Genomic DNA, 257,779 nt, shown 5'->3' with positions numbered 1-257,779 from the left:
AATTATGACAGACCAGCATCTACTGTCTCTATTATATTATGACAGACCAGCTAGATCTACTGTCTCTATTATTTATGACAGACCAGCTAGATCTACTGTCTCTATTATATTATGACAGACCAGCTAGATCTACTGTCTCTATTATATTATGACAGACCAGCTAGATCTACTGTCTCTATTATATTATGACAGACCAGCTAGATCTACTGTCTCTATTTATTATGACAGACCAGCTAGATCTACTGTCTCTATTATATTATGACAGACCAGCTAGATCTACTGTCTCTATTATATTATGACAGACCAGCTAGATCTACTGTCTCTATTATATTATGACAGACCAGCTAGATCTACTGTCTCTATTATATTATGACAGACCAGCTAGATCTACTGTCTCTATTATATTATGACAGACCAGCTAGATCTACTGTCTCTCTATATATTATGACAGACCAGCTAGATCTACTGTCTCTATTATATTATGACAGACCAGCTAGATCTACTGTCTCTATTTATTATGACAGACCAGCTAGATCTACTGTCTCTATTATATTATGACAGACCAGCTAGATCTACTGTCTCTATTATATTATGACAGACCAGCTAGATCTACTGTCTCTATTATATTATGACAGACCAGCTAGATCTACTGTCTCTATTATATTATGACAGACCAGCTAGATCTACTGTCTCTATTATATTATGACAGACCAGCTAGATCTACTGTCTCTATTATATTATGACAGACCAGCTAGATCTACTGTCTCTATTATATTATGACAGACCAGCTAGATCTACTGTCTCTATTATATTATGACAGACCAGCTATCTACTGTCTCTATTATATATGACAGACCAGCTAGATCTACTGTCTCTATTATATTATGACAGACCAGCTAGATCTACTGTCTCTATTATATTATGACAGACCAGCTAGATCTACTGTCTCTATTATATTATGACAGACCAGCTAGATCTACTGTCTCTATTAATTATGACAGACCAGCTAGATCTACTGTCTCTATTATATTAACAGACCAGCTAGATCTACTGTCTCTATTATATTATGACAGACCAGCTAGATCTACTGTCTCTATTATATTATGACAGACCAGCTAGATCTACTGTCTCTATTATATTATGACAGACCAGCTAGATCTACTGTCTCTATTATATTATGACAGACCAGCTAGATCTACTGTCTCTATTATATTATGAGACCAGCTAGATCTACTGTCTCTATTATATTATGACAGACCAGCTAGATCTACTGTCTCTATTAATTATGACAGACCAGCTAGATCTACTGTCTCTATTATATTATGACAGACCAGCTAGATCTACTGTCTCTATTATATTATGACAGACCAGCTAGATCTACTGTCTCTATATATTATGACAGACCAGCTAGATCTACTGTCTCTATTATATTATGACAGACCAGCTAGATCTACTGTCTCTATTATATTATGACAGACCAGCTAGATCTACTGTCTCTATTATATTATGACAGACCAGCTAGATCTACTGTCTCTATTATATATGACAGACCAGCTAGATCTACTGTCTCTATTATATTATGACAGACCAGCTAGATCTACTGTCTCTATTATATTATGACAGACCAGCTAGATCTACTGTCTCTATTATTATGACAGACCAGCTAGATCTACTGTCTCTATTATATTATGACAGACCAGCTAGATCTACTGTCTCTATTATATTATGACAGACCAGCTAGATCTACTGTCTCTATTATATATGACAGACCAGCTAGATCTACTGTCTCTATTATATTATGACAGACCAGCTAGATCTACTGTCTCTATTATATTATGACAGACCAGCTAGATCTACTGTCTCTATTATATTATGACAGACCAGCTAGATCTACTGTCTCTATTTATTATGACAGACCAGCTAGATCTACTGTCTCTATTATTATGACAGACCAGCTAGATCTACTGTCTCTATTATATTATGACAGACCAGCTAGATCTACTGTCTCTATTATATTATGACAGACCAGCTAGATCTACTGTCTCTATTATATTATGACAGACCAGCTAGATCTACTGTCTCTATTATATTATGACAGACCAGCTAGATCTACTGTCTCTATTAATTATGACAGACCAGCTAGATCTACTGTCTCTATTATATTATGACAGACCAGCTAGATCTACTGTCTCTATTATATTATGACAGACCAGCTAGATCTACTGTCTCTATTATATTATGACAGACCAGCTAGATCTACTGTCTCTATTATATTATGACAGACCAGCTAGATCTACTGTCTCTATTATATTATGACAGACCAGCTAGATCTACTGTCTCTATTATATTATGACAGACCAGCTAGATCTACTGTCTCTATTATATTATGACAGACCAGCTATCTACTGTCTCTATTATATTATGACAGACCAGCTAGATCTACTGTCTCTATTATATTATGACAGACCAGCTAGATCTACTGTCTCTATTATTATGACAGACCAGCTAGATCTACTGTCTCTATTATATTATGACAGACCAGCTAGATCTACTGTCTCTATTATATTATGACAGACCAGCTAGATCTACTGTCTCTATTATATTATGACAGACCAGCTAGATCTACTGTCTCTATTATATTATGACAGACCAGCTAGATCTACTGTCTCTATTATATTATGACAGACCAGCTAGATCTACTGTCTCTATTATATTATGACAGACCAGCTAGATCTACTGTCTCTATTATATTATGACAGACCAGCTAGATCTACTGTCTCTATTATATTATGACAGACCAGCTAGATCTACTGTCTCTATTATATTATGACAGACCAGCTAGATCTACTGTCTCTATTATATTATGACAGACCAGCTAGATCTACTGTCTCTATTATATTATGACAGACCAGCTAGATCTACTGTCTCTATTATATTATGACAGACCAGCTAGATCTACTGTCTCTATTATATTATGACAGACCAGCTAGATCTACTGTCTCTATTATATTATGACAGACCAGCTAGATCTACTGTCTCTATTATATTATGACAGACCAGCTAGATCTACTGTCTCTATTATATTATGACAGACCAGCTAGATCTACTGTCTCTATTATATTATGACAGACCAGCTAGATCTACTGTCTCTATTATATTATGACAGACCAGCTAGATCTACTGTCTCTATTATATTATGACAGACCAGCTAGATCTACTGTCTCTATTATATTATGACAGACCAGCTAGATCTACTGTCTCTATTATATTATGACAGACCAGCTAGATCTACTGTCTCTATTATATTATGACAGACCAGCTAGATCTACTGTCTCTATTATATTATGACAGACCAGCTAGATCTACTGTCTCTATTATATTATGACAGACCAGCTAGATCTACTGTCTCTATTATATTATGACAGACCAGCTAGATCTACTGTCTCTATTATATTATGACAGACCAGCTAGATCTACTGTCTCTATTATATTATGACAGACCAGCTAGATCTACTGTCTCTATTATATTATGACAGACCAGCTAGATCTACTGTCTATTATATTATGACAGACCAGCTAGATCTACTGTCTCTATTATATTATGACAGACCAGCTAGATCTACTGTCTCTATTATATTATGACAGACCAGCTAGATCTACTGTCTCTATTATATTATGACAGACCAGCTAGATCTACTGTCTCTATTATATTATGACAGACCAGCTAGATCTACTGTCTCTATTATATTATGACAGACCAGCTAGATCTACTGTCTCTATTATATATGACAGACCAGCTAGATCTACTGTCTCTATTATATTATGACAGACCAGCTAGATCTACTGTCTCTATTAATTATGACAGACCAGCTAGATCTACTGTCTCTATTATATTATGACAGACCAGCTAGATCTACTGTCTCTATTATATTATGACAGACCAGCTAGATCTACTGTCTCTATTATATTATGACAGACCAGCTAGATCTACTGTCTCTATTATATTATGACAGACCAGCTAGATCTACTGTCTCTATTATATTATGACAGACCAGCTAGATCTACTGTCTCTATTATATTATGACAGACCAGCTAGATCTACTGTCTCTATTATATATGACAGACCAGCTAGATCTACTGTCTCTATTATATTATGACAGACCAGCTAGATCTACTGTCTCTATTATATTATGACAGACCAGCTAGATCTACTGTCTCTATTATATTATGACAGACCAGCTAGATCTACTGTCTCTATTATATTATGACAGACCAGCTAGATCTACTGTCTCTATTATATTATGACAGACCAGCTAGATCTACTGTCTCTATATTATGACAGACCAGCTAGATCTACTGTCTCTATTATATTATGACAGACCAGCTAGATCTACTGTCTCTATTATATTATGACAGACCAGCTAGATCTACTGTCTCTATTATATTATGACAGACCAGCTAGATCTACTGTCTCTATTATATTATGACAGACCAGCTAGATCTACTGTCTCTATTATATTATGACAGACCAGCTAGATCTACTGTCTCTATTATATTATGACAGACCAGCTAGATCTACTGTCTCTATTATATTATGACAGACCAGCTAGATCTACTGTCTCTATTATATTATGACAGACCAGCTAGATCTACTGTCTCTATTATATTATGACAGACCAGCTAGATCTACTGTCTCTATTATATTATGACAGACCAGCTAGATCTACTGTCTCTATTATATTATGACAGACCAGCTAGATCTACTGTCTCTATTATATTATGACAGACCAGCTAGATCTACTGTGTCTATTATATTATGACAGACCAGCTAGATCTACTGTCTTATATTATGACAGACCAGCTAGATCTACTGTCTCTATTATATTATGACAGACCAGCTAGATCTACTGTCTCTATTATATTATGACAGACCAGCTAGATCTACTGTCTCTATTATATTATGACAGACCAGCTAGATCTACTGTCTCTATTATATATTGACAGACCAGCTAGATCTACTGTCTCTATTATATTATGACAGACCAGCTAGATCTACTGTCTCTATTATATTATGACAGACCAGCTAGATCTACTGTCTCTATTATATTATGACAGACCAGCTAGATCTACTGTCTCTATTATATTATGACAGACCAGCTAGATCTACTGTCTCTATTATTTATGACAGACCAGCTAGATCTACTGTCTCTATTATATTATGACAGACCAGCTAGATCTACTGTCTCTATTATATTATGACAGACCAGCTAGATCTACTGTCTCTATTATATTATGACAGACCAGCTAGATCTACTGTCTCTATTATATTATGACAGACCAGCTAGATCTACTGTCTCTATTATATTATGACAGACCAGCTAGATCTACTGTCTCTATTATATTATGACAGACCAGCTAGATCTACTGTCTCTATTATATTATGACAGACCAGCTAGATCTACTGTCTCTATTATATTATGACAGACCAGCTAGATCTACTGTCTCTATTATATTATGACAGACCAGCTAGATCTACTGTCTCTATTATATTATGACAGACCAGCTAGATCTACTGTCTCTATTATATTATGACAGACCAGCTAGATCTACTGTCTCTATTATATTATGACAGACCAGCTAGATCTACTGTCTCTATATATTATGACAGACCAGCTAGATCTACTGTCTCTATTATATTATGACAGACCAGCTAGATCTACTGTCTCTATTATATTATGACAGACCAGCTAGATCTACTGTCTCTATTATATTATGACAGACCAGCTAGATCTACTGTCTATTATATTATGACAGACCAGCTAGATCTACTGTCTCTATTATATTATGACAGACCAGCTAGATCTACTGTCTCTATTATATTATGACAGACCAGCTAGATCTACTGTCTCTATTATATTATGACAGACCAGCTAGATCTACTGTCTCTATTATATTATGACAGACCAGCTAGATCTACTGTCTCTATTATATTATGACAGACCAGCTAGATCTACTGTCTCTATTATATTATGACAGACCAGCTAGATCTACTGTCTCTATTATATTATGACAGACCAGCTAGATCTACTGTCTCTATTATATTATGACAGACCAGCTAGATCTACTGTCTCTATTATATTATGACAGACCAGCTAGATCTACTGTCTCTATTATATTATGACAGACCAGCTAGATCTACTGTCTCTATTATATTATGACAGACCAGCTAGATCTACTGTCTCTATATATTATGACAGACCAGCTAGATCTACTGTCTCTATTATATATATGACAGACCAGCTAGATCTACTGTCTCTATTATTATGACAGACCAGCTAGATCTACTGTCTCTATTATATTATGACAGACCAGCTAGATCTACTGTCTCTATTATATTATGACAGACCAGCTAGATCTACTGTCTCTATTATATTATGACAGACCAGCTAGATCTACTGTCTCTATTATATTATGACAGACCAGCTAGATCTACTGTCTCTATTATATTATGACAGACCAGCTAGATCTACTGTCTCTATTATTATGACAGACCAGCTAGATCTACTGTCTCTATTATATTATGACAGACCAGCTAGATCTACTGTCTCTATTATATTATGACAGACCAGCTAGATCTACTGTCTCTATTATATTATGACAGACCAGCTAGATCTACTGTCTCTATTATATTATGACAGACCAGCTAGATCTACTGTCTCTATTATTATGACAGACCAGCTAGATCTACTGTCTCTATTATATTATGACAGACCAGCTAGATCTACTGTCTCTATTATATTATGACAGACCAGCTAGATCTACTGTCTCTATTATATTATGACAGACCAGCTAGATCTACTGTCTCTATTATATTATGACAGACCAGCTAGATCTACTGTCTCTATTATATTATGACAGACCAGCTAGATCTACTGTCTCTATTATATTATGACAGACCAGCTAGATCTACTGTCTCTATTATATTATGACAGACCAGCTAGATCTACTGTCTCTATTATATTATGACAGACCAGCTAGATCTACTGTCTCTATTATATTATGACAGACCAGCTAGATCTACTGTCTCTATTATATTATGACAGACCAGCTAGATCTACTGTCTCTATTATATTATGACAGACCAGCTAGATCTACTGTCTCTATTATATTATGACAGACCAGCTAGATCTACTGTCTCTATTATATTATGACAGACCAGCTAGATCTACTGTCTCTATTATATTATGACAGACCAGCTAGATCTACTGTCTCTATTATATTATGACAGACCAGCTAGATCTACTGTCTCTATTATATTATGACAGACCAGCTAGATCTACTGTCTCTATTATATTATGACAGACCAGCTAGATCTACTGTCTCTATTATATTATGACAGACCAGCTAGATCTACTGTCTCTATTATATTATGACAGACCAGCTAGATCTACTGTCTCTATTATATTATGACAGACCAGCTAGATCTACTGTCTCTATTATATTATGACAGACCAGCTAGATCTACTGTCTCTATTATATTATGACAGACCAGCTAGATCTACTGTCTCTATTATATTATGACAGACCAGCTAGATCTACTGTCTCTATTATATTATGACAGACCAGCTAGATCTACTGTCTCTATTATATTATGACAGACCAGCTAGATCTACTGTCTCTATTATATTATGACAGACCAGCTAGATCTACTGTCTCTATTATATTATGACAGACCAGCTAGATCTACTGTCTCTATTATATTATGACAGACCAGCTAGATCTACTGTCTCTATTATATTATGACAGACCAGCTAGATCTACTGTCTCTATTATATTATGACAGACCAGCTAGATCTACTGTCTCTATTATATTATGACAGACCAGCTAGATCTACTGTCTCTATTATATTATGACAGACCAGCTAGATCTACTGTCTCTTTATTATGACAGACCAGCTAGATCTACTGTCTCTATTATATTATGACAGACCAGCTAGATCTACTGTCTCTATTATATTATGACAGACCAGCTAGATCTACTGTCTCTATTATATTATGACAGACCAGCTAGATCTACTGTCTCTATTATATTATGACAGACCAGCTAGATCTACTGTCTCTATTATATTATGACAGACCAGCTAGATCTACTGTCTCTATTATATTATGACAGACCAGCTAGATCTACTGTCTCTATTATATTATGACAGACCAGCTAGATCTACTGTCTCTATTATATTATGACAGACCAGCTAGATCTACTGTCTCTATTATATTATGACAGACCAGCTAGATCTACTGTCTCTATTATATTATGACAGACCAGCTAGATCTACTGTCTCTATTATATTATGACAGACCAGCTAGATCTACTGTCTCTATTATATTATGACAGACCAGCTAGATCTACTGTCTCTATTATATTATGACAGACCAGCTAGATCTACTGTCTCTATTATATTATGACAGACCAGCTAGATCTACTGTCTCTATTATATTATGACAGACCAGCTAGATCTACTGTCTCTATTATATTATGACAGACCAGCTAGATCTACTGTCTCTATTATATTATGACAGACCAGCTAGATCTACTGTCTCTATTATATTATGACAGACCAGCTAGATCTACTGTCTCTATTATATTATGACAGACCAGCTAGATCTACTGTCTCTATTATATTATGACAGACCAGCTAGATCTACTGTCTCTATTATATTATGACAGACCAGCTAGATCTACTGTCTCTATTATATTATGACAGACCAGCTAGATCTACTGTCTCTATTATATTATGACAGACCAGCTAGATCTACTGTCTCTATTATATTATGACAGACCAGCTAGATCTACTGTCTCTATTATATTATGACAGACCAGCTAGATCTACTGTCTCTATTATATTATGACAGACCAGCTAGATCTACTGTCTCTATTATATTATGACAGACCAGCTAGATCTACTGTCTCTATTATATTATGACAGACCAGCTAGATCTACTGTCATCTATTGTATTTAATGACAGACCAGCTAGATCTACTGTCTCTATTATATTAATGACAGACCAGCTAGATCTACTGTCTCTATTGTATTTTATGACTAGACCAGCTAATCTACGGTCTCTATTATATATTTTACTGACCAGCTAATCTTACTGTATCTATTATATTATGACAGGACCAGCTAGGATCCTACTGTCTCTATTGATATTATGCCAGACCAGCTAGATCCACGGTACTCTATGTATATAATGACGACAAGCTAGATCTACTGTCTCTATTGCTAATTATGAACAGGACCAGCTAGATCTACTGTCTTCTTATGGTATTAGACAGACCAGCTAGATCTACTGTCTCTAATTATATAATGGCCACGACCCCAGCTAGATCTACTGTCTCTATTATTTATTTTACGACCAGCTAAGAATCTACTGTCTCTATATATTATGCCAGACCAGCTTAGAGCTTACTGTCTCTATTGTATTATGACAGACCAGCTAGATCCCTACTGTCTCTATTATATTAATTTACAGACCAGCTAGATCTTACTGTCTCTATTATTTTATTAGACAGACCAGCTTAATCTACTGTCTCTATTATATTATGACATGACCAGCAGACATCTACTGTCTCTATTATATTATGACAGACCAGCTAGATCTACTGTCTCTATTATATTATGACAGACCAGCTAGATCTACTGTCTCTATTATATTATGACAGACCAGCTAGATCTACTGTCTCTATTATATTATGACAGACCAGCTAGATCTACTGTCTCTATTATATTATGACACCAGCTAGATCTACTGTCTCTATTATATTATGACAGACCAGCTAGATCTACTGTCTCTATTATATTATGACAGACCAGCTAGATCTACTGTCTCTATTATATTATGACAGACCAGCTAGATCTACTGTCTCTATTATATTATGACAGACCAGCTAGATCTACTGTCTCTATTATATTATGACAGACCAGCTAGATCTACTGTCTCTATATATTATGACAGACCAGCTAGATCTACTGTCTCTATTATATTATGACAGACCAGCTAGATCTACTGTCTCTATTATATTATGACAGACCAGCTAGATCTACTGTCTCTATTATATTATGACAGACCAGCTAGATCTACTGTCTCTATTATATTATGACAGACCAGCTAGATCTACTGTCTCTATTATATTATGACAGACCAGCTAGATCTACTGTCTCTATTATATTATGACAGACCAGCTAGATCTACTGTCTCTATTATATTATGACAGACCAGCTAGATCTACTGTCTCTATTATATTATGACAGACCAGCTAGATCTACTGTCTCTATTATATTATGACAGACCAGCTAGATCTACTGTCTCTATTATATTATGACAGACCAGCTAGATCTACTGTCTCTATTATATTATGACAGACCAGCTAGATCTACTGTCTCATTATATTATGACAGACCAGCTAGATCTACTGTCTCTATTATATAATGACAGACCAGCTAGATCTACTGTCTCTATTATATTATGACAGACCAGCTAGATCTACTGTCTCTATTATATTATGACAGACCAGCTAGATCTACTGTCTCTATTATATTATGACAGACCAGCTAGATCTACTGTCTCTATTATATTATGACAGACCAGCTAGATCTACTGTCTCTATTATATTATGACAGACCAGCTAGATCTACTGTCTCTATTATATTATGACAGACCAGCTAGATCTACTGTCTCTATTATATTATGACAGACCAGCTAGATCTACTGTCTCTATTATATTATGACAGACCAGCTAGATCTACTGTCTCTATTATATTATGACACCAGCTAGATCTACTGTCTCTATTATATTATGACAGACCAGCTAGATCTACTGTCTCTATTATATTATGACAGACCAGCTAGATCTACTGTCTCTATTATATTATGACAGACCAGCTAGATCTACTGTCTATATTATATTATGACAGACCAGCTAGATCTACTGTCTCTATTATATTATGACAGACCAGCTAGATCTACTGTCTCTATTATATAATGACAGACCAGCTAGATCTACTGTCTCTATTATTTATGACAGACCAGCTAGATCTACTGTCTCTATTATATTATGACAGACCAGCTAGATCTACTGTCTCTATTATATTATGACAGACCAGCTAGATCTACTGTCTCTATTATATTATGACTGACCAGCAACATCTACTGTCTCTATTATATTATGACAGACCAGCTAGATCTACTGTCTCTATTATATTACGACAGAGCAGATAGTTCTACTGTCTCTACTATATTATGACAGACCAGCTAAATCTACTGTCTCTATTATATTATGACTGACCAGCTAAATCTACTGTCTCTATTATATTATGACTGACCACCTAAATCTACTGTCTTTATTGTATTATGACAGACCAGCTAGATCTACTGTCTCTACTATATTATGACAGACCAGATATTTCTACTGTCTCTATTATATTATGACAGACCAGCTAGATCTACTGTCTATATTATATTATGACAGACCAGCTCAATCTTCTGTGTCAATTAAATTATGACAGACTAGCTAGATCTACTGTCTCTATTATGTTATGACAGACCAGCTAGATCTACTGTCTCTATTATATTGTGACTGACCACCTAAATCTACTGTCTTTATTGTATTATGACAGACCAGCTAGATCTACTGTCTCTACTATATTATGACAGACCAGATATTTCTACGGTCTCTATTATATTATGACAGACCAGCTAGATCTACTGTCTCTATTGTATTATGACAGACCAGCTAGATCTACTGTCTCTATTATATTATGACAGACCAGATAGATCTACTGTCTCTATTATATTATGACAGACCAGCTAGATCTACTGTCTCTACTATATTATGACAGACCAGCTAGATCTACTGTCTCTATTGTATTATGACAGACCAGATATAGCTACTGTCTCTATTATATTATGACAGACCAGCTAGATCTACTGTCTATATTATATTATGACAGACCAGCTCAATCTTCTTTGTCAATTAAATTATGACAGACTAGCTAAATCTACTGTCTCTATTATATAATGACAGACCAGCTAGATCTACTGTCTCTATTAAATTATGACAGACTAGCTAGATCTACTGTCTCTATTATGTTATGACAGACCAGATATATCTACTGTCTCTATTATATTATGACATACCAGCTTGATCTACTGTCTCTATTATATTATGACAGACCAGATATATCCACTGTCTCTATTAAATTATGACAGACCAGCTAGATCTACTGTCTCTATTGTATTATGACAGACCAGCTAGATCTACTGTCTCTATTATATTATGACAGAACAGATATATCTACTGTCTCTATTATATTATGACAGACCAGCTAGATCTACTTTCGATATTATATTATGACAGAGTAGCTAGATCTACTGTCTCTATTATGTTATGACAGACCAGCTAGATCTACTGTCTCTATTGTATTATGACAGACCAGCTAGATCTACTGTCTCTATTGTAATATGACACACCAGCTAGATCTGCTGTCTCTGTGTCTCTTATATTATGACAGACCAGCTAGATCTACTGTCCCTATTATATTATGACAGACCAGCTAGATCTACTGTCTCTATTGTATTATCTGTTGTGTTTTCGGAAATGTGCAATCTCTCTCTACCTCAGGCCATTCATTCCATCTGCTTCATGATGTCCACTATCATCCCTGTGCCCAAGAAGGGAAAGTAACTGAGCTGAATGACTACTGACCCTTAGCACTCATCATAAAGTGCTTCAAGAGGCTAGTCAAAGATCGATAACATCCCCTCCTCGGGACACTCAACCCTCTCCATTTCGCCTACCCCTCGACAGATCCAGACGACGCAATTGCACTGCACATTCCCCTTACCAACCTGGACAAAAAGGATGCATATGTGAGGATACTGTTAATTGACTACAGCTTAGCCTTTGATACCATAGTGCCCTCTAAGCTCACAGCCCTGGAACTGAACTCCTCCATATGCAACTGGGTCCTGGACTTCCTGTCGGGCCATCCCCAGTTGGTGAAAGTTGTTAACATTACCACCCCAACACTGATTCTCAACACGGGGCCCCACAAGGATACGTCTTCAATCCATTCAATTAAATTAGTTTAACCATAGAAATTTGTCTTGTCCCTGAAGGGTCCTCACTGCTCCCTCAATGGACATTTACCCTGCACTCACCCTCCAATGGACATTTATAATTGTTACAGTTGTAAATATGTATATATTATTATTATTTGTATTATTGTTTCATTCACTTCCCTTTTTGACACTGTACCGTTCAACTACATCTGTGTCCCTGTTCATGTGACTAAAACTCATCAAATCATAGGAATGAATGTTATTCTACAGTATTTCACAAAGTATTCACAAAGTATTTCACAAAAAAAAGGACAAAATTATATGTATTTAAGTATTTGTTGTTGTTGTAGTGGGGACAGTAACATTAGCAATCTCAAAATTATACTTGAAGGAAATATGCTTTATATTTTTTTGGTGTGTATTTGTATGTTTATCTCGAATAATTTAAACGTATGCATTAAGATGTCTAATCGAATAAATGTGGCAAAGACGAATGTAGACATTAATACAAAATATTTTTTACAACGGTGGGGGACTGCCAAGATGAAGTGGCTTCAGCACAGCGCCCCCTATCAGTTTTCTATATAAATCTTTGCATACCACCAGGTGTAAAGGTGTGCCATAACGTCGGCAAAGACAAGTTTTCTCGCGAGACTTTCTGTCTTCCTGGACCAAATAGCATCTGATAGTACCGCGAAGAGGGCCAAACTTAGCCGCTACCCCCACTCTTATCCTGGGACGTTGTGTGCAGTCTGTGGTTCACATCTCAGGACACGAATAACTTGTTGGCCCCAACGGTCCGCTCCTTTTGAAGTTTCTGCCAGGCCTAGACGGGCGAAGACGATAGTGGAGCAACAAGCAAGGACAGTGGGATTGTTAGCTTGAATGGCTAGCACGGATACCTAGCTAAAGCATTAACGTCATTATTGGTATGGAATGTGGTGATGGCTGTGGTCCAACCTTTGCTTGTGTAACTAGCTATCTACAGTTAGCTGTGTTGATTCATTCTTTACCCCAACTTGAAGGTAAAGTGATTAATTTAACATACGTGTCTTACTAGCTAACTAATTATTTGTTTCCATAATGTTAGCTTGCTAGTCAGTTTATTGCTAACGTTAGCTATTGCCTCCTGTGACTGACTATAGCTAACTAGTCATAGCTAACATATCCAGCCATCTACCGTTAGTAAGCTAGTCTGGTCTAAAATACCTAGTTGTCACCCCTGTTGATTCGATAGACACACAGACTAGTTTGAGAGCTAATTGGCTAGGCAGGCCTGGGACATTTTGGATCTGCCAACAACATTCAGTCACTCTTCTGGCGACACAGCAAGTTGAGGTCAAGAGACTCAACGCTGGTATCTAGCAAGTTATTCTCTAAAACGAAACATGGCCCCCAAAAAAAGACCAGTGCGCCTTAACATCACTCCCACTGCTGGTGAGGGAGGATTGTCCACCTCCACAACCATCGCAGCTGCCTCTGAGTAAGTGTAACTCCTTAGCCAGCTGGCTACTGTTAAACTCAAATTCAAGTCAACCTCTACTTTCATAGGAGAATTCACCTCCAATTCTCCCTACTCCTTCGCTCTCAGTGCTAACTTGGAAGCCCTACAGAAGAAGTTGGAGGAGTTGGATCTGGACGAGCAGCAGAAGAAGCGCCTGGAGAATTTCCTTACCCAGAAGGCCAAGGTGGGCGAACTGAAAGACGATGACTTCCACCGCATTTGTGAGTTGGGTGTCGGCAACGGAGGCGTGGTCAACAAGGTGTGCCACAAACCCTCAGGCCTCGTCATGGCCAGAAAGGTAAGTGCCGTGAATGCTGTTGCCAGTCTGAAAGCAACCCCCAGACCCTTTTCTTAGATCAGGAAGGATTGGGTGGGTGTGAGCCGATTGATGGGATATTTGCCTGAGGGCACTTTCTAACGGTTTATATGTCACCATATTGTTCAGACTTGTCTGATCATTTCAGGTGGGAAGCAGTTAGGGGTTGATATCAGACTAGGCACAAACTAGGTAAAAACAAATCGGTTTATGTGCCTTTTGAGCAAGGCTTTTAACCCTAATTTGCTCCATGGGGGGTAAAAAGGATCAATTGTACATTTAAAAAATATATATTTTATTGCCTATGATGTGATCCAGTAATAACAATTGTTCACGAGAAAAGACTAGGCACATATTACTGTAATGGTAGTAAAACAATTAAGGTGGCCATTTTGAACCAGCAAAACCAGCGTACTTATGGCCATTAGTGATGAGACAAAGACATATTGATTTTTGGTGTGTATGTATTGCATTCATCCTCCCTCAGCTGATCCATCTGGAGATCAAGCCAGCCATCAGGAACCAGATCATCAGAGAGCTACAGGTGCTACTTTTGTTATTTAATTTAGCATTATCAATATCATGTTTAAACCAAATAAATTCTTAAACGAGTATTCCTTATGTGTTTAAACCCACCTCTCTCGGTCTCCCTCAGTTGCTACATGAGTGTAATTCTCCCTACATTGTTAGTTTCTACGGGTCCTTCTACAGCGATGGAGAGATCAGCATCTGCATGGAACACATGGTAAAGGGTGGGGGTGAGAGAGGGTGTCTTTCAAGAGCATGTTCAATAATTTTGGGGAGTAGGGTTGAGATGGTAAAGTTGTAATGCAGGTAGACTCAGACCTTGTCATACTGTGAAGTGTTTATGTCAGGTGGTTGTGACTGAGTGGCTCTCCTCTCTTCCTGCAGGATGGGGGCTCTCTGGACCAGGTGCTGAAAGAGGCCAGGAGGATCCCTGAGGAGATCCTGGGGAAAGTCAGCATCGCTGTGAGTATCATCAAACTAGGGGTGTTTTATTATTTTTATTGAACCTTTATTTAACTAGGTGTGTGCCTAGTAGTTGGACAAAACGAGTATCGTAACGGATATGGGCAATATTTTTGATGCCATTATGATCAGAGTATTTTTTTTTGTAATTATCCGTGGTTATTTTCAGGTGACTGCATCTTTCTCATGTCATTCAGTTGTGCAAGGTTCTACATGGTCCAAGTAATTCAACTGGCTAGTTTGCATTTATGTAAAGAGAAGGGCGGGCTTTACGTTGAACTTGCTGCTCTGATTGGATAGTGTATTTATCCATCCACTCGCTTCATAATTTCACCCGATCAGGTATTTTGCCAACATCTATTTGGGCAAATTAAAACACTTTTCGATCATGAGTATCATCTGCTACAACTGGCAACTACGAATACGAGAATGGCCATGTCGGCACACCCCTACAACAAACCATAGCTAGCTACATATGAATGCATGTCTATTGTTTCCCAAAGGATAGATGTAGTGTTTGACAATTCCAAGTGTCCTCTTGAAACTGGACAAAAACTGCAACATTTTCACATCATCTTCACAGGTTCTAAGAGGGTTAGCGTATCTACGAGAGAAACACCAGATCATGCACAGAGGTACACATTGATGCTATGCATTTGATTTTACGTACAGTGTATAGGTAGATATATTTTTCACTGCGTTTCTTCTGTGCCTGTGTGTTTTTAGCAATATGCCTGCCGAGTCTAATGTACCCTCCTGTCCCCCAGACGTAAAGCCCTCTAATATCCTGGTCAACTCTCGTGGGGAGATCAAGCTCTGTGACTTCGGGGTGAGCGGCCAGCTGATAGACTCCATGGCCAACTCCTTCGTGGGAACACGTTCCTACATGTCGGTGAGTACCCCTGATTCTGTTTGCTTGTGTGTTTGTGTGAGAGAGTACGTGCGTGTGTAAGCCATCTATCTCTGTCTCTAACCAACAGCCGGAGAGATTGCAGGGCACCCACTACTCTGTCCAGTCTGATGTGTGGAGCATGGGGCTGTCTCTGGTGGAGCTGTCTATCGGCCGGTATCCCATCCCCCCGCCTGACGCTAAGGAGCTGGAGGCCATCTTTGGCCGACCCATCATGGATGGGACCGAGGGAGAAATGCACAGCAGCACCTCTCCCCGACCCAGACCCCCCGGGGGCAGACCTGCCAGCGGTCAGAACACACACACACCCACAGCCTCTTTCGCAGATAGCGATCATTTACATATTTGTACTGATCTCAATAATGTTTTACTGTTAATCAGGCCACGGTCCTGCAATGGCCATCTTTGAGCTGCTGGACTACATCGTCAACGAGGTGAACACTGCTGAGGATTACCCCCCCCCCCCCCCCCCCCCCCCATGGCCATAGATAGATAGATAGAAGAATGCAAATGATTGTCATGGAATGGAAGCTAGAATAGAACATGACCAAACTACTGTTATAGCCATGGCATGGTGTATAGATGGGCTCGTTATTGATCATGATTTTTGTTACAGCCTCCCCCCAAGCTGCCTCATGGAGTATTCACATCTGATTTCCAGGACTTTGTGACCAGATGGTGAGTTCCCTTCAGTATGAATGATTTATGAATACAATGCCTTGGTTTAATAATTAGATCAAATCCAACTTTATTTGCCACATGCGCTGAATACAACAAGTGTAGACTTTACTGTGAAATGCTCACTAACAAGCCCTTAACCAACCTTGCAGTTCAAGAAGATCTCACTATCTCAGATAAAAAATTAAAAAATGAAATTACTGGGACTTTCTTGTGCTTCCTCAGTCTCATCAAGAACCCAGCAGACCGGGCGGACCTGAAGATGCTGATGGTGAGTGTTAGCCTTTGGACTGAAGAGAGAAAGGCTAGCCCTTTGACAGAAAAGCGAGCCATATTGGATTCCAGGCCCTTGCTGTTGGCTGCTTAGCTAATGGTTATAATAACTAAAGAGATAGACATGATCGATATGTCACAGTACATGATTAGCTGAATCACAGATGTATCTTTGTACTGAGCCATGTGTCTCTTGTGTTTGTTTCAGAACCACACTTTTATCAAGCGCTCGGAGGTAGAGGAGATGGACTTCGCTGGCTGGCTCTGTAAAACCATGGGGCTGAACCAACCCAGCACTCCCACACGCACTGCAGACTAAGCACACACTCAAACAGACATGCAGCGGCCTGAACACATACAGACTAACGGGCACACATAGACATGCAGCACATATATATATCTCACACACACACACACACTTTTTTGTCAGCCACCTCTCCTCCTTCAGGTGATCCAAGTATGAACTGGCCCTAAAGCCTCCATTCAGTCACTCTTCTCTAACCATTAGTGCTGAGCGATTAACAAACATTTAGTAAAAAAATGTTTTTGTTATTAAACAACTAATTGACGCTCTTTTTTTTTTGTGAGCTCAAATCACTGTTTCTCACGAGAAATCAAGTCAAGAACTACAGTATGTGGGATGCTGGGCTGAAGGGAGTTGTAGTTTTCATTAAGAAAATATTAAACCTAGTTCAACGCAGAAACGTGGTAATTAACTACAATGACCTTAATCCGTTGCGTCTGTTTTTTCCGTCTCGGACAGAGACGTATCAGGGAGGAAGTGGCGAAGCGAGAGGCGTCACTCGCCAAAATATGTCCAAAATAAGCCCAATGTGTTTCTTTGGGCTTGTTTTGGACCTAAGCTTGTCACCTGCCTTCACGCCTTTGGGATGATTCCTGTTATTCGGACGGTGACATGAGCATCTCAACATTAAATACAGATCTCTGTACAGATCCACTTTCACGCCTGCTACGTTATGTACACACTGGCTGCATCATGAGAGAGGAATGTACACAACGCAATGACGAGAGGGACAGACGCTGTTAGTTATCTACTTTGAAGAACTAGTCAAATGTTTTCAGCAGAAAGCTCTCCAGTATAGGCAACATAGGCAGGCTAGCTAAATCGGATGACTAAAACCAGTATAGGGAGCACATAGATAACATTAGATGACCTGGCGGACTGCTACTGCTAGAGCAGAGATGATTACTATTATTTTTCATTCCTTAAAGTCAAGTAATCAGATAAAAACTAAAATGTTTTATTTTATTGGAATTGACCCTTTCTATTGATGTCTACCCAATGTGGACCTGACAGACAATGGAATATTTTCAAGGTTTTGGCAATTGAATGTTCACTATTTTAGACTTTGGAATTTCTATTAAAAAACCCTCTAAAATCATTGTGAATCCTTATTTCAGCGTGCATTCAATTTTTTCAAACATCAAAATGAATAACTGAACCGACCTCGGCACTAATCGCTCAGCACTACTAACCATGTCAGAAACAAACCCTCAGTTACAACTGTAATCAGGATTGCTTCACTGGTTGGGTTGGGCCAACCCCTCATTGTCAGATTCAGCTATCATACTGTAACATAAGCCTGCATCGCCATCCCCTTGTTGTCTGACTGTTGTAATCCACAGTATCAACGGGATGTCATCGAGGAGCTTCATTCTCCAGGAAGAGCAGACATAATTTATAAAGTGAAAGATTGCTCTGGTCAGAAGCTTAATGTACACATGCTTCCTAGCCGAGCTCTGTGTGAGTTAACAGTCTTCACAGGTCACCATGTTGGCACCAAATGTTTGGGTTTTGACATGTCTATCTACCTGCTGCAACTTCCCCTAAATGCCTTTTCTTGTTTTGGGTTGCTTTAACATTGGAATCCTTTTGAGCAGAGAGGTTATGCAGAAATATGCCCCCCCCCCCAAGTCAGGAAATCCGGAAAGTTGAGCAAGACCTATTTCAGTTTCCTGAGTATGATCAACATCTACATTTCATCTGTTTCAAGAAGATATTCTTTTGTGTTTCTTATTTAGCTTTTCAATTACGATTCACTCGGTGGGAACAGTAACCTCAATGTCAATAACTGCAGGAACAGTAACCTCAACATCATTGCCCACAGCTACAGTGTGACATTGGTCTTTATGCCAGGCAATTGGTATTATAACAACCATGATTAGGAGTTGATGTACATCACAGGAGGTAGGTGGTAATGGCTGGAGTGGAATAGTATTAAACACATGGATTCCACATTTACTCTGTTCCAGCCCTTATGAGCCGTCCTCTCCTTTACAGTCTCCACTGATGTAGATGTATATATCTTTACATATGAGTATGTCTACACATGTCTTGGTGTATGTGGATTCAGATATGTAAAGCATAATATACAGTACCAGTTGAAATGTTGGACACATCTAGTCATTCATAAAATAACACAATATGGAATCATGTAATGAAAAAAGTGTTAAACAAATCAAAATATATTTGAGATTCTTCAAAGTAGCCACCCTTTGCCTTGACTGCTTTGCACGCTCTTGGCATTCTCTCAACCAGCTTCGGGAGGAATGCTTTTCCAACAGTCTTGAAGGAGTTCCCACATATGCTGAGCACTTATTGCCTGCATTTCCTTCACTCTGCGGTCCAACTCATCCCAAACCATCTCAATTGGTTTGTGGTCGGATGATTGTGGAGGCCAGGTCATCTGATGCAGCACTCCATCACTCTCCTTGGTTAAATAGCCCTTACACAGCCTGGATGTGCGTTGGGTCATTGTCCTCTTGAAAACAAATTATAGTTCCACTAAGCACAAACCAGATGGAATGGAGAATCGCTGCAGAATGCTGAGGTAGCCATGCTGTGTGCCTTGAATTCTAAATAAATCACAGTGTCACCAGCAAAGCACCATCACACCTCCCTGCTTCACGTTGGGAACTAGACATGCAGAGATCATCCTTTCACCTACTCTGCGTCTCACAAAGACATGTCAGTCGGAACCAGAAATCTCTAATTTTGACTCATCAGACCAAAGGACAGATTTCCACCGGACTAATGTCCATTGTTTGTGTTTCTTGGCCCAAGCAAGTCTCTTCTTATTGGTGTCATTTAGCAGTGGTTTCTTTGCAGCAATTTTACCATGAAGGCCTGATTCACGCAGTCTCCTCTGAATGGTTGAATTTGAGATGTCTGTTACTTGAAGTCTGTGAAACATTTATTTGGGCTGCAATCTGAGGCAGGTAACAAATGAACTTATCCTCTGCAGCAGAGGTTACTCTGGGTCGTCCTTTCCTGTGGCGGTCCTCATGAGAGCCAGTTTCATTGTAGTGCTTGATGGTTTTTGCATCTGAACTTGAAGAAACTTTCAAAGTTCTTAATGTTCTGGATTGACTGACCTTCATATCTTAAAGTAATAATAGACTGTTGTTTATCTTTGCTTATTTCAGTTGTTCTTGCCCTAATATGGACTTGGCCCTATTTGGTAAAATACCATCTTCTGTATACCACACCTACCTTGTCACACCACAACTGATTGGCTCAAATGCATTAAGAAGGAAAGAAATTCAACAAAGTAACTTAACAAGGCACACCTGTTAGTTGAAATGCTTTCTGGTGACGACCTCATGAAGCTGGTTGAGAGACTGCCAAGAGTGTGCAATGCTGTCATCGAGGCAAAGGGTGGTTACTTTGAAGGATCTCAAATATAAAATACATTTTGATTTGTTTACCACTTTTATGGTTACTACATGATTCCATATATGTTATTTCATAGTTTTAGAAAATAGTAAAAATACAAAAAAAAAATTGAATAAGTAGGTGTCCAAACTTTTGGTACTATATATATATATATATACAGTGGGGCAAAAAAGCATTTAGTCAGCCACCAATTGTACAAGTTCTCCAACTTGTACAACCAGTAATTTTCATCATAGGTACACTTCAACTATGACAGACTTGCTGGTATTTTGGCCCATTCCTCCATGCAGATCTCCTCTAGAGCAGTGATGCAGTGTGTGAAAACCTTGTGAAGACTTACAGAAAACGTTTGACCTCTGTCGTTGCCAAGAAAGGGTATATAACAAAGTATTGAGACAAACTTTTGTTATTGACCAAATACTTATTTTCCACCATAATTTGCAAATACATTCATTAAAAATCCTACAATTTCTGGATTTTTTTCTCTCATTTTGTCTGTCTAGGTTGAAGTGTACCTATGATGAAAATTACAGGCCTCTCTCATCTTTTTAAGTGGGAGAACTTGCACAATTGGTGGCTGACTAAATACTTTTTTGCCCCACTGTATATACATACACACACACATACAGCAGTGCATAAGTGCATAAGTGCATTTCTGTATCCTGGGGGAGTTAAGGGCCTTTCGCTGCTTTCTTTGGTTAATTTTGTGTATTTATTCTAAATAACGTTTAAAAACTAGGAATGGTTTGTCCCACGGCAAAACTGTCTAAGCTTTGTCTTTGTAAGTCATAATTGTTAATAAATGGTATGTGTTGTCACAACGGAACACGGGACTTATTGTGCTCTTCTGGAAGCATTACACTCATGCCACCACTAGGGGGCAGTATATAAATTCATAGGCATCGTCAGAGGCGCTTAGGGTAGAATTACCCCTCAGGCACAGATATAGGACCAGTTTCCCAAGAGGGGAAAACTGCAAATCTGACCTTAGATTAGTGTCTAAAACAGGGGTGTCAAACATACAGCCCGTGGGTGGTTTGAATAAAAAATATATACATATTTATACTTTGAGGGGGCATTAACTCATACCTTAAAATCACTAAAACCACATTGAAACTGTAGAAATGCGTATGAGCCTACATATATACAGTTCCTTGACTGTCCAGCTCACTAATAATCACAGAATTGAAAGCTAAACAGTCAAGGAGTATAGAAAATTCCAAAAATGATGGATAGATTATTATCTTTTGTTCATTTTGACGGTGAGGAAATATAACATTTCAGTGTGGACCTCCTGGACCTTGTTGAAGACCGAATGTGGCCCCCAGTGCAAAATTTGTTTGACACCTCTGGTCTAGGAACAACTTCATCATATTTCCTCAAAGGCCACTTTAGTAGAGTCATGAGAAGCAAAGGCATGTCAGGTTCAACAAATTCCCCACAGCCTACCTTAGCTATGTGCTGCGTTAATAATATTCTGGTTGTGTGTGTGCGCGTGTTTGCATTCTCGCACTTGTGCATGTGTCAGTGGAAGCTGCTGGGAGGAGCTATAGGAGGACGGGCTCATTGTAATGGTTGAAATGGAGCAGAATCATACATGTGGTTTCCATATGTTTGATGTGTTTGATACTGTTCCATTTATTCCATTCCAGCCATTACAATGAGCCCGTCCTCCTATAGCTCCTCCCACCAGCCTCAACCGGTGTGTGTGTGTGTGTGTGTGTGTGTGTGCGTGCGTGCGTGCGTGCGTGCGTGCGTGCGTGTGTTGGGGTTGTAGGAGATAAGTCTAAAGCTTCGAGAGCTCAGATTGTAGCAGTGTGTGTGTGCAAGTTTTTGTATATGTCTTTGTGTGTGTATGCACGTTTGGGTGTGGTGGGGGGCAGGTCTAGAACTTGGAGAGGTGGGGGGCTGTGAGGGAGATTTGGGGGGGGGCTCTAAGACACTGCGGCAGTAAAACAGCAAAGTCTGCAGTGATTAATATGCAAATATGCAAATGAGAGGGTAATTAAGATCCTGCATTCGTCAGTGGCTCTTTGATTGCTAATGAATTCCAATCTGCAAGAAAGGGGGAGGGGGAGATGAGAAAAAGACAAGTAAAAAAGAGAGAAAAGAGAGATGGAGAAGAGTAGAGAGAGGTATAATTGCACCTCTATTCACGTTCCGTGTAAACCGGAAAGGGTAATGGGGGTCCATCATGAATGAGTGAATGAATGCTTAGATGGATGAATGAAAAGTAGATTAATGCTTTGATTTATTGTCATGACAGAATGTCTCTGTCAGAGAGGGATGGGTGTGGTTGTTGTTTAACAGTGACTAACGCACATCATCACCAAACACACAGCGTGGCGCTAGCCATGCTCGCCACGGGGAGCAAGAGAGATGCATGCTGGTTAACGGTGATGCTTTTGACCCCCGTTGAGATAGAGAGGGAGAGAAAAAGAGAACGTGAGGTACCCTAGGCAGGGGGGTTTGCAGTGGCAGCATATGTGTCGTGGAGCACGAAGGATGTTATTTTGATATTTTTGGCAAGCAGTAACTTCACACATGGGCAGACACACTGCTGTTATTGTTGTTTCCGTGCTCCCTTGACACACCTAATTCTCTCTCCCTCCCTGCCCATCGCTCACACAATGTACTGTATCACTCTCTCCTTACTTATCCTTCACCCCCCCACCCATCTCTCTTTCTATCTCTGTTGTTCTCTTGGATCTTATGGTAACAACGCCTCTTTACAAAACTCATAATAGAGGTCATTGTGTTGCTTTAAAATTAAATTGCCCTTATGCACTGATCTAAGCTTTGTTTTTTGGTTTGTTTTTCATAATCACTGATTCTAGCAGTGATTATGACGGGCTGGTCCTAGATTTGCACTACTGGGAGTATTTTGTGTTTTGTTACAGGAAACAGGAAACCATAGTCACGTTTCAGGAAGCCCCAGGTTGTGCACACTGTACCTGATGCGTGGGTGGCTGCACCGGGGCCTACCACGGAGAGAAGAGAGTTGTGAGTGGAGAGCGAGGGAGCCCAGTGAAAGCGTAGGTGGAGAAGAGGGTGCTTTAGGGTTAGGAAGACGGGGTTCCACGCTCAAAATAGCTTTTCGTACCTTTGCGTAGGCCTATAGGTAAACCATACCACAGTACAATGTTGCTGCAGTGCAAATATTGCTCTACTTATATAAAAACAATCTTTCAAGCTTTTACAGAAGAAGTGGTAAGACCTTCCCACAGTCTAGTAAATCTGGGACATGGTAACCTTTTGTCATTAACTGCTCATAGCTGTATGGGGAGGCAAGTATATCTGAAAATGTATAACAGCGATAACATCAACTTAGAATCAGCATAACAATACAGATCATTACAACTTCCGCACAGTAGTCAGGACATAAGGGGGGGAAAGAGCAGGTCTGTATACATCAATGATGTCGCTCTTGCTGCTGGTGATTCTCTGATCCACCTCTACGCAGACGACACCATTCTGTATACTTCTGGCCCTTCTTTGGACACTGTGTTAATTCTCCAGATGAGCTTCAATGCCATAGAAATCTCCTTCCGTGGCCTCCAACTGCTCTTAAATGCAAGTAAAACTAAATGCATGCTCTTCAACCGATCCCTGCCCGCACCTGCTCGTCCGTCCAGCATCACTACTCTGGACGGTTCTGACTTAGGAAATGTGGACAACTACAAATACCTATGTGTCTGGTTAGACTGTAAACTCTCCCTCCAGATTCACATTAAGCATCTCCAATCCAAAATTAAATCTAGAATTGGCTTCCTATTTTGGCAAAAAAGCATCCTTCTCTCATGCTGCCAAACACACCCTCGTAAAACTGACTATCCTACCGATCCATTCGACTTCGGTGATGTCATGTATAAAATAGCCTCCAACACTCTACTCAACAAATTGGATGCAGTCCATCACAGTGCCATCCGTTTTGTCACCAAAGCCCCATATACTACCCACCACTTCGACCTGTACGCTCTCGTTGGCTGGCCCTCGCTTCATACTCGTCGCCAAATCCACTGGCTCCAGGTCATCTTCAAGTCTTTGCTAGGTAAAGCCCTGCCTTATCTCAGCTCACTGGTCACCATAGCAGCACCCACCCGTAGCACGTGCTCCAGCAGGTATATTTCACTAGTCACCCCCAAAGCCAATTCCTCCTTTGGCCGCCTTTCCTTCCAGTTCTCTACTGCCAATGACTGGAACGAATTGCATAAATACTGAAGCTGGAGACTCATATCTCCCTCACTAACTTTAAACACCAGCTGTCAGAGCAGCTCACAGATCACTGCACCTGTACATAGCCCATCCATAAATAGCCCATCCAACTACCTCATCCCCATACTGTATTTATTTTGCTCCTTTGCACCTCAGTATCTCTACTTGCACATTCATCTTCTGCACATCTATCACTCCAGTGTTTAATTGCTATATTGTAATTACTTTGCCACTATGACCTATTTATTGCCTTACCTGCCTTATCTTACCTCATTTGCACACACTGTAGACTTTTTCTACTGTATTATTGACTGTATGTTTGTTTACATACAACCACTCTGTGTTGTTGTATGTGTCGAACTGCTTTGCTTTGTCTTGGCCAGGTCGCAGTTGTAAATGAGAACTTGTTCTCAACTAGCCTACCTGGTTAAATAAAGGGGAAAATAAATAAAAGGAAACGAGGTGAACATCTCATTGTGGGTCTGTGAAGCCACACGTGTGGTGGGCTCTGGGATCTCGTGAAGCCTGGATCAGATGTACAGTACCAGTTAAACGTTTGGACACACCTACTCATTTCTACATTGTAAAATAATAGTGAAGACATCAAAACTATGAAATAACACATATGGCATCATGTAGTAACCCAAAAAAGTGTTAAACAAGTCAACCGCTGTGTCTTTGTGCGACGGAGTAGGTGAACGGAGGATATCTTTATGTGTGTGGTACCCACCATGAAGCATGGAGGAAGAGGTGTGATGGTGTGAGGATGTTTTACTGGTGACACTGTCAGTGATTTATTTAGAATTCAAGGACTACTTAACCATCATGGCTACCACAACATTCTGCAGCAATACACCATCCCATCTGGTTTGCGCTTAGTGGAACTATCATTTATTTTTTAACAGGACAATGACCCAAAACACAACTCCAGGTTGTATACTTTGACGAATCTAAAATATATTTTGATGTTTAACACTTTTTTATTTCTACATGATTCCATATGTGTTATTTCATAGTTTTGATGTGTTCACTATTATTCTACAATGTCGAAAATAGTAAAATAAAGAAAAACCCTTGAATGAGTAGGTGTGTCCAAACCTCTGAGTGGTACTGCAGTTCAACTCAATACCTTTTTTAAAATATATATTATCTTGAAACACACATACACACTATATGAGCCGCAGACACATGCTGTGTTTGTTTGTTTTACCACCAAAAGACTCATTTCACGAGGACCAGGTGCCGAGTCCTGAGTCTGTATCACATGTCATTGCCTCTACAAACCAAAGGGAAAAACCAGGCTCTCTCGTTCTCCTTTTTTAACACACACACTATACTATACACACTTCATGTCGGACCCAGCTGTTAGTTAGGCTACTTAGTGCCCGACCCCACCTCAACTGATGAAGCTTTGGTTCATTCAGGCAATTAATTATGGACTACTTCCCGCTGTGGAGGGTACACTACAATCATCCAAACTTCTAACTCCTTTGACTACTGATGGACACAAATAATAATGACAGGGGTCTTGGGCTTAAGCCAACGGCCAACACCATTAGTGGGTTTATCATCGTGGGCTTATAGTGACTTAAGTCTCAATGATACAAATGGGGTCAGAATATAGCCTTTGAAAAAGGTTGTGATGACACACTTCAAAGAACAAATATTAAAATGTAAATATTGTCAGTCACAAAAGTTTCATCCTCATCCCAAATAGAGGATGATAGCCCAGAATATTCTATATTAATGAATAACTCATCACAGTAATAGAACTGTTAAACACCTTTCCCTGTGATATGAACTCCTTGGCACATAAAAAAATAGTCAATTTAAGTGGTCTCCCCTTTTTCTCCCTCTCTGTTGCTCGCTCGCTCTCTACCTCCCTCCCTCCCTCCCTCCTGTTCTTTATAACACATGGTATACAGTATGTTGCTGGCCATATAGTTTCCCTACCCCCCACGCTATACAGTCTTACTGTGGTCCCTGGTCTTGTCCACTAATTCTTCACCTCTCAGAGTCTACTAAGTCATAAGCTAGGGCTACTTGGCATGGTTAGTCCTCTCTCTGTGTGTCAGGTCAAGATTTGGTTGCAGAAAGGAAAAATACTGTGTTCTTTTCTCTGCTGATGCATAAGACTCCTGAGCTCACAAGCTGTTTCCACAAAGGATCGATGTAAAAGCCAAATGCTGCTGCAGTCTATACTTTTAAAACCTTCAACCACACTTTCACGCCACCGAGGTGGAGCCATTTCTCGAACGCTGTTTTCTGTGACACGCACACACACACACACACACACACACACACACGCTCTCTCTCTCTCACACACACACACACACACACACACACACACATAATTTTGTGCAAAAGAAAATAAGAATACTGGTAGGCTAGATTAAGATTGTTAATTCAATGTTTACAATCTGTATCCATGTAATCTTATATCATAGATGTTATGTCCCTACCTCCACAATAATATTTCACTAAAGGATAGGATAGGTTTGTACATCAAATTAGGCCTATAATAGATTAAATTAATTAGGAGACTACTAATCTGAACACCAACATTACCTAAGGTTTATGTTTTTTTTTTTTTACAGAATTATTCGACTGAATTGTATAAGCCCCGTGGAAAAATATATATGTGTTGCTTGTTGTTGTACCTAATATGAGGATGTATATTTTGCAATAGTTTTCAAGTTGAATAATAGACTTCATCAATAACTGCATCATCCATTTATGCACCGTTGTTGCTGTTAAAAACATTAATCAAACGCTGTCTTTGGCAGATACTTGATGGGGTAACATTGGAGGCAGGCCCACCGAATACTGTCGATATATATTTGGACCTTCTTGCTGTCAATCAGATTGTTGTGGCATACCATTGGTTGTGCGTCTGCGGTAGCCTATTATCATTCCATCTCGCACGGTTTCTGGTCTGTCACTCTTCAGTTTTCCGAGGTCTCCTTCCGCAAATCAACGTAGTTCTCATGGCTTGCGATAAAAAAAATCTGGCATTTTAATGCATCGACAATTACACTGATGATGTACTATATTTGAGTTGATCTCCATATAAAATTGTTACAGGATTGTTATCAAAAATGTGTGTCTGGTTGTAGGGCGTTTGAAATAGGACACCGCTGGTCTTTTAACGTTCTCGTACGCCGCGGAGGGATACTCTTTTGGAACCGACAATGTGGAGGCTGTTAAAATGTCTACTCGGAAGATGAAATGGTTACAATTGTAGCAACTAAAATAATCGCATGATATATCACAAGAGTTATGAATCTATTTGCAAACATTGTTTCATTTTCGTGACGTGGACTGTATAACGAACCAAGGGTTTGGTAGAACACACGATATCGTCGTTCGGTCTTCGTCTACAGTCCGGAGTACGGAGAGGGAATCTATCCCCAACTTTATGTTTTTCTCTCTACTCCAGGCGTTTATTTTTTCCCGTTGGATGCCACATAATTGAATAGAGGTTACTGAAAGGTAAATATACCTCATCACACGCCGTACATTTGTGAGTTATATTACGGTTTTGCAGGGGCATTGAGCAACTTTAGCAAATCATTTTGAGTTGTGTGAGTAGCACGGGCGGAGAAAGCGGGGTCTTGAGTTTTGTCCGGCCTGGGCAACGGGAGCGAGCGTGCAGCAGTTAGGCAGTACTTGCAGCCTTGTGGGAAAATACTTCTTTGTTCACTTTGCGCAACATTGTAAAGTTTAAAAGTAACCTAACATGCCCGTTCGAACGGCAAAATTCTCGCAGTGATACTATTGCATTGTCTGTATTAATATTTTATTGAATAACGAGCCACATTTTTTTTTCGAAGGTTCAAAACTTTTGTTAAATATTTAGAGAAACTTCGTGGTGCAGAGGAAAGTTGCGCCCAGAAATGCACGCTTGTCTCAAATGTATGGGTCAAATAGGTTGTTTGGTGTTGTACGTCTTATGTGTATTATGAAGTAAATGTTCAAATTTCTCTCAATTCCTAATATGTGCTCAATATTTTCCACTGTTTATTTCACATTTGGCAGGAAATTCCCCCCCCCCCCACGCTGAACCCCTTGAACATAAAAAAAAAAGAAGACATATGTGAAAATATTTTACGCACGGTTCTGAAATTCTTCGATTTTTCATCATAGGTCTGTTGAATTTGATACCCAAAGAGAGCGACGTTTACTCCTTTGTTCTAGCCTTCATCACAAACTTTGCCAGCGCCTGACTCTTTGTTTTAAGTGTATTCGAAGCTACTTAACAACCGGTTTCTCACCCATCTAAAAAGCACGAATTTGACGAAATAGTCTGTGTTGACATAACGCGTTCGTTGTTATGGTAAAACCTGCACTCTGGGGATTCCGTCACAATCCGCAGAAAACTATTTACATTCTCCGAAGTCGAGGGCCAGAAGATTTGGGAATGGGACATCCAGAGAAATGTCAGGCAACTGTTAATTCTGTTGCAACTTGACTTTCTGAACCCATCAACGAGATCATAATACATTCATCTTCAATAGAAATTCATGCTTCAGTGTGCTCCATATACTATAGTCATGTCCCTTAAAAACATAATGATTGTTATTCTAAGGGACAGATCGACATTTTACTGGAGGGGAAGGGCTGGTCCAGCTCAAGGTGTCATAATTTTTTGTTGTTGTTGCCCCTCCCAATGTCAAAAATATTTTCACATTGCTGTCCCTTTTGTACAGTGAATTTGACCCCCCCCCCCCCCCCCCCCCCCCCAAATAAGCATTAACTCAAAATAATGTTTACAACCAAAATGTACAATTACTAGTAAACCTGTGTTTATAAACGTGGATATCGACTTTGCCACTTTTGTGGCGCAGTCGCTACCACACAGGGCTACGGGCCAGAAGGTTGGGGGTTCACAGGCGGGCTCACTCTCTCTGCCTGTTTCATTAAACTACGATCAGAGCAGGCTGTAGAAAATGATCAGCTATGAAGATTTCAGAATATGTTGATGTAATATTTCTAATTATGTTTTCCACCAACAGGTTTCTGTGCCAATGCACCACACAACCAATAAACAAAGCATACAGACATCGGGCGCTTCAACATTATGGTTTGGTTTTTCAACATCCCAGTAAATAGATTGTCATTCTCGACAAACAGAAAATACATCCATCCTTGTAGGCTTACTCAGTATAGAAGTCTTGGCTTGACAAGTTCTGAATGTCATTAAACATGTTGGAGTTTTGTAACCAATATCTCTTTCTATTCATCAATTGGCCACTGCACAGTTTGGATTGATTTCAAAGATTTTTTTCAAGTGACCGGGATTGCACAATAAGTCAGACTTATTTTAATTGTGGTCCCAATATTTTTTTTTTTACATGAATACAATTACAGAGATGAATAAAACATTATGCTCAACCTCCAGATGAGTATGAGGGGGGAGTTGAAGTACAATTCCTACAAGCTTGTTTGTCTGGTAGCTTATTGTTTAGATGCTTGCGGCTGCTGGTGAACCATGATGTGCAGCATAATCAAAGTGACACTGGACTAGTGCACTAGCTAGGTTTCCATCCAATTGGCGACAGGTTCTTCATAAAAACAATGTGCTGTTATAGGAAATTTGGCACCGGACGGCAAGACGGGGAATATTTTAATTTACTGGACATTTGAAAAATGTACCAGACATCCATATGCTTTCAGTTCTGACCTGGCACAGCCAGCGCCATCAATAAACAAGGGATATTGGCCAAATGAGCCACATTAATGTGTCCTTAACAGCCTATAACACATTTCCAAAAACACTATTACTTGTATTTCAATGTGTATCATTTGATTTATAGCCTACTTTCCTAAAACAATTATTGTCCACTTCACCTTTCGGCTGCAGAGATTTGAGTAGTAAATGTATCAGGGCATTGCATGCGTGGGCTTAGGTGTCCGCTGTATTATATGAGCTGGAGAGTGAATGTAAACCAGGGAAAAAATGCACTGCCCTCCCCTATTTTGGACCACCCCCCCCCCCCCCCCACCCCCACCCACTACATTTTGATCTGTCCCTAGAAGGGTACTTATACCCTATTTGTGATAACATTGCCAACAGTTAAACATTTTATAAGGAGCCCAAACTGAGTTTTGTATGTGGCCCCTCATGTTCTTTGCACCTCACTGTGTGTTGGCCCTTGGCCATGAGTTGCTGCCTGCCTGAGGGAAGGCACACATTGGTCACTCATTCTTGCTCTTGATATGTCTGAAATCTATCAATCCATTCACACACAACCAGAACCCAGTGCTTGTCAACGCCTGAGCTGTTCATAACTTCGATGATGGTGTAGGTTGATTATGGAACACAGATTTGGTAGCCTAAACCTTAAGTTACTACAGGGTGAATCCTCAACAAACCAGGACAAAAGCAGAGCAGTGGCCATTAGGACTCTAATAGTAATAAATATGATACTTCTAACATTTAACTAAATGGGGACAGTAGGTTTTTAAAAATGAAATAAAAAACAGTTGGCCGCATCCTGATGTCCACTACAGAGGACATATATTAACACGCTCTTATTTAATATAAAAATATTACACTGCTCTGAAAACTCAACAAACGGTTCCTGAGATATTTACTTATGAGAAACCATTTCAATATCAAACTCACAAAAAATATAATTACACAATTGTGCACATTTACATCAAATGTGCCAATTGTGATGGTAGCCATTTTGAAGAACCATATTATTTGTTTTATCAGGGTGACACCCCAACACGTTATATTGTAGTCCTCTGTAGCTCAGTTGATAGAGCATGACGTTTGTAACATCAGGATAGTGGGTTCGATCCCTGGGACTACCCATAGGCTAAATAAAAATTCATGCATGACTAAGTCACTTTGGATAAAAGTCACTGCTAAATGGTGTTTATTATTATATTAAAAGCTCAATGTCATCTCAAAGGTACAGCAGAACCTAACGCAGCGGCATGTATGGCCTTAGAGTTACGGACCAAAAACACATGTCCCATAAGAGATGACAAAAATGAATGGCAGGGTCTCAGAAGGTTGTTACATTTGGACCTTTCCCAGGTCTCTAAGACTCCATAATGGTTCCTCTATAAGTGCTACAAGGCACAAGTTAGTGTCGTATGAAGCTTTGCTACACTTGCTCTGAAATATGAGTTGTATATTGATTTCAATAATTTTCTTACATTCATTTATGAATATGGACAAATATGCATATAGAAAAACATAGTTGCTTTATTTGGTATATTTTCCTAATATATTGTTGAACATAATATACTCTACAGGCATATCAAAGTTCCAGAGTGAGGTCTCTGCCAGTTTTCAAGTAACTGCCCATTTTATACAGAGAAATTGGCATAGTAGGCAATGTAACCAATCACAGCCCTCCTTTTACCTGCATCATTGCACATTCTGCAAATCACCAGCAGAGGGCAACCATTTTGAATCCATTTTCACATTCACCCTGTTGGTAATGCTTACAAACTGGATCATAATGCTAAAAGTAGCAGAGATCCCACTCTGGGACTTTGATATTCCCATCAAGTATATTATGTAACATTTGCCAAATCAAAAATAGTGTTTTCAATATTCATGTTTATTTTTCAATATTCTGAAAATTGTTATTTTAAATCAAAATACAACTCATATTACAGAGCAAGCGGTCAAGCTTCATATGACACTGTTTGCTTTGTAGAACTTGCAGATAAAGGAGGTAAGGCCAAGATGTCATGGACATGCCAACTGATTATGTATTTCTCAATTGTTCTATTAGATACATGTCAGATGTCAATCTTTGGATTAATTGTTGTATAGATCCCCCAAATCATAGTTTTTGATCTCTATATTGATGTCTTGTCACATTTACCCTGGAAACTCTGTCTGAAGTTTATGAGAAGGCACTTCAGACCTATGTTGTGTTCATCAGGTACAAACAGGAAAAGGTTGTGAAACAGAAAATAACTAGGTTTGTTTTTTCCCCTAAGTATCTGGGGTTACTGGTGTGGCATTTCATACCAAATGTAATAGCCTTTGATGCTGTGGCTTGTTGGTGAGAAATTATCTTCCAACTGGTTAGTTTCTGAGGTTGCCAAGGCAGCCAGCAGGCAGGACAAAGTCAACTATTGGCCTTGTAGTGTAATCAGAAGTTGTACTCCACTTAGTGTGTCTGATGTGGGCTAGGACAGGGAAAAACTCAGATTTTAATGTAACACTAGATTTGGATTAAGGCTCTCAACCTGTATTGCCCAATGATTGAAGCAGTGCTGTAGAAGCTCATCTCAGAGTGTAAGTTTGTCCGTTTCTGTACCTCAAAAGGAATTCCTGTTTTATAGATTGAGCTATGTAGCACAAATCTGCAGGCCACAATCTTAAATGAATGGGAAATATTTACAGCGTCTAATTCAATAACGGGAGGATAACCCTGGTAGCAGTGAAATAATTAGCAGGCTAGATAACCAAGTGGGACAACCACATAGCTATCTTAACCTTAGTGCATTCATCTTAGGTTAACCTAACTGTTAGTTGCTTTGGATAGGGGCGTCTGCTTTATGACTAAAATGTAAATGCTATATTTGTGCCATGTTATCTACTTCGAGACCATTGAATGATGTGTGTGTCATCACGATGACTCAATGCTGATGATATTTACATCATGATGTAATGAGTTACTCTGCTCTATGCATTTAATGTGGCCGACTGGGTTTCAAACAGACCAGATACACCTTCGCGTAAAGACCGTTTTAGCCCACTGGGCTAAAGCCTATTTATGGGAGCACCTTGTTTGCTCAGGGAGAACTTGAGTCTTCAGTTCTCAGAGAAGGTCTCTTATCACAACACCTCCTACATGCTCTCCCAAATGTGAAGTGATGTTCTGCCAAGGGACATTGTAATGTGGTGTATCCATTTCAAATAGAGGTCTAACCAACCACACAGTAAAACAAGTGGTTGCAATCAAGTTAATTGTTTGTAAAGAGGAATATTGATGTCGGTATAGGCAATCTTTTGGGGGTGGATTTGAATCATGAAGCAGAAAATGTACCCTTTACACAGGAATCAATCGAGTAGGATTTGACTTCACACTTTTGTCACACTGAGATTCTTGTCTTCTGTCCATTTCAACTATTTGTACCTTAATCCAGACTTGACAAAATGACAGTCCTCTCCCCTCTCCCTAGTCAGTTGCTGAGACTGTGAGGGACTAAGGAACAGCAGCAGAGAATGGCTACAGTGGGGACAGACAAGGAGCTCAGCGACCTGCTGGATTTCAGCGCGGTAAGAGATCTTGGCTGTCAACAGCCCTACATTATCTTTGAATATCTTAGACCATAATGCTAGAATCTTTGTTCAGAACACTTCAAGAAAGTAATAGGTTGTTTGTAGTCAAATATACGTCATCTCTTATGAAGGGATGAGCAGCAATAACTGAATTGCTGCAACCTATGCTTTTTATTGTATCAACAAGACAGTGTTTCTCTACACACATCAAGATAGACATGACGAAGATCCGTTTGAATCTTGTTACTATAAAGAAACGAAAGTTGTGGAACACGAGTGCATGGGCTTTGTTGTATTATTTGCGATAATGGGTTGGTACATAAGTGGAAGAATAGCATGGTATCAATCAGTCTGTGTTGTCATTGGGCAGTTGTTGTGAGTCACTCGCATCAATGAGTCAGCCCAAGCTTGGCATGTTTAGATTGCTTCCCACAGTTGACAGCTGCTGGAGTCTGTTGTAACTGAGAATGACTAAATCCTTCTATCGGATAGGTTAAATTGGCACCTAGCACCAAACAATGTAACATCAGAGGTGTAGTATAAGTTATTATATCTGGGTGGTTAGAGCCCTGAATGCTGATTGGCTGAAAGCCATGGTATATCAGACCGCATACCACAGGTATGACAAAACATGTATTTTTACAGCTCTATTTACGTTGGTAACCAGTTTATAATATCAATAAGGCACCTTGTGGGTTTGTCATATATGGCCAATATACCACGGCTAAGACACTCCATGTTGCGTTGTGCATAAGAACAGGCCTTAGCCATGGTGTATTGGCCATATACCACACCCCCTTGTGCCATATTGGTTAAATGTACTTTGTCTATTAATTAAGTAAGCAGCTTGGGTTCCTGTAGTCTATGAAGGTGACTACTAATGATGAAGTGTTTAGCCACAGGGTAGACATTTCCAAAAGCATATATACCAAAAGGAGACTTCTGCTATTTTAAAAATATTTTTTAAGACTTCGGTGCAGTTTTTTTTTCTGGTTGAATGTTTTTGACCCCGTGTCTCTGGTTGAATGTTTTTGACCCCGTGTCTCTGGTTGAATGTTTTTGACCCCGTGTCTCTGGTTGAATGTTTTTGACCCCGTGTCTCTGGTTGAATGTTTTTGACCCCGTGTCTCTGGTTGAATGTTTTTGACCCACTGTCTCTGGTTGAATGTTTTTGACCCACTGTCTCTGGTTGAATGTTTTTGACCCACTGTCTCTGGTTGAATGTTTTTGACCCACTGTCTCTGGTTGAATGTTTTTGACCCACTGTCTCTGGTTGAATGTTTTTGACCCACTGTCTCTGGTTGAATGTTTTTGACCCACTGTCTCTGGTTGAATGTTTTTGACCCACTGTCTCTGGTTGAATGTTTTTGACCCCGTGTCTCTGGTTGAATGTTTTTGACCCCGTGTCTCTGGTTGAATGTTTTTGACCCCGTGTCTCTGGTTGAATGTTTTTGACCCACTGTCTCTGGTTGAATGTTTTTGACCCACTGTCTCTGGTTGAATGTTTTTGACCCACTGTCTCTGGTTGAATGTTTTTGACCCACTGTCTCTGGTTGAATGTTTTTGACCCACTGTCTCTGGTTTTATGTTTTTGACCCACTGTCTCTGGTTGAATGTTTTTGTCTCTGGTTGAATGTTTGAATGTTTTTGACCCTGTGTCTGTCTACGTTTCAGATGTTTGCACCTCCGGTGTTGAATGGGAAGAACAGGCCCACCACTCTAGCCAGCAGCCAGTTCGGAGGCACTGGTAAGACTAGCCCTTTGGTTTTAATACAAAAATAAAGTCAATATGCACAGACGGTTCTGCGGCTCCCATTTTAAATGGTCCCAGTAACGGGATGGGTGCATCAACAAGTTATTGTGCTTCTTCTTGAGCCACTCCTTTGTTGCCTTGGCCGTGTGTTTTGGGTCATTGTCATGCTGGAATACCCATCCACAACCCATTTTTAAAAAACAAAGCCGAGGGATGGTACAAACATTTAATCATTTCAGTCAAAATGGTCTTCAGGTGACATCGGTGATCGTACAACAGCATTGTTCTTCATATGTAACCAATATGATCAAAATTGGTCAACGTCTACCTTTCCTCTACTTATCCCTGGGGCGGCAGGGTAGCCTAATGGTTAGAGCGTTGGACTAGTAACCGGAAGTTCAAACCCCCGAGCACACAAGGTACAAATCTGTCATTCTGCCCCTGAACAGGCAGTTAACCCACTGTTCCTAGGCCATCATTGAAATTAAGAATTTGTTCTTAACTGACTTGCCTAGTTAAATAAAGGTAAAATAAAAAAAATAATCTAATTCATTCATTTTTTAAACTGGTACTGGGCTACCTTCAGGTGAGGCGTGTGGGCGTTCTATAGCAGAACAACCAACATGTTTGTGAGAGACTCACCTTTCCATAGAGGGGTCATAATAGTTTGTTCGCCAAACCGTTCAGACAGCAGATCGGCGGTACCGACTCGGGAGAGGTCACATGATGCTTGTGGGGGTCGCAGAGCAAAACAACCAACATGTACAATGCCTTCAGAATGTATTCACACCCCTTGGCTTTTTTCTAATTTGTTGTTACGAGGTGGGAGATCGATTGAATTGTCTTTGTTCTTTTTTGTGTGTCAATGATCTACACAATACACTGTCAAAGTAGAAGAAAAATTCCAACATTTGTAAAAATGTATGAAAATAAAACGTATCTTGATTATTCAACCTACTGAGACATGTTAGAATCACCTTTTTCAGAGTCTTTCTGGGTAAATCTCTAAGAGCTTTGCACACCTGGATTGCACAATATTCTTTGAAAAATTCTTCAAGCTCTGTCAAGTTGGTTGATCATTGCTAGACAGTAGCCTGAGCGATTGACCTATATTTAGTTGTATTATTTTGGTTATTGAAATGCACTACTCGACTGAGGGACATTACATGTCTGTGTGGGGTACAGAGGGGTATGGGGGTAGTCATTCAAGTCATGTTAAACACCATTGTACACAGTGAGTCCATGCAGTTAATTTGACTTGTTAAGCAAATGTTCACTCCTGAATTTATTTAGGCTTGCCATAACAAAGGGCTTGAATAGTTTTTGATTCAGGACTTCATGTTTACACTTTTTATGAATATTTTTTAAATTCACTTTGACACTATGGTCTATAATGTGTAGATCGGTGACACAGTCTCCATTTAATAAATGTTCAGGCTGTCATAAAATAAAATGTGAACACTTTCAGTAGGTGCTGTTCACGAGAGTCTCACCAATCCATAAAGGGCTCGTAATAGTTTGAAGGCCAAACCGTTCCACGCTACAGACGTTTTTGTGAGAAGACTATTTCCGTGATGTCTCGTGGTCTGACAAACACCGCTGTAGCTCCTCCACCTTTCACCAAAGATGCGGAAGGCCGACAGCGGTGGATTTGGTGGATTGAGACTTAGCCCATGTCTGCATGTCTATCTTAAACGGACATTTTTTTATGGGGATTTTAATTATGCTAATTTGACTTCTGTGGGGCTGCGGAAATTGATTTGAGGGTTATTAAAGGAACAGCATGACAGTGATAGGCTATTACAGGCCCAACTACACTTTCTCTTATTCCTTCCTAGAACCCTCTCACTGTCCCACCTCTGACCCCTCCATCCCCCCTACTGCCCTCGTGGGGAGTGCTGTCTGGAGTCAAATCCCAGTAGCTGTATCAATACTCCAAATATGCTAAAATGGCATGCTGTCCTTCATTACCAGTGAGGGTTCAAAGGATTGGATAGTATTCCACCATATTGCTTCCACCTGTCTCGTCCTGCTAGATCATTGATCATAAAGGAAAGTTAATGAGGGAAAGAAGCTAGTTAAAACAGACTGAACCAGCCCCCCCCTTCCCCCTCCAGGTGTCCCCCCCTCCCTCACCTTCTCAGCTGCTGCCTCTCCATCATGCTCTACTGAGGGTGTAAAGACCGGCGGGGTGATGGGAATGACCCTATTCACCCCCCCACCTCTCAACCGGTGGAAGAGAAACTATTTCTGTTTCTTTGCTCCTCCTCACCTCCAATCAACCACCATCCCTCGATAGGCCCCATCTCCTCTTGTTGACAACCATCCAAAGATCAGCACAAGAACCATGCTCCACATCCAACTACTGTCCTCTCTCGGTCTCAAACCACCTTCCTTCAACCCTCTTTCCCCAATCACTTGCCCTCATCCTCTCTCCTCCACCACCTTCATTCACCCTCCTCGAACCTCTGAACCGTTGCTGTAGGTCCTTTCAGCTCCTAACTGAAAAGAAACAGGATATTGAAGTAGCAGAAATAAGATGAAAAGGACGGGCAGGGTTGAGGCCAGGGACCCAAACTACAGCTTGAGTGCCACTTAGATCTTATTTTGTAGCAACAAAAGGTGCACGTTTACAAAAGGTCCTTACTGTTCTCAATCCAACGGCTGCTCCTGGCATTGTTTTGCAGCCCTCAGCCCAGGTCTCCACAATGCTCATTAGAGGCCCAGACAAAGGGCCTTGGCTGCTGAGAGAGAACTGGATAGGCAGGCAACATATGTGGCCCAGTGTATGATTTCACCCAGGAACCCCCCAGCCCCTTCACCCCACCCATATTTTCACAATGAGAATGATGAGGCTTTCTGAGGGAAGGTTCTGGATCTCTCTGCCATACCTTCTCCTTGGTACCATTAGTTAGTATCTTCTCTGCATTGCCTTTTTATATAGATTTTGATTTAGATGAGCTGTTTTTCTCTGGTGTTCGGGCTCATCCCTGTCGGGTGTAAAATGGCTGTTTTTCTCTGGTGTTCGGGCTCATCCCTGTCGGGTGTAAAATGGCTGTTTTTCTCTGGTGCTCGGGCTCATCCCTGTCGGGTGTAAAATGGCTGTTTTTCTCTGGTGTTCGGGCTCATCCCTGTCGGGTGTAAAATGGCTGTTTTTCTCTGGTGTTCGGGCTCATCCCTGTCGGGTGTAAAATGGCTGTTTTTCTCTGGTGTTCGGGCTCATCCCTGTCGGGTGTAAAATGGCTGTTTTTCTCTGGTGCTCGGGCTCATCCCTGTCGGGTGTAAAATGGCTGTTTTTCTCTGGTGCTCGGGCTCATCCCTGTCGGGTGTAAAATGGCTGTTTTTCTCTGGTGCTCGGGCTCATCCCTGTCGGGTGTAAAATGGCTGTTTTTCTCTGGTGCTCGGGCTCATCCCTGTCGGGTGTAAAATGGCTGTTTTTCTCTGGTGCTCGGGCTCATCCCTGTCGGGTGTAAAATGGCTGTTTTTCTCTGGTGCTCGGGCTCATCCCTGTCGGGTGTAAAATGGCTGTTTTTCTCTGGTGCTCGGGCTCATCCCTGTCGGGTGTAAAATGGCTGTTTTTCTCTGGTGCTCGGGCTCATCCCTGTCGGGTGTAAAATGGCTGTTTTTCTCTGGTGCTCGGGCTCATCCCTGTCGGGTGTAAAATGGCTGTTTTTCTCTGGTGCTCGGGCTCATCCCTGTCGGGTGTAAAATGGCTGTTTTTCTCTGGTGCTCGGGCTCATCCCTGTCGGGTGTAAAATGGCTGTTTTTCTCTGGTGCTCGGGCTCATCCCTGTCGGGTGTAAAATGGCTGTTTTTCTCTGGTGCTCGGGCTCGTCCCTGTCGGGTGTAAAATGGCTGTTTTTCTCTGGTGTTCGGGCTCATCCCTGTCGGGTGTAAAATGGCTGTTTTTCTCTGGTGCTCGGGCTCATCCCTGTCGGGTGTAAAATGGCTGTTTTTCTCTGGTGCTCGGGCTCATCCCTGTCGGGTGTAAAATGGCTGTTTTTCTCTGGTGCTCGGGCTCATCCCTGTCGGGTGTAAAATGGCTGCCATGTATTGTCAAGGACTCATGGATTAGGATGAATTTACCCTGGCCCTGGATACTGGGCTAAGGTCTTTTTTGGGGGAGGGGTAAACTGATCATTGATCTGTGTCAAGGACAGACTTCTACCCATAGGAACTGTCATGCATCCCTGGTTCTCTCTGACATTAGGTGGGTATGTGCGATTCCCTTGAGGTGCCACCTAACTTCCAACCAAGTTTCATTTACTGGCAACCAGAAACTGAGAATCTGAACTGGTATTTTTAAACCCTGGCTTTGGCTAAATGCAGAAGAGCAGAGTGTGTTTTGCATGAACTTTTTGTTCTTTAGGAAGTTTCCTTCATGTGAATGGAAATGGAATTGGTCATTTAGTAACTCGATCAGATTTGCATACGAATTGGATTCCTTGTGTGGTCTAGAGGCATACTATGTCTGACTGCTCAAACCACAGAGCTTTAAACGTAACATACATTGTCCAGAATATAGAGGCTTTCCAGTTGCGTTGAGCCTGCTACTAAGGTCAGCATTTTCTGAAGGATTTAGCCTAATGCTTGTAGCTTCTAACTTCAATCATTTCAAAAATATCTTCAATATTAAAGTAGCATGCCTAATCATGTTGAAGTTTAATGTCAAATTGGTGTTTTAATAATGTCCTCTCGGCATCTTAACACCGGCTCGTATGAATCATTTGAGACGCATCACACACCATACTGTTGCATTTCCATTCTAGACATTCCTTAAATCACAATCGCGCTCCTTAATACTTATTAGTCATTTTGCCTTGTCTGGGTGACTCACATTTCTGTCATACAGAAGAAAGAAGAAAGTGTAGACAGACAGTACACCTCTAAGTGTGTACATGTGTCTGCATGTTCCCTGTGTTTTAGTCCTGTAGCCTCAGAGCCAGTGACTCAGACTGACTGCTCCGTTTCCACTATCTCTTCCTGTGTTAATTATAGACCAGCCTCAGTCTCTTAAAGGGGTGGTGAGGCCCGGGTTTAAAGGGAAGGCTCGCTATAGTGAACGTGTCTGTCCTGACTCAACCCTCTCGCTCTCTGAGACATTCACTGACGTACGCACGCACGCACACAAGTTTCCCTGCCCGGCAAACCCCATAAAAGTGGTTAAGGTGTAAAGTCCTTGCCTCACGTATGTTAGGGTTGTTCTAGTCAGCAATGGCTCTGCAACATAGTAGAGAAACCACTGTCAACATTATTGGTTAATTTGTCATACTTTGAGTCCATAAAATGTGGAGTTCAATATGGGGTCCTTTCTTCTAACAATTTCTATGGATGTGTGAAACCAGGGATTTGTGGACAGGAGCTCTGTTGTTTTCTCTGTTGTAGTAGTGTCTTATATCAGGCTGTCATGGCAACGACTTGTAGGAGGCAGCCATTTGAAGTTTGAGCAATACAGAGGAGTCTACTTAGATGAGCATGTCACTTATTCTCTCCTTCATCTACTAATCAGCAGCTCTGTTAATTAGAAGGAAAATGTGGAATAAAAAAATGTGAATTTGTAATGAATATGCATGAAAGCTATTTTGATGTTTTACTTCAGTTTCTCACTTGCGCTCTCCCTCTCAATGTGAGCCATTTGTGTGGTGTGAAACAGTCTTCATATTTGTATCTCCCTGGTTAAAATGAACTTTCCCTCCATACCTTTTTTTAATACAGTTCAAATCCCTGGACAACCATAAAAATACCTTGCAATACGAGTCGTGATGCTACTTACAACTTAACCCAGAAGGTCTAGGAGAGCACTTCCTTCACTGCATTCCAAACCCCCTCTCCATTCCCTCCTTACTTCCAGTTCTCCCTTCCCTCCCCAGGAGAATCCGTGAATAGCCCGGGGCCAGGGGTTCTAGGTACCTGCAGAGCTCTCCTTTATCCCCATGGTGTCAGTTCAGATCTGGATCTCCCCTCCTTTGCCCTTGTCAGTCTTCCTAAAGAGCAGTAAGGGATACCCACCGTGTTCATTTCCTACCCCAGCGGCTATGCTAAGTCTTCCACATTCTTCAGATGACTCCATTTTAGGCGCCCATTCATACTGTTGACTTGAGGGGAATGTGGATTGTGTGGCTTGTGAAGATGGCATCTGAGGTCCGGCCTGGTTTAGCAGGAGGAGGAGACCACACCAAGACGTCCTCATAATGTTTGTCTTGGCAGCCCTCGACAGGGTTATGGAGATGGTTACCCTCAAGTTTAACGCATCTTGTGGATATCTAGACTGTGGTCTGTACAAGTAGTCAGAAGGTGATTTTTAGGCTAGCTGTTTAGCACATGCCAAAAGGTACAAATGCTAAGCTGTGACAAAGTAAAAAAAAATAAAAAATCTATATATTTATTATTAGATTACATTTAAATGTGGGTGAATAACAAACATTTGGAACACCTTCATAATATTGAGTTGCACCCCCTCCCCCTTTGCCCCCAGAACAGCCTCAATTCGTCCTTGATACACACAGGAAACTGTTGAGCGTGAAACCCAGCAGCGTTGCTGTTCTTGACACATCTATGTGCCTGGCACCTACCACCATACCCTGTTCAAGGACACTTAATTATTTTGTCTTGCACATTCCACCTCTGAATGGCACACACACAATCCATGTCTCAATTGTCTCGAAGCCTAAAAATCCTTTAACCTGTTTTCTCCCCTTCATCTACACTGATTGAAGTGGATTTAATAAGTGACATCAATAAGGGATCATAGATTTGACTTGGATTCACCTGGGCAGTCTAACATGGAAAGAACCAGTGTTAATGTTTTTTTACACTCAGTGATGGGGGGGTGGATTGATAGTTGCATATCGGGATATTATATTTGATTGTATTTCTAGTTGGCTGTACCTGCTGTACTTGCACCAAAACTTCAGTGTGTGTCCTTCATAGCTTGTTGTTCATCTTTTATAAATAGGGAGCCAATATGTTTTCAGCACTTATTTCCATGACTGATCAAAACTGTTTTTCTCGTGGCTCTCTAATCCCTGTGCAGCAGGCATGTGGTGAGAAATATGTTTGGAACATCAAATTTCAAATATCACATTATTGAATCACACTACATATAGAATCGTGAGAATCCTAATATGACTAGGACTCCTTGCTGTCCCCAGTCTACCTGGCCATGCTGCTGCTCCAGTTTCAACTTCCACCTGACTGTGCTGCTGCTCTAGTTTCAACTGTTCTGCCTTATTATTATTCGACCATGCTGGTCATTTATGAACATTGAACATCTTGACCATGTTCTGTTATAATCTCCACCCGGCACAGCCAGAAGAGGACTGGCCACCCCACATAGCCTGGTTCCTCTCTAGGTTTCTTCCTAGGTATTGGCCTTTCTAGGGAGTTTTTCCTAGCCACCGTGCTTCTCCACCTGCATTGCTTGCTGTTTGGGGTTTTAGGCTGGGTTTCTGTACAGCACTTTGAGATATCAGCTGATGTACGAAGGGCTATATAAATAAATTTGATTTGAAATAAATTTGATTAATACATATCGTATCGGCACCTGCGTTTGGTGATATCGTGAGGTCCCTGGTGAACTATCCCTTCAGTTGGCACCTTTGCGATCTCCCTGGGAAATGACAAGGAGAAACACTTGTCATTTTCAGCAGAGGAAGGGACTGGTCCTTGTGTGCTGTTTTATGTCTCTGCTGTGTACATTTCCTCACTACTGATTGACATGGAGAGTGACATCACGTTGAGGCAACAAGCCCCTCGTCTCCTCCATCTGCCATTCCGCTGGCATCTCTCCTATAGATCAGTTGTCACGGTGATGTAGCAGCTCACTCCACTCTGGACCATCATTCTCCTCGATGGCTGATCGTCGTCTTCCTACCCGCTCGCCTCCGCCTCTCTGTTTTTTTAATTAGACAACAAAACAAAAAAATATGAATATTCATAGAGCAGCGCCTCATTAATATGCACTATTATGCAGATCAGCCCACAATTAAGCCACAGTTTCCCCCCAGAGATGCTGGGTAGTGGTAAGAGAGGAGGATGGAGGGAGAGAATTGCTGCTTCACCAATTTTTAAAACACACTTCCTACTTTCCCCTTTTTTCAATGCTAATCATTTGACCAGGGACAACATGGCTACATGACTTGTGTCCCTTCTGTTAATGTGTAGCCCTTAGTCTGTTGTCATGCAAAGAGGGTGTAAGGGGATGGGGATATTAACTGCTACTGCGTTGCTGTGGAAAAATGTAAAGGAGTGAAGTGGGAGAATGACAAATGTTGAGGATGATTGTAGGAGCCTCATGCTTGGTGTTAATTATTCAAACTTCCTACAGCTCTTAGCCCCACTAACATGCTGACCACACTGCTCCTGTCACAAAATAAATGTACACACAAACTCTGCAAAAAAAAATGTGCTGTTTTTATTTTCAACTGCGTTTTATTTTCAGCAACTTAACATGTGTAAATATTTGTATGAACATAACATTCAACAACTGAGACATGAACTGAACAAGTGCCACAGACATGTGACTAACAGAAATCGAATAATGTATCCTTGACCAAAGGGGGGGTCAAAATCAAAAGTAAGTCAGTATCTGGTGTGGCCACCAGCTGCATTAAGTACTGCAGTACATCTCCTCATGGACTGCACCAGATTTGCCAGTTCTTGCTGTGAGATGTTTCCCCACTCTTCCACCAAGGCACCTGCAAGTTCCCGGACATTTCTGGGGGGGAATGGCCCTACCCCTCACCCGCCGATCCAACAGGTCCCAGACGTGCTCAATAGGATTGAGATCCGGGCTCTTCACTGGCCATGGCAGAACACTGACATACCGGTCTTGCAGGAAATCACGCACAGAACGAGCAGTATGGCTGGTGGCATTGTCATGTTGGAGGGTCATGTCAGGATGAGCCTGCAGGAAGGGTACCACATGAGGGAGGAGGATGTCTTCCCTGTAACGCACAGCGTTGAGATTGCCTGCGATGACAACAAGCTCAGTCCGATGACGCTGTGACACACCGCACCAGACCACCTTCAAATCGATCCCGCTCCAGAGTACAGGCCTCCGTGTAACACCCATTCCTTCGACGATAAATGCGAATCTGACCATCACTCCTGGTGAGACAAAACCGCAACTCGTCAGTGAAGAGCACTTTTTGCCCATAGGTGACGTTGTTGCTGGTGATGTTTGGTGAGGACCTGCCTTTACAACAGGCCTCATCTTCACACTGATGAGCAGGGAACCTGGGCATCTTCCTTTTGGTGTCTTTCAGAGTCAGTAGAAAGGCCTCTTTTTAGTGTACTAAGTTTTCATAACTGTGACCTTTAATTGCACAGGTGCATGTTCATTAATTGTTTATGGTTCATTGAATAAGCATGGAAAACGGTGTTTAAACCCTTTACCATGAAGATCTGTGAAGTTATTTGGATTTTTACAAATCATCTTTGAAAGACAGTTAACGTGTTTTTCAAGCATTGCACCCACACTGCTCACATGTGTCTGCATAGTCAGGCACTAAAATAGAACTTGGTTCTATTTGTGACGCTTGACGCGCTGCAAGTCCTGTCTTTCCCATCTCCTCATTGGTTTTTAGGAGCGTATACTGATGTGGGTGATTGAAAGATGAACTGAGGTCCATAGTCCAGTTGGTAGTGGTAATGCACCTTAAATTAAAGTTGGTTGCCAACCTCCATATAAAGTCTAAAGAAGAAGCCTGAAGGAGGAGCGATTACTAAAACAAACTCTGCTTACCCTTTTGTCGGTGTAGAGGACCTTGTGCATTTGTAAATTAACAACCCAATGTTTTTTCCCAGGACAAATTAGCTAGCAACAGCAAGCTAGCTAGCTAAATTGCCATAAATGTTGCCATATTTATTTATTTTTTTATTATATTTTTTTACCTGTCCCCAAATTAATATAGTTGGTTCAGAGTTCATTTGTGGTATTTCAACCTGAGTCCTGATCGTGTCTGGTGAACCCGCGGCAGCATGTTAGTGGCAGAGTGGACACTGGGAGCTGAAGTAGCAGTGCTCAACCAAAGGTTATTTGGAGCACTCCCAGGCAGTTCGGAAGCAGGCGACCCTCCAGCATCTATCTTCTAGGTACTAGTGTGGCTCTGAAAAGATTGGATAGGTATTGAGGTTATGGTAATGCTCCACCTTGATTGGTTGGGTGGAATTTTTGGCATATTCTGCACACATTTCCAACCCACTCAAACCTATCAATACTCGGGTGGGGGGGGACTAGGGGTAATTTAGATTGAGTTGCTCCTTTTCTCCCTCCTTTTCCAGTCCAACACCTCTCAGGTCTAACCCTGTGTTCCATGGTCTGTGTTCTAGGTATGGATGAGCGAAGCGGTTCTACCCCCTGGGCATCTGGAGAACAGAACAGCCCTTCCTTCAACCAGGGACGGGTAAGGGAACACTGCACACTACACTTTTGTGTGTGTATATAGTGTATGTGGACACCCCTTCAAATTAGTGGATTCGGCTAGTTCAGCCACACCCATTGCTGACGGGTGTATAAAATCGAGCACACCTCCATGCAATCTCCATAGACAACCATTGACAGTAGGATGGCCTTACTGATGAGCTCATGACTTTCAACGTGGCACCGTCATAGGATGCCAGCTTTCCAAGAAGTCGGTTCATCAAATTTCTGCCCTGCTCGAGTTGTCCTGGTCAACTGTAATTGCTGTTATTGTGAAGTGAAAACATCTAGGAGCAACAATGGCTCAGCTGCGAAGTGGTAGGCCACACAAGCTCCCAGAACGGGACCACCGAGTGGTGAAGCACGTTGCAACACTCACTACCGAGTTCCAAACTGCCTCTGGAAGCAACGTCAGCACATTAACTGTTCGTCGGGAGCTTCATGAAGTGGGTTTCCATGGCTGAGCAGCCACACACAAGCCTAAGATCACCATGTGCAATGCCAAGCAGTGAAAACGTGTTCTCTGGAGTGATGAATCACACTTCACCATCTGGCAGTCTGACGGACAAATCTAAGTTTGGCGGATGCCAGGAGAACGCTACCTGCCCCAATGCATAGTGCCAACTGTAAAGTTTGGTGGAGGAGGAATAATGGTCTGGGGCTGTTTTTCATGGTTTGGACTAGGCCCCTTAGTTCCAGGGAATTGAAATCTTAACGCTACAGCATACCATGATATTCTAGACGATTCTGTAATTCCACTTTGTGGCGACAGTTTGGGGCATTCCCTTTCCTGTTTCAGCATGACATTGTCCCCATGCACAAAGCGAGGTCTATACAAAAATGTTTTGTCGATCTGTGTGGAAGAACTTAACTGGACTGCACAGAGCCCTGACCTCAACCCCATCGAACACCTTTGGGATAATTGGAACACCAACTTCTAGCCAGGCCTAAATGCCCAACTTTACTAATGTTCTTGTGGCTGAATGGAAGCAAGTCATGCAATGTTCCAACATCTAGTTAATAGCCTTCGTAGAAGAGTGGAGGCTTCTATAGCCGTAAAGGAGAGACCAACTCAATGTTAATGTCCATGATTTTGGAATGAGCTGTACGACAAGCAGGTGTCCACATACCTTTGGTCATGTAGTGTATCAACATGTTCTTACACTGTGGATATTACTAATCCATATCCCTGATATCGTCCACCGGGGATATTACTCATCCGTATCCTTGATATCGTCCACCGGGGGATATTACTCATCCATATGACTAGTCTTATCTGGACGTAACAGTTTGGTCCAAAGAGCTCACAGGCACTGTGCGTTTTGCTTGTAGATGGTCATGTTGAATCTGTTTTAAGACACAGCATTTGATTTAAATTCTTCATCTCTCTTTTGTCTTTCTCTTCTTCCCTCCAGGGTTATGGTGAAGGAACTCATTACAATGAGCACGAATGCCTGGCTTCCACCCCTATGTTTGGCTCAGGAATTGTGGGTAAGGAGATCTGAATATATTTCCTCCATCCTGGCCTATGTTTTAGATCTTGTATCTGGAACAGGTTCTCTCCCTGGCCTTCCATTTAATTTAGCTCAGCTGATTGGACGTCCCCATCATGACAAAGGGTGGGGGGGGGTTAGGAGCACAAACAAACCTCTCCCAAGGGATTAGTGTGGCCTATAGCATGTTTGTGTGTCTCTCAGCTGAGCTGTCAGGAGAGCAGAGATGGGGGTTAGGCTTTAATTACCCTCGGACCCTCTATAACGAGCCAAGTTGTTTTGCTCCTGTCTAAAGTCATAAATACAACCCTTCATATAGAGCACCTCACACGGCGGGCGGGTGGCAGATAAGGGGCGCCCAACTGGAGAAGGGTGAACAGGTCAGATTGGTTGTTAATGTGCTGGAGATGAGTGAAACGGCCTTTAAAGGTTTTTACCATGTCCTGCCCTGATTGTCCCTCTATCTGTTTTTACAGGCAAAGCTGAGCGAGGACCTTACTCTTCTTTTGGAGCACAGGTAAAATCAGTCACTTATTTTCCAACTTGTTTTTTCCCCTCTTGTGACTAGCTCTCCCATCTGTAGCTGTGGTCTCTTCCGCTGAGTCATTTTTATTGTGAATCTGCTCCCCTAGTGTTTCGTCCTCTCTCCTGCTCTTTTCGTCCCCTCGTCCTGCTCCCCTCGTCCTTCTCGTCCCCTCGCCCTGCTCCCCTCGTCCTTCTCATCCTCTCTTCTGCTCCCCTCGTCCTTCTCGTCCCCTCGTCCTTCTCGTCCTTCTCATCCTCTCTCCTGCTCCCCTCGTCCTTCTCGTCCCCTCGCCCTGCTCCCCTCGTCCTTCTCATCCTCTCTTCTGCTCCCCTCGTCCTTCTCGTCCCCTCGTCCTGCTCCCCTCGTCCTTCTCATCCTCTCTCCTGCTCCCCTCGTCCTTCTCGTCCCCTCGCCCTGCTCCCCTCGTCCTGCTCCCCTCGTCCTGCTCCCCTCATCCTTCTTGTCCTTCTCGTCCCCTCTCTAAACATTACTGTCTCTAGCAGTATGTGTGTGACTGACCTGGTCTTCTCTCCTCCCGTGTAGCCTGGCTTTATGCCCAGTGAGATGCCCATGCCCAGTCCTGATGCCCTGTCCCCCTCGGGTCTGAAGTCAGGCTCCCAGTTCTACCCCTCCCAGTTCAATCCTCGCAGGAGATCCACCCAGGAGAGCATGGGTAAGGACAGAAACCGCAGAATATTATCCCATAGAATTCAAGGAAGATGGAGCACACATTCCAATGTAGAACCGACATTCCAATGTAAAGCAGTGTTCCATGGTGTTTCCTTCTGGTCATATTGGAGGGTCTTTTTTAAATTAGCTTCCAGTTCTATTTCTGCTGCTAATGCTTACTGCAGTTGAATTACATGAAACAATTCATAGTGTCACCTAATTGGCAGGTCCCTTGTAAAATCACATGGAATTCACGACCATATCCACTCCATTAATACTATTACTATGTGAAGGAGCTCTTTATTCTGGTGTATTTGTAGGACTGTGATTACTCTCACTTCTCCTACTGATGTTTAAAATAACAACCAGAGAAATCTCACTTCTGCTAAACCAGCCAGGGGTTCAATGGGAGGAGCGGGGGGGTGACACCATTGCATAAACACACTGGTTGCATAAGATAAGATTCTGTTTGATTAAGGCATTTATAAGGGCTCATAAAGACATATTCCTACCAGCACAGAGCTTACCTAATGGACAGCATGAATGAACCCATTCACAGCATGAATGAACCCATTCATCGATATGCCTGAACTGTTAACACTGCATTCATAACTCTGTTGTTTCATCTATGTACTCACTGTGTGTGTCTCCTCAGATGGCCAGCCAAAAAAGATCAGGAAAGTTCCCCCTGGCCTGCCCTCTTCAGTAAGTACTGCCCCCCTCCCACCATTACCTCCTAGTACCAGACTGCCACACCTTAGTCTGCCTATTGTCCCTGAAGAACACAAACCTGTTTCAGACCTTTTGCCCCTTCCAACCCAAAATGAGCCCACCTACGCAAGAAACCGTGTCACCCAACCATATTCAAACCTTTCCCCACTCACTCTCAGGAATGCTCCCTCATCTAAAACATTCACCCAACCCACTCCCTTACACACACATGTTCTGCATCCCCCATGCCTAAACTGCCTCCCAGCCCTCATTGTCAGTGTGTGTAATGTGGACGCACACCAATCCCCAGACTATAACCCCGGATTTTAGAACGGCAGCCAAACTGGCAGAGAGAGAGGGGGCCTCCAGCCCCACAGCTGTGTGCTTTTGCATTGCCAACGAGGTGAAAAAATAAACTGAGCCCCACTCATTCACCCATTCATTTATTTAGACTTCTGTATTTATAGTGGGTTTTATTTGTAGGCCATTTATTTTATAGATGTGCATGCATTCCTTCCAGCCCAGCATTCTCACCCGTCCATTGCTTAAGGTAAAGAATGAGGCTTGATGACTTCACTAAACCTCCTCTATACAGTGTCGACTGTTCACCTTCCATCTTTTTCCTTCTCTCCCCTCCCTCTTTTTCTCTCCATCTCCCTCTTGTGAGTTCTACTTGCTCCAACCCTCCTTTCTGTTTCTCTCTCACCCTCCCCCGCTCTCTTTTTCTCTCCATCTCCCTCTTGTGAGTTCTACTTGCTCCAACCCTCCTTTCTGTTTCTCTCTCACCCTCCCCCGCTCTCTTTTCCTCCATCTCACTCTTTTTCTCCCTCCCCCATCCCTCTATCCCAGCTGCCTGTAGAGTTGGCTGCAGTCCAGGAATGGGCAGATGGCACAGTAATTAGGAGTGCATCTCTCCATTCCCTCTCCCCCTCTTCCTCTCTTCCTCTCACCCTCTATTCCTCTCTTCCTCTCTCTGTTTAATCAAATTAGAGAAACAACTTCACTGTGTAGGAACTGAGTTGTCTGGCCCATAGGTTTATTATCTCATGCATGCCAGAATTGGGCTGATTCTGTGGCATCTGCTAGTTCACAACCTCAGGACCTTCACCTCTTTAGTGACATGCCAGAGACAACTATCAATTCTGTGTGATGCTCTGTAAGCCTGAGAGAAGACTGGATCATGTGTGTTAACCAGAACACACACTAGCACAGACACACACTAGCACAGACACACCGTATACATCTCAGACCTAGCCGTAAGACCCTGAGATCACAGAGAAGAAACGTTGGGTTTATGGCTCCTTCTGAGCCAGTAAAGAATGAATTTGTTGTCTTGGTAACATAACATAAGGAGTTCAGATATTGTTCTTGGTTAATGGCAGCCTCCCTGTCATTGGTTCAAGGCAGTTTACTGAACCTACATCCAGCAGATTGTACAGGAGCACACAGAGTTTTCTTGTACTTTGTGTAGGCTAGTTCATGTGACCAAAAGGATACTTTACTATAACTGTGTGTGTGGAATTATTGTCTGTTTTAAAATCTGTTTGTTGTCTTAGTAACAGAACATCCCCTAAGAAAACCTTCCATACTGCTTAGTTCAATAGTAAAGACAACGCCCCAGTGTCCTCAAATGCCATAGAGGCTGTTGATTTTGAATTAAGCAGTAAAAATAGTGTACAAATGTACTCCTCAATTGACATACCAACCATTTGAGCAGTGTTCAGTGTGTGTGGGTGGGTGGCCTAATCAAGACAGGATACAAGGTTTTGACCACACACAGTCTACTATTTCAGATCACTTGGGAATCATTAGAAAATACCATGTTACAGACCCCAGCCAACCAAGCCATAGACACCAACAGGCTCCTGAAAAGCTTCTATCCCCAAGCCATAAGACTGCTAAATAGCTAACAAAATGGCTACACAGACTATCTGAGTTGACCCTTGTATTTTTGCACTTTCTATGCTCACTCACAGGACTCTACACACTCAAGCACACTGGCACTCCAACACACTCGCACACACACTTACTTAATTTGCTCACACACATTTATACTGACTTATTTATATATATATATATATATATATATAATCATCATATACGCTGCTGCTACTCTGTTTATCATATATCCTGATGCCTAGTCACCTTACCCCTATACATATCTACCTCCATCACTCCAGTATCCCTGTCTCCTTACCCCTATACATATCTGCCTCCATCACTCCAGTATCCCTGTCTCCTTACCCCTATACATATCTGCCTCCATCACTCCAGTATCCCTGTCTCCTTACCCCTATACATATATACCTCCATCACTCCAGTATCCCTGTCACCTTACCCCTATACATATCTGCCTCCATCACTCCAGTATCCCTGTCTCCTTACCCCTATACATATCTGCCTCCATCACTCCAGTATCCCTGTCTCCTTACCCCTATACATATCTACCTCCATCACTCCAGTATCCCTGTCTCCTTACCCCTATACATATATACCTCCATCACTCCAGTATCCCTGTCACCTTACCCCTATACATATCTACCTCCATCACTCCAGTATCCCTGTCACCTTACCCCTATACATATCTACCTCCATCACTCCAGTATCCCTGTCTCCTTACCCCTATACATATCTACCTCCATCACTCCAGTATCCCTGCACATTGTATATATGATATTGAAACTGACCCTGTATATGAATTACTTCTCGTGTTCTTGTTTTTTTTGTTGCTTGTTTGTTCTACCTCATGTTGTTTTAGTACTACATTGATATGATTATTATATTGTTGGGTTTAGAACCTGTAAGGAAGGCATTTCACTGTACTTGTGCCTGTGAGATTAACTTAACTTTTTTTTTTACTGTGTCCGTTTTTCCCCCATCTCCCTACTGTGTGTGTTCTGTAGGTGTATGCGTCAGCCTCGGGAGAGGACTATAACCGAGACGTTGCAGGGTATCCTGCCTCCAAGCCTGGGAACGTGGGCTACCCCGGCTCCTTCTATATGCAAGGTTAGTGTAGTGTATACCAGATCATGTCTGGGGGCCTAAACTACACAATATACTTAGCACTATGGGTTTACCCACTTTATTACCTCGGCAACATGGAGAAAGTTGTCTGAAATGCCATTTTGGGTGAGGTGATTTATTGAAATGTATTTTAGCTGACCAATGATGTCATATACACTCAGTGGACAGTTTATTATGTACACTCATCTAGAACCAGGTCAGACTCTCCTTTGCATACAGAACAGCCTGAATTCTACGGGGAATGGAAACGTTGATCAATTGGTATCAAGGGACCTAACGTGTGCCAGGAAAACATTCCCAACACCATTACACCACCAGCCTGTACCGTTGACACCAGGCAGGATGAGGCCATGGACTCATACTGCTTACGCCTAATCCTGACTGCCTAACTCAATAGGAACCAGGGTTCGTCGGACCAGGCAACATTTTTCCTTTCCTCAATTGTCCAGTGTTGATCGCTTTCCCACTGGAGACAATTCTTGTTGTAGTTAGCTGATGGGAGTGTTCCTGAGATACTGGAACCAGCGGGCCTGGCACAGACAATTATTTTCTTTTATTGTAAGAATTGTTGTTTTTACCCCTTTTTCTCCCCAATTTTGTGATATTCAATTGTTAGTTAGTCTTGTCCTCTGAAACACGACCCTGCCAAGCCGCACTACTTCTTGACACACTGCCTGCTTAACCCGGAAGCCAGCCGCACTAATGTGTCGGAGGAAACACCGTACACCTGGCGACCGTGTCAGCGTGCATTGCGCCCGACCCACCACAGGAGTCGCTAGATTGCGATGGGACAAGGACATCCCAGCCGGGCAAACCTGTCGATTTTGCGTCGCCTCATGGGTCCCCTGGTCACGAACAACTGCGACAGTGCCCGGGATCAAACCCGGATCTGTAGTGACACCTCAAGCACTGCAATGCCTTAGACCGTTATGCCTGTTTAGCCCCTGTTTAGCCCATTCTAGTGTTTAATCAAACAGTAACTGAATGCCTCTGCCGTGTGCCTGCTTTATATAGCAATCCACGGTCACCTGAGTCGATGTCTGTAGGAGCAATCCATTTTTGTGAACAGGCTGGTGTACCTAATAAACTGGCCACAATGTATGTGCCCCATTACTGCCTGTATTGTCTCATCCTCCCTGTTGAATCACCTTATGGCAGTGTGCTAGTGAGTCATCTGTCTGTACAGTAAGATGGAATCATCAGGTGAATGTGACCCCTTGTCTTATTTTTGGTGGCTCTTTCTATCCCCCCCCCCCCTCTCACCACCACTCCCCTCCACACAAACACCCCTCTATAACCCCCCCCAACATCTCCTCTCACCACTCCCTTTACACACAAACACCCCTCCTCCTGGTTCCCCCCCTGACAGAAGGTCTGCACCCCTCCCCTGACCCGTGGAGTTCTGCCGGGCCGATGGGGCAGCCGGGCTACTCTGCTGTGCTGGGTAACTCCCCTCACCTGGGCCAGCCCGCCCCCTTCACGGCCATCAACCCGCAAGACAGACTGGTGCGACTACTAACACACACTAGCTGGTTCTCTATATAGTAGTATAGAATACATTACCATTTCTCTCTCACTCATCGCCCAGAGAATGACTTTGAGCCTGTTTTTGTGCAGAAGCGCCAGCCGTTGCCACTTTCGCCCCAGAACTACCCCCTGCACGGCAGCGAGGTGAACGGGAGCTTTCACCCTGGGTCCGCTGGCTACGGAGTCCCCAACCACACACCCCCCATCAATGGAACAGACAGCATCATGGGTACGACTGTCTACCACTGACACTCTGTAGACTGTCTGTTTTTATCTGCCTGTCTCTGTTTTTCTCTCACTTTTTGGCTCTTCCTTTGTTTCTTCCTTTACCTCCATCTTTTCTCTAAATTGTAAAAATGTCAGTTCTAATTGTTTACCATCTACCCGGTTGTTCCCAGCCAACCGGGGAACAGCTCCACCTAGCTCAGGAGATGAGATCGGCAAAGCCCTGGCATCAGTGAGTAGAGTGGCACAGACCACATCAAGCATAGTCTTCAGTGATTATGCAAAGTTGATTTATCTACCAAGACTAAGATAAAACCCAATCTGCAAATAATAGAGAAGGCAGAGTTTCTGTTCTACTGTTTTCTGTATCACAGATATGACTATTGAATGACTGTTTCATTGTTTTTTTTATGTGTAGATTTATCCTTCGGACCACAACAGCAACACCTTCCCTTCATCTCCATCTACTCCAGTGGGCTCTCCCCAGGCCATAGCAGGTGACTGGGCAGGGAAAATACACCTGTACCTAGCTTTCCCCAGGCCATAGCAGGTGACTGGGCAGGGAAAATACACCTGTACATAGCTTTCCCCAGGCCATGGCAGGTGACTGGTCAGGGAAAATACACCTGTACCTAGCTTTCCCCAGGCCATGGCAGGTGACTGGGCAGGGAAAATACACCTGTACCTAGCTTTCCCCAGGCCATGGCAGGTGACTGGGCAGGGAAAATACACCTGTAACTAGCCCTTCCCCAGGACATGGCAGGGAGAGTACACCTGTAGCTTGCAGGATCACAATTGGGTTAACCCTTAGTGAAACCTAGCAAGGCATTTCCTATATGGTGGGTTGGAGCCTACTGCTGATTCCTAGCTAGTTTTTATTCGGTTGTGACTGAACACTGGGCTAAGGTGATATTTAAGAGATTTAAGTGTTTGGGTAGGTGTAAGAGAAAAAATGTCAGTGTACTGACCTAGCGGATCCCACCTGTTTTAGTCCTTAGGGGGCCATATCCTGTGGTGTAAGGTTACAGCCACATGGAAAATGACAAAAAAATAGCTTTTTTCTCACAGGCAGATGAAGTGCAAATGTCACTGTTGGTCCAATGTGGAATCGAGCGACCAGATTTAGGTTCTTCTTTGACACCAGTGCTTTGAGTGTGGTGTCTGAAATCGCCAACCATAAAACCTCTAATGAAATTTGACATAATTAGATTACATCTTGTCTAGAGTTACTAGATAACAAGTTATGGTTGACTGCTTTTCAACCGAATGGTCTTTTGCCTGGTAGATGGACAGCCCCACTCTTGCGGTTTGTGCCAACTATTTTCAAAGACAAAGTTTTTGTCCAGATGCTTAATGTCTCTCTGTCTCTGTAGGTTCTGCCTCTCAGTGGTCCCGGGGCTCGGGACAGGCCACACCCTCTCCAAACTTTGAGGGAGGACTGCAGGCCCTGGTGAGTTACATGTCATGTCCTACTCCTGGACGTGTGTAGTCACATATCTTAAAAGATCACGAATAACACCTTGGTCTGAAGCAAGCTGGATGAGTTGAAGTTGATGAATAAACAGCGTTTGTTATACTTACCCCGGTATACTTACCTTCTGTTCTACAGCAAAACAAAATGGAGGACCGTCTGGAGGAGGCAATACACGTTCTGCAGCGCCACGCCGGGGGACAGGGGGGCCCAGGGGGGCTGACTGACATGCACAGCCTCCTCAGCGCTGGGATAGGAGGTCTTGCCCAGGCCTTCAACAACGCTGGCCTGGGACTGGCCAACAGACTGCCCAACCTTGTAAGAACCGGAGGGATGAATAGATCTATAGTGGGCATATCTAGCCATATGGAAGGTTTAGGATTCTGTCTATTTATTGTCATGCTGTTCTATATAGCTTCATGTAAATAGTCATGTGACAGCTATGTTATGAAGAGACTGTAAGACTGTAACTATCGAATCCCATGTTTCTCCTTTGCTCTGTAGATGGCCAACCACCATGAGGACTCTGCTGGTCCGCCCTCTAGTGGTCCTGGTCTGCATGGTCACCATGGCCCTCCCTCAGCCCAGCCTGGCAGCCAGCCTGAGGGCTTCACCAGTTAGTTCCTCCTTGTCACTCTTTATTTTCCTCTCTCTTGCCATTCAGGAAAGGAAAGGAGACAAAATGATTGACTCTCCCTCTTTCTCAAAATATCTACTGTGCTTGGCATTGACTTATCCCCCCCCCATTTTCCCTCAGGCCTTTCTCGCTCCACACACTCGTCCAGTGGCGCCGACATCAAAAGGGAGGACAAGGAGGATGACGAGAACTCCTCCGTGGCTGACAAGTCAGAGGACGAGAAGAAAGACTCGAAGGCTCGCACCCGAACAAGGTGACTACGCCCTCTGTCTGTAGCAATGACACATTAATATGACTGAAATCAGTCAGTCACTCTCTTGAGATGCAAGTATAGGACTTCTATGTTCAGGCAAGTCGTCGTCATCGTCAATGCATGATTTACCTGGAAGTTTACATTAAGAGCTCGGTTAAGTTAGGATTCAGATGTTTTCTGGCAGGTATTACCGTGTCAATTGTCTGATCAGTTGGCACATTGATCAAATTAAGTCATTTCGACACTATACTGCATTCCAGTCTCTTTTTAGTGTTGTTTGTGCAGTGCTATTTACAAAGTAAAGAAAACTCCTGTCAAAACCTAAGCACTAGGTGATTGTTGTGGTATCGGAAGTGGGACATTTTGATCTGTTTAACCATCTTGTTAGCTTAGGCTAGCGAATGTGGCTCAATGATTTGTCGTAGGGACTGTGCTGCTGTTATTATAAAGGGGGTAAACTCTCACTGAACGTTTTCAGGATTTATTATTATTTCAGGATCATTTTCAAGACATCTGTTGAAAATGATTATGTCCATTCAGGGAGTGCAGGTTTACCCTCTCTATTTCAACCTAACACAGCCCCAGCACTCAAAAAGAGGTGATTCTCCCTAGCACTGTTATCATGTGTGCCCTCGTGTCTACCATTGTTTTCAGAGAGACGTTCTCCTTCCAGACCTTCTCTTCCTCCCTATCAGACACGGGAGCAGAGTAAGTCTGTATCCAGTCATGTGCGCCTCACCTCAGGGGGTGTGTCCAGAAATATAGACACCAAATAACATTTTTTTGAGAATAATTCTAAACTGACATCTATTTATTTATACCTGGTCGGCAGAATTTCAGCATAAATGATTTACTCAGGCATAGCAAACGCTTTTCTCGCTCCTTGAGCCGTGCAGTTGTTGGTGCCTTGAGTGAAGGTTTGTATCATCTTGCAATTATAACACATTCTTATAACACACAAGCTCTGAAAGGGATACCCCAGGTTTAGTAACTGATGGCGTAATATATTATGAATTTGAATTGTCAATTTGATGACTTGAACTGAGATGAAATTAGATTTGATAATTTCACAGCTATTGCAGCACAGAACCTGGCTTTTACCCTAACATTTTCAACATTGATAAAGAAAACATGTTTGTATGTTGTATATGAGTTTGCAGAAGTATGTTAGAGGATTATATAAAGTCCTGTTTTCTTGCTTAAAGAATGAAGAGCTTATTCTTTGTCATAATGGTCCAGAAGCTGTAGTACAGCACTCACAGAATGAAAGCATTTAATCATTCTCTAGCAAGTGATTAGAACAGAACGTAATAGTCTTGTCCACTTTAGTAAATATGTCTTCTATCCCTTCCAACCAAACCTCCCCCTTGGCCTACATTGACTCTTCATCAGTCACGATGATGAGGACGAGGATGACGAGGATCTGCCGCCGGAGTTGAAGAAAGAGCGGGAGAAAGAGCGGCGGGTGGCAAATAATGCCCGTGAGCGTCTGCGCGTGCGGGACATCAACGAAGCCTTTAAGGAGCTGGGGCGCATGTGTCAGCTACACCTGACTAATGAGAAACCCCAGACCAAACTGCTCATTCTGCACCAGGCCGTTAATGTTATACTCAACCTGGAGCAGCAAGTCCGAGGTCAGTGTGCTGTCACTGGAGTCCAGTTTTAGACGGGACAAAGAACCAGGGTAGGGCCGCGTCCCAATTCTCTGATGCCTTCTAGTATCCTTCAGGGTAAAGGCCCTGGGATGTCTCCATACTCTTGAGTGGTTTGCTTTACTTATCTCTTTTCCTTCTTTGATGTGAAGTCATTGGAAAGGTGTCAGGCTCCTGTGTTTTTAGATCATTGCAGATAGAGAGCAGACTAGGCGATGAGGCCACTTTCAAGTATTAAAACTAGTTTCCAACCATCTAGTTTGTTATGATCGGAGAAAATGGGACGAGGAAAGGAAGCTATTTAGACTGTTTGGGATGTGGCCCCTTCTCCGTTCCTTTGAGGCTTTGCTGCTGTGTGCACATATACAACCTACCACTGGATTCATGTCTGGTTTGGTGTCGTATGTGTTGCCTGATCTAAACAGCATGAGTCGGTCTGTCTGGGCTGCTTCATGTGACTGCCTCCCCCTCCACTATATTAGGGGTCGTTCCACCAATTCGGTGCCCTTTGAGAAGTGTAAGAAAAACTTTTGGAATTCTCATAATTTTGACATTCTGTCATAAAGGGCACATGTTCAACAAAATAACATGTTTTCCATCTCAAGAGGTACAAAGAGAAATATATACTACATAATTACTAGCCGAAGTAACCAGGTGGACAAATTCTTGTTAAATCAGCCATAAATCCCCTTGTGATGGTGGGAAGCTTGTGTGCAACAGGGAGAGGCATTTGAATGCAAGCTTCACAAAGTTGAATTGTTAAAACATTTCTATGTGTAACAGGGTTGAAGTGTTAAACTTGACCCTCTCAGTTTTCCACCACAAAACACCAGCAAATGGACGAAAAGAGTAGAATCAGCTCTCCTACTTTTACACTATCGTTTGACTAGTAGATTATTTTGGAAAAAATATTGGAGGAATAGTTTCACCATATTAAAACGAGAGTTCAAGTCGCGTAACAGGGTTGACCTTAAAATGAGGGACAGACTTAAATGAATCACTAATTGTATGAAATAATTCATCTTCAGAAATGACTTTGTCAAAGTAACAAAAAGGCTAGCACTTCACAATGATGGTGAGAACTTGGAGAAATGTTGCTTAAGAGGGTTAAAATCTTCCTAGAAGTCAGAGGCTGCACGGAGAAACATGTCAAAATGCTGAATTTTGCACTTTAGCAAGTCTATTCATATAAAACAAATCTGAATTCTCCATGTGGTCTATATTAAAGGGCACTTCATTTCAATTAATAGGCTTTTAAAATTCTATATTTGTGCACAATTTCTACTTAAAATATCAAAGGGATGCGAAGGGCACTCATTTGGTGGAACGACCCATTAATATTATATTTCTGATTTCCCTTATACGCTTCTATTGCTGTCTCCCATCACTTTGCTTCTTATGAGGCCTTAGCAACACGGTTTAACAACCCATTATCTTTCTGTTAGCTTTTTAGACTGTTACAATTATTTCAGGCCCCGATAATGACTTCTAAATTAATTTGATCAGCTTTGTGTAATGGCCCAAAGTGAAGTGCAAAGATTTTTTTTGTCAGAGAGGATTCCCACATTTTCAACATTTAAAAAAATAATAAACTCTGACCTCGGACTTGCTGCTCCAGGTTGAGTATAATGTTAACGGCCTGGTGCAACGTGTCACCATTCCCAAGTTACAGCATTGATCCCCCTGTATTCTGCCTGCTGATTGGCTATACTGATGCAGATACCGGTTGTGATTGGATGAGAGGGGCTCACTGTTCTGCTCCTATCCCATTCCTCAATGTATTAACTCACTTCACTTTCGTATTACAGTGTCTCTGTGTTGCATGCCCTTATTTGTCAAATGTTAACATTTTTAATTTACTGATTTCATTGAATTCCTCTTCATACCCATCTCCATCTCTCTTTCTGTCATTTCCTTTTGCAGATGGCAGCAGTGATTTCAGCTTCCACTCATTCAGATAATACATCTCTGACCGCTGATGTATTTAACATGAGGCACCAGCATCTAGCTCTCTCTCTGTTTCTCTCTCTGTGTTCCTGTTTCCCATTCTCTAGACCTGGTAGAGGGTGTGTTCCTGTTTCCCATTCTCTAGACCTGGTAGAGGGTGTGTTCCTGTTTCCCATTCTCTAGACCTGGTAGAGGGTGTGTTCCTGTTTCCCATTCTCTAGACCTGGTAGAGGGTGTGTTCCTGTTTCCCATTCTCTAGACCTGGTAGAGGGTGTGTTGCTGTCTTTCCTCCTCTCCCTCTCTTTCTTGGTCTTTCCGCTTCACTGACAGCCCCCAAAAGCCTCATATTATCACCTGTGAATACACTCCTGGGTCCTGATCAGCAGGAGATGTAGACTGTTGGTCTGGGTTCTGTCAGATTCCGTTTGGAACATTTGGTATGATGGTTGTCAACCCGTAACTCAACATTTTAAAAACTCAATTAGACAAAATAACCTTAAGTTGCTGTTTAGCCAATTGAATGTCTCCCAAGAAGTGATGGAAAAACTTGCTTTGGGTATAATAATAAAAAAAAATATTCCCAGTTGCAAATATCATTTGTGAGGTCTTAAAAGATGTGTTCATGGACAATAGCAGTAACAGTAGTGCTCTTGTCTAAGGATTCCGCCGTGTAAAAACAAAAGGATTCTGTTACCGCGTCCTTCGCAGTCCATCCATCCGCTCTCTCTCTCGCTCTTCTGCTCCACCGCACCACTCTCCACCGGGATCCTCCTCCTCCTCGTCCCTGGAACACATTCTGTCCATCTGGACAACCACCACTTCCTGCTGCTGGCCTACTGCCCAAATATGGCACTTATTGAATGGTGTCACAGTCAGGCAGTCTGATCAAGGATGTGAATAGAGTAATGTGCAGGGAATGCTGTAGGGAAGTGCTGGTCTAGGATCAGGTCTAACTATGCCAGACAAAAGATGTGAACTGGCCCTGGAACAGCAATTGGCTATCCACATAAACTATCCGTAAAAACTGTCAGCATTTAGGGGTAACTTAAATCCGTAGGGGCAACTTGGTGGGTAAAAGCAGCAGGTGTTGGGGTGTACCATAATGCCCCCTCCCTCCTCAGCAGCAGCTGCAGCGTGGCCTCGCCCAGCGACGACAACCTGACGGCAGAGGAGAAGGAGAAGCGTGAGCGGGAGCGCCGCTCGGCCAACAACGTCCGGGAGAGGGTGCGCGTGCGCGACATTAACGAGGCGTTCAGGGAGCTGGGCCGGATGGTGCAGGTGCACCTGCGCGGCGACAAGGCCCAGACCAAACTCATCATCCTGCAGCAGGCCTCGCAGGTCATTATGGGCCTGGAGAAGCAGGTCCGAGGTAGGCCTCCTTTTAGGAAATTATCCAGTACCCTCCACCCAGCCAACTATCACTCAACTAGCATGGCATTGAAAGGGTTCATATTGGACCTTGAGATCTGAGGTAGGCCCCCTTTTAGGAATAGATCCAGTACCACCCAGCCATCTAGCTCTTAATACTGGGCCTGGAGAAGCAGGTCTGAGGTAGGCTTCCCTTTAGGAAATTATCCAGTACCACCCCCACCCAGCCAACTAGCTCTTAATACTGGGCCTGGAGAAACAGGTCTGAGGTAGGCTTCCCTTTAGGAAATGATCCAGTACCACCCAGCCAACTAGCTCTTAATACTGGGCCTGGAGAAGCAGGTCTGAGGTAGGCTTCCCTTTAGGAAATGATCCAGTACCACCCCCACCCAGCCAACTAGCTCTTAATACTGGGCCTGGAGAAACAGGTCTGAGGTAGGCTTCCCTTTAGGAAATGATCCAGTACCACCCAGCCAACTAGCTCTTAATACTGGGCCTGGAGAAACAGGTCTGAGGTAGGCTTCCCTTTAGGAAATGATCCAGTACCCCCCAGCCAACTAGCTCTTAATACTGGGCCTGGAGAAACAGGTCTGAGGTATGGCTTCCCTTTAGGAAATGATCCATTACCACCCCCACCCAGCCAACTAGCTCTTAATACTGGGCCTGGAGAAACAGGTCTGAGGTAGGATTCCCTTTAGGAAATGATCCAGTACCACCCAGCCAACTAGCTCTTAATACTGGGCCTGGAGAAACAGGTCTGAGGTATGGCTTCCCTGTAGCTCAAAGGATTCCTTACCAAACCCAACCCGAAAAGAGATGGGGAAGAGGAGGGGCTTCACCTCTGCCAAACACTTAGTGACCTCACTGCTGCCGTCTGGCCGTTCCTCTGTTCTGTCCAGCTGTCTCCTCTTTGTTTGGTCTTTTGTTCTCCATGATTTTCCAATTGATATATTTTTCTATTTTGTTTCATATCTAGAATATTGCGGCATTTACACCTTAATCATACCTTCCGTGCCTGTCGCATCTCCCTGTCTTTTTGTTTTTAACATCTCTCGTTCGTAGATAAGCCTAACCTCCCAAGCCCTTCTCGGTTTACTAGAATCTGTGAAACCTGATGTTAAAGCCCCTTGCGTCCATCTTTGACTATTGTCTTGTGCTCACCATCAGTTTACCTGAACCTATAGATCCACTTCTCCCCTGTGATTCCGTGTCTCCTCTTCCTAAAGAGCGTAACCTGAACCCCAAGGCAGCGTGTCTGAAGCGGAGGGAGGAAGAGAAGGTTTCGGGGGTGGACCCCCAGATGCAGATGGGAGGGGGGCACCCCGGGTTAGGCGGCGATGGACACAACTCTGTGAACCATATGTAACACCCAGGTAAGCTGTCATACTGTAACTATCAATACCCTATGTATTGTTGTGGCATGCGTGAGCATAACATTTATTTTTCTGGATCAAAAGGGGGGATAGGTGGTGGGTGTGGCAGGGGACATGGAAATAAGCATGGTCAGCCCGTCTGAATTTGACATTTTTAGAGGCCACACCTCTAAACATATTGGTGGTGTAAAGACATTTGAATTCTAAGCCTATTTCCTTCAAGTTATGCCATAGCTAATGCTGTGTTCTTTTGCTCAAACATAATAACAAAATCATTACTACTAAATTCATTGTTTGGGGGAATTTAATTCTCCTGACTGTCTAGCTTTTATTTTGGTGATTTAGTTCTCAAAGATTATTATAAAAACAATATATAAAGCTATTGTCTACGCTATCTTTACAAGTGTACACTGAAAGTTCTTTTCCATCCCAAGAATGTATTTTAATATGCATTAAAAAATGTTACATTGTTTTGGACTTCAGTGGATTTCAATGGCAGAAAGACGTGTAATATAACGATCCTTGTTTGTCTTCCAGCTCCTGTTGATTGTACAGCTCTTAGAAGACGTGGCCTTATTGTCTTATTATGCATCTCAGTGGGCGTCAATCCACAAAGGTGCGCTCTCGATATAGCACATATAGTGGAGAAGCGCATACACACACACACACACACAACTGACAAAGCCAGTGGCCACATTCCTGACCATGAACACCCCTATACACCAGAGTTTTGAAGAATATTTACAGTAAACACACCCTGATCTCCAAGGAGAGACTGGGCCACAGAAAGAGGAAATTTAAACGCAATGATTTTCTGCCTAATGGTCATGTTTTTGTAAGACATTTTGAGAAGTTGCTTTACATGTTGGGAGCAAAATTTGTTTGGATCAAATAGTATTTTTGGATCAATTGCTCATGTGAGCAACAGGATTTTGTGTCCTTTGGGTAGTCATCTGCCATTCCCACCTGAAAAGGTCATAGTTTCATTACAAGCAAAGGTGACACCAGAATCTAACCTGTGAGTAACTATGTGCCTGATATACATGCATAACGCCAAGGCTTGGGAGAGTTAGAATCGTCGTCATCCCCACCATTTTTTTTCTCAAAAGGCTGAAACACAGTACAGTTTGAGGTATCCAGCCACCCCACCAGAATGTAAAAGACTGGACAGTCATAGTGATGAAGGGACACTTATTCAATCGTCAGGCAGAGTGCTGTTATATAGCACAATGATTTTAAAAAGTTTCTGCCCTCGTAAGGGCTGACACAGGCCTGTCTGAAGGATTTGTATGGTGGGTATTTATTTGATCCAGGAATCCTACAAGCCTTCCATTTTTGTCCTCTTCATCTGTTGCTACTGCCATGGGTGGAGTGGAAGCACTCCCAGTGAAGATGTCCCCACCCACCAACATGTACAGAGACCCAGGACAGGTCATGACTCGCTACTAGCTGAGAACCACTTCCTGTTCACCTACTTTTCAACAGGATCACACTGTCATCTCAAGACTTCCTCACTCAGACTTGGGGAGATTGGACTGAAACATGCAGGAAGTGTGTGTGTTCTCTAAACCAGAGCAAGCCTCTCCCCCTCCACTGCCACTCCCTTACCCCTCCTGTTCTGTGTCCATTTCAGCCAGGCCATGTGGATGCATGGTCAGTACCCTCTGCCCCAAACTGAGTCAACCACCTGCCTTCATTTCTTTCTCTTCATGTTTGTGGAGCAAGTGTCATCAGTTGGCAAGGCAAACCTACATGGCCAGGTCATGTGTACTTAAAGATTTTATGTACGACATAGGGAAATGTCTGTTTTTTTAAGTAGACTACAGTTATTTCGACGAGTATGGAAGGAATAATGGTTGTACTTCAAGAGGGTTGATTTTTGTAGCGTTGGTCCTGAAATATCATAGCGATCTTCCCTTGAATGCGTTCAACTGCCATCTATGGACAACATTTTTTGTTCCTTAAAATTACAGGAAGCATTGGGCGTTTTGAACAATTTATAAAGTCTGTAAGGATCCTCCTTTTTGTAGAAGTGATGTTATTTTTATTTTTTACTTTGTAATATAGCTGTATGAGTTTTCTTTTGGATTGCATTTATTTTTGTTTACCTTGTTTAAATGTAAGAACTCATTTTAGATGCCAGGAACAAACTATCTCTTTTTCCATCCCAAACGTAGTAATCTCTTTTTTTATGATGACAAAAGCAAGAAGTGCCAGTTGCTAAGGGGTGAAAGTAGTAAACGCCAACACTCCTAATATGGCTAGAACATCCACCAACTATTTTGGAAGTACAGGTCATTTGGAGATGGTCTGTATAAATCATTTAAACCAGTTACTATTTCACACTTACTATCAAAGGATATGTCAAAGTATTGGCAAGCTTTGTCACTCAAACATTTAAGTGCAAACTCTGATATTGTTGAAAAAGGAACAACGTGTTACGTTTTTCATACCAGTTTCATTTTATGGCAATCCTTTTCAGCTTGCTAGGTTTTGGACTTTGGTATCATTCTTAGTAGTTACTCACCAGGCCTGAAAATGTCACTGTTGAAACTTCACTGTGATTGTCACTGCATGCGTGGCTTTCCAAGAGAACCTTTTACAGATATAGACGATTGACATGGGAGGGAAGTGTTTCAGTACATATATAAAGTAATGTTTTTGACCCTTTTCCTCTGTTTCTCAGTGATGGGCATCCCTGAACTGAGTCCACTTTGATTTCCTGAGCCCTATTACCAGTTTCTAGAATTGAATGGAAATGAGTGTTCCCAGACCTGTTATCTTCCGTATAAAACATTTATGATTTAGACAACACTCAGAGTACCATATCCATCCTTAATTGTTGTTTTCTTCAACATTCTCAACTTTGTTTTCTATTAACTAGGGCAGAGACATTTTTGTTTTGATATGAAAAATGTGAAATTGACATGTTCAGTATGTACCTATACAAGACCTGGCCCGTTGATGTTATAGAGATCAACTAAACAGTATTTTTCCCTGCAGAGTGATACTGAATTGCAACAGTATTTTTCTCAGTTTGGCCTGTTTGTCTTTCATAATAACCATGCTCCAGATGACAACCCTAAGCTGCCATTGGTTCTTCTGTCTCACAGAAGACACATTGTTTTGGGATTATTATTTTTAATGATCTGAAAAACTGAACATTGCTGATGTTATTTGTGTTCATTTTTGTTAATGTTGAACTGCAAATGTTGAGTACAGTATCCTTAACTTCCCTTGTCAAAACGCACAACTAGTATTTTGCCAGCGGTCTCATGGTCTGCCAATCTCTGCCCCCTTCAACAGACGGTCACACTGCTACAAAACCAACTGTCGCTCTTACATTGGGGACAGAATCCATTTGTCCTCAAAGTGCCTCCAGTTTCCTATTTTTATTTATATATATATATATATATATATATAAATATATATATATATATAAAGTAGATATTGAGAACTGTCATGTATATAACAGTAATGTAGCAATAAATGTGCCATTTTTAACAGAAATATACCTTTTTTTCAATGTCTGTCTTTTTGAGCTTGTATACCTAAATGAGAAACAAAAACATTGTAATAAAGGGTTGAAAACATGATAAGATTCTTGGCTCATTTTGTGTGTATTGAAACAATAGTCCATGTACAGTTGTGGCCAAAAGTTATGAGAATGACACATTAATTTTCACGAAGTTTGCTGCTTCAGTGTCTTTAGATATTTTTGTCAGATGTAACCAGGGAATACTGAAGTATAATTACAAGCATTTCATAGGTGTCAAAGGCTTTTATTGACAATTACATGAAGTCGATGCAAAGAGTCAATATTTGCAGTGTTGACCCTTCTTTTTCAAGACCTCTGCAATCTGCCCTGGCATGCTGTCAATTAACTTATGGGCCACATCCTGACTGATGGCAGCCCATTCTTGCATAATCAATGCTTGGAGGTTGTCTGAGTTTTGGGGTTTTTGTGTGTCCACCCGCCTCTTGAGGATTGACCACAAGTTCTCAATGGGATTAAGGTCTGGGAATTTTCCTGGTCATGGACCCAAATAATCTATGTTTTGTTCCCCGAGCCACTTAGTTATCACTGTTGCCTTATGGCAAGGTGCTCCATCATACTGGAAAAGGCATTGTTCATCACCAAACTGTTCCTGGATGGTTGGGAGAAGTTGCTCTAGGAGGATGTGTTGGTACCATTCTTTTATTCATGGCTGTGTTCTAAGGCAAAATTGTGAGTGAGCCCACTCCCTTGGCTGAGAAGCAACCCCACACATGAATGGTCTCGGGATGCTTTTCTGTTGACACAGGACTGATGGTAGCGCTCACCTAGTCTTCTCCGGACAAGCTTTTTTCCGGATGCCCAAACAATCGGAAAGGGGATTCATCAGAGAAAATGACTTTACCCCAGTTCTCAGTAGTCCAATCCCTGTACCTTTTGTAGAATATCAGTCTGTCCCTGATGTTTTTCCTGGAGAGAAGTGGCTTCTTTCCTGCCCTTCTTGACACCAGGCCATCCTCAAAGTCTTTACCTCACTGTGCATGCAGCGGCACTCACACCTGCCTGCTGCCATTCCTGAGCAAGCTCTGTACTGGTGGTGCCCTGATTCCGCAGCTGAATCAACTTTAGGAGACGGTCCTGGAGCTTGCTGGACTTTCTTGGGCTCCCTGAAGCGTTCACAACAATTGAACCGCTCTTCTTGAAGTTCTTGATGATCCGATAAATGGTTGATTTAGGTGCAATCTTACTAGCACCAATATCCTTGCCTGTGAAGCCCTTTTTGTGCAAAGCAATGATGACGGCACGTGTTTCCTTGCAGGTAACCATGGTTGGCAGAGGAAGAACAATGATTCCAAGCACCACCCTCCTTCTGAAGCTTCCAGTTTGTTATTCAAACTCGATCAGCATGACAGTGATCTCCAGCCTTATCCTTGTCAACACTCACACCTGTGTTAATGAGTGAATCACTGACATGATGTCAGCTGGTCCTTTTGTGGCAGGGCTGATATGCAGTGGAAATGTTTTGGGGGGATTCAGTTCATTTGCATGGCAAAGAGGGACTTTGCAATTAATCTGATCACTCTTCATAACATTCTAGAGTATATGCCATAACTGAGGCAGCAGACTTTGAAAATTAATATTTGTGTCATTCTCAACTTTTGGCCATGACTGTACAGTGCATTCAAAGTATTAATACCCCTTATTCCACATTTTGTCGTTTTACAACCTGAATGAAATGTATTTGAAAAAAATGATCTGCATGTACAGTGTGATTCCACACATTTCCCCCCTGATGTGCATGCTCATTCACTCCATGCATTTGGAAGGATTAGGCTAATGAAGGAAAAATAGTGGGATCTTTCCCTGGCCGAGAACGTGCATCTGCATCAATGCAACGGCCTGGGGTGTATTCATTACGGAAACCATGTACCGTTTAAGAACCAAACTTAGCAAAACGAGTTTCTATTGGTCAAATTCAGTTTTTTGTTTGCTTCCATTTTAAACGTTTTGCAACAATCTGCGGAATGAATACACCTGTTCTATTTTAATCCTCAACTCGCCTAGTATTAGGGATCTCATCTGGCATTGTTTTAAGGATTATTTATATGGATATAAGCACTCCATTGCAGTCTAAAGATGGATATGAAAGAAGGCTACTGGAGTTGTTTATTCAATTTCCATCAACTATAACTATGCTGAAGCTATATTATTGAGACTCCAAAGAGAATGAAATACTTGACTAATCCTAGATTTGAATTTATTTCCAGTCCACAGATTTCGGTGTGGTGATACTGATGGTTTGTCCGCATTGGGATTTAGTTTAAGTAGCAGGTAATGAGAATTATCGTGGCAGGTTAGGGGAACTGCTTTTGCAGGTTAGGAGACAGGTTAACTAAATTCGTTTATTTTGCTAAATTTCTTCAGCTGTAAATTTATCCCCGACGCAACTGCTAGATGGCGCTGTAGTAGCCACAATGGTAAAAACTAACATCAGTATCTTTTTTATTTGTATTATTAACAACAAATCAATACAGAAAGTACATGAGGGAACACAAGTATATATAGATTATATACAATGGACAATCGAGCCAGGGGGTACAATATCACATTACAATTACACAAGGACCTTAAGGGTCATACATACACTTAATTCTAACAGCTTTTTTGTTAGAGTATTTAATTGTCTTAATATACAGTTCACTTTCTTTTTTAGGGTAAGAATGTGTTTTTAGTTTGTAAATGTACATTTGTGTATATGAAATTTGGCCAAAGGAATAATGAAATTAATTACATAATGTTTCAGCTTATTTCTATCGTATGTAAAGATTCCAAGCAGTACATCTCTCCGAAATAGTGTAAAATCTTCATAAATGTGTTCAATTATAAGTCTACTAATGTCTTGCCACAGTTTTCTTACATGAATACAATGCAAAAAAAGATGCAACACTGTTTCTGGGTGGTCATTACAAAAGAAGCAATTTGAGTTGTTTTCCTTAAACTTCTTCATATAGTGGTTGGCAGGATAATATTTATGAATAATTTTAAAGGAAACTTCCTTCATTTTGCTAACAAGTAGGTACGTGTGTGGCAACATCCAAACTTTTTTTCCAACAGATATCATTAAGTCCATTCCAACAAGATTTGTTGGAACAGTATAACTTAAACCGTCCCCTCGCCCATACCTGTGCTCGAACCAGGGACCCTCTGCACACATCAACAACAGTCACCCACTAAGCATCGTTACCCATCGCTCCACAAAAAACGCGGCCCTTGCAGAGCAAGAGAAACCACTACTTGAAGGTCTCAGAGCAAGTGACGTCACCGATTGAAACGCTATTTAGCGCGAACCACCGCTAACTAGCTTGCCGTTTCACATCCGTTACAAAGGCATGACATACAACATCCTGCTGAAACAAGGTTAGTATCGCTCTGTTGAAGAATGGACCAAAAGAGGAACAAATCTTTCCTACTGATGAGTCAACAGGGTCAATGGAAGGTAGGCTCTGAGGGTCAGGTCTTGACACGTTCCTGAATAACAGAGCAACACCTGAGGGAATGGCATCTAAAACAATTGCAAAATCTTTAGGTGTTACAGGGAACTTGTAAAGGGATAAGAATTCCTTATAACTGAGTAAAAGACCCCACTGCATTTACCAGTTGGCTCACCAATAGGATATTATTTCGGAACCAATATTCTGAAAACAAAAGTATTTTTATACAATATATCCCGATTATTCCATATATAATATCTGTGTGGAGAAAAATTGTGTTTATAAATTAAGAACCATGACAAGAAAACCTGCCGATGAAAAGCAGAAAGTTTCACTGGAAATTTGTCAATATTATAATTTCAAAACAACATGAAGTTAATAAGGCCACCAAAAGTAGAGAAGACATTAAAAATACAATTCCAGGTGGAAGTGGGTCTTAGGAATTGTTTTATCCAATTGATCTTAAAAGTATTATTTAAAGTAGTAAAGTCCAGAAAATAAAGTCAATTTCAACAGTTTTCCTAATGTAACGGATACGGTTTCTCCACAGAAAGTTGAAAAGCATCTGGTCTATCTCCTTTTTTATTTTACTGTCACGATATAAAGATAGAGCGCCATGTTAATCTAGAGATACCTTCAGCCTTGGTTATTAGGACTCTTCCTTTTAAAGATAAGTCCCTCTGTAGCCATTGATTTAGATTCTTCTGGGGTTTTTTAATAAGAGGGTTCAAATTTAGTAAGCCTCTAGACTTCTGATCCTTAGTAATGGTTATGCCTAAATATGTAAGTTCTTCTTTTACTGGAATACCATAATATGAAGGTGTCACACAATCTTTGACAGCTATGAGTTCACATTTATTAATGTTAAGATATAGACCAGACGCTTTGGGAAAGGATTGTATCACATTGATCGATATGGGAATTTGGTTAGCGTCTTTCAGAAAAAGTGTAGTATCATCAGCCAGCTGGCTTATAATAATTTCTTTACCAGCTGTTATTTAAATAATTTGCATTAATAAAAACAGGTATGGAGAGATAGGACAACCTTGCCTAATCCCTCTCTTTTAACTCAAATCTAGGTGAGGTGCCATATTTCAATTTTATAGAGCTGTTACCATTTGCATAGAGAGTCTTAATAGCCTTACAGAAAAAATCCCCAAAGCCAAGTCTCTCAAGGGAGTGGAAGAGAAACTGATGCTCTACTGTGTCAAATGCTTTATAAAAATCTAAAAGTAATATGAAGCTATCCTCGGTTATTAGGTCTGAGTAGTCAAGTATGTCTAATACTAGTCTGACATTGTTAGAAATATGTCTGTTCCTCATGAAGCCATCAATGATTGCATCCATTTTTGCATCCATTTTTTGCAAGTAGTAAGATATTAATCTTATAGCCATTATTAAGAAGACAAATTGGACGCCAGTTATCGATGAGCAGCACTTCTTTTTTAGGCTTAGGTATCAGTGTTATTAACCCCTGACTCATTGTAGGAGGGGGAACAATGTTTTTAATACTCTCTAAAAAGACTTCAAATAGGAAGGGAGCTACTTGTTAAGAAAATAATTTGTAAAATTCTGATGTAATTCCATCAGCACCTGGTGATTTGTTGTTCTTTAGATGTTTGATAGACTCTATAATCTCTTCAACTTTGATGGGTTGGGTATACAGTAACTAAGATACTGTTTTAAAGGGCATGCAGGTCTGCTCTGACTTTACACGGTTATTGTTCTATTTAGTTATTAATACTTATTTCCAAAAAAAGGTCTTATATGTCAAACATTTTTTATTCAATTTTTTTAATGATCAGTTTTCGTATGTACTTAAAATAGTAGGTACCCTTTTATTTAAATTATTATTTTGTATTTTATTGCTCAGAATAGTTCCTGATTACAGTAAATAGGGTTTTTAGTCTCTCTTACTACAAGAACCCTTGGTTTGGTCTTGAACATAATTTTCAGTTGAGTTGAATTTCAAAGCCGGATAACGTCTAGCTCAAAGGTTATGGAATAAGCTATTTTCACTTTAAATTGACTTAAATGGTGCAGATCTCGGTTCCTTATCGTTTACGTTCACTGCTCCTACGTCTTTGACTCATCCTACTACAGTTTATACTTTTATATAATCTTTGTTGTTTTGTCTTTTGTCTATAGTTTCTCTTAATCCTAGGGGGTTACAAATCAATGTGAAGCAGCTGGCTAAACAATTTCGAACAGATTTTGCAAGAGTCTCACTCAATTTCGGCTGATGCCAACTTCTGGAGGTCACAGTGGGGCAACGATATTTGGCTCTCCCATGGATCTGAACACTCCGCTTGTGTCACTAAAATGAAAAATACCTTTGGTGGTAATATTCTACACTCAGAATGTGACCCCTTTATTTGTCTTGATCTGTTACAATGACATTACAATCATTACTGTAAACTTTCACAGGTACTACACCAAACATTTTTACTTAGTTTTTATTTTACCTTTATTTAGTCAGTTAAGAACAAATTCTTATTTTCAATGACGGCCTAGGAACAGTGGGTTAACTGCCTGTTCAGGGGCAGAACGACAGATTTGTACTTTGTCAGCTCAGAGGTTTGAACTTGCAACCTTCCGGTCACTAGTCCAACGCTCTAACCACTAGGCTACCCTGCCGCCACATGAGAATGATCAGTTAGAATGACATTACACTCATTACTGTAAACTTCTACGGGTACAACACCAAACATGAGAATGATGAGTTGCTTGAATCTATAGAGAAACATATACTTCATTGGTTATCTAAATTTTCCAATTCGTTATTATTGATAGGAGGGGACTTTAACATTACTATAGATAATTCAACTGATAGATGGCCCCAAGGTAGGCCAACCAATCAGAATTTGGGTTTAATACTTATGGAAAGGTTTGATCTTACTGACAGATCGTTCACTTGGAGTGACAAAACAGGTTCCAGACAATCCAGAATAGATTTTTGGATGATATCCAAATTATATCCATATTTGTACTACTCCCCTCACAGACCATAGGGCCATTTACATTGATATCAAAATATTTACCCCTGATACTAACCTTGGTAGAGCATCCTACTGGAAGCTAAATAGCACATTATTAAATAATGATATAGTTCAATTTGAGGTTAAAGATCTGCTCTCACACTTTTGGGAAAGGGCTTGTGAAGAAATATCTCATTGCAAGAACTGGGAGCTCTTTAAATTTGAGGTGTCCAAATACCTTAGAAAATATGGTAGTAATCTTGCTAAGACCAGAAGAGCTGAGGAGGAAAAGGTGATCATTAAGATAACTTCCCTTTCTCAGAGGTCCCCAGCCGGCCTCTCGGGGGAGGAGAAGATGGAACTAATTGAGTTACAAAATAAACTGGATAATATATATATATATATATATATATATATATATATATATATATATATAAAAAGCAGAAGGAGCCTTTATTAGATCTCGGGAAAAAATGGATTGAGGAGGGAGAACAGAATTCATCCTATTTCTTTAGATGAGAAATTTCACTCTAAAAATAACAAGTAAGTAAAACATTGATGGTGTTATTACAGATGACCAACAATTAATCGCTAAATACTGTAGCAATTTTTACAGAAAATTGTATAGCTCTACGTACTGTCAGGAATCCACATAGTAAGTGAACATGGTAAGATAACATATAATGTTCACTCTATCAGTGATATAGAATCTAAACAGTGTGACGGCCAAACATCAGTATCTTTAAAAAATATATTTTTTTTTTCATTTTTTATTAATAACACATCAATACATAAAGCACATTTATTTTATTTTATTTTACCTTTATTTAACCAGGTAGGCAAGTTGAGAACAAGTTCTCATTTACAATTGCGACCTGGCCAAGATAAACCAAAGCAGTTCGACAGATACAACGACACAGAGTTACACATGGAGTAAAACAAACATATGGTCAATAATACAGTATAAACAAGTCTATATACAATGTGAGCAAATGAGGTGAGAAGGGAGGTAAAGGCAAAAAAGGCCATGGTGGCAAAGTAAATACAATATAACAAGTAAAACACTGGAATGGTAGTTTTGCAATGGAAGAATGTGCAAAGTAGAAATAAAAATAATGGGGTGCAAAGGAGCAAAATAAATAAATTAATTAAATACAGTTGGGAAAGAGGTAGTTGTTTGGGCTAAATTATAGGTGGGCTATGTACAGGTGCAGTAATCTGTGAGCTGCTCTGACAGTTGGTGCTTAAAGCTAGTGAAGGAGATAAGTGTTTCCAGTTTCAGAGATTTGTGTAGTTCGTTCCAGTCATTGGCAGCAGAGAACTGGAAGGAGAGGCTGCCAAAGAAAGAATTGGTTTTGGGGGTGACTAGAGAGATATACCTGCTGGAGCGTGTGCTACAGGTGGGAGATGCTATGGTGACCAGCGAGCTGGGATAAGGGGGGACTTTACCTAGCAGGGTCTTGTAGATGACATGGAGCCAGTGGGTTTGGCGACGAGTATGAAGCGAGGGCCAGCCAACGAGAGCGTACAGGTCGCAATGGTGGGTAGTATATGGGGCTTTGGTGACAAAACGGATTGCACTGTGATAGACTGCATCCAATTTGTTGAGTAGGGTATTGGAGGCTATTTTGTAAATGACATCGCCAAAGTCGAGGATTGGTAGGATGGTCAGTTTTACAAGGGTGTGTTTGGCAGCATGAGTGAAGGATGCTTTGTTGCGAAATAGGAAGCCAATTCTAGATTTAATTTTGGATTGGAGTTGTATGGCATTGAAGCTTGCCTGGAGGGTTGTTAACACAGTGTCCACATGAGGGAACACAAGCATACATAGATTACAAACAATAGACAATCGAGATAGGGGGTACAATATCACATTACAATTACACAAGGACCTTAAGGGACATGCATATACTTACAATTCTAACAGCTTTTTTGTTAGTAGAGCATTTAACCATCAGTATCATAACGCCGGAATAAACGGAAGTGGCGTAGGATCCTTTTTCGAATGGGCATGCGCTCTGAGTTTTCCCAGGTCTTTCCCCTTGGTGGTTAGCAACAACATCCAGCTCCAACATGCTTGGTAAATTGATCGGTCAGAAATACTTTTCCATCGCGAGAACATGGTAAGATAATGTCGTATGTTTACTGACATCTTGCTATTGATATTTGATCAAATACATTTCCAATGCAATGTCTTATTCTGACTTGCCCTTGTCTGTTTTACCCTTAGCTAGCTGAGGTCATGTCCGGAAACGTTAGCTAGCTAGCATACTGGCTACTGCGTGCCTTGCTTGGTAGCAAAGCTAGTTAATAACGGCAGCATTGACCCGTAGAAGGTTGCCAATGCCGTGAACCAGAAACACCGACCCGACTTTGATCAATTGGAGAACTAGTTAGCTAAGTAACGTTACCTAATTCTGAAACTAGCGCTAGGGGGCGGCAGGTAGCCGTCAGTATGCGCGTCGGGACAGTAACCGCAATCCGACGTTCTGCCCTGAGCAAGGCAAGTTCTGTTTCCCCGGCGACGATGACGTCAATTAAGATAGCCTACGCACCTATTTGATTCACAGGGGTTGTGTTAAATGCATAGAGTTGTGCAACTTACTATGTATCCCCTAGCTCGATTGTAAATTACCTATTCAATTTTACTCCCAACGCAGGGTTCCAACGTTGGCGGTGTGGGGTTCAGTTGGAGGGGTGGCATTGGTACACTTCACTGACTGGCGCTTGATCTTGGATTATGTACCGTACGTCAGCGGCAAATTCAAGAACGATGACTAGAGGCTTTTCTGTGGCTGAAGGTGAGTAAATGTGCACATAGCATCACAGTAAGGGTATGCTCTCTACAAAAGAGGTCTGCTTGACTTTTTTTTTAGGGGTGGACTGGTCCATTTTTAGCCCAGTGGGTCTAGCTGACTTGATTTTTTGGGGCAAAAATATAATTATCTGGCTAATAATGGGGGCCTCAAGGGGGGAAAAATAGTCCAGTGTGAGGTCTCGAAGGAATGCGAGGGCTGATTTCTGGTCCCAGTCCACCCCTGCCTGTTTTTACAGGGTGTCTCTGCGACAGATTGTCATACCTAGCTAGAATAGTTCCGACCAGTAGGTCACAGTCAGTATATCTCCCTATAGGTCGGAATGCTTGGCTGCCTGCGCGGGATAGGGTGGGTATAATTTTTTGAACGTTCCAACAGGAATCTGTTCCAAATACTTCGTAAATAACAAGGCTGCCAACAAATGACGCATACAAAGTTGTATAGCGGCAGAATAAGATACTGGGTAGGGTGTGGGCTATTTCTTTCACTCACCATGTTTATTCCAAAAAATGTCTGCCCTCACTCTGGTAGCATATGGACAAGCATTAAGAATAAGCTATGTGGTGAGTAGATGCCTATTCGACAGGAAATTAGCTAGGTGAATTGATCATGAAACATTTTATGCATTTGTTGGCAACCTTGTACTTTACGAAGTTTTTGGAACGTTCCACAAATCATACCCACCCTGCGGGATATGGCTTGAAAATGAACCTCAATTTAGGGATGGAAGATGTCGCTGTACTCCTAATTATCCCTACTGACAAATAGAGAATATTTGAAGTATTGCTAGTTTTTAAACAGCCTTTTTGTCCTCATGCTAGGTAGCAGAAGCCACAGCAGCCATTTTGGAATCGCTCGTAGATCTTTACTTTGAACACCAAAGGACAGTCAGCCAACCAGGCTCCTTTGTTGTCCTTAGCAACATTTTACGTGCCATTCCCAAACCCAAAATATAAGCTTGTTTTACTCCAATGTTTGTAAACAATATATAGCCTCAACATGGGTAGAACTATAATTTTTATATCATTGGATTGTCAAGCCTTGCATTTATAACTCCATAAATTTGAGTGGTTACATTTCTACAGCCCCATCCATTCAGCTTTTTACTGAAACGCGCCAGGAGTACGCTTTGTTGTTGAGTGGATTCGATTAATGCCCCGGGTGAACCGGGTTAGCGTTGATTGCATTGGTTTTGGGACCGGGCTGCCTCCCATGTGTGAGCCAGGTGCCCTGCTTTGCCTGACGGCGAAGTCATCTCAAAGCAAACGTGTCGTAGGTTAAACATGTGGAGTAATGAGTAGGATTCTGTTGTTTCACATGCAAAAGTGATTGATTTTGATAAGGCTTTATCTGCCTTCCCAATGAATACTAGTTTGAAATTTAGTTGAAATAGTTTATCTATTTTATGGAAAAGTGATGTTTTCCTTGATGACAACATGACTGTTTGATTTGAGAAGGGCACCCCTCTCTCTTTTTTTTGTCCCATTCACGTCACAGGCCATAGCCCAGGGATCTAAATCAAACTCCCTTATTGTTTCAACTGCTTATTAGCCCAATATTGGACTAAATGAGCCTGAAGTTATTCCTTAGTCCAAGGACCTTACATGTTCTGTTTAAAGGGATAATTGGCTTGAAGCCAAAACAGACAAATACTCCATCTAAATGTGAATTGAATCTCTTGCGTTACGGTTCAAGAAACATAAAACCCTCCATCTCACATCAAAATATCAAATGCTAAATACACACTTACTCTTCTAACCGGTTTTAAAACAGTTGCAGCTGACAGTATTTTTTCCCAGTGACAACACATTTGTTGTGTTTACACACTGGTGTTTGGCGACGCAGATGGCTAATTAGCATCTTTTTTTTTCTTAAACTAGTGTTGTAACATGGAAATATGGCCATGTGGGAACCCTAAAGGTGTGTATCAATTTGTATTGAATGTTATGATTTTTATGATAAGGTCCTTATGATTCCAAAACCGTACCGCAAATGATGCGTGTTAATGTTCAGACCGAGCATCGCGGCTCTTAACAAAACTCCCCCCTACAGACGACATCTTCGTCCAATGACTCTTATGTGTGATGTATTGGAACTGAGCCATGGTCAAGGGCTAATTGCTGCTTTAGGCCCTGGCTGTTGTCTTCAATCACAACATTGCTGGCAGTGGTGTTATTGAAGCCAACTAGGGGTTTGCACATGAGCCAGCTTCTTGAGAGAAGGACAATAGTGTCGTCTCCCTATAGGATGATAACTCTCCCTTGCCCTTTGGATTTAAATGTTGAATTTTCATCTCAGATCCTCCATGTCGGGTTGATTTGGAAAGTCCTTTAAAGTATTAAGTGGAGACTGTGACATCCACCCAATCTTTTTGCCTGTAGGTCAATCTGTGCTGTCAGAAACAGGCCGAGAGCGATGGAGAGAGTGTGAACAGACCATCAGGCACCATGACTCAACTCCACCCCAGGACAAAGAGAAGAGGAACACTGTGCTTTCACCTTTTTCAATCATTTTAAATGGACTTTTCATCCTGATTTTGAAGTAACAGTGTTGTGCATTTAGTCTTTTTTGGTAATTGCTCAGCCAATGGAATGATATGGAGGAAATAGAAATGCATGTATTGAGACTAACATAATGTTTATTCCCTTTTTGTTTGATTGAATTCTGTTGTCATTTTAAAGCTTAGAGTGAAATTCTACTTTTCAGGGTCAGTTAACTTAATTGTTTCGCACTGGTTTTAACGTTGTTTGATTTTCCAGAGCGAGGGCTATGAACCTAAAATCATACAGTCTCTGTTTTTCCCTTTGCTCTTGGTTCACTGTATCAACCATTATCGTTTCAGTGTAGCCTGGCTACTACTGGTAGTCTGTTTCTGCTTCTAAACTGTTGGCATGACAACCATGTAGTTTGGTTCAATGCACAACCTTTTTGGTACTCTGCTTGTTTTCTTGGACCTCCTTTGTCCAACTTTTTAATGATCATGATTGTTTTAATCAAATTAAGTGTACAAAATTGTGTCTGGTGTTTTTCCCTAGCCATTTGAAATCTATCCACAATCTTGTGATGATAATGGGGGAAAACATAATAAAACGAGTAATGTAACCTTTGTTTTCTGGAAAACGTTCATGTTTTTGTAAATCTAGTTTGGTCTGATTTCTTTAGTGTGAGAAATCTAAAGAATTATGTATAAACACACAGCTAAACAAAGGTAGATTACAACATTTAAAAAAAACTCAACTGATCACAAGACTTCATTAAATCTCGTCGACTGAACTGCAGTTGGAACTAGTGGATTAATTGCTGTCCACAGTAAGTGGTGTAGCTTGGCGGAGTAACTTTACGAGTATCTAAACACCATAGGCAAAGATTATGGATATACTGACATGATGCATGTCTCTGCCCTAACAATGGGAGTCGTCCACATACAGTGCCTTGCGAAAGTATTCGGCCCCCTTGAACTTTGCGACCTTTTGCCACATTTCAGGCTTCAAACATAAAGATATAAAACTGTATTTTTTTGGTGAAGAATCAACAACAAGTGGGACACAATCATGAAGTGGAACGACATTTGTTGGATATTTCAAACTTTTTTAACAAATCAAAAACAGAAAAATTGGGCGTGCAAAATTATTCTGTTAATACTTTGTAGCGCCACCTTTTGCTGCGATTACAGCTGTAAGTCGCTTGGGGTATGTCTATCAGTTTTGCACATCGAGAGACTGACATTTTTTCCCATTCCTCCTTGCAAAACAGCTCGAGCTCAGTGAGGTTGGATGGAGAGCATTTGTGAACAGCAGTTTTCAGTTCTTTCCACAGATTCTCGATTGGATTCAGGTCTGGACTTTGACTTGGCCATTCTAACACCTGGATATGTTTCTTTTTGAACCATTCCATTGTAGATTTTGCTTTATGTTTTGAATCATTGTCTTGTTGGAAGACAAATCTCTGTCCCAGTCTCAGGTCTTTTGCAGACTCCATCAGGTTTTCTTCCAGAATGGTCCTGTATTTGGCTCCATCCATCTTCCCATCAATTTTAACCATCTTCGCTGTCCCTGCTGAAGAAAAGCAGGCCCAAACCATGATGCTGCCACCACCATGTTTGACAGTGGGGATGGTGTGTTCAGGGTTGATGAGCTGTGTTGCTTTTACGCCAAACATAACGTTTTGCATTGTTGCCAAGAAGTTCAATTTTGGTTTCATCTGACCAGAGCACCTTCTTCCACATGTTTGGTGTGTCTCCCAGGTGGCTTGTGGCAAACTTTAAACGACACTTTTTATGGATATCTTTAAGAAATGGCTTTCTTCTTGCCACTCTTCCATAAAGGCCAGATTTGTGCAATATATGACTGATTGTTGTCCTATGGACAGAGTCTCCCACCTCAGCTGTAGATCTCTGCAGTTTATCCAGAGTGATCATGGGCCTCTTGGCTGCATCTCTGATCAGTCTTCTCCTTGTATGAGCTGAAAGTTTAGAGGGACGGCCAGGTCTTGGTAGATTTGCAGTGGTCTGATACTCCTTCCATTTCAATATTATCGCTTGCACAGTGCTCCTTGGGATGTTTAAAGCTTGGGAAATCGTTCTGTATCCAAATCCGGCTTTAAACTTCTTCACAACAGTATCTCGGACCTGCCTGGTGTGTTCCTTGTTCTTCATGATGCTCTCTGCGCTTTTAACGGACCTCTGAGACTATCACAGTGCAGGTGCATTTATACGGAGACTTGATTACACACAGGTGGATTGTATTTATCATCATTAGTCATTTAGGTCAACATTGGATCATTCAGAGATCCTCACTGAACTTCTGGAGAGAGTTTGCTGCACTGAAAGTAAAGGGGCTGAATAATTTTGCGCGCCCAATTTTTCAGTTTTTGATTTGTTAAAAAAGTTTGAAATATCCAATAAATGTCGTTCCACTTCATGACTGTGTCCCACTTGTTGTTGATTCTTCACAAAAAAATACAGTTTTATATCTTTGTTTGAAGCCTGAAATGTGGCAAAAGGTCGCAAAGTTCAAGGGGGCCAAATACTTTCGCAAGGCACTGTAGCTGCATGGAGGGCGGTCTAGCTCCCGCCTGTGCTTCTTTTGGATTGGTGGATACATCTCATTATTGTATTCCTTTTGAATATTTGGGGGTGGTTGACTTGACCCACCTGTATTCAATGGAGAGAGAGATGCTGTGCTACTAGCCTCATGCCAATGGTGTTAAGTACTTCAGTATAAATACTTCAAAGTGCTAATTAAGTAGCTTGTGGTATCTGTACTTAACTATTTATATTTTTGATAACTTTTATTTCACTACATCCCTGAAGGAAAATAATGTACTTTTTAATTGACCCCCTTTTCTCCCCAATTTCATGGTTTCCAATTGGTAGTTAGTCTGGTCTCATTGCTGCAACTCCCATACGGACTCGGGAGAGGCAAAGGTCGAGATCTGTGCGTCCTCCGAAACACAACCCAACCAAGCCACACTGCTTCTTGACACAATGGGGTGGGGTTCAGACCCAGGGCCTCGAGCTTAATGATGAGCTTGGAGGGTACTGTGGTGTTGAATGCTGAGCTACAGTCAATAAACAGCATTCTTACATACCTTAAGGGAAGATTTCGGCAGGTGCCGTATGGTTAGTGAGAAAGTCCATATTGGAAATGTACGGTCCCTTACTAGACGTCCGAAATCGTTTGTAAAATTCGCGGACGGCGTCGGGCCGAGCGGCAGGGCCGGACCTACCGGGAAGTCATCAAATGAACTTTGTCGGACATTCGGTTTCCGTTTTACAAAAATAATAAGATTTTGGTCATTTTGCCGCTGTCCCGGAAATTCCCACAAAAGGGCATAAGCAATCATATTGCTATTGGACAAAACATCACGATTCACGACGGGGCCTTATCTCGAAAACTGAAAATATTTCGAAGCCGAAACTCGGTGAGCGTAGGTTTGGCATAACGGGCAGTTGGCCCCGAACAAGATGGCGTCTAGGCCTCAACGGTTTTTGAGTTATGGCCATTTATCTGGGATTAAAGGTCCAAAATGAAAATAGAGAAATTATTTTTCCACTTCACGTCAAAGTCAAGGAGCCTCCGGTGTCAATAAAAAAAAAAACAGCCATTTATCTATCGTCATTTAAGAGAAATCGTACAACGACAGATTGGTGATGTTCACGGATAGGTTTTTTTTTTTTCAATGGTTACAGATCCAGTTGCAGGGTGTTCTTACGAATCTTTTTAAAGTGTGCTGCGGAGCTCTGCGAGATTTCTGTGATTTTCTATGATTTTCTGAAATAACACACACTCACTAAACCCTCCGTAAATAACTCAGTTCTTAAGGAAAATACTTAAAACTCAGGATTATGTAAAGGCATACCTCAATCAGGATATGAGTTTATTTATAGCTTCCTGTGCCAACCGGAAGTGCCTTAAATGGTGTCACAGTGGCAGTTTCCAAGGGTTAAAAAGGTCAGATCTTTTCAAAACTTCATATGTGTGATTAGGCAACCCCCATAAACTGTAAGCCAGTCATTTCTCCCAACAGATGTCAAAGAAAAGCTCTCTCTCACACACACACACACAGAAACACACACACACAGCAAGGATGGAGTGACAAAGTGCGGTGCTTAAAGACACACAAAGCCTACAATGGCATTTCCATATTCTCTAGGCCGTGCCTAGTTCAACAAGATGCCCCACTTGACCGTAGCTCGCTCGGTCTAAGCACAGCGACCATTAGAAAAGTAGGCCCAAAATGAAGGCTGGCCCTCAATGTCATTTGCTTTTGGGTGACAGTGAGAGAACCGTTAAGGTGAGAAGCACAATTCAACCTCAGGAACGTACCTGAGGTCCTCCCGATCCGTGCAAGCCTAACGTTGACCGTGTGGCATTAACAATAGTTAAAAGAAGGTGTTTACTTCAAAGAGTTTGCATTGACTTCTCTCCCCATAGGAATACATTGCCTGCACCCCTAAATTCAACCTGAAGCCTATGTGGGTTATGAATGCCTTATGAACCTGTCTTCTATGACAGTCCATCAGACCACTATGAGGTCTACCTGTGCAATTTCTAAGCTTCCTGAAGCAAACGGAAGTGGTTAAATTAACCCAAAAGGTGTTTTGATGTACATAACCTTCAAAAGGTGAAAATGACTACATTCAACCCTGTGTAGATCGTAGATCAGTCAATTCTTAACTTAAAGACTTAAAACTCAGGATTCTGTAAGTTTCTATGTCAATCAACACATGTGTTTACTTATAGCTTCCTGTGCCAACCGGAAGTGCCTTTAATTGGGTCACACTGTCTGTTTTGAAGGGTTAGAAAAGTCACATCTCTCCAAAACTTCATATGTGTGACTAGGTAACCCTCCTAAACTGTAAATCAGTCATTTCTCCCAGCAGATGTCAAAGAAAAGCTCTCACATACACACACAGCAAGGATGGAGTGATAAAGTGCGGTGCTCAAAGACACAGAGAGCATGCAATGGCATAAACATAATCTCTAGGCCGTGCCGAGTTCAACGAGATATCCCGCTTGACCGTAGCTCGCTCGGTCTAAGCGCAGCGACCATTAGAAAAGTAGGCCCAAAATGAAGCATGCCCCACAACGTCATTTGTTTTTGGGTGACAGTGAGAGAACCGTTAGGGTGAGAAGCACAATTCAACCTCAGGTACGTTCCTAAGGTCCTCCCGATCCGTGCAAGCCTAACGTTGACCGTGTGGCATTAACCCTTAATAGTTAAAAGAAGGTGTTTACTTCAAAGAGTTTGCATTGACTTCTCTCCCCATAGGAATACATTGCCTGCACCCCTAAATTCAACCTGAAGCCTATGTTGGTTATGAATGTCGTATGAACCTGTCTTCGATGACAGTCCATCAGGCCACTACGAGGTCTACCTGTGTTGATTCTAAGCTTCCTGGACCAACCGGAAGTGGTTAAAATCACCCTAAAAGTGTTTATCCATACCCTGCCTGCAGTTTGATAGACATAGTGCATTCAAACCTGTGTAAATCAGTCAGTTCTTAACATAAGGACTTAAAACTCAGGATTCTGTAAAAGCATACCCCAATGAGGATATGTGTTGATTTATAGCTTCCTGTGCCAACCGGAAGTGCCATAATTGGTGTATCTTGGGCTGTTTCGAGGGGTTAAAAAAGTCAGATCTTTCCAAAACTTCATATATGTGATTAGGCAACCCCCATGAACTGTAAATCAGTCATTTCTCCCATAAAATTTCAAAGGAAAAATAAATCACACTAAAACACAACTTGGATGGAGGGACGTATTGGGGTGCGTAGAGACAGACAGTGACTGCAATAGTTAGCTTTGTTCGAGCTAAAAAAGAACCGTCAGACATAGAGTTCCGAAACTTTAGAATCCTGTTCTAGACCTCCGGTCGATAGTGCGTGGTGAGTTAGGTGGCTCTAGAAGGTTCTCGGACCGAGAAACAGCCTCGTACATTTGCAATGATTTCAATTCATTTTGACCATTACAAAAATGACGACATTTAGAAAAGTCTCAGAAACGCAAGACTAGGTGCATTGCGACCGTCTCGTTCCATAGAGACGGACCCCAACGTTTCTGTCCGATAGCTCATTCAAGGACCCCGTAGCAAGTCATGGAAAAAAGTGGATTTTCAGCACCAATTAGGGTTTTGCTCGGACACCAAATGACCGACCGAGCCGAAACTTGGGATTCGGGGTCGCCTCAGCTAGGCCTACACATAACATAAGAAATGGACCTGCAGCTAGAACGTAACTACGTGTTTTATGTTTTTTTTTATGGTTTGAACCGAAGGCGTTGTGAATTTTGGGCCAGCTCTGAAGTATGTGATAGTTGGCTACTAAACGAGTTGGAAAAAGTGAGTTTGGTGTCAGTTTGTATCAGTTTGGTGTCAGAATGATATCTAATTGACTGACGGACGGTGACTTGCTGGTGACTCTTGTCCATTTGCAATATGTTTAAACAGTGAGGTACCATCACCAAAGTGACATTCTGAAATCAACCCTAACGAGCGACTGAGATTAACCAGAATCACTGCCCAGCCATCCCGGTCAATTTCACATTCCTGCAGGATTGCCCGTACACTTGCAATATGATTCAACAGTGAAAAAACATCACAAAATGGACATGATGAAGTCAACACAATGAGCGATGGAAAGGAGCAACTATCACTGCCAGGCCATCCCGAGTTCATCTGGCCAGTCAATTTTGCATTTCTGCAGGATTTTTGAGCATGTTAAATTTCTTATGGTATTTGGCCCCAAAAAAAGTTACTTTTGACTTCCTATGAAATCATATTGCAAATGGACAAATCATATTCCTTATGCACAAGTTTTAAAAAAATTATTATAATACAATTTTACAAATGTATATTCATATAGTTCTTACACATGATGAATTGACATAAAATCGAAACAATTTCGAAAAACGGTCCAGAAAGCACTTTTTTACGAGGGTGATAAGTTTTTAAAAAAAGTTCACATTTTCGACTTTTGACTTCCTATGAAATCATATTGCAAATGGACAAAACATATTTCTTATGCGCATGTAAAAAAGAAAAAAAGAAAGCAGAAAGCACTTTTTTAAGGGGTGATAATTCTTGACCAAAAAATCTTCTTTTCAAAATTTTGCTTTTGGATGTTGACTTGAGGTCCATTTCCAATATGAAAAGCCACGGTGGAGCGCACTCGCCCCCTGTTGGATTTTTGAAGTGTTACAACTGGCAATAGCCATATGACATTTGCCATCAACTTTGCATGAATAAACGCCGAATTGGGTGGTATTGACCAATGTGTATATGCTTTGTCCGATGCCAATGATTTGCCATTCATTTTTGTCCATTTCAGGGGGGACTTCCCTTACATAGGTATTCCTCTTTTCCAGATGGGATAGGGCAGTAAGCAAATTGAAGTGGGTCTAGTGTGGCAGGTAAGGTAGAGGGGATATGTTCCTTGACTAGTTCCCCTTGCTCTGCTTTTGTGGAGCGATGGGTAACGATGCTTCGTGGGTTACTGTTGTTGATGTGTGCAGAGGGTCCCTGGTTCGCGCCCGGGTATGGGTGAGGGGACGGTCTAAAGTTACTGTTACATTGATGCTGTTGACCCGGATCACTGGTTGTTGCGGAAAAAGAGGAAGGTCAAAAGGGGGGTGAGTGTAACGGATGTGAACTAGTTAGCGGTGGTGCGCGCTAAATAGCGTTTCAATCGGTGACTTCACTTGCTCTGAGACCTTGAAGTAGTGGTTCCCCTTGCTCTGCAAGGGCTGTGGCTTTTGTGGAGCGATGGGTAATGATGCTTCATGGGTGACTGTTGTTGATGTGTGCAGAGGGTCCCTGGTTCGCGCCCAGGTATGGGCGAGGTGACGGTCTAAAGTTATACTGTTACACTAGTCGTTAAGTTACCTTTGCCTTCATGGGTACAGGAACCATGGTGGCCATCTTGAAGCATGTGGGGACAGCAGACTGGGATAGGGAGCGATTGAATATGCTCTAAACACCTGCCAGCTGGTCTGCGCATGCTCTGAGGGCGTGGCTAGGGATACCGTGTGGGCCGGCAGCCTTGCTAGGGTTAACACGTTTAAATGTTTTACTCACTTCGGCCACGGAGAAGGAGAGCCCACAGTTGTTGGTAGCGGGCCGCGTCGGTGGCACTGCATATGGCTATGCATATTCATGACATGAGGCAGTAGTGAAAGTGTAAGAAGAATGTGTTTAGCCCGTCCTGAAGCAAGACTTCGGTATCGGAACACGCGGCTGGTTTTCCTTTTGTAGTCTGTGATTGTCTGTAGTCCCTGCCTATACGTCTCGTGTCTGTGCCATTGAATTGCGACTCCACTATCTCTATACTGCCGTTTGTTTGATGTCTTGCGGAGTGAATAACTAACACTGTTTATATTCTGCCATATTACCAGTCGCTTTGCCATGGTTAAATTGCGGTGTTTCGCGCGAATGCTGCCATCTAATTCACACATATATCAAGACAACAACTCTGGTCATCCCTAGTGCCTCTGAACTGGTGGACTCACTAAACACATGCTTTGTTTGTAAATTATGTCTGAGTGTATGACACTTGGGTAATTTTTTTTCACTACTGCCTCATGCCATGAATATGCATAGCCATCTCGAGACAACTCCGATAGAAAGTGTTTTTTTCTCAAAGTTCTCCGGATGTCACGTGTCCTACTTATATCAGTACACTCGTAACAACTTAAGCATTACGACACTTGTATTCGATAAAACCTCACGTAACAAATAAGCCATTATTTTCTGTTGACCAAATTCGACACTTATTGACCTCCATACAAAAACGTATTGCTTAGTGTGCGAAACAACGAAAATACACCACCTGCTGGATGAAGGCAGATTTTAAACCGAGTTGAGCCTCTCTTCCTCTCTGCCATAGGCTAGCTAGAAAGCGGGTAGGACGAGAAGGGTGTAATTGCAGACCGCAATTCTGGGCGTTTTCTTGTATGGGCGTTTCTTGATATCAAGTTATACCCATTGATGCTCACGGAGAAAGAGGACAGATGAGTGAGTCTGTGACAGTAGGAGTGAAGTTTTTGGAAAAAGTGGACCCTTCGCTTTTGGCTGATCATTTGTGGTTTCAGGGTGGGTGAAAACGGAGTTGGTTGCTGTGGAATTGGTGAGGGTAACCAGAAGTGGTCATGTGATAGTTGTTTGTTTCTGTTTGATGGAGAAGGCGCTCCGCGTTTTAAACTAATGGGGGCAAGGATTGTGAATTGTTTTGCTCTCACGAAAAGGGCGCAATTGAAAGTGTGATTAATCGGGTAGCAGTAAAAGTTGACCAACTGAAGGGGAATATTTTTAGCATTTATAGCAATGGTTATCAACTGTACTGCAGGGATGGAACGTAAATCGCAGAAAATAGGGGTTGTGGTGGCAGCTGCAGAGTGTTATTTGGGTGTGTGAGATTTGACATCAGAAGAGTTACAGGGTGTGTTAAGTGGTGGTGTCCCATCCTTTCAGGTTGTTGGCCTGAGGTACGACTAAATAGATTTAAATAGTGGAGTATGGTGGTGTTTTTGTAGTGTAGTGTTAGAAGGTAGGGTATTCATAAGGGAGTTATACTCCAGTCTAATAGGTGGTGGTAATGCAACATTTATTGCATGCCAACCGCAGTTAAACCTAATCGAAGAAGTATAATTGACGATCACCATTGGGCGGTGGCTGTTTCTTGAACTTGACAAAGAAAGCTGCGGGCTGGATTTAGACAATGTCGGTAAGTTCTTCCACATAGCAACCTCTACTATTATATCTTTGTTACTTCTCAACGTGTTCAATTAGACTGTTTACCTATCCAGTTATGTATTGTAAGGCGACATGATCGGATAGCTACAAGACACAAGCTTTGAAGCTAGCATAACAGAAGCCACGAGGCTATAGTAGTTGCTTGCCACCTCCAGTCAGTCGGCTGATGTATGCTAGAACTTTTAAACAGGTTTCAACTGTAGCTAATTGGATGTTGTACGCTTATCAGCGTGTTATGCCGACTTTTTTGTATTCGCTACAAGTACAATTTATGGAATATTTAAGGCATTCGTTGTATACATAATTCTGACAGTGATTTGATATATAGTATAGTGATCCTGTTTACATACCTCACTCAGCAGCATGTTATTTTACAGTGAAGTCGGCACAGATCCTGAAGCTGCAACTTTTGTGTTAAGAAATAGTCTGCAGACTATCCAACTATTGTTGACTCATTTACAGAGTCACAATAAAACAGTGGCGAAGTATGTGATCACTTTATATAATATGATGATGTGTAGCTGTTACTGTGTTTATTTAAAGGGCCAAACTGTAAAAGTATTGTATGTATACATTGATTCCTAAAGCTGCAATCAGCAGCAGAAGCAATAACAAAACGAGCTCCCCGCCCCTGTTTAGGTAAAAAGCCGGGGGCTGGAGAAATATACCCACTCTCAAAATCAGACAGCTATGGAAGCCAAATCTGACCATCCATGATATCAACTTTATATCGTTTTAACCACAGTGATTGTTTGCATGTACTTTGTTTGCAAACATTGGAGTAAAACAAGCTTCTATTTTGTGTTCTAATTCGGAAGGACAGTTGAACTAAGCTCATGAGTCATAAGGTACATTCTTCAAGACTCAATAGGTACATATCATTAAGTTAAATGGATGTATCAACTGCTAATTGCCCCTATGAAGAATGTATCTTAGAAATGCTTCATTAGCTTGTCGACTGGCTTACCCCCCATCAGGACCCCACCTATAGGGCGGGGGTGTACTTTATTCTTTGTAAACAAACACTGTATAGCCTCATAACATGGTATCACATCACGCTTCTAGTATCACACCAGTCTCTTCCATGACAGTGATGAATAGCTTCTAGTATCACACCAGTCTCTTCCATGACAGAGTGATGAATAGCTTCCAGTATCACACCAGTCTCTTCCCTGATAGAGTGATGATCAGCTTCTAGTATCACACCAGTCTCTTCCCTGATAGAGTGATGATCAGCTTCTAGTATCACACCAGTCTCTTCCATGACGGGGAGGCTATGTGACCAGCGTAGACGTACTCTATGGAAGAGACTCCAGTACAGAGCTTCAACTGTTCCCTGTTTAATCACTCCTGGTGTGCTGCAGGGCCAGAGAGCATAGATGTAGGAAGATGCTGAGAAACTGCTGCTCCAGTAGAAATCCCTGATCCGGCGATTCAGCAGTGATATAGCAGTGTTGGCTGTCTTGATGAGTCTCTTGGTTTGGAAACCTCTCTGACAGGGTCCTATTGTCATGGATCTGGAGACCTAACATTACCATGGACAGAGCATGAGCGACCCCAAGGGTCAGGTGAGAGGTGTTCTCTGACCCTGTGACCATCACCTGATTCCCGGTCCCTCTCCACCCCCCCCCCCCCCCCCCCTCTCCCTCACTTCTCTCACTCTCCTCCCTTACTCTGTTCTGTTTTAGCCTTACCCAGCTCCTTGTTGCCACTCTCCCTCACTCCCTGTTTTAGCCTGTCTAGACACTCCTCAGTGCAGTGTTGGTTTAGGATGCATCTCAATACTCCAGCACTGCTTCCTTTCCAGGTCTCTCTCTCTCTCTTTTTTTAAAAATATTTTTTTAAATATATATATTGATCAGGGGCTAGAGCTGAACCCTGCAAATCAGGTTTAACACCTCTTCCTGTGTGTGATGTAACATCCTGTAGCTATTGTACCTGTGAGGAGATCCAGGAAGTGTGCTGTATGAGTGACCCCATCACTATGCTGAAAGAATGCATGCTGTCCAACATGGCTTCTGTGGAGGAGATCAAGGTACACACACAGGTGGCCCAAGTACTTTCCTTCCTCCCTCCTTACAGGAGATAGATGAAGAGATCAGGAAGGTGATCAAGGGTGTGGCCCAGTTTGAGCCATTGGGTGAGCTCTGCAACCACATCTTCGCCAAACGAGATGCCCATGGAGGTTCACAGGACCACCCATGGGTCAAACTAAAAACTATCAGCTCAACACACACGCACCCCTGGACTATCAGCTACACATACCCTCTGTTCCTGTGTGACACCAACCCTTGGGTGAAAGTCTACTCCTTTTCTCATTAGTTCTCTAAACACACAATAGGAGATTGTCACCCTGTAAATCAGTTTGTAGCAGCATTCCAAACCAGTTCATTACCTCTGACCCTGTGATGTCACTGGTATTTATTCACAATACAGCGAATAATGTTGTTTTATGTCAGTTGGTATGTTTTCTCCTCATACGGAGGGATCTGTCTCTGAATGGGAGGTGAGTTGCATTGGGCAGACTTTTGTTCCAGTCCAGCACTTACGCACCTGATTTAACAAATCAACCTCTCATCAAGACCTTTGGGCGTCAGGTGGCCTAGGCCAGTAACCGAAAGGTTGCTAGATCGAATCCCCTACAGTAGCACTCGTTACACTTGGACTAGACAAACTTAAGAGACACCAGGCTGCAAGTCATAACGTCGTCATAAGAAAAGGGAACGACAATAGTCTCTTCCTCTCCTTCTCTTCTACTCTGACTCCCTCCCTCTTTCCGCGAAGAGAGGATACTGTGTAAGGGGGGCAGGGCTACCGACGTTAAGGCTAATCTGAAGTCCACAGACCCACTCCAAAAGGCTTTCGGAGCCATCATCGACTCAGTGGGTTTTGTCCAACATGTCTCTGGACCAACTCACTGTCACAGTCATACGCTGGACCTAGTTTTGTCCCATGGAATAAATGTTGTGGATCTTAATGTTTTTCCTCATAATCCTGGACTATCGGACCACCATTTTATTACGTTTGCAATTGCAACAAATAATCTGCTCAGACCCCAACCAAGGAACATCAAAAGTCGTGCTATAAATTCACAGACTACACAAAGATTCCTTGATGTCCTTCCAGATTCCCTCTGTCTACCCAAGGACGCCAGAGGACAAAAATCAGTTAACCACCTAACTGAGGAACTCAATTTAACCTTGCGCAATACCCTAGATGCAGTTGCACCCCTAAAAACTAAAAACATTTCTCATAAGAAACTAGCTCCCTGGTACACAGAAAATACCCGAGCTCTGAAGCAAGCTTCCAGAAAATTGGAACGGAAATGGCGCCACACCAAACTGGAAGTCTTCCGACTAGCTTGGAAAGACAGTACCGTGCAGTACCGAAGAGCCCTTACTGCTGCTCGATCATCCTATTTTTTGAACTTAATTGAGGAAAATAAGAACAATCTGAAATTCCTTTTTGATACTGTCGCAAAGCTAACTAAAAAGCAGCATTCCCCAAGAGAGGATGACTTTCACTTTAGCAGTGATAAATTCATGAACTTCTTTGAGGAAAAGATTATGATTATTAGAAAGCAAATTACGGACTCCTCTTTAAATCTGCGTATTCCTTCAAAGCTCAGTTGTCCTGAGTCTGCACAACTCTCCTAGGACCTAGGATCAAGAGAGACGCTCAAGTGTTTTAGTAATATATCTCTTGACACAATGATGAAAATAATCTTGGCCTCTAAACCTTCAAGCTGCATACTGGACCCTATTCCAACTAAACTACTGAAAGAGCTGCTTCCTGTGCTTGGCCCTCCTATGTTGAACATAATAAACGGCTCTCTATCCACCGGATGTGTACCAAACTCACTAAAAGTGGCAGTAATAAAGCATCTCTTGAAAAAGCCAAACCTTGATCCAGAAAATGTAAAAAACTATCGGCCTATATCGAATCTTCCATTCCTCTCAAAAATGTTAGAAAAGGCTGTGGCGCAGCAACTTACTGCCTTCCTGAAGACAAACAATGTATATGAAATGCTTCAGTCTGGTTTTAGACCCCATCATAGCACTGAGACGGCACTTGTGAAGGTGGTAAATTACATTTTAATGGCATCGGACCGAGGCTCTGCATCTGTCCTCGTGCTCCTAGACCTTAGTGCTGCTTTTGATACCATCGATCACCACATTCTTTTGGAGAGATTGGAAACCCAAATTGGTCTACAAGGACAAGTTCTGGCCTGGTTTAGATCTTATCTGTCGGAAAGATATCAGTTTGTCTCTGTGAATGGTTTGTCTTCTGACAAATCAACTGTAAATTTCGGTGTTCCTCAAGGTTCCGTTTTAGGACCACTATTGTTTCCACTATATATTTTACCTCTTGGGGATGTTATTCGAAAACATAATGTTAACTTTCACTGCTATGCGGATGACACACAGCTTTACATTTCAATGAAACATGGTGAAGCCCCTAAATTGCCCTCGCTAGAAGCATGTGTTTCAGACATAAAGAAGTGGATGGCTGCAAACTTTCTACTTTTAAACTCGGACAAAACAGAGATGCTTGTTCTTCCTGTCAAAGCAAGGGCTGATTTCAAGGTTTTACTGCTAACCTACAAAGCATTACATGGGCTTGCTCCTACCTATCTCTCTGATTTGGTCCTGCCGTACATACCTACACGTACGCTACGGTCACAAGACGCAGGCCTCCTAATTGTCCCTAGAATTTCTAAGCAAACAGCTGGAGGCAGGGCTTTCTCCTATAGAGCTCCATTTTTATGGAACGGTCTGCCTACCCATGTCAGAGACGCAAACTCGGTCTCAACCTTTCAGTCTTTACTGAAGACTCATCTCTTCAGTGGGTCATATGATTGAGTGTAGTCTGGCCCAGGAGTGGGAAGGTGAACGGAAAGGCTCTGAAGCAACGAACCGCCCTTGCTGTCTCTGCCTGGCCGGTTCCCCTCTTTCTACTGGGATTCTCTGCCTCTAACCCTATTACAGGGGCTGAGTCACTGGCTTACTGGGTCTCCCTCATGCCGTCCCTGGAAGGGGTGCGTCACCTGAGTGGGTTGATTCACTGATGTGGTCATCCTTTCTGGGTTGGCGCCCCCCCTTGGGTTGTGCCGTGGCGGAGATCTTTGTGGGCTATACTCGGCCCTGTCTCAGGATGGTAAGTTGGTGGTTGAAGATATCCCTCTAGTGGTGTGGGTGCTGTGCTTTGGCAAAGTGGGTGGGGTTATATCCTTCCTGTTTGGCCCTGTCCGGGGGTGTCCTCGGGTGGGTCCACAGTGTCTCCTGACCCCTCCTGTCTCAGCCTCCAGTATTTATGTGTCGGGGGCTGGGGTCAGTTTGTTATATCTGGAGTACTTCTCCTGTCCTATTCGGTGTCCTGTGTGAATCTAAGTGTGCGTTCTCTAATTCTCTCCTTCTCTCTTTCTTTCTCTCTCTCGGAGGACCTGAGCCCTAGGACCATGCCCCAGGATTACCTGAGATAACTCCTTCCGTACTTTCCTTCCTCCCTCCTTACAGGAGATAGATGAAGAGATCAGGAAGGTGATCAAGGGTGTGGCCCAGTTTGAGCCATTGGGTGAGCTCTGCAACCACATCTTCGCCAAACGAGATGCCCATGGAGGTTCACAGGACCACCCATGGGTCAAACTAAAAACTATCAGCTCAACACACACGCACCCCTGGACTATCAGCTACACATACCCTCTGTTCCTGTGTGACACCAACCCTTGGGTGAAAGTCTACTCCTTTTCTCATTAGTTCTCTAAACACACAATAGGAGATTGTCACCCTGTAAATCAGTTTGTAGCAGCATTCCAAACCAGTTCATTACCTCTGACCCTGTGATGTCACTGGTATTTATTCACAATACAGCGAATAATGTTGTTTTATGTCAGTTGGTATGTTTTCTCCTCATACGGAGGGATCTGTCTCTGAATGGGAGGTGAGTTGCATTGGGCAGACTTTTGTTCCAGTCCAGCACTTACGCACCTGATTTAACAAATCAACCTCTCATCAAGACCTTTGGGCGTCAGGTGGCCTAGGCCAGTAACCGAAAGGTTGCTAGATCGAATCCCCTACAGTAGCACTCGTTACACTTGGACTAGACAAACTTAAGAGACACCAGGCTGCAAGTCATAACGTCGTCATAAGAAAAGGGAACGACAATAGTCTCTTCCTCTCCTTCTCTTCTACTCTGACTCCCTCCCTCTTTCCGCGAAGAGAGGATACTGTGTAAGGGGGGCAGGGCTACCGACGTTAAGGCTAATCTGAAGTCCACAGACCCACTCCAAAAGGCTTTCGGAGCCATCATCGACTCAGTGGGTTTTGTCCAACATGTCTCTGGACCAACTCACTGTCACAGTCATACGCTGGACCTAGTTTTGTCCCATGGAATAAATGTTGTGGATCTTAATGTTTTTCCTCATAATCCTGGACTATCGGACCACCATTTTATTACGTTTGCAATTGCAACAAATAATCTGCTCAGACCCCAACCAAGGAACATCAAAAGTCGTGCTATAAATTCACAGACTACACAAAGATTCCTTGATGTCCTTCCAGATTCCCTCTGTCTACCCAAGGACGCCAGAGGACAAAAATCAGTTAACCACCTAACTGAGGAACTCAATTTAACCTTGCGCAATACCCTAGATGCAGTTGCACCCCTAAAAACTAAAAACATTTCTCATAAGAAACTAGCTCCCTGGTACACAGAAAATACCCGAGCTCTGAAGCAAGCTTCCAGAAAATTGGAACGGAAATGGCGCCACACCAAACTGGAAGTCTTCCGACTAGCTTGGAAAGACAGTACCGTGCAGTACCGAAGAGCCCTTACTGCTCGATCAGTATTTATGTGTCGGGGGCTGGGGTCAGTTTGTTATATCTGGAGTACTTCTCCTGTCCTATTCGGTGTCCTGTGTGAATCTAAGTGTGCGTTCTCTAATTCTCTCCTTCTCTCTTTCTTTCTCTCTCTCGGAGGACCTGAGCCCTAGGACCATGCCCCAGGATTACCTGAGATTGCTGTCCCCAGTCCACCTGGCCGTGCTGCTGCTCCAGTTTAAACTGTTCTGCCTTCTTATTATTCGAACATGCTGGTCATTTATGAACATTTGAACATCTTGGCCATGTTCTGTTATAATCTCCACCCGGCACAGCCAGAAGAAGACTGGCCACCCCACATATGCTCTCTCTAATTCTCTCTTTTTTTCTCTCTCTCGGAGGACCTGAGCCCTAGGACCATGCCCCAGGACTACCTGACATGATGACTCTTTGCTGTCCCCAGTCCATCTGACCGTGCTGCTGCTCCAGTTTCAACTGTTCTGCCTTATTATTATACGACCATGCTGGTCATTTATGAACATTTGAACATCTTGGCCATGTTCTGTTATAATCTCCACCCGGCACAGCCAGAAGAGGACTGGCCACCCCACATAGCCTGGTTCCTCTCTATGTTTTTTCCTAGGTTTTGGCCTTTCTAGGGAGTTTTTCCTAGCCACCGTGCTTCTACACCTGCATTGCTTGCTGTTTGGGGTTTTAGGCTGGGTTTCTGTACAGCACTTTGAGATATCAGCTGATGTACGAAGGGCTAAATAAATAAATTTGATTTGATACTGATCCAAGTACTATGAAACTGAAGTGTCTGTCAACTAAAAGACCGAGATTATAATACAGTTTGATGTGATTGGACTGAAGCAATATATTTGGCTGAGACTTCAAATAACATGTATTATTATTGAATTTGTTAGCTTCTGATGACACTGGAGAAGTCTGCATGAGAGATAATAATGTTCCATGCCAGGTAGGTGAGTGCGTTTTCCTGCGTCACCTTGAATCTCAGTATCATCTATTCATAGCTAGTGCATATGACTAGTTTTTGGAAATACAGTACCAGTCAATTCAAGGTTTTTTCTTTCTACATTGTAGAATAATAGTGAAGACATCAAAACTATGAAATAACACAAATGGAACCATGTAGTAACTAAAGTGTTAAACAAATCAAAATATATTTGAGATTCTTCAAAGTAGGCACCCATTGTCCTGTTGAAAAACATATGATAGTCCCACTAAGAGCAAACCAGATGGAATGGCGTATCACTGCCGAATGCTGTGGTAGCCATGTTGGTTAATTGTGCCTTGAATTCTAATTAAATCACTGACTGTATCACAAGCAAAACACCATCACACCTCCTCCATGCTTCACGGTGGGAACCACATATGCGGAGATAATCCATTCACCTACTCTGCATTTCACAAAGACACAGCAGTTGGAACCAAAAATCTAATTTGGACTCATCCATTGCTCGTGTTTCTTGGCCCAAGCAAGTCTCTTCTTATTATTGTTGGTGTCCTTTAGTAGTGGTTTCTCTGTAGCAATTCAACCATGAAGGCCTGATTCATGCAGTCTGCTGAACAGTTGATGTTGTGATGTCTGTTACTTGAACTCTGAAACATTTATTTTGTCTGCAATTTCTGAAGTGCAGTTAACTCTAATAAACGTATCCTCTGCAGCAGAGGTAACTCTGGGTCTTCCTTTCCTGTGGCGGTCCTCATGAGTGCCAGTTTCATCATAGCGCCTGATGGTTTTTGCGACTGCACTTGAAGAAACTTTCAGTTCTTGAAATTTTACGGATTGACTGACATGTCTTAAAGTAATGATGGACTGTCATTTCTCTTCGCTTATTTGAGATGTTCTTGCCATAATATGGACTTGGTATTTTACCCAATAGGGTTATCATCTGTATACCACCCATACCTTGTCACAACACAACTGATTGGCTCAAATGCATTAAGAAGGAAAGAAATTCCACAAATTAACTTGAAATGCATTTCAGGTGACTAACTCATGAAGCTGGCTGAGAGAATGCCAAGAGTGTGCAAGGCCATGGGTGGCTACTTTGAAGAATCTCAAATATATTTGTTTAACACTTTTTAAAACTTTTTTTTACTACATGATTCCATATGTGTTATTTCATAGTTTGTCTTCACTATTATTCTACAATGTAGAAAATAGTCAAAATAAAGAAAAACCCTTGAATGAGTAGGTGTGCCCAAACTTGACTGCTACTTCACTTTGAAATGTCCTTGTATGAGAGAAACACATTTTTGTCCAAATTGATCAGAAATACAATGTATACATTGTTAATGTTGTAAATTACTATTGTAGCTGGAAACGTCTTTTTTTTTAAGTAAAAAAATGCAATATCTACATAGGCGTACAGAGGCCCATTATCAGCAACCACCAGACTGGCCAATAAAGCAAAAAGATTAAGATGGGCAAAAGAACACAGACATTGGACAGAGGAATTCTGCCTAGAAGGCCAGCATCCCGGAGTCGCCTCTTCACTGTTGATGTTGAGACTGGTGTTTTGCAGGTACTATTTAACTGCCAGTTAAAGACTTGAGGCGTCTGTTTCTCAAACTAGTCACACTAATGTACTTGTCCTCTTGCTCAGTTGTGCACCGGGGCCTCACACTTCTCTTTCTATTCTGGTTAGAGTCAGTTTGCGCTGTTCTGTGAAGGGAGAAGTACACAGCGTTGTACGAGATCTTCAGTTTCTTGCCAATATCTCGCATGGAATAGCCTAACATTTCTCAGAACAAGAATAGACTGACGAGTTTCAGAAGAAAGTCTTGGTTTCTGGACATTTTGAGCCTAATCGAACCCACAACTGCTTCGAGTTCTTAGGAAACAATGCTGTATTGTTGTTTTATGTATACTTTTTTTTATAATGTTACCCCAGGAAATCTTAAGTCTTATTACATACAGCCGGGAAGAACTATTGGATATAAGAGCAACGTCTTGTTCGGACCACCACCCAGAACATTGGATCTAATTCCAGCAGTCGACCCAAAACAACGGCGCCGCAGAAGATGCAGACGAAGCGGCCACCTGGTCAGGCTCCGTAGACGTGCACGTCGCCCACCGCTCCTGAGTATACAACAAGCCAATGTCCAGTCTCTTGACAATAAGGTAGATGAAATTCGAGCAAGGGTTGCCTTCCGGAGAGACAGAGATTGTAACATTCTGTTTCACAGAAACATGGCTCTCTCGGGATATGTTGTCATAATTGATTCAGCCACTGGGCTTCTCCATGAATTGCAGCAACTGAGATGAACACCTTTTCTGGGAAGAGGGAGGGCAGGGGTGTATGCTTTTATGATTAACGACTCATGGTGTAATCATAACAACATACAGGAACTCAAGTCCTTCTTCTCACCCAACCTAGAATTCCTGACAATCAAATGCCGGCCATTTTATCTACCAAGAGAATTCTCGTCAGTTATAGTCACAGCTGTGTACATTCCCCCTCAAGCAGACACCAAGACGGCAAACAAGGAACTTCACTGGACTATATGCAAACTGGGAACCATAAATCCTGAGGCTGCATTTATTGTAGCTGGGGATTTTAACAAAGTAAAATTGAGAACAAGGCTACCTAAATTCTACCAGCATATTTATTGCGCTAAGCGCATTGGCAATACTCCCGACCACTGCTACTCTAACTTCCGCAATGCATACAAAGCCCTCCCTTCGGCAAATCCGACCACGATGCCATCTTGCTCCTACCGTCTTATAGACAAACTCAAACAGGATGTACCAGGATGAGAACTATTCAACGCTGGTCTGACCAATCGGAAGCCACGCTTTTTAATCACGCGGACTGGAATATGTTCCGGTCAGCTTCAGAGAACAACATCAACCTATACGCTGACTCGGTGAGTGTGTTTGTAAAGAAATGCATTGGAGGTGTTGTAACCCCTGTGATTATTAAAACCTACCCTAACCAGAAAACGTTGATGGATAGCGGCATTAGCACAAAACTGAAAGCACAATTCACTGCATTTAACCATGGAAAGAGGTCTGGGAATATGACAATATAAACAGCTTAGTTATTCCCTCCGCAAGGCAATCAAACAAGCGAATTTCCAGTATAGGGACAAGGTGGAGTCTCAATTCAACGGCTCAGACATGAGACATATGTGGCAGGGTTTACAGGAAATCACGGACTGTGAAAATAAAACCAGCCACTTCATGGACACCGACGTCATGCTTCCAGACAAACTAAACACCTTTGCCCTCTTTGAGGATAATACAGTGCCACCGTCGCGCCCACTAACAAGGACTCCTCCGTGGCTGACGTGAGTAAAACATTTAAACGTGTTAACCCTTGCAGGGCTGCTGGCCCAGACTGCATCCATAGCCGTGTCCTCAGAGCATGCACAGACCAGCTGGCTGGTGTGTTTACGGACATTCAATCGCTCCCTATCCCAGTCTGCTGTCCCCACATGCTTCAAGATGGCTACCATTGTTCCTGTGCCCAAGAAGGCAAAGTTAAATGACTACTTCCCTGTAGCACTCACTTCTGTCATCATGAAGTGCTTTGAGAGATTAGTCAAGGATCATATCACCTCCACCTTACCGGCCACCCTAGACCCACTTCAGTTTGTATACCGCCCCATTCGGCCCACAGACGACGCAATCGCCATCACACTGCCCTATCCCATCTGGACAAGAAGAATACCTATGTAAGAATGCTGTTCATTGACGACAGCTAAGAATTCAACACCATTGTACCCTCCAAGCTCATCATCAAGCTGTAGGCCCTGGGTCTCAACCCTGCCCAGTGCAATTTGGTCCTGGACTTTCTGACAGGCCGCCCCCAGGTGGTGAAGGTAGGAAACATCTCAACTTCGCTGACCCTCAACACTGGGGCCCCACATGGGTGTGTTCTCAGCCCCCTCCTGTACTCCCTGTTCACCCACGACTGCGTGGCCATGCACGCCTCCAACTCAATCATCAAGCCTACAGAGAGTAGTCGCTCAACGTCAACTAAACAAAGGTGATGATCATGGACTTCAGGAAACAGCAGAGGGAGCACCCCCCTATCCACATCAGAAGGGCAGCAGTGGAGAAGGTGGGAAGTTTTAAGTTCCTGTGCGTACACATCACAGACTAACTGAATTGGGCCACCCACACAGACGGTGTGGTGAAGAAGGCACAACAGTGCCTCTTCAACCTCAGGAGGCTGAGGCTGCTACCTACATTAAGACCCAATCAATAAATGGATCACTAGTCACTTTATACAATGCAACTCTAAGTGATGCCTCTTTAATGTTTACATATCTTACATTACTCATATCACATATATATACTGTATTTTATACCATCTATTGCACCTTGCCTATGCAGCTCGGTCATCCCTCATCCATATACTTACGTACATGTTCTCTTTCACCCCTTTAGATTTGTGTGTATTAGGAAGTTGTTGGGGATTGTTAGATATTACTGCACTGTTGGAACTAGAAGCACAAGCATTTCGCTACATTTGTGTTAACATCTGCTAACTCTCTGTATTTGACAAATAAAATTTGATTTGATGCTCCAGATACTCAACTAGTCTAAAGAAAGCCCGTTTTATTGCTTCTTTAATCAGAACAACAGTTTTCAGCTGTGCTAACATAATTGCAAAAGGGTTTTCTAATGATCAATTAGCTTTTTAAAATGATAAACTTGGATTAGCGAACACAACATGCCATTGGAACACAGGAGTGATGGTTGCTAATAATGGGCCTCTGTAGATATTCCATAAATCTGCCGTTTCCAGCTACAATAGTCATTTACTATATTAGCAATGTCTACACTGTATTTCTGATCAATTTGATGTTATTTTAATTGGACAGAAAATGTGCTTTTCTTTCAAAAACAAGGACATTTCTAAGTGACCCCAAACTTTTGAACTAGTCAAGGTGGTGTGTGTGCCCCCTAATCTACGGATTTCACATGACTTGGTAATAGAGATAAGCATCTTAGTCAGATATCTTTTTAAAAAAATGGGCCTCACATTAATCCTCAGGATCTCGTCACGCTATTTCTGTGCATTCAAATTGCCATCGATAAAATGCAATTGTGTTAGTTGTCCATAGCTTATGCCTGCCAATACCATAACCCCACTGCCACCATGGGGCACTCTGTTCACAGCATTGGCATCAGCAAAACGCTCACCCACACAATGCCATACACGTGGTCTGCGGTTGTGAGGCTGGTTGGACTTACTGCCAAATTCTCTAAAACGACGTAGAGAAATTAATGTACAATGCTCTGGTAACAACTCTGGTGTTCATTCCTGCAGTCCGCATTCCAATTTCACACTCAATCAAAACTTGAGACATTTGTGGCATTGTGTGACAGAACTGCATATTTTAGAATGGCCTTTTATTGTCCCCAGCACACGGTGCAACTGTGTAATGATCATGATGTTTAATCAGCTTCTTGATATGCCACACCTGTCCATGTGGATGGATAATCTTGGCAAATGAGAAATGCTCACTAACAGGGATGTTAACACATTTTAGAGGATGTTTTTTTGAGTATGGAACATTTCTGGTATGTTTTTTTTTCAGCTCATGAAACATGGGACCAACACTTTATATGTTGCATTTATACTGTAGTGATCAGTGGTATAGTGGAGGGTAAATGTAGTTTACACACCTTTTGATGAAAAATTAAGAGACAGCGATCAGAGTTTACCACTACATCACTTGTAGAGATCATGTTTTAAGATGGTGAGGTTTCTAGCTGAGGATAGCTGAAGACACCAGAGTTATAATCTCTCGCTTTGCCAGAAATTCTCACACACATACAAAGTCTAATTGTAGTTGTCAGTGTTAGACTGTGGTAATGTTTTCAACTTTGAACAGTCATTCAATAAACTTTATTACTGCTAAAGAGATACTTTGGGATTTTGTCAATGAGGCACTTTATCTCCTTCCCCAGAGTCGGATGACCTCATGAATACCGCTGTTATGTCTGTCCAGTATGAATGAAATTAGCAGTGGTGGAAAAAGTACCCAATTTTCATACTTGAGTAAAAGTAAAGATGCCTTAATAGAAAATGACTTAAAAGTTGCCCTGTGCAATACTGCATGAGTAAAAGTTTTTTTTCCCGAGAGCCAGAGGCACACCAACACTCAGACAATAATTTACAAACGAAGCATGTGTTTAGTGAGACCACCAGATCAGAGGCAGTAGGAATGACCGGGGATGTTCTCTTGATAAGTGTGTAAATTAGACCAATTTACTGTCCAGCTAAGCATTCAAAATGTAAGGAATACTTTTGGGTGTCAAAGAAAGTGTATGGGGTAAAACGTACATACTTTTATTTAGGAATCTAGAGAAGTAAAAGTTGTTAAAATAAAAATAGGTAAGTACAGATAACCCCCCAAAAATACTTAAGTTGCACTTCGAAGTATTTTTACACCACTGGAAATTAGAGGTATTTTCGCAAGGCAATGCTAACTAGCGTTAGCGCAATGGCTGGAAGTGGAAGTCTGTCGGTATCTCCTAACGTGCGATAAGATTTTGAGGTGTTTGACAAGAGTAAATGTCAAGTGTACTAGTGCTGTTTCATCGCGGTACAAAATCCTAAATGCTCATTCTGATAAACATTGTTACACCATGTGCCATCCACAGACTGTCACATTTCTAAATCTAAAGCATTATTTTAAAAGGAGACATCGGAATTCCGGAAATCTCCCTGATATAAACAGCCTGGCACCATTGCGCAAAATAAACTATGATTGAGCTATGCGCGGGACGGTGCAGGAACTGACCAATGGCAGGCACTAATGGGCATTTCCTGAAATCAATGAGTTTCTTGATAATTAATGACTGATAACATGCACCAATGGGCGTGTCCTGATTTTAAAAACGCCCCGAATTGCGGTCTGCAATAACACCATGTTGGAGAGCACAGCTGAGCAGAAAGAAGATCCACAACATTAATTTCTAGACTAATTTTTCTATCCTATGCAGTTACCCTAATCGACAAATATCCAGCAATCATAACCTGCAACAAACATGGAGAGAAAAAGGTGGGTTTTAACGAATTGCTCAAAATAGTATTGAGGAAGGACAAGTAGTAACCATAAAGACGGTAGACGTTATCGAAGTCTGCAGGAAAAGCTTTATATCTCATTAGGGAAAGCGTATGTATGTATGGCTGGCTGGCTGGCTGGCATTCTTGTTACTCGATGGAGTAGCCTGGTAGCTAGCTGGCCACTGAAGTAAGACATCGTCCTCTTACTAGCTAAAACTGTAACACAACAGTTAAGACCACCGTCTCCAGATTGCATAAAAAAGGCATTGATTTGCTAACTTTCGCTTACTAGCCATCGTTTGTTAACAAACTAACATCAGCCCTCCCGTATCAGGTGATCACACATGTAATTGTTTCAGCTAACGTTAATTAGCAAGTAGGTGTCGGTCACGAGTCTTTTGGGTGAGTTTAACATTCGAGACTGACAAACAAATCACCATGTGTCATAACTACTCTATTATTTCTAGATTAGTTAGTCACATTTACCCATGATACATCGCGCATTTGATGCTCTTGAAAACGATCAATGTTTACATCAGTGTTAATTGATTCTCATGATGTGGACTTTCTAGCTAATACAGTATTGTGAGGGTTATACCGTGCTGTTGGTTAGCTAGTACACTACGCTAGCTAACTTTTCATGGTTTACAGATTTTTTTTTTTTGCCGGCTGAGGCTCTCTGATAATTAACATTTACTTGATTGTAGTCATTTAGTGACTTACAGTGCATTCATTATAAGATGGCTAGGTGGGACAACCACATCAGTCATAGTAAGTACATTTCTCCTCAATACAGTAGCTATCAGCGAAGTAAGAGCTTGTAAGGGAGGGAAAAAGTCAAGTGTGAGTGTTCTTTCACGAAGCCCCTTTTTTTTCTCACAATACAAGGCTCTTTAAAAAATAAAACTATGCAACTCGTATCATGTTTCAATATGCAGTAATGATAGTTTCCTGAACTACAATAACAATTATTGAAGTTTCTGAACAGTCTTTCTGAGAAGTACTTTTTTCCCCTCATGGTTAACTACAAGTAAGTTTTAAAAGACAGGCTGTGTGGTTCATGTGCTTGTTTATATTCATGAGCTCGCTTTGACTGACAGCTCTTTGACACGCCTTTGTCAAGCAACTTGTATGCAGTGTTGCAGTAAAACCATCTCAAGCTAATTTGGTGATACAGAAATCAACTCAAACAATGAAATTTCATCTGATATTTTTTTTAACCTTTTATTTAACTAGGCAAGTCAGTTAAGAACAAATTCTTATTTACAATGACGGCCTAGGAACAGTGGTTTAACTGCCTTGTTCAGGGGCAGAATGACCAATTATTTTTTTAATATGTATATATTTTTTAATATATATATATATATATCTTTTTTTATATATATATGAAGCAGCAGGTAACCTAGTGGTTACAGCATTGGGCCAGTAACCGAAAGGTTGCTAGATCAAATCCCTGAGAGATGAGGTAAAAAAAAAATATATATATATATATACTGCTCAAAAAATTAAGGGAACACTAAAATAACACATCCTAGATCTGAATGAAATATTCTTATTAAATACTTTTTCTTTACATAGTTGACTGTGCTGACCACAAAATCACACAAATATTCAATGGAAATCAAATTTATCAACCAATGGAGGCCTGGATTTGGAGTCACACTCAAAATTAAAGTGGAAAACCACACTGCAGGCGGATCCAACTTTGATGTAATGTCCTTAAAACAAGTCAAAATGAGGCTCAGTAGTGCGTGTGGCCTCCACGTGCCTGTATGACCTCCCTACAACGCCTGGGCATGCTCCTGATGAGGTGGTGGATGGTCTCCTGAGGGATCTCCTCCCAGACTTGGACTAAAGCATCCGCCAACTCCTGGACAGTCTGTGGTGCAACGTGGCGTTGGTGGATGGAGCGAGACATGATGTCCCAGATGTGCTCAATTGGATTCAGGTCTGGGGAATGGGCGGACCAGTCCATAGAATCAAAGCCTTCCTCTTGCAGGAACTGCTGACACACTCCAGCCACATGAGGTCTAGCATTGTCTTGCATTAGGAGGAACCCAGGGCCAACCGCACCAGCATATGGTCCCACAAGGAGTCTGAGGATCTCATCTCGGTACCTAATGGCAGTCAGGCTACCTCTGGCGAGCACATGGAGGGCTGTGCAGTCCCCCAAAGAAATGCCACCCCACACCATGACTGACCCACCGCCAAACCGGTCATGCTGGAGGATGTTGCAGGCAGCAGAACGTTGTCCACAGCGTCTCCAGACTGTCACATGTGCACAGTGTGAACCTGCTTTAATCTGTGAAGAGCACAGGGCGCCAGTGGCGAATTTGCCAGTCTTGGTGTTCTCTGGCAAAAGCCAAACGTCCTGCACGGTGTTGGGCTGTAAGCACAACCCCCACCTGTGGACGTCGGGCCCTCATACCACCCTCATGGAGTCTGTTTCTGACTGTTTGAGCAGACACATGCACATTTGTGGCCTGCTGGAGCTCATTTTGCAGGGCTCTGGCAGTGCTCCTCCTGCTCCTCCTTGCACAAAGGCGGAGGTAGTGGTCCTGCTGTTGGGTTGTTGCCCTCCTACGGCCTCCTCCACATCTCCTGATGTACTGGCCTGTCTCCTGGTAGCGCCTCCATGCTCTGGACACTACGCTGACAGACACAGCAAACCTTCTTGCCACAGCTCGCATTGATGTTCCATCCTGGATGAGCTGCACTACCTGAGCCAGTTGTGTGGGTTGTAGAAGCCGTCTCATGCTACCACTAGCGTGAAAGCACCGCCAGCATTCAAAAGTGACCAAAACATCAGCCAGGAAGCATAGGAACTGAGAAGTGGTCTGTGGTCACCACCTGCAGAACCACTCCTTTATTGGGGGTGTCTTGCTAATTGCCTATAATTTCCACCTGTTGTCTATTCCATTTGCACAACAGCATGTGAAATTTACTGTCAATCAGTGTTGCTTCCTAAGTGGACAGTTTAATTTCACAGAAGTGTGATTGACTTGGAGTTACATTGTGTTGTTTAAGTGTTCCCTTTATTTTTTTGAGCAGTGTGTATATGATATATATCACAGACAGAGAGCTCCAGTTTGGAATGTCTCTTGTGAAGTGGTTCACAGCACATGGGACCGGGTGACCCATGAGGAGGCTCACAATTGTCCAGGTTAGCGGAGGGCTGCCCTCAGGTTATTGCCTCAATTGGCTGGCCGGGATTTACTTGTCCCATGGTGCTCTAGCAACTCCTGTGGTGGTCCGGGCGCATGCACGCTGACACTGTCGCCAGTTGTATAGTGTTTCCTCCGACATTGGTGCGGCTGTGTGTCAAGAAGCAGTGCGGCTTGGTTGGGTTGTGTTTTGGAGGACGCATTGCCCTCGACCTTCGCCTCTCCCAAGTCCGTACGGGAGTTAGACTTGTCCCATCGGTGTATCTACCAATTGGGGAGAACTTTAAAAAAATAAAATGTAAATAAATAAAGCAACAATAATTTTTCATACTTTGGTCATCTTACTTTGATCTGGCTTCCTTAAAATATCAATTTTCATGAAAAACATGATTTTGACTGTTCATAATATATTGTTTTGTCCTCAGTGCCCTCATTAAAGTTGTAACTGCAGGTTGCTGATAAGCTGCCCTCAGGTTATTGCCTCAATTCAATGCTGATGTTTTTTTTTTTTTTTTGCTGTCCTGTCTTACTGCCTCATTTAGTGACCCTGGAAAGGGATTCCTGAGCAAGCCCCAGCTAGCTCGTTACCTGGGCAACACCATTTAGGTGCACGCCATTGAACCCCGTGCAGGAAGGATGCTCATGAATAAGCTTCAAAGGAACCGGCACAAGCATCGCTATGACATCAACCATCAGATCAAGGTGAGAGAGGGTTTTGTAGACCAGGATCATGTAATCTGTTTGACCTTTGAACAATGATCCCTGACCTGTTTCTCTGTCTGTTTTGAAGGCTAAGCCGGACCTGAACACGACCTTACCAGTCAGAAAGACAGCATATATCTTTAAACAGCCTGTCACCAAGGTGACCAATCACCCTAGCAACAAAGTGAAGACAGACCCCCACAAGGCTGTCGACCAACCAAGACAGGTGAGTCCAGTGATGCTCGGCTCTTATTGGTTGTGATATGATACTGTTATGTTATTGCTGCCATATGGTAGGGAGATGAAGTCCTCTACTCTGGCCTAGCCCTCAAAAGCTTATTATTGGGATGAGTAACTCAATTTAACAAGCTTAATCAAAGCTTGTTAAATCATTCCTGTAATGTGGCTAAACATTTTTGAGATGCTCTGAGTGGCTGCGATTTAAATTTATGATTCACATTAAGTGATGCACGCAGAGTCCAATGTCTAGTTCTTTACACAGTGTTGGTCCTCAGCTGTTTTGGGAGAGGAAGCTGAGTGGTCTGAGTGCGTTTGAAATTGCAGAAGAGCTGGTGAAAACCATGGACCTTCCCAGGGGCCTACAGGGTAGGTACACTGACCTTCCCAGGGGCTTGCATGTTGAGTACACACAGCAGCGAATACTTGAGTTTCAATATATACACATAAACACACACAAAATTGTTGGGTTTTATCTGACCCTGTGTATGTCCCCGTCCCAAGGTGTTGGGCCTGTGTGTTCAGACAAGACCTTTCTCTCAGCAATCTCCAGCACCCTGCACACCAGCCCCAACCCTGTCACTGGTCAGCTGAACACAGCTGTGGAGAAGAACCCTGGGGTATGGCTCAACACCGCCCAGCCGCTCTGCAAGGCCTTCATGGTTACCGATGACGATGTCCGGTAGAGTACACATAAACCCTGTGGTAGGGCACAACAACACCCAGCTACTGTGGGGCCTTGTCGTTAACCCTGCCAAGAGGACTGTCCTCAATCATTGCTCCCTAACCCCTCTCCCACTATGTGGTGTCTGTAGGAAGCAGGAGGACCTGGTCCACAATGTGAGGAGGCTGGAGGAACGCTCTGATGGCGGACATGTTGGTTCACATAGAGGAATCCACCAATAAGGCAGATGCTCTGAAGAAGGCACAAACCAAGCAGGAGGACAAGGAGGGCGTATAGCCAAGGTACAGCAGAGCAGTGTAAAAATAGATAGCTTGAGGTTACTTTGTCTTTTACAATGTTGTTCTGTGAGTTTGTTCATAATACTTTACGTTGGGAGAGAACGAATAAAGTCCAGAATTAAAACATTAACATAATTCTGTGACAATACCAGTGGTAACATGCTATAGACAAACTTATTGATTTACTTGTGATCATTTCTCTCCTACGGGGTTGGTGAATACTACAGAGGGCTGCCTGGAACACTGTATTCTACCCATACATGTACAGGATATTCACCAGGATCTGACTAGCATCGGTCAACGTGAAGGATCCTCTCTCCCACTGGGATCTCCACATAGGTCTTTCTGTCTGACAGAAGACTACCTGTTGCGTCAGGAATCAGTCATAGATAAACGTGCATCATATGACCTGATATATCCTATAGGTCTTATATCCTATAGGTCTTGTTATCCCTATCTTATTTGGTTTGGTGTTCTTCAAACAATGTAGTCTGAATAGTCGAAGAGCAGTGCTCTGCACAGCGGTTGCATTGACTCGCATGGCTCACATGTTCCTATAAGTTCAAAATGGTGCTAATCTTAGTAGATGTATTTTTGCTTTCATGTTACATTGAACTGTCAATAGATGTGACGGCTGACGTAGACTGTGCCATTACTCAGTTGCTTATTTGGGATTTAGTTTTATTTTTTAAACTTTGGCAAGTCACAATTATGCTGTAGTTATTTAACAGATTTTTAAATATTTATGTTAACCTGTTCTTGATTTGAGGTATGAATGCGAAGATCATTCACTGTCATATGAAGATGTCTGGAAAAAGTAGGAACCCCCCATGAATTGTAATTGTTCAAATTATGCTTCGTAGTAAAAAATAAAAAAAACATTTTGTTTTTCCTCCGAGGGATTTGTTACCTTTGCCTGTTTTTAGAATTTGTAAGTCAAACATCAAGCAATTAATTTTTCTATAACAAAAATAAATGCTGTCTTGTCATGTGTTCTTTTAGATGCTTGCTATGTGAGATCAGCAGACGGAGAAGACATAGTGATTCTGTAGGTAGGTCAATGTGAGCATCAGAAGTTGAAGCTTGAGTTTGTATAGCAATCAATAATGGATAATTAATGTATTATTCTAGAGACTACATTGAATCTGGCATCTATTATTCAGTTATTGTCCCATTTGGTCAACCTCAAGGGGTTGACAGGCACCCACACAATAACGGGGACATTGCTTTCGCTCTAGACCTTCAGACGCAGTTGGGGATCTTGAACTGCTACCCTTGACAAAAATGTTGAGGTTGATAGGTTATTTTGTCTCCATTTTCCCAATAACCCACTCTACCCAACCTGTGACACCATCTTAGCATCCATAACTGTCAATTTCCCACGACGTTTTCAAAAACTGACACGGAACCAGCAGACAAATTATAATCTGCTTTATCAATTTCCAATGTGGAAAATTATCCACCAGCACAATCACTGAGGTATAAAATAACAAAATCGATCGCGGCGTGCGTGCCTTGGCCTTTGAACCCATTGTTGTGTCGCGGATGACGTCAGTTCTGTGTGCGAGACAGGCAGAGCGGCGTGCGCCTGGCGAGACAAAGGCGGCGGACCAGGGAACAGCTAAGAGAAAGAGGTTAGCTAGATCCAGATACAATTTTTGGGAGGTATGTGCATTAAAATGTAATAAACTACGAACCGATACGAAAAATGACGGGCTGCTAAACGACAACCGGCTGGAATAGGTTCTCATCGACAGCCTGTCCCTTCTCATTCGTTTTTAAACATTTTCTCCAACGCCCCCCAATTTAGCGAGCTAGCTAGCATTAGCGCACTGGTCGCCACTCACCATTCCTTCAAGAATCAAAAGAGAGGAACTCAATAAAATCGGGAGTTGGCCAAAGGGTAAAGTACATTTCAAGATATTTTACCCCCCCCCCCCCCAAAAAAAAAGTATTTGGCTTAGACAAATTATTTAACGGAAGAGTGTCTTCTTTGCTTTTCAACTAACGTTAGCTAGCTGTGGTACTCCCAAACAAAGGGGACGACAACGTGACTGACTCAACTGTGGAACTAGCTAGTTTGCTAACTAGCGTACTATGGCTAGCTAACAGATTAGCGCTTTCCCAAATGTGATGCCCCCTTTTCGGGATGATACCGATTGAATAGACAAAATAGAATGATCTAGTGTTCATTGTTATGGAATATTTAATATTGGCTTATTAAAATATGTATGATGCACATTTCAACAAGATAGTCAGTCACACAGACTATTTTTGCCAGACAGTGAGACGGAATGCAACACACAGACAAAGCAGGCTTGAAGGGAACGGCGTCCAAGACGAACAACACACTAACCTATTTATCGTTACGGAACTAACTAGCTATATGACAGCAAATGTTTTTACAACTTTTAGTACATTTCATTTGTGTGTTTTCTAAAACTTATAGCTAAAAACGTTTTGTGCTGAAACTCCCTTTGTTTGCCTCTCCCAGAAAAGAGCGCTTTTACACCCACAGGCGACCCAAGATCGGATGTTCATCCTCGGGGACTATGCCTAGCCCCTTATTCCACCCCGAGATTATGGACCACGACATGGTAGTGAGCAGCCAGCACAACGGGGTCAGCCTGCCCCGAGAAACGGATCAGGAGTCCCGGGACGAGGGCCATCAGGAGGTTCTCCGCTTCGCCATGGACCAGCTGTCACTTATGGCCCTGGAGAAGGTGGACTGTGGGGGCGGTGGTGGAGGGCACGTTGACCCACTCGACGAGAACCAGGGTCCAGTCTCCGAGAATTGCAACGGCGGTTATGTCAACCTGCAGTTGCTGGAGCACCCAGGAGGCTCCCGGGAATCCCCGACGTCCTGCTCCCCGTCTCCAGAGTACTATGGATCGGGCGGGTACCACATGGCTGGCCCGCACTCTCACTCCATGCTCGGGGAACAAAACTCGATTATCTGCAATCGTAAAAGGAGTGTCAACATGACCGAATGCGTACCTGTGCCCAGCTCCGAGCACGTTGCTGAAATAGTGGGAAGACAAGGTAAGAATTTCCCCCACTTTTGTTTACCTATATGGTTTGACCGTAGCTAGCTAGTTCATAAGATATTAAAGCTAACGTTATAGATGTTATTACAAACTACTCCTCTCATAACCACGAATGCATAGGACCATGCACCAGACAGCCTTCCTTTGTTTGGGGGGTGATATGTCTCTGAAACGTATCAGCATCTGGTGTTATGAGAGTTGTTATTGATGTGTACAGCGGATGTTGTTTATTCGCATATTACATGTAGACATAATGATTTACTGGCCTTATTTGCATGTCCTTACAGCAGTGTTAAATCAACTACAGATGTTATTGGTTGTGTATGGTGCATGGGTAGCAGGGAGGGGGAGGGGTGGGAGAGGGTCAGACAAAGCGGCAGATTGTCGGGAGTCTGGACATGTCTAGCAGGCTGCACCAAACAAAAGAAGCCTATCGAGTAATTTAGCGATATGAACGAGAGAAGTCACCAATTTTAAACAATATGTCTGGTGTTTATATTTACGTCAATGTTCAAATTAGATTTGTAGTAATTTTATGTAATTCATGCTCGGCCCTAAAGCGGGGCAGTTGGGATGGCCGCCGCGCATAACACGGGACTGGGTGGTGTTTTCGCCCCGCATCCAGCCCAGTCGACCGCTCTCGGACGTTTTTCAAAATACATACACATTTTCTCTCTGCGCACAATATTGACTAGTATGCTTGGTTCGCCGTTGTGGCTACGTTATAGCATTGTTCTCTTTGTTTGAAAATGCCATGCTTTCTGCCTCCCAGAATGACATCACACACGTCCCATCCTATTGGTGGGTGAGAGCGAACTGTCCATATTTAAAGAAACAGTGCAGCGGTCCTTGGGTTAGCATTATAAATGCTACGAGGCTAATAAATTACAGGCCTACATAATGGAAATATATATTTTTGCCAGGCTGTTTGTCAACCAGTGAATGCAGTGCGGACAGATTATTTTAACCAGTTTAGTAAACATTTGTCCACGAAGTCCTATTCTCTGAATCAAGTTAGTAGCTATATTTTATGTATTGTTTATCTTCAGTTTATGAAACAACCATTACTTTACACAAAAATTCCCCCATTGAAAATTATTAATTTTCAACTCTGCTAAACACAATTGGCCAACATTGTTATTTCCCCTCTTCCTCACCTTTCCATCTCTCTCTGCCCCAGGCTGTAAGATCAAGGCACTGCGTGCAAAGACCAACACCTACATAAAGACCCCGGTGAGGGGCGAGGAGCCTGTGTTCATTGTTACAGGGCGCAGGGAAGATGTGGAGATGGCCAAGCGGGAGATCGTCTCGGCGGCAGAGCACTTCTCCATGATCCGGGCGTCCCGCTGCAAGGCTGGGGCCACGGGCACAGGAGCACCCGGGACGGGGGGAGCAATCCCAGGACCCCCACACCTGCCTGGACAGACCACCATACAGGTACGACAACCACAGTGGGAAATACAGTAACCTAATGTTTTGTTTGCTTGTTGTTTATTTAACCAGGTGAAAGGGAGCCTTTGCCAGTAGCCAGCAACACAAATACCTGTGGAGATATACAAATATGGGTTAGCTAAAATGCCCCCATGTTGAATAGAGGCCATGATAATATCTACTTTCATACACTTAGTTCACAACCGTTCAGTTCCATTTAAATGGCAGTTCTTGGTATTGTTTTACTGCTCTGCCAGTACACTGTGATTCATCACCTGTTTTTATGAGTATGTAATTTCCTCCATAGTTTTACATGGTCAGGTCACGTGGTCTGGAAAGCCCTTACTCTTATTTCCTCCCCTGGTGCAGGTTCGGGTGCCATACCGTGTGGTTGGGTTAGTGGTTGGTCCCAAGGGGGCGACCATCAAGCGTATCCAGCAGCAGACCCACACCTACATCGTAACACCCAGCCGGGAGAAGGACCCTGTGTTCGAGGTGACGGGCATGCCAGAGAATGTGGACCGAGCCCGGGAGGAGATCGAGACGCACATCACCTTGCGGACCGGGGCCTTCGTGGACCTCCAGGGAGACAACGACTTTCACACCAACGGAACCGACGTTAGCTTAGAGGGCCTGGGCTCGCTGGGCGCTGCTCTCTGGTCTCGGGCCAACAACCACCATGCTGCCCCTCCACCCCCACCTCCTCCTCCACCACCGCCCCTCCCGCTGGCCATGCACCACTCATCTGGGAGGAAGCTGTCCTCCTTGGCCTCCTACCATCAACATAAGGGAGGGATGGGCTCTGAGAGCTACAGCGCCCCCAGGAGGGCCACAGAGGGAGACAGCCCAACCAGCCCCTTCAGCACAGGCTCCAGCAGTGCTGGAGGAGGCGGGTTCACCCCTGGCCTTCCCTCTGAGGAGCTGGGCTTTGAGTTCAGCGCCGCCAACATCTGGGCACCCTTCGTCAATGGAGGAGGAGGGAAGGTCCCAGGCTCCTCCCAGCAGCAACCTCTCCGCCGAAACAGCAGCGGCCTGAGTGGAGGCGCCATCACACCCCGCCTGTCCCCCACCCTGCCCCCTGACGCCGTGGTGGGACCCCTGGATCATCCTATGGCCCGCCGGGCCCAGAGCGACCCCCTCAGTGCCCTCTCATGGCTGCAGTCGGGCGGTACTGTTGCAGGGACCATCTCCGGAGGATCTAGCTCCAGCTCCGGAGGCTCATCCACCGGTTACTCCTCCTGCTCAGCCTCCTCCCTGCCCGGAGGCTCTCCCACAGACTCAGAGGGCGGGGGCAGTGGAGTGGGCCTGGCCTCTGGCATGCTGGGCCGGCTGAAGCCTGCGGCAGGCTCTGGGGCTGGAGGTCTGATTGGTGTAGGGCCAGGGGGCGGGAGCAGGGACTGTTTTGTGTGCTTTGAGAGCGAGGTGACAGCGGCCCTGGTGCCCTGCGGCCACAACCTCTTCTGTATGGACTGCGCCGGACAGATCTGCCAGTCCGCTGAGCCCGAATGCCCTGTCTGCCACATCCCTGCCACACAGTGCATCCGCATCTTCTCCTAATGAACCCCCACCCAAAGACAAGGGAGAGAAGTGGAGGTGAGAGGAGGAGGGTGTCATCTTAAAAAACATAACTTTTTTCCCTCTCCGACTAGCCAACAGAACTGCAGTGGGGCATCAACTGTGGAGGAACGGACACCAACAACCTTTGCTAATAGGATGGGCTATAATGATTATAATATTAGAAATGACACTATAAAGATGTTGATTTAATTATAATAACTATGACAAGAATAATTGTAGTAATTATTATTATTATTATTTCCAGACGGGCTGATTTTGGTTCATTCTGCAGACTGCAGAAGTAGTTGGGCTGGGATCAAGAGATTTCACGGTGGACTTGTGTCTTATCTTTCTTCAGGCCTTCATTCTGACCTGGACAAGCCTTCAGGACTCAGCCTCTAGGTTGTCTGTATAGTTTTCATTCCCTCGCGTCTTCTTCTTCAGATATCTCTGCCTGCTTCTTTCACAATCCTTTTCCTTTGCCACTTTTGTAATTAAATAACAGATATTTTTCGACGGAGCTGCCTAGACCTGCACCTTTCTGGTTTCTTTCCGATGTTCTTTGACAGGATACGAAGCACTGTTTTTCTGGTCCTCTCTGTTCTCTAACTCTCTATTTCTCTCATGCTGTAGTATAGTGATGTAAAGGAAAGGCTTTGGGATTGTGGTATGAGCCTGGAACTGACTTTAAAACAGGCACAGAAAGAGACACCTATGAGACAAGGCTGAGGGACCTCAATAGATGTTATGAATGAAGACTGAAACACATAAGATATTTATACTGTTCAAAAACTGATATTCGATGTCTTGGTTTTAACGACCAGTATAGGAATAATATAATAGTTTTAAGTTATTTAAGGAATATCAGTAGTAATGCCATAGGTCAGTTACTCAGTTCCCGTTGGTCTGTCTTTCTCTCAAACCCTCTCTTCCTATCTACCCTCCCCTCTCTCCTTCAATAGTTCCAGAGTTGGGCTTTGTTTCTGGTTCGATTGAATGAAGCGGAGCCGAGCCTTGTATTAAACCCTACTGTTGTATTCCACGTCGAATGCTCAGCTGACAACAGAATGTGTAATTGAAACAAACATGTCTTGTTTTTGGCTCCATTCCTCTTTCTTCCCCTTGTGGAGCTCAGTGTAGACACCTAGCCATCCACATGACAAACTAAACCCAGTCCACCCAGATCTTCTATCTGATTTGGACAGCAAAATATTTTTTTAGAAAGGTTTTGGCTTTTTCACTGTAAACTGTGGCCCGGTTTGCCCCTGACTTCTCGTCTGTCTGTCTCTTTCTCTGTCTGTCTGTGTGTCTCTCTTTCTCTCTCTTTGTGTGTTGAAGTCCAACAGGAGTATATTGGTCTTGGTGATGTCACACACACACACAGGAATGTCTCTGCCAATAGGGATCTTGGTTAAGAGGAGGCGGCCCGTCCCCAGTATTAAGGGGCGTCAGAATGAACCGTCTCTCTGCACTGCAAACCTTGAGCGACACATTGTAACGTTTTTAGCCCCCACCTCAACTCCCCCAGCTAAGCTCTTTTTCTCCTAGTCTAACCCCGGATCACCCAGCCCATGCGGCAGTGGCATCCTGGGAGATATGTTTTCTGTTTATTTTCTTTCTAGTAAGTTCACATCAACTGCCTCTCTCCTATGATGTGGACAGGTTGGTTTTGTTGTGACGGTACGGTACACAGTTGTAGTATGTAGCCCTTTGAACGTATGTACGGATGTATTCATAGAATGAGACAAGCCATGATAAACCAGATTAAAAACAGGGCTTCCTATGAGCACACACACTACATTTTCAGGTGTTTAACATTCTCATTGGTGACAACAGCGAGAGTAATAAATGTATCCAATATGGCAGCTAGTAGCTATTTCATCCAGGGCTTCCAGACACTATGTGTTCAAACCCAAACAGCTGCAGAATGTGTTGCTTGTTCTTTTCTCTCTGGTCTACGTCTATAGAACAGTAGTCAACCTTGTTTTTTGGTCAACCCTGTTAGTACCGGTCTGTCTCAGTGGTCAACCCTGTTAATTCACATCCATTGTCTGTGAACAAATTAACAGAAGGCCCTGTTCCAATACTTTTCAACTGCAGCCTTCCTTTCTCCCCTCACACCTTGAGGTACTATTCAGTGATCTACCATGTGGACAGGTGTTCCTAGCAATAAGGTCACTTCAGATCAGTGACTGCCTTCAGGGAGGGAGAAGGAAAATATGCATTTGAAGAGAATGAACACTCTTCACATGGTATAGGCAGAGCTGAAGCCAAGCTACTTTTTAACAATCCACTTCTGTGTGTCTAAGATGCGTGACTCTAAACGAGCTAGCCAAGTGAAGGGGACAGCGGCTTGATGTCTTAATCCGTAATCTAATAGTCAACCCTCATTTAGATGCACAATATCTCCCCCAACTTGAAATGCCCTCCATGTCTACAGATGTGCAGCTAGTAGCCACTGAGGACTCCCATTTTACTGAAGACTACTCTAATGGTGCGTTGGTGCAAACTTGCTACTGACACAGATACTGTTTTTAGAAAAAAGGAACGGCCATCTAGGGCAGCACAGGGGCACAGCGTCCCCTCTCCTGCTTCGCCTTTAAGAATTAACTGTACAACCCTGACCACACCGTGGTCTTTCTCTCTACCCTCAACATGAGAGCGATCGATCTGTGTAAACTGGCAACCTGTCCCTGCTGGGCTTGATGTCAAACGTTTAGTTATCTCTGCTCCTGCAGACACAAGTTAGGTGCAGGGGAGGACGTGACCATGTCTTTAAAGGAACAGCTAGATTGAGTGTTTGTGTGAGTCTCCTTTAGTGTTAAGTGGAGGCCAATTTTAAAAGGGCCCCTTTTTTCCAGAACTGCCCATGACTTCTGTCACTTAATGTCCATAGTTGAATTTGCCAGGTGGTTCTGGTGTAGGTTCTGGTCTGGTTGTTTCACTAGTAAACTCTTTACCCATGGTCCAGAGTGTTATGGTAATGTACAGTAACAAACAGCTAAAAGGTACAGAATATTCTCATATTCTGCAGATACATTTTTTTCTGAACTTCACCCCTCTCCTTTAGGTTTGAAAACAGGGTTAATAGAGGCTCGTTGAGGAATGACCTCTGACCTTTTTGTGACAGAGGTGGGCCCAGAGAGTGCCACGCCCATCTGGGCAAGCCACGCCCATCTGGGCAAGCCGCTCCCCCTGAAACTCTGCCTTTCTGTTTTGCTTTAATTCTTTTTGTATGCAGAACCAAAATGTTACATCAGCAAACAAGGTTTCAGGCCTGACTTGTATGTATATACCCTGAATACAATCAATGGGATCTCGTTTTTAAAAAAGTTACCAGACTTAAGTAATGAAGTTAAGTGTAGTTTTTAAAAACATGTATAATTATTTGTAAGTTAACCATATGCATGTCTTCAAGCCATCAGGCATTAGAGGGGAGAAACTTTTTACACATTTTTATTTTGACCATTTATTTGCTTTTACCTAAATATCCCAGACAATAATGTGACCCTTTTTTTATTACTTCTAAATGATTTTTTTCTTTACCATATTTTCCCCTTTATTTCCTGTGTACTACATATAGCCAATTTTATAACAAAATGAGAAAATTATTGAAGAAATTTTTAAATTGAAATATATTTTATTTGAAAGTTTATGGACCTTTTAACCGTGAGCCGGAACAATTGTATACGCATATCATTTGAGCTGACTTGACGGTTATGAGAAATGTATCAAGAGTTTTATTTTTTATGCTTCTTTAATAAAATCTTGTTTTTGGTTTCTTTTTTTACTGTAAAACAATAATCCTATTGTGTTTGCGTTTTCTTTCACCTCTAGCTTACTTTACGGTCAGACCACATAATTGACTACCACCTTATGCTTTACCAAATTAACTCGGGTAAATCTTAACTCTTATATTCTCAACTGCATTGTTGGTTGTTAGTAAGCATTTTCACGGTAAGGTCTACCTACACCTGTTGTATTTGGCAAATGTGACAAATAAAATTTTATTTGACTAGAGTAGTAACTAGTAGGAGGTTACCTTCCATTCCACACTTTCAACCAAGTCAGGCTGTGTTTACACAGGCAGCCAATTCTGGTCTTTTATTTCACTAATTGGTCTTTTGACCGATCCGAATTGGGCCGCCAGTCTAAACTTACCCTCTAATCAGACCTGGAACACCAGTGGGTGCAATTATCAGAAATTACAGAACCAGGGCTGTGTTCAGTGCATAGTGTAATAGGGGCGGCAGGGTAGCCTAGTGGTTAGAGCGTTGGACTAGTAACCGGAAGGTTGCAAGTTCCAACCCCCGAGCTGACAAAGGGGTGTCATTCTGCCCCTGAACAGGCAGTTAACCCACTGTTCGTAGGCCGTCATTGAAAATAAGAATTTGCCTAGTTAAATAAAGGAAAAATAGAATGTTCAATTGAATGGTGTTGTACTGAATGACCATTGCCCTAAAGGAGAAGGAATACATCACTCGGGCCATTTTAAAAATGCTTATTTGGGGTGGTTTGGAAATTGAAGCATGAATGTCCATAGACTGCTTTCAAGGTAATGAAACAAGTAGCATTTAAATATGGGTGATCTATCCCTTTTTTTGGGGCACATTGTCATCTCTCATTCCACCACATGGTGGCAGTAGATATGAACGATCGGGGTGCAGCTGCAGTTTCCAGCAGACAGCTTCTGGAAACAGTAGATTTAGTAGGACAATACATAGGAAGGACAGTGTCTTTTTACATGATCATTGAGCGTCAGATATGCTCTAATAGAGAAGAGAATAAAGTACAGAACATTGCAGTTGGACACAAATGGCCTTTTTAATAGGAAGCAGTTCACAACCAGGCTGCATTCTAACCCACCATTCTAATCCACCTTCACTCTAGATAAAGAACAATCAATCGTAATGATAAACAAATTAGAAACATCCTCAGTAGAAAATAATTCTCTCATGCGAATTCCGTGTACACGCTACATTCATATTGGTTAAATATTTGTATGTATTCACAAGCCTTTTAAAAAATAAAATGTTATAATTCATTATCATTACATAGGTATTCAAATGAAAAGAGAGAAAAAATCCCATTATTGGTAACATCAAAGAGACGCGTGCTGGCACGTTAAAGTTCATTTTCCCTTCATGCACTGGTGTTTGTTTTTATTCACAGGGTGGGCATCACTTGGTCTCCATGGAGATGTGGTGGCGTGCATGCATGTCATCTCACGTGTGCCCTTTTGTGCTTGCGCATATGTTAGTGTGTATATATGTGCGTGTGTGTGCAGTCTTTCTATGAGTGGTAACAAAGAGCAGGTTCTTGGAGTTAAATGAAGTCATACATGTACTATCAGAAGCACCACTAGCAGTACTGTCAGCTGTCATGATCATGTGATGTGAAATGACATTCAGAAGCCTTGCCTTTGGTTAAACAGAAGCTCAGAAGATAAAAACAAAAAAAGAATAATGTATTAGCTCTCCCTCCACAATGCAACATGACACAGTCCATGTTGCGCTCTAGCTGTGAAAAGTGTTGATTCAAACTCATGTACAACAAGCACAAACATCACAATATAAGCATTTTGTGCCAACACCCATATGGCATTTGCATTGTCAAAAAGAAAAGTAATAAAAAAACGATATTGTGACACACTGGAGAGAGCCAGTGAGATGTGTTGTTTTACAGTCAGCCATAGTTGAAAACGGGAAGGGTTGGGTAGGGCGCCCCTGGAGCAAATTAGGTTTAAGTGCCTTGCTCACGGGCACATCAACAGATCTTTACGTGCTGAGTGGGTGGTTGATATATAGATGGCTTGATGTGGTTTTATTAAACTACTACGATGGCTTGATGTGGTATTATTAAACTACTACGATGGCTTGATGTGGTATTATTAAACTACTACGATGGCTTGATGTGGTATTATTAAACTACTACGATGGATTGATGTGGTATTATTAAACTACTACGATGCCTTGATGTGGTATTATTAAACTACTACGATGCCTTGATGTGGTATTATTAAACTACTACGATGCCTTGATGTGGTATTATTAAACTACTACGATGGCTTGATGTGGTATTATTAAACTACTACGATGGCTTGATGTGGTATTATTAAACTACTACGATGCCTTGATGTGGTATTATTAAACTACTACGATGGCTTGATGTGGTATTATTAAACTACAACGATGGCTTGATGTGGTATTATTAAACTACTACGATGCCTTGATGTGGTATTATTAAACTACTACGATGGCTTGGGCGTTGACACTTCTAATAGCCAACACAAGTCTTTGAAAAACACTAGCTGGTCCATTTGAGTTGGTCCATTCATCACAATCTTTGCAAAGTCATCCTCTGGAAAAGTCAGACCAGGAGCTGACTGAACAGCAGATAGGAGAGATCTTAATGTAAGCTGAAATTCATTCTCTCCAATGTACAGTATTCCCAAAGTATTTCCCTCTATGCCAAGAAAAACACACACATGTCCTATGAGAAGGAAATTGAGATGAGTCCATTATAACAGGGAATTTCCCACTCAGTGGTCCAATGAAAATGTGAGATTGGCATTCCACTCCTTGGATCATGGTATTGCAGTTGGAATTCCTGGGCATGCCACAGGTTTCCAGTGATTAGGGGTTATATTGCTTGCCTCTACATACCACAAATAAACACTGAAATCAGGTAGGACAGAACAGACGGACACAGACAGACACATACAGCCATACTCCAAAACAGGCTAAAGCTTATCCTCAGAAAAATGCAGGGCCAAATTGTCAAAACAGACAAATAGGTATTGCCTTAAAAACACAGAAACAGATGATTGAAAAGGCAGTCAGAGAAACCATGCAGTTGCTCTGTAGTGACCTTATGGTGAACAGTGAGCTCCAAAAGTATTGGGACAGTGATACATTTTGTTGTTGTTTTGGCTCTGAACTCCAGCACTTTGGATTTTAAATGATACAATGACGTTAAAGTGCAGACTGTCAGCTTTACTTTTAAGATATTGTCATCCATATCGGGTGAACCATTTAGAAATTACAAAAAGTATGGGGACAAATTCACTTTCACATGTATTAAAGTAGTCAAAAGTGTAGTATTTGGTCCCATATGCCTAGTACCCAAAGTCTACATCAAGCTTGTGACTCTACAAGCTTGTTGGATCCATTTGCGGTTTGTTTTGGTTGTTTCAGATAATTTTGTGCCCAATAGAAATTATTGGTAAATAATGTATTGTTTCATTTTAGAGTCACTTTTATTGTAAATAAGAATATAATATGTTTCTAAACACTTCTACATGAATATAGATGCTATGGCTAATCCTGAATTAATTGTGAATAATGATGAGTGAGAATGTTAGACACACAATATCATACCCCCAAGATATGCTAACCTCTCACCTTTACAATATCATGGGATGTTAGCATGTAGCAATCTGAAACACAACCAAAACAAACATGCAAATTAATCCAACAAATTTGTAGAGTCACAAGAGTGATGTAATCATTACTTGCAAGGAATGTGGGACCAAATACTGAAATTAACTACTTTAATACACATATAAGTGAATTTGTCCCAATACTTTTGGTCCCTTAAAATGGGAGGGACTATGTACAAAAAGTTTCTAAATGAAAAGTGATTGTATCATTTCAAATCCAAAGTGCTGGAGTCCAGAGCCAAAACCACACAACATGTGTCTCTGTCCCAATACTTCTGGAGCTCACTGTATATAGTGGCCTATGGGTTAGTTTTATCTTATGGCCCATAGCACAGAAAACATATTTATTCAATTCTCACAGACACAGACGGGAGAAGTGACCAGGCAGTGTCTATGTAATGTCTATGTCTGCTGGTCCTGTAGCCCTTTGCAGTATTTGTGCACTTTCAAGGGAACATAGAAGGGGGTTTATGAGGGGTTGAATCAACCATCTATTGGCTAGTATTACTCCTTTATAGTAATGTCAGGCCAGGGCCATTGCTAGGGTAGGTGAGTATGTAAAAAGAGCAGACCATCTTCAAAAGGTACATGTTTGGGTCTGCGGCACCATCTCAGTGTCTATATACAACATGGCCATACGGTGTGTTCCAAACACACTAACATCCAACAACTCTGATCCAAACCTAGGCTAACCTCAACTCATGTGAAAGACTGGCGTGTCTTACAAAATACACATTCATATCAAACGTCGGCACATTCTTCTTTCCTCACTTAGTTTTTTACTGGATAGTAGTTTTCTTCATGGTTACAAAGGTTATTATTATGTTAACCCTTATTATACCAGGTCATATGCACCGTGCACACAGGTATAAGGTGTCAAGTGTCCGTGGGGGGCGGGGGCTGTACAGCTGTTGCCGTGGTATCAGCTAATTAATCACAGTGTTCTCTGAGAATTGGGTTCAACATGCAGGAAGTACATCATCACACGAGATAGGATGAAGCTGCACCCAGACGCTGATCTAAGATCAATGTTACATTTCCCTCTCCCCAACAGGGAAAGCCAGGACAACTGTGTAAGCTGATCCTAGATCTGTCACTGAGGTCTACTTCTACCCAGAGCACATCACATGACAGGAAGACTGAGCACAACATAGAGAAAAGGAAAGAGAGCGAAAGAGAACACACTGATAAACCCACAGACAGATTAATAGGAACAGACGGAGAAGTAAGAGTTGGGGTTTAGGGCTGCTCTCTTGAACATGCCGAGAGGTCAAAGTGCAAAGTCATCTGTCTCTATAACTCCACCATAACTCATCAAATATTTGTTTCTCACATTTCTGCATTAAATATATATAAAATGTGTAATATGCAAGAGTGAAAGAGAGATAATGAGAGAGAGAGCAGTAGAAATGGATTGATAAATTGATTGGTTCATTGACAGGTGCTCAAAGGAACTGTTGGTCACCTCTGTGTTTATCTCATTATGTGATTAGAGATGATTAGTGTGTTCATGACTGTGTTTATATGACATAAACATGCCAGTATTGTATTAGTAACTGTGTGTGTGTGTGTGTGTGTGTGTGTGTGTGTGTGTGTGTGTGTGTGTGTGTGTGTGTATCTAAATCAGTATCTTGATCACTAGGCCCATCTCTACTCTCCCTCTCAGCTCGCCCGTCCCTCCTCGGCAGAGCGCTGGTCTGACTTGAGCTTGACAAACTCTTTGGCCACGTCGTCGTTGTTGCGTTGGGACAGGATCCTCAGTACCGTCAGGCCCGTCTCGTCCATGTGGACCCTCTTCCCCAGGGGGAGCCAGCATGTCATGCTGCCCCGGGAGGCCATGTCCTTCAACTGCATCAGGGCCATGCCCACCGTACGGTCCTCCCTGGCGAAGCAGTAGTCCTTCACACACACCTGCAGCTCATAGCCCTCCGGACCCAACTCACTGCCCAAGGAACTGGAGAGGAGACAGAGGAGAGGTTTGTTAGATAGCACACACAGACCCCACCCCATCAGAGAGAAACCTGATATACTCACTACTGGAAGGTCTCGTTGAACTTGGGCGACCAGCTGTTATTCTTGGACTTGGTGGCGTGCTTCCTCTTTTTGTCAGTGAGGTGGGGACCAATGATGTAGACCTCCACGAAGGGACGAAATATCCCCTGGGTCTGCCACTTAATGTCATTAGCAGCAATCACTGAGCGAGAGAGAGAGAGAGAGAGCGAGAAGGTTGATGAGAGAGGAGGGGAAGAGGGTTGGGAAAGAGGTGCAGAAAGAGGTGCATGAGGATGGTTGTTTGAAGAAGATGAGCAGAGATGACATGTAGCTAGTTTGTAGTGCATTTCAAAGAAGCTCAAGTCTAGTGCAATTAGAACGCATGTAAAGCCCATCATCACCCCTACCTTACGCACTCCTGTTCACCTCCCCCTCCCCCTCAGCCCCTCCCTCCATCGCTTCCTCTCTCACCTCTCACAGTGATCTTGTGTTCTCCAGTGTTGGGATGGGTGTAGATCTCCACGTGCATTACCACCTCTCCGATTGGCTCCTCCACTCCCGACCCTGCCAGAGGTCAAGAGTTAACCACCACATCAGACACACAGAGTTGAGATCACTGCTGTTGACCATAGCCAGTGTGTGTGTGTGTGTGTGTGTGACACATTTGGATAGTTCTGAGCTAAATGTAAAAACTGTGTTGATTTCACAAGTTTAAAAAATGAAGGAAAATCAGCTCTATGAATTGGTACTTTTTGGGGGATCGAACCTGTTTACAAAAACAATAGGGGTTCTGCTCGGAACGGAACGATTGGTACCAAAACAAACACACATATACACACACCTCTTGGTAACGAGATGAGCAGGGCTTAGCTGAGCAAGATTTAATACCAGGGTTAAGATCAAGCTACAGGATTGCAGACAAGACTGTAATTCAGTAATGAGGGTAATTCTCCTGAAAACACCTGTTTAAAATGGATAGGTGTAGAGAGAAGGAGAGGGAGGAAGAAATTGAGGGGTGGGTGGGGGTATGCACGGTCACAGGCACTTACCCTTTTCTGGTAATGTGTCTTCGTTGAGGGTATACCTGACCCCCTTCCCTCCATGGACTAGCAGAGAGAGAGGGAGAGAAGACACCTCAGTAGGATCTATTCTTTTAACACATTTCACAATGACAGTTAGCATAAAAAAATAGATCAGACACACAGGCAGATAGACACACACACAGCCAGCGAGCCAGCTACTAGCCAGCCAGACGGACAGCCAGCCAACCAGCCAGCCCACTAGCAAAACAGACGGGCCAGCCAGCCAGCTACTAGCCAGCCAGACGGACAGCCAGCCAGACCACTAGCCAGACAGCCAACCAGACCACTAGCCAGACAGCCAACTAGCCAGACAGACAGACCACTACTAGCCAGACAGACAGACCACTAGCCAGACAGACAGAGACAGAGGGTGTGATGTACCCTGAGCGTTTTGTGAAAGGACAAACTTCCTGATGAGCTTGTCAGTGTGTTGTGTGTAGAGGGACAGGGCGTAGTGCAGAGACTTCAGGTCAGGACTCTTCTCCAGGAACGTCTTCTTCAGACCCACACCACCCGCATGGAAGTATTGCTGCAGGGGCAGAGGTCAACAGGCAGTGTTATTTATCCTTAGAGAGATGTAACATAGTATAACCCTTGTTATAAGACATCCCAATGGCTCGGACATGCTTATAACAAGTTATGAAGCATCATACAGTAGCAGACTTATTATTTACTGCATAGTACACATTATACATACTGTACATGTAGTATACGGTACCTTAATGGTGTCCAATGCCAGCTCTATGATGGCACACTGTTTAGGGGAGAGAGCCTTGGCCTCCTCTCTCACAATGTGCTCCTGCAGTGTACCGGGAAACAGACAACAGAGTTAATGTAACAATGTAGGTAATACGACACAATACACCCCAGGACTGCGTTTTATATGAAACATGCTGTAGAAATCAAGAAAGGAACTCATCCTAATGCGTCATCATAAAGGAACTCATCCTAATGCGTCATCATAAAGGAACTCATCCTAATGCGTCATCATAAAGGAACTCATCCTAATGCGTCATCATAAAGGAACTCATCCTAATGCGTCATCATAAAGGAACTCATCCTAATGCGTCATCATAAAGGAACTCATCCTAATGCGTCATCATAAAGGAACTCATCCTAATGCGTCATCATAAAGGAACTCATCCTAATGCGTCATCATAAAGGAACTCATCCTAATGCGTCATCATAAAGGAACTCATCCTAATGTGTCATCATAAAGGAACTCATCCTAATGCGTCATCATAAAGGAACTCATCCTAATGTGTCATCATAAAGGAACTCATCCTAATGTGTCATCATAAAGGAACTCATCCTAATGTGTCATCATAAAGGAACTCATCCTAATGTGTCATCATAAAGGAACTCATCCTAATATGTCATCATCATTACCTTGAGCTTAGAAAGCTGACCCAACTCCTTAGCTGCATTAAAGATCATCTGAGTGCCCTGTGATGGAGAGAGAGAGCGAGTGCGAGTGAGAGAGCGAGAGTGAGAGTGAGAGTGAGTGAGTGAGTGAGATTAGGATGATTGTGGCGAGAGAAGAGGGGGAATTGGGTAGGGGAGGTGGTGCAGAGAGCGGAGCATGAGGAGGGGGAGAGTTGTTTGAAGAAGATGAGGAGAGTACAAATTACACATACATGTAGTTAAACATGTCACAATAAAGAATGGGGGAAAAAGACATGTGCAGGAGAGGTTTCAAATCCAGGATGGGATTGTGTGGTAACCTCCAATCCATTCAACATACAGGCAACACTGTAGTGGAAGGACACGTTCCTTCTAAAAGAAAAACGTGACAAGGAGAAAAATATGAGACAGGTAAAGGAGGGGAGGAAGAGGAGAAAGGGGACTAAGGAGGGGAGGAAGAGGAGAAAGGGGACTAAGGAGGGGAGGAAGAGGAGAAAGGGGACTAAGGAGGGGAGGAAGAGGAGAAAGGGGACTAAGGAGGGGAGGAAGAGGAGAAAGGGGACTAAAGAGGGGAGGAAGAGGAGAAAGGGGACTAAGGAGGGGAGGAAGAGGAGAAAGGGGACTAAGGAGGGGAGGAAGAGGAGAAAGGGGACTAAGGAGGGGAGGAAGAGGAGAAAGTGGACTAAGGAGGGGAGGAAGAGGAGAAAGGGGACTAAGGAGGGGAGGAAGAGGAGAAAGTGGACTAAGGAGGGGAGGAAGAGGAGAAAGTGGACTAAGGAGGGGAGGAAGAGGAGAAAGTGGACTAAAGAGGGGAGGAAGAGGAGAAAGGGGACTAAGGAGGGGAGGAAGAGGAGAAAGGGGACTAAAGAGGGGAGGAAGAGGAGAAAGGGGACTAAAGAGGGGAGGAAGAGGAGAAAGGGGACTATGGAGGGGAGGAAGAGGAGAAAGGGGACTAAAGAGGGGAGGAAGAGGAGACAGGGGACTAAGGAGGGGAGGAAGAGGAGACAGGGGACTAAAGAGGGGAGGAAGAGGAGAAAGAGGACTAAGGAGGGGAGGAAGAGGAGACAGGGGACTAAGGAGGGGACAGGAAGAGGAGAAAGGGGACAGGAAGAGGAGAAAGGGGACTAACGGGGAGGAAAGGTGCTGTATTCCAGTGGCACCAGGTCAGGTATTCCATGGCTCAGCCGTGCACCATGCTCATTTCTAACATACAGACAAGGTTTGATAATGACACTATACAATGCACTCAAATCAAGCCCTCTCCTCCTATCCACTAGTCACTCATGTAGATCTGGAGGGAGTGGATAGGTGTTAGCCTTACTGCTTACAACAACCCAATCCTTCTGGAGTTTACAAGTAGGCCAGGGGCTGGGGATAAATCTGAGACAGGGAGGGGGTTACACTGAGTAGCATGGGGGACAAGAGGAGTGATGTCACAGGTAGCAGAGGACTCCGTGTGTCCGTGCTGACAGACATCATACAGGGAGAAACACACACTCAATCACGCGAACACACACACACACACACACACACACACACACACACGCACACACACACACACACAGTACTTACTATAACCTGAGGAGAGGGTGGGGCGATGGCGAGAGAGAGGGGGTCAGTGAAACTGCACAGGCCCATCTCAACAAATCAACAACCAAGAAGTAACCATTGAATCCTCTCCATCTTATTCTAGCCAAAGAGTACGTTCCCAACTTCATATTTCTAAATTAATGGTAGATACTGTATTATGCTATTGAAAATAATTTGTAAAGACTGGAAGCAGAGAGAATGTAATGAAGAGAATTATGCTCAGGTTTTTAGACATAAGGAAATGTGTGTGTACGTGTGTGTGTTACTCACCGACTGGTCTGTGAACGGGGGAAGCACAATGCTTTTCTCCATAGTGTTAATGACCAGTTTCCACAGTTCCTTCAGCACTCTCTTCAGCACAGTCTTCTCACAGATCTTAGCAAACAGCGACAGACTAGAGAGGAGAGAATACATCTTAGTATGTTATTGTATTGCTACAAGCTTTTTCAGGCCAACTCCAATATTGTTGTGACTGTGTCACCCTTACATCACATTCACAGCCTGACCTGCTTCTGACTCTCAACCCGCAGACGGCTGCTCTACTTTACCGGATGAGAGGCTAGTAGTTAGCATTAGGGCCGGGGCTAGTAGTTAGCGTTAGGGCCGGGGCTAGTAGTTAGCGTTAGGGCCGGGGCTAGTAGTTAGCGTTAGGGCCGGGGCTAGTAGTTAGCGTTAGGGCCGGGGCTAGTAGTTAGCGTTAGGGCCGGGGCTAGTAGTTAGCGTTAGGGCCGGGGCTAGTAGTTAGCGTTAGGGCCGGGGCTAGTAGTTAGCGTTAGGGCCGGGGCTAGTAGTTAGGGCTGGGGCTAGTATTTAGGGCTGGGGCTAGTATTTAGCGTTAAGGCTGGGGCTAGTAGTTTGCGTTAAGGCTGGGGCTAGTAGTTTGCGTTAAGGCTGGGGCTAGTAGTTAGCGTTAGGGCTGGGGCTAGTAGTTAGCGTTAGGGCTGGGGCTAGTAGTTAGCGTTAGGGCTGGGGCTAGTAGTTAGCGTTAGGGCTGGGGCTAGTAGTTAGCGTTAGGGCTGGGGCTAGTAGTTAGCGTTAGGGCTGGGGCTAGTAGTTAGCGTTAGGGCTGGGGCTAGTAGTTAGCGTTAGGGCTGGGGCTAGTAGTTAGCGTTAGGGCTGGGGCTAGTAGTTAGCGTTAGGGCTGGGGCTAGTAGTTAGCGTTAGGGCTGGGGCTAGTAGTTAGCGTTAGGGCTGGGGCTAGTAGTTAGCGTTAGGGCTGGGGCTAGTAGTTAGCGTTAGGGCTGGGGCTAGTAGTTAGCGTTAGGGCTGGGGCTAGTAGTTAGCGTTAGGGCTGGGGCTAGTAGTTAGCGTTAGGGCTGGGGCTAGTAGTTAGGGTAGCGTTAGGGCTGGGGCTAGTAGTTAGCGTTAGGGCTGGGGCTAGTAGTTAGGGTAGCGTTAGGGCTGGGGATAGTAGTTAGCGTTAGGGCTGGGGCTAGTAGTTAGGATAGGGCTGGGGCTAGTAGTTAGGATAGGGCTGGGGCTAGTAGTTAGCATTAGGGCTGGGGCTAGTAGTTAGCATTAGGGCTGGGGATAGTAGTTAGCATTAGGGCTGGGGATAGTAGTTAGCATTAGGGCTGGGGCTAGTAGATAGGGTTAGGGCTGGGGCTAGTAGTTAGGGTAGCGTTAGGGCTGGGGCTAGTAGTTAGGGTAGCGTTAGGGCTGGGACTAGTAGTTAGTGTTAGGGCTGGGAATAGTAGTTAGTGTTAGGGCTGGGAATAGTAGTTAGCGTTAGGGCCGGGGTTAGTAATTAGCGTTAGGGCCGGGGCTAGTAGTTAGCATTAGGGCCGGGGCTAGTAGTTAGGGTTAGGGCTGGGGCTAGTAGTTAGGGTTAGGGCTGGGGCTAGTAGTTAGGGTTATGGCTGGGGCTAGTAGTTAGGGTTAGGGCTGGGGCTAGTAGTTAGGGTTAGGGCTGGGGCTAGTAGTTAGGGTAGCATTAGGGCTGGGGCTAGTAGTTAGGGTAGCATTAGGGCTGGGGCTAGTAGTTAGGGTAGCATTAGGGCTGGGAATAGTAGTTAGGGTTAGGGCTGGGAATAGTAGTTAGCATTAGGGCCAGGGTTAGTAGTTAGTGTTAGGGCTGGGAATAGTAGTTAGTGTTAGGGCTGGGAATAGTAGTTAGCGTTAGGGCCGGGGCTAGTAGTTAGCATTAGGGCTGGGGCTAGTAGTTAGGGTTAGGGCTGGGGCTAGTAGTTAGGGTTAGGGCTGGGGCTAGTAGTTAGGGTTAGGGCTGGGGCTAGTAGTTAGGGTTAGGGCTGGGGCTAGTAGTTAGGGTTAGGGCTGGGGCTAGTAGTTAGCATTAGGGCTGGGGCTAGTAGTTAGCGTTAGGGCTGGGGCTAGTAGTTAGCGTTAGGGCTGGGGATTGTAGTTAGCGTTAGGGCTGAGGCTAGTAGTTAGCATTAGGGCTGGGGCTAGTAGTTAGCATTAGGGCTGGGGATAGTAGTTAGCATTAGGGCTGGGGCTAGTAGATAGGGTTAGGGCTGGGGCTAGTAGATAGGGTAGCGTTAGGGCTGGGGCTAGTAGTTAGGGTAGCGTTAGGGCTGGGACTAGTAGTTAGTGTTAGGGCTGGGAATAGTAGTTAGCGTTAGGGCCGGGGTTAGTAATTAGCGTTAGGGCCGGGGCTAGTAGTTAGCGTTAGGGCCGGGGCTAGTAGTTAGGGTTAGGGCTGGGGCTAGTAGTTAGGGTTAGGGCTGGGGCTAGTAGTTAGGGTTAGGGCTGGGGCTAGTAGTTAGGGTTAGGGCTGGGGCTAGTAGTTAGGGTTAGGGCTGGGGCTAGTAGTTAGGGTTAGGGCTGGGGCTAGTAGTTAGGGTTAGGGCTGGGGCTAGTAGTTAGGGTTAGGGCTGGGGCTAGTAGTTAGGGTTAGGGCTGGGGCTAGTAGTTAGGGTTAGGGCTGGGGCTAGTAGTTAGGGTTAGGGCTGGGGCTAGTAGTTAGGGTTAGGGCTGGGGCTAGTAGTTAGGGTTAGGGCTGGGGCTAGTAGTTAGGGTTAGGGCTGGGGCTAGTAGTTAGGGTTAGGGCTGGGGCTAGTAGTTAGGGTAGCATTAGGGCTGGGGCTAGTAGTTAGGGTAGCGTTAGGGCTGGGGCTAGTAGTTAGGGTAGCGTTAGGGCTGGGACTAGTAGTTAGTGTTAGGGCTGGGAATAGTAGTTAGCATTAGGGCCGGGGTTAGTAATTAGCGTTAGGGCCGGGGCTAGTAGTTAGGGTTAGGGCTGGGGCTAGTAGTTAGGGTTAGGGCTGGGGCTAGTAGTTAGGGTTATGGCTGGGGCTAGTAGTTAGGGTTAGGGCTGGGGCTAGTAGTTAGGGTTAGGGCTGGGGCTAGTAGTTAGGGTTAGGGCTGGGGCTAGTAGTTAGGGTTAGGGCTGGGGCTAGTAGTTAGGGTTAGGGCTGGGGCTAGTAGTTAGGGTTAGGGCTGGGGCTAGTAGTTAGGGTTAGGGCTGGGGCTAGTAGTTAGGGTTAGGGCTGGGGCTAGTAGTTAGGGTTAGGGCTGGGGCTAGTAGTTAGGGTTATGGCTGGGGCTAGTAGTTAGGGTTAGGGCTGGGGCTAGTAGTTAGGGTTAGGGCTGGGGCTAGTAGTTAGGGTAGCATTAGGGCTGGGGCTAGTAGTTAGGGTAGCATTAGGGCTGGGGCTAGTAGTTAGGGTAGCATTAGGGCTGGGGCTAGTAGTTAGGGTTAGGGCTGGGAATAGTAGTTAGCATTAGGGCCAGGGTTAGTAGTTAGTGTTAGGGCTGGGAATAGTAGTTAGCATTAGGGCTGGGGCTAGTAGTTAGGGTTAGGGCTGGGGCTAGTAGTTAGGGTTAGGGCTGGGGCTAGTAGTTCGGGTTAGGGCTGGGGCTAGTAGTTAGGGTAGCATTAGGGCTGGGGCTAGTAGTTAGGGTAGCATTAGGGCTGGGGCTAGTAGTTAGGGTAGCATTAGGGCTGGGGCTAGTAGTTAGGGTAGCATTAGGGCTGGGGCTAGTAGTTAGGGTAGCATTAGGGCTGGGGCTAGTAGTTAGGGTTAGGGCTGGGAATAGTAGTTAGCATTAGGGCCAGGGTTAGTAGTTAGTGTTAGGGCTGGGAATAGTAGTTAGCATTAGGGCCGGGGTTAGTAATTAGCGTTAGGGCCGGGGCTAGTAGTTAGCATTAGGGCTGGGGCTAGTAGTTAGGGTTAGGGCTGGGGCTAGTAGTTAGGGTTAGGGCTGGGGCTAGTAGTTAGGGTTAGGGCTGGGGCTAGTAGTTAGGGTTAGGGCTGGGGCTAGTAGTTAGGGTTAGGGCTGGGGCTAGTAGTTAGGGTAGCATTAGGGCTGGGGCTAGTAGTTAGGGTTAGGGCTGGGAATAGTAGTTAGCATTAGGGCCAGGGTTAGTAATTAGGGTTAGGGCTGGGGCTAGTAGTTAGGGTTAGGGCTGGGGCTAGTAGTTAGGTTAGCATTAGGGCCAGTAGTTAGCGTTAGGGCCGGGGATAGTAGTTAGCGTTAGGGCAGGGGCTAGTTGTTAGCGTTAGGGCCAGGGATAGTAGTTAGCATTAGGGCCGGGGCTAGTAGTTAGCGTTAGGGCAGGGGCTAATAGTTAGCGTTAGAGCTTGGGCTAGTAGTTAGCGTTAGGGCCGGGGCTAGTAGTTAGGTTAGAGCTGGGGCTAGTAGTTAGGTTAGCGTTAGGGCTGGGGCAAGTAGTTAGCGTTAGGGCTGGGGCTAATAGTTGGGATTAGAGCTGGGGCTAGTAGTTAGGGCTGGGGATAGTAGTTAGCATTAGAGCTGGGGCTAGTAGTTAGGGTTAGGGCTGGGGCTAGTAGTTAGGTTAGAATTAGGGCTAGTAGTTAGCGTTAGGGCTGGGGATAGTAGTTAGCATTAGTGCCGGGGCTAGTAGTTAGCGTTAGGGCAGGGGCTAGTTGTTAGCATTAGGGCTAGGGATAGTAGTTAGCATTAGGGCCGGGGCTAGTAGTTAGCATTAGGGCTGAGGCTAGTAGTTAGCGTTAGAGCTGGGGCTAGTAGTTAGGGTTAGGGCCGGGGCTAGTAGTTAGGGTTAGGGCCGGGGCTAGTAGTTAGGTTAGCGTTAGGGCCGGAGCTAGTAGTTAGCGTTAGGGCAGGGGCTAGTTGTTAGCGTTAGGGCCGGGGCTAGTAGTTAGCATTAGGGCAGGGGCTAGTAGTTAACGTTAGGGCAGGGGCTAGTTATTACATGGATCTCCCCATTATAATCTGAATGTCTTGTTTGACTTTTGAGACTTGTATGTGACCAATACACTACATGTTCAAAAGTATGTAGACACCCCTTCAAATTTATGCATTCCGCTATTTCAGCCACACCCTTTGCTGACAGGTGTATAAAATTTAGCACACAGACATGCAGTCTCTACAGACAAACATTGGCTCAGTGACTTTCAACGTGGCACAGTCATAGGATAGCATCTTTTCAACAAGTCAGTTCGTCAAATGTCCGCCCTGCTAGAGCTGTCCCGGTCAACTGTAAGCGCAGTTAATTAATATGAAGTGGAAATGTATAGGAGCAACAATGGCTCAGCCGCGAGTGGTAGGCCACACAAGCTCACCGAACGGGACAGGCAAGTGCTGAAGCACGTACCGTCTAAAAATCCTCTGTCCTCGATTGCAACACTCACTACTGAGTTCCAAACTGCCTCTGGAAGCAACTTCAGCAAAATAACTGTTCGTCAGGAGCTTCATGAAATGGGTTTCCATGGCCGAGCAGCCGCACACAAGCCGGCTGGAGTGGAGTAAAGTTGGACTCTGGAGCAGTGGAAACGCGTTTTCTGGAGTGATGAATCACAGTTTGCCATCTGGCAGTCCGACACACAAATCTGGGTTTGGTGGATGCCAGCAGAACGCTACCAGCCCCAATGCATAGTGCCAACTGTAAAGTTTGGGGATGGAAAGATAATGGTCTGGGGCTGTTTTTCATGGTTCGGGCTAGGACCCTTAGATAAAGTGAAGGGAAATCTTAACGCCACAGCATGCAATGACATTATAGACGATTATGTACTTCCAACTCTGTGGCAACAGTTTGGGGAAGGCCCTTTCCCGTTTCAGCATGACAATGTCCCTGTGCGCAAAGCAAGGTCCATACAGAAATGGTTTGTCGAGATACCTGTGTGTGTGGTGTGTGTGTGGTGTGTGTGTTTGTGTTTGTGGTGTGTGGTGTGTGGTGTGCGTGTGTGCGTGTGTGAGTGGTGTGTGTGCGTGTGCGGTGTGTGTGCATGTGTGTGTGGTGTGTGGTGTGTGGTGTGTGCGTGTGTGGTGTGTGCGTGTGTGGTGTGAGTGGTGTGTGTGTGTGCGTGTGCGATGTGTGTGTGTGGTGTGTGTGTGTGGTGTGTGTGTGTGTGTGTGTTTGTGGTGTGTGGGTGTGTGAGTGGTGTGTGGTGTGTGGTGTGGTGTGGTGTGCGTGGTGTGTGTGGTGTGGTGTGGTGTGCGTGTGGTGTGTGCGTGGTGTGTGGTGTGTGTGTGCGTGGTGTGTGGTGTGTGTGTGTGTAGTGTGTGGTGTGTGTTTGTGTGTGTGTGGTGTGTGTGCACGGCTCGGTCTCTGTGTCTCACTTGGTGTCGAGGAAGTCCATGATGGGCTGCAGGACGTTGTCTGCATCCCCGGCCACGCTGTTGTTGTCTGTAACAGTCTGTCCCTTCACCTGGCCCAAGATATCTCCCATCTGCTTTACATTTTCCTCAATCTGGGGCTGAAAACTATATACAGACAGACACACAGACAACAATCAAAACCCACAACTCTGGGTAGTATTCATTAGGCACCAAGCGGAAGAAAGCTGATTGAAAGAGGGAGTTCCAAAACGTTTTCCATTGCATGTCCTAATGAATACAACCCTGAAAGCGCCATGTTTCAACTAAACAAGTCCACACATACCCACACACAAATACACACGCACACACACCTGACGGCAAAGATCCTACTAAGGTCGTCCATGACGTTGTTGAGCTTTAATTGCAGGTCCTTCAGGAAGTCACTGGCCTCCACGTTCAGCTGGGGGCAGGAAGTAAGTGTCCTTAATACATTTATTTACATAGCAGGAAGTGTCCTTAATACATGTATTTACATAGCAGGAAGTGTCCTACATACATGTATTTAGTAAATGACATACTGTAGGTACAGTGTAATTACATTGTAGGTATACATTTTTACAATATGGTTTGTGTGATAGCTCATAGAGGTCTGAGTGATGACTCATAGAGGTCTGAGTGATGACTCATAGAGGTCTGAGTGATGACTCATAGAGGTCTGAGTGATGACTCAGAGTTCTGAGTGATGGCTCATAGAGGTCGGAGTGATGGCTCATAGAGGTCTGAGTGATGACTCATAGAGGTCTGAGTGATGACTCATAGAGGTCTGAGTGATGACTCATAGAGGTCTGAGTGATGACTCATAGAGGTCGGAGTGATGACTCATAGAGGTCGGAGTGATGACTCATAGAGGTCGGAGTGATGACTCATAGAGGTCGGAGTGATGACTCATAGAGGTCAGAGTGATGACTCATAGAGGTCGGAGTGATGGCTCATAGAGGTCTGAGTGATGACTCATAGAGGTCTGAGTGATGGCTCATAGAGGTCAGAGTGATGGCTGTGGACGTTGACAGACTCACATTTTTGCCTCCCATGGCCTCAAACATCTTCTCCAGCTGCACTCTAAGCTGTTGGATGTTATTCATGATGATGCAGGGCTGAAGAAGACACAAATAAGGAGAGATCATATTTTACATATCTCTCTGTATCTTTCGGATATGAGCAGAGAGAGATAAGTTGTATCTTGCTGAGACAGACAGACAGACAGACAGACAGACAGACAGACAGACAGACAGACAGACAGACAGACAGACAGACAGACAGACAGACAGACAGACAGACAGACAGACAGACACAGAAGGCTCAGTGAGTGTTCACTATAGATGAGTCAGTCCTTTGGGAGACTTAGTTCCCCTGGGAGCCAGTCCAGCTTCTCCCTTTAGACCACATTCAGCTAATCAAACACTCCTGCCCTTACACACACACAGTTTCCCTAACCTACCACTTTCTCTTTCTCTTTGTTCCCACATTGTTTAGGGAACTCTTTGGAAATGATCTCAGCATAGGACAGCAGAACGTTCCCGATGGTCTAAGAGAGAGAGAGATACAGAGAGAGAGAGATAGATAGAGAGAGAGATAGATAGAGAGATACAGAGAGAGACAGAGAGAAAGAGATATACAGAGAGAGAGAGAGATACAGAGATACAGAGAGGGAGATACGGAGAAAGGGAGAGATGTTTATCATCTGAATGAGCATCTTCTGCATCATCTAACCATATCAGTGTTATTGTCGGCCATATTGGTAAGGCCTAAGGGTGGTACCTTGGCGAATCTCTTCATGTAGTTGCCTACGATCTGGGGGTCAGGACATTCTAACTTGCGTATGATCTCAAAGCTCTGGTTGAGCTGAGAGAACACATCCACCACCGAACAGGAGAACAGAGCATGCTCTGACGTCACCTGGAACTGTATGGGGTAAGAGAGGCAGGGGGGTGGGGGGTTAAAAAGCACTCGGATATCTAACAAAAGGCACTACTGGGATCCCCACACTTCAAAGAACAGGAGAGGGATGCCCCCTTTCTCAAGCCAATACATTCTCTATGAATGGACAGTGTGTGTGGCTGGTTCCTCTCTTCATCAGGTGAATGGTGATTAGTGATATGATGGGGAGCAGAGGCCTCATTAACACCCCTGTCATTAGAGGATTATTGATCATGTCGTGAAGGGGGGGGTGGGGTGGCGGTGGGACTGGTTTCCTGCTGACACAGGAAACAGGAAGCTGCTGTAGGCAACAGTAATTGGGATAGATAGATAGAGGGAGGGAGGGGTAGATAGATAGAGGGAGGGGTAGATAGATAGAGGGAGGGGTAGATAGATAGAGGGAGGGGTAGATAGATAGAGGGAGGGGTAGATAGATAGAGGGAGGGGTAGATAGATAGAGGGAGGGGTAGATAGATAGAGGGAGGGGTAGATAGATAGAGGGAGGGGTAGATAGATAGAGGGAGGGGTAGATAGATAGAGGGAGGGGTAGATAGATAGAGGGAGGGGTAGATAGATAGAGGGAGGGGTAGATAGATAGAGGGATAGATAGAGGGAGGGATAGATAGAGGGAGGGAGGGATAGATAGAGGGAGGGAGGGATAGATAGAGGGAGGGAGGGAGGGATAGATAGAGGGAGCAGTAACTTCTGTGTTGGGTGTTTACACCCTTTGCAGCTTGTCCAGTGAAACTGCATATTGCAACTGGTCTAATAGACCTACACAGACATGGCTTATCATCATGTATAAAGTTACTTTAAAGTTATTATTATTGAGAAATAACTACATAATTACAATTTGACCATGTATTGACTAGCAAATGCCACATAAATAGGGGCCTGTAAAACAAAACATATCTCAGAAAGGAAATAGATGTGAATTTACCCCGTCCTTTGTGTCCCTCACTAGGGCACCGTGCAGGAAGTCTCTGGACACTTCCTCGTTCTCGTCCAACCACTGGATGACAAACGGCTCGAACCACCTATGAGGCGGCAGAGAAGGGGTCCACAAAAACCTCTCATTATGTGATAACACCCCCCCCCCCCCCCCATTTTGTTTTTTACAAAAATCAATGGACTTTCCATAAAAAAAAGAGCTGAATAAGATGAGATAAAGAACACTCACGCTGGGTACTCCGGTACACGTTTCTGGAAGGTGGGCAGCTCTTTGCAGTATTCGTTGTAGAGCCACTTCACCTTGAAGTGCAGGTTCATGTAATCAGCACTCTTACACAGCCGGTTCTTCTCATGCTCTGACAATGATAGAGAATAGTAGGGGAGATTTGGAACATATTCATTCATAGTACACACAGGCACACAATCTCACACACAGACGCACGCACACACACACTTACCCTCCATGGCATATCTCATATCTTGAGCAAACATGTTCCACATGACCTCTGCACTGATCACGCCCACATTCAGTTCCTGAGGAAACCTGCGCGGGACAGGAGAACAGTGTTCAGAGAGAAAGAGAGAAAGAGAGAAAGAGAGAAAGAGAGAAAGAGAGAAAGAAAGAAAGAAAGAGAGAGAGGTAGAGAGACAGAGAGACTCACTGGTTGAGACAGGGTGTATAGGAGTTCTTGTCTTCCTCTATGATGGAGACGATGAGGGTGATGAGTTTTGACCAGAAGTCCAAGTTCTTGATACTGGGACCCTGCTCTTCTGGAACGTCAGCCTTAGCCTGGAGAGAGAGAGGAAGGTCAGACAGACATACACACAGGCAAGCACAGGCAAGCACGTTGATGTGGAAAATTCGATCCAAAGATTAGGCAGAGACTAATTTATAATGATAATAGTGAATCTTTAATAGATTCAAGCAGCAGGTAGATCCATCTCTGATCTCAGTCAGGGAAGGAGCTCCCAGAGTACATGGTTCCATGTCTCTTATATAGCGAGGGAGATCCCTCTCTGATCTCAGTCAGGGAAGGAGCTCCCAGAGTACATGGTTCCATGTCTCTTATATAGCGAGGGAGATCCCTCTCTGATCTCAGTCAGGGAAGGAGCTCCCAGAGTACATGGTTCCATGTCTCTTATATAGCGAGGGAGATCCCTCTCTGATCTCAGTCAGGGAAGGAGCTCCCAGAGTACATGGTTCCATGTCTCTTATATAGCGAGGGAGATCCCTCTCTGATCTCAGTCAGGGAAGGAGCTCCCAGAGTACATGGTTCCATGTCTCTTATATAGCGAGGGAGATCCCTCTCTGATCTCAGTCAGGGAAGGAGCTCCCAGAGTACATGGTTCCATGTCTCTTATATAGCGAGGGAGATCCCTCTCTGATCTCAGTCAGGGAAGGAGCTCCCAGAGTACATGGTTCCATGTCTCTTATATAGCGAGGGAGATCCCTCTCTGATCTCAGTCAGGGAAGGAGCTCCCAGAGTACATGGTTCCATGTCTCTTATATAGCGAGGGAGATAGAGGTAATAATACAATCATATTGTTTACACAACAGTTCTTTATACAAGCAACAGTTCCGGAACACATTGGCCTTGTGTTAGGGTGCAGACATACCAAGAGTCTATAACAGGCATAGCATCACAGTCCAACACAGAACAGACCATAACACTTCAGAAGTTACAACAACTCACCCCATTTCTGCCACAACAATGTGCACACACGCACATAAACACACACAAACACACATACTCACAGGGTCTGTCTGGTACTCTCTGCTGTAGAGTTCATGACAGTTGTTGAAGATGTATTCATAGGTGGAGTTGAGACAGGCTTTAACACAGTCCTTCACCACCTGACTGGCCCTGGGGGGGCTCTGCAGCTCCTGGACCTGATCACACAGGAGGGTCAGAGGTCAGTTAGTTTAGCATTAGAATGACCAGTCAGTTCCAAAACATTGTCACTCTTGATAAAGATTTTTATTGAACCTTTATTTAACTAGGCAAGTCAGTTAAGAACAAATTCTTATTTTCAATGACAGCCTAGGAACAGTGGGTTAACTGCCTGTTCAGGGGCAGAATGACAGATTTGTACCTTGTCAGCTCGGGGATTTGAACTTGCAACCTTCCGGTTACTAGTCCAACGCTCTAACCACTAGGCTACCCTGAGGAGCAAAACAATTATTGGCACCCCTTTTTTCAATACCTTGTGAGGATAACGGCACAAAGCTTTTACAAAATATATTTGATGAGACTGGAAAACACAGTGGGAGGGATCTTAGACCAGTCCTCCATACAGAATATTTCTAGATCCTTGATATCCTTCATCTGCACTTATGGTCTGCCCTCTCCAATTCAAACCACAGGTTTTCAATGGGGTTGAAGTCCAGAGACTGATGGCCACTGCAAAATGTTGTTGATGCCGTTGACCTTAAAGTAACTGACCAGTGAAAATCTCACTTTTAAAAGCACACAGTCTGTCAACATCCCCACATCAAGTTCTTTGAAAGGCTGGTCATGGCTCACATCAACACCATCATCCCAGAAACCCTAGAACCACTCAATTTGCATACCGCTCCAACAGATCCACAGATGATGCAGCCTCTATTGCACTCCACACTACCCTTTCACACCTGGACAAAAGGAACACCTATGTGAGAATGCTTTTCATTGACTCCAGCTCAGCGTTCAACACCATAGTGCCCTCAAAGCTCATTACTAAGCTAAGGACCCTGGGACTAAACACCTCCCTATGCAACTGGATCATGGACTTCCTGACGGGCCTCCCCCAGGTGGTGATGGTAGGTAACAACACATCTGCCACGCTGATCCTCAACACAGGGGCCCCTCAGGGGCACGTCCCCATTCTCATCGACGGGGCTGTAGTGGAGCAGGTTGAGAGCTACAAGTTCCTTTGTGTCCACATCACCAACAAACTAATATGGTCCAAGCACACCAAAACAGTTGTGAAGCGGGCACGACAAAACCTATTCCCCCCCAGGAGACTGAAAAGATTTGGCATGGGCCCTCAGATCCTCAAAAGGTTCTACAGCTGCACCATCCTAACTGGTTGCATCACTGCCTGGTGTGGCAACTGCTCGGCCTCCGACCGTAAGGCACTGCAGAGGCCCAATACATCACTGGGGCCAAGCTTCCTGCTATCCAGGACCTCTTTACCAGGCGGTGTCAGAGGAAGGTCCTAAAAATTGTCAAAGACTCCAGCCACCCTAGTCATAGACTGTTCTCTCTGCTACCACACGGCAAGCGGTACCGGAGCGCCAAGTCTAGGTCCAAGAGGCTTCTAAACAGCTTCTACCCCCAAGCCATAAGACTCCTAAACATCTAGTCAAATGGTTAGCCAGACTATTTGCATTCCCCCCCCCCCCCTTCTCCACACCACTGCCACTCTCTGTTGTCATCTATGCATAGTCACTTTAATAAACTAAACCTACACATACAGTTGAAGTCAGAAGTTTACATACACTTATGTTGGAGTCATTAAAACTCGTTTTTCAACCACTCCACACATAGTTTTGGCAAGTCAGTTAGGACATCTACTTTGTGCATGACACAAGTCATTTTTCCAACAATTGTTTACAGACTATTATTTACAGATTATTTCACTGTATCACAATTCCAGTGGGTCAGAAGTTTACATACACTAAGTTTAAACAGCTTGGAAAATTCCAGAAAATGATGTCATGACTTCAGAAACTTCTGATAGGCTAATTGACATAATTTTAGTCAATTGGAGGTGTACCTGTGGATGTATTTCAAGGCCTACCTTCAAACTCAGTGCCTCTTTGCTTGGCATCATGGGAAAATCAAAATAAATGAGCAAAAAAATTGTAGACCTCCACAAGCCTGGTTCCTCCTTGGGAGCAATTTCCAAACACCTGAAGGTACCACGTTCATCTGTACAAACAATAGTACGCAAGTATAAACCCCAATGGGACCATGCAGGCGTCATACCGCTCAGGAAGGAGACGCGTTCTGTCTCCTAGAGATGAACGTACTTTGGTGCCAAAAGTGCAAATCAATCCCAGAACAAGAGCAATGGACCTTGTGAAGATGCTGGAGGAAACAGGTACAAAATTATATCCACAATAAAACGAGTCCTATATCGACACAACCTGAAAGGCCGCTCAGCAAGGAAGAAGCCACTGTGTAACGGCTCTCTTCTATCTCCTCCTCTGACGAAGAGGTAGAACAAGGATCGGACCAAAATGCAGCGTGATGATGATTCATGATTTATTTAAATGAAGGAAAACCCTATACAAGCGGAAACTACAAAAATAACGAAATGAAATAACGAAAACCGAAACAGCCCTTTATTTTTTATTTTTTATAAAAATAATTTATTATCTTCAATACCATTCATTCTTTACAACTCATAATTTTCATACATACTCAAATAATGGTATTTTAATTTAACTAATTTAACTAAACATAAACCCCAAACAAAACCTCAGGGGAGCATCTTCCCTCCCGTCACCCTACAAAATACCTTTCCCTATCTCCCCATCCCTAATCTATCCCCTTACAAATCTAAATGACACCCAGCCCTAAACCCCCCTTCCACCTCTCCCGAGCAGCATGCTGCCCCCACTTCCTCTCCTCCCTCTTCATCCTCCCCCTCAAATCTCCTTCCACCCTCCTCACTATCCCTTCCACCCCCCAATCTCTCCCTGTCTTCACCATGTTCTGCCTGGCTTCCCACAGCCCCCGTTTAAAGAGACTCATGAGAAGCCAGAGCAGAAACCTGTCCCTATCCGTCCCTCTCGCTCTCCCTACACCTCTCTCTAACCTGGCCCACATCAATACAAAGTCCCCCCTTACCAAACCTAACAACACCCGTGCCCTAGACCATACTACTCCGGCAAAGGCACAGTCCCAAAAGACATGGCGCACAGTCTCCTCCCTGCCACAAGAGGATCTTGGACAGGTGGGGGATTGCACCAAACTATACCGGTACATGATGGAACGTACCGGCAAGCACCTATGGAGGCTCAACCAATTCAGGTCCTTGAGCCTGTTGTCCAGACCCCGCGTCTGCACTCCCTCCCAGACCACTTCCGAGATGCCCACTACAGGCACCGGACTCCCTGCCTTTCTGGCCTCCTCGTACAGGTGCCTGTGATCTAAACCTACTCGGGCAACTTCAACCTCAGGGTGCGCACGCAGCCACTTGGCCGCATGACCAAAGTGCCACGGCAGCTGTTCTGCCCGAGGACCCGTGTTAGACCACACCATTATGCTTCTCGCCTGATATGAGAAGAACACCCGCAGGAGGTAACCGGATGGGTGTATCACTGGATGAGCAAGCTCCGTTAACAAGAAAGAAACAAAAATTGTGTCCAGCTTGAGGGGGAAATGTGGTACCCCCCTACCTCCCTCCCCGATGGGACAGATCATGCGCGCCCTGGCGACCCACTCGCACCTGCCACTCCACATGAACTGAAACACAAGCCTCACTAGAGGCCTCCTCAGACAAGCCGGCAATGGGTAGATGTACGCCAAATACAAAAGAGACGGCAACACATCCACCTTTAGGACCAGGACTTTGCCCATAAAAGACAAATACCTAGCCTTCCACATTGCTAGCTTCCTCTGTACCACTGCGATACGCATGTTCCAGTTCAGCGTCGCTGAGCCGGAGGTCTCAAAATGGACCCCGAGAATCCTCAGGGCCCCCTCACAGAGAGATAACCCCCCGGGCACATCCGTTCTACCGCACCATCTACCGAAAAACTTGACGGAAGACTTTGCATGGTTCAGAACCGCTCCCGACGCTCGGGTGAAATCCCCAAAGATGGCAAGGGACCTTGTCAGGCACGAGTCCTTGCACAGGAGCAAGGAAGTGTCGTCGGCGTACTGCGTCATCTTAACACGCAGCCCACCACTTCCAGGGATCAACAAGCCTTCCACCCCTGTGTCTGCCCTAATGGCAGCCCCCAGAGGCTCCATGTACAGAACGAAGAGGAGAGCCGAGAGTGGGCACCCCTGCCTGACCCCAGACGAGAGGTCAAAAACGTCACCCAAGTGACTATTTACACTAACTCGGCACCCCGCTCCGACATATAATGTACGAATCCATCCTATGAACTTCTCCCCAAATCCTAATCGACCTAACACTCTGAATAAAAAGGATCTATTCACGCGATCAAAGGCTTTCGCCTGATCTAGCGCTGCTACCATTAAAGGCAGTCCTCTATCTTCAACCCAAGCGATGGAGTCCCTGATTAACTGTAGGTTCCATCTAATAGAGCGGCCCTCTACCCCGCACGTCTGATCCTCATGAACGACGTAGGGAAGGGCTGTGCGCAACCGGTCTGCTAAAACCTTTGCAAGTAGCTTGTAATCTACGCACAGCATGGTCAATGGCCGCCAGTTGCCAAGGTCTGTTACTTCCCCCTTCTTATATAAAAGTGACAGCACACCAACAGCCATTGATCCCCCCGGGACCCCCGTCTCAAGGATGGCCTTCAAGACTTCGAGGACCACTGGTCCAAGTATACCCCAAAACTTGAGATAAAACTCAGCCGGCAGCCCATCCATCCCAGGCACCTTCCCTTTTCCCATCCTCCTAAGAGCGCTCTCAACCTCTTCTAGTGAAATCTGGGCCTCCATCACTTCTCTAATGTCCTCCGGCAACCGCCTGGACAAGTGTTCTAAAAACACATTTCCCTGCTCTACATCTATTTCCCTTTCCTTAAATAAACCTTGGAAATGATCAGTTGTCACCCTGACCATATCCTCTGGTTCTCTAACTATACTACCATTTTCTTCCCTAATGCCATGCATTACCTTCCTACTCTGTCTGGCCCTAACCGACTTAAAGAACATAGCGGAACAAGTCTCATTGTGTTCTAGAAAGCCACTATGCGCACGCTCCAGGAAAGCTCGAGCCTTCCGCTCCTGCAACTCCCTGAGCTGCGCCTTTAGGGTAGCGGATCTCTCCCAGTCAAACGACCCGCCGAGGTTGCCTGCCTCATACTCGAGTTCAATTAACCTTTGGATACGATCCACCTCCCTCCTCTCCTCCCTTTTTTTCCTCTTGCAATACCCTATTATAAAAGCCCTAATCCTCACCTTAACTAATTCCCACCACTCTAACACCCCCTCGCACATGGACCGGAGGCCTTCAAGCCTCCAAAAGAAATCATAAAACCTGTCAACAAAAGCCTGCTCCTCCAGCACATCCCGATCTAACTTCCAGTACCCCCTACCAAAGAGGCAGACTGGAGACCCCACCTGCAGGAGCACCCCGTCGTGATCCGAAAAGAAAACAGGCAACAGCCGCCCAGACAACTTACCCAAAGACCTGGGTACAAAAATATAGTCGAGCCTCCGCTCAACCCCCCTGGAGTTGCGCCATGTAGGACCGGCCATTTTCGGAGTAGTGTGCAGACCACCATCAACCAGACCATGGCAAGCCATTAGCCTGGTAATGGCGCCTGCACTGCTATCCCCCCCTATTCCTAAATCTGTATTAAAATCCCCCCCTATCACTAATTTCCTATTTGTGACACACAGGGGCGTCAGACAGTCCACCATCTCCCTCCTGTCTGCCACCACCTGTGGCCCATACACCACCACTAATCTAAATTTACAATCTCTTATCGTGACATCCACCCCTATAACCCTCCCCTGCATTACCACAAAAGAATCCTCCACTTTTACCTCCCTGTGCCCACACAAAATCCCTACCCCCGATGAGTGCACCCCCCCAATACCCCAAACCGACTCCCCCTTGTCCCACTCCCTCTTAAACCTACTAACATCCCCTCCATCCCTCAGGTGAACCTCCTGTAAAAAACAAAAATCAAACCCCACACCCTCCAAATAACTAAAAACCGCCCTCCTCTTAACAAAATCCCTTAAACCCCTTACATTTAAAGTAACAAAAGTAAAATTAGACCCCATGAAAGAATCAAATAAAAACATGTAATACACTCAAATTCTAAACCCAGACAGAAAAAAACAAAAACAGGAGACTCACCCGATGCTCCCCTGCTCCATATCTACCGGTGAAAACACCATCCGTACTCCCGACATCCCCCCCACTTCCTCCATCTCACCAACCCAGGATGCAGGAATAGTGTTTGGCTCCGGGGTGCCCTGCACCCTGGGTCTACCCCCACAATCCTCCCCCTCCCCAGTGCTGCAGCTGGATTGGAAAAAAATTGGGGAGGCTGAGTCCCCAAACAAAAAACTCCCCACCTCCTCCTGTACCCAGTCCTGAGTCTTGTTAGGTGTGTCCCCACCCAACAGAAGTTGAGGGCCTGGGGAAACCAGCAGCAACCCAGAGGTTTCTCCCACCCCCATCACTCTCTTGGCCATCCCCTCCCTCTCACTGTCGGCCAATCGCACCCTCCTCTTCATTCTCTTCTTTGGTGATGGCGGTAGTGGAGAGATACCACCCTCCCCCCCCACCAGCTCCTCCACCATACCCCTCATCTCTTCCACCAGGGCACTTTCCCCCCAGTCCACTTGCTCTTCCACCGTCTCCTTCTCCAACACTCCTCCCTCGCTTTCTTCTCTCTCATGCTCCTCCACTCGGTTGCCTTCTTCCGCCGCTTTTCCTGGTTCTCCTACTCCCGTGCCTTCCGTTTCCTTCTCTCTTCCATCCGCCGCTTCTTGCTCCTCCTCCTTCCTTGCGGCCTTCCCCTCTGGACCTGTACTCTGGTCATGAGGCTTGCTTCCTTCCCCCCCTCTTCTTCCCCCATCCCCCGCTCCTGCTCCCCCCCCAGCCGCAGACGCATATGACCTCTGACGAGCCGGGCACCCCCGCCACAGGTGTGCTGACGAGCCACACCCGTGGCACGCCTTAGGCTTGTCACAATCCTTCGCCTCGTGTTCCTCAGATCCACAAAATCTGCATTTTCTTGTGCTGCACGAGGCGAATATGTGGCCGTAGGCCATACAGCGCCTGCAAAATGGGGGCTGACGTGCATAAAACAACGTCCCCCTGTCAGCCCCTAGGGAGAACATAGCAGGAGGATGGAGGTAGCCACCATGTCCCTTTGGGTCCTCTCTGAGGAGGGCCTGGAAGCCTCTCCTCCCATTCCAAAACCCAAGGGAGTCTTTGAGGTGCCTTGCTGAGGAGACGTTATCCATGTATCTCCCCAGAAAGGCCCTCACCTCTTCATCCTTAACGTATGGGTTGTAAATGTTGACAGTTACAACCCTAAAGTTATTCTTCGCCAGGCTTGTTATTTCATAGTGGCTCATCGGCCTCTCGCCTCCCACTGCTCTTGCCCTTCTCAGGATATCATCGTGTTTCTCCTCTGTATATAGTGCCACATCGTATGCTCCCTCCAACGAGTTGCCTTGGAAACAAAACACGTCCTTCACCGTCAGCTTTAGAATCCCCATCAATATTATCCTTCCAAAAGTTTCCCGTCCTAAAGGCTCCAACTCCTTTTCCTTCCAAGCAAAACGAATCGTGTTGGCCAGCCCAATCCCAGGGACCGACCGTGTTGATGTATTTAGCACCATCTCCGCAAGGAGAATGGCGCTCGTTCTCTTCTCTTCCAAAACAATGAAAAAATAAAATCCAAAGTGACTGAGCCTATCTGGTGCAAACACAAAGACAGGAACAATCACCCACGAAAACACTCACAGAATATGGCTGCCTAAATATGGTTCCCAATCAGAGACAACGATAATCACCTGACTCTGATTGAGAACCGCCTCAGGCAGCCCTAGACTACTAGACACCCCACAAAACCCCTAAGACAAAAACACACCACAATAACCCATGTCACACCCTGGCCTGACCAAATAATTAAAGAAAACACAAAATACTAAGACCAAGGCGTGACACACTGCTCCAAAACCGCCATAAAAAAGCCAGACTACGGTTTGCACATGGGGACAAAGATCGTACTTTTTGAGAAATGTCCTCTGTTCTGATGAAACAAAAATAGAACTGTTTGGCCATAATGACCATTGTTATGTTTTGAGGATAAAGGGGGAGGCTTGCAAGCCGAAGAACACCATCCCAACCGTGAAGCACGGGTGTGGCAGCATCATGTTATGGTGGTGCTTGCTGCAGGAGGGACTGGTGCACTTCACAAAATAGATGGCTTCATGAGGAGGGAAGGAAAATGATGTGGATATATTGAAGCAACATCTCAAGACATCAGTCAGGAAGTTAAAGCTTGGTCGCAAATTAGTCTTCCAAATGGACAATGACCCCAAGCATACTTCCAAAGTTGTGGCAAAATGGCTTAAGGACAACAAAGTCAAGGTATTGGAGTGGCCATCACAAAGCCCTGACCTCAATCCTACAGAACATTTGTGGGCAGAACTGAAAGTGTGTGCGAGCAAGGAGGCCTACAAAGCTGACTCAGTTACACCAACTCTGTCAGGTGGAATGGGCCAAAATTCACCCAACTTATTAATGTGGGAAGCTTGTGGAAGGCTACCCGAAACGTTTGACCCAAGTTAAACAATTTAAAGGTAATGCTACCAAATACTAATTGAGTGTATGTAAACTTCTGAACCACTGGGAATGTGATTAAAGAAATAAAAGCTGAAATAAGTCATTCTCTCTACTATTATTCTGACATTTTACATTCTTAAAGTAAAGTGGTGATCCTAACTGACCTAAAATAGGGAATTCTTGGGGTTTTGGTGTGTATGTATTTGGGATTGTAGCTAGTGGGGTTCTCTAGCAAAGTCTATGGCTGTCTGGAGTGGTTCTCAATCAGAGGCAGGTGCTTATCGTTGTCTCTGATTGGGAACCATATTTAGGCAGCCATATTCTTTGAGTTTGTCGTGGGTGATTGTCCTTAGTGTCTTTGTTCCTGTCTCTGTTAGTTTACACTAGTATAGGCTGCTTTGGTTTTCATTACGTTAAGTTTGTTGTTTTGTAGTGCATTTGTATTGATTCGAGTTTTACGTTTTCATTAAACATGGATCGCAATCTACACGCTGCGTTTTGGTCCGACTCTCCTTCACCACACTTAGAAAACCATTACAGAATCACCCACCACCAACGGACCAAGCAGCGTGTTAACAGGCAGGAGCCACAGGAGAGGCAGCAGCAGCAGGAGCAGCAGCAGCTGCAGTGGGAGAGGCTGCACCACCTGGAGAAATGGACATGGGAGGAAGAACTGGACGGTAAAGGACCCTGGGCTCAGCCTGGAGAATATCGCCGCCCCAAGGAAGAACTGGAGGAGGCGAAAGCTGAGAGGCGCAGATATGAGGAGGCAGCACGGCGTAGCGGATGGAAGCCTGAGAATCAGCCCCAAAAATGTCTTGGGGGGGGGGGGGGGGGGCTCAGGCTCAGGGAGAGTGTGGCAGAGTCAGGAGTCAGACCTGAGCCAACTCTCCCTGTTTATCGTGAGGAGCCAAGGAGGAGACCAGAACCAGAGCCGTTGGAGGTGAGCGAAACAGAGACTGTGAAGGAGTTAATGGGGAAATTGGAGGAGAGAGAAATGAGGGAGTTGCTGTGTTGGTGGTTTTTGCATGGAATTCGCCCGACGGAACGTGTTGGGGATTTGATGGCACCTGGGTTAGCGCTCCATACTCGTCCTGAGGTGCGTGTTAGTCGGCTGGTGAAGTTTGTGCCAGCCTCACGCACCAGGCCTCCTGTGCACATCCCTAGCCTTGCACGTCCTGTGCCAACACTGCTCTCAAGATCTCCAGTACGCCTCCACGGTCTAGCCCATCCTGTGCCACCTCCACACTCCAGTCCTCCGGTAGCAGCTCCCCGCACCAGGCTTCCTGTGCGTGTCCTCGATCCAGTACCACCAGTTCCAGCACCACGCACCAGGCCTTCAGTATGCCTCGCCTGTTCAGCGCAGCCAGCGCTTTTCTCCTCTCCTGCGCTGCTGGAGTCTCCCGCCTGTTTAGCGCAGCCAGAGCCTTTCTCCTCTACAGCGCTGCCGGAGCCTCCCGCCTGTTCAGCGCAGCCAGAGCCTCCCGCCTGTTTAGCGCTGCCGGAGCCTCCCGCCTGTTTAGCGCAGCCAGAGCCTTCCTCCTCTACAGCGCTGCCGGAGTCTCCCGCCTGTTCAGCGCAGCCGGAGCTGCCAGCCTGCATGGAGAAGCCAGAGCTGCCAGTCTGCATGGAGCAGCCAGAGCTGTCAGTCTGCATGGAGCAGCCAGAGATGTCAGTCTGCATGGAGCAGCCAGAGCTGTCAGTCTACATGGTGCAGCCAGAGCTGTCAGTCTGCATGGAGCAGCCAGAGATGTCAGTCTGCATGGAGCTGCCAGTCTGCATGGAGCTGCCAGTCTGCAAGGAGCAGCCAGAGCTGTCAGTCTACATGAAGCAGCCAGAGCTGTCAGTCTGCAAGGAGCTGTCAGTCTGCAAGGAGCTGCCAGTCTGCAAGGAGCTGCCAGTCTGCAAGGAGCTGCCAGTCTGCAAGGAGCTGCCAGTCTGCAAGGAGATGTCAGTCTGCAAGGAGCTGTCAGTCTGCAAGGAGCCGCCAGTCTGCCCAGCACCGCCAGTGCCGCCAGTCTGCCCAGCGCCGCCAGTCTGCCCAGCGCCACCAGCGTCGCCAGTCTGCCCAGCGTCGCCAGTCTGCCCAGCGTCGCCAGTCTGCCCAGCGTCGCCAGTCTGCCCAGCGCAAGCCGGCAGTCTGCCTAGCGCCGCCAGTCTGCCCAGCGCCGCCAGTCTGTCAGGATCAGTTAGATCCACCAGTCAGCCAGGATCCACCAGTCTGCCAGAAGTGCCAGTCAGCCAGGATCTGCCAGTAGTGCCAGTCGGCCAGGATCTGCCAGTCAGCCAGGATCCGCCAGTCAGCCAGGATCCACCAGTCTTCCAGGATCCGCCAGAAGTGCAAGTCAGCCAGGATCCGCCAGAAGTGCCAGTCGGCCAGGATCTGCCAGTAGTGCCAGTCGGCCAGGATCTGCCAGTCGGCCAGGATCCACCAGTCAGCCAGGATCCGCCAGTCAGCCAGGATCTGCCAGATCTGCTAGTCAGCCAGGATCCGCCAGTCAGCCAGGATCTGCCGGAACCACCAGCCAGCCAGGATCTGGTAGATCCATCAACCTGCCTGAGCTTCTTCTCACTCCCGAGCTTTCTCTCACTCCCGAGCTTTCTCTCACTCCCGAGCTTTCTCTCACTCCCGAGCTTTCTCTCACTCCCGAGCTTTCTCTCACTCCCGAGCTTTCTCTCACTCCCGAGCTTTCTCTCACTCCCGAGCTTCCCCTCAGTCCCGAGCTGCCTCAGTCCCGAGCTGTCCTTCAGTCCCGATCTGCTCCTCAGTCCAGTGGGGTTCTGGGTGAGGACTACTAGGCCATGGTCGGCGGCGAGGTTGGTCTATCCAGGGATGCGAGGAGAGGGGACTAAGACATTGACTGAGTGGGTTCCACGTCCCGCGCCGGAGCCGCCACCATGGACAGACGCCCACCCGGACCCTCCCTATTGTTTTGAGGTGCGTTCGGGAGTCCGCACCTTAGGGGGGGGGGGGTTCTGTCACGCCCTGGTCTAAGTATTTTGTGTTTTTCTTCATGTATTGGGTCAGGCCAGGGTGTGGCATGGAGTTTTTGTATTGTGGTGTGTTTTGTCTTGGGGTTTTGGTGTGTATGTATTTGGGATTGTAGCTAGTGGGGTTATCTAGCAAAGTCTATGGCTGTCTGGAGTGGTTCTCAATCAGAGGCAGGTGCTTATCGTTGTCTCTGATTGGGAACCATATTTAGGCAGCCATATTCTTTGAGTTTGTCGTGGGTGATTGTCCTTAGTGTCTTTGTCCTGTCTCTGTTAGTTTACACTAGTATAGGCTGCTTTGGTTTTCATTACGTTAAGTTTGTTGTTTTGTAGTGCATTTGTATTGATTCGAGTTTTACGTTTTCATTAAACATGGATCGCAATCTACACGCTGCGTTTTGGTCCGACTCTCCTTCACCACACTTAGAAAACCGTTACAGTACCGGCACCACCTTGTATATATTGTTATTTTTAACTGTTGCTCTTTAACTATCTCTTATTTTTATCCATATTTTTTTAAACTGCACTGTTAGTTAGGGGCTCGTAAGTATTTCACTGTAAGGTCTATATCTGTTGTATTTCGGCGCATGTGACTAATACACTTTGATTTGATCCTGTACTTCTATTTTTGCCAAAACATACATTGTAGAACCCCCCCCCCCCCCCACCTCAAACTTATAGCTCAAACAGACCATTTAAAAAATGCTTGCTATTTCCTCAGAGAGTGATGTCAGGTATCACTTTATTTGGATAGTCCCAAGTAGATGGTTTGTAGATGTTCAATGACTGTCAACAACATTGCAACTAATTATCCATTAACCTGACACTAACAGTATATGGCTGATACACCTTAACGGCTGATAAATGTTACCTAGCCCTCAAGACCTATCCTGATCCACCGTTGTGCTCTCGTTTTGTTCCACTGAATCCATGGAGCGAAACAGAACGCGAGCTCGCGAGATCAAGATGGTCGTACGAGGCTACTCGAGCTAGATTAGCAATACGTCAATCTATGAATCCACATATTTCCTGGAAAGAAGCTTGGACTTGATGAAAAAGAGATGAAGAAGGAGATGAATGAGGTATTGTTTTGTTCACCTTCATCCTGAAGAAGGTGATGCTGGTCAGTAGGTCTACAGTGGATTTGAGGTCCTGCAGCCTCTCAGGGCTACTGGCTGGGAAGTTATTCTACAAACACAGAAACACCATTAAAAACACACAGAAACACCATTAAAGACACAGAAACACAATTACAAAGACACCATTACAAACACACAGAAACACCATTACAAGCACACAGAAACACCATTACAAAGACACAGACACACCATTACAAAGACACAGAAACACCATTACAAAGACACAGAAACACCATTACAAAGACAAAAACACCATTACAAAGACAAAAACACCATTACAAAGACAGAAACACCATTACGAACACAGAAACTCCATTACCAACACAGAAACACCATTACAAACACAGAAACAACATGACAAACACAGAAACACCATGACAAACACAGAAACACCATGACAAACACAGAAACACCATTACAAACACAGAAACACACTGATATATACTTTAGAAGAGTGTAAAAACAAAGAAACACTGTTTGGAAAATATATGTTTTTAAAAGATAGGTTCAGATATCACAATTACAAAGACACATAAACACCATTACAATGACAGAAACACCATTACAAAGACACATAAACACCATTAAAAACACACAGAAACACCATTACAAAGACACAGAAACACCATTACAGACACAAACACAATTACAAAGACAAAAACACCATTACAAAGACACAGAAACACCATTACAAAGACACAGAAACACCATTACAAAGACACAGAAACAGCATTACAAAGACAGAAACAGCATTACAAAGACAGAAACAGCATTACAAAGACAGAAACACCATCACAAACACAGAAACACCATTACAAAGACACAGAAACACCATTACAAAGACAGAAACACCATTACAAAGACACAGAAACACCATTACGAACACAGAAACACCATTACAAAGACACAGAAACACCATTACAAAGACAGAAACAGCATTACAAAGACAGAAACACCATCACAAACACAGAAACACCATTACAAAGACACAGAAACACCATTACAAAGACAGAAACACCATTACAAAGACAGAAACACCATTACAAAGACACAGAAACACCATTACGAACACAGAAACTCAATCACCCAAAACACATGATATTTACAAACAAAGACATTACAACAATGACTTCCACATAAAACAGATTATAACACAATGACTACCATTTATAAAACAGATTATAACACAATGACTACCATTTATAAAACAGATTATAACACAATGACTACCACATAAAACAGATAACACAATGACTACCATTTATAAAACAGATTATAACACAATGACTTCCACATAAAACAGATTATAACACAATGACCTCCATTTATAAAACAGATTATAACACAATGACTTCCACATAAAACAGATTATAACACAATGACTTCCACATAAAACAGATTATAACACAATGACTACCATTTATAAAACAGATTATAACACAATGACTTCCACATAAAACAGATTATAACACAATGACTACCATTTATAAAACAGATTATAACACAATGACTACCATTTATTAAACAGATTATAACACAATGACTTCCACATAAAACAGATTATAACACAATGACTACCATTTATAAAACAGATTATAACACAATGACTACCATTTATAAAACAGATTATAACACAGTGTTTGACACAAACACTTTTAAAAGACTCGCAATATCCTTAACATATATAAATATATATATATCAAATGAGAAATCGTAAACTGTAAAGAAAATAGTTGTTTAGAAAGGTCAAAGTTGACATTACCCGGTACATAGATAGGTCAATCCTCAGGGAGTTGTGGAGCTGATCTAGGAGTTTCACAAACCTGTCCTTCTACCCACACGCACACGGGACACACACACGGGACACGCACACGGGACACACACACACACGGGACACACACACACACACACACACACGACACACACACGGGACACACACACGGGACAAGATAAAACAGGGTTAAAAATTGAAACATACACGTGTTTAACAGGTGTTATTTCCGGTCTAGCTAAATGCTTTATTTGTATTTGTTGAGAAATGGAATGTCAACGGGATCTAGCACGGGGAGTCTGATTGGGCAGTTGGGGATGTACATTTGGCCACTGTTTGAAAATAGGGTCAGAGGCTGTATTAGGGCAGAGGGCCCTCAGGACAATGTTCCAGTTCCGAACTTCAATTATCTACACAGTTCAACATATCATCTCCAGGATGGTCTTTCTAATTGGTCCATATACTGTAGATAGAAAAGTAAAATAATACCTTCAATTAAAAGCTCAACTTAAAACACGAGGGGAATAAGCCAATTAACTCACTCCAAAGTTGGATGCGGCGAAGCGGTCTGATGCCGAGACGTTATTGGTGGACTGGGTGGTGTGGGCGTAGTAAGCATTGATGTTGGCCAGCAGGGTACTCATCACCGCGGGCACGCCCGGGCACATGTACTTAGACGACAGGCAGGCAAAGTGGCTGTGGACACACACACAAAACTATAATTACAGTATATTCATATTAACTAGGACTAATAGGTATGAACTAATGCTGACTGGTGTTTATGTTTGTTCATCAGCTACTGTTTTGTAAGTTTTCATTGTCATTTGTCTGTCCAGTGTAGTTTGTAAAGAGAAAGTGGGATACCTAGTCAGTTGTACAACTGAATGCCTTAAACTGATATGTGTATTCTGCTTTTAACCCAACTCCTCTAAATCAGAGAGGTGCAGGGAGCTGCCTTAATCGACATCCATGTTTTCAGCGCCCAGGGAACAGTGGGTTAACTGTCTTGTTCAGAGTGACAGATTTGTACCTTGTCAGCTCAGGGATTCAATCCAGCAACCTTTCAGTTACTGGCCCAATGCTCTAACCACCAAAATACCTGCCTACATATACAATGGGTGGATCTAATCCTGAATGCTGATTGGTTAAAAGCGCATTCAAGTTACCACCGACTAAATCTATGACGTTAAAATGCCTATTTACTCTGTTCCATCTGACTGGACAATCCATTGTCTCATCAGCCCAGCCAGGCAATCGTCTCGGGCCTAACAACCCCTGTGCCAATATATCCTCCAAACACCGGCTTCTCAGCCATTATCACTTAAATATACACTGAATATACAAAATATTAAGCTCTTTCCATGACATAGACTACCCAGGTGAATCCAGGTTAAAGTTATGATCACTTATTGATATCACTTGTTAAATCTACTTCAAGGGATGTGGACAGGTTAAAGAAGGATTTTTAAGCCTTGAGACCTGGATTGTGTGAGCCAAAGTGCCTTTGAACGGGGTATGGTAGTAGGGCCAGGTCCACCGGTTTGTGTCAAGAACTGCAACGCTGCTGGGTTTTTCACGCTCAACAGTTTCCCGTGTGTATCAAGGATGGTCCACCAACCAAAGGACATCCAGCACACTTGACACAACTGTGGGAAGCACTTTCGACACCTTGTAAAGTCCATGCCCCAACGAATTGAGGCTGTTCTGAGGGCAAGAGGGGATGCAAATCAATATTAGGAAGGTGTTCCTAATGTTTGGTACACTCAGTGTAGTCTCAAGTGTATCACATGCTGCATGGTGCTACATGTTATCATGAGCGGACACACTGGGTGATGATAAATAATACTACATCAATAGATACATCTCTGGTTGAAGCCTATGACCAAACTCTCTGTAAGTGTTATGTATGGTGATGGTACTGACGTCATAGCCTGGTAGATGGACTCCACTCCGTAACGCATGGCGAACTCATCCACGATCTCCTGGGGAGTCTCCTCGAAGTACACCTTCCACGCGTCGTCTCCTTTAGCATCAGGGATCTTCACCACACCACTGTTCTGCACCTCTGTAGTGTACTGGAACAGGTGCTACACACACAGAGGTTAAAGGTAAAGGTGTGTAGGGTTGAAAATTGACTAAATATTACAGGACATTTTGGAAGTTTACCAGTAAACTACCAGAATTTTGGTATCTTTCAAGTTTTTATTTTTTGTTTTATAAGATTACATCTAGTGGCCTTTTGCCGTAGGTCGGATTTTCACAGGTGTCTGTAATTATCTCTGGCCCTAAAAATATATATATAAAATAATCATATAAGATGATTTAAAAATGTAAAAAAATATGACAAAGTTATAAAACATTATCCTAAATATAAACCATCAGCTTAGTGAATACAGTTGGTGTTTAATGAGGGTTTCAGCTTAGTGAATACAGTTGGTGTTTAATGAGGGTTTCAGCTTAGTGAATACAGTTGGTGTTTAATGAGGGTTTCAGCTTAGTGAATACAGTTGGTGTTTAATGAGGGTTTCAGCTTAGTGAATACAGTTGGTGTTTAATGAGGGTTTCAGCTTAGTGAATACAGTTGGTGTTTAATGAGGGTTTCAGCTTAGTGAATACCATTGGTGTTTAATGAGGGTTTCAGCTTAGTGAATACAGTTGGTGTTTAATGAGGGTTTCAGCTTAGTGAATACAGTTGGTGTTTAATGAGGGTTTCAGCTTAGTGAATACAGTTGGTGTTTAATGAGGGTTTCAGCTTAGTGAATACAGTTGGTGTTTAATGAGGGTTTCAGCTTAGTGAATACAGTTGGTGTTTAATGAGGGTTTCAGCTTAGTGAATACAGTTGGTGTTTAATGAGGGTTTCAGCTTAGTGAATACAGTTGGTGTTTAATGAGGGTTTCAGCTCAGTGAATACAGTTGGTGTTTAATATGAGGGTTTCAGCTTAGTGAATACAGTTGGTGTTTAATGAGGGTTTCAGCTTAGTGAATACAGTTGGTGTTTAATGAGGGTTTCAGCTTAGTGAATACAGTTGGTGTTTAATGAGGGTTTCAGCTTAGTGAATACTATTGGTGTTTAATGAGGGTTTCAGCTTAGTGAATACAGTTGGTGTTTAATGAGGGTTTCAGCTTAGTGAATACAGTTGGTGTTTAATGAGGGTTTCAGCTTAGTGAATACAGTTGGTGTTTAATGAGGGTTTCAGCTTAGTGAATACAGTTGGTGTTTAATGAGGGTTTCAGCTTAGTGAATACAGTTGGTGTTTAATGAGGGTTTCAGCTTAGTGAATACAGTTGGTGTTTAATGAGGGTTTCAGCTTAGTGAATACAGTTGGTGTTTAATGAGGGTTTCAGCTTAGTGAATACAGTTGGTGTTTAATATGAGGGTTTCAGCTTAGTGAATACAGTTGGTGTTTAATGAGGGTTTCAGCTTAGTGAATACAGTTGGTGTTTAATGAGGGTTTCAGCTTAGTGAATACAGTTGGTGTTTAATGAGGGTTTCAGCTTAGTGAATACAGTTGGTGTTTAATATGAGGGTTTCAGCTTAGTGAATACAGTTGGTGTTTAATATGAGGGTTTCAGCTTAGTGAATACAGTTGGTGTTTAATGAGGGTTTCAGCTTAGTGAATACCATTGGTGTTTAATGAGGGTTTCAGCTTAGTGAATACAGTTGGTGTTTAATGAGGGTTTCAGCTTAGTGAATACCATTGGTGTTTAATATGAGGGTTTCAGCTTAGTGAATACCATTGGTGTTTAATGAGGGTTTCAGCTTAGTGAATACCGTTGTGTGTGTGTGTGTGTGTGTGTGTGTGTGTGTGTGTGTGTGTGTGTGTGTGAAAGTATGTGAATGTGTGTGAATGTGTGTGTGTGTGAAGGTGTACTTAGTATGTGAAACGAGGTATGGTCTGGTCAGTCTTACCTCATGTAGACAGGTGTACTGGACATGGTAGGGAGCCACAGTCTCCTCTCCTTTGATCTCTACACTGATGTGCATCCGGATGGCTCCAGACACAGCTGACTTGTCTGTTCTCTTGTCTGTCAGAGAATTACAACACACTCACATCAACATGTCTGTTCTCTTGTCTGTCAGAATAACTACAACACACTCACTTGTCTTCCTTCCTGTTCATCTCCTTTCCCACAACTCCCTCACTTCCTGACTCCCACCTTCTCATCACTCACCCAGGTTGTACCAGACGTCCATCTCTCCGCTGAGCGTGCGGACCTCGATGATGGTCTGACCCAGGAAGTCATCTGACTCCCGTTTGAACTTCTGCTTCACCCTGGACTTGATGTCATCGTCCTCATCCCACACGCGTACCTTAATACGGTCCGACGAGTTGTGGCATTCACTATGAGATGAAGAAATGATGTCAGATGTAACCGGGCCCTAAACATTGTCAAAGACTGCAGCCCCCCATGTCATAGACTGTTCCCTCTGCTACCATACAGCAAGGGGTACCGATGCACCAAGTCTGGAACCAGCAGGACCCTGAACAGCCACAAGGCTGCTAAATGGTTATTGACCCCTTTTGTACCAACTCTTTTGACTCATCACATACGCTGCTGCTACTGCTTATTATCTATCCTGCTGCCTAGTCACTATAACCCTCCATACATGCACACATCTACCTCAATGACCTCGTACCTCTGCACATGGACTCGGTACTGGTACCCCTTGTATATAGTCGAGTTATCGTTAATCATTGTCTATTTAATCATAGTGTTATTATGTTTCTATTATTTATGTTTCTCTCTGCGTTGTTGGGAAGGGCACATAAGTAAGAATTTCACTGTTAGTCTACACCTGTTTTTATGAAGCGTGTGACAAATACAATTTGATTTAATGATTTTAACCACACATCCCCACCCACGCACGCACGCAGACAGACAGAAACACACACTCGCTATGCTCACAAGTGGAAGTTCTCCTCCCAGACAGGGTTGAGGTTGCCGTAGATAGTCTTGGTCCTCTTCTTGGTCTTGCCCACCTGAACTGTGACGTAGGGGTCACTGGAACCAGTCTTGTCCTTGGCCTGGAGGCCCTGAGCACACTGCACTGAGAGAGGCACACAGTCACACCATTAGACCTTGGGCATACGTCACACAGAGAGTATTAACTAAATGGTTGTTTCAGCCTCCGTACTTGAATACACATAAAATCACTTCGTATAAGAGCATCTGCTAAAGTACTCAAATACAAACATGTACAAAATAATTTCTACTCCAGTTGGCAAAGGTGAGTCTACTGATGTGAAGTTCCTACTGCCAGACAGTAACTAACACCCCCTCCAATTTGAACCTTTATCCAAACCCCTACTAAACCTAATCTCAATCTTAATCCTGTCAGGATTTGGCCAGGGTTGTTCAGGTTTTGGCCACTAGATGCCCCCATTGTGCTTTTTGACCCTTTTGTTTTTCCCTTGTTCTAGTTATTAGTTGCACCTGTGCCTCATTTCCCTTGAATGTATTTAAAACCTTCGTGTTCCTCAGTTCTTTGCTCTGTGTTTGTATGTTAGCACCCAGCCAAGCTGTGAACTTGAGGTACTCTGGTTTTGTTCTTGTTTATTTTTGATTATTCTTTTGAGGTTTGTTTTTTCCCTGCTGTTCTTACCACTTTGTGGATTTTCCTTGTGTCTTGGAGGATATACATTTTTTCTCTTGGAATTACTTTTGCCGTTGTGGATTTATATTTTTGCCTGAAGATCCTTTTTTCTTGATTAAATCACCGTCTCTAATACTGCTGTGTCTGCCTCATCTTCTGGGTTCTGACCACTATTAGTGGCTCAGTTTACTAAGTGACTGTTTCTAACACCGGAGACCCGAGTTCGTAACCGGGTCCTGACAAATCTCAATCCTAGTCCTATTTTTACCAGTCATGCTGATCATGGCCGACCACTTGGACGTCCCATCAAGCACGCTCTGTTTGATCTGCTTCATCTGCGTGGCGTGCGTCGCCTTGACGACGGTAAACACTTCCTGGATGAGCTCGAAGATTTCCGGTTTGTTCCTCTCTCTGATCTTCATTCTGTCCTTTAGAACCATGATGATGTTCTGGGTTCTGTCCTCTGCCCCGTGCTTAGAACTCTTCTCCGCTGCCCCTGGAAATGAGAGCGGTGGGTGAAGAGGGAGTGAGGATAGGAAAAGAACAGAGAGAGGAAGAAAGGAGTGTACTCGGAGAGGGAGAGAGGAGAGAGAGAGATGAGAGAGAGAGAGAGAGGAGGAGAGAGAGGAGAGAGAGAGAGGAGAAGGAGAGAGGAGAGAGAGAGAGGAGGAGAGAGAGGAGAGAGAGAGAGGGGAAGGAGAGAGGAGAGAGAGAGAAGGAGAGAGATGAGAGAGAGAGAGAGAGAGAGAGAGAGAGAGAGAGAGAGAGAGAGAGGGTATACAGTAAATATAGAATAGGAGAGAGAGGGAGGGAAGAGGCAGTGAGGGTGAATTGGGTAAACCTTCAAATGAAAGGCTCCTAAGGAATACTTGGGAATGGGTGACAGGAGATACAGACTGTAAATCAGTGGAGGGTTAGGCTAAAAGCCCATCTTGGGGAATGTGAATTAGAGGAAGTAAACGGATGAAGAGAAGTCCAGGAGTGAGAGAGGAGAGACTCAGGGGGATGACAGCACATTACTCGGGGATGACAGCACATTACTCAGGGGGATGACAGCACATTACTCAGGGGGGTGACAGCACATTACTCTGGGGGGTGACAGCACATTACTCAGGGGGGTGACAGCACATTACTCAGGGGGATGACAGCACATTACTCAGGGGGATGACAGCACATTACTCAGGGGGATGACAGCACATTACTCAGGGGGATGACAGCACATTACTCAGGGGGATGACAGCACATTACTCAGGGGGGTGACAGCACATTACTCAGGGGGGTGACAGCACATTACTCATGGGGATGACAGCACATTACTCAGGGGGATGACAGCACATTACTCAGGGGGATGACAGCACATTACTCAGGGGGATGACAGCACATTACTCAGGAGATACATTGGAAAGGAAGAGGGTGAAGAACAAGAGGGAGGAGAGTAATGGGATGTCAATCGAAAAAGGTCAGAGTGTTAGACGTGTGCATGTGTTTGTGTATATATGTGTGTGTGTGTGTGTCGAGAGTGTTAAACGTGTGCATGTGTTCGTGTATGTGTGTGTGTGTATGCGTGTGTGTGTGTGTGTGTGTGTGTGTGTATAGAGTGTTAGACGTGTGCATGTGTTTGTGTATATATGTGTGTGTGTGTGTGTGTGTGTGTGTGTTAGGGCTGGGACAACACCAGTATGACGATACTCATTAGTATCGTGGCCAGGAAACAAAGCAGGAAGTGGATTTAACTTGTTTAGGAAAACAGCCTTAATGTTGAAACAAACATCATTATGATGTCATCTAGCTATAGCACACAATATTTACATACAGCAGCTTTTTAAAGGATCTGCTTCCTGTTTTTATTTTTGCCATGGTAATACAAATATTGCGACACTGGTATCGTCACAGTCCTTGTGTGTGTGTGTGTGTGTGTGAGAGAGAGAGAGTGTTAGTCAGCGTGTGTGTTGCGTGTGTTCCTTACTCTGCAGGCAGTCGGCATTTAGCAGGTCCTGACACTTGTCGTGACATTTGACCCCACACTCGGAGCACCTCATGCCCTGGCGGGCGATGCCCCACAGCAGCCCCTCACACTCATAGCAGTAGGTGGGAGTGGTGGCCGTCCACACCTCAAAGTTATGGGGCGTGGTGCAGGAGATGGGGTAGATCAGAGCCTGTAGGGTCTTCTTATAAACGTGACTTTTCTACAGAATGAGAGGAGGGGGAGGAAGGGGAGAGGCAGAGAGAGGCAGAGAGAGAGAGAGATATAGGACAGACAGAGAGGGAGAGAGGGAGCGTGAGAGAGGCAGAGGGAGGAGTGTGGTATTAATTATACATGCATACTGCCTGACAAAAGCAGCTAGCTGATAAAAACCTCAGCTGTTTAATAAATCAATTGCATCTCAGCAATAAAATGTGGTCGGATAGATCTCTTCTAAGTGTTATGCTCCTCCAGTGGAAATTACCCCTTAGGATACTAATGAAGTTGACTGAAATTAGAATTGAACTGAATGGATATTTATAGCTGTGCTGAGACAGGCGGTGGTCAAAGGTCAGAGGTCATGTGACCCACCAGGTCCTCATTGCCGAGGGTGCTGCATGCCATCGCTGTGGTGATCCCAGCCTTCCGAGCGTTCTGAGAGGCCATAGACTGAAGAGAGAGGGAGAAAGGGAGAGAGATAGATAGAGAAAGAGCGAGAGAGAGAGCAAAGAGAGAGAGCAAAGAGAGAGAGCAAAGAGAGAGAGAAAGAGAGACAGAGAAAGAGAGACAGTTAAAGAGAAACAGAAAAAGAGAGAGAGAGATACAGAGAGAGAGAGAGAGAGAGAGAGAGACATGAATTTGAGCCTTGGTAATTAAAGTATGGGTATTCCAATTACAAGAGAGCTTCAAGTGTTTTGGTGCTACACCAGCAGACTGGTCCCAGTACTCACCATGGCCTGTAACTGCACGATGGGAGGAGAGAGACAAGGGGAGGGGAAAGGGAACATATATGTAAATAAACAAGCCCCATATCAGATTTTCTAATAGAATATTGATTTATACTACAGAAGAAACTGGAAGGGGTGCAGAGGGTGTGTTTGTAAAAAAGTGTGTGTGAGTAAAACATTTGTAAACTCTTTTTACTCAAATTTGTGTATGTGTGTGTCTATATTTTGTTTGTGTGTGAGTCAATTTTGTGTGTGTGTGAGTCAGTTTGTGTGTGTGTGAGTCAGTTTTGTGTGTGTGTGAGTCAGTTTGTGTGTGTGTGAGTCAGTTTGTGTGTGTGTGAGTCAGTTTTGTGTGTGTGTGAGTCAGTTTGTGTGTGTGTGAGTCAGTTTGTGTGTGTGTGAGTCAGTTTTGTGTGTGTGTGAGTCAGTTTTGTGTGTGTGTGAGTCAGTTTTGTGTGTGTGTGAGTCAGTTTGAATTTTTTTACCGAATTTTACCCTTTTTCTCCCCAATTGTTAGTAGCTACTATCTTCTCTCATCGCTACAACTCCCGTACGGCTCGGGAGAGATGAAGGTTGAAAGTCATGCGTCCTCCGATACACAACCCAACCAAGCCGCACTGCTTCTTAACACAGCGCCATCCAACCCGGAAGCCAGCCACACCAATGTGTTGGAGGAAACACCGTGCACCTGGCAACCTTGGTTAGCGCGCACTGCGCCCGGCCCACCACAGGAGTCGCTGGTGCACAAGGATTTCCCTAAATCCTCCCTAACCCGGACGACACTGGGCCAAAACCCCTTTTGTGTGTGTATGTCTATTTTGAATGTGTGTGTGTGTGTGTGAGTCTGTTTTGTGTGTGAGTCTGTTTTGTGTGTGTGTCTATTTTGTGTGTGTGTAACTCTTTTGTGTGTGTGTCTATTTTGTATGTGTGTGTGTGAGTCTATTGTGTGTGTGTGTGTGTGTTTGAGAAGAAACTGGAAGGGGGGCAGAGGGTGTGTATGTAAAAAAAGTGTGTGTGTGAGTAAATATTTTTGTGTATGTGTGTGTCTATATTTTGTGTGTGTGTGTGTGTGTGTTTGTGTGTGAGTCAGTTTTGTGTGTGTGTGTGTGTCTATTTTGTGTGTGTGTGTGAGTCAGTTTGTGTGTGTGTGTGTGTGTGTGAGTCAGTTTTGTGTGTGTGTGTGTGTGTCAGTTTTGTGTGTGTATATTTTGTTTGTGTGATAATGTTCTCTAACATGATCTACTGTGACCTCAAACAGCTCTTAGGTTTTAATGTATTCTGCTCTCTCCCCCAATTTACATATGGCCGTCTTATTCGCTGTCTGTCAGCAATTTACCTACATGACTCAGGCAGAGGGTGCCACAGTGAGAGCCACAGCTATAGACTTCCTGTCACAACATCCACTGGAGAATGGTAATCCCTCATTTTGTGTGTGTGTGTGTGTCTCTTACCAGGTCTTTGACCAGGCAGGGGCCTTTCTTCTTGCGCAGATCAGGCATGCTGTCGATGCTGTACAAAACCTCTCCCACCCTGAGCAGGTAAAATCATCATACTGTTACACACACCTGAGACAACTCAGATACTGTATTTCAGAAATACATATATATACATATATACAGTATATACTCATAACTATATACGCTGCTACTAGGAAGTTTAGACTCTTTTGTTGAAGTGAACTGATGGCTGTTTACTATGTAAATCTGGATAATCTAGTAACTGTCCTCTCCTGTCTGTGTCTATTCTAGAGGGTGGTCACTTCCTGGCCACTGAAATATATATGCCAGGTGACCATAGAGACCCAAGGACTCATTGGCAGTTTCATTACAAATTTCTATGTATGAAATCCTCCACCTGAATGAATGGGCAACCAGATGTGTATTTGGCTTACTGGCAGTGCAGTTAATGGGCTGGTTACTCTGTATGCAGTAACGGTCACACTAATATAAGGTCTGCCTCATTTACAAATGAGCTGCCAGTCCACTCAGGGCACCCAGCCAACCGGTCAATACTCACTGGACTGGGGCCAGCGCAGGAAACACTATCCGAGACAGGCTCTCTTTTAAGAAGAAAATCTGAACATTTACACTTTACAGTTGAACGTATGTACAGTAGTGGCAATCATTGATTTAATGATTATTGTAATACTATTCTATTTAGAACAGCGTGTACTATAAATATGCCAATGCTAATCTCATTGTGTTAACTGTACTGAGTAAAGGGGTAGAGTTAGTGGATGTGACTGATAACTCACCCTCCTTTACCAAACCACAAAGAATTGGATGTCTCTCCTCGTGCCTGGAGAGAGAGGGGGAAGAGAGACAGAGAAGATGGGGAGGAGGAGAGAGAGAAGAGTACAGTTACTCTTTTGAAAGCATCAGGGCCGGTCCTGGGCATTATGACGAAAAGACGTCTAAAATACGTATTTTTTCAGACATTGAAATTAGGTTGATTTTGAATGAAAGTTGAAAAGGCGTAATTTATAGACGTCTATGTTTGGGCCAAATCAAGACTGGTACGGACAGGACCAAAACAAGACGTCCAAAAGGTGTCAGCGTCGGTCTGTGCATACTGGGGTGTAACCTACCATGTCGGCCACAATGGAATGTTATGAATGCCATCCATGTGGTAGAGGCCCACTGTTTGTTAAACAGGCTGTTGTATTGGCTTTACTAGTCCTGATTCCTGTGAATAATCCGTTTGTTTTTTTAAGCTCTGAATATCAGCTATCCAACCTTATCAGGAGTTATCCTGAGCCTATTGGCAATGTGTTTACACAGCGGGAAATGCAGAATTATTTTCTTTTTCGCAATGGAAACCAAACTTGAAACCACTGATCATGACAATTTTGTCCACGGGCTGAAACTCCTGGACAGCAGTTTTGAGTAGTCCTGATTGTCCATTTTACCTTGACTTGTCCTGTTTTTAGGATATATTGTTTATTAGTATATTTTGTATTTGTTTGGGCACCATTTAGGTTAGGCTGGATAAGATTATGCAACGTAGTTGTTGACAAGTGAAATGGAAAAGGTCAAATTAAAGCGAAAATGATCAGAGAAACCTGCATGATGTAAAAAGGTTCCATCTCATTACATTGTCATACATTGTATCTCCATCCTGTAGGCTAAATAAAAGGCTCTTTCTACTATATACTATATCTGCTACATGATTTATGTTAGATCATTTGTCTAACTGAACGTTGGTGGAGCGCTGCAGACACGCGTCTCTCCAACAGCACACTGGAGAGGCGTGCTGGGAATGGACAAGAGAAATATTTTGCATCCCTGGCTTTGACAAAGTGGACACTGCTCATCACAGGGTGGCATCAGCGCTCACTTAAAAAGCCTATATGCCACTTGGTTGAGGGAAATGCTCATTGTTTTTGGGCAGAATTATGTGAGGTTTTATGTGTTGTTGGAGGTGCATCTTGGTCAGTTTAGCTTAGAAAATGCTACCTTCATCAATCTGCTGCCAAAAACTGCCACTTAATCCTGCCTAATGAGCGGGCCGGCCTTGAGGAGCATGTCAGGAGTGCACTAGAGTGCAGCATTTAGCTGGAAAATTAGATTTTTTCTTCCTTGTGGGGGAGGATGCCCCGAGCCATCTCACAGGGATATCCAGACCTTTTCCACCACTGATGATTACCTCAGACCTCAGAGAATGCTCTTAAAACGGCACAGACACAATTCTCTCTCCCTCTATTTATATCTCTCTCTTTATTCCCTTCACTCTTTCCTTCCTTCTCTTGTTCCCACCTCCCTCCCTCTCATTCCTTCTCTTGTTCCCACCTCCCTCCCTCCCTCTCATTCCTTCTCTTGTTCCCACCTCCCTCCCTCCCTCTCATTCCTTCTCTTGTTCCCACCTCCCTCCCTCCCTCTCATTCCTTCTCTTGTTCCCACCTCCCTCCCTCCCTCTCATTCCTTCGTCATAGAGCTAAATTAGACCTAGAAATCACTTCTACAGAGACCTTGAGGAGGACCTTCTACTGAAGAAACCGCTCAGAATTGGGACACCCGGTGAGTGAACTCTCTTGACCAAAGAGGAAAAGAAAACCAGCCATTCTTTGTCCCTCAAGCCCTGGAACTGAGCAGCTCTGCCATAGACCTATAAGGGCATATTAAGTCTATGATTCGAAGAAAAACACATTCTTCAAGGATCAATGGGTAAACATGTATATAATTCATTCAAAAGTCCCAAAGTAGATGTACCATTCCCAAACAGCGGCTTTAACTGAACACACCTTTGCAGCATAGGCAGCATGTGAGTTTGGGGAAGCTCATTTTCACCATAAAAAAGCATTCCATGCATCATGGCATTTACAGACTTATGAAAGATAGCCCACTAATCCTAATGTGATTAGTAGATTGGATAGTCATAATTAGGCTAATATTATAACTTAATCACTGTTCGCAACACAGACGGTTCCATGCATGGCTGAGCGTGCAGTGGTGTAGAGGAGACTATATCAGATCCACTTCTCCTTTCTTTGCACAGGAAAGATTTGGCCTTTTATAAAAACATTTCATGCATTTCTACTACACTTTCTAAGACTGGAACATTAGCATCATCATTTGATATACACCAAACATTACAGGGTAGCCTACTCTGCTGACACTGACAAACAGATCAATAAAAACCATGTTGTCGGATCCATATAATCGGCCCACGAGAAGGGGAGACACCTTGTCAACCAACAAAAACGTTCAAGTGGCTCTGACCCAACAATGATAAAGAGTGAATATGCACACTCACCAGGGATATGGCCGATGCTATATCTTTGGTGCCAATAAGATAGGCTATACTGTTTAAAATATATATATATATTTTACCTTAATTTAACTAGGCAAGTCAGTTAAGAACAAATTCTTATTTTCAATGACAGCCTAGGAACAGTGGGTTAACTGCCTTGTTCAGGGGCAGAATGACAGATTGTACCTTGTCAGCTCAGAGATTTGAATGATTTATTTGTTTCTGTATAATTTAGGCTATTTAATTTAGCCTGCTTTAGCCTTATGGATGACATACACAGAGAGAGAGCGAGAGAGAGAGAGAGAGAGAGAGAGAGAGAGAGATGAGAGAGAGAGAGAGAGAGAGAGAGAGAGACGAAGAGAGAGGCACACACAGAGAGAGAGAGAGAGGAGAGAGAGAGAGAGAGAGAGAGAGAGAGAGAGCGAGAGAGAAAGACCAGAGAGAGAGGCACAGAGAAAGAGAGAGAGAGAGGCACACCACAGAGAGAGAGAGAGAGAGAGAGAGACACACACACAGAGACACAGAGAAAGAGAGAGAGAGACAGACAGACAGACAGATAGACAGACAGACAGACAGACAGAGAGAGAGAGACAGCGAGAGAGAGAGAGAGAGAGAGAGAGAGAGAGACAGCGAGAGAGAGAGAGAGACAGTGAGAGAGAGAGACACAGAGAGAGAGAGACACACAGAGAGAGAGAGTTATTACTCATTTAACCTTGGGATTCTGCCTCCCACATCATGACTCTGTTTGTTTGGTTTTATCTAAGGCCAGCTTGAATCTGCACCGGCAGAATGATCATAAACCCATGAAGATCTACTGAAAGCAAAATCATACTGCGTCAGAATATGAAGAGGTATAAACAAGTATGTTATGGATTGATTTCGCAGGCAACACTACAAAGATATTGATGGAAAAGTTTCTTGCTAATTTCACCTGACTGTAGTTCAGTTCTACGGGCTTTGCTGAGAGATTGTTACAGTTCTAAAATCATAATAATGAATGTGCAGAGTATCCATGAAATTCTAACAAGGAAACATTGGATAAGATTATGCAACGTAGTTGTTGACAAGTGAAATGGAAAAGGTCAAATTAAAGCGAAAATGAATGTGAGCACTGCAGGACATTACTGAAACATCATTGGCCAACAGGTCATCCATTATCTTGAACAACCAATCACTTTGTACCCACCTGTCAATCTGCTCCAATCATGGCCGACCAGAGTGCATGTGAGTATCGCTATGACAATGACATGAAACTGGAAAGAAAACGAAGTAGTGGGACAAAAAAAACAAAAAAACAAAAGGGGTGATAAGGGAAATCAACAAAATACCAAAACATAAACACAGTGACAAACACCAACATAAACATCAAAGAAAGTGATTATTCATTCTATACAAAATAATGATTAGCAAAATGATATGTGAAGAAATGTGAGCAAACTAATAAACAAATCAATCAAGCCAAAGTAAACATTCAAATCAATTATTTTAGCAGTTCTGTATGACTGAAAGACAGAGTTGAGTGAGTTATTTTCCATACCAAGGGCAAATGTGCACCAACATCTATATAAAATGTATCTTCAGATCATTTAAAATATGAATTGTATACTGTGTAAGACACATTAGGTCTGCACTGCTGTATCTAAATGCACATCGGGAACCCATTCACCCGGCTTTGGCAGTAAATAATGCATATCGCATTCATTTTTCAAAGCTCTGCAAAAAGTACTTCAGAGACTTTTAGAATGTGTCTACTATTGTCCCTCTCTTCCTCCCTTCATCTGGATAAAGCACTAAGGATGGGACTGGGGTGCAGGCTGGATCTGGAAACAAGGCTGGTTAGGTATGCTACATGGGGTCGGGATGACTATAAGATGGGGGTAGGGCTGGGGTATAGGGCAAGAGGATGGGGTATAGGGCTGGGGATAGGGCAAGAAGATGGGGTACAGGGCTGGGGATAGGGCAAGAGGATGGGGTATAGGGCTGGGGATAGGGCAAGAGGATGGGGTATAGGGCTGGGGATAGGGCAAGAGGATGGGGTACAGGGCTGGGGATAGGGCAAGAAGATGATAGGGCAAGAAGATGGGGTATAGGACTGGGGATAGGGCAAGAAGATGGGGTATAGGGCAAGAAGATGGGGTATAGGACTGGGGATAGGGCAAGAGGATGGGGTATAGGGCTGGGGATAGGGCAAGAGGATGGGGTATAGGGCTGGGGATAGGGCAAGAGGATGGGGTGTAGGGCTGGGGTATAGGGCAAGAAGATGGGGTTAGGGCTGTGGTATAGGGCAAGTGGATGGGGTATATGACTGGGGATAGGGCAAGAAATTGGGGTATAGTGCAAGAAGATGGGGGGTAGGGCTGGGGTATAGGGCAAGAAGATGGGGTATAGGACATGGGATAGGGCAAGAAGATGGGGTATAGGGCTGGGGCAAGAATATGGGGTATAGGGCTGGGGATAGGGCAAGAAGATGGGGTATAGGGCTGGGGATAGGGCAAGAAGATGGGGTTTGGGGCTGGGGATAGGGCAAGAGGATGTGGTATAGGGCTGGGGTATAGGGCAAGAAGATGGGGTATAGGGCTGGGGTATAGGGCAAGAAGATGGGGTTTGGGGCTGGGGTATAGGGCAAGAAGATGGGGTATAGGGCTGGGGTATAGGGCAAGAAGATGGGGGTAGGGCTGGGGTATAAGGGCAAGAAGGTGGGTGTAGGGCTGGGGTATAGGGCAAGAATATGGGGTATAGGACTTGGGATAGGGCAAGATGATGGGGTATAGGACTGAGGATAGGGCAAGAAGATGGGGTATAGGGCTGGGGATAGGGCAAGAAGATGGGGTATAGGGCAAGAAGATGGGAGTAGGTCTGGGGTATAGGGCAAGAGGATGGGGTACAGGGATGGGGATAGGGCAAGAAGATGGGGTATAGGGGAAGAAGAATGGGGTAGGGCTGGGTATAGGTCAAGAAGATGGGGTATAGGACTGGGGATAGGGCAAGAAGATGGGGTATAGGGCTGGGGATAGTTCAAGAAGATGGGGTATAGGACTGGGGATAGGGCAAGAAGATGGGGTATAGGGTAGGTATAGGGCTGGGGATAGTTCAAGAAGATGGGGTACAGGGCTGGGGATAGTTCAAGAAGATGGGATACAGGGCTGGGGATAGTTCAAGAAGATGGGGTATAGGGCTGGGGATAGGGCAAGAGGATTGGGTATAGGGGAAGAGGATGGGGTATAGGGCTGGGGACGGAACAAGAGGATGGGGTATAGGGCTGGGGACGGAACAAGAGGATGGGGTATAGGGCTGGGGATAGGGCAAGAAGATGGACAGTTGTATGTAACTGGGACTGGGACAGTTATAAGGGACTGGGGCAGTTGTATGGGACTAGGACATTTGTATGGGACTGGGACAGCAGTATGGGACTGGGACAGTTGTATGGGACTGGGACAGTTGTATGGGACTGGGACAGTTGTATGGGACTGGGACAGTTGTGTGTGACTGGGACAGTAGTGTGGGACTGGGACAGTTGTATGGGACCGGGACAGTTGTATGGGACCGGGACAGTTGTATGGGACTGGGACAGTTGTGTGGGACCGGGACAGTTGTATGGGACTGGGGAATAAGGTGTGAGTGGGAGATCTTACCTCCCGAAGCTGCTGTTGGACCCTGTTGATGATTCGTAGCCAGTTCTCTCTAGCCCGCAGCGACGGGTCCACCGGCTCCTTGGGCTCCTCATCTACAGGGCCACTACAGGGACAAGAACAGGACTGAGAACAACTCCATGTCTGGGTCCCAAATGGCCCTCTCCCTGGTCAAAAGTAGTGCACTATATAGGGAATAGGGGGTCATTTCAGACGCATATTCATGCTCTTTTTCACAGTCCACCCAATATGGTGGCCCAATAAAACAAATGCCCCTGTTGCTCTGAAAGGCTAAAAGATTAGAGATTTGGGAGGGGGGTTTACCTCTCAGGGATGGGCTCAACCTCCTCTATGGGGGTGGGGGGGGCGGCTCTCGTCAAACCTCAGCTCCTCGTCTTCCATGGAGGGTTCCTCCTCTATGGGGGTGGGGATCCTAACCTCGGGTAGAAGGGGTTCGTTTTCCTCTAGAAGGTGTTGGTCCTCCGGCAGGGGGGGTTTGGAATCGGGGCCCTCTGATTGGGGAGTTGTTTGGGCAGGGGGCTGGGCCTGAGAGGGGGGGGCAGTGGAGGGGGTCGGTTGGGAGGGAGGGCCAGTGGTTGTGGACTGGGTGCCCTGAGGAGAAGGGGCCCCGGTGGCAGGGTGAGACGGGGGAATGGAGGAGGCAGACTGGGGCTGGGGTTGTGAGCCTGGGGGGTGAGCCTGGGGTTGTGGGCCTGGGGGGTGAGGCTGGGCAGTTTGGGCAGTGGGGAGTCCAGAAGACAGAAAAGATGAGGCCAGGCCTGTTACTGCTGCTGAGAAGGGCTTTGCCATGGAGAAGAAGGACTGGGCTGGTGCTGGGCCGGGGACTGGCTGGGGCTGAGACTGTGGTTGAGGAGCCTGGGTGGGTGGCTGACCCAGGGGCTGTCCTCCTGGAGCCATGGCCGGAGGGTGGGCTTGATTTGGGGCTTGGCTGGGCGGCTGGACGGGTGGCGCCTGATGTTGATGCAGAGAAGGCTGTTTTTCCAGGGGGGGTCTAGAAGCACCGGGGACGTCGAGTGTGGGGGGTGCCGTGCTGGTGGGGGTGGGGGTGTAGGGGACCTCCATATCCTCACTGAGGGTGCCGTCCAGAGGGTAATCCTCATCGTCATAAATCTCGCCCTCCTCTCCTTCATATGTCCCCTCTTCCTCATACAGGCCCCCGTCATCCTCCTCATAGAGGGCCCCCTCCTCACCCCCGTCCTTACTGTAGCCCCCCTCATCGCTGTACCCCCCCTGGGTCTCGTCAGGGTCCCAGTCGGGAGAGCCCTTGCTGTAGGTGACAGAGGAGTGACAGGAGTGGTAAGAGTCGTTCTCATCGTAAGGATCCCTCTCTCTGTACTCCGGGCCGTACTCCTCCTCACTCAGCTGGCTGCTGCAGCGACTCAACTCTGCCGACGACGCATAGCTTCCCGTAGGGCTGGAGAGGAGTGGAGGGAGGACAAAGAGAAGAGAGGACAAAAGAAGAGTGGAAGAGTGAGAGACAGGGAAGAGAGAAGTAAAAGGAGGAGGAAGTAGAGACAGATGAGAGAAAGGTGGAGGAGGGAGGAAGTAGAGACAGGACGAGAGAAAGGTGGAGGAGGGAGGAAGTAGAGACAGGACGAGAGAAAGGTGGAGGAGGGAGGAAGTAGAGACAGGACGAGAGAAGTGGAGGAGGAGGAAGTAGAGACAGGACGAGAGAAAGGTAAGAGGAGGGAGGAAGTAGAGGACAGGACGAGAGAAAGGTGGAGGAGGGAGGAAGTAGAGACAGGACGAGAGAAAGGTGGAGGAGGGAGGAAGTAGAGACAGGACGAGAGAAAGGTGGAGGAGGGAGGAAGTAGAGACAGGACGAGAGAAAGGTGGAGGAGGGGAGAAAGTAGAGACAGGACGAGAGAAAGGTGGAGGAGGGAGGAAGTAGAGACAGGACGAGAGAAAGGTGGAGGAGGGAGGAAGTAGAGACAGGACGAGAGAAAGGTGGAGGAGGGAGGAAGTAGAGACAGGACGAGAGAAAGGTGGAGGAGGGAGGAAGTAGAGACAGGATGAGAGAAAGGTGGAGGAGGGAGGAAGTAGAGACAGGATGAGAGAAAGGTGGAGGAGGGAGGAAGTGGGGAATGAGGAAGGAAAGGAAGAGTAAGAAATAGTCATTACCATGGAGGGACAGACAGACATACAGACACTTTCTTAAAGTACACAATATCCAGAGCATCCCTGAGCAATATTAAAACGCTCTGCTATAACACCTGACTGTGAAGGTAAAACCCACTAAACTGATGGTTAATCGATAGGAGGTAAGCAAAACAGCAGTGTTAGACAGAGAGAGAAATAAATGAGAGAGAGACAGAAGGAGCGAGAAAGAAAGAGAGAGGAGAAAGAGAGAGCGATAAGGAGAAAGAGAGAGATAAGGAGAAAGAGAGAGAGATAAGGAGAAAGAGAGAGAAGGAAAGATTGAAAACGAGAGAGAGAAATAGAGCAGAACAGAAAGCTGACAAATGAAAAAGAACAAGCATCCTCGCAGGGAACAAACACGGGAGGAGTATTTATACTCCATGATAAATGAGGCTATTAAAGAAAGAATGGAGAGAGAGGGAGAGAGGGGGGGGGGGCAGAGGGAGGGAGGGACAGAGGAAGAGGGGGTGAGCAAAGAAGAGAGAAGGAGAGGAGAGAGAGATATGGAGAGGGGAGAGAGAGAGGGAAGAGGGGGGAGAGGGGAGAGAGGGGGAGAGAGACGTGGAAAGGGGAGAGAGAGGGGGAAGAGGGGGGTGAGGGGGAGAGGGAGAGGGGGAAGAGGGAGAGAGGTGGGAGAGGGGGGAGAGGGAGAGAGGTGGGAGAGAGGGAGGGGGAGAGAGGGGGGAAAGGGAGAGAGGGGAGATAGGGGGGAGAGGGAGGAGAGGGAGAGAGGGAGATAGGGGAGAGAGAGGGAGAGCAATGAAGAGAGAAGGAGGAGGAGAGGATACACACACTCACACACATCAAAATGTTTGTGCAGTATTGACCATGAGAATTGTTGGTTGAATAATGCACGAAGAAGCAGCGAGTAGCGGACTCAGTCAGGAGAATCAGTCAGGGGACACAGTCAGGGAACACACTCATGGGACAAAGTCAGGGGACACAGTCAGGGTAGTGTGTCTTTTCCTCAGGCTGAGAGGAACATACCTGCAAGGTAAGCACTGAGCTGGAGCAGGAGACCAGGGAGTATACAGACAGAGAGGAGCAGGAGACCGGGGAGTATACAGACAGAGAGGAGCAGGAGACCGGGGAGTATACAGACAGAGAGGAGCAGGAGACCAGGGAGTATACAGACAGAGAGGAGCAGGAGACCAGGGAGTATACAGACAGAGGAGCAGGAGACCGGGGAGTATACAGACAGAGAGGAGCAGGAGACCAGGGAGTATACAGACAGAGAGGAGCAGGAGACCAGGGAGTATACAGACAGAGAGGAGCAGGAGACCAGGGAGTATACAGACAGAGAGGAGCAGGAGACTGGGGAGTATACAGACAGAGGAGCAGGAGACCAGGGAGTATACAGACAGAGAGGAGCAGGAGACCGGGGAGTATACAGACAGAGAGGAGCAGGAGACCAGGGAGTATACAGACAGAGAGGAGCAGGAGACCAGGGAGTATACAGACAGAGAGGAGCAGGAGACTGGGGAGTATACAGACAGAGGAGCAGGAGACCAGGGAGTATACAGACAGAGAGGAGCAGGAGACCAGGGACTATACAGACAGAGGAGCAGGAGACCAGGGACTATACAGACAGAGGAGCAGGATAGACACACATACCTGATGGCCCTCTGGTGGTAGTCGAGGGGGCCACAGCTGTTGGAAGGGGGGTAGGAGGAGGGGCGGGTCCCCTGGCGGTGCTGCTGGTCTCTGATGGGGTACTGGTGGACGGAGGCGTTGGGCTGAGACGTGGTATAGTAGGGGGGAGGGATGCTGTTACTGGTCTCACTGCGGTAGTCACTGTCTCGGTCATCCACAGCACTGTCTGGGTCCTCATCTGGAGGAGAGAGAAGAGGAGAGGAGAGGAGAGGAGTGGAGTGGAGTGGAGTGGAGTGGAGTGGAGTGGAGTGGAGTGGAGTGGAGTGGAGTGGAGTGGAGTGGAGTGGAGAGGAGAGGAGAGGAGAGGAGAGGAGAGGAGAGGAGAGGAGAGGAGAGGAGAGGAGAGGAGAGGAGAGGAGAGGAGAGGAGAGGAGAGGAGAGGAGAGGAGAGGAGAGGAGAGGAGAGGAGAGGAGAGGAGATTAGATTAGATTAGATTAGATTAGATTAGATTAGATTAGATGAGATGAGATGAGAGGAGATTAGATGAGAGGAGAGGAGATTAGATGAGATGAGAGGAGATTAGATGAGAGGAGAGGAGAGGAGATTAGATGAGATGAGATGAGAGGAGATTAGATGAGATGAGAGGAGTGGAGACGAGATTAGATGAGAGGAGATTAGATGAGAAGAGAGGAGTGGAAAGAAGATGAGATGAGATGAGATGAGATTAGATGAGAGGATATGAGAGGAGGGGAGAGGAGTGGAGTGGAGAGGAGATTAGATGAGAGGAGAGGAGTGGAGAGCAGATTAGATGAGAAGAGATGAGAGGAGTGGAGTGGAGAGGAGATTAGATGAGAGGAGTAGAGAGGAGAGGAGATTAGATGAGAGGAGATTAGATTAGATGAGATGTGTAGAGAGGAGATTAGATGAGAAGAGATTAGATGAGAGGAGAGAAGTGGAGAGGAGATTAGATGAGAGGAGATTAGATGAGAGGAGTGGAGAGGAGATTAGAGGAGATTAGATTAGATGAGAGGAGATTAGATGAGAGGAGAATAGATGAGAAGAGAGGAGAATAGATGAGGAGAATAGATGAGAGGAGTGGAGATTAAATGAGAGGAGAGGAGATTAAATGAGAGGAGAGGAGATTAGATGAGAAGAGTGGTGATTAGATTAGAGGAGAGGAGATTAGATGAGAGGAGATTAGATGAGAGGAGAGGAGATTAGATGAGAGGAGAGGAGATTAGATGAGAGGAGAATAGATGAGAAGAGAGGAGAATAGATGAGAGGAGAGGAGAGGAGAGGAGATTAGATGAGAAGAGATTAGATGAGAGGAGATTAGATTAGATGAGATGAGAGGAGATTAGATGAGAGGAGTGGAGATGAGATTAGATGAGAGGAGATTAGATGAGAAGAGAGGAGTGGAAAGAAGATGAGATGAGAGGAGATGAGATGAGATTAGATGAGAGGATATGAGAGGAGGGGAGAGGAGTGGAGTAGAGAGGAGAGCAGATTAGATGAGAAGAGATTAGATGAGAGGAGTGGAGTGGAGTGGAGAGGAGATTAGATGAGAGGAGTAGAGAGGAGAGGAGATTAGATGAGAGGAGTGGAGAGGAGATTAGATGAGATGTGTAGAGAGGAGATTAGATGAGAAGAGATTAGATGAGAGGAGAGAAGTGGAGAGGAGATTAGATGAGAGGAGATTAGATGAGAGGAGTGGAGAGGAGATTAGAGGAGATTAGATTAGATGAGAGGAGATTAGATGAGAGGAGAATAGATGAGAAGAGAGGAGAATAGATGAGGAGAATAGATGAGGAGTGGAGATTAAATGAGAGGAGAGGAGATTAAATGAGAAGAGTGGTGATTAGATTAGAGGAGAGGAGATTAGATGAGAGGAGATTAGATGAGAGGAGATGAGAAGAGAGGAGAATAGATGAGAAGAGAGGAGAATAGATGAGAAGAGAGGAGAATAGATGAGAAGAGAGGAGAGGAGAGGAGAGGAGAGGAGAGGAGAGGAGAGGAGAGGAGAGGAGAGGAGAGGAGAGGAGAGGAGAGGAGAGGAGAGGAGAGGAGAGGAGATTAGATGAGTGGAGAGGAGAGGAGATGAGATTAGATGAGAGGAGATTAGATGAGAAGAGAGGAGTGGAAAGAAGATGAGATGAGAGGAGATGAGATGAGATTAGATGAGAGGATATGAGAGGAGGGGAGAGGAGTGGAGTGGAGAGGAGATTAGATGAGAGGAGAGGAGTGGAGAGGAGATGAGAGGAGTGGAGAGCAGATTAGATGAGAAGAGATTAGATGAGAGGAGTGGAGTGGAGAGGAGATTAGATGAGAGGAGGAGAGGAGAGGAGAGGAGATTAGATGAGAGGAGTGGAGAGGAGATTAGATGAGATGTGTAGAGAGGAGATTAGATGAGAAGAGATTAGATGAGAGGAGATTAGATGAGAGGAGATTAGATGAGAGGAGATTAGATGAGAGGAGTGGAGAGGAGATTAGAGGAGATTAGATTAGATGAGAGGATATGAGAGGAGGGGAGAGGAGTGGAGTGGAGAGGAGATTAGATGAGAGGAGAGGAGTGGAGAGGAGATGAGGAGTAGAGAGCAGATTAGATGAGAAGAGATTAGATGAGAGGAGTGGAGTGGAGAGGAGATTAGATGAGATGTGTAGAGAGGAGATTAGATGAGAAGAGATTAGATGAGAGGAGAGAAGTGGAGAGGAGATTAGATGAGAGGAGTGGAGAGGAGATTAGATGAGAGGAGGTTAGATGAGAGGAGAATAGATGAGAAGAGAGGAGAATAGATGAGGAGAATAGATGAGAGGAGTGGAGATTAAATGAGAGGAGAGGAGATGAGAGGAGAGGAGATTAGATGAGAAGAGTGGTGATTAGATTAGAGGAGAGGGGATTAGATGAGAGATTAGATGAGAGGAGAGGAGATTAGATGAGAGGAGAGGAGATTAGATGAGAGGAGAATAGATGAGAAGAGAGGAGAATAGATGAGAGGAGATTAGATTAGATGTGTAGAGAGGAGATTAGATGTGTAGAGAGGAGATTAGATGAGAAGAGATTAGATGAGAGGAGAGAAGTGGAGAGGAGATTAGATGAGAGGAGATTAGATGAGAGGAGTGGAGAGGAGATTAGATGAGAGGAGGTTAGATGAGAGGAGAATAGATGAGAAGAGAGGAGAATAGATGAGGAGAATAGATGAGAGGAGTGGAGATTAAATGAGAGGAGAGGAGATGAGAGGAGAGGAGATTAGATGAGAAGAGTGGTGATTAGATTAGAGGAGAGGGGATTAGATGAGAGATTAGATGAGAGGAGAGGAGATTAGATGAGAGGAGATTAGATGAGAGGAGATTAGATGAGAAGAGAGGAGATTAGATGAGAGAACACAGGGTTAATAATAGCCATGGTGTGTGTCCCAAATTCCACATTATTCCTTATATAGTGCACTACTTTAGTAGTGGGCAAAAGAAGTGCACTATATGGGGAATAGGGTGCCATTTGGGACATAACCATGGGGGTGTGCAGTACTGACACTTTCCATTCTCTCCCTTTAATCAAGGACTGACTCAGACTCTCTTGAGAGAGTGGGTGAAACTAAAGCTGGCTTCACATTGTGGAGGTGAAGGACTGTCGTTCACACAGACGGATAAAATCTAGAATCATCTCAACTGGACGGATTCCGATTCGTCCGTTGTGTTCAGATTTTAGAACACTGGAACCTGTTCACACAGGATTCTGACTACATCTCGCCCAATCATACTGCCAGACTGTTGAAATTCAGTCTAAATCACTCTACATTTTGTCAGATGGTCACTCAGCAGAATGATCAACACCACTCATTCACAATGCACACTCAGCAGAATGATCAACACCACTCATTCATAATGCACACTCAGCAGAATGATCAACACCACTCATTCACAATGCACACTCAGCAGAATGATCAACACCACTCATTCACAATGCACACTCAGCAGAATGATCAACACCACTCATTCACAATGCACACTCAGCAGAATGATCAACACCACTCATTCACAATGCACACTCAGCAGAATGATCAACACCACTCATTCACAATGCACACTCAGCAGAATGATCAACACCACTCAACACCACTCATTCACAATGCACACTCAGCAGAATGATCAACACCACTCATTCACATTCACCAAATATCTCAAATTTGGTCTTTTACCAAATAGGGCTATCTTCTGTATACCCCCCTACCTTGTCACAACACAACTGATTGGCTCAAATGCATTAAGAAGGAAAGAAATTCCACAAATTAACTTGAAATGCATTTCAGGTGACTAACTCATGAAGCTGGTTGAGAGAATGCCAAGAGTGTGCAAAGCTGTCATGAAGCTGGTTGAGAGAATGCCAAGAGTGTGCAAAGCTGTCATCAAGGCCAAGGGTGGCTACTTTGAAGAATCTCAAATATAAAATATATTTTCATTTGTTTAACACTTTTTTGGTTACTACATGATTGAATATGTGTTATTTCATTATTATTCTACAATGTAAAAAATAGCCAAGATAAAGATAAACTCTGGAATGAGTTGGTGTCATATCTGGCCGTGATTGAGAGTCTAATAGGGTGTTGCACAATAGGCCCAGCGTCGTCGGGGTTTGGACGGAGTAGGCCGTCATTGTAAATAAGAATTTGTTCTTAACTGACTTGCCTAGTTAAATAAAGGTTAAATTAGGGAAAGGGGGATACCTAGTCAGTTGTTCAACTGAATGTGTCTTCTGCATTTAACCCAACCCTTCTGAATCAGAGAGGTGCGGGGACCTGCCTTAATCCACATTAATCAATCATAATCATCATCATCATCGATGTTCAGAACCCTGACAAAGGCTGCCAGAGCATAACGCCTCCATCTAAGAGTGTTTTGAATCTATCTCGTCTTGCTGTGTAAACAGTACAGGCATCTTAACCCTTCCCACACAAGCCAGTGGGTTGGCGGTTATTTTTGAGGAGTTTTGCAATATGTTATTATATATACCATCTCTTCATAATCCCATGTCCCTCCCTCCCTCCCTCCCTCCCTCCCTCCCTCCCTCCCTCTCCCCCTTTCCTCCTCCTCCCTTCTAAGGCTACTATACAGTAAGTGAATGGAGGTGGATTAGCAACACTGCAGTGATGAGTCTGATCGAGAAGCCATGCTTGTATGAGACCATCAGCTTATCACAAAGAAGAAGATAGAGAGATTGAGAAGAGAGAGGAAGAGAAATAAAAAGAGAGAGAGAGAGAGAAAGAGATAGATAGATAGACAGAGAGAGAGAGAGAGAAAGAAAGAGATAGATAGATAGACAGAGAGAGAGATAGATACAGAGAGAGATACAGAGAGAGAGAGAGAGAGAGAGAGAGAGAGAGATACAGAGAGAGAGAGAGAGAGAGAGAGAGAGAGAGAGAGAGATACAGAGAGAGAGAGACCGAGACCGAGAGAGAAAGACAAGAACTGGACAAGAACCTGACACCCTCAGCAAACAGGGGGACAAACACCTACCTAGAGGTGACAGCATTTCCTCCCTCGTATACCCCCCTAGGCACAACTATGACAATATAACCAACAAAAACGGGTCAAAACTCTGTCGGGTCAAAAACCAGCTCTGTCGCACGCTGGGTATGTACATAGTCAATGGTAGGCTTCGAGGGGACTCCTACGGTAGGTACACCTATAGCTCATCTCTTGGCAGTAGTACTGTAGACTACTTTATCACTGACCTCAACCCAGTCTCTGAGCGCTCACAGTCAGCCCACTGACACCCCTGTCAGATCACAGCAAAATCACAGTCTACTTGAACAGAGCAATACTCAATCATGAGGCAACAAAGCCAAAGGAACTGAGTAATACAAACAAATGCTATAGATGGAAAGAATGCAGTGTGGAAACCTACCAAAAAACTATTAGGCAACAAACAAATTCAATCACCTTTAGATGACTTCCTGGACAAAACATTCCACTATAATAGTGAAGGTGTAAACTTTGCAGTAGAAAACCTAAACATTATATTTGACCTCTTAGCTTCCCTATTAAATCAAAAAATGTCAAGCAGACGACCTAAGAAAATTAACAACAATGACAAATGGTTTGATGAAGAATGCAAAAACCTAAGAAAGAAATTGAGAAACCTAGTCAACCAAAAACATAGAGACACAGAAAATCTGAGCACACGCCTTCACTATGGTGAATCACTAAAACAATACAGAAATACACTACGGAAAAAGATGGAACAGCACGTCAGAAATCAGCTCAATGTAATTCAACAATCCATAGAATCTAATCACTTCCGGGAAAATTGGAAAACACTAAACAAACAACAACACGAAGAGTCATCTATACAAAATGGAGATGTATGGATAAAAAGATCTCCAATCTTTTTGGCCCTATAACAAAGAACAAACAGCAAAAACATATACAAGATCAAATACAAATTATAGAATCAACTATTAAAGACCAGAACCCACTGGATTCTCCAATTACATTGAATGAACTAAAGGAAAAAACAAAATCCCTCCAACCAAAAAGGCCTGTGGTGTGGATGGTATCCTCAATGAAATGATAAAATATAGAGACCACGAATTCCAGTTGGCTATACTTAAACTCATTATCATAATCTTCAGCTCTGGAATCTTATCCAATATTTGGAACCAAGGACAGATCACCCCAATCCACAAAAGTGGAGACAAATTTGACCCCAATAACTACCGTGGGATATGCATCAACAGCATCCTTGGGAAAATCCTCTGCATTATCAATAACATCAGGCTCATATGTTTCCTCAGTGAAAACAATATACTGAGCAAATGTTAAATTGGCTTTTTACCGAATTAGCGTACGACAGACCACGTATTCACCCTGCAAACCCTAAATGACAAACAAACAAAACAAAACAAAGCAAAGTCTTCTCATACTTTGTTGATTTCAAAAAAGCTTTTGACTCAATTTGGCATTAGGGCCTGTTATAGAAATTGATGGAAAGTGGTGTTGGGGGAAAAACATACAACATTATAAAATCCATGTACACAAACAACAAGTCTGCGGTTAAAATTTGCAAAAAAACACACACATTTCTTTCCACAGGGCCATGGGGTGAGACGGGGATGCAGCTTATCGATGAATTGGCGCGGGCACTAGAACAGTCTGCAGCACCGACCTCAGCCTACTACAATCTGAAGTCAAATGTCTACTGTTTGCTGATGATCTGGTGCTTCTGTCCCCAATCAAGGAGGGCCTACCACAGAACCTAGATATTCTGCACAGATTGTGCCAGACCTGGGCCCTGACAAACCTGGGCCCTGACAGACCTGGGCCCTGACAGACCTGGGCCCTGACAGACCTGGGCCCTGTCAGACCTGGGCCCTGTCAGACCTGGGCCCTGTCAGACCTGGGCCCTGACAGACCTGGGCCCTGACAGACCTGGGCCCTGACAGACCTGGGCCCTGACAGACCTGGGCCCTGACAGACCTGGGCCCTGACAGTAAATCTCAGTAAGACAATAATAATGGTGTTCCAAAAAAGGTCCAGTCTCCAGGGCCACAAATACAAATTCCCTCTAGACAACGTTGCCCTAGAGCACACAAAAAACTATACATACCTTGGCCTAAACATCAGCGGCACAGGTAACTTCCACAAAGCTGTGAACGATCTGAGAGATGAGGCAAGAAGGGCCTTCTATGCCATCAAAAGGAACATAACATTTGACATAGATTTAGGATCTGGCAAAAAATACTTGAATCAGTTATAGAACCCATTACCCTTTATAGTTGTGAGGTCTGGGGTCTGCTTACCAACCGAGAATTGACTAAATGGGACAAACACCAAATTGAGATTCTGAATGCAGAATTCTGCAAAAATATCCTGTGTACAACGTCAAACACCAAATAATGCATGCAGAGCAGAATCAGGCCGATACCGGCTAATTATCAAAATCCAGAAAAGAGACATTAAATCCTACAACCACTTAAAAGGAAGCGATTCCCAAACCTTCCATAACAAAGCCATCACCTACAGAGAGATGAACCTGCTGGTCCTGGGGCTCTGTTCACAAACACAAACAGACCCCACAGAGCCCCAGGACAGCAACATAATTAGACCCAATCATGAGAAAACAAAAAGATAATTACTTGACACATTGGAAAGAATGAACAAAAAAACTAGAATGCAATTTGGCCCAAAACAGAGAGTACACAGTGGCAGAATACCTGACCACTGTGACTGACCCAAAATTAAGGAAAGCTTTGACTATGTACAGACTCAGTGAGCATAGCCTTGCTATTGAGAAAGGCTGATCTGGTTCTCAAGAGAAGACAGGTTATGTGCACACTGTCCACAAAATGAAGTGGAAACTGAGCTGCACTTCCTAACCTCCTGTCAAATGTATGACCATATTAGAGACAGATCCACAAAGAATTCCAAAACAAATCTAATGTTGATAAACTCCCATATCTACTGGGTGAAATACCACAGTATGCCATACAGCAGCAAGATGTGTGACCTGTTGCCACAATAAAAGGGCAACCAGTGAACAACAAACACCATTGTAAATACAACCCATATTTATGTTAATTGATATACCATTTTGTTCTTTAACTATTTGATCTTTTGTGAGCTTAATTTTGACTGTACTTTTTTATTTTAAAAAATCACTTTTGTTTATTATCTATTCCACTTGCTTTGGCAATGTAAACATATGTTTCCCTTGCCATAAAGAGAGAGAGAGAGAAAGAGAGAGAGACGAAATAGTGAAATAGAAAGAGAGAGATAGAGAAAGAGAAATAAAGAAAACATTTTATTTTTATTTTACCTTTATTTAACCAGGCAAGTCAGTTAAGAACAAATTCTTATTTTCAATGACGGCCTAGGAACAGTGGTTTAACTGCCTGTTCAGGGGCAGAACGACAGATTTGTACCTTGTCAGCTCGGGGATTCAAACTTGCAATCTTTCGGTTACTAGTCCAACGCTCTAACCACTAGGCTAGAAGAGAGAGAAAAAGAAAGAAAGAAAGAAAGAGAGAGAGAGAGAGAAAAAGAAAGAAAGAAAGAAAGAAAGAAAGAAAGAAAGAAAGAAGAAAGAAAGAAAGAAAGAGAGAGAGAGAGAAAAAATAGAGAAAGAGAGAGGAATAAAGAGAGAGAGAAAGAGAAAGAGAGAGAGAGAGAAAGAGAGAGAGAGAGCGACTAATAGAAACAGAGGGTGCATTAAAGGTAACTCACTTTGTTGTTCTCCCCACAGACTCCAGTTACCTACAAAGAAACAGAATGTTTTAAGATTAATTCTGAAACATTCTGAATATGACAATATCTAAATGACTTAATGGGTTTTAGAACACTTTAATTGAACTGTTTGCACTGATAGTATGTGTGTCTTACTTACTGCATAGTATGCTGTGCTAAAGTAAGGGTACTTTTAGGTGCAGACTGTCATGCATTGTTATTGTTAGGAAATGTTTTCATGCCAACAAGGAGGCTAGTTTGCTGAGGTCTCTGTTTGTCTGAGTGGGTGTGTTTGTGCACACATGTGTGTGTGTAGGAAGACACAGTGGGGGCTGGCTGTCAGACAGCTAGAGTCCTAGTCCGTCCCGCTCCACTCACCCCCCCCCCCCCCTTGTGGTGTCAGTTGGTAGACAAACACTTTGACTGGCACCACCAGAAGCACTCTGATTGACACCAACAGAAACACTCAGACTGACCACCAGAAACAATGACTGACACCACCAAAACATTGACTGACACCACCAGAAACATTGACTGACACCACCAGAAACAATGACTGACACCACCAGAAACAATGACTGACACCACCAGAAACAATGACTGACACCACCAGAAACAATGACTGACACCACCAGAAACATTGACTGACACCACCAGAAACATTGACTGACACCACCAAAACATTGACTGACACCACCAGAAACATTGACTGACACCACCAGAAACATTGACTGACACCACCAGAAACAATGACTGACACCACCAGAAACAATGACTGACACCACCAGAAACATTGACTGGTACCACCAGAAACAATGACTGACACCACCAGAAACATTGACTGGCACGACCAGAAATATTGACTGACACCACCAGAAACATTGACTGGCACGACCAGAAATATTGACTGACACCACCAGAAATATTGACTGACACCACCAGAAACAATGACTGTCACCACCAGAAACAATGACTGACACCACCAGAAACAATGACTGACACCACCAGAAACATTGACTGACACCACCAGAAACATTGACTGACACCACCAGAAACAATTACTGACACCACCAGAAACATTGACTGACACCACCAGAAACAATGACTGACACCACCAGAAACAATTACTGACACCACCAGAAACACTGCATCCAGTAGAGATGCTTCTATATATTTAATACTCATATTGATGTTTCACTTTATCATTGTGGATACACCCAGATACACACACACACACACACACACACACACACACACACACACACACTAGAGCAATACAAATATATCTCACAGAACTGACAGGGCGATATCGAAGAGTTGACGCTCTTTGGTTAATCGCAAACACCTGTATCAGACAAGCCCAGTGATTGGTGGATAACTCACAGCACTGTGTCCCTGGGACAGGAAGTGGTCGCTCCGGGTCTTCCTGGTACGAGTCCTGGTTAGTTATCTGAAATACATCACACATAATATTTGCCTCAGTCGGTAGAGCATGGAGCTTGCAAAGCCAAAGGTCATGGGTCCTGGGTCCTGCTGGGGCCACCCATACGTGAAATATATGCACACATGACTGTAAGTCGCTTTGGATAAAACGCCTCTACTGAATGGCATATATAATGGCATATGCAGTAAATATAACACACTGTATATCATTCAAAGGAATTTTACTGTGCAATAGAGGGTGAGCCATTTTTATTTCTACTTTGCACATTCTTCCATTGCAAAACTACCATTCCAGTGTTTTACTTGCTATATTGTATTTACTTTGCCACCATGGCCTTTTTTGCCTTTACCTCCCTTCTCACCTCATTTGCTCACATCGTATATAGACTTGTTTATACTGTATTATTGACTGTATGTTTGTTTTACTCCATGTGTAACTCTGTGTCGTTGTATCTGTCGAACTGCTTTGCTTTATCTTGGCCAGGTCGCAATTGTAAATGAGAACTTGTTCTCAACTTGCCTACCTAAAGGTGAAATAAAAAATAAAAAAAATAAAAAATTACAGTTGAAGCCAGAAGTTTACATACACCTCAGCCAAATACATTTAAACTCAGTTTTTCACAATTCCTGACATTTAATCCCATTAACATTTTCCTGTCTTAGGTCAGTTAGGATCACCACTTTATTTTAAGAATGTGAAATGTCAGAATAATAGTAATGATTTAGTAATGAGTAGTAATGAGAATGATTTATTTCAGCTTTTATTTCTTTCATCACATTCCCAGTGGGTCAGAATAATACACTCAATTAGTATTTGGTAGCATTGCCTTTAAATTGTTTAACTTGGGTCAAATGTTTTCGGTAGCCTTCCACAAGCTTCCCACAATAAGTTGGGTGAATTTTGGCCCATTCCTCCTGACAGAGCTGGAGTAACTGAGTCAGGTTTGTAGGCCTCCTTGCTCACACACGCTTTTTCAGTTCTGCCCACAAATTTTCTATAGGATTGAAGCCCTTTTGCCACAACTTTGGAAGTATGCTTGGGGTCATTGTCCAGTTGGAAGACCCATTTGTGACCAAGCTTAACTTCCTGACTGATGTCTTGAGATGTTGCTTCAATATATCCACCTAATTTTCCGTCCTCATGATGCCATCTATTTTGTGAAGTGCACCAGCCCTTCCTGCAGCAAAGCACCCCAACAACATGATGCTGCCCCACCAGTGCTTCACGTTTGGGATGGTGTTCTTCGGCTTGCAAGTCTCCCCTTTCTCCTCCAAACATAACGATGGTCATTATGGCCAAACAGTTCTATTTTTGTTTCATCAGACGAGAGGACATTTCTCCAAAAACTATGATCTTTGTCCCCATGTGCAGTTGCAAACTGTAATCTGGCTTTTTTATGGCGGTTTTGAAGCAGTGGCTTCTTCCTTGCTGAGCGGCCTTTCAGGTTATGTCGATATAGGACTTGTTTTACTGTGGATATAGATACTTTTGTACCTGTTTCCTTCAGCATCTTCACAAGGTCCTTTGCTGTTGTTCTGGGATTGATTTGCACTTTTGGCACCAAAGTACGTCCATCTCGTGGACGTGGTACCTTCAGGTGTTTGGAAATTGCTCCCAAGGATGAACCAGACTTGTGGAGGTCTTGGCTGATTTCTTTTGATTTTCCCATCATGTCAGGCAAAGAGGCACTGTGTTTGATGGTAGGCCTTGAAATACATCCGCAGGTACACCTCCAATTGACTCAAATTATGTCAATTAGCCTATCAGAAGCTTCTAAAGCCATGACATAATTTTAGGGAATTTTCCAAGATGTTTAAAGGCACAGTCAATTTAGTGTATGTAAACTTCTGACCCACTGGAATTGTGATCCAGTGAATTATAAGTGAAATTATCTGTCTGTATAAGTGAAATAATCTGTCTGTAAACAATTGTTGGAAAATTACTTGTGTCATATGTAACAGTTTAGCTTCCGTCCCTCTCCTCGCCCCTACCTGGGCTCGAACCAGGGACCCTCTGCCCAAAGACAACAGTCACCCTCGAAGCATCGTTACCCATCGCGCCAGAGCAAAGGGAACAACTACTTCAGGTCTCAGAGCGAGTGACGTCACCCAATTGAAACGCTATTAGCGCGCACCACTTCTAACTAGCTAGCTATTTTACATCAGTTACACAAGCACAAAGTAGATGTCCTAACCGACTTGCCAAAACTATAGTTTGTTAAGAATACATTTGTGGAGTTGTTGAAAATGAGTTTTAATGACTCCAACCTAAGTGTATGTAAACTTCCGACTTGAAATGTATATGTGTTGGACAACAGCTTACATCTTGGTCTCTCATGGCATTGAGTTGCTCCAGTTTTTTGGCCCAATAGCGTGCCTCTTCCTCAGGGATATCTGAAAACAAGAGCCCAACAAAAAATCACAATGTACCCTCGCACATGCACACACCACAGCAATTAACATTAAGCTTTCCAACAGCAGTTTTACTTGGAAAACTTACATAAATGATAACGCCCAAGATGCCGGTGTTTGGAGGATATATTGGCACGGATGTTGTTAGGCCCGAGACAACGGCTTAGAGGGCATTATCACTTTTATACAACGGGTTACCAATATATTCAAATAATGGTTCTAGCAGTGAAGAGGGCGAACCGGAGGATTCCGAGCCTTCCACTTCTACCGATGATGACAGCTTCGCACCAGGCCTAGCCATACCTCCAAACAATGCCAGCAGGGACCCTACTATTTGGGTCCCGGACTCAGATTCGTCGCTCCACGTCCCCGCTGACAGTGGTGCTGCTGCAGGATATCAATCCGAGGGCCTTATTTTCGGCCAAGAAGCACGCACTCGCTGAACCCGGTTCTCTCTGGCGCAGCATAGTGTTGCTTCGAAGCGGCTGAGTTTTTAAATGTGTTAAGGCTGGGTCATTGACAGAAAGCTTATTTTAAACTGCTCTAGCAAAACGAGGCCCGCCATGCATTTCTGAAAGCACTCCAAAGCTCAAATGATCTCACTCTTTTTACAGTTCTACAGGAATATTAAATTATATGTCAAACATGTTAAAGAAAAGTGTTATTTTTATTTATTGTAACAATTGTGGGGTCGTGCCATGTGTGATAACAAGTGTCATATTATTAGTAAGAAACTATTTTCCCTACTATAGGTAGCTGGCTGCATAGTGATTGCAACATTGTAACTCTCAGATGCGGAGGTTAAAGTAAGATTCCTTTATTCCTGGTAAGGGACCTCCTATATCTGCAAGCACCAGCATGTTTTATGGGGCCTTACTCTTAGAATTACAGGTAGAATTGGAGCCTATTTCTTCCTATTCAAAACGTGGTAGGCCTACATGTACATGTTTGACAAACACAATTATGCTATCTATAGATGTCGGTATAGCCAAATCCTCCAATACTGTCGCATGCACTCCTTAAATACCCCCGTGTCTGGGAAGGGCTTGGTGTGTTTGGGCTGGAATTGAATGAGGGTACCCCAAACCCTTTGTTCAAGAAAAGGGCAAAAAGGACACCTATTGTTAGCTTTCTATTTTGAAATAAATACCTAAAGTATCCAGATTATATGAAGTGTTCTACAACAATGCTTAACTCCGTGATGCCTTATGGTAGAAACAAGTTTTAAAATGCACACGAAAGACGTGACTCGGATGCGTATGGGTTATATTGGTTCCTCTCTATGACATTCTGAAGCTAAGCTGCAGCCTATAATCTACAAGGAGACAAACAAATTGACTTTGCTATTCTGTCCCTATTAATTGAGCTTTTCACTTTCTGGAAAGAGAAGACGTTGGTTTAAACCCAGGTAACTTTTAGGAAAGCGCTTCTGTTGTTGTGTCAGGCAATGGAGGAGTAGCCAGCAGTTGAAGCCTACAGTTTTCTGCTTCGGTAGAGCGTCTGTCTGGGTGGAAAGGTCACTTTTGAAAGTGCCATGCATGGATTCCTAAGGATGTCTCAGATTTGATTATTTGCAAACAGCTGTTGCAAACCAGACACTGGTTTGACATTGGAGAAATATGTTAAGAATGCCCATTTCTCTGTCCATTCTTCCCTGAAACTTCTATTTCATTATCCACCTTTCTTTTGAGACTTAGTCAGCCAAACATTTTATTTTGATTGCAATATGTATTATATTATTTCCCCAGATAATGCACACAGAAATATACAAATGAATTTAATAGAGACATGATTTTATCAATGTAATCAGATTAAAAATATTAGGCTATGTTATTGACATTGAACTGATTATATAGCCTACTAACCAGATGTGTTTTTAAAAAGTGTTTATTTTGTAGCATAGTCATGTGGATTGGGCTGCTATTATGTTCTATTTCTCCATTTCTTAGGCCAAAACTATCGCCGATCCCCGCTGTACATAGTTTAACGGGGATAAGAGGGAGGACGTTTTTTGTCTTGCCTAGGGAAGCAGAATGTCCAGGGTCGGCCCTGCCAGTTCATTCAGTCTTTTCGTTCTGCATCTATGGGCGCGACCCAGTCATTCGTTCTAAATGTTCCATGGACATACTGGCTGGCAACGTTCTCATCCCTTGCTTGCTAGCCAGCCAACTACGGCTAACGTACAGTCACGTCCAAAAGTGCAGCCAGAATAACAGCAAAATAGCTGCATTTGCATTTGTTTAAGATGTTTTCTAGTGATATTTATTTGGATACATCCATAACAATGAGCTAAAAAGGCACGATTTCGCCTCGAATGGAAAATGTGCTATTGTTTTTACCTTGGCAAGTCAGTTAGGAACAAATGATTAATTGCAATGACAGCCTATCAGGGGCGGAACGACAGACTTGAACCGTGTCAGCTCAGGGATTCAATCTTGCAACCTTTCGTTTACTAGTCCAACGCTCTAACCACTAAGCTACCTGCTGCTCCCTCAAGACACTGCTATTCAGAATGAGGTAGCCTACAACACATATACACTAACACAATCACTTCAACCTGAAGCTGGAGACTGCAAATCAGCTGCATTTCATTTGACCTGTTTTCAATTACATTTGTTTTCTATATATCCATAAAATTTATGCCAGCTGATTCATGATTTCGACTGGCTGAGAAACGCTGCCTGCCCATCTGTATTGTCCCGACTCCCGACACGTTCATTACTATGGGACAGCCGGAGATCGAATATTGAAACAATGTTGTAAATGTCGGAGAGACAGACAGCAAGGTTTATACAAAGCTCAGCTGTTGAAAACAAAAAAAAGGGAGATCATTTCTAAATGCTTTTTATAGTGGAAATCAAATTCATAAATTGCCTGGCTGGGCTGATGAGACAGTGGATTGCGCAGTCAGATGGAACAGAGTAAATAGGCATTTATTTTAAGTTCATAGATTTAGCAGGTGGTAGTTTGTGGAATAGACACCGTCTGGAATCCGGTTTTAACCAATCAGCATTCAGGATTAGACCCACCCTTTGTATAAATACTACTAGCTGGATAGAAGCTACTCTAGTGCACCCATTTCCCCCCAAACTATTACCACCAATCAAAGTGAGATTGACTTTTCACCCAGATCCCCAGGCCTTTAAATAACCTATTGGCTTGACTGTTGCTCAGTCAGACAAACAGAAAGAGTCAGATCACCAGTATATAGGGGATGAGAGGCAGTGTAAAATGACTCCTAATCAATGCTAGCAGAACGAATCCTGATTACGTTCACACAGGAAGCTAAAGGGAAGGACAGCAGCAGCCAACCTAGTGACACAGATCAGTGTGTTTCTATAGGGACACATGGAATGGAATTAAACAGCGTTGTATTCACTAGCAAGGAAACGGAAGCAAATGGGCCGAAACCGAGAGGGACTAACAGGTCTTGTCCAATGAGAAACACTTGTTTTCATTTTCCATTGCAAAATGTTTTGTTACGTTGTACACCGATGAATATAAGACCCTGGATAACTCAGCTAAAGATCAGAATGTAGGTTCAGGTGTGATTATGTTCACATTAAGATGCTTCTCTGGCATGACTGTGTATGTGGAGTGTGGACAGTGACACGTACAAATATGATTCGAGACATCTAAACTACTGTTTGCTCCTTTTAGAATCTGAGAGTGGAAGACTTACACTCTCGTCTCGAACATGTACGCTCGACATTTCCGAACATTCCCAATACAAGTCAGAATGTTGAAGAAACTTCATTTTGACTTACTTGACCTGTTGTCTTCTGATTTTGTCCTCGTGTCGAAGGTAATCTGAGACAGAATATCCACAGGGAAGTATTATGAGCCCCTCTTTCAGTACGCTGGTTTGCATATGGTTCTGTCAGTTTGTATTTCCATTTTGTATTTTCAATACTAACACAATTTGCACGCGACTTAAACATTTGCACAATATGTAGACAATGGCTGACCGTAGCCGAACCACAGACCCAACAAAACGCAAGCACTTCCAGCTGATTGCTAGAACACGTTCATCGGGTGACAATGTTCCATTAAGTTGGTAACACACTATGCATCACATGCAATGGGTCAGGAGATGGAAAATACAACCTGGAACTATAAGCCGACAGCCGTATACAGACCAGTGCTACAACAAGTCTGGTTCATAATAATGTTTTCCTGTGGACATTTTATCTCCACTTCCTACCGTCAAAAGGACCAACAACACGGACAACCAGTAAAGTGTATTTAAATATAATTTCATTCAACACTCTGGCTTGTAGAGACCCCTGCGTCTTTTTTTAGGGCGATTTCTTTCAGACTGAACATCCATGGGGTAACCATGGTAACAGTCTAGCGTATCTACTGTATTTTATCTACTGTATTTTATCTACTGTATTTTTAACTACTCTATTATATCTACTGTATTTTAAGACGTTTTGGGGGAATAAATTATGGTCAATGAAGTATAGTCATTATTTGATTCATTAAGTTGTGTTTGTTCATCCATCCGTTAATAATTGTTTTGTTTATTAGTTTGTTATTTCATTGGTTCCCTCCCTCACTCACCGAGAGGCAGTTCAAAGCGTGTGTCCAGCAGCACCTGGTGTAAAGTGGGGTCTTTGGTTCCACAGATATCGTTGTCCGCCATGATAACCTGGGAGTCCAGGGTCAGCCAGTCCCCCGGACCCTCCTACACAATAGAAATGGAACGCATGAACCTGATACACCATTCATTATCATTGTTAGTTTGTTAGTTAGAACCCCATTGTAATATTGCATACTAAAACATTAGCCTGGTCCCAGATCAGTTCGTGCTGTCTTACCATCTCTTACAGTCATTGTCATGCAACTGACAACCAGTCTGTCCCTGGATCTTTCAACAGGGACTCATTCAGTGAATAATTATAATTGTACATTCCACGCAGAGCTTCCATGGCTGATATAATTTATTATCCCAAGGAGTTGCCTTGCCCCGGCTTAGGAAGTAAGTAGTACAATAATTTTTCAATTTAAATTACTTTGCAAAATTCTTGCAACTAATAGAATGTTATATATATGGGGGATACAATCTTCCAGCTCTGCAGGTTCTGCTGTGAGGAGGCAGAGTCATTAGATCATTTATTTTGGTATTGTCCATATGTAGGTGGTTTTTGGTCACAGGTCCAGGAATGGCTGAAGAATTGCAACATTTGCCTAGAACTAATGCTGCAGATGGCAATACTGGGTGATTTGAAAAGCCATAGTCAATCAATCAATAATATTATAATAATTTTAGCAAAAATGTTTATTTTTAATTTACAATCCATAGAAGCTATGAGAATAGAAAGGTTCAGGTCATTTGTGAAGCATCACAGCACAGTTGAACAATATATGGCAAATAGAAATCCAAAATGATTGATGTTGAGAGATGGATGGGAGGGGTTGAATGAAGCTGAAGGGTGGGACTAAGAGCAAGGTAAAACATGTAAAACATCTGTAAAATGTATGTAGGTTCAGAACTTTTACAAATAGAAATCAAACTGGATGGTCATCAGAAATAGAGGAAGGACTAAAAACAAACAAAAAAACAAACAAAAACAAACAAAAAAAATAACTATTGTAAAATAGACTGTGTCTGTAAAATGTGTATAAGATGTATAAATTGAAGGTAAAAGCCGAAGTGTTTATTAGTTTACTCCAATTGAGGGATCGGTGGAAGGGTTGCGGGGAATAATAATAAAGGTATATTCTTTTAAAAAGTATGTATGTCTATATAGGTATGTGTATGTATATATGTGTATATGTATGTCTATATAGGTATGTGTATGTATATATGTGTATATGTATGCATGCGTGTATGGATATATATATTTACCCAAAAAATATATGGGGGATTGGAAATGATGCAGACAATTACATTGATGGAACCAATATTCTTTCTGCAATATTAAGCTGATCCACCCCCCCCCCCCCAAATATATTTTTTAAGTAAGTAGTACTATGCCAGTATGAGTTTTGGAGGTGTAGTGTACCTCGTTTGATTGGCGGATGCTGTGCAGGGGGATCCACACCGTGCCAACCATGGTGTCCCATATTAAGCCTTTATTCCACATCTCCACCGTCAGCCCCAGGTCCAGCCTGTTAATCTCACTAGAGACAGAGACAGAGAGAGAGACAGAGAGAGGGAGAAAGAGAGAGACAGAGAGAAAGACAGAGAGAGGGAGAAAGAGAGAGAGAGAGAGAGAGAAGACAGAGAGAGAGACAGAGAGAAAGAGAGAGACACAGAGAGAGAGAGACAGAGAGAGGGAGAAAGAGAGAGAGACAGAGACAGGGAGAAAGAGAGACACAGAGAGAGAGACACAGAGAGAGGGAGAGAGAGAGACACAGAGAGAGGGAGAAAGAGAGACAGAGAGAGGGAGAAAGAGAGACAGAGAGAGGGAGAAAGAGAGACAGAGAGAGGGAGAAAGAGAGACAGAGAGCGGGAGAAAGAGAGACAGAGAGCGGGAGAAAGAGAGAGACAAGACAGCGAGAGAGAGAGACAGAGAGAGGGAGAAAGAGAGAGAGAAAGAGAGAGACAGAGAGAGGGAGAAAGAGAGAGACACAGAGAGAGGGAGAAAGAGAGAGACACAGAGAGAGGGAGAAAGAGAGAGACACAGAGAGAGGGAGAAAGAGAGAGACAGAGAGAGGGAGAAAGAGAGCGAGAAAGAGAGAGACAGAGAGAGGGAGGGAGAAAGAGAGCGAGAAAGAGAGAGACAGAGAGAGGGAGAAAGAAAGAGAGAGAGACAGAGAGAGACACAGAGAGAGGGAGAAAGAGAGAGAGAGACACAGAGAGAGGGAGAAAGAGAGACAGAGAGAGAGAGGGAGAAAGAGAGACAGAGAGAGGGAGAAAGAGACACAGAGAGAGGGAGAAAGAGACACAGAGAGAGGGAGAAAGAGACACAGAGAGAGGGAGAAAGAGAGACAGAGAGAGGGAGAAAGAGAGAGGGAGAAAGAGAGAGATGGAGAAGACAGCACAGATACAATAGGGGAAAGACAGCAGGAGAGAGAATGGGGAAAAGAGATACACAGAGTAGTTTGTGTCAGGAAGACAGGAATAAACTGAATGGAAGGAGTGAGGGAGGAGGAGGAACTAGAGTAAACAGAGGCCGACCCAGAGTCAGACAAAAGCTCAGGGTGGGACATACAAATGTGCTGTGTGATTGGGATTATTATATTTTTTCTCTCTCTAACACACAGACACACACACAAATTACTTCTGGGTCTGAGGGTACCAAATAGAAAATACGTCTCTATAAGAGAGTGTCTGGGAGGAATCTAACAAACAGCCTTTACAAGACAACAGGGAGTTATTAAACAGAGAGATGGTGGAGAGGTAGAGAGCAAGGGGAGGGAGGGAGGAGTAGAGAGAGACGGGGGAGTAGAGAGGGGAGAGAGGTAGAGAGCGAGGGGAGGGAGGGAGGGGAAGAGAGAGATGGGGGAGTAGAGAGGGGAGAGAGGTAGAGAGCGAGGGGAGGGAGGGAGGGGAAGAGAGAGATGGGGGAGTAGAGAGGGGAGAGAGGTAGAGAGCGAGGGGAGGGAGGGAGGAGTAGAGAGAGATGGGGGAGTAGAGAGGGGGGAGAGGGGGGAGAGGTAGAGAGCGAGGGGAGGGAGGGAGGGGAAGAGAGAGATGGGGGAGTAGAGAGGGGAGAGAGGTAGAGAGCGAGGGGAGGGAGGGGAAGAGAGAGATGGGGGAGAGGTAGAGAGCGAGGGGAGGGAGGGGAAGAGAGAGATGGGGGAGTAGAGAGGGGGGAGAGAGATGAAGGAGGTGGGGGGGAATGGGGGGATTGGGAGAGGGGAGACGCCGACAAGCCTCACAAGACGAGTCTGAAGGTAGCCGGGTACCAGATAGAAAAATGAATGGAAGTATATATGGCGATAGTTTAGAGCATAAAATAAGGAGTTAAATACATATAAAAATAAGGAATTATTTCCTGATCCTTCGTATATCTCTCAGATAGAGGACAGACACATAGGAACACACTTCCTTTAGTCCCTAAAAATCTGTTTATCAATGTATGAAGATGTAATTCAATGCCTTTCTATGGGATAATAACAGCAAGGCCAAATGCAATGTTTCATCAACTATACAGTGCAAATGAATCTCAGTGCAAATGAATCGCAGTGCAAATGAATCCCAGTGCAAATGAATCCCAGTGCAAATGAATCCCAGTGCATTGCCAAAAACTGGGAATTTTTACTAGGATTAAATGTCAAGATGAAATGTAAAAATGCCCTGTCTTAGGTCAGTTAGGATCAACACTTTATTTTAAGAATGTGAAATGTCAGAATAATAGTACAGAGAATGATTTATTTCAGCTTGTATTTCTTTCATCACATTCCCAGTGGGTCAGAAGTTTACATACACTCAATTAGTATTTGGTAGCATTGCTTTTAAATTGTTTAACTTGGGTCAAATGTTTTGGGTAGCCTTCCACAAGCTTCCCACAATAAGTTGGGTGAATTTTGGCCCATTCCTCCTGACAGAGCTGGAGTAACTGCCCGTAAGGCCTCCTTGCTTGCACACACTTTTTCAGTTCTGCCCACAACATTTCTACAGGATTGAGGTCAGGGCTTTGTGATGGCCACTCCAATACCCTGACTTTGTTGTGCTTAATGCCATTTTGTCACAGCTTTGGAAGTATGCTTGGGGTCATTGTCCAGTTGGATGAACCATTTGCGACCAAGCTTAACTTCCTGACTGATGTCTTGAGATGTTGCTTCAATATATCCACATCATTTTCCTGCCTTCCTCATGAAGCCATCTATTTTGTGAAGTGCACCAGCCCCTCCTGCAGCAAAGCACCCCCACAACATGATGCTGCCACCCCCGTGCTTCACGGTTGGGATGGTGTTCTTCGGCTTGCAATCCTCCCCCTTTTTCCTCCAAACATAACGATGGTCATTATGGCCAAACAGTTCTATTTTTATTTCATCAGACGAGAGGACATTTCTCCAAAAACTATGATCTTTGTCCCCATGTGCAGTTGCAAACCGTAGTCTGGCTTTTTTATGGTGGTTTTGGAGCAGTGGCTTCATCCTTGCTGGGCAGCCTTTCAGGTTATGTCTTGATAGGACTCGTTTTACTGTGAATATAGATACTTTTGTACCCGTTTCCTCCAGCATCTTCACAAGGTCCTTTGCTGTTGTTCTGGGATTGATTTGCACTTTTCACACCAAAGTACGTCCATCTCTAGGAGACAGAACGCGTCTCCTTCCTGAGTGGTATGACAGCTGCATGGTCCCATGGTGTTTATACTTGCGTACTGTTGTTTGTACAGATGAACTTGGTACCTTCAGGCGTTTGGAAATTGCTCCCAAGGATGAACCAGACTTGTGGAGGTCTACACATTTTTTCCTGAGGTCTTGGCTGATTTCTTTTGATTTTCCCATGATGTCAAGCAAAGAGGCACTGAGTTTGAAGGTAGGCCTTGAAATACATCCACAGGTACACCTCCAATTGACACAAATTATGTCAATTAGCCTATCAGAAGCTTCTAAAGCCATTACATTATTTTCTGGAATTTTCCAAGCTGTTTAAAGGCACAGTCAACTTAGTGTATGTAAACTTCTGACCCACTGGAATTGTGATACAGTGAATTATAAGTGAAATAATCTGTCTGTAAACAATTGTTGGAAAAATTACTTGTGTCATGCACAAAGTAGATGTCCTAACTGACTTGCCAAAACTATAGTTTGTTAACAAGAAATTTGTGGAGTGGTTGAAAAACGAGTTTTAATGACTCCAACCTAAGTGTGTGTAAACTTCCGACTTCAACTGTAAATATTTTTGGGGTGACTGACTATGCTCTTTATTTTCTGCATCTATGTCATATTGCTGAGTCTACCTTTATTTTAAAAAGACGGAGGCAAGATTTCCTGTCTGAGTAGTGACTCTTTTTAAGAAAAGTGTCATTTTGATTAGTGCCTGTAACTGTGGGAGGAGAGGGACATTACAGAGGGATCTGAGTTTTAGGGAGGAGACTGGAAGTCATTACAGAGGGATCTGAGTTTTAGGGAGGAGACTGGATGCCATTACAGAGGGATCTGAGTTTTAGGGAGGAGACTGGAAGTCATGACAGAGAGATCTGAGTTTTAGGGAGGAGACTGGAAGTCATGACAGAGAGATCTGAGTTTTAGGGAGGAGACTGGAAGCCATGACAGAGAGATCTGAGTTTTAGGGAGGAGACTGGAAGTCATGACAGAGAGATCTGAGTTTTAGGGAGGAGACTGGAAGCCATGACAGAGAGATCTGAGTTTTAGGGAGGAGACTGGATGCCATTACAGAGGGATCTGAGTTTTAGGGAGGAGACTGGAAGCCATTACAGATGGATCTGAGTCATAGCTTAGATCTTCTGTGGTTCATCACTGTTACAATGCCAAACGCCTCGCACCATCACACCAGCAGCCCACAGGACACTACTCTGCAGTCAACCAGCCTGCCTACTGCTGCATGTTTCATAACCCACTAGTTTTTATTTTTTCATTATATCTTTATTTAACTAGGAAAGTCAGTTAAGAACAAATTCTGATTTTCAATGACGGCCTAGGAACAGTGGGTTAACTGCCTCGTTGAGGGACAGAACAACTGATTTTTACCTTGTCAGCTCGGGGATTCGATCTTGCAACCTTTCGGTTACAAGTCCAACCCTCTAACCACTAGGCTACCTGCCGCACTTGTAAGCATAATACTCACCAGTCAAGTACACACTCACTGGTTACCACACTACTCACCAGTCAAACTAGTATACACTCACTGGCTACCACACTACTCACCAGTCAAACTAGTATACACTCACTGGCTACCACACTACTCACCAGTCAAACTAGTATACACTCACTGGCTACCACACTACTCACCAGTCAAACTAGTATACACTCACTGGCTACCACACTACTCACCAGTCAAACTAGTATACACTCACTGGCACACTTTCACCATCCACATTTGCTGACAAGCACACTGTTAGTAAGTCAGCTAGGAGATGGTTATGTAATGTAGGAGATGGTTATGCAATGTAGGAGATGGTTATGTAATGTAGGAGATGGTTATGTAATGTAGGAGATGGTTATGTAATGTAGGATATGGTTATGTATTGTAGGAGATGGTTATGTAATGTAGGAGATGGTTATGTAATGTAGGAGATGGTTATGTAATGTAGGAGATGGTTATGTAATGTAGGAGATTGGTTAGGTAATGGAGATGATGGTTATGTAATGTAGGAGATTGTTATGCAATGTAGGAGATGGTTATGTAATGTAGGAGATGGTTATGTAATGTAGGAGATGGTTATGTAATGTAGGATATGGTTATGTATTGTAGGAGATGGTTATGTAATGTAGGAGATGGTTATGTAATGTAGGAGATGGTTATGTAATGTAGGAGATGGTTATGTAATGTAGGAGATTGGTTAGGTAATGTAGATGATGGTTATGTAATGTAGGAGATTGTTATGTAATGTAGGAGATGGTTATGTAATGTAGGAGATGGGTATGTAATGTAGGAGATGGTTATGTAATGTAGGAGATTGTTATGTAATGTAGGAGAGGGTTATGTAATGTAGGAGATGGGTATGTAATGTAGGAGATGGTTATGTAATGTAGGGGATGGTTATGTAATGTAGGAGATGGGTATGTAATGTAGGAGATGGTTATGTAATGTAGAAGATTGTTATGTAATGTAGGAGAGGGTTATGTAATGTAGGAGATGGTTATGTCATGTAGGAGATGGTTATGCAATGTAGGAGATGGTTATGTCATGTAGGAGATGGTTATGTAATGTAGGAGATGGTTATGTCATGTAGGAGATGGTTATGTCATGTAGGAGATGGTTATGTCATGTAGGAGATGGTTATGTCATGTAGGAGATGGTTATGTAATGTAGGAGATGGTTATGTCATGTAGGAGAAGGTTATGTAATGTAGGAGATGGTTATGTAATGATAGAGGAGGAAGAGAAAGACGAGGGAAGATAAGGGAACAGTAGGAGGAGAAAAAGGAGGAGGAAGAAGGGAGGAAGTAAGAGATCAAGAAGCAACGGGGAGGAAGGGGATAAGGAGGAGAGAGAGATGAGCTGGGAAGAAGAGGATAAGGGGGAGAGTTGAGAGAGAGAGGAGCTGGGAAGAAGAGGATAAGGGGGATAGTTGAGAGAGAGAGGAGCTGGGAGGAAGAAGATAAGGAGGAGAGAGAGAGAGGAGCTGGGAGGAAGAAGATAAGGAGGAGAGAGAGAGAGGAGCTGGGAGGAAGAAGATAAGGAGGAGAGAGAGAGAGAGAGAGGAGCTGGGAGGAAGAAGATTAGGAGGAGAGAGAGAGGAGCTGGGAGGAAGAGGATAAGGAGGAGAGAGAGGAGCTTGGAAGAAGAGGATAAGAGGGAGAGGAGACAGAAGCTGGGAGGAAGAGGATAAGGGGGAGAGGAGAGAGGAGCTGGGAGGAAGAGGATAAGGAGGAGAGAGAGAGGAGCTGGGAGGAAGAGGATAAGGGGGAGAGGAGAGAGGAGCTGGGAGGAAGAGGATAAGGAGGAGAGAGAGGGGGGAGTTGGGAGGAAGAGGATAAGGAGGAGAGAGATATGGAGAGGGGCTGGGAGGATGAGGATAAGGAGGAGAGAGAGGAGCTGGGAGGAAACGGATAAGGAGGAGAGAGAGAGGAGCTGATTAGGAAGAGGATAAGGAGGAGAGAGAGAGAGATGAGCTGGGAGGAAGAGGATAAGGAGGAGAGAGAGGAGCTGGGAGGAAGAGGATAAGGGGGAGAGGAGAGAGGAGCTGGGAGGAAGAGGATAAGGAGGAGAGAGAGGGGGGAGCTTGGAGGAAGAGGATAAGGAGGAGAGAGATATGGAGAGGGGCTGGGAGGATGAGGATAAGGAGGAGAGAGAGGAGCTGGGAGGAAGAGGATAAGGAGGAGAGAGAGAGGAGCTGGGAGGAAGAGGATAAGGGGGAGAGGAGAGAGGAGCTGGGAGGAAGAGGATAAGGAGGAGAGAGAGGGGGGAGCTGGGAGGAAGAGGATAATGAGGAGAGAGATATGGAGAGGGGAGCTGGGAGGAAGAGGATAAGGAGGAGAGAGAGGAGCTGGGAGGAAACGGATAAGGAGGAGAGAGAGAGGAGCTGATTAGGAAGAGGATAAGGAGGAGAGAGAGAGGGGAGCTGGGAGGAAGAGGATAAGGAGGAGAGAGATAGGGAGAAGGGTTGGGAGGAAGAGGATAAGGAGGAGAGAGAGAGGAGCTGGTAGGAAGAGGATAAGGAGGAGAGAGAGAGAATCACTGGAAGGAAGAAGATAAGGAGGAGAGAGAGATAGAGTGAGAGGAACTGGGAGGAAGTCCATGTGGAGAGCGAGGAGGAGTGAGTGATAGGGGTACCGAGGGAGAAGAGATGAAATAACGGATGAGGGAGCAGGAGGGAAAAGGAGGTAGAGATAAACTGATGGAAAGACATTAAACAATAAAGAGGATAAAGAAAGATGGAGGTCGATGTAAGAAGAATTCAGAGACGTGAAGGAGTGACACAAAAGGAAATAGAGATTTAGAGAATGGTGAAGAGAGGGAGATGAAGTCTTAGAAAGAGAGAGGACTCACAACATGAAGTCCTGCTCCCAGCTGGGCAGGCTTCCCCGGACAGCGATGGTCGTGCTCTTCACATTTTGCACCTTCAGGGTCACATACGTGTTGAACTTCTCTGTGAGTGAGAGAGAGAAAGACCGGAATTACTCTGTGAGGGGTAGAGTGAGAAAGTACTGAATTACTCTGTGAGGGGTAGAGTGATAAAGAACAGAATTTATCTGTGAGGGAGAAAAATTGCTCACTGAATTTATCTGTGAAGGGTAGAGAGTGAAATGACTGAATTTCTCTGTGAAAGGGTAGAGAGTGAAATAACTGAATTTATCTGTGAGAGGTAGAGAGTGAAAGAACTGAATTTATCTGTGAGGGGTAGAGAGTGAAAGAACTGAATTTATCTGTGAGGGGTAGAGAATGAAAGAACTGAATTTATCTGTGAGGGGTAGAGAGTGAAAGAACTGAATTTATCTGTGAGGGGTAGAGAGTGAAAGAACTGAATTTATCGGAGAGGGGTAGAGAGTGAAAGAACTGAATTTATCTGTGAGGGGTAGAGAGTGAAAGAACTGAATTTATCTGTGAGAGGTAGAGAGTGAAAGAACTGAATTTATCTGTGAGGGGTAGAGAGTGAAATAACTGCATTTATCTGTGAGGGGTAGAGGGTGAAATAACTGCATTTATCTGTGAGGGGTAGAGGGTGAAATAACTGGATTTATCTGTGAGGGGTAGAGGGTGAAATAACTGCATTTATCTGTGAGGGGTAGAGAGTGAAATAACTGCATTTATCTGTGAGGGGTAGAGGGTGAAATAACTGAATTTATCTGTGAGGGGTAGAGGGTGAAATAACTGAATTTATCTGTGAGGGGTAGAGAAAGAAACAACTGAAGAGGAGAGGAAAGAAATGCTCCATATAAGAACTCTAGTCAGAGAAGTTGGCTGAAACACAGATCTAGGACCAGGGCAGGAGTTTTTCCTCAGCACATGACCTGACCAGCCACACATGATCAGGTAAACTCCTGTCCCTATAAAACATAGCTAGCAAGTTTTCCCCAACCCAGTCCTGTTTTGTCTATTCTATTTCCAGGTTCCCAGCAGCACATACCTTGGGCTCCATCCAGCTTGGCTTTCTTCACTGTGAAAACATAGAGAGGAACACAGTCACACAGGGCAACACCATCTGTCGACAGAACTCTTACATACAGAACATAACATGCTGGAGCTGTTAACCTCCAAAATGGGTTCCAGTTTCCTGTTTTGTGGTTGTCACTAGTTACCACAACCGCAAAGTAAAAACTGTCTATAAAATATTATTTAAGGTTAGGGTTAGGCATAAGATTAGCAGTGTGGCTAAGGTTAGGGTTAGGCATAAGATTAGCAGTATGGCTAAGGTTAGGGCTAGGTTTAAAATCACATTTTAAGAAGATACATTGTAGAAATAGGAACGTTTATGACATTGTGGCTGTGGTAACTAGTGACAACCCTGTTTTGTGGGCAGTTCTCATGTTGGATCATTTCTCTGGATCTCTGGAAAGTTGGATGGTGGTATAATTCCATCTGATTTCCTGTACGTGTGAAAACTTGTTTTACTAAGCTATATGGAATTGTTTTAAGAACATCATACCAATAATCATGTTGCTATTTGATTTAGAAGTATAAAAATATATATATACAACATTTTTTTGTTACATTTTTTTTTACCTTACTGCTATTAGCCCGTACAAACACATTGAATAAAAGGCGCTGCATGGTTAATCTGTGGTCTGCATTGGCCATGCAGCATTTATGGTGATACGGCCTCTGCAGAAGTCAGGGCATTCATACTTATTGCGCTTCACGGAGCAGCGCAGAGCTGTTGTGAAGAAAGTTGCAAAGGAAGTGAGTTTGTGTTTATATAGGACCTCCCGTCGTCACCTACCGTCAACCAATCATGTTAATGTGGAGCTAGACAGAGCCCTCGCATTGTTACAGAATTTGAAAAGTGCACAGTGATGCGATACGGAGCTCAATTTGGACTCTGCATGCCTCCAGAGGCTCTGCAATTGCGTCACGCCATCGATATGGCGCCTCCGACCACATTTTCGTATAAAGCATAAATTGGCTTTAACATTGAACAACAGATAGTCACCCCCCAAAATGTAAAGGAAGTTTGTTTGAAAGTGTCTGTCCTATATCTGAGAGGTATAAGAAAGATCAGGACGTATTCATGTATTTAAGCCCTTATTTTTGGGACTGAAAAGTCTCCATATATACTGTACTTCCATAATTTTTTCCCACTGGTACCGGGAGACCTTCAGATGAGTCTTGTGAGCCTGTTGGTGTCCTAGAGCAAAACAACCTAAAACTAGGTGTTTGTGAGAGTCTCACAATTCCACAGAGGGGCCATATGAGTGTGTAGCCCAAACATGTTCGGACACTAGAAACAGAAGTTGGCAGATTGGCTGTACCGACTTCAGACGGGTCCCAAGACGCTTGTGGGAGTCGTGGAGAAGAACGGAGAACACCATCGTGGTCGCGAGAGTCTCATCTTTCCACAGAGGGGTCATTATAGTTGTTTTTATTGATTCATGTACTGCATTGCTGAGGGAGCTTGCACATACATGCTGTAAACTGTGTATGTGACTAATACATTTGATTTGATGCTCCTCAATACTTATTCCACTAGATCAAAGTTTCAGCCAGGTAGGATACATAGTGGAAACAGATGGAGTTGGGTTGCATATAGTCATGATAGGTTACAGTATTTTTCCCAATCTTCTGTTTTCATTGTGTTGGCTAATTGTTAAATAGTGCAGCGTTTATTCAAATTCAAAATAGTTGTCCAAAATATTTTACTCATCAGAGTTTTAGAATATTTTATTATTATTTTGTTATTGTTATTGCTATTAGTAAAGTGACTAAGACTTACACATTTGATACTAAATGTTATTTATTTATGTAATTTAATTTGCCATTAAGACATCTATTCTATGTATCTAAATAATAAAAGTGATAATTTGTCAGCGAATCTGTGACTGTGGTTGTGGCCTCAAAAAATGTTGGGTGCACTTTTTTTTGTTTGAGCACAAAAGGTCTGTGGCTGGCCGTGATGGCTGTCATCATCTGAGGACATTAGCTGGTTAGACTACCACGGTCCTGTTGTCTCTTGGACCAAAGTGAGTTCTTTATTTGTTCATCTGATGTTTTGTTTACTATATATATATGATTTGTTTCATAGTCGACCTACTTATCAGAGGATCTATTTGTACCTTACTTTCACTGTTCAATTGTACACTATTAGCATTAGCATTTAGCATTTGTCCATTTAAGTGGATGTAGCATTAAGTCCAAGTATTGCCACATTTTGTTGCCAGAACAATTGTCCTTTTCAAAACCCATACATTTCTTATACCAATCACACACATAGACAGAAGCATTAACACGCAGCAAACCACTTACTATATAGCAGGGGCTGTAGTGCACTCTCATAGTCTGGGTCCTAAATGGCATCCTATTTACCTACACCCTATTTCCCCTATAGCCCTGGTCAAAAGGAGTGCATTATGTAGGGAATAGTGTGCCATTTGGAACTCAGACATGGGAGGAGGCTCCACTTGTGTGACTGGCCTGTGGTGTGTTATCCACAGTGGTGTTGCAGTAGAGACAGAAGGTGGACGTGCTGATTCTCTGAGCACTGTACAGAGACTTGTCATATTGGAGAAGGGGAGAATATGTGTTGCTACCTTGCAGTCAATGTGAATCATCTACACTGTGCAAACCAGTTACAGTCACTAGCCTCTTGAAGGACAACAGAAGTGCAATAAAAAGTTATTTATTTTAAAATAACTATATATTTCTGCATTTTCGGCATCCCTCTCAAAGGGTTGTTTCAATTAAGGCTATAATGCCAAATGTGTGTGTGTTTTTTTGTAATAAAGAAACACATCCTGTTATCCTATTCTGAGAGTGTGGGTTGAATATATTTTGTGGTTTTGTCTCTATAACGCCCACTCTATCCCTCTGCAGTACTGTTTAAACAGCTCTGACGTAACTCATGCCTGCATAGTTAATGCCCTACACTTTCCCTACCCACACACACACAGACCAATGTAGTCTCGGGGGAATTCTTGTTATTCTATACGTTACATTATGAAAGGAATAGCGGTTGTACAATATCATACGAATAAAAGGACATGTAGTATCAAAGGACGTGTAGTTTCATACGTTTTACCTAGTTGTACCATAGCAAACGAATTGGAGGATGCTTAGTATTATCCTTAGACGATATCATAAGCGCCATTACTTTGTAGCCGTATTCATCGACCTGGCCAAGGCTTTCGACTCTGTCAATCACCACATTCTTATTGGCAGACTCAACAGCCTTGGTTTCTCAAATGATTGCCTCGCCTGGTTCACCAACTACTTCTCTGATAGAGTTAAGTGTGTCAAATCGGAGGGCCTGTTGTCCGGACCTCTGGCAGTGTCTACGGGGGTGCCACAGGGTTCAATTCTCGGGCCGACTCTCTTCTCTGTATACATCAATGATATCGCTCTTGCTGCTGGTGATTCTCTGATCCACCTCTACGCAGACGACACCATTCTGTATACTTCCGGCCCTTCTTTGGACACTGTGCTAACTAACATCCAGATGAGCTTCAATTCAATGCCATACAACTCTCCTTCCATGGCCTCCAACTGCTCTTAAATGCAAATGAAACTAAATGCATGCACTACTCTGGACGGTTCTGACTTAGAGTACATGGACAACTACAAATACCTAGGTGTCTGGCTAGGTGTCTGGCTAGACTGGCTAGTCTGGCTAGACTGGACGGTTCTGACTTAGAGTACATGGACAACTACAAATACCTAGGTGTCTGGCTAGGTGTCTGGCTAGACTGTAAACTTCCAGACTCACATTAAGCATCTCCAATCCAAAATTAAAACTAGAATCGGCTTCCTATTTCGCAACAAAGCATCCTTCACTCATGCTGCCAAACATACCCTCGTAAAACTGACCATCCTACCCATCCCCGACTTCGGCGATGTCATTTATAAAATAGCCTCCAACACTCTACTCAACCAATTGGATGCAGTCCACTGCACGCTGTCCACTGTCCACTGTACGCTCTCGTTGGCTGGCCCTCGCTTCATACTCGTTGCCAAATCCACTGGCTCCAGGTCATCTACAAGTCTTTGCTAGGTAAACCCCCGCCTTATCTCAGCTCACTGGTCACCATAGCAGCACCCACCCGTAGCACGTGCTCCAGCAGGTATATTTCACTAGTCACCCCCAAAGCCAATTCCTCCTTTGGGTGCCTTTCTTTCCAGTTCTCTACTGCCAATGACTGGAACTAATTGCATAAATCACTGAAGCTGGAGACTCATATCTCCCTCACTAGCTTTAAGCACCAGCTGTCAGAGCAGCTCACAGATCACTGCACCTGTACATAGTCCATCTGTAAACAGCCCATCCAACTATCTCATCCACATACTGTATTTATTTATTTATCTTGCTCCTTTGCACCCCAGTATCTCTACTTGCACATTCACCTTCTGCACATCTACCATTCCAGTGTTTAATTGCTATATTGTAATTACTTCGACATCCTTGGCCTATTTATTGCCTTACCTCACCTAAACTACATTTATTTGCTCACACTGTATATAGACTTTTGTTTTTAAATTCTACTGTATTATTGACTGTATGTTTGTTTATTCCATGTGTAACTCTGTGTTGTTGTATGTGTCAATCTGCTGTGCATTATCTTGGCCAGGTCACAGTTGTAAATGAGTACTTGTTCTCAACTAGCCAACTCATCTACTTTCATTTCTGTCTGAAGTAATTAGACCATTAGTAGGTTTCATATGTGTTGGAGGTGCTCAGAAATACATCAAGTATGTTTCGTATGGGTCTGAGGCCACACACACACACAGACACACACACACACAGTCATATTGCATCCACAGCGAGTTTTAATATTCAACAACCCCCACCTGCACAGCCCATAATACTTTCTAGAGGACTGCCTGCCTGGCCCAAGTCTCCATGACAATGGAGGAAAGATGACACGTGAAATTCCCTGACTAAGAGAGAAGAGGCATTCTACACACAAACATACACACACACGCACAAGCACACACACACACTAAACTAGTGATGAGTGAGCCTTACTGGAATACCGATGAAGTTAGTGTATTATGTAAAGGAGGCTGAAGCACGTGTACCTACCTGCCTGTAGCCCTGTGTTGTGTGGGTGAAGAACTGAAGCTATTCTTTATCTTCTTCATCATGTTGTTTTTAAACAAAGAATCACCTCCCACTGGGCAAACAACGCCATTTCAATGTGGACATTTGGGTAATATTTGGATAGAGACTTTGATCAATGAGATTTCAAACTTTATTCACCCCTCAAAAAGTCAGCCAGAAGTTTGTTGAATTCCCAATGTGTTATCACTATGCTTTCAACCATCTACACTGAACAAAAATATAAACACAACATGTAAAGTCTTGGTCCCATGTTTCATGAACTGAAAAATATCCCAGAAATGTTCCATATACACAAAAAAGCTAAATGTTTTCTCAAATGCTGTGCACACATTTTTTTTAAACCTCCCTCTTAGTGAGCATTTCTCCTTTGCCAAGATAATCAATTCAGACAGGGGTGGCATATCAAGAAGCTGATTAAACACAGGTGGATAATTACACAGGTGCACCTTGTACATGGGATGATAAAAGGACACTCAAAAATGTGCCGTTTTGTCAGACAACACAATGCCACAGATGTCTCAAGTTTTGACAGAGCGGGCAGTTGGCATGCTGACTGCAGGAATGTCCACCAGAGCTGTTACCAGAGAATTGAATGTTCATTTATCTAATGTAAACTGCCTCCAACATAGTTTGAGAGAATTTGGCAGTACGTTCAACCAGCCTCACAACCGCAGACCACGTGTATGGCGATGTGTGGGCGAGCAGTTTGCTGATGTCAACGTTGTAAACAGAGTACCCCATGGTGGTGGTGGGGTTACTGTATGGACAGGAATAAGCTATGGACAACAAACACAATTGCATTTTATTGATGGCAATTTGACCGCACAGAGATACAGTGACGAGATCTTGAGGCCAATCATCCGTCACCATCACCTCTTGTTTCAGCATGATAATGCATGGCCCCATGCCCCAAAGATCTGTACACAAATCCTGGAAGCTGAAAATGTCCCAGTTCTTATATGGCCTGCATACTCACCAGACATGTCACCCATTGAGCATGTTTGGGATGCGTACGTGTACGACAGCGTGTTCCAGTTCCTGCCAATATCCACCAACTTCGCACAGCCATTGTAGAGGAGTGGGACAACATTCCACAGGCCACAATAAACAGCCTGATCAATTATATGTGAAGGAGATGTGTCATGCTGCATGAGGCAAATGGTGATCACACCAGATACTGACTGGTTGTCTGATTCACACCCTTACCTTTTTGGGGAGGTTTCTGTGACCAACTGATGCATATCTGTATTCCTAGTTATGTGAAATCCATAGATTAGGGCCTAATGAATCCCTTTAAATGGACTGATGTCCTTATATGAACTGTAAATCAGTAAGATCTTTGAAATTGTTGCATGTTGTGTTTATATTTTAGTTCAGTATAAAAACACAACCAAGTTCCAAAGGAAAAACAATGTCTGATTTTTGGTTGAGTTGTCATCTAAATGTGTTATCACTGTGCTTTTAACCATTTTAAAGCACAACAAAGTTCAAATGGGAATACAATGTCAGATGTTTTGTATTTATACAACAATTAAATATGTTTTCACTGCTTCATCTAATAGCAGAACCAAATGACCTGGATTGCAGTTTAGATTACAAAGTACATGGTGCAAGTGATCAATGCTGTTTGTGATTCTGCACAGATTATTAGGGTAATAGTGAAGATCTCCACAGACCTGTGACCGTTGTATGCTATCTTGAACACGCGTGCTCTCTGTGACGACATAAGAAGACATTCATAGTTACAGTACGCTAACCTCAACATGTGGCCATGGATGGTGTTACTCGTTTTAAAGTTGAATAAATACTGTTCCATCCGTTTGTAAGAAAGCCTTAACTTTAGACTATTTACCCTATTACAAAAGTATTATTGAATTGTGTGTTCGGTTATATATCGACATTTAAAGGATATCTAATGCTACCACTGTTTTAATCCTGTTCTTTAACCTTTATATTTGGCTCAGTTGCAGACCTGAATCCAACATATTATTTGTTTACTTGTCAACAAGTTAATAGGCTATTTACTGTATTGCAAAAGTGATATTGAATTGTGTTTGGTTATCAACGCAACCAAATATCAATATTTGAAGGAGATGTACATGTTGTGGCACTGACTTAAGTTTGTCTACAAATGAATAATTGATATGTTGGATTCACATCTCCATCTCAACCAAGAATCAACATTAAAGAATAGGACCACATCAGATCAAACTCTATTTGAAGTGCATTTAAAGTTGGATTAGATTTAGTCGTATTCTTTAAGATGGAGACATGAATCCAACATATTAATGATTCATGTGAAGACATGAACCAAAGCTTGACCTACATGGACAATACTTTATGTGTTGTTTATTTTTATTTGAACCCTGGGTTGAATTGAAACAATTGCTGTTGATGACTTTGCAAATGCTACATACTGTAGGCCTAAATAGTCTCTGTGATACTATATGACTTGTGATTACATTTCACCTGCTCTGTTAAACCTATCCTTTGGAATGATTTTGATTGCAACAGTGAATATATGCAGTTATTAACCCTTGACCTACAACTTCCCCGCCCCTACAGAAATCTAAACAACATAATAAAAAATCCCCATCAAAATCCATCTGTTTAAGATAAAGATATCTGTTTTATTGCATGGCTGCTCCTCAATCTACCGCATCCGCCGATATCGCCCTTCCGCATCTGCGGGGAAAGGTGGTAGAGCTAGAGCGATGTTTGTCAAACCATGAGACATCCGGAAAATCGGTCTTGTCACGAAAACGTCTGTAGCGTTCAAACGGTTTTGCCAACAAACTATTGAAAGATGAGACTTAATTTTGTTCTAAGTTGGTACAGCCTCTTCTGCCTGTAGCGTCCGGAAGGTTTGGGCGACCTATTAATATGACAACTCTGTGGTAAACTGAGACTCTCATGAACACAATGGTGTTCTCTGTTTTGCTCTAGGACGCTCACAAGCCTCACAATACTTGTCTAAAGATCCCCAGGAAACTAGTTAAAAAAATGTATGGAAGTACTGTATATCTGGAGTTTACTAGCTACCACGGTCTTGGTGTCAGGTAGATTCCATTAGCTCATTAGACTACCACGGTCTTGGGGTCAGGTAGATTCCATTAGCTCATTAGACTACCACAACCTTGGGGTCAGGTAGATTCCATTAGCTCATTAGACTACCACGGTCTTGGTGTCAGGTAGATTCCATTAGCTCATTAGACTACCACAACCTTGGGGTCAGATAGATTCCATTAGCTCATTAGACTACCACGGTCTTGGTGTCAGGTAGATTCCATTAGCTCATTAGACTACCACGGTCTTGGGGTCAGGTAGATTCCATTAGCTCATTAGACTACCACGGTCTTGGGGTCAGATAGATTCCATTAGCTCATTAGACTATCACGGTCTTGGGGTCAGGTAGATTCTATTAGCTCATTAGGCTACCACGGTCTTGGGGTCAGGTAGATTCTATTAGCTCATTAGGCTACCATGGTCTTGGGGTCAAATCAAATCAAATTTTATTTGTCACATACACATGGTTAGCAGATGTTAATGCGAGTGTAGCGAAATGTTTGTGCTTCTAGTTCCGACAATGCAGTAATAACCAACAAGTAATCTAACTAACAATTCCAAAACTACTGTCTTATACACACAAGTGTAAGGGGATAAAGAATATGTACATAAAGATATATGAATGAGTGATGGTACAGAGCGCCATAGGCAAGATACAGTAGATGGTATCGAGTACAGTATATACATATGAGATGAGTATGTAAACAAAGTGGCATAGTTAAAGTGGCTAGTGATACATGTATTACATAAAGATGCAGTAGATGATATAGAGTACAGTATATACGTATACATATGAGATTAATAATGTAGGGTATGTAAACATTATATTAGGTAGCATTGTTTAAAGTGGCTAGTGATATATTTTACATCATTTCCCATCAATTCCCATTATTAAAGTGGCTGGAGTTGAGTCAGTGTGTTGGCAGCAGCCACTCATTGTTAGTGGTGGCTGTTTAACAGTCTGATGGCCTTGAGATAGAAGCTATTTTTCAGTCTCTCGGTCCCAGCTTTGATGCACCTGTACTGACCTCGCCTTCTGGATGATAGCGAGGTGAACAGGCAGTGGCTCGGGTGGTTGTTGTCCTTGATGATCTTTATGGCCTTCCTGTAACATCGGGTGGTGTAGGTGTCCTGGAGGGCAGGTAGTTTGCCCCCGGTGATGCGTTGTGCAGACCTCACTACCCTCTGGAGAGCCTTACGGTTGTGGGCGGAGCAGTTGCCGTACCAGGCGGTGATACAGCCCGCCAGGATGCTCTCGATTGTGCATCTGTAGAAGTTTGTGAGTGCTTTTGGTGACAAGCCGAATTTCTTCAGCCTCCTGAGGTTGACGATTCTTCACGATGCTGTCTGTGTGGGTGGACCAATTCAGTTTGTCTGTGATGTGTATGCCGAGGAACATAAAACTTGCTACCCTCTCCACTACTGTTCAAACGATGTGGATAGGGGGTTGTTCCCTCTGCTGTTTCCTGAAGTCCACAATCATCTCCTTAGTTTTGTTGACGTTGAGTGTGAGGTTATTTTCCTGACACCACACTCCGAGGGCCCTCACCTCCTCCCTGTAGGCCGTCTCGACGTTGTTGGTAATCAAGCCTACCACTGTTGTGTCGTCCGCACACTTGATGATTGAGTTGGAGGCGTGTGTGGCCACGCAGTCGTGGGTGAACAGGGAGTACAGGAGAGGGCTCAAAACGCACCCTTGTGGGGCCCCAGTGTTGAGGATCAGCGGGGTGGAGATGTTGTTGCCTACCCTCACCACCTGGAGGCGGCCCGTCAGGAAGTCCAGTACCCAGTTGCACAGGGCGGGGTCGAGACCCAGGGTCTCGAGCTTGATGACGAGCTTGGAGGGTACTATGGTGTTAAATGCCGAGCTGTAGTCGATGAACAGCATTCTCACATAGGTATTCCTCTTGTCCAGATGGGTTAGGGCAGTGTGCAGTGTGGTTGAGATTGCATCGTCGTTTAGCTCAGTTACCTTAGCTTTCTTGAGAACAGGAACAATGGTGGCCCTCTTGAAGCATGTGGGAACAGCAGACTGGGATAGGGATTGATTGAATATGTCCGTAAACACACCAGCCAGCTGGTCTGTGCATGCTCTGAGGGCGCGGCTGGGGATGCGGTCTGGGCCTGCAGCCTTGCGAGGGTTAACACGTTTAAATGTTTTACTCACCTCGGCAGCAGTGAAGGAGAGGCCGCATGTTTTGGTTGCAGGCCGTGTCAGTGGCACTGTATTGTCCTCAAAGCGGGCAAAAAAGTTATTTAGTCTGCCTGGGAGCAAGACATCCTGGTCCGTGACGGGGCTGGTTTTCTTTTTGTAATCCGTGATTGACTGTAGACCCTGCCACATACCTCTTGTGTCTGAGCCGTTGAATTGAGATTCTACTTTGTCTCTATACTGACGCTTAGCTTGTTTGATTGCCTTGCGGAGGGAATAGCTACACTGTTTGTATTCGGTCATGTTTCCCGGTCACCTTGCCCTGATTAAAAGCAGTGGTTCGCACTTTCAGTTTCACGCGAATGCTGCCATCAATCCACGGTTTCTGGTTTGGGAATGTTTTAATCGTTGCTATGGGAACGACATCTTCAACGCACGTTCTAATGAACTCGCACACCGAATCAGCGTATTCGTCAATGTTGTTGTCTGACGCAATAAGAAACATATCCCAGTCCACGTGATGGAAGCAGTCTTGGAGTGTGGAATCAGATTGGTCGGACCAGCGTTGAACAGACCTCAGCGTGGGAGCTTCTTGTTTTAGTTTCTGTCTGTAGGCAGGGATCAACAAAATGGAGTCCTGGTCAGCTTTTCCGAAAGGAGGGCGGGGCAGGGCCTTATATGCATCGCAGAAGTTAGAATAGCAGTGATCCAAGGTTTTGCCAGCCCTGGTTGCGCAATCGATATGCTGATACAATTTAGGGAGTCTTGTTTTCAGATTAGCCTTGTTAAAATCCCCAGCTACAATGAATCCAGCCTCAGGATGTATGGATTCCAGTTTGCAAAGAGTCAAATAAAGTTTGTTCAGAGCCATCGATGTGTCTGCTTGGGGGGGAATATATACGGCTGTGATTATACTCAGGTAGATTCCATGAGCTCATTAGACTACCACGGCCTTGGGGTCAGGTAGATTCTATTAGCTCATTAGGCTACCATGGCCTTGGGGTCAGGTAGATTCCATTAGCTCATTAGGCTACCACCGTCTTGGGGTCAAGGTACATTCCATTAGCTCATTAGGCTACCATGGTCTTGGGGTCAGGTAGATTCCATTAGCTCATTAGACTACCAAGGTCTTGGGGTCAGGTAGATTCCATTAGCTCATTAGGCTACACGGTCCTGGAGTCAGGTAGATTCCATTAGCTCCTTAGGCTAAAACGGTCTTGGGGTCAGGTACATTCCATTAGCTCATTAGGCTACCATGGTCTTGGGGTAAGGTAGATTCCATTAGCTCGTTAGGCTACCATGGTCTTGGAGTCAGGTAGATTCCATTAGCTCGTTAGGCTACCATGGTCTTGGAGTCAGGTAGATTCCATTAGCTCGTTAGGCTACCATGGTCTTGGAGTCAGGTAGATTCCATTAGCTCGTTAGGCTACCATGGTCTTGGGGTAAGGTAGATTTCATTAACTCATTAGGCCACCACGGTCCTGGGGTCAGGTAGATTCCATTAGCTCATTAGACTACCATGGTCTTGGGGTCAAGTAGATTCCATTAGCTCATTAGACTACCATGGTCTTGGGGTCAAGTAGATTCCATTAGCTCATTAGGCTACCATGGTATTGGAGTCAGGTAGATTCCATTAGTTCATTAGACTACCATGGTCTTGGGGTCAAGTAGTTTCCATTAGCTCATTAGGCTACCATGGTCTTGGAGTCAGGTAGATTCCATTAGCTCATTAGACTACCATGGTCTTGGGGTCAAGTAGATTCCATTAGCTCATTAGGCTACCATGGTCTTGGAGTCAGGTAGATTCCATTAGCTCATTAGACTCACATGGTCTTGGGGTCAGGTAGCTTCCATTAGCTCATTAGGCTACCATGGTCTTGGGGTCAGGTAGATTGTACTCTCTCAGTGCAACACATTTTCACACACAGACTCAGACATTGAGCAGGGAAGACAGCTGCATGTAGCCACAGATATTCTACAGCGACCTTATCTGGACAGGCCCATGTTTGACAACTGTCTTTGATTTATTTATTGTGGTTATGAAGACGGACAGAGGACTTTAGAGAGGACCCCAGTGGGATGAAACGTTCCACTTGACCTGTCACTGTGAAATTCCCAGCCACCACCAGACCCCCAAGGATGAATTAAAGGCTAGTATTATTCTGACAGAATCTTTTAGCTTACATCAGTGCTATTGGAATTCACCACTTCAAGGTCTGCAGCAGGGAACAGCACTACTGGTTTCTCTTCTCTTCCTGGTTGTTAACTGATGGTTCATGTCACTGATAGGACATTTTTCTGGTTGTTAACTGATGGTTCATGTCAGTGATAGGAAAGAGCTTTCTCTCAGTCATATGGTATTGTCTCAGGTCTGAATCATCAGCTCTTGAGTAGATGGGAAGGATGAAACCCAGCAGTGCTGTGGACCTCGAGGTACACATATGAATACTACCACTGCTGGTGCTGGGCACCAACAAGCATGTATTGCAACACTAGATGAGATCTGGTTTGATGAACAAACATTTCTCTCTCTAGCTCCAGAAATAGCAACAGCCACACCATGCAAGGCATGCCTGTGATGTAATAGAAAAATGAAAAGCGCTCTCCACAAAGTCTCCTTGTCTATGACATCCTGAGCATTGTGTGTTTAGAAATTAATAACACGTCGAATGAAACCTCGACTACATGGATAAGCAGTGACTTAGTGGGCCATGCCGTTTAGGCTAATTCGTTTAGAAGGAATTATCTGATTAATAATTATTTAGGTTTTGCGGAAACAATGACAACATAGCTGCCTATCTCGGAACTGGGCGTGATGAGGTGACGCGGCACGACAGGGAAATGTCACATTTTAGCCTACAGACGGCACGACCTGACGCGAACACCCCCCTAGGATTCCCTCACAACCGAGGGAGGCTCGTTCAACGCGGCAGCAGTGCGGCAGGGGCTATCCTTTTCTTGCTACACTGACCGCCCACGCATGAACTGGCATGGCACGCAACACACAGCTGCAACAATGTCTGTGGAAAACGGTGCTATAGATAGCTGCAGTATTAATCAGAAACACGTGTCTACATTTTTATATTTTGATCAGTACATGTTTAAATGTTCACGACAAGACATAGCCTACAGTAGCTCTCCAGTCTGTTGTCAGTGAGAATAATTGATAACTTACTTATAGCTGAATAAATAAGCTTTTAGCCTACTATTCTGGTTACTTTATTCTGAAGTGTGACTTTTGTTAAATTTTACTGCATTTCAAGCACACTTAGCAAAATGATCTTGTCCCACCATAGAAAGCAGATTGACACCCTTGAAAAAACACGTTGCTCTCTGTCATCAGAAAAACGTCTTTCACGTGAAGAAGGTGAGATATTTGGCTATAGGCTACGTCTTCCTATGTATCTCATTATCCCTATTTGAGCTACTCCAACATAATAGGCTTCCATGGGGTTACTGGTCATTCAGCACTATGAGTGACAGCTGAGGTAATAAAAACAGATGAATGAATCACTGAATATGGATAGATGCTGGTATCCTACAATATAGAACATTCACATCAAATGAAATATACATTCCTATGAAATGTAACACTGTAATGGTATTATAATAATAATAGTAATAATAATGTTGATGTCCTCTTACCTCCGACACAGAGCAGGGACATCTCTGACAGCAGCGCTGAGCGTCCCCGGCTGTCCTCTACTGGCCGGCTGGGTCTTCACTGCTTCGCTTGGCTACTCCTCAGTTACCTCCCGGTGTAGGCTACAGATGTACGTCTAAACATACGCTAAATATTGCCATAGTGGACATAAAATCTATTCGAAGACATCATTACAAGGGAATCCGTGCGTTCTTCACGGATATGGCTATTTATTTTGCTGTTGAAAGGCTCCCCTCACTTTGCCGTCTCTCTCGCTGTCTCTGCATCCCTCAGCTCTCCTCCGCTCCTCTCGCACGCACAGCCATCTTGTTTCAGCACCAGCGCGAGGACAGCTCCGCGCCGCGTGACGTCACATTTAATGTGACGCGAACCAGCTGCAGCGGGGAGGCATAGGCTGGGGGCCACGATACATCTCTGATGATCACGGACCGAGTAGGGAGTCTCTCCTTCCGGTACTCAAAGAAGGGAGCAGGGGGGAAGAGGGGTGTGCTTGTCAGTACTGGACTGTATCACTGTCGAGAAAAACATGATTATTATTCTAGTGCTGCCCACTGCTTCCTGTAGTCCAGGGCGATTCAAATTCGTACCTCAAGGTCTACAGCACTGCTAGTTTTTAACCTTCCCTTCGAATCAGGGACTGACTCTAGCCAATGAGTCACGGCCAGACTTAGCACATCTGGTGCCCTGGGCAAGAACATTTCATTGACATCTATATCTAACTCTGAGTTTTGATTCATCATTAACTACTTATCCTTATCGATTAAAAGTAATTTGGTATTTTAACATTTCTATGTTACCGATTAGACTAGAAAAGTAGAATTAAAGGACAAAACAAACCCAAAAATGTGATTTTATACTTTGTTAAATTACTATAGGTCTCCTTACCTGGTCCCACAGTAAGTGTCCCTAATAGCTGTCTTTACATGATAGCTGCAAGTGTAACAGTATTGCTTCTGTCCCTCCTCTACCTGGGCTCGAACAGTCACCCTCGAAGCATCGATACCCATCGCTCCACAAAAGCCGCGGCCCTTGCAGAGCAAGGGGAACAACTACTTCAAGGTCTCAGAGCGAGTGACGTCACCGATTGAAACGCTATTAGCGCGCACCCCGCTAACTAGCTAGCCATTTCACACCGTTACACAAGCATAGGCACTAGGCAGGTAAAGTGTAAACTCGAACACACAAGGGCACATGCAGTACCAGAAGGGGGAGCTATTTACAGAGCCTTCAGAAAGTATTCATACCCCTTGACTCATTCCACATGTTTTATTACAGCCTGAATTCAATATGGATCAAGGAGATTTTTTTCTCTCACCCATCTACACACAATAACCCATACATATCTCATTTCCATAAGTTCTCACCCCTGAGTCAATACATGTTAGAATCACCTTTTGGCAGTGATTACAGCTGTGAGTCTTTCTGGGTAAGTCTCTAAGAGCTTTGCACACCTGATTGTACAATATTTTCACATTATTATTATCCAGTTAATACCTCTGACTGACATGTTAGTCAGCACACACAGGTCTATTAGTTATGCAGCAATAAATCATCTCAAACAGCAGTTGTTTGAGTTAACCTAACGGAACCTTTGTGATTATAGCACTGATGGCTAAGTATACTTTGTCTGCTGTGTACTATACCTATGTTTGGATTATAAGAATTACCAATGTTTGTGACAACATGTCTGTAGTGTGGGCGTTGTAGGGTCTTGTGTATCCAGATCCTGAGGCCAAAGTGAAGCAGAGAAAGCCACCTTCCTGACTGTGACACATAGATGAGACAGAACTAACTAAACTAGAATTAACTAAAGTTAGTAGTAAAAGAGATCTATTTTAAAGCTGAGCAGAATATCCAAATGAAGTCTAACTGCTGTGGATTGTGAATACTACTAAATATGTGTCAACAGAAATTACCTTCATTTTGTCTCCTCAGCTCCTCCACCTGGCTCTTTGCAACATTTGACTTTCATTGATTCAAGCTCAACTGCTTGTGCTGAAATATAGAATACGCCAACAATAAAGGAAAGATACCTAGTCAGTTGTACAACTGAATGCATTCAAATGAAATGTGTCTTCCGCATTTAACCCAACCCCTCTGAATCAGAGAGGTGCAAGAGGCTGCCTTAATCGACATCCACATCTTCAGCGCCCGGGGAACAGTGGGTTAACTGCCTTGCTCAGGGGCAGAACAACATATTTTTACCTTGTCAGCTCGGGGCTTCGATGCAGCAACTTTTCGGTTACTGGTCCAACGCTCTGTCAAGACGCAAGCCCTCTAGCAGAGATGTGAACCCCCCCCTCTCCTGTTAGAGGGGGCAGTTTTATGACTTTACAACATCGTCATAAATTCCTGGCAGAGGCCATCTTCTCCCTTGCCACATGCAGTATGGAGAGAGTGTCACAGTAAGACAAAGGGACTCTACTGCCAAATACTTCTACCTCCCCGAATTGGAGAATTAAACATTATTCCTAATTTAGAGAATGTAGAAACGGTCGGTGGAGAAGCCAGCTACAACCCGGTCTGTTTTGTTTCATGTTTGTGGCCTCATGAAAGACAATACAGCCACATTACTCTAACTCTGTTTATACAGTTTCCTCAGTTATGAGGCTTGCATCTGAATGTGGGTATAACGAGTATAAGAATACTTTGAAAAGATAACAATGTGATTTAGTCTTCTAAAATGAAAATCTTTGTTTTATGGTAACTTGTGCCCAGTCAGTAACCACGCCCAAGTGAATAGACATTGGTTGGAAATGATGAACCAACCCCTTTTACACTCTAGAATAAAAGCCCCCGTGACGAAAAGTCACCTCAGTTCCAAATATCGTGAGGACTTGTCTTCACGTTTAAAAAGGGCTAATGCTAATTTCAACTCTACAGGCCAGAAAACGTTTGAGCTTGCGCCACATGTGAAATGGTATGAACTGTGAACTATTGATAACTCAAGAATAAGTGAGTCCTAGATTACAGCCTAACAGACTGCAGCAGGAAAGGTAGCAAATGTAGTAAGAACATTGACTGACGCAGAAAACCACAACATCTCACTCCACAACGACCCGGAAGAATCTACAAAGGACAATGGCGACCTCGACTGGTAAAACCAGAGCCTCACACCACCAGCTCAACTATCGACACAAGCTTCACGTAAATAAAATGTATTAACTTTCTCCGAACGAGCGATCATTAGTGGCATACAGTGAAGTTGGAAGTTTACATACACCTCAGCAAAATACATTTAAACTCAGTTTTTCCACAATTCCTGACATTTAATCCAAGTAAAACTTCCCTGTATTAGATCAGTTAGGATCAGCACTTCCTTTTATGAATGTGAAATGTCACAATAATAGTAGAGAAAATGATTTATTTCAGCTTTTATTTATTTCATTACATTCCCAGTGGGTCAGAAGTTTACATACACTCAATTCGTGTTTGGTAGCATTGCCTTGCAATTGTTTAACTTGGGTCAAACTTTTCTGGTATCCTTCCACAAGCTTCCCACATTAATAAGTTGGGTGAATTTTTGGCCCATTCCTCCTGACAGAGCTGGTGTAACTGAGTCAGGTTTGTAGGCCTCCTTGCTCTAACACGCTTTTTCAGTTCTGCCCACAAATTTTCTATGGGATTGAGGTCAGGGCTTTGTGATGGCCACTCCAATACCTTGACTTTGTTGTCACAACTTTGGAAGTATGCTTGGAGTCATTGTCCATTTGAAAGACCCTTTTGAGACCAAGCTTAACTTCCTGACTCATGTCTTGAGATGTTGCATCAATATATAAACCTAATTTTCCATCCTCATGATGCCATCTATTTTGTGAAGTGCACCAGTCCCTCCTTCAGAAAAGCACCCCCACAGCATGATGCTGCCACCACCGTGCTTCACGGTTGGGTTGGTGTTCTTCGGCTTGCAAGCCTCCCCCTTTTTCCTCCAAACATAACAATGGTCATTATGGCCAAATAGTTCTATATTTGTTTCATCGGACCACAGGACATTTCTCCAAAACAAAAAGTTGCAAACCGTAGTCTGGCTTTTTTATGGCGGTTTTGGAGCAGTGGCTTCTTCCTTGCTGAGTGGCCTTTCAGGTTATGTTGATATAGGACTCGTTTTACTGTGGATATAGATACTTTGTACCTGTTTCCTCCAGCATCTTCACAAGGTCCTTTGCTGTTGTTCTGGGATTGATTTGTACTTTTCGCACCAAAGTACGTCCATCTCTAGGGGACAGAATGCGTCTCCTTCCTGTATGATGGCTGCGTGGTCCCATGGTGTTTATACTTGCATACTATTGTTTGTACAGGTGAACGTGGTACCTTCAGGCATTTGGAAATTGCTCCCAAGGATGAACCAGACTTGTGGAGGTCTACCATTTTTTTCTGAAGTCTTGACTGATTTCTTTTGATTTTCCATTGATGTCAAGCAAAGAGGCACTGAGTTTGAAGGTTGGCCTGGAAATACATCCACAGGTACACCTCCAATTGACTCAAATTATGTGGTTATGTCACTGGACTAACCACACACACACACACACACACGAAGGGGTAGGTTTCGGGTCGAGAGCCAGACCCGGTTCCCTGGTGCATACACCGGGGCCGCACTGCGGTGGCGGTCGGCGCTCACCTTCTGCCGCCTGATGGTCCATTACAGGTGCACATGTGCACTAGTCCATGTCTCCTCCGAGCGCCGAAACCATTCATCCACTGCAGGTGCCTCGATCTGTCTCTGATGCCACGGTGCCAGGACCGGCTGATAACCTAGTACACACTGAAAAGGAGATTAGTGGTTAGTGGAGGAGTGGCGGAGGGAGTTTTTGGCCATCTCCGCCCGGTGGATGAAAGCCGCCGACTCCCCCGGCCGGCAATAGGACCACAGAAACCTACCCACATCCTGGTTAACTCTCCACCTGCCCATTACTCTCGGGGTGAAAACCTGAGGTGAGGCTGGCAGAGACCCCCAGGCGTTCCATAAACGCCCCAGACCCTAGATGTGAACTGGGGACCCCGATCAGAAACTATATCCTCAGGCACCCCGTAGTGCCGGAAGACGTGGGTGAACAGGGCCTTCTCAGTCTGTAGAGCCGTAGGGAGACCGGGCAATGGAAGGAGACAACAGGACTTAGAAAACCGTTCCACAACGAAGAGGATCGTGGTGTTTCCCTGTGACGGAGGAAGATCCGTCACGAAATCAAATTAAAATCAAATGCATTTATATAGCCCTTCTTACATCAGCTGATATCTCAAAATGCTGTACAGAAAGCCAGCCTAAAACCCCAAACAGCAAGCAATGCAGGTGTAGAAGCACGGTGACTAGGAAAAACTCCCTAGAAAGGCCAAAACCTAGGAAGAAACCTAGAGAGGAAGCAGGCTATGAGGGGTGGCCAGTCCTCTTCTGGCTGTACCGGGTGGAGATTATAACAGAACATGGCCAAGATTTTCAAATGTTCATAAATGATCAGCATGGTCAAATAATAATAACCACAGTAGCTGTCGATGGTGCAGCAAGTCAACAGCTCAGGAGTAAATGTCAGTTGGCTTTTCATAGCCGATCATTCAGAGTATCTCTACCGCTCCTGCTGTCTCTAGAGAGTTGAAAACAGCAGGTCTGGGACAGGTAGAACGTCCGGTGAACAGGTCAGGGTTCCATAGCCGCAGGCAGAACAGTTGAAACTGGAGCAGCAGCACAGCCAGTTGGACTGGGGACAGCAAGGAGTCATCATGCCAGGTAGTCCTGAGGCATGGTCCTAGGGCTCAGGTCCTCCGAGAGAGAGAAAGGGAGAAAGAGAGAATTAGAGAGAGCACACTTAGATTCACACAGGACACCAGATAAGACAGGAGAAGTACTCTAGATAAACTGACCCTATCCCCCCCGACACAAACTACTGCAGCAGTACTGGAGGCTGAGACAGAAGGGGTCAGGAGACACTGTGGCCCCATCCGATGATACCCCCAGACAGGGCTAAACAGGAAGGATATAACCCCACCCACTTTGCCAAGCACAGCCCCCACACAACTAGAGGGATATCTTCAGCCACCAACTTACCATCCTGAGACAAGGCCGAGTATAGCCCACAAAGATCTCCGCCACGGCACAACCCAAGGGGGGGCCACTCAAGTGACATACCTGTCAAAACAGGCCTGAGTAGTAGGTTTATGACTGTCATAAATACCTATTTCCCTGCCTTTTCCTCTCTCTACCCTACTGATGTTATATTTGCAAGCCCCTTGGTTAACAGAGATTCTGGGAACATCAGAAGGTGGGGAGAAATGAACTATATTATGGTAATCCGACCAATTGAACATATGCGGTGGTACTTAATCAATATGATGTCAGTTCGGTTGTCATCTGAGACATTCTCATCAATGATAAGATGACAAACTCTATAGTGGAAAGTCTACACAGAGTTATCGGATTCACATGGAATTGTTGTTCAATTTAAATGTTTGAATATTAAATTATTCGTGATGGGATGAAATGTGATTTTAGCTTCTAAAATGTGAGATTTGGGTTTTCATAAGGTAGGGCTCTGCTCAATCAGTGGCCCACCCCTGTGAAGGGGCATGGGCTATACAACTTTTCAAACACGCCCTCCTCTCCCTTCCTATACAAAGCCTTGACGACAATGTAACCTCCAGTTCCGAGGATGTGGGGACGACGGTCCGATGTCAGAATGGTTCAGATAATAACTACAGAACGAAGCCAACATCAGCGTGAGCTTTGGTTGCGAATGGTATGAACTTTGAACTCTTATTCACTACAGAAGTGATACCTCCTAGCCGTTGAGTTAGCAACAGCCGCTGCAAACGAGGGTTAGGAAGGAACAGACAGAGTATACCGTCTATCAAACAATGACGTTACTACAATTGACAACCAGAGACATTCTTCAAATGACAAAGGACTCGGTTGGACAACACGGCCTTCCATCTACCACCAACCTACCGGTAAATAGTAAATTAGTAGTAAAATATTTATTGCATTTTCCTTTTCCAAATGAGCGGTAATTTAGAATGCATAAGATACTGTATTTACGATAGCACAGCTTCACCCTTTGTTCCTCAGTCTTCCCGCTCCTTCACTCAAACGGCAGGGTAGCCTAGTGGTTAGAGCGTTGGACTAGTAACCGGAAGGTTGCATGTTCAAACCCCCGAGCTGACAAGGTACAAATCTGTCGTTCTGCCCTTGAACAGGCAGTTAACCCACTGTTCCTATGCCGTCATTGAAAATAAGAATTTGTTCTTAACTGACTTGCCTAGTTAAATAAAGGTAAATAAAAAAGCCCCTTTTCTTTTGTGTGACAAGCTGTCATATCTGTTCTGCCCGCTAGGGACGTTTTCCTTTATGATGTCATTTGTAATCAAGTTATGATTTAATTATGTATAATTAGTTAGGTATTTAGTAAATAAATAAACCCACTTTTGTATTGCTGATTCAACTTGTTAGCCAGAGTTCGTGCAGACAAAAGTTAACATTTTGTTTTTGAATGACATCCCCAAGAGGTAAAATATAACCAAGAACTTACAACTTTCAGATGAAACTGAATTAAGATTACGATTAATTTTGACTGCTATTGATGTGAAATATTACTAGGTCTTTAAGAGTTCATTCGGAAGATAACAGCTCTTTAAATATTATTTAGTGGTGCCCGACTCTAGTTAATTACATTTACATGATTAGCTCAATCAGGTAATATTAATTACGGAGAAATTATTTCATAGAATAGCATGTCATATCACTTAATCCGGCATAGCCAAAGACACGACACACCCCGCATAGGAACGGCATGAAAGAGCACCAGTAAGCCAGTGACTCAGCCCCTGTAATAGAGTTAGAGGCAGAGAATCCCAGTGGAGAGAGGGGAACCGGCCAGGCAAGGGCGTTTCGTTGCTCCAGAGCCTTTCCGTTCACCTTCACACTCCTGGGCCAGACTACACTCAATCATATGACCCACTGAAGAGATGAGTCTTCAGTAAAGACTTCAAGGTTGAGACCGAATCTGCGTCTCTCACATGGGTAGGCAGACCATTCCATAAAAATGGAGCTCTATAGGAGAAAGCCCTGCCTCCAGCTGTTTGCTTAGAAATTCTAGGCACAATTAGGAGGCCTGCGTCTTGTGACCATAGCGTACGTATGTACGGCAGGACCAAATCGGAAAGATAGGTAGGAGCAAGCCCATGTAATGCTATGTAGGTTAGCAGTAAAACCTTGAAATCAGCCCTTGTCTTAACAGAAAGCTAGCAGGAAGGGAGGCTAGCACTGGAGTAATATGATACATTGGTTGTATTTTATGGTTGTATTTAGCACTAACTGAAGTTCATTTAGTGCTTTATCCGGGTAGCCGGAAAGTAGAGCATTTCAGTAGTCTAACCTAGAAGTAACAAAAGCATGGATTAATTTTTCTGCATCAGAAAAAAACGTTTCTGATTTTTGCAATAGATGGAAAAAAAGCTGTCCTTGAAACAGTCTTGGTATGTTTGTCAAAAGAGAGATCAGGGTCCAGAGTAACACCGAGGTCCTTCACAGTTTTATTTGAGATGACTGTACAACCATCAAGATTAATTGTCAGATTCAACCGATCTTTGTTTCTTGGGACCTAGAACAAGCATCTGTTTTGTTTGAGTTTAAAAGTAGAAAGTTTGCAGCCATCCACTACCTTATGTCTGAAACACAGGCTTCTAGCGAGGGCAATTTTGGGGCTTCACCATGTTTCATTGAAATGTACAGCTGTGTGTCATCCGCATAGCAGTGAAAGTTAACATTTTGTTTTTGAATGACATCCCCAAGAGGTAAAATATAGTGAAAACAATAGTGGTCCTAAAACGGAACCTTGAGGAACACCAACATTTACAGTTGATTTGTCAGAGGACAAACCATTCACAGAGACAAACTGATATCTTTCCGACAGATAAGCTCTAAACCAGGCCAGAACTTGTCCATGTAGACCAATTTGGGTTTCCAATCTCTCCAAAAGAATGTGGTGATCGATGGTATCAAAAGCAGCACTAAGGTCTAGGAGCACGAGGACAGATGCAGAGCCTCGGTCTGATGCCATTAAAAGGTAATTTACCACCAGTGCAGTCTCAGTGCTATGATGGGGTCTAAAACCAGACTGAAGCATTTCGTATACATCGTCTTCAGGAAGGCAGTGAGTTGCTGCTCAACAGCTTTTTCAAAAATGTTTGAGAGGAATGGAAGATTTGATATATGCCGATAGTTTTTTATATTTTCTGGGTCAAGGTTTGGCTTTTTCAAGAGAGGCTTTATTACTGCCACTTTTAGTGAGTTTGGTACACATATGGATATGTTCAACAAGCACAGGAAGCAGCTCTTTCAGTAATTTAGTTGGAATAGGGTCCAGTATGCAGCTTGAAGGTTTAGAGGCCATGATTATCTTCATCATTGTGTCAAGAGATATAGTACTAAAACACTTGAGTGTCTCTCTTAATCCTAGGTCCTGGCAGAGTTGTGCAGACTCAGGACAACTGAGCTTTGGAGGAATATGCAGATTTAAAGGGGAGTCTGTAATTTGATTTCTAATGATCAATATCTTTTCCTCAAAAAAGTTCATGAATTTATTACTGCTGAAGTGAAAGCCAGCCTCACTTGGGGAATGCTGCTTTTTAGTTAGCTTTGCGACAGTATCAAAAAGACATTTCGGATTGTTCCTATTTTTCCAACTTAATTGAGGAAAATAAGATGATCGAGCAGCCGTGAGGGCTCTTCGATACTGCACGGTACTGTCTTTCCAAGCTAGTCAGAAGACTTCCAGTTTGGTGCGGCGCCATTTCCGTTCCAATTTTCTGGAAGCTTGCTTCAGAGCTCGGGTATTTTCTGTATACCAGGGAGCTAGTTTCTTATGACAAATGTTTTTAGTTTTTAGGGGTGCAACTGCATCTAGGGTATTGCGCAAGGTTAAATTGAGTTCCTCAGTTAGGTGGTTAACTGATTTTTGTCCTCTGACGTCCTTGGGTAGGCAGAGTGAGTCTGGAAGGGCATCAAGGAATCTTTGTTGTCAAAATGTATAGCACGACTTTTGATGCTCCTTGGTTGGGGTCTGAGCAGATTATTTGTTGCGATTGTAAACGTAATAAAATGGTGGTCCGATAATCCTGGACTATGAGGAAAAACATTAAGATCCACAACATTTATTCCATGGGACAAAACTAGGTCCAGAGTATGACTGTGATAGTGAGTAGGTCCAGAGACAAGTTGGACAGAACCCACTGAGTAGATGATGGCTCCGAAAGCCTTTAGGAGTGGGTCTGTGGACTTTTCCATGTGAATATTAAAATGACCAACAATTAGAATACTATCTGCTATGACTACAAGGTCCGATAGGAATTCAGGGAGCTCAGTGAGGAACGCTGTATATGGCCCAGGAGGCCTGTAAACAGTAGCTATAAAAAGTGATTGAGTAGGCTGCATAGATTTCATGACTAGAAGCTCAAAGGACGAAAACAGCTCCCGGTCACCCACATCATAGTTTCGCTCCGCCGGGCTGAGCATCGAAAAGAAGGCACAGGAGGCGGAGCTTTGTTGGCGTACGCTCCTATCCCAGCCTCGGACGGATCCACCTCTAAATCATCAAATCAAATTTTATTTGTCACATACACATGGTTAGCAGATGTTAATGCGAGTGTAGCGAAATGCTTGTGCTTCTAGTTCCGACAATGCAGTAATAACCAACAAGTAATCTAACTAACAATTCAAAACTACTGTCTTATACACACAAGTGTAAGGGAATAAAGAATATGTACATAAAGATATATGAATGAGTGATGGTACAGAGCGGCATAGGCAAGATACAGTAGATGGTATCGAGTACAGTATATACATATGAGATGAGTATGTAAACAAAGTGGCATAGTTAAAGTGGCTAGTGATACATGTATTACATAAAGATGCAGTAGATGATATAGAGTACAGTATATACGTATACATATGAGATTAATAATGTAGGGTATGTAAACATTATATTAGGTAGCATTGTTTAAAGTGGCTAGTGATATATTTTTACATCATTTCCCATCAATTCCCATTATTAAAGTGGCTGGAGTTGTGTCAGTGTGTTGGCAGCAGCCACTCAATTTAGTGGTGGCTGTTTAACAGTCTGATGGCCTTGAGATAGAAGCTGTTTTTCAGTCTCTCGGTCCCAGCTTTGATGCACCTGTACTGACCTCGCCTTCTGGATGATAACTATGAACACCAAAGAGGGATCCGGATGGGCCAGCACGGGAGCCCAGGTAAACAGAGCCTTCAGGTGATCAAAAGCCCTGGCCGCCCTTAAACCTCCGGTAGTAGTTGGCAAACCCTAAGAACCGCTGCACCTCCTTTACCGTGGTTGGAGTCGGCCAATTACGCACGGCTGAAATGCGTTCATTTTCCATCTCCACCACTGACTCCAACAGGCGGTACCCTAGGAAGGAGATTGACTGTTGGAAGAACAGACATTTCTCAGCCTTGATGTACAGGTCATGCTCTAACAGTTGACCAAGCACCTTGCGCACCAGGGACACATGTTCGACGCGTGTAGCGGAGTAAATCAGAATGTCATCTATATAAACCACTACACCCTGCCTGTGCAGGTCCCTGAAAATCTCATCAAAGGATTGGAAGACTGATGGAGCATTCAACCGTACGGCATGACGAGGTACTCATAGTGCCCAGAGGTGGTACTAAATGCCCTCTTACACTCATCCCCCTCCCGGATACGCACCAGGTTGTAAGCGCTCCTGAGATCCAATTTTGTGAAGAAGCGCGCCCTGTGCAATGACTCGGTCACACTGGCTATGAGAGGCAGTGGGTAACTGTACTTCACCGTGATCTGATTTAATCCTCGATAGTTAATACACGGGCGTAAACCTCCATCCTTCACAAAAAAGAAACTCGAGGAGGCAGGTGAAGTGGAAGGCCAAACATATTCATGTCCCAGAGATTCGGAGACACCTACACAACTCCCTGAGCACTAACGTGACTATCCCTTGAGAGCCATCTGTCGCCACGAAATAGTGGGGTCATGATAGGCCAACTAAGGGATGCCCCAACACCACAGGAAACGCAGGAGAATCGATCAGAAAGAGACTAATTCTCTCCTCATGACCCTCTTGCGTTGTCATACATAGTGGAGCTGTGACCTCCCTAATCAGCCCCAACCCTAAAGGATGACTAAGGCATGTACAGGGAAGGGCACATCAACAGGAACAATAGGGATCCCTAAACTAAGTGCAAATAAACTGTCAATTAAGTTCCCAGCTGCGCCTGAATCTACTAGCGCCTTATGCTGGGAATGCGGGGAAAACTCCGGAAATAAACTCCGGAAATTCTATACATACACATGTGTGCAACAGGGAGCTCTGGGTGAGTCTGGTGCCTACTCACCTGGGATGATCCACCAGTGCCCTGCCTGCTGCCTCGACTCCCTGGGGAACCTCCCCAGCACCGACCAGCAGTGTGCCCTCTGCGGCCACATGTGGTGCAGGAAATGGATGCAGGAACATGCACATGTGGTGCAGGAAATGCCCCCCCCCTCCGGTCACCCTCAGAGCAGCACCTCCGACCTCCATAGGTGTAGGGTCGGAGGTGCTGCGGGATGGAATGGACGGCCCCGATCCGGATGTCCGTGGGTGGCCAACAGGTTATCCAGCCGGATGGATAACTCCACCAGCTGGTGGAGGGTAAGGGTGGTGTCCCTGCATGCCAGCTCCTGACCAACGTCCTCACGTAGACTACATCGGTAATGGTCGATCAGGGCCCTTTCATTCCATCCCGCGCTGGCAGCCAGGGTCCTGAAGTCCAGTGCGCTTCTCATCCCCTGTCGAAGATGGAACAACCGTTCCCCTGCCGCTCTCCCCTCAGGTGGATGATCGAATACCGCCCGCAAACGGCGGATGAAATCCTCATAGTGGACCAACCTGCGCCTTCTCTCCCCCATACAGCGTTGGCCCACTCAAGTGCTCTCCCCGACAAACAGGAGATGAGGGCGGACACGCTCTCGTGTCCCGAGGGAGCCGTCCGATCATATGCCCTCGGGAGCGAGAGCCGAATCCCACTGGGTTCAGGTGACGGAGGAGTGGACAGCGGCGTGGGTTGGGGTGAAGTGGATGAAAATATGGGAAAACCCCCTGTCTCCCATCGCTCCATGGTGTGCAGCACGCGAAGGACCCGCTCCAGCAGCACACGGAGGACTGGGTGTACCTGCTGACTCCATATCATGGTGCGTGTTTCTGTCAAGTGTCAGTGTGCAGCGGGTAGGACAGAGTCAGGCGCAGGACACAGAACTGAGAAAAAAACTACTTTACATGAAACAATCACAAACTAATTCCATACAGGGAATATTATTCTTGTTCGACACAAATGAGCGACCACTTAACAAAGAACAAACACGCACAAAACCATGTGGGAACCAGAGGGTTAAATAGGGAATAAATTATAACGTAATGGAAACAAGGTGTGTACAAGCAAGACAAAACAAATGGAAAAAGAAACGTAGATCGGTGGCGGCTAGAAAGCCGGTGACGTCGACCGCCGAACGCCGGCCGAACAAGGCACCGACTTCGGCGGAAGTCGTGACATAAACATTTTTTTTGTTCAACTAACACTTGGACAGAAAAGTTGAGTAAACCAAAAAAGCCTGTGGAAGAAGTTACTTAATAATGATAATAATAATGAGATGAAACAACAACCAAACATGTTTTACAGTGTACTTTATGTTTGACTGCTGGTCATATCTCGATTTCCCACTGATATAACAATGTTGTATTTATGTCATTGTAGCCTAGGCAGTTAAAATGAGAGTGTCGGAGACCCAGGTGAACATGTTGAAGAGAGAATGAAGTATAAAAACAGTAATAGTTTCCTGTTGTTGTACTGGGTATTCTTGCTTGATACTGAAGAATAAGGTGTTATGAATAACCCCCATAATGTTTTTACATATTAAAATGGCTGCAGATCTGAGTTATTCTATAACAAGTGCAGGAAATTAAGCAGTAGAACATTTTAGGTGCTGGTTCTAACCTCCTGAGCTCTTGCCCAAGTCAAGCACTGAACATGTATATCTCAAAATCAATTATGTCATCACTAAAGAAAAACCTAAAGACCCAGGTGGACATGCTGAAGATAGAGAATGAAGGAGCAATTTTCTAAATAAAGTCATTCTTTCCCTTTATGAGGTAATGAATTATTCATAATAAATCATTTAACCAGATGCAGATGTAAAAATGTTGCTAATTAGAATGGCTAGCTTGTGTTGATTATGTAAAAAAAAAATCTGCATAGTAATGATGTGCTGATAATTATGAGTGCTTTATGAGTGACTACACATGCCCAGTGGAATATCCCCTATATATACTGCCCAGGCTTTCAGCATTTAAAAAACGAAAAAAGAGAGCTAACATCAATTTTTAATTTTTGTCTCACAGTCAGGAAGGTGGAATTCTCAGCTTCACTGCTTGCATCAGGAGAAGGAAACATATGACGATGCTGAAACTTCACAAACATCAGCAATGCCTGTAATTCAAACACAGGTCAAGAAAACTTGTCAAAAGACAAGTAAATGCAAACTATTAGATCTTCAAGCCATTGATCACTTTATGCAAACAATCTGTTTTTGATCTGCAGATGAGAAACTCAGTCTCTTACACAGGTATATCAAAACGTAATGCAAAGTGTTACCCAACTTTCAACATGTTATAAAATTATTCATAAATGTTCCCCTCATATCTCTGTTGCTGGAGGTGGGAGATGTGATCTTCATACGATATTTGACGATGTAAACCACCATAGCACCATCACTGGCCACCTGCTGTTCACCAGGTAAAAATGAAAAGATTGTTTAAAGATTCCACTTCATTTTGAACTGTGCGTATGATAAAGAGATGATAAAGGAGCACATTGTAAAGACAAGATGGCAGAGAGGTTTAGGTATATATCCCCGGCTAAATCTGCATTGATGAAGCCATGTCTGCATATAGCTCTACGGTATCTCTGGTCATGTGTGTCAGAGGCAGTCTGGAGCAACAGCTCTGCTCTGTATGGTCAGTCATTAGGATTTCATTCAGGATAAGGTGGTACAGTCTGTTTTTCAAAAGTTATGTGGATTTTGCCTATCAGTTAGGATTAAATACATATAAATAGAATTAGTAGAATGGGGACTCCTGTTCTATTCATTCTATTTCTATTACATTAATACAATCAGATAGGCGAAATCCAGAAAGATATATTTAGAAAAACTGGGCCCAGAGATGTGTTGGGACAGCAGATTAATCACTTATTCTAACATAATGTCTTTATTACCTCAACTTTGATAAACATATTATAATGTCTCTTTGTTTCTCATGTGTATCACTGACTGAACTCTGCATGTGATTCTGAGTCCTAATCTTCATAGCTAAGTGTTAATACACTGTGCGTTCCAAGAGTCAAATGATATGCCACTATTTCCTTTTTCTCTCTGCTTCCTTAATAAAACAATGGATCAGGACAATTTGTAAATTTCACAGACAAATAACCTGTCAGCCAATCAATTATGTAATTTGTATAATTTTAACAGTCATTAACAGTCATTTGTTGTTGAAGAGAAAAACCAAGAAAATGTCAATCCTTGTAAAAAAAGGAAGAATAATGTTTGCTTCTGCCCCTGTCTCAACTGAATCTGTGCATCAAGTACTTCATAGACATGGAAACAACTGCTTTATTTAATTCAATCAATTTAATTGAAAACGTTTAATTTTCAATCAATTTAAATGTTCTTTGTGTAGGCTATCATATCATACTATAGTGTGAGGATTATTACCTGATGTGTTGTTTTGGCACAACTGACATCAAATCATTAAACCAGTTGAGGATTATCTCTCACTTTCTCATGTAACCCTACTTCCACCAGATGACACTATTATTCCTTACATTGTTTGTCAAGTAAGAAATAATAGCGCCATCCGGCGGCACTGGTGATTTTTTTTCTCACGTTTTGCACTGTACAGTTCACTCAGAGATAGCCCTCTCTAGTTCAAGGTAGAGTGGATAATACCGGATATTTATAAGTCCCGAGGGACAGTGGTATATTGCCAATATAGCACGGCTAAGGGGTGTTCTTATCAACGATGCAATGCGGAGTGCCTGGATACAGCCTTTGGGCTCAAACCACTCAGTTTTTATTACTAGGGTCCGTGTTACATTTCCCTCCACTTTGGTTGTGGTCAGGTGGGGAGATGATAATCTGATCCTGGATCTGGGTTTAGAAGCATCCTGTCTGGAGCCTATGGTTCTTTTTTATTTTTCGTTATTTTTGTTATATATTTTTTAAATGTTTTTATTTGTTATTCAACAACAAATATAATAAATAATATGCAAACATCTTTTACAAAACATCCTCTGGTTCACGTACCCGATCGTATTCCGTTTATGTATACGTCACGCCCCTCCCATGATCTGTCAGATTCAAGATGGCTGCTGGGGACTACAGTGGTAGGCCTCCCTCCTTACATTTCTCCTGCCCAGGGCCTTTGGGAAATGGCCAGCCCAGCAACAGTGGTTATTCAATGGCTACGTCCAACGGTGGGCCCACTGGTGCGACCGGAGGGGTTCAGGGGCCTGCAAGGCGCCCCAACCCGCAGTCGGGGCCTGGCGGAGGCGAAAGCGCCGGTGTTGCAGCTGGAACTCAACCGACTGTGCAGAACTCGATTCAGCAAGCGTCAGCTCAAAGCGCTGCGGCAAGGGGGGCCTCCGGAGCAACGGCTGCGAGTGTACCAGGGACCCATTCCTCACTGTCGTCAGCACCACCGGCCGCTGATGTTTTAGTTTACCGGGAGCCCGTGTACAACTGGCAGGCGACGAAAAGCACCGTAAAGGAACGGTTTGCTTTCCTGTTCAATAACGAGGTTCTGAGTGACGTTCATTTTCTGGTGGGGAAAGGTATGGGAGTGCAACGAATACCCGCACACAGGTAAGCACGAACGTGCATTTCCTTATTACTATAGTTTGTCTACAAAGGATGGTTAGTAGAAGAAAGTAAATGAATAGTCTAATTGACATGTTTATTAATCCAAGCGAGTTTAATGCATCAGGTTAGTGGTGAAAAGCATTGTTTTGATTTGATGATGGCTTTGGTTTTGGTTAGATTCGTTCTCGCTGTGGGCAGCGCAGTCTTCGATGCCATGTTCAACGGGGGTATGGCGACCACCTCAACGGAAATCGATTTGCCAGATGTCGAACCTGCAGCCTTTCTGGCATTACTGAAGTAAGAAGTACTTCCTGGTTTAGAGACGTTACAATCATAATACCGCAAATGGTCCCACCCAAGGTATTGGACAGTTTATGGCCAGAACCCAGGTTATTGGTTCCACCAAAGACTGTTAAAGCCAATTTATGCTTCATCTGACAATGTGGTCTGAGGGTGTGATGCAATTGCTAAGCCTCTGGAGGCATGCAACTCAAACTCTCTACCACATTGCTGTGCGCCTCAAAGTTGTATAGCCCCATATTGACATGATTGGTTGATGGTAGGTAGGGGCGGTACGTCCTGTATTAACACACTCGCTTCCTTGACAACTTCCTTCACAATAGCTCTGCTCTGCTAAGCGCAAGAAGTATGAAAGCCCTGACGTCTGTGGAGGCTGAATCACAGTAAATGTTGCATGGCTACTTCAGATGGTGGATTGACCATGCAGGGCCTTTAATGCTTCCAACACACCGACAGCGTCGTTGCGCAAAATTGTACGCAGCATCATCTGGAAATGTATGCAACAAAAGTTCAACATTCACCTTCTGCTACCATTTCTGTCAAACCGTCTACATATACAGTTTGACACATATGTTCGATGAATCTACACCAAACGCACTGCAACTGCCTCTGCTACGCAATGCAAACGCGGCATTTTCATTGGAAATTAATGTAATTGTGGTGTACCAAAATGCAATGATGCTGTTGGTGTGTTCAAAGCGTATGTCCTCTAAAGGCCACATGTCCGCATGGTGACATTTTTGTTCGCGCACACATTTTTTTTCTCAAGGCCAGCTGAAGTTCGGGAGCCGAAGTATACTCCCCTTCCTCTGTGATTGGTTAACTGTCAGAATTCTTTAATAAAGTCTTTGTTGTTGTTCAACAAGAGACGAGTCGTTATAATGAACTTTTTTCCCCCCATTGAGAAATACTGCACCAAACATTCTAACTAGATGTAAAATTGTGAGTCTAAGATCTCCTCGGCAAAAACATCTAATTAATTACAGATTTATTGTGTTAGTATACACTTCCTCAAAACAACCTGAATTAATCTATCTATGGTGTCTCAAAATGGACAAACGGTACTATTGCTGCCTTTCTCTCATTTCTTAAACGAAGGTCTTTTTAATAAGGGAGTATGCACACTCTTTCTCCTAGCCGACTTCCGCCAGCCGAACAGAAGCAAGACACGCATACGCACACACAGGCTAGCACACGCACTCTACTCACACACGTACATTGTAATATTGTTGTATGGTGGTATTATACATTCTGTATTGTAGATATGTAGTGGTATATGATTTAATGTTTTGTTTTATGTGTGATGTGTCGTAATGTGTATGTACCCCAGGATCGCTAGTAAATACAACATTAAAGGTCCCCTGCTATCAGTAATCTAATCTTGTCCCCTCCAGGTTCCTGTACTCTGATGAGGTCCAAATAGGGCCTGAGACGGTGATGACCACTCTGTACACGGCTAAGAAATATGCAGTGCCAGCCTTGGAGGCCCACTGTGTGGAATTCCTCAAGAAGAACCTGCGGGCAGACAATGCCTTCATGCTGCTCACTCAGGTCAGCTACTATTGTACTGTCTGTTTGGGATGCAATTCTCTAAACAAGTCAACCAGTGACTGATTGGGTGGCCTGACCCAGTATCAAAATAACTCTGGTACAGTTTGTCTGAACATCTCAAATCAATAGGTCAGTCCCAAAACAGGAGTTGCAAAGGTTCTTGGTCAGTTCATGTTAAGTAAACTACTGTTTACTGTGAGTCTGATCGATGTGTGTGTTTCAGGCTCGACTTTTTGATGAGCCCCAGCTTGCCAGCTTGTGTCTAGAGAACATCGACAAGAATACCGGAGATGCGCTCGCAGCTGAGGGTTTCACTGACATAGATCTGGGTATTGTAGTTCACTTTGGGTTTTGTAGTTCACTCTACATATGGTAATGCATTCTTGAAATGCGCATGGCAATGTTTGTGTCTCATGACTGCTCCCTCCCTCCTCTCCTTTTCACTCTTTCTCCTTCTATGTCTTCCGTTCCTTCTCTCTTTCCCTCTCGTCTACTCCCTCTATCTTTCTACCCTCTCTCAGATACTTTAGTGGCTGTGCTGGAGCGGGACACTCTGGGGGTGAGGGAGGTGCGTTTATTTGTTGCGGTGGTACGCTGGGCAGAGGCAGAGGCCCACCGGCAGCAGCTACAGCCCACCCCAGAGAACAAACGCAGGGTCCTGGCCAAGGCCCTCGCCCTCATCCGCTTCCCACTCATGACTATCGAGGAGTTTGCCGCAGGTAGCACACACACACACACACACAGTGACAGTCAGTCATTTTTGCACACTGTATGTCTCTCTCACGATCTGTCTCCCTCACTCTGACATGTCTTCCTATCCCTGCTGTGTCTTCACCCAGGACCGGCCCAGTCCAGTATCCTGACAGACAGTGAGGTGGTGAGTCTGTTCCTTCACTTCACGGTGAACCCAAAGCCCCGCGTAGAGTTCATCGACCGGCCTCGCTGCTGCTTACGGGGGAAGGAGTGCAGCATCACACGCTTCGGACAGGTGGAGAGCCGTTGGGGCTACAGTGGGACCAGTGACCGTATACGGTGAGAACACGCATAGATCAAATTAACCTTGTGTGTGTGATATGTCATCTCAGAAATATTTCCTGAGGACATAATCTATCCCTCTTCTTCTCCTCTCCTGTTTTAAATTCCTCCTCTTCTCTCAGGTTTTCAGTGAACAGGAGGATCTTCGTGGTGGGCTTTGGCCTCTACGGCTCCATACACGGCCCCACAGACTACCAAGTCAACATCCAGGCACTGCCCACCTTAACTAACCAAATCAGTCAATCAATCATATTTGATTTATATAGACAATACATTGGAACAAAGACTCCCTTCCCTTTCTGGTATTTGTCTCTCCTAAATCGTGGATAGATACATATTAGCAGTGTGTTGGTGTAGAATGTGTGACAATTGCGTCCCAAATGGCACCCTAATCCCATTATAGTGCACTACTTTTGATCAGGGCCAATGGGGCACTGGGACAAGGGAGATTGTTTCTGTAACGTTTCCCTCTCTCATCCCAGATCATTCACACAGATAGTAACACAGTGCTGGGTCAGAACGACACAGGCTTCAGCTGTGATGGCTCATCCAACACCTTCAGAGTCATGTTCAAGGAGCCGGTGGAGATCCTACCCAACGTCAACTACACAGCCTGCGCCACACTCAAGGTACAGGCTTACTGTACATGTTTTGATTGGTGTGGTCCTGTTCTGGCTGTGTAACCAGTGATTCCCTCTTTCCACCTTCAATCTCGCCATGTCTTTCTCAGGGTCCTGACTCTCACTATGGGACCAAGGGAATGCGTAAGGTGACTCACGAGTCGTCCTCCACTGGCACCAAGACATGCTTCACCTTCTGCTACGCTGCGGGCAACAACAACGGCACCTCAGTAGAAGACGGACAGATCCCCGAAGTCATCTTCTACACCTAGTCCTCATGACCTCAGAGGGCTCGGGGTCACTGGATTGTGGAAGCCACACACCCAGTTCTGCCAGTGGTGGAGGCATCAATAATTGGAGCATGGTCTCTCTCAACTCCCACTGACCGTTGAGGGATGTCAGCTTGTTTTAGACAACCGTTTTGTCTGCTGAGAGAACTGGCCTCTATACTGGTCAGAACTATTGACTCAACTTGGGAAAAGGAGAGCTTGACATGTATTTACAGAACCACCCCTTTATGGTCTGTCTGTAGCTAAAAGCATGTGGGAGTGAGATGCATCCAGCTACTCCAATGTATATGAACATACTGTTACACTACCAATTAGGATCCATCTGCTTGATCAGTAACACCTTTCCACTAGCCCATTAGGGTGCATGTGATACTAACAAAATGAGCAAGGGTGCAAATAATTATGGATCAGATTAAACAGGAATTACTGAAGCATTACAGCTTCCGCCTGAGTAGAACATGCAGACCCACGAAGAAGCTCATTTAAAGGCAATCACACAAGCTAAACTTTGAGGCAGACTGAAAACTACCAAGTTGTAGAACACCGCTGGTCTTGGAGGTATAGAGAACTTTACAGAAATAGTTACTGGCACATTATGCAATCATTACCTTCAGTTGAACCAAAATTGTACCATTTATATACTAACAATCCTCTGGCTGTCCTCATCAACCCATAATTACTCTTTACCAGTCTTAATTTCAAACCATTCAAAAGCCAATAAAGACATCCACGCCATGTACAATTTCTATTCATCTTTATTATGATTGACATTTTCCATCCTTAGATTCATGTCACCAGGTTTCCATTTAGGCAAGCGCTACTGCGCACAGTGCACTGTACAGTCCCATCCCTCACTCGTACAATGGAGGAATAGAAGGGGGGAAAAGGTCAGAGAACCACTAACTTCCAAACCAAGCCCTAATCCCTTCCCCTGGGCACTGTGTACATCTGAAAGGGTCGGATAGGTATACCATAAGCAATATGCCAATAGAGCCACGTTACCCTCCGATAGGCTAGGTGAAATCTTCCACATATTGCGTATGCCTACCCAATCATTATCAATCTACACAAGTGGGGTGGGGGTTGTAGTGGCTAGGGGAAACCAGGACAACATTTACAATTTGTCCAGGTAGTTGTCCAAGGCCGGGATGCCCTCTTTCAGCCCCTTGCGTTTCCTGGTCTCGGCCACCACAATGGCAGTCTTGGTGGTGGGGTCCTGGGGATCTCCCTGGAGGATCTGCCAGTGGTCAAACACACACTGGGGGAAGGCCTGGCCGCCCGTGTTGGAGCGCAGGTCAGCGGTGAACCCTGGGGGCGGGGAACAAGGAACAAGACAGTTAACTTTGCACAATTTAATTTCAGTCCATTTGAAATGTACACGGAAACGCCAATTCTCTTAACGCGTCCCTGGTAAGCGCCAGATTGAGTCACTCACCAAATGACTCGTTGACAGGCAGGTAGGCCTTGACGATGAACATGGGTGTGCCCATCACCTGGGACTCCTCGAACACATGGCCTCGCTTCCTGTTAAGCACGCCGTAGATCCCACCCACTACCTGCTCTGGGCACTGCAGAGGCCGAAAACGCATTATTCAAAACAATCACAGTTGATCAAATAGACCCCTTTAGCCTAGCATACAATTCAATGTAAGAAAGCAGTCAGGTTAGTTGCAAAGTAGTTACACACCTGGATCTCCACTAGGTAGACCGGCTCCATGAGTCGTGGCTGGGCGGTGAGCTGGCAGGCATACAGCACTCTGCGGGCCGTGGGGATGATCTGTCCACCACCGCGGTGAATTGCGTCTGTGTGCAAGGTCACGTCGTGGATGTCGAAGCGGACTGCACGCATGTTTTCCTCGCACAACACACCCTGTAGGAGGGTGAAAGGAACTTAATGTCACAACTCGGGACAAAAATACTAAGTCAACTTGGTACCTGCAGCATGGCCTACACTGGAGATTCTAACCTAATTACACATACAAACTGAAGACATAAATGCTTTAATGAGGAAAATGATTCATGATGCAGCAGTTGGTCATCAAGCTCAATGCAAACCCACCTCCTTGACAGCCCACTGGAAGCCAGCCACAACGCTGTCCTTGATCTCGTTCAGGTATTGGACTCCCTTGGTCACGTCCATCAGCAGGTTGGGTCCAGTACCGTCGGGGCCGAAGCACCAGATCTTACGGGCCTCTGACACGTCCCACTCGTACTTGTCAGCCAGGAAACGGGCGCGGATTTTCAGCTCCTGTCGGGGGCTGACGTCCCCCTTCTCGATGTCCTCGGCCAGGCCGTCGGGGAAGGGTTTAGCCCGCATGTACAGACGGTTGTGCTTGTTAGGGGACTTGGACAGACACATCACTTCAGACTCCTCAGACACAGTCTCCCTGTAGGACACCACTGGATCAGATTTCTGTAAGGGTGAGGAGTTGTGACTCAGGTTAGTCCACAGATATCTCCACGACTGTCGTCTTGAGAAAGCAACAGATTCTGTCAGTGGAACACAAATATCACCTCCATAGCGCACCATTGCTTTCTCCAAGTACATTACTGCCTCCCCCTCTCACCTTCAGGGGAATGCCGGCGTGGTCCTCCTCCAGATCCTTGAGACAGATCTCCAGATGAAGCTCTCCGGCCCCGGCGATGATGTGCTCTCCAGACTCCTCGATGATACACTGCACCATGGGGTCAGACTTGGCCAGACGCTTCAGTCCCTCCACCAGCTTGGGCAGGTCAGCAGGGTTCTTTGCCTCCACAGCCACCCTCACCACAGGGCTGACGCTGAACTTCATCACACGCATGTTGTGGGCCTGTTGGACAAGCATATATGACGTAAGAAATATTCAGCCATTGTCTGTTCAAAATGGCAACCATTCCCTAGATCGTGCACTACTTTTGACCAGAGCGCTCCAGTAATGTCAAAGCCATCTTGAGTTTTGCTATAGTAAAACATGAGCTGTACAACCCACCTGTTCAAATGTGGTGATGGTCCCAGTCTTAATCAGATACTGGTCAACTCCAACCAGACCAACAATGTTCCCACATGGTACATCCTCAATGGGCTCCACGTAACGCCCCATCATCAGAATGGTCCTACAGTGGTAGAAAGAGACAAATGGGAGAGGGATGAAGAGGGGGGTAGAGAATATACAACGCCTTTTTTTTTTTAAGTCACATGCATCTGCTGCGCTAAAATGGTACCCCCCCCAAACACACCTCTGGATGGGCTTGATATAGAGATCTTCTTTCTTCCCCGGGGTGAAGTTTGGTCCCATGATGCGCACCTTCAAGCCGGTGGACACACAGCCAGAGAACACACGGCCAAAGGCATAGAAGCGACCCTTATCTGTGGTGGGCACCATCTTAGATATGTACATCATCAGGGGAGCCTTGGGGTCGCAGTTCTTGATACCTGAGAAGATGTTAATCAGGATTATGATACCAGACTTTATATCAACTAGGAAATGTGATGTCTAATCCTTTGCTAGGTGACATGGACAGTTACTTTATTTTGGATGTTGTGTGAGACATCAAAGCGGCAAGTGTGTGTCTTGGTGTGTAAACTGTGGGCTGGCTGAAGTTAAGCGCCCTCACCCATGGCGGCCTCGTCATCTCCTGGTCCCTCATAGAGCAGCTCACAGCGGTACTTCTGGGCGGTGACAGGGGAGGGCAGGTGGATGGTGATCATCTGGAGCAGGGCTTCTCCAGCCGGGAGCCAGCGACGCATCACCGCCTTCAACAGTGGCTTGCCCTCCTTCTCCTTGTCCTCGGAGTCCAGCTTGATGTCCAGCTTCTCTATCAGCTTGGCTGTCTCGTCCTTTTTGAAGTTCATGATGGCATCAAATACCTGGAGGGAGGAAGGGAGAAGTTGCTTACCATAAAAATATGTATACTTTATTAGTCAATGAAATACATAATCAATTAATGTTAAGCAATTCAACTAGGAAAATAAAATAATTGAACAGTTGGGGGGGGGGTCACCTTGAAGATAGGGTCCAGGACCAGCTGAGAGAAGGTACGGGGCAGCTTCTTACCGTCAGGGCCAAGGTTAGACTTACTGAACTTCCCAGTGGCTGGGTCAAAAAACCTACCAGGTGAACATCACACATGTTTAACATTCACATCGACAGTTGTCATCTAGTAGACGCTCTTATAGAGAGCGGTGCACATTTCAAAAGTGCATTCAACCCAAGTTGCAACCAGGGTAGAGGTCCATTCCAATTGAAATTAATTTAGTCATTTGAATTTAAAACATGGAATAAATAACTGATCCTTTTCAGGGTTGAGAAATAATTCAATAATTAAACCTTTCATTTTAGTTTACTTCCTGACTAATTCAAATGGACCTAGACCCCATTTGCAAACAAAACCTTTTGGTAAAACGGTCTTCAAAATTAGCTGCCATCTGCAAAACCAGTGCTATTAAGAGTCAAGGAAAAAAGACAAGTGCAACAGTTAACTTCATGTCACTACGACAGCCAGGAACTCGCAAGCATTTACACATAGTAGGTTACAATCAGCCGTGACACGTAAACAGCCAAAAACAGGAATTATTTGCAACACGTCAGATTGTTTGCCAGCATAAGAGAAGAGTGCGCACCTGCAATTTAGGCTCCCAAATGGGTTTACTTTGTCTTCAACCCTTTGGTCTTCCTCAGGTCTCCATACAGAGAAAAACACTGTACATATGGGGCTGCCCGTGTCACGCCACATACCTGCAATCACTTTTCAATATTTCCACGCCCTCACCTGTGCACGTGTGATTGAGAAAGCGAGAGAGAACAGGCACACTTAATTTAATTTGTCCGAAGTGCCGGGGTAGGTGGAGTTGTCCCTTAGGACCAATGAAATGGTTCAAAGGTACAAGCACCGCCTAACCAGCACAACGGGCGTTTTTTTAAATCAAGTGCGCCCAGAGGGAGAGAGAGAGAGAGAAAGTGCATTCCAGATACATTTAGTGCAGCTCTGTGGAAATATAGTTACTAATTCACATGGTTGTGGTTCATGAGATGCTACACTTCTCCAGACAGCATATTTATCTATCTATAGATATCTGACAATCTGCAGAGAATGTCTCTGGAACACACCCAGAGTAAGTGTCTACCTGTAATTTCAACAGAGTCTTGCACTTGTGCGCGCATCTTTCGGTCTGTCCATCCAAACGCTAATCTTGTTCCAGTACTGTCCGGATGAATATTCATCATGTCCTCACATCTTTCTTACAGAATGTTTCTATGTACAGTAGTAGGTCATCATGTACAGTGGGTGTGCATGTACCTCTCTCCCCACAGCTTCTTCATCATGTCCTCCACCTTCTTACACCTCTCCGCTGATCCCAGCTGGGTGTCTTTGCCAGCAGAAAACTTGGTCACGTACATCTCAGCAAACTGCTTTAGAGTGAAGGCCCAGCCGTGGAGGCCGGACCCAAACCCCACGGTACCAATCACAGGGTCAATCTGAGGAAAGACAATAGGGCCAGGTCATTGTCTGTCATGTCAAACATGTTTCCCTATGATGAGTTTAGGGGAATAGTCCCATTTACATCTGTAAGTTTAACTGGACATGGTTTCTCCATTGTGGTGTAACAAGCATGTTAGACGTCCATTTAAACCACAAAACACTGTTGACACAACCCGTGCCGGTCTCACCATGATGGCACCCATTGGTCCTGCTTCATCCTCTCCGTAGGTGGCGATGATGACGTTGACGTTCTCCACGATGCGCTGGAAGGTCTGGAACAGGTCCTCAGGCTCCAGCTGCAGCTCCAGCAGGGCCCGGTCCATCTTGTTCATCATCAGCACTGGCTTGATGCGCTCAGCAATGGCCTGCCTCAACACAGTCTCGGTCTGCACACACACACCTGACCAGGGGAGAACGAGAAGCTGTTAGATGAACAAGTTAACCAAGTGGTTACGAGCATTGGGCAAGTAACAGGTTGCTGTTCGTATCCCGAGGCAGACTTAGCGAAAAATCTGCTGACATATCCCTGAGCAAGGTACTCAACCATAATTGCTCCTGTAAGTCCTTCTGAATAAGAGCATACGCTAAATGACTAAAATGAACATGACAATCAAGAGTGGAGAGGCGACTGGGACAAAGAAACAGCAAGAGACCGAAGTACAGAAACAAGACCGCGAGTACCTGAGACGCAGTCGACCACCACCAGTGCGCCGTCGGTGACCCTAAGGGCGGCTGTGACCTCAGAGGAGAAGTCCACATGGCCCGGTGAGTCAATCAGGTTGATGAGGAAGCCAAGCCCATCCTTGGACTGCTTGATGAAAGCCATGTCGTTTTCCCCCAGCTCGTAGTACATCGAGATGGCCCTGAGAGGAGCAAGGGAGGGTAGAGAACAGGTGAATTATATATTTTAATGTGGTTGTTTGTCTGAAACCAAGCATCCCAGTCAGCTGTGAGATGCAGACAGGGATAGTAGTAATGTCATCATTAATGCCTTCACTATTATTCTACAATGTAGTAAAACAAAGAAAAAAACCTAGGTAAGTGTCCCAACTTTTGACTGGTACTGTAGTTTATCTGAATAGTACATGTACAGCAATATGATAGGCCTGGAATGGAATACCATATACCTATGAAGTGGGTAAACCAGTCCGTTAACATTATGAAAGTGATCAGTGTTTCATGACTATGTACACAGGGCAGCAGACTAATGAACATGAGAGCATATGACAACCGATCATACAGCGATGGGAAAGGTGCTCAGAAGCCACCCTGAGTCAATAGATCACATGGAGGGGCAGCGGTCACTCTTCAAGTAAAATATATACATTTACTTTGTTCGTTTACATTTATTCCGGGGAAGCCCAAAAATGTTTACTTCAAGAGCTTCACCCCCCCCAAGCAACATACATACTCGAGATTCAAACAGGCACTCCTGGGTTGTATTCACTCACAATTAAATTGAGGCAACCAGACTGAAAGAGGGACTACCAAAGCTTTTCCAATAAGAAACCTGTTTTTTTTAGTTGTAAAACATTTATCACCAGAAGGAACACGACCCTGTACTACTTACGTGGACTTGATGGTAATACAGCGCTCCTGCTCGTCTTTGCGAGTGTCTGTGAAGCGTGTCTCTCCGGCGCGAGACCCCGCGATGATCCCGGCTTTAGACACCAGGGAGTCGGTCAGCGTGGACTTGCCATGGTCCACATGAGCGATCACAGACATGTTACGGATGTTGGATTTCTTGTCCATGATGGCACGGATCTGGTCCACTGTAAAGTTCACCTGAGACAAAGATCCACATAATCAGACAAAGGTCAAAGAGAATTTGTTCCCAGTCCTAACTAAACTGGCAAAATGAAATTTGGTGGCAAACCCCAACTCACTTAGTCTCCCATTAACATCAGTGTACAACTAAGTGAAAATTAAAATCGATTCACTTTATATGTACGTGATTAAATGCATTTGACATTTCTTAACAGCAGCAACCCTGGTCAAACTCCCAAGAGCAATGAAAGGCAGAAAGAAATGAGCTATGATGGATTTACTGTCCTATAGAAACAAACGTCATTGATAACCCCATCTAGCTAGAGGAAAAGGGCTACAATGCATTGATGACATAGCTCTTTTATAAGGCACATCAGAAAAGGGATGCTGATTTTTGCATTAGGCCTGCTGATTTTTGCATTAGGCCTAGACTTCTGTTCAAATGGGGTGAGGTGATATGTCACCAGCCAAGATGGATAACATGACAGTAGCCTGCAGTAGTCTGACTGGAATTCAACACATAGCCAATTTAAAAAGGGAGGGACCACCAGCAGCCAATATGACACTTATTTGACCAATAAAGAATAATCTGTTCTTAAATCTAGCTCTATTGGCAGCTGGCTCGATGACTCATGTATTCGTGGCAGTCCTATTCTGTTGATAAAGGCGAAGAGATGATCCTTGACTTGAACGAGTCTGCGTTGGCGCATTTGCCGCCCTAGACCCGAGTAGAGGCCTTTTTGATATAAGCGGTGACGCACGCTACTTGGGAACTGCCCATTTTGCACAACTGCATCACGCTGTACTTGCTGGCCTAAATCTGAGCAATCCGACACAACGACCTAACTAGAAGTCACGCCACCTTGGACCCAATAACTGACGTTTTACTGCCAGCTGGCCAATGTATACAACCAAATTGCGCGTTAGCCAGCTAAAGTTACATTAGAATTGACATATGGGCCAGTTTGCTACCATTACCAACGGTTTTGAATATCGATTTTGCCAATGACCCTTGTCAAACAGACTAGCTATAACGTTTGTGGTCAAAAACAAAGGATCACCCACAACAAAAATTATAGCGGGTGATACCTAGAGCAGCGTTTCCCAAACTCGGTCGTCGACATCGAGACCCGAAGGGGTGTATGTCTTGGTTTTTGCCCTAACACTATACAGCTGATTAAAATGTAAAAACGCATGATGATTAGGTGAGTCTGCGGTTCTAGTACCATCTCGCAAAACCCAAAACGTGCACCCCTTAGGGTCCCGATGACTGAGTTTAGGAAACCCTGGCCTAGAGTTAACTGGGCGGGCCCAGTTATAAAACAGACTTCAAACCCCTAAAGATGGTTAGTTTGATAGTAAAAACCAACATTAGACGTCTGCGTAGATTCAAAACAGCCACCGTATTCCTTAAACGAAATTACAAGGAGAAAAGTGGTACCTAAATTCATTAAATCTCATATGGGGCTTAATTTAGCTATGTCCGCCGCGGTTTTCTAAACATCGTCATGCAGTTCAAACAGGGAGCATCCATCTTGGGTGCCCCGGAGGCTGCTTCACCCGGCCCGGTTCCTTTCAACTGGTCACCGGCAATGTGGAAGGAGGTCGCCAACTCTTTACCCATGGACAACACTGAACCTCCGGTCCACCGAACCATAGCAAAACAATTCAAAATCAACTCACCATTTTGCCTGATGTTCGTAGATAAACTTTTGGTAAAATTAACACTGCGAATACACCGCCTTCCTCGTCCAAGGATAGGCAGGAAAGAGAACGCTTATGACACCTTACGCTGCTTTATATCACTTCACGTTCGGCTGCAATGTGGACTCGGGGGAAGACGTCACATAGTAAATGAAAATCTGGAAAAATCTTATAATTATTGTGAATATGTTATGTTTCGTATGATATGTATTAATCGATTTCGCATGATATGTTACGAATTGAGATTTGTACAATATGTTTGGAATTTCCCGAAACGTTTGATATGTTATGAACTCAAATTTTTCGTCGTTAATGCTAGGTGGTTAAAGCTAACATTGGCTATGTTTAGTATATTACGTTTGGTCTATGATACCAGGTTGTAGTTGATAAACGCGGTGCGACGTGCTGTGACATAGGTATGACATGCAATGCAAGCACGAATCCACAAGGAGGCAGGCAGTATTAGTCCAGAAATATTTTATAAGCCACAGAATCTCATATTATTGAATGGAGCACAATATAAGGTATTGATTGCATTGTAGATTGTAAAAATGGTCAACCCTCCAATCTTTAAAGATCGGTACCGACAGAAACCTGAAAGTACATTTGAGAGGTACAGTTGAAGTCGGAAGTTTATATACACCTTAGCCAAATACATTTAAACTCAGTTTTTCACAATTCCTAACATTTTTTCACAGTAAAAATTCCCTGTCCTAGGTCAGTTAGGATCACCACTTTATTTCAAGAAAATGAAATGTCAATCAATCACATTTATTTATAAGCCCTTCTTACATCAGCTGATGTCACAAAATGCTGTACAGAAACGCAGCCTAAAACAGCAAGCAATGCAGGTGTAGAAGCACAGTGGCTAGGAAAAACTCCCTAGAAAGGCCAAAACCTAGGAAGAAACTTAGCCTGGTGGAGATCTCCGGGTGGAGATTACAACAGAACATGGCCAAGATGTTCAAATGTTCATAGACGAACAGCAGGGTCAAATAATAATCACAGTGGTTGTCGAGGGTGCAACAGGTCAGCACCTCAGGAGTAAATGTCAGTTGGCTTATCATAGTCGATCATTCAGAATATCCCTACCGCTCCTGCGGTCTCTAGAGAGTTGAAAACAGCAGGTCTGGGACAAGTAGCACGTCCGGTGAGCAGGTCAGGGTTCCATAGCCGCAGTCAGAGCATATGAAACTGGAGCAGCCCCACATCCACGTGGACAGCAAGGAGTCATCAGGCCAGGTAGTCCTGAGGTATGGTCCAAGGGCTCAGGTCCTCTGAGAGAGAAAGAAAGAGAAAGAAAAAGAGAGAGCATACTTAAAATCACACAGGACACCAGATAAGACAGGAGAAATACTCCAGATATAACAGACCCTCCTGACACACACTACTGCAGCAAAAATACTGGAGGCTGAGACAGGAGGGGTCGGGAGACACTGTGGCCTCGTCCGACGGTACCCCCGGACAGGGCCAAACAGACAGGATATAACCCCACCCACTTTGCCAAAGCACAGCCCCCACACCACTAGAGGGATATCTTCAACCACCAACTTATCATCCTGAGACAAGGCCGGGTATAGCCCACAAAGATCTCCGCCACAGCACAACCCAGGGGAGGGCACCAACCCGGACAGCAAGATCACGTCTGTGACTCAACCCACTCAAGTGACGCACCCCTCCTAGGTACAGCATGGAAGAGCACCAGTAAGCCAGTGACTCAGCCCCTGTAATAGGGTTAGATGCAGAGAATCCCAGTGGAGAGAGGGGAACCGGCCAGGCAGAGACAGCAAGGGAGGTTCGTTGCTTCATTGCCTTTCTGTTCACCTTCATACTCCTGGGCTAGACTACACTCAATCATAGGACCTACTGAAGAGATGAGTCTTCAATAAAGACTTAAAGGTTGAGACCGAGTCTGCATCTCTCACATGGGTAGGCAGACCATTCCATAAAAGTGGAGCTCTATAGGAGAAAGCCCTGCCTTCAGCTGTTTGCTTGGACATTCTAGGGACAGTAAGGAGGCCTGCGTCTTGTGACCACAGCATACGTGTAGGTATGTACGGCAGGACCAAATGAGAAAGATAAGTAGGTGTAAGCCCATGTAATGCTTGTAGGTTAGCAGTAAAACCTTGAAATCAGTCATTGCCTTAACAGGAAGCCAAAGTAGAGAGGCTAGCGCTGGAGTAATATGATCAAATGTTTTGGTTCTAGTCAAGACTCTGGCAGCCATGTTTAGCACTAATTGAAGTTTGTTTAGTGCTTTATCCGGGCAGCCGGAAAGTAGAGCATTGCAGTAATCTAACCTAGAAGTGACAAAAGCATGGATACATTTTTCTGCATCATTTTTGGACAGAAAGTTTCTGATTTTTACAATGTTATGTAGATGGAAAAAATATGTCCTTGAAACAGTCTCGATATGTTCGTCAAAAGAGAGATCAGTGTCCAGAGTAATGCCGAGGTCCTTCACAGTTTTATTGGAGACGACTAATGTCAGAATAATAGTGGAGAGAATTATTTCAGCTTTGATTTCTTTCACCACATTCACAGTGGGTCAGAAGTTTACATACACTCAATTAGTATTTGGTAGCATTGCCTTTCAATTGTTTAACTTGGGTAAAACTTTTCAGATAGCCTTGCACAAGCTTCCCACAATAAGTTGGGTGAATTTTGGCCCATTCCTCCTTGCGCGCACACGCTTTTTCAGTTATGCCCACAACATTTCTATAGGACTGAGGTCAGGTCTTTGTGATGGCCACTCCAATACCTTGACTTTGTTGTCCTTAAACCATTTTGCCACAACTTTGGAAGCATGCTTGCGGTCCCTGTCCATTTAGACGACCAAGCTTTAACTTCCTGACTGATGTCGTGAGATGTTGCTTCAATATATCCAATTCATTTTCCATCCTCATAATGTCATGTATTTTGTGAAGTGCACCAGTCCCTCCTGCAACAAAGCACCCCCACAACATGATGCTGCCACCCCCATGCTTCACAGTTGGGCTGGTGTTCTTCGGTTTGCAAGCCTCCCCCTTTCTCCTCCAAACATAACGATGGTCATCATGGCCAAACAATTCTATTTTGATTCATCAGACCAGAGGACATTTCTCCAAAAAGTATGATCTTTGTCCCCATGTGCAGTTGCAAACCGTAGTCTGGCTTTTATGGCGGTTTTGGAGCAGTGGCTTCTTCCTTGCTGAGCGGCCTTTCAGGTTATGTCGACATTGGATTAGTTTTACTGTGGATATAGATACTCTTCACAAGGTCCTTTGCTGTTCTTATGGGATTGATTTGCACTTTTCGCATAAAAGTATGTTCATCTCTAGGAGACAGGTGTCTCCTTCCTGAGCGGTATGACAGCTGCGTGGTCCCATGGTGTTTATACTTGCATACTATTGTTTGTACAGATGAACGTGGTACTTTCAGGTGTTTGGAAATTGTTCCCAAGAATGAACCAGACTTGTGGAGGTCTACAATTCTTTTCTGAGGTCTTGGCTGATTTCTTTTGATTTTCCCATGATGTCAAGCAAAGAGGCACTGAGCTTGAAGGTAAGCCATGATATACATCCACAGGTACACCTCCAACTGACTCAAATGATGTCAATTAGCCTACCAGAAGCTTCTAAAGCCATGACATCATTTTCTGGAAGTTTTTACCCTGATCAGTGTGTACCACCTTAGTTACCCCAAGTGTCGTGAATAATTTAATTAAGGCTTTACTCACTACCAGGGCTGTAATCCTTCACAGATGAATGGCCTCAGGGTATCTTGTTGTCATACACATAACCGTTAACAGAAACTGGTTACCTGATTTTGTCTTTGGTAACGGTCCAACACAATCAACCACCACATGTTCGAATGGTTTACCTATGACAGGTATTGGACAAAGAGGAGCTGGAGGAATAACCTGATTTGGTTTTCTTGTTATCTGACATGTGGCATGTCCAACAGAACTGAGCCACATAAATGTTGAAGGATCCGATCATAAGTCATGGTGATTCCTAAATGACCGGACCACTGGTGATCATGGGCAAGGGATAACACATTATGTCGAAAGGCTGTAGGAATCACTATTTGGTAAACAGCATTCCAATCTCTACCCGCGTCAACATGGGATGTCCATTTACTCATGAGGAGATTACCATCAATGAAGGACGCCACATTCTTCTTCTTTACCTCTTCCAATGAGACAACCCTAGAAAAACATTTAGCAAGCCTGTTGTCAACCTTTTGGTTAGCAATCAGCTGCTCAGCAATAAGTTCAATATACTTTGATTCTTCCCTGGGCTGTTTGTCAAGGGTGATCAGCTTCCCAGAGGTGGCACACAACCCATCCTCTTGATCAACCTCTTTGAACAGAACAGTGTTCGACAAATCTATCACGTCACCCTCTTGTCGTGCCTGAGCACGAGTGACAGCACAAGCGAGGAACACATGTGGATAACTCTGCCAGCTCATTGGAGAGAGGTAACTTTTATCCAATACGGGTACTACCTTTCCTCCGGCAATATCGTTACCCATGATAAAGGTCACACCTTTCACTGGCAACATAGGACGTACCCCCACTCTGAATATTCCACTGATTAACTCAGTGTACATTCACAAAGTGCAATGGCACTGGGATAAAACCCATTTCAATACCCTGAACTAACACACTGGAACCACAGTATGTATCGTCTGATAAGGGCAACACATCAGACAATATAAACGACTGCGCCGCACCAGTATCTCTAAGGATTTTAACCGGACGCTGAGACGCTTCGTCATTCGTTAGGGAAACAAACCCCTGGAAAATGGGCCTTTCAAACTACATTTACTCTGAGGCACCGGTTTCATTTCAGACCTCCCAACAACACGAATTAGACCAACACCTGTTGGCGGCTTGGCACGTAGAGGCATCCCTTTCTTTGCGTTTTAGCAGGAAGCAATCATTAATCATATGTCCCATCTTATGACAATAGAAACAGGGAGCCTCATTTTTCCGGCGTGCTTGATATACTGCTGGCTGACTAGAACTAAAAGTAGGCAATTCAATGGCTCTACTCTCAGTATGAGCCGAAAACACGCTCTTGTGCGTCAACACAAACTCGACTGCCAACACAGACGCTTCTGACAGGGAGGATACTTTCTGTTCGTTTAGGTAAACTACAATGTGTTCGGGTAAGCAACTCTTCCAAAAAGATTAAGAGAGAGAGAGAAAAGAGAGTTTGGGAAAACAACTGACTGGGTTTTTAAACCAAGGGAAAGGGGATGTGATTGGGTAAGGGAAAGGAGCAGGTATCTTCAGTGGCGACTGATTGGCGACTGATTGGCGACACCTGTGACTAGGGCAGCAGGAGAGAAAACAAATACACACACAGGATTCCTATATCTGTAACAACAGCACTACTAAATGATAGGAAGAGAACCTTTGATGTCACAGCTTAGTTCAGTTGGTTACGACAATACAGCACAAACAAGTAATGGTAAGGTTGTGGTTCGATTCCTGTAGTGTCCACATTAAAACTCTTACTGTAAAGTAATTCTAGACTGGATCTTGTATTTGTACATGGGCAATGTGTTGTAACTTCTAACATGAATGACGAGGGTGGAAATATATGTATATAGCTACACAGAAAAATCTGAAGTGTTAAACTAACTCGCTGTAGTATTAACAATTTTGAGGTGTGTATATGCATACACTCTCAACAAGGTGACTTTAACACTTTCAAATGTGTTAAAATGTTAACATTTAGACAATGTTTCTGTAACTATACAGTGTAGAAAAGTAACACTGGCTGTGTGAAATTCACAATAACTGGAGTGAAATATTAAGGATTTAGCTATAAACTGGAGTGAACTAATAGGCATTTCAATATACACGGGAGTGAAGTAATTACTATTTCCCTCTACAGTGGAGTGAAATATAATGAAATGGTGTATGGTGCTAAGCCTAATTTGCATATTTCCCAGGGTGCCTTTTATTTTTGAGTGAATTGTAGAGTTGCCACCCATGAGTGTATATTGTATGTTAGTGATACAGACATGGTTATTGAAGTGAGTTCCTAGGTGAATGTTATCATTAAAGTGAATCTCTATAAAAAATTGTATGTTTAAAATATATGTATATCATCAGGCCTTACTTTGATGGCCTAGTTTTATCCAAACTCAGTGGTGTTAGGAAACTCCTGGTTTACAGGCCACATCAGGCGTGCAAGTGAAATTATGCTGGTTTACAAAATATGTGTAATTCCTATTGGAATCCAGACTAAGATAGGATATTCAATAGTTGGAATTTTTATTCACCCACAATCGACATTCAGAATTACTTTTAAGATAATAGGAATTGGTAAAGGAGACTACCTAAACCATGCAATAAATCTAACTAACTGATTGCACTAGTTTAGAAAGATATATGTTATTTATTTTGTGCAGCATAAGATTAATAATTCAATATATATATATATATATATATATATATTGCAAAGACACAGACATTTAAAAACAATCCTAAAAAAAATCTACTTGCGGAAAAAATGATACTGATGGCTGTGGTTTTGATTGGACTGTTTTACTCTCCACAGTGTAAAACAATAACTATGTTATTAACACCAATGCTAGGAGTTATTTGACACCACTGAGTGTTAAATTCACCCTTGCAGAGTGAATTTAACTCCAGAGTCAACACTAGAAATGTAACACTGAAAAATCAACACTGGCCAATTTGCTGTGTACTATTTATTGCTGTTGTGTAATATCTATGTGCCCTTTGGCGCTCTCAATTCCCCATAGAACAACCATACAGATGAGAGAATTCAGCTAGCATACTGTTATTACAAATACAGATCATTCTGTGTCCCATTTCATAGATAAATGTGCTTCAATGGAGCAATAATTACACTTAGACAGAGATAGGAAGGATGAGGGAGGATGAGGGAGGGAGAAGTTATAGATAGGTGTTGCATGTTGTTTATTACATGCAGTCTTTACAGGACAGTCATAGTATTTGAATGGGACCAAAAGCTCTCCACACTGTGCCTGTGGGTGTGGTTACACTTACACCAGGGCCCGTATTCATAAAGCATCTCAGAGTAAGGATCCCTTTTGCCTTTTAGATTATTAATGAACAGACGGTGGGAACTGATCCCAGATCAGTACTCTGAGACATTCTATGGATATGGGCCCAGAGCAGCAACTCTCAACCAGGGGGTCTGGGAGTGAATGTATTGCATTGGATGTAGTCTTAAAATTTTTATCTCTGGGGTCAGATTTGTTTTGAACTGAGTCTCAGTGGGTGTTTGAGATTGAAGCTTGAAAACAGAGAGACCCAATCTAAACACACTGTGCAATTCTAACTGTGAGTTGCTTGGGTAGATGGGTTTTGTACACACACATAATTTATGTAATACATCTGCATGGAAAAAAACATATTCTGAAAGATGCACCTCTGTTGATGTTTTTACATGAGAATGTGTTCTTTATGGTAGGTTTAATTCTGACACACACACACATTGGCAGGCAGACACCCTCATACAAAACCGATAAGAAGACTAACGCACATTGATAAGGCATCAGGCATTGGGTAACTGAGAAATGGCTGTTATTATTCACTAAACACAACAAAAGATATTCAGACATCAATGTGTGGATTTATATGCATAGCTTATCTATGAGTCATATACATAGCTTATCTGTGAGTCATATGCATAGCTTATCTATGAGTCATATACATAGTTTATCTATGAGTCATATGCATAGCTTATCTATGAGTCATATACATAGCTTATCTATGAGTCATATACATAGCTTATCTATGAGTCATATGCATAGCTTATCTATGAGTCATATACATAGCTTATCTATGAGTCATATACATAGCTTATCTATGAGTCATGTACATAGCTTATCTATGAGTCATATACATAGCTTATCTATGAGTCATATACATAGCTTATCTATGAGTCATATACATAGCTTATCTATGAGTCATATACATAGCTTATCTATGAGTCATATACATAGCTTATCTATGAGTCATATACATAGCTTATCTATGAGTCATATACATAGCTTATCTATGAGTCATGTACATAGCTTATCTATGAGTCATGTACATAGCTTATCTATGAGTCATATACATAGCTTATCTATGAGTCATATATTATACCAGCAGAATTGTTATGTAATATTGGAACAAACAAAAACATTGGTAACCTCTGTTGGATTAAATTCAAGATGGTAACTTGTATGATTGATATAGCAGGTACCCACCCCTGTGTCGATTGCGTTAATAGAATATCTAAAAGATGAAACATGGAAAGGAATTTAGGAGATAACTATTCAGAGTAAACTTTTTTCTACCCATTAGTGGCTCCTGAGCCATCATTTGTGATACACTTGCCTGATGTTATGTCGAGAGTTTTTCCTGGTCAGTAACTACTACCCATATCTTTTCCTGGTAAGTTCATGGGAAAAGGAAAAACTCCTGGCCTGAGTAATAACCAATCAGTGTGTTTCTCCTCGATACGTAGGAATGTAACTTATTGATCTCCTGCTCAACCAGACTGATGGAACCCTCAGCTGTAAACAGCCCTGGCAAATCATATCACCCCGTGTGAGTGACATGACCATTCCACTCTCTCCTCCGGCCCTTACCAGCAGTGAAAGCACCCTAGGGATTCTACAGTCATACCTATGGAAAGACACAGTCACAACTGTAACCAATATGATTATGATCTGTCCATGTTGACCCCGTCCACCTGCCAATCATATTTTCCCATAGCCCCATTTTTTAAAATATTTTTTTACATTTTTAGCAGAAGCTCCCATTGAGATATTGCTATTTTTAACAAGGGAGCCCTGTATATACACAATTTATAAATACAACATAATACAAATAAACAAGATTACAAAACATACTCAAGAGAAACAATCACATTCCTCAGCAAAGAGGGCCCTAATCAACTATTTAAACGTCCCTAGAGGCACCAGAACATGAAGTTGCAGCAAACTCTGTAGATTGTTCCATGTATAGGTTATAAAGAAACTACAAGATCATTTACCTAACTCAGAGGAGACCGAAGGGATGTTCAGAGTTAGCCATCCCTGAGACCGGGTCTGGTATCTCATACGTCTTTAAGTTAACAATGAAGTAAGGTACGGCGGACGTTTATGTAGGAGGGCTTTATAAATATAATAGAGAGCAATGAATCAATCTACACGACTTCAAAGAGGGCCAGCCCACTGTCTGATACAGAATAAAGTGATGTGTACTGGACCTGACGCTCATAATAAAGCATAGTGCGCTATGCTCTCTCTAATTCTCTCTCTCTTTTCTCTCCAATTCTTTCTTTCTTTCTCTCTCTCTCTCGGAGGACCTGAGCCCTAGGACCATGCCTCAGGAATACCTGGCCTGATGACTCCTTGCTGTCCCCAGTCCACGTGGCCGTGCTGCTGCTCCAGTTTCAACTGTTCTGTCTGCGGCTATGGAACACTGACCTGTTCACCGGACGTGCTACCTGTCCTAGACCTGCTGTTTTCAACTCTCTAGAGACAGCAGGAACGGTAGAGATACTCTGAATGATCGGCTATGAAAAGCAAACTGACATTTACTCCTGAGGTGCTAACCTGTTGCACCCTTCGACAACCACTGTGACTATTATTATTTGACACAGCTGGTCATCTATGAACATTTGAACATCTTGGCCATAATCTCCAACAAGCACAGCCAGAAGAGGACTGGCCACCCCTCATTGCCTGGTTCCTCTCTAGGTTTCTTCCTAGGTTCTGGCCTTTCTAGGGAGTTTTTCCTAGCCACTGTGCTAGCCACTGTGCTACTACACCTGCATTGCTTGCTGTTTGGGGTTTTAGGCTGGGTTTCTGTACAGCATTTTGTGACATAATCTGATGTAGGAAGGGTTTTATAAATAAACTTGATTGATTGATGATAAATTATGTCTTGTCAATGGTTTCAATCATGCCAGTGATTGATTGACAGCGGAGCCATATACTTACAATTGTAAATATATTGCTCTGACTGGCACCTTGTGGGTGTGGGTGTCAGACCTCAATCATAACACTTTATCTCCTTCATCTCAGGCCCCAGACAATGGTATTATCTCTGGCCGGTGTGTGTGTGTTCGTGTGTGTGTGGCTGCATTATTCACAATAGTATAGTATACAGTATTATTAATGTATATAGTAACATAATCTGTAACCTGTTTGCATACTGCATATATTACACACACACACACACACACACACACACACACACACACACACACACACACACACACACACACACACACACACACACACACACACACACACACACACACACACAACCCCCTGCAGTCTCTGAGGCCAGTAGGTGGCAGTGATGATTTCCTGGATCCCCTGTTAGGTGGCAGTGACTCATCGTCTGCCCCTGTGGCCCTCCTTCCCGTCCTCGCCCAGTGACAGCGGCATCAGTGAGGTTTTCATCCCTCCCTATAATCTGATTCGTCCCGGTGGGGACACTAGGGGAATTGACTCTACATTGAGTCTACCAATCATTGTATTTTCAATTGACTACCAGGGATAAAAGACAACCTGCAGCAGAGCTGCGGGCCTTGATTTCTGGATTTGAATACCCCTGTTCTAGAAAGTATCTCTGTGATGAATCCATTAAACACTCCACATGGAGCACCATCAACAGGCAGTAAGGACCACCGAATGTTGCTTTGAATGGAAATCCCCAGTCTACCCAACAGTTTGACCCATCAAGTGACCATTTCTATATCACAGGTCAAGGAAAAAGACTGACACGTAAAAAAAACTAAAAACTCAGATAACGGTGCTTTGGAGAGACTGAATTCCTAAACGAAGGATTCCTTACATAAAAACTATTTCTTGAAAGGTGTGCCATGTGTAGTATGAAAATACTTCATAAACATCTCTGACAGCCACTTGTCAGCCATATTGCCACTCCCAAGAAGAAGTAGTCCTCTATCTTGGCCAGGTCGCAATTGTAAATGAGAACTTGTTCTCAACTTGCCTACCTGGTTAAATAAAGGTAAAATAAATAAATAAATACATAGGAATGAAAGGAATTCTACACTATATCAATTAAATGGACAAATTACTTGAGTATTTTCTTGTTGTAGTGGGGACAGTAACATTATAACTTTGGTCTCCGAGCATCGCAGGTTCAATCCCAGTACAAGGCACTCATTTTGTAATTTCGTACAGTAGATGAAAGCAATATGATGGAGCCTCAACTCCCCTGCCCCTCTGACTCACCGTCTCTCTTATTCCTGTTTGTCTAAGCTAGATGGGAGTCTCTTCCAAGAGAGCAATGGGAATACCCACAACCCCCGGCTGCCCTCTGGTTACCCTCACACTGTAATGGACTTGCTGCTGTCTGGAATAAGATAGAAGGTGAGTCAGGGGGGCAGGGGAGTTGAGGCTCCAACATATTGCC

General features: G+C 43.7%; 8 protein-coding genes and 1 long non-coding RNA gene across 20 annotated transcripts; 7 read left to right on the top strand and 2 right to left on the bottom strand.

Annotated features, from left to right (window-relative positions):
• The first annotated feature begins 13,735 nt into the window (after positions 1–13,735).
• map2k2b (mitogen-activated protein kinase kinase 2b) lies at positions 13,736–19,196 on the top strand. The gene is made up of 12 exons (XM_020466665.2): positions 13,736–14,605; positions 14,714–14,924; positions 15,430–15,486; positions 15,598–15,687; positions 15,855–15,932; positions 16,516–16,567; positions 16,700–16,824; positions 16,913–17,132; positions 17,224–17,276; positions 17,459–17,520; positions 17,746–17,791; positions 18,002–19,196. The coding sequence occupies exons 1-12, from the start codon at positions 14,511–14,513 to the stop codon at positions 18,110–18,112; spliced, it is 1,200 nt and encodes a 399-aa protein (XP_020322254.1). The 5' UTR covers positions 13,736–14,510; the 3' UTR covers positions 18,113–19,196.
• Positions 19,197–28,808: 9,612 nt separating this feature from the next.
• tcf3a (transcription factor 3a) lies at positions 28,809–67,614 on the top strand. 6 transcript variants are annotated; one of them, XM_031809729.1, is made up of 22 exons: positions 28,859–29,197; positions 30,721–30,788; positions 34,868–34,964; positions 36,642–36,714; positions 47,052–47,125; positions 48,558–48,633; positions 49,112–49,152; positions 49,705–49,834; positions 50,486–50,535; positions 53,445–53,547; positions 54,935–55,071; positions 55,183–55,321; positions 55,491–55,549; positions 55,736–55,814; positions 56,691–56,767; positions 56,927–57,106; positions 57,293–57,404; positions 57,546–57,678; positions 58,333–58,386; positions 59,071–59,312; positions 63,872–64,018; positions 64,556–67,614. In XM_031809729.1, exons 3-21 carry the CDS (start codon positions 34,911–34,913, stop codon positions 64,009–64,011), a joined length of 1,953 nt encoding a protein of 650 aa, XP_031665589.1. In that variant the 5' UTR covers positions 28,859–29,197; positions 30,721–30,788; positions 34,868–34,910; the 3' UTR covers positions 64,012–64,018; positions 64,556–67,614. The 6 variants fall into 6 exon arrangements, with proteins under 6 accessions (XP_020322625.1, XP_031665589.1, XP_020322626.1 ...); XM_020467035.2 differs by lacking the exon at positions 59,071–59,312 and adding an exon at positions 62,399–62,646 and having other exon boundaries at positions 28,860–29,197; XM_020467036.2 differs by lacking the exons at positions 30,721–30,788; positions 59,071–59,312 and adding an exon at positions 62,402–62,646 and having other exon boundaries at positions 28,809–29,197.
• On the top strand, positions 62,653–63,767 carry LOC109874956 (uncharacterized). The gene is made up of 2 exons (XR_002252766.2): positions 62,653–63,153; positions 63,401–63,767. It is a non-coding gene; the product is annotated as an uncharacterized LOC109874956 (long non-coding RNA).
• Positions 67,615–75,974: 8,360 nt separating the features above from the next.
• Positions 75,975–79,906, top strand: uqcr11 (ubiquinol-cytochrome c reductase, complex III subunit XI). The gene is made up of 3 exons (XM_020467141.2): positions 75,975–76,106; positions 76,644–76,784; positions 79,181–79,906. Exons 1-2 carry the CDS (start codon positions 76,057–76,059, stop codon positions 76,762–76,764), a joined length of 171 nt encoding a protein of 56 aa, XP_020322730.1. The 5' UTR covers positions 75,975–76,056; the 3' UTR covers positions 76,765–76,784; positions 79,181–79,906.
• A 23,712-nt stretch (positions 79,907–103,618) lies between these two features.
• mbd3a (methyl-CpG binding domain protein 3a) lies at positions 103,619–109,890 on the top strand. Of its 4 annotated transcripts, none has more exons than XR_004206272.1 (7): positions 103,619–103,921; positions 107,633–107,792; positions 107,881–108,018; positions 108,295–108,398; positions 108,534–108,711; positions 108,845–108,995; positions 109,220–109,890. XR_004206272.1 is itself a non-coding variant. In XM_020467443.2 (7 exons), the coding sequence occupies exons 2-6, from the start codon at positions 107,727–107,729 to the stop codon at positions 108,933–108,935; spliced, it is 564 nt and encodes a 187-aa protein (XP_020323032.1). In that variant the 5' UTR covers positions 103,754–103,921; positions 107,633–107,726; the 3' UTR covers positions 108,936–108,995; positions 109,220–109,890. The 4 variants fall into 4 exon arrangements, 2 of the variants coding, with proteins under 2 accessions (XP_020323033.1, XP_020323032.1); XM_020467443.2 differs by having other exon boundaries at positions 103,754–103,921; positions 108,308–108,398; XR_004206273.1 differs by having other exon boundaries at positions 103,755–103,921; positions 108,534–108,734.
• A 631-nt stretch (positions 109,891–110,521) lies between these two features.
• On the top strand, positions 110,522–118,831 carry LOC109874866 (RNA-binding protein MEX3B). Of its 3 annotated transcripts, none has more exons than XM_020466903.2 (4): positions 110,522–110,626; positions 111,487–112,034; positions 113,220–113,476; positions 113,840–118,831. In XM_020466903.2, exons 1-4 carry the CDS (start codon positions 110,538–110,540, stop codon positions 115,025–115,027), a joined length of 2,082 nt encoding a protein of 693 aa, XP_020322492.2. In that variant the 5' UTR covers positions 110,522–110,537; the 3' UTR covers positions 115,028–118,831. The 3 variants fall into 3 exon arrangements, with proteins under 3 accessions (XP_020322492.2, XP_020322489.1, XP_020322490.1); XM_020466900.2 differs by having other exon boundaries at positions 110,551–110,895; XM_020466901.2 differs by having other exon boundaries at positions 110,564–110,657.
• Positions 118,832–119,832: 1,001 nt separating this feature from the next.
• LOC109874760 (protein unc-13 homolog A) lies at positions 119,833–217,029 on the bottom strand. The gene is given in 43 exon segments (XM_031810303.1): positions 119,833–124,422; positions 124,503–124,662; positions 124,932–125,024; positions 125,510–125,566; positions 125,924–126,071; positions 126,261–126,341; positions 126,932–126,988; positions 128,807–128,930; positions 135,041–135,184; positions 135,391–135,479; positions 136,096–136,173; positions 136,518–136,604; positions 136,838–136,981; positions 137,937–138,033; positions 138,177–138,303; positions 138,406–138,491; positions 138,610–138,737; positions 139,704–139,838; positions 152,486–152,575; positions 154,289–154,357; positions 154,840–154,993; positions 156,221–156,384; positions 158,209–158,324; positions 158,472–158,641; positions 159,207–159,348; positions 160,163–160,390; positions 161,861–162,080; positions 162,449–162,526; positions 162,808–162,819; positions 164,256–164,334; positions 165,059–165,102; positions 171,186–171,288; positions 171,507–171,523; positions 171,525–172,617; positions 174,957–175,173; positions 184,156–184,185; positions 185,539–185,605; positions 187,922–187,992; positions 192,577–192,700; positions 194,022–194,139; positions 201,589–201,688; positions 202,667–202,696; positions 216,672–217,029. Coding segments are annotated over 43 exon segments (5,685 nt in total). The 5' UTR covers positions 216,694–217,029; the 3' UTR covers positions 119,833–124,130.
• Positions 217,030–233,091: 16,062 nt separating this feature from the next.
• LOC109874515 (BTB/POZ domain-containing protein 2) lies at positions 233,092–238,151 on the top strand. Of its 2 annotated transcripts, none has more exons than XR_004206375.1 (9): positions 233,092–233,621; positions 233,796–233,915; positions 235,313–235,469; positions 235,693–235,798; positions 235,991–236,188; positions 236,309–236,501; positions 236,627–236,806; positions 236,987–237,133; positions 237,235–238,151. XR_004206375.1 is itself a non-coding variant. In XM_020466443.2 (9 exons), the coding sequence occupies exons 1-9, from the start codon at positions 233,122–233,124 to the stop codon at positions 237,394–237,396; spliced, it is 1,671 nt and encodes a 556-aa protein (XP_020322032.1). In that variant the 5' UTR covers positions 233,093–233,121; the 3' UTR covers positions 237,397–238,151. The 2 variants fall into 2 exon arrangements, 1 of the variants encoding a protein (XP_020322032.1); XM_020466443.2 differs by having other exon boundaries at positions 233,093–233,621; positions 236,627–236,714.
• On the bottom strand, positions 238,152–246,465 carry LOC109874514 (elongation factor 2). The gene is made up of 14 exons (XM_020466442.2): positions 246,325–246,465; positions 244,445–244,659; positions 243,556–243,737; positions 243,063–243,274; positions 242,692–242,870; positions 241,396–241,501; positions 241,009–241,261; positions 240,631–240,826; positions 240,384–240,507; positions 239,982–240,224; positions 239,474–239,827; positions 239,102–239,284; positions 238,850–238,982; positions 238,152–238,722 (listed from the first exon to the last, which is right to left on the bottom strand). The coding sequence occupies exons 1-14, from the start codon at positions 246,325–246,327 to the stop codon at positions 238,529–238,531; spliced, it is 2,577 nt and encodes an 858-aa protein (XP_020322031.1). The 5' UTR covers positions 246,328–246,465; the 3' UTR covers positions 238,152–238,528.
• Between the last annotated feature and the right edge of the window lie 11,314 nt (positions 246,466–257,779).

This window comes from Oncorhynchus kisutch, linkage group LG30, assembly GCF_002021735.2.
Source record: "Oncorhynchus kisutch isolate 150728-3 linkage group LG30, Okis_V2, whole genome shotgun sequence".
In the NCBI taxonomy this organism is placed as follows: domain Eukaryota; kingdom Metazoa; phylum Chordata; class Actinopteri; order Salmoniformes; family Salmonidae; genus Oncorhynchus; species Oncorhynchus kisutch.
Note: the sequence above shows the minus strand (reverse complement) of the source record. Positions and strands in the feature narration are given on the sequence as shown.

Excerpts from the sequence above, each read along its gene's own strand:
- map2k2b (XM_020466665.2), top strand. The coding sequence starts at position 14,511 with ATGGCCCCCAAAAAAAGACCAGTGCGCCTTAACATCACTCCCACTGCT. Across the intron at positions 16,568-16,699 it reads ACACCAGATCATGCACAGAG|ACGTAAAGCCCTCTAATATC; the intron begins GTACACATTGAT and ends CCTGTCCCCCAG. Across the intron at positions 17,133-17,223 it reads CGGGGGCAGACCTGCCAGCG|GCCACGGTCCTGCAATGGCC; the intron begins GTCAGAACACAC and ends ACTGTTAATCAG.
- LOC109874515 (XM_020466443.2), top strand. The coding sequence starts at position 233,122 with ATGGCTGCTGGGGACTACAGTGGTAGGCCTCCCTCCTTACATTTCTCC. Across the intron at positions 235,470-235,692 it reads CCTTCATGCTGCTCACTCAG|GCTCGACTTTTTGATGAGCC; the intron begins GTCAGCTACTAT and ends TGTGTGTTTCAG. Across the intron at positions 235,799-235,990 it reads TTTCACTGACATAGATCTGG|ATACTTTAGTGGCTGTGCTG; the intron begins GTATTGTAGTTC and ends ACCCTCTCTCAG.
- mbd3a (XM_020467443.2), top strand. The coding sequence starts at position 107,727 with ATGCTCATGAATAAGCTTCAAAGGAACCGGCACAAGCATCGCTATGAC. Across the intron at positions 107,793-107,880 it reads ACATCAACCATCAGATCAAG|GCTAAGCCGGACCTGAACAC; the intron begins GTGAGAGAGGGT and ends TCTGTTTTGAAG. Across the intron at positions 108,712-108,844 it reads GTTACCGATGACGATGTCCG|GAAGCAGGAGGACCTGGTCC; the intron begins GTAGAGTACACA and ends TGGTGTCTGTAG.
- uqcr11 (XM_020467141.2), top strand. The coding sequence starts at position 76,057 with ATGCTTGGTAAATTGATCGGTCAGAAATACTTTTCCATCGCGAGAACA. Across the intron at positions 76,107-76,643 it reads TTTTCCATCGCGAGAACATG|GGTTCCAACGTTGGCGGTGT; the intron begins GTAAGATAATGT and ends CTCCCAACGCAG.
- LOC109874514 (XM_020466442.2), bottom strand. Across the intron at positions 243,738-244,444 it reads TGTATTACCATCAAGTCCAC|GGCCATCTCGATGTACTACG; the intron begins GTAAGTAGTACA and ends TGCTCCTCTCAG. Across the intron at positions 238,723-238,849 it reads GCCTGTCAACGAGTCATTTG|GGTTCACCGCTGACCTGCGC; the intron begins GTGAGTGACTCA and ends CCCCGCCCCCAG.
- tcf3a (XM_020467034.2), top strand. The coding sequence starts at position 34,911 with ATGGCTACAGTGGGGACAGACAAGGAGCTCAGCGACCTGCTGGATTTC. Across the intron at positions 34,965-36,641 it reads ACCTGCTGGATTTCAGCGCG|ATGTTTGCACCTCCGGTGTT; the intron begins GTAAGAGATCTT and ends TCTACGTTTCAG. Across the intron at positions 55,815-56,690 it reads CTCTCCCCAGGCCATAGCAG|GTTCTGCCTCTCAGTGGTCC; the intron begins GTGACTGGGCAG and ends CTGTCTCTGTAG.
- LOC109874866 (XM_020466903.2), top strand. The coding sequence starts at position 110,538 with ATGACGTCAGTTCTGTGTGCGAGACAGGCAGAGCGGCGTGCGCCTGGC. Across the intron at positions 110,627-111,486 it reads GGAACAGCTAAGAGAAAGAG|AAAAGAGCGCTTTTACACCC; the intron begins GTTAGCTAGATC and ends TGCCTCTCCCAG. Across the intron at positions 113,477-113,839 it reads CTGGACAGACCACCATACAG|GTTCGGGTGCCATACCGTGT; the intron begins GTACGACAACCA and ends CCCCTGGTGCAG.